Source organism: Myzus persicae, unplaced genomic scaffold, assembly GCF_001856785.1.
Source record: "Myzus persicae strain clone G006 unplaced genomic scaffold, MPER_G0061.0, whole genome shotgun sequence".
Taxonomy (NCBI): domain Eukaryota; kingdom Metazoa; phylum Arthropoda; class Insecta; order Hemiptera; family Aphididae; genus Myzus; species Myzus persicae.
In genome coordinates this window covers 373,319-654,117 of record NW_019100725.1, presented here as the reverse complement: position 1 = coordinate 654,117, position 280,799 = coordinate 373,319, and the positions used below count along the sequence as shown (strand labels likewise).

The 280,799-nt window shown below is 29.9% G+C and overlaps 14 protein-coding genes and 2 long non-coding RNA genes across 22 annotated transcripts; 7 read left to right on the top strand and 9 right to left on the bottom strand.

Annotated features, from left to right (window-relative positions):
* The first annotated feature begins 8 nt into the window (after positions 1 to 8).
* LOC111042691 lies at positions 9 to 11,371 on the top strand. 2 transcript variants are annotated; one of them, XM_022327381.1, is made up of 4 exons: positions 6,474 to 6,980; positions 7,151 to 7,300; positions 10,422 to 10,785; positions 10,857 to 11,371. In XM_022327381.1, exons 3-4 carry the CDS (start codon positions 10,467 to 10,469, stop codon positions 11,117 to 11,119), a joined length of 582 nt encoding a protein of 193 aa, XP_022183073.1. In that variant the 5' UTR covers positions 6,474 to 6,980; positions 7,151 to 7,300; positions 10,422 to 10,466; the 3' UTR covers positions 11,120 to 11,371. The 2 variants fall into 2 exon arrangements, with proteins under 2 accessions (XP_022183074.1, XP_022183073.1); XM_022327382.1 differs by lacking the exons at positions 6,474 to 6,980; positions 7,151 to 7,300 and adding an exon at positions 9 to 169.
* LOC111042690 lies at positions 783 to 3,889 on the top strand. The gene is given in 2 exon segments (XM_022327380.1): positions 783 to 1,131; positions 1,448 to 3,889. Coding segments are annotated over 2 exon segments (2,496 nt in total). The 5' UTR covers positions 783 to 863; the 3' UTR covers positions 3,676 to 3,889.
* Positions 3,888 to 6,242, bottom strand: LOC111042692. Its single transcript, XR_002605494.1, has 3 exons — positions 5,430 to 6,242; positions 4,352 to 4,447; positions 3,888 to 4,256 (listed from the first exon to the last, which is right to left on the bottom strand). It is a non-coding gene; the product is annotated as an uncharacterized LOC111042692 (long non-coding RNA).
* Positions 11,372 to 17,965: 6,594 nt separating the features above from the next.
* Positions 17,966 to 29,464, top strand: LOC111042678 (autophagy-related protein 2 homolog B). Its single transcript, XM_022327364.1, has 30 exons — positions 17,966 to 18,181; positions 18,257 to 18,634; positions 19,348 to 19,516; positions 19,579 to 19,731; positions 20,069 to 20,171; positions 20,227 to 20,374; positions 20,708 to 21,059; positions 21,138 to 21,240; positions 21,299 to 21,342; positions 21,409 to 21,788; positions 21,850 to 21,986; positions 22,501 to 22,609; positions 22,677 to 22,771; positions 22,839 to 23,120; positions 23,469 to 23,816; positions 23,877 to 24,010; positions 24,081 to 24,235; positions 24,345 to 24,495; positions 24,570 to 24,751; positions 24,826 to 25,013; positions 25,078 to 25,795; positions 25,865 to 26,109; positions 26,187 to 26,265; positions 26,329 to 26,469; positions 26,528 to 26,695; positions 26,792 to 26,960; positions 27,025 to 27,391; positions 27,461 to 27,737; positions 27,805 to 27,960; positions 29,049 to 29,464. Exons 2-30 carry the CDS (start codon positions 18,467 to 18,469, stop codon positions 29,271 to 29,273), a joined length of 5,946 nt encoding a protein of 1,981 aa, XP_022183056.1. The 5' UTR covers positions 17,966 to 18,181; positions 18,257 to 18,466; the 3' UTR covers positions 29,274 to 29,464.
* A 423-nt stretch (positions 29,465 to 29,887) lies between these two features.
* LOC111042679 (molybdopterin synthase catalytic subunit 1) lies at positions 29,888 to 31,348 on the bottom strand. Its single transcript, XM_022327365.1, has 4 exons — positions 31,190 to 31,348; positions 30,782 to 31,037; positions 30,442 to 30,696; positions 29,888 to 30,353 (listed from the first exon to the last, which is right to left on the bottom strand). Exons 3-4 carry the CDS (start codon positions 30,684 to 30,686, stop codon positions 30,143 to 30,145), a joined length of 456 nt encoding a protein of 151 aa, XP_022183057.1. The 5' UTR covers positions 30,687 to 30,696; positions 30,782 to 31,037; positions 31,190 to 31,348; the 3' UTR covers positions 29,888 to 30,142.
* Positions 31,349 to 31,464: 116 nt separating this feature from the next.
* LOC111042680 (protein yippee-like 5) lies at positions 31,465 to 34,345 on the top strand. 2 transcript variants are annotated; one of them, XM_022327367.1, is made up of 3 exons: positions 31,465 to 31,574; positions 32,825 to 33,008; positions 34,113 to 34,345. In XM_022327367.1, the coding sequence occupies exons 2-3, from the start codon at positions 32,848 to 32,850 to the stop codon at positions 34,300 to 34,302; spliced, it is 351 nt and encodes a 116-aa protein (XP_022183059.1). In that variant the 5' UTR covers positions 31,465 to 31,574; positions 32,825 to 32,847; the 3' UTR covers positions 34,303 to 34,345. The 2 variants fall into 2 exon arrangements, with proteins under 2 accessions (XP_022183059.1, XP_022183058.1); XM_022327366.1 differs by lacking the exon at positions 31,465 to 31,574 and adding an exon at positions 32,399 to 32,704.
* Positions 34,346 to 36,007: 1,662 nt separating this feature from the next.
* On the bottom strand, positions 36,008 to 43,894 carry LOC111042696 (WD repeat-containing protein 11-like). The gene is made up of 23 exons (XM_022327394.1): positions 43,773 to 43,894; positions 43,513 to 43,624; positions 43,303 to 43,447; positions 43,069 to 43,242; positions 42,815 to 43,007; positions 42,551 to 42,719; positions 42,352 to 42,490; positions 42,167 to 42,286; positions 41,950 to 42,089; positions 41,662 to 41,885; positions 41,409 to 41,582; positions 41,238 to 41,346; positions 41,113 to 41,176; positions 40,891 to 41,012; positions 40,606 to 40,830; positions 40,253 to 40,430; positions 38,710 to 38,832; positions 38,403 to 38,626; positions 37,337 to 37,503; positions 37,183 to 37,280; positions 36,952 to 37,121; positions 36,567 to 36,699; positions 36,008 to 36,460 (listed from the first exon to the last, which is right to left on the bottom strand). The coding sequence occupies exons 1-23, from the start codon at positions 43,892 to 43,894 to the stop codon at positions 36,357 to 36,359; spliced, it is 3,429 nt and encodes a 1,142-aa protein (XP_022183086.1). The 3' UTR covers positions 36,008 to 36,356.
* Positions 43,895 to 45,206: 1,312 nt separating this feature from the next.
* On the top strand, positions 45,207 to 51,025 carry LOC111042697 (dolichyl-diphosphooligosaccharide--protein glycosyltransferase subunit STT3B). The gene is made up of 12 exons (XM_022327395.1): positions 45,207 to 45,634; positions 45,724 to 45,942; positions 46,708 to 46,885; positions 47,052 to 47,117; positions 48,064 to 48,434; positions 48,513 to 48,691; positions 48,762 to 48,976; positions 49,338 to 49,558; positions 49,670 to 50,015; positions 50,080 to 50,193; positions 50,254 to 50,469; positions 50,657 to 51,025. Exons 1-12 carry the CDS (start codon positions 45,492 to 45,494, stop codon positions 50,750 to 50,752), a joined length of 2,364 nt encoding a protein of 787 aa, XP_022183087.1. The 5' UTR covers positions 45,207 to 45,491; the 3' UTR covers positions 50,753 to 51,025.
* Positions 51,026 to 56,175: 5,150 nt separating this feature from the next.
* LOC111042668 lies at positions 56,176 to 65,281 on the bottom strand. The gene is made up of 16 exons (XM_022327353.1): positions 65,062 to 65,281; positions 64,915 to 65,002; positions 64,656 to 64,844; positions 63,102 to 63,218; positions 62,833 to 63,021; positions 62,363 to 62,569; positions 62,150 to 62,298; positions 62,026 to 62,062; positions 60,708 to 60,780; positions 59,729 to 59,790; positions 59,251 to 59,439; positions 58,049 to 58,165; positions 57,804 to 57,992; positions 56,645 to 56,848; positions 56,386 to 56,534; positions 56,176 to 56,301 (listed from the first exon to the last, which is right to left on the bottom strand). Exons 2-16 carry the CDS (start codon positions 64,990 to 64,992, stop codon positions 56,259 to 56,261), a joined length of 1,992 nt encoding a protein of 663 aa, XP_022183045.1. The 5' UTR covers positions 64,993 to 65,002; positions 65,062 to 65,281; the 3' UTR covers positions 56,176 to 56,258.
* Positions 65,282 to 66,809: 1,528 nt separating this feature from the next.
* Positions 66,810 to 67,802, top strand: LOC111042683 (translocon-associated protein subunit delta). The gene is made up of 2 exons (XM_022327373.1): positions 66,810 to 67,202; positions 67,280 to 67,802. The coding sequence occupies exons 1-2, from the start codon at positions 66,969 to 66,971 to the stop codon at positions 67,538 to 67,540; spliced, it is 495 nt and encodes a 164-aa protein (XP_022183065.1). The 5' UTR covers positions 66,810 to 66,968; the 3' UTR covers positions 67,541 to 67,802.
* A 12,131-nt stretch (positions 67,803 to 79,933) lies between these two features.
* Positions 79,934 to 91,954, bottom strand: LOC111042674. The gene is made up of 3 exons (XM_022327358.1): positions 91,813 to 91,954; positions 88,093 to 88,326; positions 79,934 to 80,571 (listed from the first exon to the last, which is right to left on the bottom strand). The coding sequence occupies exons 1-3, from the start codon at positions 91,841 to 91,843 to the stop codon at positions 80,513 to 80,515; spliced, it is 324 nt and encodes a 107-aa protein (XP_022183050.1). The 5' UTR covers positions 91,844 to 91,954; the 3' UTR covers positions 79,934 to 80,512.
* Positions 91,955 to 93,834: 1,880 nt separating this feature from the next.
* Positions 93,835 to 100,420, bottom strand: LOC111042676 (bifunctional endo-1,4-beta-xylanase XylA-like). Of its 2 annotated transcripts, none has more exons than XM_022327361.1 (4): positions 100,288 to 100,420; positions 94,763 to 95,572; positions 94,005 to 94,143; positions 93,835 to 93,911 (listed from the first exon to the last, which is right to left on the bottom strand). In XM_022327361.1, exons 1-3 carry the CDS (start codon positions 100,319 to 100,321, stop codon positions 94,082 to 94,084), a joined length of 906 nt encoding a protein of 301 aa, XP_022183053.1. In that variant the 5' UTR covers positions 100,322 to 100,420; the 3' UTR covers positions 93,835 to 93,911; positions 94,005 to 94,081. The 2 variants fall into 2 exon arrangements, with proteins under 2 accessions (XP_022183053.1, XP_022183054.1); XM_022327362.1 differs by having other exon boundaries at positions 93,897 to 93,919; positions 94,011 to 94,143.
* Positions 100,421 to 102,968: 2,548 nt separating this feature from the next.
* LOC111042677 (MORN repeat-containing protein 5) lies at positions 102,969 to 115,151 on the bottom strand. Its single transcript, XM_022327363.1, has 5 exons — positions 114,989 to 115,151; positions 112,919 to 113,105; positions 109,099 to 109,263; positions 108,081 to 108,323; positions 102,969 to 103,509 (listed from the first exon to the last, which is right to left on the bottom strand). Exons 1-5 carry the CDS (start codon positions 115,149 to 115,151, stop codon positions 103,386 to 103,388), a joined length of 882 nt encoding a protein of 293 aa, XP_022183055.1. The 3' UTR covers positions 102,969 to 103,385.
* Positions 115,152 to 120,703: 5,552 nt separating this feature from the next.
* Positions 120,704 to 162,225, top strand: LOC111042651. Its single transcript, XR_002605490.1, has 3 exons — positions 120,704 to 120,811; positions 120,893 to 120,972; positions 161,995 to 162,225. It is a non-coding gene; the product is annotated as an uncharacterized LOC111042651 (long non-coding RNA).
* A 2,828-nt stretch (positions 162,226 to 165,053) lies between these two features.
* Positions 165,054 to 254,355, bottom strand: LOC111042682 (octopamine receptor). Of its 4 annotated transcripts, none has more exons than XM_022327368.1 (4): positions 253,701 to 254,353; positions 243,906 to 244,024; positions 193,363 to 193,450; positions 165,054 to 167,082 (listed from the first exon to the last, which is right to left on the bottom strand). In XM_022327368.1, exon 4 carries the CDS (start codon positions 167,062 to 167,064, stop codon positions 165,811 to 165,813), a length of 1,254 nt encoding a protein of 417 aa, XP_022183060.1. In that variant the 5' UTR covers positions 167,065 to 167,082; positions 193,363 to 193,450; positions 243,906 to 244,024; positions 253,701 to 254,353; the 3' UTR covers positions 165,054 to 165,810. The 4 variants fall into 4 exon arrangements, with proteins under 4 accessions (XP_022183060.1, XP_022183061.1, XP_022183062.1 ...); XM_022327369.1 differs by lacking the exon at positions 253,701 to 254,353 and adding an exon at positions 253,481 to 253,693; XM_022327370.1 differs by lacking the exon at positions 193,363 to 193,450 and having other exon boundaries at positions 253,701 to 254,355.
* Positions 254,356 to 259,684: 5,329 nt separating this feature from the next.
* Positions 259,685 to 265,220, bottom strand: LOC111042667. The gene is made up of 3 exons (XM_022327352.1): positions 264,807 to 265,220; positions 259,777 to 259,908; positions 259,685 to 259,699 (listed from the first exon to the last, which is right to left on the bottom strand). The coding sequence occupies exons 1-3, from the start codon at positions 265,218 to 265,220 to the stop codon at positions 259,685 to 259,687; spliced, it is 561 nt and encodes a 186-aa protein (XP_022183044.1).
* Positions 265,221 to 280,799: the final 15,579 nt, after the last annotated feature.

Sequence of the window (280,799 nt, the reverse complement as noted above, 5' to 3'; positions counted from 1 at the left end):
TGAGCGATTAGATAAGCGGACCGACTCGATAACGATAATTTATTATGAATCGTATTCGCATGTACCTACGTAAAATCATTTTTGAATTTCTTATTTTCTTTGTTCTTTTCATTTTGACTGTTGAGGTGGACACTTGTTAGTTGCAGTCTACAATTACAATTTACAATAGGTAAGCTTTAAAACTTAATTAAACGTAATATTTATTATGTATTTAAAATTGTAAATGGTTTTGCGTGGGATATGTATTAGATGTATTATAGTTTTTTTTGTTTTCTATTTTTCAATTCACTGAATCGTTATCGGCACTTATTGCAGTATCTACTTGCAAATATCGTATAATCATAATTGTTTGAATAATAATAAAGTTGTGGTTAAAATATGTACTCACGTTTATTTTATAATTTTGCCATTTTGGAATCAAAAAAAAATATTTTTCTTATTGTGTTATAGTTTGTTATAACTTATAATCATTTAATTTTATGAAATGTATACTATAGTTACGAATTATATACTATAATTACTAAATAATTATTAGAATTAGAATTACTACTACAATTATGAAAATGGTAATTTCTTGTACCTCAAGCTGTTTATAAGGTTTCACTATAGGGCCAAAGTCATAATTTTTTTATATATTTTTTTATATTTAATTATTTATACATATTATATATATTATAAATTGTGTTATGTTCATTTTTCATGATAATTTTCTAATAAATAAAATTATTTTCTTTAACAGTTTCGATTTATTGATAATCAAACATAAAATAAAAATGTCTGGATTAAAAAAAAAACCCTCTGGAGCAGAATATAAAAAAAGAAAAGCTGCCAAAGAAATCGAATTTGAACGAAATAAAAAGTCAATGAATCTTCAGAAGCATTTTAATAGCACATTATCTGAAAGTAATGAGTTTCATAGTTCACCATCCACCTCGGCTTCAATAGGATCTAATAGTGAAAATACCCAGATTGAATCGGATAAAATTTCCAACAATCAATGTGATTCTATCAAAATTACGAGTAATTTTGTTCTTAATAACATTAATAAAACAATTATTCCTGATACTGCAAACAATGACATAAATAAAGAATCACATTTAGTTCAAAATTCTCCTGTTACGATCGATAATAATATATATGAGGGGGACGAGGTGACCGAGTGGTCTGACTCTTCCGCTGCGACGCAGCCGGTCGCGGTTCGATCCTCGGCCACCGGGCGGCATTTTTCTCCGGACAAGTCGCGGTGACCGGAGAGCAAGTGCTGCCATCCCCCACCCCCGGGGCATGGCAGAAACCTACGGGTGCCCCATTCGAAATTCTGCCAAAACAAACACACACGTGTTCCCCCTACCGTTCCAAAAACCTACAAACCATCAATACAAAAACCTACAGTACCTACTAATAGCTAATGGCCACAGTTGCCGGGCTCAGGATCAATTAAAAAAAAATATATATGATCATGATCCAGCTTTATGGCCTAAAGTTATAAGTTCTAAACTAAAAGATTTAATAATTTCGTATGGCCCTAGACAAGTGTTTTTAAAACAATATCCAAAGGATGATAAAGATCGACATTTTTCAAGTATTCATTATTCTCGTACACTCCCAAATAATGAACTTATTCCTCGGCGTTGGCTCATATATTCCGAAAGTTCAGATAGAGTATATTGTTTTTGTTGTTTATGTTTTCACCAAGGATCAAGATCTTCTCTGGCAAATACGGGCTTCAATGATTGGGTTCATTTATCATCCACCTTAAAATCTCATGAAACCTGTAGTAATCATATTTTATCTTATACTAAGTGGATAGAAACTGAATTAAGACTTAAAAGTGGAAAATCAATTGATCACTTGGAACAGTTACTAATTCAAAAAGAATCTGAGCGCTGGAATCAAGTTTTAACACGCTTAATGAACATTGCCTTATACTTGGCAGAAAATAACATAGCTTTCCGCGGAGTTTCTGATAAACTTTACAGTCCAAATAATGGGAAATATCTTGGTCTTATTCAATTGTTTGCCAAGTTTGATCCTATAATGCAAGATCATGTAACTCGAATTTTAAAAAATGAAATTAAGGACCATTATTGTGGAAAAAATATTTTAAATGAACTGATTCAAATAATGGCAGACAAAGTCACTGCTACAATCATATCCAAAGCCCACAAAGCTAAATATTATTCTATCATAGCTGATTGCACTCCTGATGTAAACCACATAGAGCAATTGTCTTTGACTATCAGATTTGTCGATTTATCTAAAGAAAATGTAGATATAAGTGAACATTTTGTTCAATTCACTCCTATAAACGATTCAACTGGAGAAGGGCTGTCTGAAAGTATTTTAAATTTATTAAATATATATAATCTCAAACTGAAAAACTGCAGGGGACAAGGCTATGACAATGGCGCTAATATGAAGGGCAGACATTCTGGTGTCCAAAAGCTGATTATTAACAAAAACCCATTGGCATTTTATATGCCTTGTGGTTGTCACAGCCTCAATTTAGTATTATGTGACGCAGCAAAATCATCGACAAAATCCGTCACTCTATTTGGAGTATTAGGAAGACTATATAATCTTTTCTCCGCATCAGTAAAACGTTGGCAGCTCTTAGTGGACCATCTGAAAAATTTTACTTTAAAACGATTAAGTGATACTCGTTGGGAAGCAAAAGTTAGTAGCTTTAAAGCAGTAAGATATCAAATTGGTGATATGTATGATGCTCTAATTAGTCTTTCTGAAAAGGAAGAAAGACATGATCCTATTACTTCTCACGAAGCCTTCACATTATCTAATCAGATAAAAGATTTTAGTTTTCTAGTTTCTTTAGTCGTCTGGTATGATATATTATTTCAAATTAATGTCGTCAGTAAATCTATGCAAAAATCAAATTTTGATGTCTGTAATTCAGTTAAGTTGATCGAAGGGTGTTATAACTTTTTAAAAGATTACAAAGTTACTGGTTTTGAAAAAGCTATTTCCACTTCTTCTGAATTAGCTTCCGAACTTGGTTCTGAGCCAGAATTTATAGATTCCAAAAGATTAAGATACAAAAAACGACAGTTCCAGTATGAGTGTAGAGATGAGCCTATAACTTCTCCAAAAAAAAAATTTGAAGTTGAATTTTTTAATCCTTTACTAGACACTGCTATTTCATCCATTAAAGAAAGATTTGATATGTTATTAAAACATACAGACATTTGGGGATTTCTTTATAATTTCAGTAAAATATCTAGCTTTGAAAAGGATGAATTACTAAAATACTGCGCTGATCTCCAAATAGCTTTGACTGATGGGTTAGAAAGTGATATTGAAGCAGTTTTTCTTTGCGACGAATTAATTAGCATACAACTCTTCACCAAAATCAATGATTGCAATTCACCCCTCGATGTACTTAACTTAATTTAAAAAAATCAATTAGAGGATTTATACCCCAATATATGGATTGCATTAAGAATTTTGTTTACCATACCGGTCACAGTCGCAAGCGGAGAAAGAAGTTTCTCCAAACTTAAGTTAATAAAAACCTACCTAAGGTCAACTATTTCACAAGGCACATTGACATCCCTAGCTACACTAAGTATTGAAAATGTTATTGCTCAAAATTTAGACTTCTCAGAACTAATTAAAGTATTTGCTGATAAAAAAGCGAGAAAAGTTAACTTTCTTTAGATTTTTTGGATATATTTAGTACCTCTGTAACAAAGTTTTTTAATAATAATAAAGTATGTTTTATATTGATAATTACTATACAATAATAAATAATAATAAAACTAAGGAAGTCTATTTTTTTTGAATTTGACTAATCCCATAATTTTTCCTGTTTAATGTTTAAAAAGAGGGCAAAGGGCGCCGAAATAATTCTTGCACTGGTCGCTGAAAAAGCTAGAGCCGGCCCTGTATGCTATGATATGGACCGTACCCTTACGCTGTATTATTATTTTTATTTGATAAAAATTTGGCTATGTGCAATAACCTTGTATATTTAAGCCATGATTCTTGTGACCAATTGTAACCAGGACAACATCACTTTATTTTATACTTCAATAAAACTATTTTCCACCCAATTTTACGACTGATCACTGATGTATAAATAGTTGATGAATGATATTAAAATAAAAGTTCATAATGCTAATATTATATTTATTATTTATGAAGGATGACTTGTAATACACTTCAATAGGTTTAAATATTATCCTATAATGTGTTATAATGCAAATGTAGGTGATGCTTCTTACTCGGCCATAAACAACCTATAAGAATAAAATGTTTTTGATCAAAATTAAGGTTTTTGACTGCAAGAGTACAACATTTTTCTACAGATATTTACTAAGATATGAATACTTACTTTTTGGGGGTTGCTGGTCCGTTGTATTTTCTCCTATAAATAAGGATAATTTAGTTCATTTTTATTAGTGAAAACCATTACCCGGATTTAAATGCCCTAAAACAGATCCAAAAATACTCTAAAAATAATGTTCATTATTAGTGCATTTTGCTAGCAATAATATCCTTAAATTTGACACAACATTTTTTAATACATAAGTGGGCGATGGTTTTGAGTGTTAACCGGTGAACCATATATTAATATCACTATTGCGGCTGTATTTACTAATATATTTTAATATAGTATAATAATGAATATGTTCTTAACTATTGTATATACCAACTACACTACTACAGCTTTTATCCAAATACCTCCAAGCAGGTACATATTTTTCCTGTAATAACTATATTAAGGGCGTAATAAATACTGACAAATTTCATTTCGCACATTCAGGCGTATATATTGGTTTTGTATTAATAATGAACATTTTTATTTAAAATCTATACACTACATGATTTTTTTAAAATACAAATACTTATTTTCATATATTGTTTACCTCGACATTTTTAAGTTTTTACTCTTTTGAATAGCAACATACAGTTTAATTTCATATTCCAACCAGAATATTTTCCTGAATATTTCGATAAGTAAAAATCGAATTTAGGACGAGTAGCTTATAAGTTATAACTCATAAACTACTCGTTCTACGTTCGAGAATGTTAGATTATTTTAGGTTTGAGAATTTTGAGAAGTTTGTGATTTTGATTTTTAATTTATGATTAATGCACTTCAACAGAAGACGATTACTTATCATCAACGTTCAAGTATAATGTGGCTTATACAATTTCCAGTTAAAAAATGAAAATCTTTTCCGAATAAGTTATGCTTAATATCAAAGAATACTCTGAAAGTATCTGCCTAGACTCTTAATGTGTGTATGAACATTCATATTACTCATTTAAGATTTAACACTACCTACATGAATGTAGATTACGTTAATGTTTATTATTCTCACATGATCGTAAACTACATATGGCAAAGTAAATAAACATTATATTTAAATAATATGTATAATACCAATATATTAGATTATAATTACCTTCACAAATTAATGTAATACAAAGTATAATAGACACCACATATATAATAATGTAATTACTACAACGAACCATGATTGGGATCGTTTATAAAAGTTCAATTATACAATACACAACTGATGTTACAAAATAAATAAAAAATAATGAAATATTGCTTTGAACGTTTTTTCTTATAATTCCATTACATAGTAGGTAATGCTTACAAAACTCTTTTATTATCTGACTATCAATGACAAAATATTAACACAGTTCACAAAAACATTTCGTGAAATTATTCAGGTGTGTAAATGATAAATAAACAATTACCTACACTACATTCAATACGTCTATGGCCTAAATGATCTAAACAATAGGTATCTTGATACATTGTATCCACGTAATACACACGTGTGACATGTGTTCAATCCACTCGGCACAGACCGCAACACAAACATGGAAAAATAAAAGTAAAATATCATGTCTACAAAAAATGTTAACATAAATGTAGGTACACTACCCTACCATCCCTATGTCCGAATTGTCCACAAAAATTTATATCATTAGTTAGTAACCAATGCGTAGCCGTTCGTAACCACAAATTCAGAATTCGTAACTTGATTCTAAAGACGAAAAGTCCGTTTTTCTCCCTTAGTTCATCGCATCACACCTGAATTCTGAAAGTATCTGCTTGAAATCTATTTGAAAATTGAACAAAGATTTACTAACCGAATCGTGTACATAAACTGCCAATTTTCGTACTCTATTGGCCATTTTATTTTAAAATCTGAAATGTTTTGTCTGATTGCACGTTGTAGTACATAGCATTACCAGAGACGGCCCAGCCCCCCCCCCCCTCCTTGGACATATTATTTCCTAAATTGTTTTAATTATTCTACAGATCCTGCAAATATTACTATATTTCAAATTACATAATGTATATGTCTGATAATATAATATATTATTATACGTATCATTATAGGATAGTACTATATTAGTTCATTGTGGACAGTGATTCCAATATTGTAATCTTACATTAGCAAAACATTGTGTAACCCCCCCCCCCCCTAGATCTTTGCTCTGGATCCGTGTCTGACTATTACTGATAAAAATATGTTTACTTTATGAATCGATTAATTTGATGATTAATAACATTTTTCATATTTTGACTGATTAATTTGAAAAGTATTACCATTGATTATATATTAGTAAATGTAATAAGATTATAATCGTATTGTTACTTACTTACACCGCTCACACCTAATAAGTAATAAATAATAAGTGGTTATGCAGTAAACAATTGTTTAAAAAAAGTCGCTGTATAAAGAAGATAGATGGCGCCACGTATACTATATTTCTATATATATTCCTATATTTGAATATTTCCATCCAGCGGAGTTGGTCAGTACTCAGTTTAATCTATATGAAATATACTTCAAGGTGTATTTATTTACAATACATATAAATACACCTAGCTATGCTTGTAACCTGCTTTGTTCCTCCGTAGACTCCAATAGTGAAGTGTGATCTACACATTTTTTTAAAAACCACTCGATTTGGTATTTGCATAATACATGGTAAGTGGACTTTTTTGAGCTTGACAACCAAATCAAATAATAATAATTAATAAGTACATTTTTCCCGTGTAACCATAGGCCCAAGAAAAAAACAAAAAAATTCAATTTTTTCTTTTTTTAAAGTCAAAATTCATTTGTGAGCTATATCTTATATAGTGGTTGAATTTCAGGAATCGGGATAAAAAGAAGCATAGTACTTATGACATAATGATATTCCTCGAGTCTCGACAGATCTATATTGATATAACTGTTATCGAAATCGATCCAGTGGTTTTAAAGATTAGCTGTAAGCCTGTAACAGGCAAAACTCAATTTCACATGTACGTATACAGTTAAACGATTATAAAATAAATCAAAATGAAACAAAGAATAGTTACCTTAGAACCGATACGGCTACACATAATATAGGCTTTTATAAATAGAAATAGTAATGTACCTATTACTTATTATAATAAATAATAATTAATAAGCACTACGGTATCAGTGTACCACGATTATACGTCGTGACGAACAAGTCGTAATTAATAAGTTAAAAAATCTTCATATATAAAGCTACCTATCTTAAGTGTGTTAAATGTACCTATATGAAGTGTAGGCAGATAATATTTTATTGTTAATTGGTAATGTTACTATTGTTACTTGTAACTTGTTGGTTATAAATTCCATTCCTCAAAAAAAAAAACATTTTGAAAGACGTCGAAAACAACTTCATAATACACTTGTAAGTTGTAACTATATATAGAAAATAATAATAAGATATGAGTACTAAGTTTGAGTAGGCACAATAGCTGTACCTACTTATAGTCTATATAAAGAGTACCTACAACTTATAAGCACTTATTATTTATAAATTCCGTACGTATGTACGAGTCGTGGTATCATCCCGTTTCGCCGAATCCCACTTTGCCGACAAAAAAGGTGCGTTTCGCCAGCACTGCCACTTTCAAATTTTAATATCAAACATCGACAGTATTATGTACTTTTTTTTGTACAATTTTGTGCAACTAAAATAAAATTTTGTACACCCCCCCAAACACGACCAAAACCGTTTTTCTTATGCGCGTGCTGGAGAAACGTTTCCCCAGCACTGCCAATGTCGAATATCTGAAAAATTCAATTTTAAACTGTACAGTATTATGTACTTTTTTTGTAAAATTTTGTACAACTAAAATAAAATTTTGTACACCCACCCAAACACGACCAAAACCGTTTTTCCTATGCGCATACTATTATGTTCTATACTTGTGTGTATTTTAATTGAATGACAAAACAGTTTTTCCATTTTTCAAATCAATTACCTGTAGTTATTAAAACTGTCTAAAATTGTATTACCCATGCATATTGTAATGCAGTATAATACATAGGTAAGCTTACTGCTTAGTGCTCATTTATATATCTACGAGTAACTATTGTAGTCATATAAAAAATATGCTTTTTATCATAGACATAATATTATTACGAACTATGCGTTTAATGAAAGTCATCACATTTTATACTGTGCGTATTATCAATGTCCTATATAGTATATGACAAAAAAAAGGGGACAAAATGTTAATAATAACCAAATAATATCAGTAAATTAAATATTGTGCCTGTTGTTATTAAAATTAGTCTTCCCCGTACTACATCTTTCCATAGTTTATGGTGGCTGAATGCAAATATCATTAATACAAAATAGAAAAACCCCTGAAGCTTGTTCGAACATTTTANAGCTTAGTGCTCATTTATATATCTACGAGTAACTATTGTAGTCATATAAAAAATATGCTTTTTATCATAGACATAATATTATTACGAACTATGCGTTTAATGAAAGTCATCACATTTTATACTGTGCGTATTATCAATGTCCTATATAGTATATGACAAAAAAAAGGGGACAAAATGTTAATAATAACCAAATAATATCAGTAAATTAAATATTGTGCCTGTTGTTATTAAAATTAGTCTTCCCCGTACTACATCTTTCCATAGTTTATGGTGGCTGAATGCAAATATCATTAATACAAAATAGAAAAACCCCTGAAGCTTGTTCGAACATTTTAAACCATGTTATTTAATAATAGATGGTTATAGATTATCTTTCACAAAAATAAAAATTAATATTTTTTTTAACAGTCGTATCAGTTGATTCAAACGGTTGACACTGATTAATTTTATTGTTGTCATCATTCAATTAAAATATACACAAGTATAGAACATAATAGTATGCGCATAGGAAAAACGGTTTTGGTCGTGTTTGGGTGGGTGTACAAAATATAATTTTAGTTGTACAAAATTGTACAAAAAAAAGTACATAATACTGTACAGTTTAAAATTGAATTTTTCAGATATTCGACATTGGCAGTGCTGGGGAAACGTTTCTCCAGCACGCGCATAGGAAAAATGGTTTTGGTCGTGTTTGGGGGGGTGTACAAAATTTTATTTTAGCTGTACAAAATTGTACAAAAAAAAGTACATAATACTGTCGATGTTAGATATTAAAATTCGAAAGTGGCAGTGCTGGCGAAACGCACCTGACAAAAAAACCAGTTTTATATGGATTGATAATAAATCCCATTTGGCCGAATCCTATTTTTCCTAATCCCATTTTGCCGAAAACCCCTGGTTTTTACTCATCAGAGCTTGAGTAAATATGTTATATTTATCATATATGTTACGCAGTGTGAAACCAAGTGCTTTGAATCACAAAACAATATTGTGCACATTTAGAAAAGACGACCGAATACGCTCGTTACGTATATAGGTACTGAAAATATTTGAACCCGTGCGATATGATCGCCGAATAGAGCCTCTATCTTATTTTTTACTATCGATACAATGATTATGATACGTACCGAACAATATATATATATTTATATTATAATATATTTACATTCATATTTATTTTTTTTAGTAAATATGCACTACAAGTTAAACACAACTTTATTCTCTTTACATGTGTTTCCTACGCTTTTGAAGAAAATCGATATATTATAAAAACGGGAAGTAAGCTATTTCAGGTGACATCGTCGCGGAAACATCGTTCCGTAATCTTATCGCTGATAAAGTGACAATAATAATCTACAAATATTACACATATAACATATAATGATGGGTTTACGCACAGTCACGATCTTTAGTTTGCAGTCCCCTTTTCCACTCGTGTCAAATAAGTTTTGTTTTTTAATAATTAATATGTCTTGGTATAAAATTAACTCAAACCGTGGACACCCGCTGTTAGTAGTGAATAATTATATACACAGAATTGACAGATCTAATGAAAATAATGAATATTACAATTTTATGGATGGGACATTTAAAGCAGCACCTCAGTTATTTATCCAAATTTATACATTGCACAGTTATGTCGTAGGAATAATGATACCATTGATAATTATAAAAGTAAATTAATATGATATTTTAGTAAATAATAATTATTTCATTTCATTTCATTTTAAGGTGTATGCATTGCTATCGAACAAAAGTACAGCAACTTATTCGAGAATGTTTATGGTAATAAAAGGAGCAGCTCTAAGGAATGGATTAGTATTTAACCCAAAAACATTTCTAATTGATTTTGAAATTGGTATGATTGTTTCTATTAGAGAAACTTTTGGCTATGAAACATCTATAAAAGGATGTTTATTCCATTTGGGTCAAGCGATTTGGCGGAAGGTTCAATATTTAGGGCTTATTCATGATTGCAATCAAAATGGCGAGATAAAAAAAACGGTCCGCCGTATTTGTAGCCTTGCTTTAGTACCAAAAGACCAAATAGATTATTGTTGGATAGAAATTCATGCCCAAGCGCCTGAACATGAAGGTAATATTTAATATATATATTCAGTACAATTGTTTACTCTTTCTTTTAATTTATATAAATAAATTATTTAGGTTTGAATAGACTGATGAGTTACTTCGTAGAAACATATTTGGATACCGATGTCTGTATATTTAATCGTAGCATATGGAACCACTACGAAACAGACCATACGAGGACAATTAATCACCTCGAAGGTTGGCATGCAGCACTTAACAGGACTATAAGTCGACCACATCCAAACATTTTTATTTTGATCAAAGAACTAAAAACCAGTAGCAAAATTTTGAGCTTGATATTCTGTCTCAAAAAAAATGTAGTCGAGCTCCAAAAATAAGAAAAAAGTACAAAACGTTGGAAGACAGACTAAAAATTGCAAAAGAGCAGTAAATAAGAGTTAATTTATTACCTATACAATTATAATATATTAATTCCTACAATTATGTTTTAAATTTTAATTCAGACTTGGAAATGGACAAATAACAATTATGGAATATCTAGACGCGATCATATACCACTTTCATCTTGAATAAAAAAAAAACTTTTGATTTTACCTAACCTAACCTATATATTATACATTTATACATAACCTGACGATACAAATAAAATTAAAATTTTATTTATAACTTTTTTTTTAACATACAACGAAACAAAATTGTATTTAATTATAATTCGGCGAAACGGGCCTAAATCCGAGTCGTATACCTATAGGCCAAAATCTATAGTACTTTTATTTTAATTACCTACCAATAAGTACCCACGAACTACCAAAATAACAAAATATTCTAGTCTACGAATATAGTTATTAAAATATATCACTGTAAGTATATAAAGTTACAAAAGTAATTAATTTTTTTTGTTTAATAGCACTTAATAAAAATAACGAAAATCCACAAATGATTATGTATTTAAAAAAACAACATATCATTTTCGATTTATTTAGGTAACTCATACCTATAGGGTTTGAGAATGTACAACAATTTACAAATATCGATATTAAGACAAAGTGTACCTAATATTAAGTTTTAAGTTCTAATTGTCCGTCTCCTTCTCTCGAAATTGATCACAGTCACAGCAAAGGTAATGCAGGGATCAGCTATGCAACAACAAGACTATTCTACGAAAACAATGTCATGAAAAAAAAATGTTTTCACGTCATGCAAGGATAGGCTATTAATTATAAAAAGACACTGAGATAACCAAAAGTTAATGTTTTGTAAGGACCATGGTCCGTGGTACAAATTTCAATGTCTGGTTGTGCCGGGGATATGTCTAGCACTTTCGTCGATTTCCAGTTTAAAACCCCGCACTTTTGGGAATTTCCACTTTAAAACCCTATTTACTTTACTTTTCCACTTCGTATCTTCCCACTTCACCGAAACCCAATTTGCCGACAACCCAGATCACTGACTATTTATTTATACATTCCCAATTCGCCGAATATAAATATATAAAAATAAATACATTATATTATACTAGGTAGGTATATAATAAAAGTCAATGTATTTAAAAAAATTCAAAATTTGTATGTTCATGTAAATAAACAAAAAATTTTATCCACGCAATGTCAAAATGTTAACTTAAAATGTTTATAAAAAAAAATCTTTCCAACGTATATCTTTAATATTTTTAAACGACTTACACAAAACGAAATTTTTCTATCGATATTTATAGCCTAAAAAACTTAACTAATTAGAAACTGAAAATATCTATGATTTATAAAAAGCTAAAATAAATGTCAAAAATATTTTGAAAATGTTAAGAAAATAACAAAATAAACATTTTGAGAAAATTTCAAGTAACTATATGCAGTTATTGGTTTTTGAATTACAATAAAATAAGGAAATTGCCCGATGAGAAATCATTTAGTCATAAATCAGTATTATATTCATGATAAAAATATCGATCAATTCACACTACTTAAATATTGCTATTTGCTAATAACTATTGTCTACATTGAAATTGAATAGTCGGCGCAGTACGCAGCAATTATTATTCGTGTTTTACATCTATAACGACCCGACGCGATGTAATCACGAAGTATATGAGTATAAATACACTATATTATTATGTACGCATAACACATAGATAATATTTTACTCGTTATTTTTATTATTGTCGAATTTTTATCATTAGCATCCTGCATCGCAAAATAAACGAGAGCCATTGCAGTACGTCCGTGATTAGGTACACACCGAGGTCCGTCGTACAATAACTACAATATTTATGCATAAAATAAACTTATATAACAATAGTAAATACTAAACACATACATAAGTTAGTTGGTTTGCGATATGAATTTCATAAGATAACGCGTATTTACGCATAATGTTATTATCATAAAAAACTACGAGTTATAATATGATGTCAATATGGTGTAGTTTACGTTTATAAATATGCATCGTGCCTACGCATAAGAGGAAATTCATTGAAATTTTATGGGGGCTAATATTTTTAACACACATGGATGGTTTGCTCATGCTTGGAGAGGGGGTCGTCATAAATTATCATCAAAAACCAATCTAATTTTTGTATTTTATTAATTTTTTTTATAAATAAAATTTATTATTATTGATTTAAATACTATTTTTTTCATTAAGTACGTACAAATATTTATAATATCATTAAACAAAGATGCATTTCTTTGCATGTATTATATTTTAAATTTGCTTTTTTATGAATAAACTTAGTGTATTAAAAAAATCACAAACAACTTTCATTATTTTCCAATCTCTTTCAACCAATATTTAAATAATATCAAACACTATTTTACAACTCCTTTTCGGTATTGTGGATAGTCCGATGTATAAGGCGGACGTTGAAACGATTTTAAATGATTGAAGTTCATGACCATTATTTGATTTAGTTTTATACTTATATAACCTATATCAATATAAATATTAACCATAATCGTTCATCGATACTCAATAGTTAAATAGCTTATCAATCATCATAAAAAAACATTCGGGGGGGAGGGGCTAATTGAGCATTCGCGAGCCTAGCGGGGGATTTCCCCCCCCCCATCATCACCAATGATAGTACAATTCATTATGTAGTGAACTAGTGAATCTTAATCAGTATACAGTATAATATTGTGTATAGGTTATAGATAAGCGAGATAACATGTAAATAGGTATAACCTACTATAATAAGTAAGAGGTACCTATATTATCGTAATATGCATATTATTATACGTAAACACACAATATAAACTAATAATAGTTATAATATTATTATATTAAACACTATATGCAATATGCTATATATACAGTAGTAGTAAATAAATACACATAACACATATATAATAATAAAGTATAGTTACATCACTATAGGTATTATAATTTATAGTAAGTAGTGGTACCTACAGTTCTGAAACAATGGGCAACGACGAAAAATCGTGTTTCCGTCTTATTGAACGACCCTGAAAATGAAAACCAAATAAGTATAATAATCAACGACTATAATATAATAATATTTAATGACGACAAAAAAAACACAAAGCGCGTAGAACGGGAGCCGTTGGACGTGAACGGATTTTCTGAATAGTATGACACTATGACGTGTAATAATATTATTATAATGATGATGACGATAACATTGAAATTTCGAATGATTGAACAATAAGTAAGTTGTCCTATTCCCCCACCGCCAACTGATCCATCATCGGTGACTATCACTCGTTCATCCGATCAACAATAACACCTGTTCTGGAGTTCGGGCTGTTCCGCACCAAACTTCTTTCACCCATTCACCTGAATACCTGATCTATTAGAATTTATAAGTATTTAGCCATTTAAGTACATACCACCGTCACCGCCGCACCTGTATACGGACTACCAAGTTCCGTTATTTTATGTACCTATACATATATTATTATGCTTAATTAATCATTATTATAATATTTGTTGAGAGTTTTCCTAATGACGGCTTTACTTTGATTATTTTTCATCTGGGTTGTGTGCAGGGAAACCAATTTTGTATACGTATAATTTACAGTTGAAAAAATCGACTACACAACCCCTTCTTATAACGAGAAAAAACAACCGTTATAATAAATAATATCATAACAGACATTTATATATAAATATACCTACCTACTACAGTCAACACTCAAAACTCGACAGTACTACTTGTAATATATATATATTTTTGTATGATGTGTAAACAGACTAAAATCGTGACAGTTATTAAAACTGATAGTGCCTATAGAAATCAAACTTCCAAACATCAAAAAGTACCACAAATACTGAAGTACCAAATAAGTAATAACATCCACTATTAGGATGCAACAGTGGACTTGCGCACAGAGTAAGTAAACGTTTCTCCCCCATCGACCAAACGTACTTTTGCATTTGCACATACCGTGCAGTGTGTATACGTGTGTACTGTACAGTAATATTCACCGTAAACGCAAACCAGTATCTCACTTAAATCAATAACCGTTGTCTTTGAACAATAAATGTATAGAGGTAGGTAATATTAATATATTATCATAGTTAAAAATGTATAATATAGGAATTATTAAAAGATGGGGCATATAAGCATATTATAATCTAATTAAGTAAATACCTACAATTATGATATACTTACTTATTACTCATTATTGTTGCATATGACCAAACTCATTTTAACGTATAAAATATAAATTGTATTGATATTATTAACAATGTATTTTTATTACGAAAGTTTAGTCTAAACACTCTAGACAAAAATACGCATTTTGTATAAAAATTGTGTTTTTGAAAACCGTGTTTCAGAATTCTTACGAAAACTGCCCATTTGTACATTATTATGTCTCGTAACGCGTTCCCATTCCCATAGATAATATAGACAGAGATCATGTGGTCTATTAAGACTTAAAAGATTTATCGAAAATCGGTGGTTATAACTAGTTATAAGTATTAGGTACGCCGCGGGCGCCGATTACTGTAAATCGTGTACGTACTGAATACTCTGTACTCGCGTACTATAAATATTATAACCGATTTCCGGGCTGATGAAATATGATTATTAATGTACGATGTACTATTGTATTGGTTAGGTATATACGTATTGATAAATATTAACTATATGGCTATATGTATAATATATAGTGCACTAGAGTGCAAAAAACGATAGTGCATGTTGGTCGGGAGATTGGAGCAACTGCACCAAGTATATAGATTTACTAAAAAGCTACCGAACAACCACGACCCGAAGTAACCAACAAAAGTTTCAGGAAAACAAGCTAAAAAATAAAAATACAACATTTACAAAATATAAATTAATGAATCACTAACTTATATTATGGAATTCTATGATAAATACCTATATTATGTAGCCACATAATATAGATCAAACACGGATAATCTGGTAGGTACTTATTTAGTAGTACCTATAATAATTAATAAATAATTTTATTATAAAACAACTATTTTTTTGATAAAAAATAAATAAAGTGTTACAACTAGGTACTAATAACTATACCCACTAAATAATTTAATGAAATGAAAAAAAAAATAATTATTGGAAGGTTAAGTAACCTAACCTACCTATCGAAATTATATGGCCTCACAATGGATGATGTTTAGTGGTAGAGATAAAAACATTTTGGACCCAGTTTCCGTGTATAAATGAGCATAGATATAATGGTAGTCTTTTATTCTGGTAATGTATATAATGTGTAAGTATATAAATATTGTATTGCATAATTTTCTATATACTTTAAAAATCATTGGATCCGGTTTAAACATAAAATGCTTAGTACCAGAAGAAATTGTGGTAAACGGACAATGGACATGTCGTCCACGTGAAAAAAAACCAGTTCACGTCGAAAAGTCTCAGTCAATCATTAAGAGGACGCTACCCACGAATTTGTTATCCCCGGTTTACACACGTACCTACGACATAGACAATTTTGGTGCACTAGTTTCAATAATGCCCTATTACCTGTTAGTTTTGATATTAGAGTGAATTGACCTACTATCAAACTTTTAGCTGAAAACATTATCTGTGTTTAAGTTTTGGCGAATTTTTGACATTTTTGTTTTAAAGCAAGATACGAGTATGTGAAATATCACAAATTAAAAAATGTTCATACCTCGATTGAAAATGAAAATATCAAAAAATCACCTACGTTCAAACACAGTTAAGAACGTTCCTACCTGAAAGTTATTTACCTGTTGTACATAGTTATAGTTTTTTTAATGTACCTATATATAAAAATCATGTAAAATCAAATGATAATAAACTTAAAAATAATTTTCAAATTCAAATTTTGGATTCAAATACTTCTATAAACCTAAAGTATTCTGAAAAATTATCTTAAAATGTCAAAATAAATAAAAAATAAAAAAAACATCTTATTTCTATTCATTACAAATACATTATTAAATGCTTATGTTTTGAAACGATCTTCGGGCAGCTAGATTTGGAAAACATTGCAAAGTGTATTGAAATCTCAACCTTACTTAATACTTGGTACCTACAATTCACATTTCACGATATTACCTTCCTGCGACGACGAGGAAAATTATTAGTTTAATTCAGCGACCGGTCGCCACATCGTTACTATCGACGATTGACGTTTCGCCTGTACTCGTCACTCGGTGTACATATAGTGTAATATAAAATATAACTTGCACAGAAAACAGAAAACAGTACTCATGTAATGTAGGTATCATGTAGTTCATAGTTGTACCTAGTAATATTGTTGTAAGGAATATAATGCGGTGTAGGAAGGTGCGCGCGCACCGCGGATGTTTTGATCGGATTGGCCTCGGGCCGTCGGGCGGCGGTCAAATCATATGTTTTTTATTATTGTTTTTGTTCCGCGCGCGTGTGATAATAACAGCGGTGGCGTTTGGATGGCTATCGGGTCGGCGGGTTGGCAGGGAGGCGGTGGTGGTACACGCACACACACTCGGTACACGCTCTGTGTGTGTTTACTGTTTTCCTTTGTTCCGCGCGCACGGCCGTCGACGACGTGCGTACGCTGGTCTATACCCGAAACGCAATAATAATCGCTCGTGAGTCGTGTTCTTGTGTCCTGTGTGACGGACTTTTTTTTTTATTATTAATGTAATATATATTTTTTTCTCCATACGCATACGCATATAATATATTATTATTATTATTATTATTGTGTGTAACAGTATAATATGTAACATAGTATATTATATAGTTGTCAATAAGAAAACGACAGTACATAAATTATAATATAATATAATATAATAACTAGGTGTACGTATATTATAATATATTTAAGTATTTATTATACTTTGATGTTTTCATACGAAAAAGAAGTACAGTAGTACAATACACCAACCATTATATTTCGTCATTGTCAATTTCGGTCCGAATTGTCGTCGCAGTACATTGCCAAAGTCGAACGAACGGCCGAGACGGAGACGCACTCACGGTTTCTATTTAATTTTTGTTTATTTATTTCATACATACGAAATAATCTATAACTGTATACACTGTATACCCGCAGGGTCCAGATCAAGAGCTGTGCGTGGGCGTCGAGGATTATAGCAATAATATAATACAAATAAATACATATAATTATATATATATATATAGGTGTGTATATATATATATATATATATTATATATAGATTATAGTATAATAGCAATTGAGGTTCTGTGCCAAAAAAAAACCTGTACGTCACAAACTGCCTTACATGTGCCGCTGCCGCTCACAATGTCGTGGTTCAATTTTTGCACAGAGAACCTGCAAAAGAGGTGCTGTCGGTACCTCCTGCAGAGGTACGTTGGACGGTTCCTCGAACACAAGATCGAGTCCGACCAACTGTCCATAAATGTGTTGGATGGAGCTGTGTCTATTGAAGACATTGTACTTGATGTCCAGGTTAGTTTTCCATTGTCTTTCATTCAACATCAGCTGTGCTGATATTCAAACAATAGGTTACTAAATGTGTGTTACATTTGTCTGATTATATCATTAACAATGATTCTATTGGTAATAGATTATATTATATCCATTGTCTATGCACTCTATTTACTTGTTTTGTAAAAATTAATTTTAAATAGTAAGGTACCTAATCTATTAAATACATAGGTAATAACTTTTTTTGTCATTTTTTAGCCCTAGGTAGGTTTTTACTTTTATTTATTAACTGTAGGTACCCATACCCACTCAGCTACCTTCTAGGTACCTTATATACTTATATTATTTAAAATATGGTTCAATTGTTATAATATATAACAATGCATGAAAATTATTTAAAATTCTTTCTCATTTCCAACTATACAGGGTGATTTATCAAGCATGCTCACCCCCATTTTTTTCTTTAATAATGGATTGATTAAAATTCTGATTTTTTAAATTTTTAAATATACCTACCCAGTCAATATTTTCAAATTCTTGAATTTTACTTGTACTATTTAAGGAGTGACCTGTAGCTATGAACAATTATGTTTTTCAAATAAGAACTCTCCTTTTTTGCTCTATTTATATTTAGTGGATATTTTTTTGAACATTTTAGAAATTAGGAAATTTCTGGATTTAAGAATACCTACTCGTGGTTTTTATTTATAATTAAATCCGTATATTATGTTAAGGCACTGAACGATGTAGGAGACGAGCATCAGCTACCATTTGAATTTGTCAAAGGTAGTGTGCAAAAAATATCTCTTTCAGTACCATGGAGGAATATGCTTAAAGAATCCAGTGTCATACACATTGAAGGGCTCAGTCTGACTGTTAGACCAAACGTAAAAGAAACTGAAGGTAAAGAAAACCTGGGAAAAATTTGATTATAATAATATACCAAAAATGTTTTTTTTTTTCAGGAATACCTAGTTCTATGTTGGAATCGGTTTGGTCGTCCATGTCAAACAGTGTATATTCTTCGCCAGATAGTGATTATGAAGAAAGTTTTGATAATGCACCAGAATCTGAACAAGTTTCTGGTCTAGAAGTGTTCACTCAGGCCATAGAATCTAGTAAATTTGAATTAAATTATTTAATTTAATATAAGTAGTAAGCCAAGCCGAGTGGGGCCTAAACCTTAGGCCACGTACCTTATATTAAGCCCTTAGGCTCCACACTAGTTAAACTAATCATTTTCTGGGCCCTGTAAACGATAGAAATGGCCGTGTCAGGGATGCATAGTTAGACAAGTACTAAAAATTTGATGAAGCAATAGTTAGGTAATGGCCCATTAAACATAATAAAGTAGCTCACAACTTCTCAATTAAATTTTATTGTCTTATTTAATTTATCGAATTTGTATGAAACTAAGCAGATGTATACTAATAATAAATATTTTTGAAATTTTAGTATTGAACAGAATAAAAGTGAAATTTTCAAATACTGTGATAAAGTTAGAATATATGCCAGATTTTATGAAATTAGGATTAGGATTACAACTGCATATTATAAGGTAAGTGATGACTTAATAGTTTCTAAATTATTCAATTTAATCTCTGTTCTTACAGTTTAGATTATATTGATGAAGTGGCAGATGAATCAAAAGAAGGAATATTATATGATAGCTTAGCTTTTTTGACCAAAAAGTTAATAATTGAAGGAGTGTTCTTACAGACGTATGAATTTAATTGTCCAAAACCTAATAATGAAAAATCCGTAAGTTATTTTAAATTTATTGTCTTAAGATAAATATTTCATTTTTTTTTTTAATGTTAAAAGTGTTGTAATATATTCAAGACTGAGTTATATATCAGTTGTACAATAGTTTTTTATTTATTTATATATATATTTTTTTTTTTGAGAACTTTTTGGGTCAGAAGAAGTCCTCCTAAAGTCTGATCGATAGAAAATGTGTTTATTGGTTTTTTTAGTAATACAAAAAATAACCATTTGAAGAAATGTCAGCAAGCCTAATTTTATTTAAGTTCCTTCTATTCAAAATCTTTATTTAATTATATTTACTAACATATACATATTTTTTTTATTAAGAATTCAAGAATAAACGCGACAGAACCAATAACTATCTCTGAACTTACCGGTACTCAAATTATCCGAATGGTACTTAAACATAATCCTAGTCTTCCTGGTCCAAAATTGAGCTTGGAAATAAACTTTGGACCTCTGAATGTTATTTGTTCCCCAAGACAACTGTATTTAGTCATAGAAATCTTGCGTGGCATATCTAAGCCTTTAATAGAACAAAACCTAAGTGCTCCCGTACAAAAACCAATGAGTGAATCAGACTTCAATCGTATAGAATTAGATTTATTTAATCATGTTGAGTCTAGACCTGATGCCGATGTTGGTTTGAGAGGAATGCAAGGATGGTCAAATTTGCAAGGTAATTTACAATCTCAATTCACGATTTTGGTAATTTTTTATGACGTTTCCGAAATTAATTTATAAATTATATATTTAGATGATGAAGAAGAATTTTTCCCATTACAAGGTGCCAAAAGTAAAACTTTTGCACCCAGTATGAATTCATCAATGACTTCTAGTATGAGTAGTGTGGCAAGCAGGTAATTAAATATATTCAAACTCATTTCGTTAAAATATTAATACTTGATGTTTTTTTAGTAAATCTGAATTGTCTTCACGCCATACTAAGCATAGAAATAAAAGTAATTTTTTTTTGAAAATTGTTAATTATTTTATTTATTTTTTAATTTTAATAATTTTAATTTTAGGTAAAAATGAATGGTTAGGCGAAACAAACCATTTTAATATACAATTAGCTTCACTCTGTGTGGTTTTGCTACACGACGATATTCTTGCTGTTTGCCCCGAGACTGATTCCATTACACAATGTTCTCTGAATGAGATGCGTAAAATATCTCATCAATATCTTATGGCTGTTCAAAATGTGGACATTATTAAAGATTGTGATAAGATTACTAGGTCTATAGAAAGAAACCATTTGAAACTCTTAGCTACAAATGTGATATTGGAAGGTGATGAAAAAACTAACGAGACTGTAAAAGATGTTAATATAATTGCCTCAGGATCTGATGTATTATTAATGGAAGTTCTTGTTGAAACTATGGAAGAACCCACTCAATATATTTCGGTAAAATCTTTTGCTTGTTAAATCATAATTAGTTTTGACACAAGAACTTTGATATTGGCAGATTTTAAAATTTGTCCAAGATGACAAGTGTTCTCCAAAAATATCAAATGTATCTAGTCAGCAGCCAGACATTCAAATTCAATTTAAACATAATACTAAGTCTACAAGATATTGTAATCCAGTCTCTTCAGAAATCAAGTAAGTTTTTCTAAAATTAATGTTTTAAATCATGTTTAAATGATTTTATTTTTGTAAATAATAATGGTTTAAATTAGTGATTTTGTAGAAAATATTTAAATATTATTGTTATTTGGTAGTCAATACAATTTTTTAAAATTTAATGTTTTCTTTATTTTTGTAAGTTAATTTTAAATTTATATATGTTAGTTCTTGTTTCTAAAACACAATTTCTTTACTTTACCCAATAGAGTAGACTATGAAATGCTTACTGTAATTGTATGTTAAAATTGATAAATTCCCACTTCTATATTATTTTATTTAAACCGTTTAAAAAAAAGTTTGGTCATTAATAATATTAATTTTAATACATTATTGCTTTTATAGTACCTAAAATAAAGAAAGAAGAAAATTGGGGGAAGGGGTTCAAACGTTAATATACCACTATTTGTAGGTACTATGTAGTATAGTACAACTATATTATTCTGGGTATTTCCATTATATTTTTTAAATCATCATGATATTTTTTTTCCAGGATAACTATGCAACAAGCATTTTCTGAAGTTGATATTTCAATCATTAACCGCTTATCATCATATATTTACAATCCAGATTTTATGATTTCTAAAACAAGTACCCTCAATGTATGATAATTGATTGTATTATATATTAAAAAACTGTATGTTTCAATATTTTTAAATTTTATTTTAGGTTAGTCAGCCTCAGTTTAATGATGTAATTGAATCTGTCAATGATACTAATATAAGTTGCACTTTAAATTTTAGTTATCTATCAATTAAGTTTCGGTAAGAACATTTTGTAATTATTTATTGATAATAATACATTTTTGCACCACTACTATTTATACATTAGATTTCCTGTTCCTGATTTACGACCACTAAGCGATATAAATCGATTACCATGGTGGAAACGTATATTAAGAGATGATATTTTATGGTTGTACTTATCTGATGCTGAGGGTTCATTTACAAAAACATCACAACAAACTGTTACTACAGGTTATGAATTGCAATGTCGGTCTATTGAAGCTTTATTTCAAGAAGGGAACACCAATAATATAATTCCCATTGCAAAATGTAAAGGAATTGATGAAGAATTAAAATCTATTGGAATGGACGCTAAACGTAGACCAAAGTAAATACTAGTTTTTTGATGTTAATAATTTTTTACTATTATTATTATTAAGACATTAAGAAATATATGTCAAACCATAGATATTAGTAATATCATTTTTTTGTTTTAAGTTTTATTTTTATTTGGAATAGTTCAATCACTATTCATACAATTCAATGTAATAATTTGTATTAAAAAAAAAATAATAATAACTGTATTATTTATTTGAAAGTGATTAATAAATTAAGTTACATTAAGTATTAATTAGTTAACAAATATTGAGATGATTGAAACATGAATCACTAATTTTTATAGTTGTAAAATTATAAAATTTGTCTTACTAAGTATAAATACTTTTTTTTTTTAAAGATTAATTTTAAGATTGTGTCCAGTTGTTAACACTGAAAATGAAAGAAATAATGGCAATTCAAACGTTGAACATAACATGACAAGCAGTGTTTATGTTGAATCGTGTAAAAAGCCATCGCCATTTGCTTCCAAAAAAATTATGAGACAAAGAAATCATCATTCTGACGGTCAAGAACAGGAACGGAAATTAGGTGATGGGGAAATACAAGTAGTTCCAGGTTCTAGAGAAGAAATAATGGAATTTGTTGAGCATACCAATGCTAATGCTAAAGTGTATTTAGATATAAACTTACCATGTGTATTTGTCACATTACCTTCCAAACATCTATATGAAACCATTTACAACAGGTTAATAATGCATTTATTTATAACATTAATTTTGTACTTAAAATATATTTTTCTTTTTAGATTTACTAATGATTTATTTTTTTGGTCTCCGTCATTTCCGACTCCTGCATCATCGGGAGGTGATACTAATCGGTTATCAAATATATTGGATAAGACTCGATATTTTGCGCCTTGTAAATCCGGAATTCAGTTCGGTAAATTAATAAAAGTTTTGAGATTAAAATCTTTCATTTATATGTTGTATTAATTTAATTTTCAAATAAGATTCAGAAAGTGAATCAGAAGATGAAACATCCAATTATTTTTATTCGTGTGGACCATCTAGTATGAATATTGCTGATCCTATTGTTAAAAGAACTGATTTTTGTCTTAATTTGAATGTGTCACAAGGGTTGTTTACTATTGTCACACAATCTAGGGTAATTATTAAAATTATGTTGATGTTCATTAATTTCGATGAAAAAAATGATTAAATGATTGAAGAATTTTGTGATAAAACATTATTGCCTAATATAAATATTTTGATAGGACCGTTCTGGGCGAGTTATACCTCATCATTATGGCGAATTGCAAATTGCATTTGATGATCTTTATTTATACACAGCAGCTGGTTACGAAAACACACCTAGACATAATTTTATTTGTATTCAAGCTAATAAATTCTGTTTGAGTCATGAAAGTAAGTTTCAAACAATTTGACGATATATAACTATTCAGTGTTTGTGTATGTATCCATGTAAACTTTTTATTTAGATTTGTCCACAAACGGTACTGACATTTTGACTCCAACAGAAGTTATATGTCGAAAAAATAAATCATTACAACGTGTGTTGTATAAAATACCTGATGGTATGGATTTCAAAGAACTATCCGATATTAATAAGTCTGATATGTTGACAGTTGTGGTTGAAATATCTGTTTGCAATCATATAAAAGTAATATTATTTAATAAATTATGATAATTAAATGATTTTATAACCTATTTATGTATATTATTTATATAATATAGACAATAAGAGTAGCAAATGAGATCTATGGAACCACTTTGAGGCATATATTTAGTATTGTTGCACAGAGTTGGTATTATCAACTATCCGATTTCTTTGATGTTGTGGATTATCCTGTCGCTGGATATGAATCGCCTCACGTAATTACAGAACTACATCAGCATATTAGCGATTGTATCATTGATTATAGGTTAGAAATTTGTTTAGCTATATTTTAATTGAATCCATAATTTAATCATTTGAAAACCTTACAGGCCACTTCATTTGCCATACCAGTGTGTACTTACTATTGGCAATTTTAGTTTATCAAGTAATATTGTTGCCAGATCTAAAGCATCAACTCTTCAAATTGTATCTGAGGATGTAGCTTTCTTTATTTCTGCTCGCTTGTCTAAATCAGAAAATTTAGATTTAGTATCTCATTATATTTGTGTAATGGATTTGGGTGTTTTTGAACTTTCTTTAAAGCTTAGTAAAAGTTCTAAACAATCAAATGATTTGGTGCAACCTGAAGTCGACTTAAGAATGGCTGTCAATGTTATACACATTAGAACTTGTGCAGATTCAGCATTTGCTTTTTGCCGTGTACTTAGTTATTTGGCTTCTGATGGTGATAAAAGTTCTGTAGAAGAACAAGCAACTGAGTTTGAAGGAGTTGATCAAGAAGATCCTGTTTTGTTAGATCAAGCAGATTCTGACAATAATTCATTATCAAGTCTTATAATGGAAGCTATGCATGAAGAAACTACAGATTTAAAAAAACCTAAGAACAGCCCAGTAGATCCGATTATAAAACAAAACTCAACATCAAGTCAAAGTGATAAAGGAATTGAAGTATTTTATTTTCCGGATGAAACCAATAAAATAGTCTCTCCTTTGGATAATGAACCATCATTACAGTATGAAGTAGAAGATGATTATATTGATAAAGAATTTTGCTTCGTTGAACATGAAGTTGGTTCAGGATTAATGGTATGGTTTTAGATTTGTAACAAAATGTAACAAATTGTGAATTATTAATTTTTCATTAATTGTAATTAGCCTCGAAGTAACATACCAGAAGTGCGTATGTTAATAGACACTCAATTACGTTTGGTTAACAACTATTTTAAAGCCCCTGTTGGAAAAATTGATATGCTCCAGGCTCCTAAGGAATATCCAACACCAGTTGTTAAATATACACTACGAGAAATGACTCTAATTTGGCATATTTATGGTGGAACTGATTTTAGTACTAAAACTATCCATAATGAACTGACAAAACATGTCACTATAGTATCAGAAACGTAAGTAAATTTGATTGTATATTAGTTTAAAAAAAAACAATTAATTGTATAATTAAAATGGTGTATATTTTGTTAAGGAATTCTTGTCCAACTTCTCCAAATACACTGAGGCCTTCTCTTTCTCGATATTATTCTCAAACCAATATAAACTCACAGGTATTTTATTATCAGTTTTTAAACTATGATTCTTATTATAATTTTTAATCCTTTTTTTATTAGAAAAATCCTACTCCAAAAAAAAAATCTAATATATCTCAAGCCAGGACTAGATTTTGCTGTAGTGTTTTACCTACCAGTTGGCAGGCAAAGGGTGGTACCGGGCGACAACACCATGTATTGATGCAACTCCAGTTGACTAAAGTATGTTTTTTCTTATTATATTAGTTAGAATATAAAATTAAAACAGTTTTGTTATTAGGTAAGATTCCAGCATGAAATTTACCCATCCCATACCAAACAAGCAATGAGGCAAGTTATTCTGATTCAAGACGTAGAAATTCGCGATAAACTTGCGTCATCTAACATCAATAAATTTTTATATCTCTACTCAAGTGAAGCAATGCCTAAACAACAGGATGCTAATATGGTAAGTGAGGTCAATAGATTATCTATCATAGATAGTTTGAAAGTTTTTTTTTTCTAAAATACAATTTTTTCTTTGTTGAAATAAATATGTTGATAGTTTGTTGCTAAAGCTGCCCATACGCGTCCTGATTCCAATCTAAAAGTTCAAGAATGTTGCGTAAAGGTTTCTATGTTACCATTAAGACTTAACATTGATCAAGATTCATTGATATTCCTGATCTCATTTGTAAATCAATTCAATGCACTTGGTCAAAAAACTAAAGATGGTATTATTATAACTTCTCTATTTTATTAAATTTTGATTATTTTGTTTTAAATTGTCTTTTGTAGAAATATTGGCTGAAAAGAAAATACCCACAAAATCAGAAGAACCAATTATGACATTAGGAAACACAGTTGATGGCGAGCAGGATATTGCACCTAATCCATTGATTCAGTTAAATGATGAATTTGATCAGCATTTTGGACTTAAAGATATACCTGTTATTCCTAAACCAGACACTGGCACTAGTCCAAGTGACAGTAAAGCTCCTGTTTACATAAGACAATTTGTGTTTTCTCCAGATGTTACTATACGTTTAGATTATGAAGGACGACATATTGATTTGAGACAGGGTTCATTGGCTGGTTTACTAATGGGATTAGCACAGCTCAATTGTTCAGAGATCACTTTGAAACGCATTGTTCACAAGCATGGGTAAGAAAACGTGATCATTTTGTTATAGGTTTTGTGCCATAAATTAATTTTAATTGTTGATTTGTATAGTTTACTTGGATTCGAAAAACTATTGACATATGTTACCCAGGAATGGTTACAAGATATAAAAAAACATCAGCTTCCATCATTACTTGGTGGTGTAGGTCCAATGTATTCGTTTGTCAGATTAATACAAGGCTTCAGAGATCTAGTGCAACTTCCTATTGAACAATACCAAAAGGATGGAAGAATAGTCAGGGGCTTGCAACGAGGTGCCAATTCATTTACTACATCTACAGCAATGGCAGCTCTCGAAATAGCCACCAGAATTGTAAATCTCATTCAGGTTTGTAAAAGATTTCTATCAAAGATGAAAATAGATGACATTTATATTTATTATAACTATTTTATAGAGGGTAGCTGAAACTACTTATGACATGGTAAACCCAGGACCTAGTATGCGTCAACTAAGGCTACAAGAAGGTAAGAAAAGAAATCGTCATAATAAAAGATCACATCCTGCCGACATTCGAGAAGGAGTAGCAGCTGCTGTTATGTTGGTTAAAGAAGTTAGTGTTTATAGTTAAAAATTGCTTTATTACAATAATTATTATTTTTATAAAATGGTTATAAAAAGGTTTGAGATCCACGGAAACTTGCTTTCTTGATTACAGTAAGAGTAGTAAAAATGACTCTAATATACTAGAAAAAATTAATGATACAAATATCTGTGGATGTAAAACCGTATTTACGCTTTTATATAAACTTAAGAGGGTCTTAGCATATAGGTTAGTAACCTTAGTTAGAGTATATAGGTTATAGGTAATATTACACATTTAAATTGTGATTTAAAATCAATTAGGTTTTTCGATATATGTAGTTCAAAAATGAATAACCGCGGACTTCTAGGCATGATATTATTTCATAATGTTATGGCTTTTTGTTAATTTTTTTCACTTTTAAGTTCTAATTTTGACAAAATTTGATGTTTAAATGAAAAAAAAATTATTTTGCCCTTAACAGTATTTTAGTTATAATGTTTGTAATTCAAAACATATCAATCATATGAAACTAATTGCCACAACGTATATTATAATTTGTATTATATTATAAACAGTGAAATTCTCAAAATAATAATGCCATTTATATAATATTATATACTGTCTGTCTTATGATAAGCGGTTTTGAGGTTTAATTTATATTATTTAATATCTATTATAAGTTGATAACAATTGTGTATGATATAATATAAGTTATAACACATATATGCAGTGTTAGGATTACCCCGGTGTTCATAAAATAATATGTGCATTGGTACATCTAACCCATTTCAAAATATATTTAACTATTAAGCAGCTATTTCTTAAAATATTAAGTTATTAAGATTCCCTTAATATGGATTTTACCTAGTACTATTCTAAATTATTTTTCATTGGGACCATAAATTATGAAAGTATTATTTTTTAGAAATTAATATTATTAAATTTAGTCCCATACTGTATTAATTTAATAACTCCAAAAAAGTGCTCATAGTTATAATAAAATATTAATTAATTAATTATCTTGCAATCATTATGTTTGTCTAGAAAAAAAATACATTATAACTTTTCCGAGTGTTATTTAATATTTCTGATCTATAATGTTGGGTTTGTTTTAGGGTCTCGGTGAAACTGCACAAACTATTGTTAGAGTAGCAAGTGAAGAGCACGAAATCAAGGGCACAGCTGGTATGGTCGGTGGTGTTATGCGGCAAATACCTCCTACTGCCCTTACACCCATTATACTCGCCAGTCAAGCAACATGCAATGTACTTCAAGGTGTTCGCTGTCAACTGGCACCGGATGCCCGTGTTGAGGCAATGCAAAAATGGAGGTGCGACTAAACATCGACTACATATCAAAGACCAAATTACTTTTATTATATTTTCATATATTTTTTTAATTTAATGATTCATTTGTGCATTTTGTTTCCAACAATCAAAACTTTTGTCTGACAATTGAATAATAGAATGTGATTGTAGTATATTTTTGCTAAACCTAAAGCATGTCTACGTATTTTATTTTTGAAAAAAAAGCTATTGGTTGATTAATAGTTGTACGTAAGCTACTTAAACACCAAATGATAAATATAGCAAAAACAAAGATGCAATCTATTATATAATATATTTTTTTTCCAATTCTAGTGCCATAATATTATGGTTCCATTATTCTTAGTCTGTTTAAGGCATAATTGTTTTGATTTGTTATATGTTAAATTTTATACTATTATCCAGATGTTTAATTTGTCATTTTGAACATTTTGTACATAAAATAGGAGAAAAAAAATTAAAATATTAATTTTGATGATTATCTTATTGTATTTTTTATTATATATAGTTTTACAACACTCAGGTACAAATAATATTTTAAATCAAAACCAGTTTAAGAACTTTTAAGTAAGGCATATAAATTAACATGGACATACAAACTGCAGGGAAGACTTCAACGAACATTATTATTTCTTACTTCAGTAAAGTGTTGTAAGTAATACCACGGTTGTCCACACCGTGTAAATAACAGTGATAATACATATTATTTGTAGTGTTATATGCAGCTCGTAGGAGCCAAAAGATTTGTAATTAATATAATCGTAATATTGTATACTAATATAAATATCATATTATTCCTTATTTCAATTCACAACCACATCATTCTAATAGTTATTTTTAATATTGATAAATAAAATAAAAGTCCAACTTGATTTATTTAATATTTAACAATTAGATATATTGTTACTCTTCCAAGCACATTCTTCATTAGCTTTCCATATACCACTGCCGTCTTCGTACTGTTCTTTTTTAAAAATGGGAACAGTGGTTTTTAATCTTTCAAGTATAAATGAGACAGCTTCTTGAGCATGTTTGCGATGTGGAGATGAAGCGGCAATCACTACACCAGCTTCTCCAACTTTTACTTCGCCAATCCTTATACAGAATACTGATTATTATTAGTTTTCATTAAACAAGCTACATTTATTATACCTAAAACATAAAAATATAACCTGTCAATTACCTGTGATGTATTGCAATGTTCACAACTTCTGGCCATTTTTGTCTAGTCAACACAGTGATACTTTTCATTTCATTCAACGCCATTGACTCGTAAGCTTCGTAAAACAATGTTTTTACTTTATTTCCATTAAAGTGTTCTCTAGTTGTTCCAATAAATATTGATACAGCTCCACATTGTGGCGAGTTGACAGAATTCATAGCAGAGCCAATGTCCAGTTCAGAATTCACGATCTTTAAATCAATCATTTTTTTTAACCTGACAACAAATTCAATCACCAGATATTTTAAATATCGTTCCAGGGATTATAAAAAAAAAAATTTGTAATAATTTTGATTACTACCTCCACTTATTGGCGGAATAACAGCCACAATGTCTTTTGCTTTTAAAGTAATTTGCAAGTCGTCAGATATATAATTCTCATTGACAGCTAATATAAATACATTTCCTATGGACAATAAATTAAATTGGTCTACCAATAAGGACCGTAAATCGTGTCCAAGTAAAGTTTGTGGCAATTGAACAGTTGTACTCTTCACTTTAGACAACTCACGAGCTTGAGCAAAAAATATAATTGTAACATTTACCACAGTCATCACCTACAGATATAAGATATATTATTTTATTTACAAATCCTGATTAATTTATATCGAACATAATTGGTTGGTATGCAGTTGAAATTGTTAAATTCACTTATTATTAAATCTAAATTTATAAAAATTGTTCAATTGGATAATTTTAAGATACCTACCTGCTTAAAAAATCTAAATTACCTCTTAACGTTCATACAGTTATTTATATAAATAATAAACATAAATTAATAGTATTTAGCAATATTTAAGAATTAAAACATTTTTGACTAACTACAAACAAAAATTGTTTTAAACTAAAAATGTATAGAGGTTAAACAACAATTAACAATAAGTATTTCAATCTTATATGGTTTAAAATTGGTAGCCAGCCACACCTATCAATTAAGTTTTTATTTAAAAATGTACACTTTACAAGATAAGAATAAGTACCTCCCTACTTAATGGTTATAAGAAAAATATAAAAACGTTTATATGTATAAGGATTTAATCCGAATACTCAAAACAATTTTTTTTCTAATCCATAAGGTGAACCAGAAGGAAATTGTAAGTAAATAAACTTAAATTTTAAAAAAAAATAATAATATTTACTTGAACAGCTATAGGTATTCTATTTCATTTGAGTACATATTTTTTAGCAGATACAATAATAATGAATTTATGGATATCTATAGACTGTAATAGGGTAATACTGTAATTGTCACAACAAATGGAACAATCAATGACTATAAAAACATACTAGAATTTAATTGAAAAAATTAACACTCACTTACCTTGATAATAATTTTAAGCTATCGAATGATGGTTGAAAAAAACTAAATGATTTTTTATTTAATGTTCGACAATTTATCATTTGAAACACGAGTGGACGAGAGGTTAAACCGTTTGCAATATTAAATAACAAATTTCCTAAGGCTTCCCGCGTGTTACGTAAGAACTGCCCAATAATAATAGTAATAAAGTATGCAATCATCATTTTCTTAATTTTCCGTTTTCTATACACTTTATACACTTTACTATACACATGCTCGAATCTCCGATGATAATATGATTATCGGACAGTTAGCTAAAAAATAAAAAACGATAACAGTTCACGATTTCTGCCAGTGGCAGTGGCCACAGGCGTCATCTAGAAGCACGCTAGAAGTCAGCTGTGACCAGTGATTTCTACCTTCAGCTGTGTGGTTTCGTTCACGTTTAAACATGTTTAGACGACCATTGGTTTTGCTATCGGTAATACACATAAACATTATAAACGCCATGTACACATATAATATAATACTGTCGTGTGTTAGGACGTGTCTTCCATTGTTATTGTTTTGGAAAACAGCTGATCGCCAATAGCTGATTACGGCCGATTCTCGAAAGTAAACACAATAAGACGTAAATAATGGCAGTGAAAAGACACAATTCGATGTTTACGGTTTACTACGTCTTAGTTTTTCACTCTTGTGTCTGGTCGTCCCGTTCGCAATATTCAGTATTACACTGAGTGATCACCGAGAAGTGTTTATTCACTTACATTACTGTGCAATTATTGTTTCATGCGAAACTCGAATAAATTCTGTCGATAAAATTAAAGGTTTTTCAACCTCGAATCGGTCGAACGGTCACGAACACCCACTGTTCCATTGGATACAAAATAAATTGGATCGAATTTTTGCCGACCAGTAGGGGTAGGACACTTTGGACATTGATCTTACACACAGTAGCGACTTAATTCTAAACAAATGAACTTACTGCCCTAACAAACGGCAAAGTATCATATTCCTAATCGTCTGATTTTTTTTTTATAGCCCATCAAGTCGAAACAGATCCCATGGGTCGAATATTCCTCGATCACGTTGGCGGTGACCGACTGTACGCCTGTGCTGCATGCGATACTAACCTGACTAATCGCGACGAGTTGATTAGTACAAGATTCACGGGTGCAACAGGTCGTGCATTCCTATTCAATAAAGTTGTAAACCTCAATTATAGGTACGGTGTTACTGCTTCATTAAAATAATGTAAATTATTAGTAGATAGATACTCTTAAGAGGATGTTGTTTGTTTTCTTTCTTTGGCCTATGCTCAACAGTCAACTTAGACAAAAAACATTTAAGCAGAATCATTTTTGAGTAATCTTAGAGTAAAATCACCCATTACACAAATGATAGAGATTATTATGTTTGTGGGTGTGACATATCATTTTGATCTAAATATTGTCTCAAAACAATATAAATATCATTTAAATTAACAAAAAAAAAATTTTTATTTTGGAAATCAAATAATAATAAAATATAAAACCGATATGTTTGCTGACTCTCAAAAATATTATCCTTTATAATTTTTGTAATAGGTGATTTTACTCTAAGATTACTCAAAAATCATAAAAATTATCATAGATGAGATCGTTTTATCTATGTTGAGCGTTGGCCTTCTTCGATCTAAGTTAACACTTATAGTAATTACTAATTTTACAACAGGAAATAAACTAGATTAATACAATGAATTAAATTTGTTTTATTTCTTAATAACTTAAAAGATTAATCTGTAAATTATTATGCTTATCTATTATTTTAGTTGCTTTTGTGTTAACAAATTATTAGTTTTTGCCAATTCTTGAAATTCTTTATTTCAATGTACTTAATTCTTCAAGAAGTTTTTAATATCATGCAAGAAGATTGTATAACTTAACACAGATTTTTAATGACAAATCAGTTGTCAAAAGCAATTTATTGGGGTATTTTGTTTTAAGCTGGTCTTGATGTTTAAAAATACAACACAGCATAATTTTATGGACTTGATTGAAATGATTGCTGTTTATCACATTTTACAATTTATTACAAAATTATTTACATATTATCCGTATTACATTTGAAATGAATATTAAATTATAAATTATGATCTCAAATCTTTCTTATAGTGCTTAAAAGTAGAAATTTTTATCATTCATTATTATTAGCTAATAAATAGATACCGCTGAACACAATTTAAAAAAAATGCATTACTACATTTTGTGTAATGTAATTAGTTCTATATTTGTTGCCATTGTTAATTGCTATTGCTATAACCTGAAAATTATCTAACATTTTTTCATAGTGATGTGCAAGATCGAGTAATGTTAACTGGTCGTCATATAGTGCGAGATGTATCCTGTAAAAATTGTGACACCAAGTTAGGATGGATATATGAATTTGCCATGGAAGAAAATCAGCGCTATAAAGAGGGCCGAGTTATATTAGAAAGGGCATTGGTTACCGAAGGAGATGGTCTTGAACATGAAATATAAACATGCTTCAAGATGTTGAATTGTACAGTTTTGTTTTACTTTTCACTCAAATTGTATTATATTCGATCTGTAATATACAAATATAATGACTACCTATAATTTAAGTATGATCAAAAAATAATAAATATACATTTTTTGATGTTCCATACAAATTACCAATAGTGGTTATGTTATTCAATATTTTATACACCAAATATTAAATTTTGAACTTAAATTAATTAACGCATTTAAAATGTATGTGTACATATTTTTTTAATTATATCGCATGTTTATAATGATTAAAATTCTAAAAAAATTATATTACCGGTATGTATTGTACCTATGTATCATTAAGTATATTATCTATTAATTTATTTGTTTTAATATTATTTTGTTAATACAATTATTTTTCATGTAATTGAATAATAAAAATATTAATTTGGCTTGTGGCGAGACACAGTCACAAAAGTTTTGTAGTTTTATTTATTACATTAGCTCCCTCCTCCTGTCAACTTGAATGTTCGGTTAAAATAAAACCGTATCTTAAACTTATATATATTGATAAAGTGCTTGAAACGCTTTGTAGTAAGGATGTAGTAAATACAATTTCATTAACTATTATTTTCAATTTCTTTAATGATGTTAATCTTGTTGATACTTACCTTTTTTCTGGTATCGAGAGATTCGCACATACATTTTATATTAGTTCACCAAATTCGATATTTTTTTACTTAATTGAATGATGATTATTGCTATTGGTGATAGTATTATAGGTGATACAATAGTTGCCTATTATGATTGAAAGTTATTTTCTGAACTCTATTAACAATATTTTGTAATTTACAGCATTCATGCCTATCCAATTAATATTTATGTTTGTAAAATTGAGAAACAATTTTTATATATATTAACAGGACAAAGTGCATGATTGAGGTTTACATACAAAAAAATTCTGTACTGATTTTCTCAATTTATGTATAATATACCTTATCAATGTCATCAAAAATGTTGTACATTTTTTTTAAAATTATTTTTATAGACAATCACATTGGAAGATTATTGTGGCCTCCTGGTGAAGCAGGAAGATATCTGGGGTGATTCTAATGTTGTTAGTAGCCTTCTTGAGACCGAACATAATAGCTATGCTAAATTTCAAGTGAATTGGACACATACTTTCCAAGATCATTCAAGCCAAAAATGTGACATTTAAATTATTTATATAGATATAAAGATAGATAGATTATACCATGCATAGTTGGTCCAGGAAATAAATTTAAAAAAATTTGATTTGACAAATTGGTGAATTTGATACAAATCGTGACATTAGGATTTTTTTTAAATTTTAATTTAGAAAATATACATTCTATACCTTGATTTTAGAGTCACAATGGATATTATAATAACAGATATAAAAAACCATAAACCATATTGAAAAAGAACCTACTGATAACACTTACAGAGTTGGGATTTGAAATCAATAAATTGTATCACGATACAATTTATTGATTTAAAATCCCAACTCTGTAAGTGTTATCAGTAGGTTCTTTAGTGCTTTAGTGCATATAAAATTAAAGTAAATTTATGTCAATTTTTCCTTAAAAATGGTACATCGAGATCTACTACATAGTTTAGGTTTCCATTGCCTAAACATAAATAGGGGAAAGTAAGTAGGTATTCAATAGTGTAAACTGAAAAATAAACTATTTATTAATACAATATAATTATATTATCTTTAATACATGTAAATTTATTAAAACAAATACATATTTTTGGCAACAATGTAAGAATTGTCTGGGAACAATTACAGGCACGCCTCACAGGTAATGTTGGACATCATTTACAATTGATGTTACGCTTGCAGAATTCTACAAAAACACATAAGTTTATTGTTCAGTCTGAATCTTGTACTGATTGCGTCTGATTATGGATATTGGCAACAATATTGATGCAGAAATAAGTATTTGACAATTATATTTTTAAACACAATTGATACAATGTGGTAAAAAGTAAGATACGTTGCTAAAACTAAACGTTACAATAGATACAAAATTAGATATCACAGTAGGTATTTATTCTTAAGTGTTATTTTCATTAAAAAGTTTGTCCACGACATCACCATCACCTCCATTAATATACAATTCTCGTTTAAGTTTTTCACACACTTCTTTTTCTAAAGTACGTAATAAAAAAGTGAATTAAGGATTATTTTTTATTATATTGAATTTAGCTATGTTATCAATAATTAATTGTTATTATATCTGTAAAAATGATGATAAAAAGGATATTATCAAGACCAATATTGTTTTGATGACAGGCTAAAACCAATAGTGCAGCTCTATAAACACGGTCACTATTGATTAAGATTTTCAATACATCATTAAACCTCTTTAATGACAATAATACCAAAACAGCTTGTTCCTACAACAAGTATAAAAAAAATTATAATCCAAGATTCTGAGAAATTATTTTTAATACAAATGCAATACAATGTAGAAATTTGCCTACTCAAACAGGTGTGAAAAAAATGTACTGGGATTGTTGTATCATATCATTGACATGGTTCATTATCCCAGTGAGAGATAATGAGGAGTTATGTTGTACCATTTTGAACCTACAAATTTCTATAATGTATTTTACAGTACTTAGATGGTTTGGACTAATTTGAAATACCTGATTTCTATTAGATAGTAAATGGTCTGCCCAACTTTTTAAGACTGTATCAAAGTCGTCTTTTGATAATGAACACTTTGCTAACCATACGGCTTGTTCCCATCGATTGTATGATATAAGGTAGCGGCAAGCTTGAGATCCTTTGCCAATCATACATAACAGTTGAATACCTAAATTAAATAATGTTTTAAAAGTTATATTTCATCAGAAGGAATTAATTTACAACTTTACCTTCATCAATTTTATTTTCTGCAATGAGATTAGCTGCAACCAGTTTAATTGTACTCTGATTAGCAGTATTGGAATCCACAGTAGCAATTAAACAAGCCCTATCAATTAAATATTAATGTAAAATTTAAAAAAATAAATGTTGAAAAAAATTTACTTCAATGCATCAGTATAATAGTTTGGATCATTCACATTGGTTGCTAAAAGTAAGTCTAATGCTCTTGTTTTTTCTCCGAGTAATATAAATTTATCAGCAACACGTCTCATGTGCATATAGTCTCCACTTTTCCATTCATGTAATAAGACTCGTTCTAATTGTATTTTCTAAATATTTTTAACAATTTTTTATTTAATAATGTGAATATGAGATTATACTCAAATCACCAAAATGCAGTGGTTACACTTTTTAACCCTAGAAAATATTTAAGTAGGAAAGATATAGAAGCAGTTTAGGATTTGTGATTTCTTAAATAAGTGCATTTTTTATTATTATCAAGTATCAACATAATATTACGTTATAATATCCATAAATCATTATGTAATTGTCAAGCTATCATAGTTATCATAGTTGTACTAGCGGCTTTTATAAAAAAAAAAAAAAAATATCCATAAAAACTATTCTGTTCTTTATGAGAAAATCCTTAAATTAGTAGTGTGAAACACCCAATTATTTAGACTAATAAATGTCAAAGATGGTCCAGATTATTAACCATACATTTTAAAACATACACAAGACATACCATAAATACAGACTCTAAAGCGATAACCGATAATCAGCATTAATAATAATTATATGTGCCATGGCGTGGAACAGTGGCTAACTGCAGATTGCTGAAACTAAGGCGTCGCAGCTCTCGGATGAGTGACCACTCGAGTTTTTAGTGACAAACCATGGCACAAATATACAATACCATATGTTACAACCATACCAACTCAAAAACCTACTAAAAAATATAAAGAAAATAACCCCCCACCGTACCATCTCATAACCAATGGCCTCTGTTGCCATGAGGTTTATCCTAACAATAAAAATATTTATAAGGAATACATTTTAAATATTATAAACATTATACATACGGTATACTAAAATGGCAGATGTCTAAACAAGTTATTTAAATGCCTAAATTCTACTTTACTTTTTATAAATAAAGATAACTATAATTCTTCTATTATTACTTTGAGTAGGGGTACTTTAAATCAAAAAAATACATATTTCGACTTACTCGATATGTAGCACAGTCACACACAACATCATAACAGGAGTCTAAAGGAGGGACAACACTTGTAGCATAATCATCGCCCATCATGATGTAATGAAAAGCCACTGTCCAAAATTGGACTTCATTCTTTAGTCCAAGCGATTGACATACTACTAAAGATCGTTCAGCTATTTTTGTACATAATTCTAATTCTGTCCAAGGTAGAGAATGACAGGCATTTTTAATAACTTTAAAAACATAAAAATATTAACTACAACTAAGTGGATCAGATTCAAAATTAATAATTTTATAACAATTTATTTTTACTTACGGGATAATTCATAATTATTAAAACCGAGTTCTGTGCTATAAACTTTTTTACAAGTAGCCGAAAGCCAAAAATAAAACATCTTACATAAATCACGGTCTAAAATTGCAGGAGGTCCCAGTAAATCTGAAAAAAAAACAAAAAAATAATATACATGTTAAAAAACACATTAAGTTATAAATATGTATAGGGTGGTTTTTTAAGTATGCTCAACCCCCCATTTTCCTTTTAATTATACATTTATTCAAATTCTTGATATTTTTTGTACTACTTAAGGAGTGCCTGGGCCATTACAAAACCTCTACTTTTAAAATGAGCATGCCCAATCCCTTTTTTACAGCAAATTATTTAGCTGACAATTTTCTTGAAAGTTGATATGTATCTTAATCAAAATTCTAATGAGTAGTTTCTGAGCTATTGAAATATTTGTACTAAGAATGATAATCCTTTGATATAATTTTATATATATACAAGCTTTACGTAATTTTAGATATAGTATTTATTATAATTGGACCATTTTTTTACAATTTATTTATATTGATAGATTAATAGTAATTATTATTTACTTATATTTTCAAATTACATAAGACCCTATTTCTTATCTATACCTTATCATCTATTCTTAGTACACAAAGTTATAAAACTCAAAAATTACTCTTTCAAATTTTGAATTGGATACAAAAAAATGAAGAAGATTTTATTTGATTGCAGAATCATCCTACCTATGTGGTATAAAAATCTCAATTATTCAAAAATGTGTTTTTCAAATGTATTAAAAAATTTTAAAAATCAAAATTTGAATACATGAGTAATTAAAGCATACAAATAGAATGAGCAGGCTTAAAAAATCATCCCGTATACAAGATGTATTGGGAAAATATGACAGAATTACATTTGAATGTGTTATATGATCAATATACAGGCGGGGACTGGCTGGGATGCTACAGCATCTCTTGCCCTAAAATATATTTGCCCCTATCGGTATAAATGTGCCCACCTAAAATTAATCTGAATTTTGAAGAAGAAGGTTAAAATTCTCTGATAAAATCATAGGTAGATGTAGATCTATTATTTATGTAATAACTAATAAGTAATAACTATAACAATCATAAATAAAAAAGAATACATTTAAAGTAGGTAGCCAATAAGAAGATAGGTAAATTAGTTTGAGCAGCTTTTTATATACATTAAATATACTTTCTTAATTTATTATTAATACAATCTTTATAAGAGGAACTTAGCTCTTAGGCAAAAATTAATCACAATTTACTGACCCTTAAGTTTGCCGTTGCTTAACCTTGCCTTGCTGTTGTAATTTGGCACCTATTTACATTTTTAACGTATTTACAATATTTTATTGAAACAAAAGAAAATGTTTAAATATTTTATAAATAACCTATTATTTAAAATTTGTTTTATTTACCCTTTAAATTATGTAGCATCCCGCGCCCTTTTTTACCAGTCCGCGCCTGTCAATATACATACTAAATATATGTATATATAATTTATATTTAAAGTTAGTAACTAAGTAATAACAATAGTTTACCATCAAATTCATAATTGTATATTGAAGAGTAAGACTTAGTAAGCTTAAGGTCAAATACTCTAATAGAATGGTCATTAAACATGATTACAGTGTGTTCTGCACTAGCCCAATCAGCGTCGAGAACTTGTAACTTTTTATCTGTCTTCATTGTGGAAATTATTTCGATTGATTGAGGAGACTATAAATAATACATGCACATGTTACATTTGTCTATAACTTTGTTAAATCACTCGTATTATATTAATATATTATCATGGGTGTACGGTACACTTCATATCAACATTTTGTACAATATTTAGGTAATATTATCAATTATTTCGATTCTTAATTACAGTCTATATTGAAATACTCACCCCAAAAACATTGAAAATATCAATTCCATCTGATGACAAACATAAAAATCGGAAATTCCCAGCACCGGGAGCAAATTTCAATTTTCGAATTTCCAAACGATTAATATGTTGTTTTTGTTTGTCCATATGGTTACTTAAATCCCACACAAACAAATTACCATCACTGTCTACTTGAAGTGCAATGTTTAACTTGCATGTAAGGTATACAGGGGGTTTTAATAAAATCTGATGGGAAAATTGAAAAATAAATAAATCAGTTTTTTAATAATGCATTCTCATACTTACTCCAGGCTCTATCATTGTACCAGGTTTCAAAAAACTATTTGAATCAATTAAGAAAGCATAAAGGTTGCCCGCTATGTCAGAAATCAATAAATGTTCTGGATATTTTGATCCAATTTCATTTTCTAGTTATGATAATAATAACATGATTTTAAATTAATGTGTATCATTCAATTTTATTTTAGATTTAAAATAAACAATATATGATATTACATATTTATATACCTTCAATTATAGTGGTTGTTACACTATTTTTTTTTCCTTTAGACATGTTGCATTGAACCCATTCCTTATTATTTAAAAAAAATGTTTAAAAACTATTAATTTATTAATAATCAAAAAATATTTACCATGCAAACAGCCGGTGGGAATCTTTTTGACATTTTACTTAACAATGACATGGATTTTAAATCCCAAATTTCAACTGGTCCATCTTTGATTCCAATCACAAAATACTGTCTATGAATTTAAAGTCAACCAATTACATAATTTAATTTCGCTTTATAAAAACAAGTACTTACTTCAATGGTGATACTTTAACAAATACTACATAAGGCTCATCTACTTTATTTATGCGAACAGGCGTAGACTGTCCACACTGAATATCAGTTACAATTACTTGGCTCTTAGTATTTAATGTAAATGAATAAAATGACCAAGAAATTATATAGCGCTGACTGATCCATTCAATGCCCCTAATAAAAATTTAAATACAATTTTATAATTCATTTGACAAATCAAAATATTATCATTAGGTAACAATTGATAGCTCACCTAACAGGATGAGAATGTACGTGATATTCTTTCAGCATTAATCCTGTAGCTAAATTAAAAATTGCAATGTTCCCGGAATTGGTGCCAACGGCTAAAAGGGGTTTATATTTAGCTCTTGTAACTGATGTTAGTGGCGGACAATATTTAATAACAGTTAATGTGGACTCAAGACTAGGAAGCATTCCTCGAGAATATAATCGTACTTTTGGTATTAAGCCTTGACTCTACAAATATAAATATTTTTATTAAGAAAAAAATATTTTTATTTACTCTTAACTTATACTTTACATCATTGAACGATGGAAAAATGTTACTTAATGTAATCTTATGATAATCACGTCTTCCAAGGTAAAATGAAATGTCATTGGCTGCTGTCATGATTTTCTCGAGTTCAAAAAACATGATCTTACCCATACTTAATAGTATTGCTATATTAAATATAATAGCAATAATAATTAACAATTAATTTAATTTTGATTCAATTATATTTTAAGTCAATACAAACCACAATGTTTTTCAGTAATTGGACAAACTGCTAAACCAAGAACTTTAGAATTCTTTGTCTGCCTGATTATTTCACTTTGTACTCTATGTTCATACCACAAATATGTATCAGTAGAGGAGTCTAGAATATAGGATAAAAATAGATAATATATTATTAATGTATATTATGTACAGACGTAAAATTACCATTGCCAGCAACAGTTACAGGAGAAGCATCCATGGGAGACATCAAATAATTTGCTATAGGTTTACGTCTTAATTTCAAAGACAAACTTCCAGTTTCTTGCAAACAATAAATAATATCACGTTGTCGACAAGAATACATCTGAAAAATTTATAAATTCTATAAAAAAATTAATAATGTTAACGCATTTAAATATATTACCTGACAAAATGGAGAAAATGAGCGATCTATACTAATTACACCAACTGTCATACTTATGTATAGGTCAAGAATCAATATATCATGTTGATACATCAAAATTATATGATTTCGTAGTGAACGGTGGTATGTAAATTGAATGCATTCGGAAACTGTCAATGAAGGATCCATTCTTAATACAATAAAAAATAAAAACACATGAGATAAATGTGAATGATAAATTCATATTCCACACAAGTAGCCAATAAACATTTTTTAAATTCTCACTTAGGTTGACTTTCTCCTAATACTAAACCCTTCATTAATCTTTTGAATCTAGTTCTCGGCCGAGTAGATTCTTCAGTTACAGTTGAATTCTCACCAGCTGCAGTATTTGATATGTAAAATTTACGACCATTGCCACTCAGAGCTGTTTTGCGATCAAAATTGTCAAAAAATAATATACATTCTGGACACAAAACTAGAAAAAATATAATATTTTGTTATATAAATTTAAAATTAATGGCTTGCGAACAACTTACATGCAATTCTATTTAAATGAAAGGGGTCAAAAGCAAAACTGTTGATTGTATCGCAAAATGTTTTTTTCCATAGCCGAGTACCTTTACGTACATCTAATATAGTAAATGTGTAAGGAGAATGTAAGACTCCCAACAGTAAATCATTGTTTAGTGAGGACGGCACCCATTCAAGTCCTGATGGTTAAGACAATGTTAGACATCATGAATAATAATTACATTATAGAAACATCTTACCATTGACCGGTTTTGCTTGTTCTGAGTCAATCCATGTGATACATCGACCTCGGCATACATCCCATAATGCAATATCACCTGCACAGTCAGCAGATACTAATTCAGATGATGCACCAGAAACAGAATCAAATGGAACCCACAAAAGCTGAAAAATTATTTTTTCCAATGGAGTTATAATAAATTGGTAATCAAAGTGTAATAAATATTAACCTTTTTAATTAAAGATTTGTGATCGGTGAAGCATTGGACTGGAATGACTTTGGCTGTATCAACAATTACAACTAGATTATTGGACCCATATGCTAAAAGTCCATTTTCAGACCTAAAAAAATAATTATACCAATATTACCTATATTTATTAAAATATCCAAGGCTATATCCAAACAACTAAAATTGAGGAAAATTTGCAACTAAATAAGAGATTCCAACAAAGACTCAGTTTTAAAGTAATATTTTAAATGAATGGTTACCAATCTATTGCTCCTTTATTCAATATATGACATTGATTTGAAAATGTTCTAGGAGCTGTCATGTGAAGCCTAATAGATTGTTCGGATCCCGTGGAATGTCTTTTGTCTTTATTGGTCTCCATCGGAATGAAAAATGTATATAAATTAAAAATAAAACGATAAAATAAACTCAGAAACAGTAAAAAAAAAATCTAAAACTAAAACAAACGGCAATACTTAACACAAAATGTATAAATACTGTATTTAATATTAAACTTTTAAATTATAATGTTGTTTATTATGGTTTATTATCTTATCGTTCACGGCAATCTCTCGTACGATATCCGACATCCGCATAGACGGCTTCAGTATTGTAGCACCGCCAGCATCAGAAATTCAGAAGATAGGCACAGCGATGGTGACGCCGCAGCTGTGATGTATTTACCTTATCTTTATCCGTTCGATAATCACAGCAGCAGCTGTTATCTACTGATAACAGTAGCAGATGATCAAAATTTGCAAAATGTATAGAATTAAATAATGACAAAATGTTATAAAATATACAGATACATAGGTATGTGTATATATCTGTTGTTATAAATTAGTAATAACTAATAACGGCCCAAAATCCAAATAATTACTCTATGACACCGGTTCTCAAACTGTGGTATGCAGAAGGCTACATGGAGGTACGCGAAATGCTGTGTACGGCGTTGGTACGGAAAATACAAAAATTAATATTTTTACTTATGTTACGGATGAAGTGGTATTGGGACATTTCCCCCCTGGGCCCTAAATCAATGTATATGTATATTTTTACTCATAAAAAAAGGTTCTTTGGTTTTACCCGCAATATATGATCATCATATGGACCATCATCAATCATGTAATGGATTTATTACCCAATTTAATGATTTATAAACCAAAGTTTAGCTAGATTCGAATGGAATATCAGTTTGTGTTTTGTGTAAATAGATACTAAATATCAGCCCATATAAAGGTAATTGTTATATTTATCTACATTATATTCAAACATGTATTGTAATTTTTGAAAAGTTCTCTTGTTAGTCATTAGTGGTACACGATCACGAATTAAGATATCTTTAGTCATCTTAAATCGTGTACACGACAAATCCATAATCTACATCATGACTAAGTAAATATAGCCATTTCTAATTATTTTGTAATATTTACTAATTTTGTTATGAATTTAGTCATGTCTACTAAAGTCTTGAGTGCTTAGTGGTTTACTGGTTAGTGGTTGGGAGAAACAAAAAGATTTTACCAGTCTTCTATGCAAAAAGTTTGAGAATTTCTGCCCTATGATAAGAAGTCGTGTTAACGATATCATGGGCGATACCGCTGGACAAGCCAGGCGGTTGCCAACTCATCCGGTAGATTTTAACCTCAAATGATGACGTCATGTTGCCGGCTTGTTACTGTTTACGGGTAAATAACAAATAGAATACAATTTATGTTCGTAGTGGCACTCTACGTCCACAACAGTATACGTGTTCAAGTTAGAATAGCCGAAGAATAGTGATTAGGGCAATAGGGCCGAAACTACTTCATTCGACCGGTCCGTAACGTTGTAAGTTAAGATATAATAATTCTTTAATAACACAAAACAATGGTGGACGGTTACCTATAATCTTCGTTCTACGGTGCGTAAAATTTGTTCGAGCGAACGATCGCGATCCATGTGAGTTAACTTCTATCCCGCGAAACCCTGATGTTAATATGAAGACTTTGCTCACCAACCCAGCCGGATGGAAAAGCCTCATCACATTCGCCATCCTCTTCCTGGCATGGGTGTCCGGGTTCTCCGCCCGGCTGTTTGCCGTCATACGATTCGAGAGCATCATCCACGAATTCGACCCATGGTAAGTACCGACAACCACAAGCAGTGTATACGTACACATATAATATCTCGGAGTCATTAATTCACGACAACGATTCTCTTATGTAACAGGTTCAATTACCGTGCAACAGCATACATGGTCGAACACGGTTTCTATAATTTCCTGAACTGGTTTGACGAGAGAGCATGGTATCCGCTTGGCAGAATTGTCGGCGGCACTGTCTATCCAGGACTGATGGTCACATCCGGTGCCATACACCACATCTTGCATGCGTTAAACATTCCTGTACATATCAGAGATATTTGCGTGTTCCTGGCACCCATTTTTAGGTATAAGATATTACATTTTATGTTTTATTTGTAATGTTGCTGAAACTAATAATCATGATGTTACATAAATATCCTTAAAATTTATATTTTTTTTTCAGAATATATTTATTATTTTTACAATAATTAAAAGTATGTTGTTATACTTATATTATATTATCATTTTTAAATCACAATATAATATTGTTAAATCCGAGGTTAAATCTATTTACAGAAATAGATTTTATTTAGAATGGTTATTTTTGTTAGTCAATACACACCTAGGTAGAATATAACTAATAAGTAATTATCAAAACACAACTTTTTTAAATACTACCGATTTTTTAATTTGTAAAAAATGCAATATGATTCATAGTTTGAAACTATCGGGTGTTCATTGATTCAGTTCATTGTGATAGTGATGTTTCATAATATTAATTTTTCCTACAAATTAATATTTAAAAATGTATTTTTAATAATACTTTGACCATTTAAGCATTAGTAATGGGAAGTAATTAAAAGTATATCTGATGAAAATGTTGAGACACATATTTAAATTGGTTTGAACTTTCCATTAGTTATTAACTAATGAATTATATTATTATTATATACATAATATTTTGGATTTTTTTAAATTTTAAATGATTTAAGTGTTAGGTGTCCTTAAATTATCTAGGTAAATGAATTACCATGGATGTCAAAACTGTAGGTTATTTATGATGAATTCACTTGTACATGTATAAATGTTTTTTTATTATCAGTATCAACTGTTTATTTTGTATATTACAGTGGTATGACAGCAATATCAACATATTTCCTGACCAAAGAACTTTGGTCTCCGGGTGCCGGATTGTTTGCATGCTGTTTTATTGCAATTGTACCTGGTTATATAAGTCGATCAGTAGCTGGAAGTTACGATAATGAAGGAATTGCAATATTTGCCCTTCAATTTACCTATTATCTTTGGGTGAGTGATTATATTTTTTTAGATCTTAATATAAATTATTGGGTGCTTAGGTAATTTGTCTGAAAAATGATTCATTTATTTTGCTTTAAACTTTTTTATATCATACCTAAATTAAAAATATTAAAACATTTATTTATATATACATTAATATAATTTCAAATTCTAGGTGAAATCTGTCAAAACTGGTTCAGTTTTTTGGTCAGTGCTTACAGCTCTTTCTTATTTTTATATGGTGAGTTAATGGTAGTTACTAATTAGGTTGATTGGACCAGAGGTTAAGGCTGAACTCATCTTTTTATTGTCAGTAAAAACTTCAAGCACATTTTTTGAGCTGTACAAAAAAATACAAATTATAAAATATTGATAATATTTTCTTGTATTATACAACTATATTTAATCATTTTTCATACTACATTCAATTTATAAATATTGTTAGATATTTAAGTTTAAAAAATATAGTTAATAGTCAATACTTAAGTATAAATGATGTTCAATAATCTAAAAAAACGAGTTGGGTATGTCATATTTTGTCATGTGTTCCATATTATTTAACGCTACTTTTGCCTTATTTATCCGCCACTTCACAAAATTCGACTATTTACAAAAAATTTTAAATTGTATTCATTACTTACAATACTTCAACTACAGTTTATCAGAAGAAAAGACAGAAAAGTAACATAATGTTTACCACTCTAACATAGTTGTGAAAGAAAAGGAAATTTTATCATTTTTTTTTTTCAATTAATTGTTCATTAATGTCACTACCCGTAGGCCATAAAAAAAAAAAAACTTATGATAGGTAGATAAATTGTACATATATTGTCGCGAATAACTTCAGATATATCTATAATCTATTCCACGAGAGAATCAGTCAGAGATATCAGTCCACCGACTACAAAAAAATTTTTTTTAAACATTTTTCTGAAATTAAATATAATATACCTATATTTTAATTTATTACCTATAATTAATTTTATAATTTAAATATTGTATATTCATTTGTTTTTTTTTTTTGGATTTTTGTCCAATAAAAAATGTGCTCAAACTTTTTAGTCTGATTGTAAAAAAAAATGAGTGAACTTATTTCAAATCTGACTTTTCGTCCATGATATGTTGATAAAAAAAAATGTTTTTTCTGAAAATGTTATTAATAATTATATATTTTATTTATCATTTAGGTATCAGCTTGGGGTGGATATGTATTCATTATAAACTTGATTCCTCTTCATGTTTTCTTATTGCTGATTATGGGCCGTTACTCATATCGTTTATTCACTAGTTACACTGTTTTCTACATACTTGGTTTGGTTTTGAGCATGCAAATTCCTTTTGTTGGTTTTCAACCAATTAGGACCAGTGAGCACATGGCAGCCTCAGGAGTATTTGCTTTAGTCATGGCTGCTGGCGCATTTAATTACATTCAAACTCGTATCACCAAAGCTGAGTTCAAATTTATTTTTATATTTGCGACACTAGTCACGTCTGGTATTGTATTATTGGCTGTGGTTGGTCTAACTTGGGCTGGAGTCATTGCACCCTGGAGTGGAAGGTATTTATTATTTTAAACATTCAATGTAAGTACTTCTCAATGTTAAAATATTTTTATCATGTTGTTTGTTCTTTTTAGATTTTATTCCCTATGGGATACAACATATGCCAAGATACATATACCTATAATTGCATCAGTATCTGAGCATCAACCAACAACATGGTTTAGCTTTTTCTTTGATCTCCATATACTTGTTTGTATTTTCCCTGCTGGATTGTGGTACTGTATTCAAGAGTATAACGATGAGCGACTTTTTGGTATGAATTTGTAATAAACTAATAAATTATCAAATTTCAGAATATTAATAAAGTTCATATGTTTATTTAGTGGTTTTGTATGCCCTGAGTGCTGTTTACTTTGCGGGCGTTATGGTCAGATTAATGTTAACTTTAACACCAGCTGTATGTATTCTCAGTGGTATTGCGTTTTCCAAAATTTTTGAAAATTATCTAAAAGAAGATGGCCCAGTAACTATCAATGGTACAAAAACAGTTGAAGAAAAACAGCCTGTTAAGGATAAGACTCCTTCTAAATCATCACAAGTAAATAAATGTATTTTATATGTTTGATTGAGCCATTATTTCTATATTATCCTAAATATTCAACATTTTTACCAGGTGATCCATCTAATACTCAAAACTCATTTTATTTAATAACTATTCACGTTTTTTTAAATATTTTTATAAAGTTATTTTAAATTCCAAAAATCATTTTTCTAAAATAATAATTGATCTGTTATCATTATCATTTTTAGTTTTTAATGTTAACATGTATTTTTACTTCCTTATTCCCTATCATAATAGGTTTTGTAGTATTTGATGCATAAATATTGAACTATAAAAAAAAAGCTAATAAAATATTGATATATGACACTGAATTTTTAAAGTGTTTATTTTGTTGTAGTCATCTAGCTCTGGCTCCGGAAAGAGTAAAAAGAAACCACCAACAATTGCTTCATTGAACAGTGATAATAGTAATGGAGAAGGTGTTGGATCAAACATAAGAAGTATTGTAACTATTTCTATGTTACTCGTACTCATGATGTTTGTTGTCCACTGTACATGGGTTACCAGTAATGCTTACTCTAGCCCTAGTATTGTTTTAGCATCGTTTAGTAATGATGGGTAAGATTTCTTTATAATTTATAGTTTTATCTTTATCTATCAATAATTTTTTTTCATTAGAACATTTTTTTTCTTACATCTCATTACTAAAGTTTGTAATTGTTTAATTAGATCTCGGCAAATATTGGATGATTTTCGTGAAGCTTACTATTGGCTATCCCAAAACACTGACAATGATGCTCGTGTTATGTCTTGGTGGGATTATGGTTATCAAATTGCTGGAATGGCTAATCGTACAACATTAGTCGATAATAATACTTGGAACAATAGTCATATAGCACTTGTGGGCAAAGCAATGTCGTCAACTGAGCCAAAAGCATATGAGATAATGACATCTCTTGATGTTGATTATGTGCTTGTTATATTTGGAGGTGTAATTGGATACTCAGGCGATGATATTAATAAATTTTTATGGATGGTTCGGATTGCTGAAGGCGAACATCCTAAAGATATAAGGGTAAAAATAGATGCAGACATTTTTTTTTATTATTGATTTTTAATTGTAAAATTGGTTTATCTAGGAATCAGATTACTTTACTGAACGGGGTGAATTTAGAATTGACAGTCAGGGCTCACCAATCATGCTCAATTGTTTAATGTATAAACTTAGCTACTACAGATTTGGTGACTTAAAGGTATGCATAAATACTTACATTTTTATGTTAGTTGAAAAATATTAACTATGTTGTTTACAGTTGGATTTTAGAACACCCGCTGGTTTTGATCGCACGCGTAATGCCGTTATAGGTAACCAAAATTTTGACCTCACCTATTTGGAAGAGGCATATACTACTGAACACTGGTTGGTCAGAATATACAGGGTAAAAAAACCAGATGAGTTTAATAGGCCACGTATTCCAGTACTAGATAGGAAAATTCGTAATCCTGGAGCATCTGCGATATCGAAAAAGGTACCTAATCTAAATCTATGATATCTTTTATGTTTGTTAATATATAAAAAAATATATATGCATTTATAATGTGTAAAAATGTTGCAACAAAATCTGTTAAAACATACAACTTAATAATTACAAATGAAAAATAGTGTTTTATTATAATAAAACCAGTTAATACTTTATATATTTAATTTTGTTTTAGTCTGCCCGCAAGAAAAAAGGCATTATTCAAGGCAAACCAACAGTCGTGAAAGGTAAAAAACCTAAACCAACCAACACATACACAAATGGAATATAATATAACCACTCAAAAGGGGCGCCATATGTTGTTTATTAAATGTATAATTTATATTTTGTTTTTCTTTTACACAAAGTTATTGTTGTTGCAATAGAAATGACGAAAACTTGAATGCATCTTTTTTTTTATTATTAGGATTCACTTATTAAATATTATCAAGTTTATGGTCTATTTTTATGTAAAATATACATTGATATGTTGTTACATAGACCCTACTTAATTAAATGGCCAGCACTGAACTAAAATAAAAATGATTATATTTGTTTTAAAAAATATTTTTTTTTTTTTTGTTGTTTTTATATGGTTGTACAATTTTGTAAATTAAATTTCTAGAGAATAAAAGAAAATTTTAAGGGGAAAATAGAAATTTAAATAAGAAATAATTTTGTTTTCGATAATTTTTATTCTGTCGTTTATCTTTAGTTGAATTTCCTATTAAAAATAAATCACAGTCATTCAGCCAGATAACATGTTTTTTCAAAGAACATTTTTCAAATTGTATTAGGTAATGTTCTTTAAAGAGACAGAGTAGTGACAAAAATATGATATGTTATATGTATGGATTGTGCGGGAAGTCGATCTAATATATCAGTCTTTGACTTTGTAAGTACTGCAAATAGTGCATATAGCCCACAGCTGAGATTGCTCACTTAGTCACTGCTGGTACGTATCAGTGAAATGTAGTTTATTATATATCCAAAATTTCAATAAGAAAATCAGACATAAACAAAAAACATACCGCGTTCGGTACAGTTTTATTTTCATCAATTGTAGAGTTCCAATGTCGGACATTTTGTTTAGTTTGTGGAGGGTCTGGAATAATCAAACAATGACAATGCAATAAACCTTCGAATAGTTTTCATTTTGGAGGCTACTGAAATGTATAGCGGGCTAAGCCCCCTCCCTGAGGTCCATCTATGCGTCACAGATTTGAGACAAGAGTATGTTTAGAGTAGGTAAGTTAATATTCTTTTGAGACTTAAAATAAATATTTAATGCCACGAACAATATATGCTATCCAAGTATCGTTGACCTTCCAGTTGGTACTAGACGCATACTTTATTTCCGATTATAAAATGCATTAAATATGCGAGGTCGAATAATATTGGGACTTACTGGCTACTACTTATACCTACAAACGCCGTCGTCGTTTCTCCGGGCCCCGCACTCGTTGAATAATCATAATTACTTCTGAGATACCTGAGAAAATACTTATGATGACAGATATACGTATTGGTTTTGATTTATAGAAAAGTTATATAGGTTACTTATCATGCCCTAGCCATAGACGGAAGTTGGGGGGGGGGGTGCTTGGCCTCCTCAAAATATTCAAACAGACAAATTAGACCCTTAAAATTCAGGTTACTGCATTAAATAATTATTCATATAAGTAGTATTTGTAGCCTTGTAGGTATATTAACTTCCAATTCAAATGTTGTTGGAACGTGAATAAAAAAATGTACGATTTAAGAAGAAAAATCGGGTGTGTTTTATTTTCTGATTCCATTACCAAAGTCCATACTACTCCATAGACCTCAGCGACACAACCTAAATGCCTAATAAATATTAAAGTATTACTGCAGCAACATTACAGTAATACAGTATATATCACTGTATATTTTTACAGCATGTTTTGTTGGTGAACAATTGAACAAACTAGTTCAGTTGAACGATTCGTTATAATGTACAATATTCAGAAAATCAGAACTGAATCTGTTTAAAATTGAACATATCGTTTGCACTGATTAGTGATTCGTCTAACACAGCGGATATATATTGATTGTGTATGCTTATATATTAAAAAATCCATATTGATCTATGGAGTATGGTAGTTATAACTTATAAATATAGGTAAATATCTCAGAGCTGTAGCAAGTTTCATCGGCGTGCTTGGCCATTTAACATATTTCCTACCTTGTACTTACATTTTAGCTAGTGTATAGATGGCTATTACCATAGTAACTAAATTTAGTATACCTAGTTAATCATAGATACCTGATGGTTACTTAGTATTGTAAATTGTAGTAGTATGCAATCACAACATTATTGTAGCAAATACCTACATCAGTGTACTATCACAGTATCATTGTATTGCACACTATTTATAGAATAGTATAGTTTAAATGTTTAATTACACATTAATGCCGACCCCAGCGACAATACTTTAGGTAGGTACAGTCAAAGTATCAATTTTTTTTTTTACTGTTGTAAATTTCAAAGACTAGTTTTGAATTTCTCCCGAGTCTCCGCACTTCTAGAGTTTTATATATTAAGTTATAGTCTTGCCATTAAAACGAAAAACAATATAGTGAGATGCCAGAAAAAATGATGGACCAACGACAGTAGGGTGGCTAAATAGCTTTTAATCAAAGTTATGAATTTATAGATTTAAATGCTTCGAATAATATTCTGTTTCGGAGTCTGGTATAAAAAATGTATCATTTCATCTAAAGAAGTAAAAAACTCGAAAACCGATGACGACATCCTAATATTATATTATAATATCGATCATCTATGGCAAAAGCCGGCCTCCCTCATTCATCACGATCCTAATAATTTCAACGAACAAAACACAAAAGAGAAAATGTAGGTAGGTATGAGGCAATAATAAACTGAAGTCGTTAAACACAACATTCAGTCATTAAAAAACAACATTTACTCACATATTTCATTCTGTTCAAGTATTTTTTATAAAATATATCGATGTTTTCACTTTTCAGTTCGGAGTTAGATGAAGAAAGCAGTGCCTCCGGCCTCGTAATGGTATCTGAACTCTGAATATGTTCCAGCTATAATTAACCTGAAGATTCGATGTGTACCTAGGGTCAGTTTGATTACATATTCTTTTGGGGCTTACATATTTTACTTTCTAGTCTTAAAATTAAAATTTATTGCCACAGACAATTTGATACCCAGGTGACGTAAGTACATATTTTTTATTCTCGAGCGAGCATTTAATTTAATACTAGTCGATTTTTTAAAATCCCAAGTTGGAACTTGCAAGTTACACTCCATTATTAGTCCTATTTATATCTGTCATCACGTTTTGGGACCGTAAAAGTGCTTCGAATTTTTTCAACAGCATCTTTCCCGATGGAAGAGTGAATCTTGAGGGGTCAAAAGTAATAAATTCTCAATAGTTTTCAAAATCGCAGGAAAAAAAACCAAAAAATTAAGGAAAAAAGTACTTTTTTAAGAAAACCCGGTTTTTTACAAAATTGACTTAGGTTTTTGATGCACCTCTAACAAAAAATATCTTAGATACATGAAATTTTTATTGAATGTTCATATCTGTATTGTATATACCATACAATTTTCAAAATATTTTACTCGTGTTAAACCATTTATAGGCATATGCAATTTTCAATTATTATTTGCTTTTATTTAACTAATGTCGATAAAAATGTTTTCGCTGTCAAAAAACTTGAGTTAGAAATGCATAAAAATGTTTCGTTTTATACCAATTATCTAAGTTTTTAAAATGTAATACAAGATTCCTTATAAGTTTTTCTATCTTTATGAATCAAAAACAAAGTTGACATTTTTCATTAGGTATTTACATTTACATTTAGAACATATTCACTTTATTCCTCATATAGTGGTTTTCTTACTTTGTTGTAATTTAAGATGACAATATTAAGAAAATAAAAAAACGGTACGTTACTAACTTACCCCCCCCCCTCCCTCCAATAAAAACCCTTCCATATTCATTCAGACATATGCACACAACTCTAGAGAGTGGAAATACAAAACTGAGTCATAAGACAAAAATTATTTTCTCATTACTTTACCATTTTTGAGGAAATAACCTAAATAATAAAAGTGCTTAAATGCTTAGGAATACATTTTTATCTTTTTTTCTCATTTTAAGAATTATTTATAAAAGTTAGGAAAAATATCGATAGGTCCGCGTCAATTTCAAAATACAAAACGAATTTACGGAAAGGAATTCACTCACTTCGACTGTCAACACTCAACAGTGAAGCAGTGACAGTGTGACACAGACACTGACACTGACACAGTAAAACTGTAAAGTAAACCAAAAACGGCAAAAACAATTAACGAACACCGATAAATGCGAAACGCCTATAAAAGAGGAAAGGATACGGACAATGTAAAAACGATAACGAACAGAATAGAATAAAAATAATAATAATCGAATCAATATAATTACAATATCTAATATCATTGACTACAAATCATACTAGAGTAATATTGCAAATTTATAAATAATATTAATTAAACTCGTAGAACGATATAATATTATGCCATACAACATGTCTCGACATGCTTATCTTTAATTACCTATTATTTATTCACTGTTCGTCGCTATTGGGCTCGACGTTCGTTCCACGAAAAGTGTTATTTGTTATTTATAAATTTGGTTTCTATTTTTAAATATGCATACGAGTAACACTTTTTATATTTTGTTTCATACATCGATTTTTTTTTCACAGACATAATATAATAATTATATGGAAGTAACGGGATTAAAACGGGAAAATCTTTTGAAAACAGGATAAATAGCGTCCCGTTCGAAGTTTGTCGGGACGACGAGACATGATGACCAAAAAGGGAATAATTCCGTTTTAAACGGGACGTCTGGTCACTCTATAATATAATTCAAAAATGAATAATGGCAGGTAATTGAATTTTACACATTTTTAAAATGTTCAACTTTTATAGCTAAGGGTTGAAAATTCAAAACAAAGCTCCATGCAAGTAGGTTATTTTGTAATCAAAAAATCTAAAAATATGTTCAAATGTGAACGAAATTACAGATTCAATAACCAAGAATGATGATTTATGTTATTTTTTGTAAATAAAAATATTATTCGTGTGAACTTGAAAACTTTTAAAGTATAGATTATATTTTATACACACAATGACTTTTTTAACGAATTTGATCTACTGTGTAGTACTAATGTAGTTTACTCTATAAATTACTTTTATCACAATAATATCATTATATATACTAAAATACTAAATAATATTATAGACTAACCGTCTTACAGACCGTCTTCGCTCAGAATCGTTTTTCGTCAGTACAATTTTTTCCATCGAAATTATACAAAAAATGTTTGTCCTGGTTTAAGTAAAATAAAAAAAGGCAACCCTACTGTAGTCTAACACAGTGTTTCCCAAACTCTTGTTTGGGCTGGCCCAGTAATTTATATTTTTCACCTTTATTCTATTTAATATAGTATGAATGAACAATATAATACATTATACAATTAGAAGATAATATTCATGTATTTGAACTTTGAAGGTCTTGTGGGTGTTCACGCTTAAGTTGGCATACAGAAGGTAGGTCAATAAGCTTGTAACATTTCACACTGCTAGCACAGTTTTTGTTTGAACTAGTATTTCTACAATTTATCTTTCTTGTTTCATTATAATTTTTGAATAAATTTAACACAATGTTATGGTTCAATAATTATTTTTTATTTTTTATTTCAAATATCACATTAATACATTATCAAAAAACTGTTTTTATCACTAGTATTCATGGTTCCTCATTAAATGGATAGTCTTTTAAGTGCATTGCTCTAAAAATAAATAATGTAAATTAAAATATTTAAAGAACTTGAAAAATAAGTCTGACAATTATATTATTCATTATTTTAACTTACGGTTTGAAAAGAACATAACGCAGATTTCGGTTTAAAGACTCCAGTAAATCAATTTCTTCCTTGCTCATCTCAAAATCCCAAACATCAAAATTCTCTTTTTGTCTTTCAGGATTAGATGATTTTGGTATGACTATAACACCTCTTTGAACCTTGATTTAACAATACAAGAAAGTCTGATAAAAGGATCTGTATTAAAATCATTAAAGTAAAAATAAAAATAATAAATAAGATACAAATCTATAATCTTTTAAAAAATTACCTGAAATCTTATCAATATTTGAGCATTGGTCTTCTTATACTTGTCGGCTATTTGTTTAATAATTGGTTCATCTAAAAGTACTAATTCTTTTGAGTTTGTACCTCTGTACGGTGATCCTAAAGGTCCATAAGCAGTTAACAGAATCCCATTACTCTCGCAAACCTCTTTAAGTTTATTTTGAGTTAAATAAGGATGATTTTCAACCTAAAACAAAATAATTATTAAATACAGTAAAACTTCCATAAAACAAACTTTGCATCAACAACATTTTTTGTTTAATAAAATATTTTTGAGAACCAAATTTATTGAATTATATTTATCAAAATTCTCAATAATACAAATTTTTTTGGTTGCCCGTTAAGACTGTAATAATATGGAGGTTTCACTGTGTACCTATTATAATTTAAGAGGTATAAACACTAATATAATTTAACTAATTATTATATAAACTTATTTATTTTACTAATATTAATTTCTAATAATTCATTAGTTGATTTAGTTTAACTAAATTAAAGCAAAACTCGGTTCATTTATAAAAGATTTTTTTTTCCATTTTATTGAACTATTTAGCTATTTGATTATTATTATTACGACTTACACCCAATCCTTTTTCAATTAATCACTGTCTAATCAGTGGCTGCACAAAGGTTATTTTTTGAGGCATGTTTGCTTAGAGTATCAAGCGAGAATTTTAGGGACAAAAAAATTGGTGATAGGATGGGTAGATGGGTGAGCATGTACTACCTTACTGGGCAGTGGGCAGTTGTCACTGAATGACTTTTGGGTGTAATTACACTTCAGTATTAGTTTTTGTAGGCTACATTTAAAAACATTTTGTATCCCGTGAACAATAACTGTTTAGTTTCTTCCATAGGTGTCTGCCTAAGTAAAACTGGTAACCTACTGAGCTATCCTCAGAAGATGTCCCTGATATGAATTAAAGCATATATTTGCTAGTTTATAATACAATCATGAAGATTAGAGATATCTCTAATCTTCATGAATACAATGATAAGTTTTAGGCTACTAACAATAATTAAGCAGCATGATACAGTGACAATCTTTGGTAATATAGTAATAGTTTTAAATACTTTTGACAGTTTAGATTAAATTGTACTGCGTTAAAAACGATTTTTGAATACTATTTGTCCAGTATTACCTGATTAACAGCTGGTTTTATAGTTGCTATTTCTAAAATTTCTTTCACTTGTTTAATATTAAAATTTGAAATTCCAATTGATTTTGTGAGTCCTAATTGGACACACTGTTCCATAGCCTTCCATGTGTCTAAATAAGAATCATCAGTGCCAATAAACCGCCCTTCACTATCTTTTGAAATTGGATGTTCCTAAAAAAATTTCTATTTAACTGTTATACCTAAATAGTCAAAACTAATTTACTTACACTAGTCGCAACTGGCCAATGAATAAGGTATAAATCTAGGTAATCTAGACCCAACAATTTTAAACTATTCTTCAATGTAACTTCTACGTCTTTGGGTTTATGTTTGTTATTCCATAGCTAAACAAATAACAATTTTAAGACTAAATACACTAATATAATATTTTAAACTATGTATAATAATTGATAACTATTCAATTGTATATACAAGAAGCTAATAAAAAAAAAACTATACAAAAATATTTAAGCAAAAAAAAAATTGTATTAACTTTACAAAAGTGAAACCGATTCATATAACAAGATAACATAAATGATAAGACAATAATCTTTAATTAACCCTAAATTACACGCATTAAAAATATTCACGAGATTCCACGCACACGGTGTTTATGACCGTGTATTGAAATATTTCAATTAAAACTCGATGAATTGAAATAATCATTATTTTATTGATTTTAAATAAATAAAAATTTTCAAATGATTTTATTGGTACATAATATAAACAAATTAAACTTTCATATTAATGTTATTACATATTAAGTTATTAATTATATAAAATATTTTATTCTAAAAAAGAATTTAAATAGTACATACCATACTTATCAAATAGAAAATTAATTGTCTACATGACATATATGGAATCTGGGTCAATATAAGAATTATCAATTAATTGCCCTATTATTAAATTTAAAAAAGAAGAGCAAATGATATGTGATGTAACCATTAAATTATTTGCTTGGTTATTTTTTTATTTACGACACTCAGCAGTATTTAACATAATAATTATTTTAAATGTACCTAATAATGTAGTATGTTATAGTACATACAAATGTGTACTGTATAGTGTATACATTTTATTATCATTATTCATGACAAAAAAGTGCACTTCTCTTTATTTATAATATTGTAAACATTAAATAGGTAAAAAAAAAGAGCGAAACATTCACTTGGTGGTGATTGAAATAACTCTTGTTGAGTAATTGATATTATAACCTTATAGAGGTTATATATGAATATGAGTATATTGTATCAGGTACCTATATCAACACTGTATTGTTTTCTGGTACTAGGATCTCAGTTATTATGGTGTATTGGTGTTTATTAATTGGTAAACATCTTAAATAAGACGTTTCAAATTTTGAATCAAGACATAAATACTCACTGAATAAAGATTTAAAGTTAAATAATAAAATTTAGTACTTTACCTTACTAGTAATATATAATTCTTCCCTTGTAATGACACCTTCTTTAATTTTTTCAGCAATAGCCTTTCCTATGGAATTTTCATTATTGTAAAAAGCAGCACAATCAAAATGACGATATCCTATATCAATTGCACTTTTTACTGCATTGTAAATCTCAATCTGTTCAGATTCTTTTAATTCAGGTGTGGTCTAAAATGTAAAATATTATGGCTCACAATATAGGTACATATAGGTATAATAAACATAATAATTCGAAATATTTTCTGATAGATAAACACGAAAATTAAGTTTTTTATTTTATTGAACTTTAGCTTTGATAACAAGAGTCCATAGGCTTTAAACACTATATTGTATTTTTTAAATAGTTTATTTTCAAATAAGAACTAAAATAAATGTGACCGTCATTTATTATGATAAATTGATAAAATTATAAATTAATAAATATATAGGTAAATAGTTTAACAGTGTTTTGTATTACCTGCCAAGTTCCCAAGCCTAAGATTGGATACTGTTGGCCATTGTTGAACTTCACCATTTTCACTGATGTAGACGACGACATATTCAGTATGTATATAAAAATCAATCAATGAGTGTGAAAGATGATGTAAAAATTAAAAATGAATCTAATATTTATATTAAATAATATGATAAGGTTGAAGGCTATAACGTCTTATGTATACAAGTAATGATAATGGACGTCTTTATAAAACTCTAGAATAACTAAAAAGTTAGGTAATAAATCACTACGTTTTAAAGCTTATTACTATTTATTATTTAATACTTATAATTATATTTAATTTTGTAGTTAACGAGAGTTGTACATTGGCCGGGCAAGTGCTTATCACTCAGCCGAAACATTTGAAAATTGCCACTCATCAATATAATATGATAAGTAACCCATCATAGATTAAATTCCTCTATGAAGTAATCACAATAATACATATTATATTGCCTATGCATATCTTAAAAGGGGTTTTTAATTTTGATAAATATATATTTTATTTTTCAGATATAATTTAGGATTCAACATGTATAAATATAAATATTAAATACTAAATAGGTATTAATGATTATTGAGATAATACTTTTAATTTTACTTATTTCGGTAATATACATTTTGTTTGTTTTGATAGGGTCTTTAGGCCACATTCAATTTCTGTGTCTTATTTATAAATAAAATATGTAATTAAAAACAATTAATAAAACATTTATCAGTGTATTAAATTAATTTACAGAACGAAGGACAAAGTAAAAATGTCTCTGTAAGCCGATTGGAAATGCTGCAGAGCTATAATGATCAACGCTTTTTTTTATTTATTGGCATAATATGCATATATTTTTTTTATTGATAATAATAACTGCCTCGGCGACAAGGGCCAATGGCTACAAGAAATTTAACATAATTATTACATTAAATAAAAACTTATGACTATACAGTGATAGAAAAAAGAACAGACCTTTAATATTATAGATCCCTGGTATAGACGTTAGGCAAATAACCATAAAACTTGACCCAGAAGGCTTTTCAAACTCTTAATTTTAAAATAGCCTAAATTATATTGGTTCTTCGTTTTTTTTCTCTATTCTAAATCTCTAAACCATACATATAAATATTTTTTTTTTCACTTTCGATACATTATACAAATTGCCTGCAATTGTACATAAACAATTAATACCTGATTGTTTCTTTTTTTCAAATTACCGAGTTTATTTATAAATTTTTTATTTTTTTCAATAGAACAATGGGCCCCACTGAACTGCTGAGAATGCTCATATGAGGGCCTGTAAAGAGTTAAATACCAATGTTTTTATTGCTTTTATTGAGCACTAAATCTCGCGAAAATATATTCATTTTTTTTGTATCACTTAAATGAAAATTAGTGAAAAAGACTTCTTTTTAAATAGCAAATTGTCTGATTTAAAATTGAGAAATACAATAATTATAATTAAATGTAAGTACTTACATGTGTATTTGAAATTGTCCGTGGTGGGGGGGGGTTAAACCCTCTAAACACGGCCCTGACACAATATTATTTATCTAAAATTCCAAAGATAATGCTTCAGTTACAATCACTGGTATATGCCTAATATATAATATTATCTATAGCCTTGGTTATACAGTCAGTTATTTAAGTAATATTACCAAGTTACAATTAAAGAGTAGGCCTCCAAATTTTTTTTTAGGATTTTCAACAACACTATTTACTTTTCTGAAAGCAGGATTTAACTGTAGGTGCACTTCCAAAATAATTACTTTTAGAAATAAGATTAGAGTATTGGACTCGTTAATCATTGTACCTCAAAGTCCAAGTGCTTAATGTTATAGAATTATTATAATTGATGATAATAATATAACATTAAAAGTTTAGTTGTATACAATTGTTTTTGTCATTTTTGTATTACAACAACTAGACTTGCTGACTATTGCCGGGTTGCATGAACAATCACTCAACATTTAACAAATCAATAGTGAGCTAATGATCCCTTAAACATGGTTTAGAGGCCCATGATTGGTCCATTAAATTATATTGGGCTGTTAATTAATATTTTTTTCATGCAACCTGGCATAAGACTTGTTTAGTACAATATCAGTTTTGAGAGAGAATGTAAGGAGCAAAAGAATACAATTTACAAAACCAGAGTGTGGAAGTTAACTTATACTTATTTAAGTTTATTAACATTGCATTTTTTAATTATTTAATATTTATAAGCAGTATAGTATTAATTTTAGCCAACATTTTAAATGTTAATCTCCAAATGTTCAAATAATTAGGCTTCATCAAAGAATGGGTGGTCTTTTAAATGTTTTGCACTAAAAAAATAAACAGGTTTAATAAATCTTTTAAATATTATGTTAAAATGTATTATTTAATAATGTCAAATAATGTTTTCAACTTACGTATTGAATTCGAAATAACGAGCATTTTTGTTCAAGGATTCGAGTAAATCCATATCTTGTGTAGTTAACTCAAAATCCCAGACATCAAAATTTTCTTTCTGCCTCTCTGGATTGGATGACTTTGGTATGACTATAACACCTCTTTGGATCTAATTTTTTCAACACAATACAAGTTAGAAACAAATAGTAAAAAATAAATAGTACAATAATTACTTGGAACTTTATCAATATTTGAGCATTGGTTTTTTTATACTTATCAGCTATTTGTTTTACAATAGGTTCGTCTAAAATAGCATCTTCTTCTGGTCCTGCCCATGATCTTTTTGCTGATCCTAATGGCGCATAACCAGTTAGTAGTATACCATTACTTTCACAGAACTCCTTCAGTTTATTTTGTGTTAAATAAGGATGACACTCAACCTATAAGAACAAACAATTTTAGTTGTTAAATAAATTGTTTATAAATTTGTTTACAATTATATTAATATTTTAAAACTTCTACATACATTGAAGTGTAATAAAGTAATAAATATTTATGGATTAAAATAAAGTAAAAATCATCATATATTATCATCAATTGAATTACAATAATTATTATAAAAAATTATAGTTTATGTAAAAGTATGCAAATTAATCATAAAACTTAAGACACAACAATATTTCCCTGTTTTAACACTATTTACCTGATTAACAACTGGTTTAATAGTAGCTATTTCTAAAATATCTTTTAATTGTTTAATATTGAAATTCGACACTCCAATCGATTTTGTGAGACCTTTTTGAACACATCCTTCCATAGCTTTCCAAGTTTCTAAATAAGAAACACCAGAACTTAATAATCGACCTTCGCTGTCAGTAGCATTAGGATCTTCCTAAAATATAAAATATGTTTATAATACTATAGGTTAATACATTTTGGTGTTAAGTTTTGTATACATTTAAAAATATTTACACTAGTTCCAAAAGGCCAATGGATAAGATATAAATCTACATAACTCAAACATAAATCATTCAAAGTATTCTTCAATGCTTCTTCTACCAGCTCAGATCTATGCTTATCATTCCAAAGCTTAAACAAATTAAACACATAAATAGATAATATCTAATGATTCAAACAAATTCATTAGATATCATTAAGTACAATTCAAATTTAAATTTCACAATTTACTAATAAGTTATTATTAAATATCATTTGTAATTTATTTTTAATGGTTCTTTAACCCTTTCACTGCTCCACTTCCAAACAAACTATTACGTCCAAAATATTTACAAAATTCACTGCACCATAAGTACTATTACATTCCTGTATTTCATAATATTATCCATTCATATTTGCCAGTAACCATACAACTTTGTATCGAGTTATTTTAAGCTTAAATAATTAGATCATAAAGATTTCATAATTTAAATTTAAAACATTTAAAAAATTAAATTTATGTAACATACATAGGTTGTAGAGCAGTAGTACTCAACCGGGGTGACATGTCACCTTAGGGTGACGTGGACCTAGCTTAGGGGTGACGCAGAATTTTAACAAGAAAAGAAAAAATTTTAAAAATAAATTTTTCGATAATAGTAAAATTATAATAATAATAATAAAATTTCGAAAACAATCATATTATTTCTTATAATACATATATTATTCACCTATACCGCCACTGTCATGTACATAACATACCTCAAAGTTCGTATCTTTATATACGCTAGACAGCTTTTGGGTGGCTCTTAACAATGAATACCCTCGATTATCGTAAAATGCTATTAATGTGCTCCTTCAGTTTTCTACGTCTTGGTTATGTGAGCATGGCTTTAGTGCACTAACAAATATAAAAACAAAAAAACGCAACAGACTCACAAAAACAACTATAGAAGACGATATGAGACTCGCTCTTTCCACCATCAAACTTAGGATTCCCCAATTTTGTAAAAAACACCTGGGTCAAATTTCACATTAAATTTATATAAATCATTATTTTTTTTTTAACTTTAATTTTTTTCTGTACTGTATTTTTTTTTTAATAAAAGAATAATTTTAATATATACAGCTAAGATTATTTATTATTTTGATGTTAGGTTTTTTTTTTTTTTTTACATTACACAGTTAGGGTGACGCGATGTTTGATTCTAGTGCCTAAAGGTGACATGAATCAAAAAAGGTTGAGAACTACTGTTGTAGAGCATAAATAGTGTAGCAGTGAAAATATTAGGTTCAATAATTTTTTTAATAACTAAGAATAATTACTAGTATTAGTATGCGTATTATCATATCATTGGAATTATTATCTATGTCTTTTAACATTATAAAATTAATGTATTTAGTGCCCCCAAAATATTTTCCTATTTAACCAATAATTATTTAGGTATCAACTAAAATTAGTATCTATTTTAAGCAAATTCTAAATCTTTCTTAAGTCATTTAAAATATTTATAAACATTGACTGATTGTCTGATTCACGACAAAATAATAACTATATACATTTTTTATTGATGAATTGTTAAGTCATACCTTACTAGTGATAAATAGTTCATCTCTTTTGATAACACCTTCTAAAATTTTATCATTTATAGCTTTTCCCAACAATTTTTCATTATTATAAATGGCAGCACAGTCAAAATGACGATAGCCTATGTCAATTGCACTTTTTATAGAATTAATGAACGCAGTGTGTTGAGAATCATCAATGATTGCTGATGCCTGGAAAAATGAATATTTTCAAAATTACGTAGTAGCTACTACAAAATAGATACGTGTAAATATATATTACCTGCCAAGTTCCCAAACCTAAGATTGGATATAATTGACCATTATTGAACTTTACCATTTTTGTCAAATATGATGTCATATTTAAGTATCTACCAGCATAAATAGTTATTATAAAAAACTGTAACAGTACAATAATTGTAATACCTACCGTCAAAAATAAGATGTAAGCTGTGGTAGTTAGTGGCACTAGTCACTAGTTAGTGGTTACTGGCTACTGTAGTTCTATACTTTTTAGTTATGCTGCATAACTTATGTAAGACTGTCCATACTCATAACTAAATATTCCAGACGTCTATAATAATATTACAATAATAAGTAATTTAGTAGTTACACAGAAGAAAAGATAGTACTATCTAAAGTCGTGGTATGCAATTATTAATAATTATTAGAGTAATAATTGATAAGATGATATAGTTGAGTCACAGATTTAGATAATAAAAATAAACTAGATTGCTTGATCATGGAGTAATATTACTCTGTGCTAGATTCCCTATACCATCCTATAATTATTAATTACCGTATAAACCACGGACTATGATTGTAAAATAATAATCAAAAATTTCATATGCCTGTATATATAGTTCAAAACAAATCAATTATTTATGTATTTTGAAAATTGTGTGGTGTATAGAAAATGTTTACACAAATATTCCGTGAAAATTTCATGAACCTACGGTTATTTTTGATAGAGGTACACTAAAAACCAAAATTGATTTTTTCGATGAAAGGTTTTGCGTAAAAATTCCCGTTTTCCCTTAATATTTTGTTTGTTTTTACTGTTGCTTTTGAAAACTACTGGGAATTTTAAATTTTGACCTCCCACCGACCAGATTCACTTTCCCATCTACTCTAATTTTAGCGTTTCGTAAATTAATCTATTCAATGAAAAATATTTGCAATAACCATAATTTTTTCTATTGACAGGCGATATATATAATTTTTTTTCAAAATTATGAACAATCCGTGGTGGCGAAGTTAAATTTCTACTCCTACATAAGGTACTACGGAAAAGTGACTTAAAGTGTTTAACTCAAATATGTTTTGTTAAACTATAATTAAACTAAAAATATTAAATGTATATTTAATGAATATTTAGGTAATATTATTTATACCCGTATTTAAATTCTTGATGTTTGCCCCATTAATAACATCATTATTATATAATTGCAGTTGTTATTAGTCCAGCTTGTACTATAGCTATATTTTTTGCCTGCAAAAAGTATCCTATTGACTATTTCCATTTTCCATTGAGTCCAGACAACATAAAAATAATGTTTCAGTGGCTGGGGTCTCTTGAGTTTCGATTTGTATGCCACCAAAATTGCAGTACCTACCCTACAAACTTATCTTCTTTTTCATCGTACACAATAATTATTAATTTTTCTAATTGGCATACCATCAAATACTAAACTGCAATCCTTCTCACTAGTTGGAAATTTGGAATTAGTTTAATGCTTTTTAAAACTTCTTCGAAAGAGCCAGGTTTTGCATTTACTGCTGATTTCCAATTAGCGATTGATTGGGAAGAGTTAACTACGTAAGTAAGTAGGTATACTTCTGGAAAACACGTATTTTTTTCAAAATTATTTTACAACCTCGATGGACGAATAGTACATACTATTATTGTGTGAATGTTTCACTCCCGAATTATTTAGAAAATTAAAAATATGATTAGTATGAAAATATGAACTCATATCCTCCAAATTCAATATTCAAATTTATTATTTAATATTTATTTATTTTCGGCGCTGGCAGGCAAATTAAAGTACCGACAGCGTTTGCCTCTCACCACCATTACGTTGGTCACACTCACGAATTAAGATTAAGTATATCTTAATTCGTGGTCACACTCAAAAACGATGACACTCCGTACACGCGTTATCGACACGGCCGGTTATCACAAACGCGACGAAACGCGATCGTAACAGTTGGCACTTTTACGAAGTTCAGAAATCGTGGCTCGACCGTGTCTGTTCGCCGAGTGTACGTTATTACTCCAACGTCCGTTTCCCTGTTTTCTCGACTTTTTCCGAATTTTCTCATCCGAATTCCGCGATGACACCTACCCACTGCATTCTCGTCGCACTGTCGTTGTGCGCGGTGGCTTCGTCCGCAGCCGGTTGTAAGTATGCCGTCGAGTCGTACACCACCAGCGATGCCATGATCGTCACCGAGGCCGCGTTCATTGCTCAAGTGAGCGCCGATTGCGAGGATTCGCCGTCCAACCTGTACGCCGAAGTGGAAGGCCGACTTCTGGTAGCGGCCAACGCTGGTCCGAACAAATACCAAGTAAGTAGACCGATCTCGACACTGATCCAGTGCTGTCTGCAAGCAGTGTTATAATATTATGCTAAACCTTTCCGCAGGTCAGTTGGTTGGACGACTTCAAGAAGGCTCGCCGAGGCGATTACTATGTGAAATTTTACGACGAGGCCGGTTATGGACAACTTAAGAAACTGTTGCGCGATGGAGAATCCACCAGCAGTGTAACGCCTGTACACTCTGCATACGTCCGTTATCCCGGTGCTTACAAAGGCGTTTGGGTCAATTCTGAATTCCTTGCTGCAATTGTCAGCATGGCGGTTTTGTATTTTGCGTATACGTTCAAGTCAAAAATTGTCTCCTAATCTTAATATTATTTAAGAAACTTAAAATATTTTGTTACAAAGTCTGCTCGGTTTTTATATGACTGTTATTTTTAATTTTTTTTTTTAATATTCTAAATAAAGTATTTGAATTAATGTATTAATTTAATTCAATATCATAAGCTACCCCAAATCAGTACCACCTACCCAACATCTTTATCAATTAAATATGTTATTAAGTTGTAAGATAACTTGTAAGTTAGGTACTTTTACAATTTTTTTAATATAGTGTTTCTTATATGATTGTGTTATTCGTTCTCTAACTGTCTGTCAGGTTATTGGTCAGAAACGTATGTCCTTAAATTTTAATGTCCAATTAAAATCCAAATATTTTTATAAATTTGTTTCTATGGTGTTATTTAAGCTATTTTGCATTTAACGACATACCTTATACATGTTATGTATATTTTTCATGATATTTTTTAACTAAATCAGGTTACTAAATCCTTTAAAAAAGTATCTAAATATTGGTGCACTTATAGATTTAAGTCATGTGTTTTTTGTTTGGTGCTATTTATAGTCTTGAAACTTTTACTTGTAAGTAGAGCAAGGACTTTCATACACTGAAAAAATCATCAAAAATACATATAAAAATTGTCTTTTATGCATCAAAACATTTAAAATGTGCGGTTAAAAAAAAATTATAAGACTAAAACTTATCGCTCTAAAAATTACATGTTCCTTTAAATATTTAATTTTAATAATTATTAATTAGTATTTAATTTTAATAATTACTTATTATTTATTATTCCTCTATAAGTTATAACTAGATTTATTTTACTTATTGTATTGTACTAAATTGATTTAGAATCTTTTTTGAATTTTGGATCTCATTCTTCTTTATTAGTTATTATTCTGTACCTTATAGTTATTAAACAGAAAAGGTATTTAAAAATAATTATTGTATTATTCTCAAATATTTACCTTATCTAAATCAGAATTGTACTGAATTATTAACATTTCTTAGGTATTTTCAAATAGCAGAGAGCGTATTTTATCTGTTTGCTGGTTCTTGTATTGTAAAAAACTGTTCAACGTCCACTGACCTGGTCGATGCATATTTTGAGAAAACCATTTCACTAGCATTCAAATCTCCTAATTCATCCATTTTGATGTTTTCCTCAGTGCCATTTAAAATATTCGAAATTATACAAAGCATATTGAAACCTTTGTTTTTTTCTATTGCTTTTTAAAGTTTTTCCACTACTGATTTTATACTCTTTGATTGTGTATTAATTATGTTAATTTTGTTTATAATTTTGTGCACAATGTTAATTGAATTGACTAGTTTCAATCCACATTTTTCAAGCTGGGTAATTGGTTTAGATAGAAAGTTTGCTGTAATACAAACCAAGTTTGCGTCTAATCGTTGGCCATCCAAAATATTTTTTACCTTTAATACAAAAGCTGAATTGTCATTCAACTTCATAAAAACATTTTGAATGCTTTAAATATGCTTACAATAATAATCTGTTGCATCTAATCACACCCCCCAACAAGTAATTATAGGTTCAGCTGTTCTGGTGGTAGCTTTTTTACTTCTGGAGCTTCATTTTTAAAAATTTGGAATTGATAAGGCGCTTTTCTAATCTACCCATTCGCAATTAAGATAAAATGAGCCTTTATCGTCTTTATGAGAAATTATAAATAAACAGTTAAATACAATTTTGTCCTAGATTCATCATAAATATTGACTGAAGTACATGATTTATGAAAAACCTTCAAAATATTCACTAAAAACTTAAAATATGTCCTTTAAACCCAAAATATGCAAAAATATACATTAAAAACTTTGAGTTTTTGGTCTTAAACATTGTGAATACTTTGTATGATTACAGCTTACTCTGCTTACGTTAAAGTTAACCAGAAAAAATATGCGAATGCATGAAAGTCCTTGCTCTACTTAAAAGATGCCTCCAACACTTTAATTGTGATGTCTTCACGGAAACTTAAAATGATTGATAATCAGTTGTAGGAATCTATGGTTAAATCTAAAAAAATTATGAAGATTAAAATTTTTTTTACACCCTGGCAACCATTCTAAAACTAGGGAGAAGATTTCTTCTTAACAGTTTAGTGTTCGATACTGTATTTTGATATTCATTAAAAATAAAATATGGCAACAATAATAGTTGTTAAATGTAATACCTACTTAAATACTTAATAATTGATTTTACTCGTACAAAATACTTTTTAATTCACACCGAAAGGCCTCGCAGGCGAACCTTTTCAGTTTTTCACCAGGCAACTATTATTTAGGATATAATGTTGTTTTGTACTTTCATCACTAGAGAGCGCTGCATATTTGTTTTTAAATGTAATATTTTTATTTTATTTTTTGCTGTGATACATGACTTCAACAATCATTAGGTTGTGGGGAGGGGTTTAGCACTTTGCAGTTCAAAATTTCAAAATTAATATCTATTGTATCGAGCTTAATAATATCATTGATAATTATATTATTAATTATAATCATTGATATAGTAAATATGTAGTCAATAGTCATGTGTGTAGACTAGTGTAGTGCACTATTAGTTACTCTTTTGGAGTTACTTTCACAACATTTTTTATTTTTACACTACAATGTACAATCTGCTACAAACTAGAACAATAAGTAAAAAATATGGATGAATTTATGGCCTGAAAAAGAGGACGGAATAAAGAAGCCTTCCAATTAAGACACTTTGTCAGTTACTCATGTACATACCTAGGTATATACGTTTACAATAGTGTTATATTTCAATTTGAAAATTAAATTAGTAGGTCCCGCCACCTATGCCTTTTTAATATTTTCCTGGTGTTACCAACTATATTTGCTGACGCAACCCCTTTGAAGGCTTTGATTTATGGATTGGTGTGGTTTTGAATATTTAAGTTGAATCGCCTGTCAAAAGTTCTAACTACATCTTTGATGGTCAGATGGATAGATCATTATGTATTATGTAAGGAATGGTTGGAGAGTTAATGTTTGAAATTTTTGCAGAACCCCATAATTGGATTCCGTACATCCACATTGGTTTGATGTAGAGTTTGTATATTAGTAGCTTGGTTGGTAACGTTATGTGGCTAGATGTTAGGAGGGAGCAAAGAAGTTTGTATCTTTTTAGGATAGAAGTTTGTTGCTAAGATGAAGACACCAGGTTAAGATGTTGATCAATGATAATGTCTGGAGAACGAGTGCTCTGTGCAGTTGGGTCATAAGAAATAATTTTGATACAATACCTACTGTGGTTGTCAAAAAATGCTGAAATTATTACTACAGTACTACATTAGTCTCAATAATTCAAAAAATTTTCTCTCCCTTAGAGGTGTTTGTAAGTTGTGTTAGAGGTATATAAGTCTACTTTTTTTTGATTACCCTTGAGATTCAAATTATCGAAACTTCTATATTTAATATACACTTGGGTAAGTATGATACATATTTTTTAAATCTGTTAATCCATTTTTATGATAAGTTTATATTTTGAAGTATAATTACATAAAAGTTAATTTATAATAAGTACCAAATCATTAAGGAAGCTTTTTAGACTATATTTATTACTTAAGTATTATTGTTATTAAAGTTTATAAATTACTACTAGTACCGCTCAGTGGTTGAAATTTAACAAAAAAAAACCAGATTATTTCATTTTTATGATTTATTTATACAATTAAAATGAACAGAAAACATTATTTTATTTTATTTTTGTTTGAATTGAAATATAAACTAAAAATTGAATCGATTCTAGTTCAAAATAGTTTATTTTTTATGATTTTGGCTTCTTCTGCCAAATATGTCTAATAGGTAAGGTTGAGCGAGTGCTTTCATTTCTAATGGGTACTTTTTTACATTTTAAGTATTTTGTAACATTTTACACAAACTATTAAATATAAATTCAATGTACAATTCAATTTAAATACATTTATATTGCATTTAATCTATTCTGAGATTGTATAACTAGAAAAAATATATTTAATTTATTTTAAACGTATTATCATTACTAAGAAGTTCTACTTCCAGACTACTTCAAATAAAAAAAATTCTTTCAAACGTAAATTAAAATAAATGTTAGAATAATGCAATATTATTTCACCACTGCTAATAGTAATGCTCTCTTTCTGCAATTGCATTATCCAAAATCAAATATTTGTAATATAGGTATATTAAAAATTGTTTTCTTACCATTTCTTAGTAGGTACTCAGAATTATAAAAAAAAGTTACTACTCTAGTTTGTATTCATATAATTTACGTAGTAATTTTTTTATTGTAATTCAGGCAATATCTTAGTAAAGGGACTTATTTGGTAATTTTTATAACGTTACAGAATATATTATTTTACAATATTTAGGATACGTGCCTCATACTAAAATACTATATTCATACTCGGTGCTTGTTTAAAAAAAAATGAAAATCTCTTGCATATTGCAAGGTCAGATGATAGACTATAAAAGAATCGCTCTAAATACACCTACCTACTTTTCGACGATTAATTGGACAAAATAGTATCGTATAAAAGCGTCTATCTATTTATAATAAATAAATCTTCTTAACGCTTGAAAATTATTTTTTTTTTCAATACCTAGATAACATATTTTACTGTAGATAGGTATAGGTACCTACATTGTGTACGTTTATAGAGAAAATCGTTGAAATAAATAAAATATCCAGGAAATCAATAACGTTACGCTGCAGTGACAAAAAAAATCCAGCAGAATAAGAAAAAGTTCTTTGATAACTGCACGGTGCAGGTGGTCTCCACCGATACTTAATTGAAGAGCGTGCAAGTTTAGAATTGAAACATATGACGTAATACTGTAATAGGTACCTACCTATTGACGAAACCGTTCAGAACTGCTGCAGGAAAAAAAAATTAAAGGTTATAAATTCGATTGTGATGATTTTTTTAAAAAATGTATTACAAAATATAAGATAGTTGCGTGTCTGCGCTCTACAATAATGGCTGTTGATGCGAGACACAACCAATATGTATGAGCAAAGAAATATTGCTTCCTAGATAATTTAATCAGGTATTTGCAGAATAATTGTTAATAATGTATTAAATTGGGCATGCAACGTATTGTTATACAAATAAATAAATAACCCTAGAAACAGAGATGAATCCCAAATTTTCCCGCCCGGCGCTAATTGCTTTGCCGATATTTGAATACAAAGTTATCCACGTAAGTTATTGACAATTAAAATGGATAGTATATACTCTGCGGGGCTAGTAGCTATCTAGCTCTCTAGGGCTCATATTTAGCATGGACATATAATATAGCTCAGTAAAACTATAAGAACGACTAAAAATCCTTAATCTTAATTTGTTTGCCTACAAAATAATATTAAAAACATGCATTTTTTTTATTCTTTAAATAAAACACATGTCTACCTGCTCATAATTTACTTTATGTTGAATACATTATTTTGCAATAATTTAAGTATGTATTACAAAAAAAAGTTAGTGGAAATTTTAGTGATTGCTATTAGTTTATAAGTTTGAAAAACTAAATTATTTCAAGGTGTAAAATAAATAATAATTAAATACATTATAAAAATACTAATGAAATACTTTTAATCTTTTGATTCTTTACTTTACTTATCAAAACCACTCGATGTTAAACTTTTTAACAGGTCAAAAAATTGCCTTTAGGTATGCTAGAAGTCTATTATAGAACTGCTATTGTCAAGGTTGTATCATTAAATAAGAAAAATCAATTCGTCAAAGAAATAAAGACTCATTTTATTATCAAGAAACCCGATCATAGCCCTTTATTGCACGGTCGGTGCATCACATCGAGATTAAAAAAAAGTTACATGGAACTCGGCGACAGTTGGCACGTAACCTAACCTAAGAAAAATGTTATTTAGGTCGTTGTCCCCTCAACACGTAGGTCCTAGTAGTCCTGCATAGTATATGGTTTAGCCTTGGCCATACATATACGGGGAGCATATTCTAAAACACGATAATTAATTCTTTTTTATGCTTAAAGTGCATTTATTCAAAATAGGATTTTTGGAATCTTAATTAACTAGGTGTACTTAAATTCTAGCTATAACCTAAATATCTAATTTGCTGGATCTCACGAACAATCACTGAATCACTAAAAATGTAAAGGTAGCGGTGAAGAGATGCGCTAAGTAATGATCACGTCTAGAACATGATGATTCATCACATAGTGGCCCGTGATCGGTCAATTAAGTTTTAGCGAATCATATTATAACAATCGATGTTTTATTTTTATGTGACCTGCAACAAGAAAGCACTTACTTAGCCGATTCAAGCCTATAATCGTCTCCCTGGATTTTCGACTCACTATGCACTGAAACGTTTGTAACACGAAAAACCACCCAAAATAACCTCGCATAGATGTGTACTAAATAATAACGACGACGGACAGCGGTGACGAGAGGCAGATGGCTGCCGTTCACGTCCAACCCGACTCCCACGTCAAAGTTACGATGGATCACCAGTGAAAATTTGATAGTGATGAATTTGACAACACACGTTGTAGGTACCTATATAGGTATGTTGCGATGTTTATGATATATATATAGGTAAACATAACCTCGGTAGGTACATCACCCCGGTCCGGCCCATTTGAAATTGTAAAACTTAAAAAACGCGGTCTCCACCTGCAACCCCACCCTAGTGCAAAATTACAGTGTTTTCATTTGTTTACCATGCTATCATTAAGGACGTAATTTGAATGCATTTGTATGACCGTTTTAAAAATTTGTCCGACTTTGGTTATCACAGAAAAAAATGGACGGTGCCGCCTAAGGGCGGCCTACGACTCAGTTCTCCGCCACAACCAACCTTTCACCGACATTTTTTTTTCTGCAAATATTTAGTAGAAAATCGTTTTTCCACGGGGAATACAATGACTGTTTTGCTAAAATTATTGAAAATATTCAAGTCCTAAATTCATAACGCACCTATTATTATTATAATATTGTTCGTGAGACCAAAAACATAAATGACAATATAACCGTAACGCCACAACACGTAACTGCACCAAACTTTCAATTTATTTGTTTAATCGTTTTTTGTGTACAGGTACAGACAAAATTTTATATGCGTTTATTTATACCTACTAATTGTGGTTAAATTACCTGTCGTTCGGATTTAATTAAAAACGAAAAGGGTGACCTGACTATTGTTGTAGTTAAAATCCAAACAAAAGCGTCGGTGTAAATCGTTTTGACGCACTGTATTTCGCAGAACTATGTTATTATTTCTAATGAATTTTCACCGGGAAAAATATTCACAGAATTCGGTAGGTACCTTTTGGCAGAAACTGATTGGGAGACCTGATCCAGTCCCGAAACATCACTATGATATTATATACACTCAGTATCCCTCCATAAGATATATAGTAGAAAATATTGCATGCATCGGCATTTTAATGTTTTAAAATTCAAAATGTTATTTTGCAATAAAATAATTCTGAACGTTTAAAATATGCGCTTCCTCGAAATGTACCATTATTGAATTTGTTGACATTTTTTCCTCCTCTATATAGATACCTAGTACCTTCCTATATATATTATTATTATTATTATTTAGTGTTAAGTTCATATTATATTATATTACACTCGCTTACCTGTTATACATAATATTATGTTACGTACCTACCTCCTATATGGTATTATAATATTGTACGTGTGCATTCTCACGTAGACTTGGGGAGATGGAAACCACTCACTTAACAAATTAAACGAGGCATTGTATTTTATATATTAATTAGAAAAATATATAATATTTTAAACGATAGATTAGGTTAACCCTAACTATGAAGAAAAAATAATAATCCACTACCTAGATTTAAGTAGTTTTTTGATTGCGTATTTTCATGAATGCAATTAAAAAAGTAATTATCTGATATATAATCTCTGATGATAGCAGCGAAATAAAATAAAATAAATTTAAATTCTATTAAAACTTCAACGGATAATTGTAGTCACCTCTAACGTTCTAAAAGTAAAAACATTTACAACAAAATACCAATGGCCGAGAACGATTTTCCTACATTATGGTTATTTTACACATTTCAAAAAATATTTTTAAAACTATTGACTGGTTTAATGCACACTCAATACAAAGATAAAGAAGACCTTAATAAATATAAATATTTAATTTTGATATTAATAATTGAATGTTATAACGTTATATATTACATATTTTACTATTTAATCAATAAAATAAATATTATTAATAATATAATCAAAATATTTAATTAATTATTGATTTGTTTATTTAGTATGTTATGGACTTTATAAATAAATTCCACACCGTATAAGTGTTATATACGATCATCTATAGTTATAAAGTAGTAGGTAGGCAGAATGTTTTGACAATCACTAGCCCCATGCCTCCATCCCATTAAGTTATTTAGTATCATCATTGATATTTTAAACATTTATCTCAGGCCTTAGGTTGTGATGTGTAGCTCTTATATTATTTATTTTACCATAGACCAAGAATATCTAATCTGTGGTTAAACCTTCACTATAAAATGCACTCGAGTTGTACGCAGACCAATATTTTTACACGACAAACTGATTAGTGATTTTTGAACTTATTGCATATTATAATAAAAACCAATAATAGTAGAGTATTCGAGACTAAATCATAAAATTAGTTTTGAAATTACCATACAATAAGGCCGTATGTCAACGCCAATATTTTATTTCCAATGGGCAACGCAGCAATTATTACGGTTATTTTTATATTTATATTGGTTGGACAGGTTATGTCCTTGTATACGGACAATTTAGTAGCCACTTATAGTAAATACCTACTTTAAATAAGAAAAAAAAGAGTTACAGAAACACAAAAAATAATATTAACATTAGCGTTTTAGAACGCTAATTATAATAATATTATATTATCCTCAACATAGTTATGTACTTTTAATTTATATGTATCGAAGTTCAGAAAAATATTCTGTTTTCGAATATGAAACTAAAACAGTATGTTTAAATTAAAAAAAGCAAAAAACTTAAAAAATTATAGAGATTAAAAATATAATTTTTTTAACTACTCGAAACCACGTAAAAATTATCATTAAAAGACTCCCTCGCGTCATAAGTACTACTGTTGGGTATTTCCTTAAATTCATGTTAAAAAAACACATTAACACCGCATATATATTGTTTATTGTAAATTACCCTTACAGATTGTATATTTTCCAAATAAATGTTAAAAAAAAAACTAAAACATTGATATTTTATGAATTATGAATGTTATACGTTAAACGAATCATTCTTTATGTTATATTTATGGTAGCTACTTAGTTAATACTTTTCGTATAAATCAAATTGCACTTGTGCATGTATATTATTATTATATTTTAATATAATTTAGTTAGGAAATGTTTTTCTCTTGCAGTATTAACTATGTAATGTCTTGTATACATCACTTTTAAACATCGATTAGTAACGTGACTAATAAAATAATATCCAATATTATTATAAAATAATGTATAAAATATATGCACAATATTATGTATTTATCTTTCTGACGTACGTATATATTTATATATTTTATTGTTAAATGTTTTGATACCAAGTACAAATAGTAGGTATATACTACGTCTTCTCTACTAAACACAATTAATGGTGGAAGTAAAAAATACATTTATCTCGTTCCTGGTTTTATAATATATTGTAAGCCGTATTGGGGCGTGCCGAAAATGTTATTTTAAGGAGATTGAAAGCGGTGATTTATTTAGGGGTTTTGTATAGGCAATGTGATGCTTAATACTGGTTACGTAGTGTGTATTTGTGTGAGCTGAAGTAAATATTATCATGAGTGTGTGTATATGCATTCGAAATCCATTGTACCGAGGCTTGGTAATGTCCGAGTTTAGACGGTTGTGGTTTTAAACTTGAGTAGGTACCTATTACCTACCACTGGCCACTATCTATACTATAATTTATATACTATGACCAACAAAATCATTAAAAAAAACTAATAATGATTGGTAAAAAACAATGATAGCTTTTAGATTTTATTTTAAAATATGGTCAAAAATATAAATAACATATTTTTTAAATAAATAAATATAGGTATTACTTATAAGTTTTGCTATCCACCCAATTCACTTCACTCTATAATATCAGCGGAAAACGGTTGTGTGGCCTGACACCACATAATAGACAAGTTGATAAGTAAGTACATAGTCGAATAAGTTACATTTTAACAATTTTCTTGCTGGTACTTAACCTATATAATATTATGTAACTATGTAACTATGGTAATTATTTACAAAGATCTAAATAATTGTACATTAGATACAGTAAATTAGTGTTACAGCAAGTTACAGAAAGTCATAATGATTTTATTTATTTTGTCGAATTCGAACATTTAATCGTAGGTACTTGAAACTTTTAAAGTACATAATATTATTATGTTGTACACTTGTACATATACACTCATTGACATTTTCAAATGCAATTATCTTGGCAAAAATTAGTTTAATTTACCGTATTGTCGAATCGAAAAATAAATTACTTTAACTGCAATAATATCATAAAATGTACTCAGTAATAGTTAATCTGACAAGCTATCGTAGCTCAGAACCGTTTTTCGTACATAATCGTACTTACTGCACATTATCTTTATTAAAACAATTATTATTTATATTAGAGGTATATTGTTAGGTAGGCACCTTAGCTATTTCATATGTATATAGTTGTATTATTATATTATGTATAATTATATACATTGATGTACTATATTATGTATAATTGCTGTATGCAAAAATATTTTTAAAAATAACTGTTAAGTGTCCTTATAGTGGAATCGCTCATCTGTACCAACTGATTTTTCCGCATGCCACTGTGCCCAAGCAATTGTAGTCGGAGACCTGAGTACAAATTATAGGCACTCATGTGCGGATAGATCTATCGGGAAATCGGGATTTTCCCGGTAGGTCCCCATCACAAAAAAAAAAAAAAAATAATAATAATATAAAAGTAAATTTTTATAATACTGGCTGGTGCCCTGGCGGCTGTACAGTATTAAATATTAATGCGTATTGGTAATATTTGTATACTCCATTAAGGCCTAGGGGCCTATGTATTAACTCATCGATACCCGTATAAATAGGTACATATCTATTTTTTTGTATGTACTATTGTGCTAAAACTAAAACAATGTATAAAATGTAAATATAAATTATAAATAAATATAATCGATGTTCGAATAACAAAAAAAAAAAAAAGGATGGATCAAGATTTGTTAAGTAAATGTTCCAACGACAAAACTCAAAAGAAGTTAAATTTTTTTATATACAATATATAGGCGATTGATAAATGTGGCCCTAATAAAAATATCCCGGTAAAAAAAAAGTACCTATCCGCCCACCTATAGGTACATACTAATTGTATCGAGATTTTATTGCTGACGGTTTGACCAAAATGAATAAAATGAACAGCTGGCGTTAGACTGAACTCCCGAGAGTAGAAAAAGAAAACGATGGTTCCGATGAAAACCACTTGATCATGATGGGAAATTATGGTTGCTATATTCGAGGCTCTTTGGTGTTCGCCTCGTGTTGTTAACTTGGGAGTAGTTTTTTCGTTTGATAAAAACTAATATCGAGCTTTACAGGAGAAATTGAACGTACAGAAAGGCCTATAATATATATTATATTTGTACATTAACGCGTAACTAGGTGTTAAATCATGGCAAAGGGTACCATGGCGTGGAACGAGAAAACTTTATTAATCCAAAAGTTGTGTTGCGCGTATATGAAAGCGGAAAGCCATTGAATGTCTTTAGGCCTTGTTAAAATCGAAAATAGAGTTGCCTATTACTTTTATTGCTATAGTATACAAATGGTATATCTCCGGAATTACGATAAATTATAGACTTTTTGAAGGTTTTCTTCACCACATGTCGACAAGACAGACGTAGTTCAACGATTCAATGATTGTCTCTCTGATTATTCCCGCGACTTGTTCGATTACACATTAGGTAACACTGCACCTCAGTAATTTTTATCGGTTAACTATAGTAAATGTCTAGGGCCGAATGCCTAACCTCAGAATAATAAGTAATAACACTAGTGTTTAAGACACTTGTCTATATAATTATGGACTGACAATAATATTTTTCCAACATAATTTTTTTTCACATATATAGACAAAAATATAAATGTTAAGGATGCAGCAGAGTGACGTACATAATACGACTGGAACACCTCAAGCCGAAAACAATATTGAAGGTGTTGGTAATTATTTTCATCATAACTCGCGCGTACTGTGTATCATTATATTATTATGGTATGTAGGTACTCGTTTATTCAGACTTATATAAAATGATCTATGTTTTCGGCAGAATTATTGTATATCGAAAAGCAATAATTGTAAAAAGAATAACAATATATAGTGACGGTCATAATATAAGTTATTAAATGTTAATTATTACATATTACATAATATTAATATAATAGTCGTACATGTAAGATGTACACAACAGTGTGAAATAAAATTCGTCGTTACAATTATAATTATTTTATATATTATCATTATTATTTATTATTAATTATTATTATACACGTAGGTACGATTCACATGTACACGAGATATTATTATAATGAATCTGACGAAGAAAAATAATAACACAATAGGTAGGTGATAGTAAAAATAGATGGATAATAAAATATTAAAATAACGTAGGCATGACGACGTGTTTGTGTGTGCGTGCTAGGTGCCAGGTGGTTTATACCTGTGTGTGTGTGTGTGTGTGTGTGTGTGTGTGTGTGTGTGTGTGTTTGTGTGTGTGTGCGGTGTACGTGTGTGGGCGGCGGTCGAGGAAAAAAAAATTAAATAAATTGACGAATTCTCTCGCGAACGGTATATTATCCTCGTCGATGTCTGTACGTGCTGCTTGCCTATATATTATATATAAACATTTTTTTTTATATATTTCACAGTGCTGTAGTTGATTAGGACGTGTGTGCAGTTAAGCAAGACGGATGCCTTTGCTGTTGGGGCATTCGGCTTCCAATTTCACCGTGAGTTCTGCAACACAAAATATATTAATAGATAAGCGCGAAAAAAAAGATGCCCAATCCGTGTGGACTTAGGAGTTCGTATTTATAATATTGTAACACTGTAAGTTCTGGTTAAATTATGTATATTATATAGCATATTATTGTAGGTTGGTATGTTGAAACATATATTATTATTCCGAGAATATAATATAGTCTATCGATCATTGCGGGACGGTGGATTTATCGGTGGCCGCTATATTTAATATAATATAAGGTATAATACGCGTTTTGGATACAGACACGGTTTATATAAACTGAAGTTCTGAGATGCACCTAAACGTTTACGCCCCGAGAATATTTCATAATTTATTCGTGGTTATGTTTATCGAATAGCCAACAATATAATATACGAGTTAAGCTTCATAACGCGTTAAACCCCCCCCCCCCCCCCCAAAAAATGTTTTTTGTGCTTAACAATCGCGGTTTTTCCTTTCGCATTTATTTGCATTAAAAAAAATATTAGCTGAATCTCTCAAATTTCAATTAGTTTTCAATAGTACACATACACTGTACGAGTGACCCGTGACCGAAATGTGTAAAGGTTTATTTTTGCAATTTGATTGGACATCTCGCGACTCTGAGAATGTCGTAAACAATTAAAATATATTAATATTTATTTTTTATTTTTTTACTACAATTACACAAGCACAGTTGATATTGCAGCGATCGGTCGATTTGGGTATAAAATCATTTAATGTAACATCATTTATATGATGATAAAGAGATAATATATAGAATTAAGATATGCGTTCATAAGGCGTCGTGCTTAAACCACATGTTGTGGTTAAGCAATTAAAATAAAAATATATTGTCTAGTTTCTTGTCGTTGTTAAATAAGTCTGATACAGATTACTCGTATATTGTTATCGACGTTGAATCAGCTGGGCACGTGATAATGTATATTGTTATAATGATACAAGATGCACTCGTGTTCAAAATTTAAAATTACTATAGTTGTATATATTGTATGATATTATATTGGTCTGAGGGAGATATTTTGGGTTACATTTTGTAGCGATATGAATTATTTTGTTTGTTTCGTTTGTGAACTCGTTTTTGGTTAGGAGCACCGATTCAAAAGTTTCATATAACCACTCTATTAGAAATTTGACACATGCACTACATTCGAGTCATTTGCAAAATTTCTCAGTATAGTTTTTGAGAAACTTGCTACAAAACCAGTAGAATTTCCGACAAAATCACGCTTTGCAGAACAAAGTGGATTTCAGCTACCCCGTGACAATATTGAAACGAATGCATAACGACCACTGCAGTTTCCACATTATAATATGTTAATATTATTACAGGCACCTACCTGTTATAATATAATTTTCGTTATTAATTTGAAATTAAGTGTTCGAAACTAAATATACGTCTTGTATTTAGACTAGGATAGACTCTTTGTTTTGTTATTAGATATATCACTGAATCTTAATGTGATTTCAATTTAGAGAAAAAACATTTTTATAAATTGTTTTTCAAATTTGATACTATTCTTGAGTTTATGAGGATTTCTTAACTAATTGCTTAACATACTGATTACTCATTTAATCTTAACGAAAACATTTATAAGTATGATAGGACGTCATAATATTCCTTTTTTGGCTTCTCAAGTATACCTACTGAATTCTACTGAAATATATTGTTAATTGTCTTTATAAAATAGTTTTTTTATCATTGTAAAGTTGTATTGCGCACTTCATGTGCAATTAGTAACAACCAATTGGAGAATATAATATCAACTTTGTTTTCCAGTGTTTCAAAACAATGAACACTTTTCACATCTGTACTGGTATTGTTCAAAACTCGATCTATACAGAATGGATTCATTCAGTTTGTATAGACAGTATTAAAATATATTTTGTTTGTTTATCGTGTAGTTTTTTATTTTTAAATTCTCAGAGTTCTAGGTGGAATGAAGAAATAATTGGTTTTAGAACGATGTGTAAATTTTTCGCGAAAACACATTTTAGATTGTGTTTCCGTTTTTCAATTTAATTTTATATGTATATAATAACCATAACAATAATAATAATAAAAAATAAATAAAGTAAACGATGTAAAAACAAATTTCGATACGTTCGAGTGCTTGGCTTTTTAAGAAAAAATGACATTTTTGTAAATAAAACGATAACAATTTTTTTATGTTATTTCAAAAGTATTCTGAAAAATGTTTTGTTCGATTTTATCATACCATAACGTTATTTGTAGTCATCCATGTTATTCCTATCAATATGTTATAAATATTAAATTTGATAGTTCGAAATATTAGTGATAGCTACTAAATTAGAATTTTCGAACAGGCTGAAAACTCATAATATTCGTCAAACGGAGTAATGTAAGCCAAATGATTTTTATCCCGTTTCATTAAAAAATAAATAAACAGGCTTACCTATGGTATTGTATCAACTGTATGGGTTAAAGCTACTCGAGTAGTATCTCCCGTGATATTACGTCGATTATAATGAATATTGTATCTTATAAAATTTATTTACACAATTATCAATGTTCAAAATTCAAACTTTGTATGAAGGCACTAAAATTAAAATTGAAACACAATAATTGTGTAGACAATCTATTATTGCAGATCAGATCACTTTTCTCGTTGATATTCGAGTTAATAATAGTAAATAATTTTATTTTGTTACGTTATAAATATGATATCATACTATGTGCGATCACTAGTGAGACACATGTTTCGTACACACTTTGTCTGTATGGTATATAATTTGGTAATAATTTTGAAGAAAAACAGTTTTTTATTTTGTAACAATAATTATTACTATCATCGTCATCACTATTCTTAGGTTAGGTTAGGTTAATGATAGTAATAATTATTGTTACAAAATAAACTGTTTTTAACCTAACCTAACCTAACGGTCTAATACTACTTTCTTTTACAGTTTATCATCACCTATAGTTGTTGTTATCTTCTGGTTGTCAGCATATAATATGGTTTTATACCTTATTCCTAGATGGCTGCATAATACTTTATCTAACCTACTCTAATAATGAGTTTTGACAACTCTGTTGGAACGTGTTTAAGAATTCCTAACTTATCCTCCTGTGCCTTTGTATTGGAATAACTTACGCAAGTGTTTTCAAGAGCATTAAACAAAATATTATATTAGGTGTGAAAGTATAGGAGGCTTATTTAAAAAGTGTATACAATAATTTTATCGGTTTAACATTACAACAACATGACATGTGGTGGAATATAAATCCAGAGGTTAGACTCGTCTGGTCTTTACCGTACGATAAGGTTTTAATCTTAAAGTTTAAAGTGATGAAATCGACTGTGAAGTAAAATGATTGCCGTTTAAACTTTAAGCGTTAATATTTCCATCGAATTGCACAGTCAATATAATTGTTTTTTTCTTTTTCTTAGTGTAGTAGTTTATAAACTAGTAAGCTACATCTATGTAATTACATATGATCTAATTTAATATAAATGAGACAAACAAAACACCTTTACTACCTGCTTAGAAACGAAACAATACACATATAGCACATATTTAACAGTTTTGTTTGTAATGACAATTTCTAATAAAAACATCGGTTTTTAATAAATACAACTTATCAAAAGTTCTGATGAACCTAAAAGTTTAATCACTAAAGTTATAAGAAAATACTAAATCTGGTGTTTCCTGTCACTAAAGATTTAAATCCCTTGTTCAATATGGCCTCAAACTTTTGAAAACTTATTCGTTATGTATATTTTTCACCGAGTTACAAAAGAAATTGAATAGGTATTAAAGAACGGTTTCACCCATTATAATATAGTTTGTTTTCCTCGGGTAATATTATGCAAACGTTACATACCTACTCAAAAATATGCCTTTTGGTTTTCTTTATTTGTAAATTCAATTTCACATAATAATATTATATAGGTACCACGCTTTTCATTGGTTAATAAAAATAATTCATATGTTTTCGTTTGAACACACCGACTGTCGCCATTTCATGTTTGATCGTTTGACTATAATCATTTTGGCTGTTTACTTTGTATAAATGTACCTCACGAGTAGTTTTCCAAAAAATCTCATAAAATCAATTGATACTACATATATATTATATATATAATCTATGTATACATCATTACTTAGGTTTAAGACATCTAGCGTTTGTATGTTTGTTTGTGGATAGTCAAATAAATATCAGGGTTAAATAAAAATATTATTTTGAAATAAGTGAAAATAATGTGCCTCATAAAGTCATAAGTCTTTATTAAATTGAAAGCGTCTTTGATTTTATCTCTGACAAAGATTAGGTATGTGTTGAACATAAAGTCTTGCGGTTCAGTGACTTCTGGTCTTGTAATATATAAAATAATACCTTTGTAAGCGTATAAATAAATTAGACGAAAAAAAGAAAGGTTTGTCAAACCTAATAGTTTCTAGGATCAGAAAATAATACACAAATATTCACCATTTCAACGTTTTTCTTATTATTATTTATTACAGTTGTTTCGAAGTGATTTTTAACGAACAGGTAGAGGATATTAAATTTCATAGTCATGTACTCGCATTATCAATAAGGACTGATGAAGTGAATATAACTTTCCGGTAAAAACCACCGACTACCATATTATAATCATAAGCTGTGTATAATATGTCGAGTTGTATTTTGTTGTTAAAAATTAGTGTACTACTCACAACGCATTAAAGAAATATAATATAGTTAAATACATAAGATAAACAATTTTTGAAGAATACATACAAATAAAAAATATAAACATATAGATTATTCAGGGCGTCCAAGCTCTTAGTATGCGAATAAAGGGTATGGTAGCACGGAGTGGTGTTACTAGAAATAGAGAAAGTAGGCTGGTTTTAAGTAAAATATGTGAAGAAAATCTCAAAGATTCTTCCTAGAAAATCGTGCAGCATCTCTCAGATACCCATTTTAAAGAGAACTGATAAAGTGTCAGCCACCTAAAACGTGCCACGAGGACTATAAGTGAATAGTAGTGATGGATAGCTAGGACATTAAGAATATAAGAAGCATATCCAATAAATACCTATTTTAACTTGTTCAAAGATAAGTTGGTCTTTCGTAGAGAAAGGGAGCCATATAACCACAACATATTATTCTGATAAAGATTAGGGTAGTTTATGTAAATATATTATGTATATAGTTTATTTCAAATAAATATGCTACATTACCTCCAAGAGATACGTCCATCAGATCCTTTAAAATAATAGCTGATGCAAGCTGATCCGACTGCCTCTGAACAACCCTCATATGCGTAGGTTGACGATACAACGTTATCATAAAAATATTTTTTTACCGTTTGCTGTACGCTATGTATATCTACCTTAAAAATCATAATCTCACTCTTACACACAAATGCAGACGTAATGTTTGTCAGGGACGCGTCTCGGCAAGTCTGATGCAAACAAATAAAGCGTCCGGGATAAAATGGACGTGGTATGTGTATGCGGATAAAGTTAACCGAAATGGACACGTGTCTACAGGGACTGACTGAACATTTAACCGAGTAGGTTAAATTATATCATAATATATTATGACGCCCTCGAGTATCCCCGTTTAGTCGTATAATATCCGTGCGTGGGTGTACATTTTTACGACCAGGTGCGGATTCATATCGGTTGAAAGATAAAAACGATAATGATAACGGAGTTGAAAAGGACGTACCGGCAATAATATAAAATTTTCCTCTTTTATGCTTATAGATACACCCGTTTATTAATATATTAGGTTTCAGGAACCTACCTAAATCATAGACTTCGGCGTCCTCATACCTTACTTTAGATTGCCAAGTTCCAACATTGTTAGAAACAAATAGTTGATACCTGTATATTTAGGTCCCATTATATTACTATAATGGGACCTAAATATACCTGCAGTGTATGTTTTATTTTTCCAAAAAAATGTTTTTATCTTTGTTGTTGAACTATTATCCCTCTCTCTATCATGATATTAGTGAGTATAAATGGTACCTAAGTTGTATGCTATATTGTTAGTACTATGTTGGCTCCTCTCTCTCTGTTATCAGTCCATTTATTTATAGGCCTATGACTTAAATACTTAAATTATAGGCTTACTTACACGATATCATAATAATAATATTATCACACTGGTGCGTCCTATTTTTCGTATATTATTATGTTTGAGAACGCTTAAAAACGTAGTTATACCGTCTTCACCAGGGTGGTTCATCGAGACGGATTAACCGAGACGATTTGTCTTCCCTCCACAGAAGTTCGTTTTAATTAGTTTCATTATATATTATTATACACAGATATTATACACAAACGTAACATTTTAACTAATCGGTGCAATTACTATTCGTGCGCTGTTCCAGATTAAGATTATTAATACAAGAAATTGTTATACACTCTCTTGCGATACAGGACGATAATAATAATATTAACTGAGTAGAATATTGTTGGGTTACTAAAATACTCGCATCGTGGACACCGGACGAAAATCTGCCGCGGTTCGAATATTATGTATAGTTATAATGTTATACTTGAGATTCGAGAACACACTAATATATATTATATTATAAACGTATTGGTAAATATTTTTATTTTTTAATTCGATTTAATTATTTTGAGAATAAAATACAAATATTCCTAAAAACTATATCATTACTTCAATGCTTTTTTTATTAATCGAGAAAACTGTTCTTGGTTAATAACACCGTTCAAATTGAATTGAAAAATATAAAAATAAAACTGAATAAAATAATTAAAAGTCATTCCGGAAAATATTTGGTGTTAGGTAACGTGGTTAAACACTTTAAACACGCATTGTAATACGTAATACACAACCTGTTTTTTGATTTTAGATTTTTGTTCACAAGCTAACAACCGCACAATTTACCTATGTTCTGTGCAATATCAAATGCTGCAATAAATAATGAGCACATGCAATTCATTTTTTTTCTCTACATCGAGAAACGCATGCCGATTGACAAGCACGCGATATAGTTGATTTTCCCCGGACATAATGATATTATATTCATACGAAGTGACGTCCCGTGCAATTAGTTTTGCTGTTTTGCGTAGGTACCTACCTATATAAAATGCGTGTGGAATTCGAGTGTTTTAGCTTTGCTGGCGTAACGCGATGGTTAACGTTAAAGGGTGCCGCGGGGACGAATTGAAATCGATCGTTAAACGATTTCTGGGGCAGGGAGGAGAAATAATAAAAATAAAAATAAATTTGATAGGACGAAACAAATGGTATTTTTTTCGGTGTGAAATAAATTACTATTTCAACGATTAGTTGGAGAGCCTATAACTGAAAATCGAGTTTTTGTTCGGTTTCTGTGTTAATGAGGTGTTTATAGAGTGTTCAGACACGTCGCACAACGGTTTGCAGGCACACTTCTGCCTATCGGCAACTATTGGCACTATTGCCGACCATTATACCTATGTAAGGCTGAAGTTCATAATACGTATATAACATACATAATTTATTTCATTACTATCGATGAATGATTGTCTGCTATACTCACTTGCGTTGTGCTCGCAGTTGTATTTCTCCATGACGCACTTGTTGCCGAAGCTCAAGTTCACTTTGGCCCCGTCAGATCCGCAAATCGGGTTGTAATCGTTCGGGCACTCGGACTTGCATTTACGGGCTGGAGAAAGCGTGGTCGTCGTGCTGGTCGTCTTCAACTTGTGGCTGGTGCCTATCTTCTTGTCTCCGGCTGGACTGCCATTGACAGATACCAACGCGATGGTCAGACCTACAGCACAATATTATATTATTCAGAAAACCGTTGTTATTTTTGTAAAATGTATGTGTGAGTGTGTGTGTTTTTTTTAGTATGGCAGAGAATATTGCAGAGTGTTCAAATGTTTTTTAAGATTTTTGAGGACATAGCGTTAGTATACTTTGGAAAACTAACTGTCAGCATTGGAATTAGTGACGTCTATATATTTACGATCACCGCCTGTTGAAACCGTACTACGATGTTATTTGAGCGAGGTTTATCGATAAGTCTTTTACAAAGATTGTTATACGGGGGAGAGTATGAAACTCGATTTTGATGTTCATAAAAAAAAGAAAACTAAAATGTAGTACCTACGTCTAAAATGTCATTGACATTAAATTACTAGGCTTTCTTTTGAATTTTGTATTTTTCTAAGATACAACGTTTCTCGCTGAAAAACATGTTTCTATCCGGAATCTAATTTTAAGAGAATAATGCATTATATAACAACATTATGCATTATTTTATTATGACGTTATTTAAACACTTAAATTTTATGAATAAGCTATCTTGGAGCTTGAACCATTGAAAAATTAAATATGTACAAGATAATTATTGTTTTTTTTTTAGTTTAGAGACCAACAAGTGAAAATCGTCTTTTAAAAAATGAGGTAAATTATGATTGATGATAATTAATGTGGAACAATGACTGGAAAAATTTCATAACGTATTATTATCAATAAGAAGAGATTGCATTTAGAGAAAAATAAGTGAGAAAATAAATTAATTTACTTTGCTACAGAATTGAGAAAATAAAATCGTTCTACGTCAAAACAACTAAAGTTGTGATTTTATAAAGCTAAAATAAAACTAGATTTCAAAACCAAATTTACTACCTGTATACAAGCGTTGTGAAAAGATATGAGATACTAGAATAAAATAATGTATAGTAATATTATATTTTGTCATAAACACACCTCATAGTTACACATTGGAAACATCAGATAAAATAAATTGCATAGCAATATAGCAATATAGCGTGGCTGCGTTTATTAAATCGTTTGAATATCGACTCGTATATAGTCGTGTCATTTGTCTAGGATAAAGGTTAAAAGTAGTGTATAAGATGTCATGTACAAAGAAACTCGTTGATAGCGATAGATTTTGTATCCTCGCCACTATTGCGTCACTTTTGTATATGATTTTAATATTATATACATATAATATTATTATACAGCGAAGAAGGACGTTATTCAATTTTTGCCACTTTTGAGCTAATCGTTAATACCAGTATATTGTAATAAAGCATGATCTATTAAAAAGAGTGGGTAGTAAATTAGAAAATGTCGAATGCATCGAATGCAAAATTGTTTGTTTGCTATGAAGTTTAGTTTTTGAATATTTTCTCATGAAAATAATCTGAACCTGAGTTATTCCTTTTATTTTATGTTTTTTTTTTTTTATCAAGCTAATACTATCTGAGAGTGCAAATATAAATTGGATGCGATAGTGATGTACTGGTTTAGAGCCTTTAAACGATTATTATTGCTTTTAATCAGGTATTTTAAAAATCGGTGTCAACATTATTTCTGAATAAGCTTGACAATAAATATAAAAATATATTGAAAAAATCTTCTTCTTAAACAAGCGTATAAGTCAATACCTAGTTGATATTTTCTTTTAACTGTAGATATATTGAATATATAATAATATAGCTGAGTAATACCATGAAAAGAGTTTTCACCGGGTTCTCAAATTTGTTTGGTCTTTCAAAAAATAAAATAAATGTTCTTCGACCACAATAAATAATTCTAAATTAACCAGAATAGGAGACAACTATTTTCTATTTTATTCAATTAAAATTTTGACTTAATAATAGTTCAAAAAGATAAGATAAAAGCAACGGTTTACAACCAGATTGTAGCTCATTAATGGTATAAAAATAAGCTTATTTATGTGCACTTATTCCACACCACCCTACTACCTCAGTAAAAATTTGGGTTTCACACACTTGAGTTATCATCATAATCACCGAGTGTTCGTATAAATAATACGTTAGTTAAAAGTTTTGTTTAAAAAAAAATTTAACAAATAAATGTATATTTTGTATTATTAAAAAGTTATTGCTATTACTGATAAGTGATAAGTAAAATTTATATTTCTGTATGTTCGATAATGATGAACTTACGAGTTGTAAACATGTGCAATATGACTAAATACCCACTACATAAATGTACCTAAATCATTTTGAGTGTAAATTGTATTTGTTTTGTTAAATTGTGGATTCAGATATCATCTTTAGCAAAGAGATCAATAGCATAATTATACAGCATTTTTTCATCATCGTGGATTTAAAACCAAACAGAAATTCAATTTTATGAGATGGAACGTAGATGGGTTCTTGCGACTATTATCCTGAATACAGGTATTATCTTAAGAAAACTATTTAAAAAAACCTCTGACATTAATTTAAATTTAAGATTAAATATAACTCAAATTCAAAACATAAATGGATCAATGAAATAACTGATAGTGGGTACTGTGTTGTTGTAGTCCACCTATATATTGTAATTATCATGATGGAATCAGATCATTAGGAAGTCTCAGTTCGTAGTCGAACAATTATTAATTTAAAATGTCTCACAATATGGACATAAACATATGGGTTTAACTAATACAGACTAGCTAATTATAATGTACGGATCGAACACTATTTCATGAATCATAATACTTCCATTACGAATTAACTCGATTAATTCGACTATTGTTTTCAGTGTTTTCAGAATTTAACGCAGTACAACGTGTTGAAATTAAAGTACATAATATCGTGCTGTCAAAAAAATGTAATCGAACACAGTGAAGCTCTTTGAATATGTCGACAACTTTTTACATCACTGAATGGTACACATTCAGTAGGGTATCAATGTTTTTTTGTATTTTTTCCCAAGATTTTATTACGCCATAACCCATTGAAAGTTTCACGCGTGTGCATTTACTGTACTTTATTATATTCTAATTTGTAGTTGTAAATTTAAAATTGAAATCCATTTAACACGAAAACATTTTATACTTATATGCAGTATTGTGCGCATTTCATTTCTAAGTGCAATTTCTCATACCTAGCGGATTTAATGAATACAACAGAGCAGCGGTTCCCAACCTTTTTATATCCACGTAACACCCACACATTTTGAAAATTTGCATGTACCACTTGACCAAATAACCTTTTTTTTGCTTATTAAAAATGTATACTTTATTCTACATGTATGAAATTTGATTTATTAGAAACTATGCAACTATGACAATATAAGCATTTAATGCACACAATGAAAATGAAATATGTAAATAAACCAAATAGTTTTTAATGTAAATAATGATCCATTCCATTTTTTTTTTTTTTTACAAAGGGACCTCTCTTCACCTACCACCTATGAGCTTTCCGAGTACCTCAGGTAGAGGAACTCTGCAATAGAGTTACTACTGTTATTGATAATAATAATAAAAATAATATCGACTTACCTACTAACAGGACTAGCATTAAGGATTTCATGATGTATTCGTTTTGCGTTGTTTATACGTCTTGTTTATGATGATAATAATAATTATCGTGTTTCGTGCACTTAGAGGGACCAAGCGTTTTGTTCGCCGGACGACGTAGTGCAGCTCTCTTATATAGACGGTTCTCCTACCCATAAGTGTATTATTTTATTTTATTTTTCCTGTTGACCGACCGACGTGAGAAAGGTCATACCTATATCGTACTTGCTGCTACAATATAATTGGTCGTCCCTTCACCGCCGCCGCTGCTGCTGTCCATCAATTATGTAACAAAAGTGCAATGCATATACACATTATTATGTTTATACACAAAGGATGTACTTTGTGTGTGTTTGTGTTTTTTATTTATTTTTTTTTTATTTCATTCGTCTGTCTACTAGGTAAATGCGTTTTGGAAATGATTTGTGTTCGTCACGATGTGAATATTGCGGCGCGCTTCGTTAAAAAATGACTTTGACCCGTCGCAAGGTTATGCCAATAAATTTATGGTCCGAGACGCGTTTCGTATGCATACATCACGACATACCGCGATGTTCGTCGTCAAGGGGTCTTTGTTCGACAACAATATTAATAATACGTTCATCTCAAATAAAATGCAGTGGTTCGTGGATCGAGTACAATAGCAATGCTCGTTTCACAGCAACTCTGTAAACGAATTCGGTTTTTTTAGGTGTAGGTACCTAATATTATTATAGTATCGAGCGACTTACAGAAGTACACAATTTTTAATATGATACAATAAAGTAATTATTCAAACGTCGTATATAATGGAAATGATAATGAACGGCTAATCAGGAATTAGTCATATTTTCATTATTGTACTCTACTCCATTTTTTTAACTGCCGTATAGGTACGTCACACTCTCGTCCAGAATCAATACGTTTGCAACCAAATTTAAAATAAATGTCCGTTAAATCAAGCTGTACAGCTCATGTACAGCAGTGTATATTGTATATAGTACCTATATAGCTATAGGCTATAGTACCCAGTTAAGCCGAAATAATGCTTTCATCATGAAAATATTAAATTTATAAAAACAAAATTTGTAACAATGTAATAAAAATCAAAAAAATGATCAATCTCATCAGACTGCAAAATGAACCGCTTTGATATCATATTAAAGAAAACATTATGTAAAATGTACAGCATGATAATAATAGTATACCGCGTAATAGTGCTGCAGTTATATTATATTCAAAAGGGGTAAGCCTCAGTGGCGTTCTTACTTTTGGAGGGAGGCAGGGTAATTTTATTCGGCTACATAGTATGCCTGCACGGTGTTTGACATAAATATCGTACATGTGATACATATTTGCTCCTATAGTGGCTTTCGTATCTCCCATGTGGCCATGTGTGTCAATGTGAGCCATGTGGAGTGACCTGCAACCTCAGATTGTCATCGATATCACATCGGAGATTATGTGTAGTGTGAGCGAACGCCACAGTTTACTTATACATAGTTCATAATATATACACGTTCGAATAATATTATGTATCGTTGAACTTTGGCCAGCAAGGAGGTGGAATACGGAGGACCTTGATGAGAAAAAATCTCAAGTTCAAAGATTGGTTCGGAGGAAACCGAGTTAAACGAATTACACTGGTGTCATTGTTGTCGCCGTCGGCCGACCCTATATTGCATTGGGAATATAATTTAACCTATTACACGACCATTGTTGTTGAATTTACTTTGCACGACCGCTTCTAAACTGCTCTTCAGACCCCCCCCTCCGCCGTACTATAATACGAATTTCCAGACGCTCGTCGTCCTGATCCATCCAATATTCTTCGTCTAACACAATTATATTAATATTTATGTTTAACTTTTTCTCTCAAAAACTTGGTTGCTTTAAAAACAATATTGGTGACTTATACGTGTGTATAAGCCGTATATGTCCTGAATATTATATATTTTATATAAAACAGTAGTTATCGTTTTATGAAAATGTATATTATAAAACATTATAATATTATTATATTAAATCAACCATACAGAAATTATTTTAAAATACAATATAATATTTATATACAATAATTTTAGCTATGTTATTCACGGTGAATATATATGTTAGCGGTAATGTATGTAATACGTTATTTTATTAAATAACTAGTTATTCTATAGAATTACGGAATTTCATACATTAACGCTAACATATATATATATATTTATATAAAAGTCAATCATTTATCTATGTATATCAGAAGTAGCAGCGAAATTTTGAAATTCCATCATGCTCGAGTAATGCGTTGGGTCGTCGTCACACAAGTACCAATGTAGCTGAATTCAGTGGCTAAAACAAAACAAATATAATAATATTATTTATGGGCTTATGGCGTAATGACATTAATTATTACTCGTATCATGTATGCTATTTATTATTTTGTATATAATTAATTTACGTTGGTAAGTATTATAGTGTGAATCGTGTATTCGTGTTCACTAATAATCACATAAATTTATTCAGATAAATAAACTAATATAACACACACTTTTCAAGAAATAAGATTTTGATGCGATTCACATACTTAGTTCGGAAATTTTTCTCAGAAAGTCAACCATATCAGAATTACGAATGAAATGTATTATAGATGAATAATTGAAAACAACAGGGATTTAAAGTTTCAGGAACCCGATAATGATTTATACATTGGCACCTACAATGATTTATGTTTAACTATTAATTGAATCTCAAGAAAAATTGAGGTTAACCAAAAGGATAATACTATATTATTATATAGAGTATACTGTACACTGCACACACTGCCTACCACAAAATCCTACACTGTAAAATAAATAAATTGTTATATCGTTTCCATCCCAAGCGAGCGTAGTAAAATAATAGGTACATATCATGGTTACTTATTAAGTTGGTTTATTGATCGAGCAACAAACAAAACAACAATACTTACGTATACCACAGTTGGCGACACAATCCAAAAATCGTCTATTTTGGTAAGTCTGTGAATCACTTCCACAGACGGGATTGTATTCGTTTGTAATCTTTTCTCTACAGGTCGTATTGCATGTGTTTCGTTGAGCTTCATTTGCCTCTTCACTGTTCGATGAAGTCGTGCTGGTTTGTACTTGATTTTGATTTACGGTCGTTTGGGTAGGTGGTCTGTTACCTTGATTGTTTTGTCCCTGATTGTCACCGTTGGTACCCCATTGGTTTTGTCCCTGGTTATTGCCGTTGGTACCCCATTGGTTTTGTCCCTGGTTATTGCCGTTGGTACCCCATTGGTTTTGTCCCTGGTTTTGACCAGGGTTTTGTCCCTGGTTTTGTCCCTGATTTTGTCCTTGGTTTTGTCCCTGGTTAACGCCATTGGCGCCCCATTGGTTTTGTCCTTGATTATTACCGTTGACACCCCATTGATTTTGACCCTGATTATTACCATTAGTACCCCATTGGTTTTGATTACCAGATGGCCTATTTCCAAAGCCCTGTTGTTGGTTAGGTCTTTGATTGGACCATTGGCCTTGGTTTCCACCAGACGGTCGGTTATTACCTTGGGGTTCGAGCCCTGCAAATGGATCTCCTTCGTTAGGCATCGGTGGTCTTGGACGACGATTACCTTGTCTTATAGTTCTTCTGGGTGGTGGTCGTTCATTACTAAAGTCCCATGATGAATGTTGGTATCTTGAACTCAGTACTTCGGGAAATACAACATCGTCCAACGGTACTCCACCGTAAACGGATAAAACCGACAGTCCACAACATACTAAAAATTGATAATTTTTAATTGAAATTATATGGTTATAACATAGGAAAAAGTGGGATACCGATGCAATCTAGGTATTAGATACTAGGAACTTAACATATTATAAAGGTTAACTGGTGTAATGTATGATCACGGTTATCTACTAGTAGTAGATAACCGTGGATTCGTAGATATGATGTAAGTAAGTACCTATAGAATAAATGAGTTTTGATTTGGTTTCCTGTCATATAGTAATCTAGAATAGTATTAACTCGTGTGATTGTCCACGGATTTAAATAATTGATAACATCAATAATGTTAAAATACTGAAAGCATATAGGTGGTTATAAAATATAAATATAGTAAATATACCTATTCGTCAATTTATATTCAGGTAATCAATTAGTGCCTGTATTTGCTATATATACAAACGAAATTCCGCCTATGAAAATTTAATAGATACATGTAGTATTCACTTGAACTGACGGAGTGATAACTATACACTCGTTACTCAAATTCAAGTATAAACAAAAATAATATGAATGTCAATAATTCGTTTGGATTGAAAAAAATTGGTCTAGGTATTTGTATTATAAAACTTAATAACAATTATAAAATACAAGTACTAAGACCAATTTTTTTCAATCTAAACGAATTATTGACATTCATATTATTTTTATAATATAAATTGTGTTTTTTGTTTACTGTTGAATTATCGGCAAATTAATTGAGTTTAATAAATATCTATATAAGTGAGTATAATATAATAATGCTACGTGTTTTATTTTTAAATATGTGTCGAATGACGTATAAAATAGACGATTTGTTTTTAAATGAAAATACAACGTCGATTGTTATTATAATATTATGATAAGCCTATTCAATTCAATATAATATAATATGTCAAATACATAATAATATGATAAAATACAAAATAAAATGAATTTACTTATAAAATTACTGTTGATCTAAATTATAAATATGACATGTCCTGAGTACCATTATCAGTACAGGTATTAGTTTATTAAAAAAAAATCTACTCATTTAAATACTATTAATATTTATAAGCAACTATTGAAAATATTTGTATACCAATTTTTTTTTACCACAGGTGTTGTATAAATCAAGACAAAAGTTCAACTTAAATATGATTCGAGTGCATTATTTTTGAATAGTGTTTTGGGGACTCGGGCCACTCAATCGCTAAGTGCAGAAGCTTGTTTAATATGTACGTAGAATTAACACGTTTGTACGAAGTATTGAGGGGCTTTCATTAATGATATTGGTAGGTAGGTATTTAGTTTTATGGAAATTTTAGGAGATTACATGTTTTGTACGGTACGGAATTATATAAATGGAACTTTTATTAATTTTTTTAGTACCTATCTATAGTATAATTTTAAGGGGTCATTCTAGAATTTTTATATAAAAATAAAAACCAATAATTGGTTTGAGTAGATTCTTTGTTCTTGACCTTCAGCATCTTTGAAAATTATTTTTTTTTACCATAAAATACGGTCGTTATTTTTTAATAATGACTGAAAAATAACCTTGTATACACATGACACGTTTGATGTTTGTCGAGGTTTAATAATAATAATAATAATAATAATAATCTTAAAAATAATTATCAGGTTCATTAGTATAATATTTAACTAAACAATTTCTCACTGTAAATATTGTAAACTAGGTTTACTAAATTAGTGCACCTGATGGATTCATCATAGTTTTTTACAAACTAGTATTTTTTTTTAAACCTTTACTTTTCATAACCTCCTCCCGTTTGAATGTTAATTTACTACCTATATTATTTATTAAATATTAATTTTTATATTGGTATTAAGTCCACGTCTGTATAAATATCGTTGAATATAATTAAACTCTTTTATCTATAGAATATTAGTGTTTATAATTCATAGGTTTGCAGATTCAAACAGTGCTCAACATTTATTTGTGCTTATAATTTATAATATAGGCAGTCAATTCGTAGTTTTTCACGTACTGCAATTGTCTAGAAAGTTTGGAAAAGTTTAAATGTATAATTCATATATCTCAGGGTGAAACCTTGGAAACTTCCTGGATACTCAATATAGAAATTTCGATTATGCAATGTCTATTATTATTTTTACGCTAGTCTTTTTTATGTATAGCAATTAAATTATTAAATTATAACATATAAGATGTAATACTGTATTTTTTTGTCGCATATCTATCCTAATTATTCATTAAATATTATTATTTTTAAAACTTTAACATAAAATTAGTTGCCGTGCTCTTTATTTTGTAAATTCACTGATAGAATTTACTCTCGCTTGGAGCAATCAATGAAAATTAGTAGCTTGGAAAATCATAATCACATCACATCTTTGAAAAAGTCATCAATTACAGAGAATACAGATAATTAGGTATTGAGATATTTTCAATTTATGACAGGTCTTAATAACAGTTACAATTGAAAAGTCAATACTTTTCCTCGCTTCCCATTTTATTACATATCATCTAAAATATTGGCATCAGCGAGTGACTGCAGTCCATGGTTGTGAATTTACTGACACCTTCTCCCCTTATATCAAATACTTTTTCAATTAAGTAGCTACACCAGTATTATACGACCGAAGTAAATTACATTAATTTAATGTTTATTTAATGCGATTATAATATTATTATTTGTCTCCAATGAGTAAGTTTTCTCAACATTTAAATTAAACTAAAAATATGCATTTTTACTCAATTTAAAATTCTTAGAATTTTGTGATATTGTCTTATTATATGAAAAAAAAGATACTTTACAAAATACTTTGCCCGTCATGGATTATATTTAAATATGACTAATAGAAAGCTATCGAAAGAAAATATTCAAACTTTCAATAGCTTTACATAGGTAATATTATGCCAGTATTTCAAGTAATATGTTATTTAATAATTAGGAGTACTTATATAGGTTTACTTATATATATAATTATACGTTATAGCGTTAGAATTTTGAAATGTCATTATTTTTTCTTTTTGAAAGCTTCAAACCAAGTCTTAGATACCTATTTTAACTATTTATATTTTGATGAATAGTCTACGACTGCATTGCTAAATCGTTTATAGACTATAGAGCATTGTTGTTCTATCGTAACTGAAAAATATGATATACGTATAACTTGTAGTTGAATAGATTTAATTTATTGGTAGGTAATGTTCGACAATTATTTTGAAAATCTATATAATATTATTATGATGTAGGATTATTATTTACATTTAGTAGATACCGGAAGGATATTAAAAACAATAACAAAAAACAAAATGTTTCCATCGAAATACATAGGTACACCTATATCGAACAAATCTGTAGCCTCGTCGCCAAAAAAACGAATCCCAATGTTAATACTATTATTAATGAAGCGAGATGAAATTTAAAATAAATGTACAAAAACCTTCGTTTATACAATTTTAGGTATAATCTCAAAACGGGATATATTGGTTCCGCCAATATTAATTATTGCGATTTAAAAGTTCAGCGGTTGTCAATGACATATTGTGATGACAAAACTACACTTTCTGACCAACTAAGGACAATATAAGGCAATCTAAGGGTCGTTATATCCGTCAGTTCTAGAAACTGACAATCAATCAAGAAATATTAAAAGTCAGTATTTTAGGTAATAATAATTTTTAGTATAGGCACATAATAATATAACCTGGGTGCATAATATGCTATAAATAAAATAAAACTATATAATATTATACTCTATTATCAATAATGTATATGTTAATTAAAAAAATATTGATGAAATTAGGATTTGTAAAGTTTGATTAGGAAAGTTTATATTTTCTTTATACTTACTTATTCCTGGTTCGACAAGTAGGTAATGTTTTTGGTAAAAAAAATAAATAGCTCAACCTAAAGTACGTCTTCAAATTGACGAAATCGATAGGTTGTTTTAAATCTACCCTTACTGGCAAAAACTTTGTACCTTTTCCCTCCAATAAAAAGAAGTCCAGTGGAGTCAATGAAATCCCATTTTAAACATGATTTTTCTGGGTATCAAAATTATAAAGGGACATGGTATGTTTGGAAACCAAACATTTTAAAGATTAGTATGTTAAGTAATTGGATTTTAATACACATAAATGTACAATGTATATAAAGTATTGTACTGCGTGTTATATATAATATCAAAATATTATTTTTAATACTACTTATGTATTTAATTTTAATATAAACTGTTGAGGAATAATTGTTATAAAAACTTTCATTTTGCTAAGTTCACATCCCAAAGATACTCATTTAAAAAATACCCTAAAAAAAATGTGTACTATATTTTATTCACCCATGATAATATTATATTCTTGTTAATATTATAATAGCGACATTGCGAATAAAATCAATAGAGTACCCACAGCTAATGTACCATGAACAATGCACTTAACGATCAAATGTCGTAGCCTGTCAGTACCTACTCGTATAATGACAGATAATGATTGTAATTTTTTTGAAATAATTTGATGAAAATCACAGAGGGATCACATTTAATAAAAACAATAATCGTCTGGAAAGTTAATACTACCTACGATTAAGTATAAATGATTGCGTACGACGAACAAACTAAATAGAACCAGGACACCTAGGAAGTGAAAAAAACCAGGTTTGTATAAAATGGGAACCTTGCCACTAATTAACCCCTGGATGCCACCACTGCCATAAAACTGTTTATAAATATTATTCACTAATTGTATTAATTACTTACGGAATAAGACGACAGACAGTCGACACACCGACATCGTTGTTGTTAGCTGTTCGATCACGAATTCGCACTGAGACGATCTCGCGATCGTCCAATATAACGCCACTATTATCGTAACATTAATATATTATTTTATTATTATTATGGTCACAAAACACGCTAGCAACTTATAAAAACCATTAAAAACTGTTAATTTACACGACTGCGGTACGAAACCGGTTTTGTATTAAAGGTTGTTGTTTTCGTATTCATGCAGATTGTGTAAACGGAAAACCCGTGTTCTGAGTAAACAGAAATCAAATCAATTATTTGTGTATAATAATGTAGGTATATTATACATATTTTATACCATAACCATTAACCATATTATCATAATATCATATAGCTCGACGGAAAATAAATATGGTTTTCGCAAGTATCTGCGCTCATTTGGATGACGTATCCGCAGGTACCTACCATATACAATTAATATGTTTGGCCTCTGGCGAATACATATCATTATATAAACAAATTAACTATATGAAAATCGTATATTTTTTTAGGAACACTAAGGATGGCCGGAAATCAAAATTATAATACATTAAAAAAAAGACATTCATAAAAATGATTTATGAGTTATGTGTATGACTAAAACCGACTAAAATCTATACTAACAATGAATCATTATGTAAGAGCGATTTGACTTTGCCTGTATTATAGTTAAATATATTTATTTTGAATAAAATCAAAAAATCAATCCACTAGCCTGAATATCACCTAACCTAATCCGGAAGAATGGTCAAAAGAAAAAAAGAAAATATTCACGAGCTTTAAGTGTAAATAAGTGTAATAATAAAGTCATTTTGAAGATGTGTGTTGAATTTAGTTAAATGTAATTTGTATAGACAGTGTTTTGTTACATTTTAATGGCGGAAAAAATGTTAGAGTGGTACACGATTAAGATGTAGAGATAATAAATTATTGCATTCAAAGAATATTTCTGTGGAGACTTCCGTTTACAAAATATGCTGAAAATGGGAGTTTTTTGTTGTTATTTTGCATTTAGAATATAAAAAAATATATAGAGAAATAATATTGAAAATGGTCTCTTTAGAATAACTACACGCATGATTGCATTTCTGATCCATATACACAAAAAAACAATTAAACGCTATTTTTCACGAACGAGTGGTTTTAAACCTAAGTCCTAAGACCATCCATAAATACAGCAATAGAAAAATTTAACAATTTCAATATCACATGTTATTACTTACGGACCGGCGTTGTATTTCAAATTTAAGTCTATGTTTATCATAGCGTTTACATACCTAATAACAAATAACAATTCTGACAAGATTCGAATATTACTACAACCAAGGTAGTGGCAGAAGATTTTTGCCATAATATAATGTGTCTACCGCAAAACATGGAGATCCTCAAGGTCAGTAGTTTTTATATTATAAAACGGCTTGTTAATTTTTTTTAACAACAATGCAAGCCGGTGGCCCTTATAAATGTTTCCTCCTTAAACATATTATACGTTCTTAATTTATCATAATATATATGTATGTCTTGGCAAACTTCTAAATTTTAATCGTTTGCGTCTCATCCGTAATATGGACGTACCGCAGAGAATAATGCTTTTTCACATGTATATTATTATTGTTGCTATTGACTACGCTCGTGCGGCGCAAAACCATATTGCTCCTCGCTATATTATATACAGGGTGATCTATTTAAATGTCTACACTCATTATTTTGAAAAGTTTAAACTTCTTGATTCCACATTCAGAATATTATTCGGAATATTTCAATCTATAAGAAAATCAACTTTTGGACATGTAGCTTATTAGTTATAACTTATAGGTAAGTTATAAGCGATTCAAGTTTAGATGAGCTGAGTAGATTGATAGGTATAGAGAAATATTGTCCACTACTCCGCTAATTTACACTTTAAATGCTTATAACAACTAATTAACTATTTGTCCGAAAATTATTCTTTACGTATTAAAATACTCTGAATAATATTCTTTTTCGGAATATAAAATAAAATAATATGAATGTTTATTTATCTGTATCATTCAAAAAAGTAAAAAGTATTTTTCAGAAATGTTGTATGAAATTACATCATGTATATGAGAAGAATATTTTCAAGAAACATTTCAAAAATTTTGGAAATAACGAGTGTAGGCACTTAAATATGGTACAGGACAAATTCGCTATAATACTATTTTTACAAATACGATTTGTACGTACCTATCGTAAAGGCCTTAGGGAGATGATATAAAAAAACATAAGCATAATAGCCTGTACAAATACAAGTATTAACATATTTTATACTAATGTATTTTAGATACAAGTTACAAACGGTTTATTGTATAATATAAAATATATTAGAGTAGACAAATTATTTTAATACAACTAGAAATCTAGATCACATTAATATTGTATTGCAATATTTTTATTATTGTGTACTCAACAGTAAACCGAACAACACTCTTCCCGGAGACGCGTTTAGTGTATTATTTAAATTATAAAGAAATATGCTGTCATGCTGATTCTGATAAATAATTGTGCACGCTCACACTACAACACGAACCATAGTAACAATATTAATATCCAAATTAATGCTTAAACTAAATTTTATACAATTTTAAAATAGGTATAGGTATTAATAAATTATAACGCTGTCTTGTTTAAGCCCTAAATAGTCAAAATCAAGATCCTTCAAAAATTGATTTTTACATTTAACTCATGCGTGCTTGACTCTGCAGTACATATCCCAACTAAGAGTGTTGGCTTTAATACTATATGCTCAGTTTTTATTTAAATATTATATTATATTGCATAATATATTATTGACAATATTGTAATCATAACATGTACTACAATATTATACCATAACAATAATTTTATCCTTATAGAATCATCATCAAAAGAAGAAATACAAACTCGAAACACAGTTTTTTAAATTTGACTTATCTGTACTTGAAATATTGGAATAGTTATGTCTAGATTAGTATAATGATGGTAAACTATTTATCTAAAATTTGATTTGATTTTTGTTATTTTTAAGTGGTCACCGCTTGGCAGTGATTTAGCAATTATCAATACTTTCGACGTCAGTTGTAATTTGTAGGCACACTGTCAGTCAATCTCAAGGTCCTTTGGCAACGGCTTAGTTGGAAGCTCTCTGACGATGATGACGATGACAATTGGTCCAATGGAGATTGTTCTTTTTCCGACCTGAAAATGAGAAATAATTAGGTTAAGGGTTTAATAGAAAGAAGAATTCAAATATTTTATATTCAAAAGTGATTGTAAGTAATTGCTTATGATAGTAAAAGTACGAAACAAAACTTTGAGTTTATAAATGTTCAGAAGGGATGAAGGGGGAGTGAATTTCAACTCATAAATGAATAATTTGCATGAAACCATTACTACTTACAAAGAAGGTATGGTTCAAATTACAAGTTTCTAATACCACAAAAAGTGCACCAAAAATGTTGCATTTTTTTCTTTGAACAAATTTTTTTTAACCCTGAGGCATAAGACGTATTAATGTCAATAATATTTTATTATTTTTCAACTATCCCACATTAAATCATTAAAGTGTTTTTTAATTGTTTTCAAAATACACCGCACATCGAATTTTTCATTCAACTGAATCGAAACTTTATTTATTTATTTATTTTGTTTGTCACTATATCCACAAAAAAAATTTCTACAAGGTGGCTTCATGAAAACATATTATTACTTTCAGTTTTTTTTATAGACACTCGAACTTCTCAGTTCCATCATCAGTAATAGTTAGTGATGTTTTTTGTGTCTATTTCATAATTTTTATTCCATAATTCAATACGAATTTTGAAACATTATATTTGACAAATAATGTGCTAATTTATGTGCCTTTTGGCTAATTTATTAACTTAAATTCCTGTCGATCAATGTAGTAAAATCAAGTGTAGGTTTTCTCAGTATAAATTAAATATATTTTTTCAAATATATATAATTCAGTTTCTATATTTTAGTTTACAGTAAAATATAATTACAGCAAAACTGTATACAGTCGGGAAATCAAATGTTTATCCTAACGAACCACTGCTATTGCTTAGTGTACTGACAAATTTAAAATCTCATTTATTCTATGATACATCGAATTACAATTTAAAATTATTTTCATGTAGAATAATTTTCATAAAAACGTTTGTATATTTATCTCATTGTAATGGCTTATTAACATTTAAAGTTCACGGGACATTGGGGTATACATATATTTATCTACCCTTCACTTTTATTCTCAGCGAAACTTTCAACATTTATAGTTACTTGTTTTTATGTCTGTCAACAAATTCAAAGTTGTTAGACGATCTTTCTGCGTCAGAATATTATACTATTAAAGTACCTAAGTGTTTCTGTTCTAATGAAAGTATAAAAATTTAACTGTCGATAAAATAAAAACTAATTAAACTTTTTATTTGCTTACTCTTTCAAAACTTCAACTGATGAAATAAATGTAGCACGTTAAATGGACCACTCTGTATTCCACCTTTTACCATCAGCGTATAATTGGGCATAATGTTTCGGCATATCAAAATATGTATCTACTGGTACCATCGAAGAATTCGACTTATCGCGGTTAAAGCGCACCTAAATCGAGCAGTTGAGCTATAAGAGGTTTTTTGTCTTCGTGTTATTATTTACTGCCTTAGACATACTGGTGATGAATGATCATTAATTATTGGTTTACGTATGCAAACATATATTGTCGTTGAAATTCGAAACATTACAAAATATTATAATATTGTTATTGCACTCAGCGAATATACAGTCTTGAATTAGACCAAATGCATATTTTATGACGACTGACGAGTATAGTTAGGTCATTTTAAACAGTTGTGAAACTATTGACGATACACGTTTATTGAAAACTATCGTACCATGATAAATTATGTTTTTTATAAACAATAAACTGTAAGTACGAATTCGTTGTATAATATGTTCAAGGTTCATCAATGTTTTTTGACTACGCTCTTTTGTAGGATACAAGTAATTATATTTAATATGCGTGTTATATATGAGGCAAAGTCGTAAAGGTATTGTTGAATGTACATTAAATTAATACATATTATTATACTATATTCTAAATCGTTCGATGCCACTGTAATTAAATCAGAGCATTCATCAAAACAGTTTGATTTATTGTAATGTGGGTAATAAAAAATGAAGTGTAACACAACATAACATGTAATGGAGTCTACTTGTGTATGAATATTATATAAATGAAATATTTCGCTATTGTTGATTACATTAATAATAATGACAGTTGATTTTTATCACAGTCGAAAGTAATAATGAAAGTTTATTATAGTTCAACAATGTTTCACGTCTATATAAATGTGGGTTGGACAGCGGTTAGTTATTTATTGGTTTTACTGGAATAACTTCATACATTATGCATTTTTTATGGTTGTAGTGATCTCTCGCTATACCGTCCCTGCACACGTGTATTTTCTATAGGTATAGATCTTAATCGTGTTATAGGTGTAATTTTTGTCAAATATATATTCAACTCAAGTTTTAATAAATCATTTTAAATGTATTTCTAAATAATATATATTTTTCTTACACGTGTATGTGCCACATTTCTCGAGTTCACTATAAACTAGGATCTATTTTTGGTCACATTTAACACAACACATATCTTAGTACAGCTCAAAACTACGTTAGAGCTTCACACTTTTCGTTTGAATAAAAACTATTATCCTTGTTTAAAATGTTGAATCGCTTAAATATGATTGTTGATTACATATATAATATATATTTTTAATTAACTGGTACCATGGTCTTAACCATTAAGTTCACAACTAATAAATTATTGCCGCTTCTATCGAGAAAAAACTTCAAAGTTTATCAATTATTTTTATTTTTTATTTTTTACTTTTTTTCATCAGATTCACATACTGTAATTTGTTATTAATCAGAATAATGTAAATACTGTCACAAATTAGTCGTTACATGATTTATAATTTCGTATTACTGCACATAATGAATTTTCACACAAAAAGTTGTCCCTACTATGAGCTATACACTAATTATTACATATTCAATGTTGGTACTACCATTATTTTCAAATAAAATGAAATACAAAAATATACTTTCGAAATCACAAAAAATGACAAGGACAACAATTAGTGGACTGTATATAATTTTTATATTTTTATCATGATTTAATTGCTGGTCTTTTACACATTTTTTTTTATTGTAGATATGTGTTATATGTTTATGTTAATATAATTTGATATTGTTTTATCATTAATACTTGCAAAATATTTAGCAAGTAAAATAATATCCAACACTAGGACAACGCATTCTACCTGATCTTGTATTATATTTTGTTGTAAAAAATATATATGTTTCCAGAGTTATTTCCTTTTGGGGCTTTTTATTAATTTTCTAGACAGCTAACCCTTTGCAATATATATTGAAAAATAATTCCGTTAATTCCGGTATTAGCTGGCACACGATATTAATAATTGTGACGTCTGAAGAATTTGCGGTATTTCCTATTACATTTATTACCGAAAAGGAGCAAACTATATAATGTAATATTGCATCATCATTTTTGTTTTACATTTTTCATAGTCAAATGGAATAGATATCTATAATTTCAATTAAAAGTTACAGATCGTTGTTTGAGTTTAAATTCCTAAAAAACGTCGATAAAATGAATGTCATCATTGGAGTTTCTAATGTCTAATATAACAATTAATTGTTCGAATAATGCGTGCTACGAATGGATGGTAGTCAGGAACGATTAAGCAAGGTGTTAAGTCCTTTTTAAATGAATTACACTAGTCATCACAAAACAAATTAAACAATCATGTTTCTGATTTGTATGATAAAATTACTAATTATTTAATTATTTGATCAAATTTAAAGGCAGAACTCAATTTATAATATATTATATTTTACTTAATATTGTACACCTAAAAAAAAAAAATTAATTTTAAACACTATCGCTATCAAAACTGACATCGAATGATTTTAGTTCTTTCTATTTCCGTCTAGTATTAATATTATCCACGTATAAATATATGTAATTAATACATCGTGTTTTAAACTATACCTTCTACCTATCTAATTATTCACGCAGCCAAAAACATACTATTATTAGTTTTTATTATCTACTATTTTTTTTTATTTTTTATTCAAGTAAGGCTTCAACTCCTGAGGTTATTAGCCTGTAAAAATTACAAAATAGTATTGATATTAAATATTAGTCTTACAACTGTAGGGATACATTATTTAACAATAAAGGTAGTTTCTAGGATATATGTACATTTAACAATTTAATTAATAGTAAATTACCTACTATTGTTATAACATGTTATCAAATATTTACGTAATGTATGGTGTTTCCATAAAGTATGCTATATGGAAATAAATAAAATGTAATAAGCATTTCTTTTTGTATGGCGGCTATGTCCCGGGAGTAGACACGAAGCCATAGTTCGGACGCCTACTTGACAGAATTTCTAATTGCCCCCCCCCCCACTCTAGGTTTCTGCCATGCCCGGTTGGGGGTATGGTGGTCTCGTCTTTGCCCAGAGAGCGATCCCGTCCGTGGCCCGGATTCGAGCCGGCGACGGTGCGCGTTAGAACCGACGCCTTAGTCCGCTCGGCCACTCCGTCCCCCATAAGTATTTTAATGGTTTTATAACGCGTTTCGTTTTGTGTTGACAAATAATAATATCGGGCTGACTGTTGGAATAACACGATTAAAGTAATTTTATTTGGTAACTATTTTTACTTACTGTGCTATGCTTTGTAGAGAAAAAACCAACCAAGGAGATGATTTGACTTCGGCCATAATAGATTGGTTGTAGTGGATGATTTCTTCAGAAGATATATTGTTGTCTGCAGTCATAGATCTTCCTTCATTTGATCCTGCTGTACCGTACCAATTTTTGTACAGCTCAGGTCGAAAACCTACCACTCTTTTGCCACCTCGATGACAGTTTTCAATAATCCAATTACTGCATTCTTCCGTCGGGACCCTATATGAAATAACACTACTCGTATAGCTCACTGTGGAATAGGTAGGTACATCAGAAATCTGTTTTTACATAATATGTATAATAATATAGTACTTTACGATTTTTGCAAATGTCGATCAAAAATTAATAAATAAATTAACAATAATTTACATTGTCCGTATTAATGGCTTATACGTTACCTATTCATTTGTTTCAAATTAAAGTCAATTTGCACTGCACTAACACACCCAAACACGTATATATATCAAGAGTAGATACCAAAAAGCTATATAATACCTAGTGATTCATTTAATTATGTAAAATATTAATCATTCAATTAATATTATAGCTTCATAAACAATTATAGAAATTAATGACTTTCAATGAAACATATATAGCTATGACATGAACTATGAATATCTAGTTCTAACTATTGCTAAATAATATACCATTCTTAAGTAAAATAGAATATCATATTGAAATTTTTATTGAACTTTCTAATAGTGTAAATATTTTACGGAAAAAAATACAAAGCACTAATTTTTTTTTAAAATAAACTATCTCTATAAATCACATCGAACAAAAAACAAACAAATACTTTACATAATATTATGTTATTATATACTGCACTGCAGGTAAAATATAATAATATTAATAATAATAATAATCACGGTGTTTATCGACAGTATTTTGCGAAATTTTCGTTGACCATCTGGCGATTGCTTTAATTTGGATATTATTACTATTTTTATTATTAGATGTTATTTGAGCATCCGATTTTTTTAGGTGTACTCACCTAATCAGCTCGTTTGTGTAGTAATCGTGTACAGTGTTCGTAAGTGGCCAGTAAAATCCATCACCGGCGTCATATGCTCCATCCGGCACTTCTATCGTGGGCTGCCGATTGGTAATATAACTCCTAGCAGCTGGTTGAAAACCGTTGGTATGTTCAATGGCAAATCTAAAATTTCGTTATTATTTTTACGATGGGTATGAATGTATCGATCGATGGTTGTGTTAAAGTCGCCCTCTTAAGATAACTTCCATAACGGTTTTATTCCAAAATATTTTTGAATTATCATTTCAAAGTATATAAATATTAAATGATAAATACTAGATGTCTAGGTGGGTTACAGTGTTACAGCTATAACGTTATAGCTTTTTATTGTTTTTTCGTTTTCGTATAAACTCTAAGTCTAAGTATTTTTCAATTGGTAGCTAACTACCAAATGTGTTCACAATAACATCATTAATATAATATGACAGTGGATGTCAATTTTTTGTTCGATAAAAATGAATATAATCCGTCCCAGGACAATAAATAAAGGTAGATTCTTCCGTTTTTTTCTTAATCTCAAAAACTTTTGTGTGCGTATGTACAGCTTATTTGTTACCGCGGGGATCAAGATTGATAAGACATTTTCAAAAATATTTTTTTTCCACTAGTATTAATTCGACTTTAATGCCTATAGAAGATCTATATTTTAACTTTTTTTTGAGTGAAACACTCTGAAAATAGACGTTGCTTGTTTTATATGTTTTGAGTGGCTTGATACCTAATTGCCTAACTATAAAATGTCACTTTTATGGTTTATTTATTTTTAAATACAATTTCACAACACGTTTTGATTTTTAATGAATAAGAATAAAAGATGCACCCAATAACTCGGCTGGTCTATCTTTTAATTCGTCGGGATATGGGATATTGAGTTATTATCAAAATAAATGTACCTACGTAAGTGTCATAAATGCAGAATTATTTTGTCGGTGTTCCGAAATAATCGTTTTAAGGAAACAAAAATATCAATAATACGTACTTATATATTTTTCTTGTTTACAATTTAAAATTTTTTATGGCGACCTACCTACTTACTATAATGATAATTTAGATTTATTTTATATGGACAAAATAACAAAATTTAGAAAAGAAAAAAATGTCATATTCTAGTAATACATATTACATACACAAATTAAGATTTTAATTAGGTACTTTTATTAGTCATTACTCATTACATTTCATTACTCTGATTAAACTAATACATTTTGAACACGAACACAAATACGAGTAATCGAGTGTCTTTTTCGTTATCAAATTTAAAACGTATATAGTTCCACGGAGTACGATCTACCAACATTTCCCCCAGATAACTGCAGCCTGCGTTAAATGACGGCCACAGACTTAAGATTTGAGTTTGGCATTCGTAACACCGCCGAGGTTATGATTTAATATTACAGTCGTTTGAATTTCCATATTATATTATAATGTCCTCTCGTCTATCGCGTATAATTATAAAATGATGTACACCATACAACACTTTGGACGCCAATGGCTACAGCTGCAGTGTTCGACGGTTTTGGCATTGGAGTGTACATTCACTTAAGTATAGGAAAGCTCCAAATATTGTAAAATATACCCAACGTATATAATATTATACATGGCCATATGGGTATTGTCAACCAGGAAACAATATTGGCCAGCACTCGACCTATATTAATTACGTTCCTATATATGTGGTTTCCATGTGTGTACGGACTTGGCTGATATAATAATAATACTAATATTATTATGTTTTAAATGTCGACCAGAAAACATTGTAGATGGCAGATATATAATATTATTATAAATATTTAATATATTGTTGTATTATTATGGTGTGTGTTTACCCGAATAAATTACGCTTATATAACCACACGGCCGGGTTGACGATTAAATTGTAAAGATCTTTTAACAATAATATTATATTAACGCCGTTTCTCTCGTGTTAAATTAGTAACGTTTAAAATCGGGTTTCGACAAAACGTCGGATTTATCAAGTTATGACAAGACGATGGTGAGGCTCTATTTATTTATGATTAAATCCATCGAGTTTAGCTTCCTTTTTAAGGTAGTTTATTCTAATTGATTTATGCTCAAATTATTCCGGTCTCGGAAGTCTCAATCTAATATACATATCTATATAAATATATTTATACATAAATTCATATTACATTTAATTAACCATGACTTTTATACGACGCTGATCAATTAATTCGTTTCAATTATAAACTATAAAATATTCTGCTCGGTTAATGAAATTGTAATGTACGAACAATGACCGGTTAATTTAACTTTTAATGTTACGCTTTTCTACAATATTTTTGTTACACGTATTAGGTTCATGGAATGTTTGCACAGGTTTTAGTTTAAACAACTTATGGATTTAATTTACATCATGTCCATTTTAATTAATTTTCCCATTCATTTATAAACATTTCACTTCAAAAATTCATTTAAACATTTCATTAGAAAAATGCCGGTCCTTGAGCTGTCTGATAAGAACCTAACCTAACCGTGTGGGAGACACGAATATATTTTATTACAAACACATTATTAACAACATCCGAATTTGAGGTAGTGGTTATTGTAAATATATATTATTTTAAAATTAATGTCCATTAATATTAAAATTATTATTTATTCATACTATTATTTGAAGTTATTTCTATAAATATTTAACGATATTATTATACCTACATTTTGTATTGTACAAAACAAAACAAAAAAAACAATTTATTAATTATTTCTGTAATTAACAAAATAATTGGTTTAGTTAAGCTCTGGTTTAGAAATTACAAACAATTTTTAGGAAACGGTGTATGGAAAAGGTATTATAATATCATGCAGACAAATATTTATTCATCCAAAAAAATATTAATATATTTACTGTAGTGTAAATACAATGACTAAAATCAATGGTTATCCGATAAATACATTTTTTTGTTGAAGCAATACACATAATGGCTAACAATTCCATTTTATATTTTAATCATTATTGTTATGAACGAATTAGACTTAGTGTGCAAGCGTGCAGTGCATACTGCAGTACATTTGTGTGCAAACTGGAGAGTCGATTGTCTGCGTCAATTGTCGGAGTATTGTGTATGTTTAATCTAATAATGTCTAAAACAATTTTTTCAATATTTATTTTGTGTTCTGTGTACTCATATAATAATATAGATTTATAATAAAAAAAGACATTATTTTATTTTTACGAGTAAAGTATACCTACCCGTTTTTGAATAAACGACAAAAAATCGCCAAGTTAGCAAATTCAAAATACGTTAACAAGTACCTACTATCTGATTCTTTGTAAAATTATTTATACATATGAGTATATAATATATATAGAGTCTTACAATTTATTGATTCATTTTACGGATCACTTAGCTTTCAGTATAATTTAATTTTAGCTCGCACTCTTCTTTGTAATTAAGCATATGGTTGTGTTAAAAAAAAATACGTAATTACCTACCTTTACATTATAATATAACCCTGTAGTTTATGTTTGGACGAAATGTACTTATCATTATTTTTGTTTTTTATATGAGCAGACTTGGGATTATATTATGTAAATTGCTAAATTATGTGCAATATATTATTTATAGTAATTTAATTTAAATATATTTCAATATTAATTAAAGTAATGCAAATAATTTACATACCTACATATATAAATCATATTTTGTTATTAATTTATTATCTATTCATCATGTTGGGAAAACTGAAGTATATATTATGTTTTTTTTAATGTAAAAATATTTCATTTTAACGGGGATATTTTTGACAGGAATAATACCTTCTATCTGGCACCTTACAGTACTGCCAATTATTCTGCTGAAATCTGAGACCGTCGCTGAATATGTAATTTTGTTGTACACATTTTCCTTTTTCCCAAACTCCCTCAATCCGGGATCCTGATAAATAGTACATAGTGCCATCTCCGTGAAACCTTCCGTCGTCAAAATTGCCCTCATAGACAGTTCCTAAAAATCGATTTGGCGATATTACCTTTAAACTGCACTCAAAATAAATTGCATCGTAATCGAGTCGATCAGTTGAGACGTTTAATAAATTCGAGAGAAAATAAAAGTGTTTATCACTCGATAGCGTCCCTTATTCACACTCGTCGAATGTGAAAGAATCAACTTATTGTCGTCACATTTGCATGGTTTGTTCGAACCGTACCAATCTACATTTAAAATTTTGGAAAAACGGACAGAGTTTTTCGGACCGTTCCGTCCGCCAGTAACCCCGTCTCAATTTATAATTATGGTATTTTAATACATTAGATGATAATCGTTTTAAATATGTTTATATTTATAACATGTGTTTTCTTACAGTTATAGGTTTTAAACATATTATGTATGTAATAACTATTTTTATGTGATGCGATAGCGGTGTTAATCCAAAATCGATGAGAATTCAATTTCATTGTTATAGTGAGGCAGTGAGCGTAAGTAAAATACCTGTGAATAAAGTCTTATCCATATATATCGATATGTTATTTTTATAACAAACTATAACATTAATAATAAATAATGAAACGTTTTATGAGTTTATAAGCTAATGTTTGTTTATTGTGTTCTACTATAACTATCACAATGACGTTTAAAGTATCAAATATAGACTACTTATGAATAACTTATAACTTTGTTGTAAAATTCTAACAAAATATAGCTACATTTCATTCAAAACGAATCATTTCTTATTGTCTTAGCAACAATAACCATACAGGTTAAGAGGACGTCGTACCTATATGTGTTGTCTCCGTCTTACACACGTTCGACATAATAAAATTTCCTTTAATCAGATTCAATAGTTAGTTTTGATATTAGAGTAAATTTATCCATCACACAATTTAAAGGTAAGATTAGTATCTAGGGTTCCACTGAGCCTTTATTGATATTGTTATTTTGAAATTAGTAATGATCATTTTAAAATGTGCACTTTCAAAAAGGTCATAACTTACTTTAAAATAATAATACCAATAAAAGGCTAAGTGGAACTCTAGATAATAAACTTACCTTTAAATTTTATAATTATTAAATTCACTCTTATATCAAAACTAACAGCACACTATGAATCCGGTAAAATACAATTTGCCATGTCGAACATGTATAAGACAGAGACAACACATGCGGGTACGACGTTCTCTTAATATTTACAACTTAATACACTACAAATAATGTTATTTTATTTTCAACAACGAATAAACTAATTCACCAACTATTATATCATATTTTTTTTATTTTATTTAAATAAACAAATATACAGTTTAACATTAATTGTACATTTGAATTATCTATCTTCTGTAAGCTAGGCTTGTGGCGAAGATAGAGAGTTATAAATTGATACATATTATGCTTAAAAACTAAAAAGAAAAACTAAAACACTATTATTGCGTAATTATACAATACAGAAAAAGATAAATAAAATATAATACAATAGGGTTAACTTAAGTTACATTTAAAGATACATGTAGCCAATCATTAATTAATTTTTTAGCGTTGTCATATTTGTAATTAATATTAACATTCTTCTTTATAGAGAAAGGCATAGAATTGTAATATATAGGACCAAGATAATCAACAAATTTTTGACCAACTGATTTTTTACAAAGTGATGTTTTAGCATTAAAAGATCAAAAAGCTCTTTTGTTACTAATTTCATTTTTCTCTACCCATTGATCTAAGTGTTTAACCACCCACATAATAGCCATTTTTTTGAAAAAAAAGTCAACTGGTAATACATTGAACTCTTTAAAATTAAGACCAGTTGAACCAACATAGTTTGTTTTTTTAAATACATGACATACACATAGTTATGGTTTATTTTCACTGTCTAAGCGTTTTAAGTGTTGACCTACCATTTTGCATGACGTATACTCCATCTCCGGACATCGTTCTGTGATTCCATTTTCCTTTATAACGGTTTCCTGTTCCAATTGGAATCCATTGGTCGTTTGGATGTAACTGACGTTTCACACGAACTTTTATCTTATTTTTCGATTTATTTTCACTGCAGATCATTTTAGTTAAAATTAAATAACCTCTTTTTTCTATTTTACCAGCCAAAAAAGAACACCATTTAATAATTATTGTTAACTAGTATATTCTGTAACCATGGTGTTTAAATAAATTATATTCGTATGACTGCTATGGTCAAAATATACATATACGACTGTGTAGGTATTTAATTGTATTTTGATACTTAAAATAGAGTATCTCGTACTTACTGATTCATTTTTTGCCAATAGTTGCAAAATATAATTTCGAAAAATGTATTTTTGGCAGATTCGGGAACCAAAATATAATGTAATATTAAATAAAAGAAGGATACAATTTATTTTATTATTCTTATAATCAGCTAAACACAAAATAAAAAAGTTGAAAAGTTTATCCTCCTATTTTATATAAGAACCTGAGATTGATATAAAGTTGAATAGTATTAGTATTTATTTGTGTAAGTATTGTTCAAAAAATCGAATATTGTTAATTTGCATCTAATATTAAATTAGTTATGCAAGTCTTAAAGTTTAGTTGAGTTCAAGAGTATATACTATAACCTAACCTATACAGGTGGGTAAACAAAAAGATAAACATGGTATAAAATATCGTGAATGAAACTGGTAGTAATTTATTAATATTTCCATATATTTAATAAACAAAAAATATTTCAAAAATTGGTACCTATAATTTTGGTAGTGTTATTTTATAAACTCACTAATTTAATTTGATGATACTAATGGGTTACACAAAGATGCACTTAGTTATTGTTTATACTCAAGTATTCGTCCAACACACAGTTTAGGTACCTTATACATATTAAAGACAATATACTACTTATTACTACTTAAATAAAATAAATATTTAATGTAGGTGATTAATTAGATGTTTTCACGATATTGAGGTGCCTGCCTATTTAGTAAAAAAAATAGCAAATTATTTAATTTACTGATTACATTTTAGGTTTAAAATACATATTATTTCATTGATTTTCAAATGAATACACAGAGGAAGCCATTATATAGTAAGTAATTATAACATTATGATGACATCATGTCAAAACTGACAATATCAGGATACTGAATATTGTTTTGATTGTTATAAAATGTAAGGAAGTAATGGAAAAATAAATCAATCAAAGAGAGCTGTTGAATTAATATGTTAATACCTACTTTACAAATTAATGTATTAAATTTGTCTAAAAAAAATAATATTAATGACATACAGACATCATAACTTATCAAGTGGTAACGTCGCCGAGTAATAGTAAACTTGTAATAGTGATCGATAAATGTATGATTGAATAAGGAAAATATTGTACTGATTGAAAAGTATTAGACTGTATTTGACATTCGTATTATTATGGTAACAACATTGTTGTTAATATATGCATATTTGATCAATAAACTTTAATTTATAACCAATATTGTGAACATATAAGATTTTTATTTGATTATTAAATATTTATGAGAATCCACTCATTTTAAAATTACCATAATAATTCTATTTATTTCTATTATATATTTTTGTGAGACAATAAGATAGTAATAATATGGAGTATAAAATCTGAGGAAAGTGCGTCATACAATATTCAGGTGTAAAAATGAAAATAATACAAAGGAAGAAACAATTGTGTAAGGTAATAATTTATACTGATATAAAATATCACGTTAAAAGTAGAACAATAGTAATAATGAGTTGATAGGTATAGGTACAACATTTTCTGTTTTTTTTTTAATGCAATCTAGGTATGAGCTGAGATAAATTGCAGCCGACATAAAAATATTTGAAAACAACGACCTCAAACTTTATTGTTTGTAATATTTTTGTTGAGGAATCTGAGGATATGAAATCTCACTCGAATCGCTTATTCTCTTAAATTACCTAAATGTATAACGATAATTCCACCCACGTTAAAATAATTTGGTTGCAAACGATTGAAACGAGTACTATTTAATATTAATTGGTACGCATTATTTAGATAAGTACACAAGTACATTAGGTTAGGTTAATATAAATCGTACATATAATATTAATGCACCTCATGAATTAATATCGGCTGATTACAGAATAAATGTAATATGATTTGGAAATCATTTTAATCTACAAACTTAATATTTTTACTGTTAAATACTTTCAAACATTATTTATCAGATCCTTAAAGAAATCTATAGTTGTATTACTGTTAACATATGATGTTTTATTATTATTATTTTTTATACCTGTGGTTATTTTTTCCCTGTAGATGAAATGAGACTACCTCTTACTGCTACACCACGTTGTCAATAGTAAATTTGACACAGACTGTACTTTAAATACTACATTTTTTATTTTTTATTTTTATTAAGGCTTCAACAATAAAATCATTAGCCAGGAGAATAATTTACATTTTATATTCTATGTTAGTTATAATAGGTACATACATTCATCATAATTATCACACAAAGATAATAAGGTAATAATAATAATAATAATAATAATAATAATAATAATAATAATAATAATAGTTCATTTGTGAAACATTTAAATACTTAAATATTTAAAATGTATTAAATACCTATTAAATACCTATTAAATACCTACTTATTACCTATTCGTTTCACTCATTTTTAATTGTATCACTTTTAATGTGGTACGAAAGGAAAACGGCGATAAACTCATTGATTTGACAACACGACTAGCTCTTGGTTTTTTTTTTTGTTATAATTTAAACATAATAAGTGTTGGGGACTTGAAATCACACATTACTTATAAAAGTGACACACAAAAAATAATACACTTTGAAAGAAATATTTAGTATTCGTAAAATTTTAACAGAACAATCCTTTCTGCAGGTCATATCTCTCATAAAATTCCAACTGATTTTTCACTACTTTGGGTATTATCAGGAGTGCCGTTCGACGTTCCCTTATGAAATCCCATAGGTCTTTCCTATATTTACTTGATCGGAGCTCAGGTATTTGAACGTCTGAAGCGGGAATCGAGACCTTTTCTGAAAACATAGTAAGACTTTCAAATTTGGGTCCACGATTCCTACCGGGATTGCCTTTTACACTTGCATGGGAATTCTCTTATCTTATGAATTCTAAGGTTATTTTAAATAATTCAAAACATTAAATATTTTCCGGTAATTCTATCTAAAACACTTAATTTTTGACCAAGTGCTTTTTTAAAATTTTTTTCTTGCTATCCATTGATTTTTTTGCTCAGTAGTAGGTATGTGTGTATTACACAATTCGTATAACACGTTCAATACCTACAAACTATTTAATTTATTTATTTAAACTACCTACATAAACTAAATAAACTAAAATTCGTGTAACACATAAAACTTATTATTATTATTTTTCGCCCTCACACACTTTTCTATTGTTGCTAGCTCAAAGTTCATCTCTTCCCTAGATACACTAGGGTATGTATATCACGTACCGACGTAGTCTTGAAATTCTAAGTTGACACAATCGATAATATTAAAAACGAGCTCTGGAATCTCAATATAATGCAAAATAATTAACTAATGCATATTGTATGGTTCTAGAAATACGCGTAACGTCACGTGTTCAAATGATAAATGATTTGGACTGGTATACTAATGGTCGTATATAATTATGTATTTATGTCATATCAAACTGGGACAAAAATATGCACAACGTATATTATTGAACATGATATTTTAATCATGTTTTAAACATATCGTTCCATATTCCGTTATCGCTGATTTTTTCTTATTGATAACAATAGAGCTTTGAAATTAACACGTAGAATATATTCGAACGGCATGAAACACAAGTCAAAAGTTTAGACGATTTTCAGACACAATTTGTAAAAATACATTTCGAGGATTATTATCAACTTCCGTATTTAACAGAACAGAGGTCGTCTAGTTATAAGTGCCAAGTGGTCGTTATGACCTAAATATAAGCACAAATGCAGAAAATTTCCAATAATAAATAGGTACCCTCATTCATCACAAATCTGGGAGAAAAAACAATTCCCTACAGTTTATGGGGTTTCAAGTCCATTTATGTTGTATTATGTGAATACATTATCGTTTAAACGAAATTTCCCTTTTTTATTTCAATATATTATTTATTTTATATTTTCATGGCAGTTTTAAGACCACATTGAACATTTTTCCGTGATTTTATATTATTGTGATTTTCATGATTATTTATTATTATCACGATCAAATTATATAAAAATATTACAAACAAAAGCTTTGAACCTCAGTGGAACACCTGATTTTAAGAACGTTGTCAATTTTAACGAAATTATAATATTACAAATATAGGACTATTCATTATACTTTCAAAAATATTTGTTCAATTTTAAAATAATTGTTTTGCCAATAAAATTTAAAAAAAAAGTAAAAACCCTGAAGTATACAAAAATATGGCGGGGTAAGAGGACTAGAAAACTTTATGATTTTGATATAATTTAACAGTTTAACCGGACAGATTTTCAAAAGATATTTGGGTACACATTTTGAGATTGAATATAATATAATGTATTCTGAGAAAAAGTTCTTTTATATTATTTACGTCATATTGCACGGCATACCAGTAGTCTTATTCTAAATAAAATGTTGTTTATATTTCGACCGATGAATCATAATATCACAAAAACGCTTGTATCGAAATATATATTATGGAAAGTGAATACTATTTTTGGATAGAAATCTGGGCTTATACTTTATTTACCATCATGCTTAGGAACAAATTTAAATCGTAAGTTACAGTTTAAGTTTTCAAACTTTGAGCGAATATGATATTGTACAGTAAACGGGAGATGCATTACCATATATGTATAAATACTTATAAACATATTTTAAACAAATTTTAATAAAATAATGTTAAATAAATTCTAGGGAATTATTATAAGACTACTGAGAAAAATTGAAAATGAGTCGATCAGACATTGAAAATGTCAAGGTTGTCTTAGACGTATGATTAATGAACATAATATATGTCTTAAGTAAAAGTTTGTGGAATGGAAAACTCTAATAAATAATAATTGTACTCGTCAATATTTATTGTATTATGTTGAAAATCTATTTATAGGTATCTATAGTATAATTTAGATATAATAATATTAATAATGTATGATTTAGATAATAAAGTCATAAATGATGTTCATTTAACATCCAACTTTTATTTTCTTAATTAATCATATTCATGATTTATTTTTTAAGGGAAGCAGAAGGCAACATTTAATCTTGGCAGGAATCGTTGATCCAAACTGGAAGTACTTACTTATGTTCTCTGGAACATCTAAGACCCAAAATTAACATTTTGTTTTCCAAGTATCGGAAACACTGGATGGTTTATATTAGCACTCAATATTGGTAAATTTAAGTCGAAAAAAATAGTATTATTCATGAATTAATAAAATAACTGAAAGTGTTGGTAAGTACCTATACAAAATTTAGTAATAAATTATATTTTATTCTTAATTAACGGCGTGGTAATATTTTGTATTTTTAAGTAGAATTTAAGTTTGAACTATTTTAATGAAATCATCCAACACACTTAATATTATCATACTATAATAATAAATGGTAATATTTATTATTATTTATTATTAGTTACCATTTACCTTATTTGGGTATATTATAGTAAATATTTGTAACAGTAAACTTTTTAACTTTTTAGTTGAAGGCCTATCAATTCTTCTAGAGAACATTGGTAGGTACAATTTCATAATATTACCACAATGTTGCTTCTGTTGAGTAATTTCTGGACAATTATTTTGCTGAACTAAAATAGATTGATTTGAAGATCAAAGGGACCTATCAGGAAATTCTCAACAATATCCAGTTGGATTTTTATTTGAGGCACTTCGAAAGGTTTGTTTTGTTTTTATGTTTACTGTGATACCTTGTATTGCAATTTGCCTTTACATTTACATACATATTATATTAAACTAAAAGCAAAACAGTCTGGATAATCGTTTGTAGAGTTAGTGTAGCAGGTTATATGAAATACAAGTTGTTCGGAGTTATTGGAAATAAAATCTATAATAACGGTGATAGTAATACAAATTCCAGACACCGAGAATTCAATTTTTTTTTTATTTTAAGATACCCTCAGTTGTCAGTGTGATAGTGATTTAAAGATTAAATTTAAGTTTGATGGACCACCGTGGACCTACGTAATATTTATTTATTCTTATGACAAAAACCAACATACTTTTATGGAATGTATTAACCATATAGATTTACAAATAAGAACCTGGTAGATTTATAGGAGAAACCCTAGATTTGTTTTTGGTATAGCTATATGGTCGTTTAATCTCGCCAAAGACTTTCTGTTTTATTTTACCACCTCAATACTAGAATAGTGTAGTAGGTAAATAACCGTACTCCGTAATACTCATAGTTCAGATCGTTTGTCAGATAGAATGTCTTCTGTTTGCTCAGGCAGTCTGACGTGACGTATTGTTTCGTGTACATCACCCCGCGCTAATGTAGTTGGCGATATTCTATAACCTGACATATCATATTAGTATGAAAATAAGAACGTATCAAAGTGCACAATACCGTCATTTAACTTTGAATCTTAACCTCGACATAATTATTATATTCGTTATTGTGTGTATAATATTTATTGCCTAGTATGGTATTATTAATAATAAAATGTTTGATAATAATAATAATAATAAGTAGGTACCTCCTTTACGGTATTAATCCATTTCGGAATATTAAAATATTATTGTATTATTTACATATTTCGACATTTAATTGCATTGGGATTAAAATCATCTCCACCATCGTCGTCTTCGTTAAATAAATTAAAAAACGAGTTTCATCGTATTTGAGTGGTGTTGCAAAATGTACGTCGCGCGGTGATAATAATTTGTTAGGTGGGATTTATGTCTGCTGACAAATAGCATTGCCCATTGGATTAACGTTAAACAAAGTTCTTACTTTTTAAACCAATATATGAGCCTAATGGATGATTTTCTTGCAGGTAGAAAATACAATTTAGTACTTCCCCCAACGAGTTTACTATACTTGATATTTTAATTTGTAGTTAATGAATATTGAGCAGGACGGGTTTTTAATGTATTTCGCGTGATTAATTATTTTTTGAAACATGGTTTAACTACCCATACTCATATGCATAGAACTGGTAAGTTTAGTTATTTTAACTCTTTAATATATTTACGATATGTACTTTACCATAATATTTTACTCAGATTTTAAAGGGGTAGGAGCATAATTTGACCTTTCAAACCAGAGTTGACCTTTCATGTATGATATAAATATTGATAAAGCAAAATATTTTGGAATAGTCAATTTTTTTCGAACTTAGATGATGGTGAAACTTATTGATGCCCATTTCAATACATATTAATATATATATTACATATAAATTAAAATTTTTTTTTCTTCAAGTGTAACAATATTGTAACATTATTGATATGTCTTCTTTAATAACGTAAGAAAAATAGTTGATTTAATAGTGCCACTTTACTGATAAATGCAAATAAGATACCTACTGTAAAGTTTATTGATTCCTCCAGGAAGCAAAATCCTAATTTATAAACAATTGATTTGTCCTTCAATGACCGGCTACATGGTATTTAACTTTGGGGATCTCTCAATATATCTAGCTTAGAGTTATTCCAAACCTTTCTAATCTTTATATCTTCGATTGCTAGTAAACGTTTTCTATTGGGACTTTAGTAATCGCGCGTTACACCATAAATTCAATATACAAACACTTCTTACCTACACCCATTACTACACGAAATTCCATAAAAATGCCCCAATCACTCAAATCCTCTTATTTCCAATCTCGTTTCTAGTATAAATTACATGACAAGCCAGTTTGCCGTCGTTATAGAAATTGACCAAGCAATCACATTACCATGTTTTTAAAATACCAAACCACCTTCCCCCGAATCTTTGAGGAAGTGGTGACTCTTTCTCTCACTTCATATTTAAATTTTATTGAGTTAAAACTTTTGTCTTGCATATTCTATAGCATGTACAGGGTATACTTAAGATAATATATCTAAACTTAAAAGTCGTTTAACGTAATTTAATTGATGCTACATTAAATAAATAAGCGTATTTAATTATATCATTGACTATTGGTTAGGCGTACGGCGTACCTGATTTATTATCAGCAAGTGTATAGATACTTTTTCCAATAATATTAAAATTTAATGTATTTATATATATATTTCAAGTTGAACCATTGTTCCCCAAACTTTTCTACCGATTATCCACCCTCTTCCGATCTTATAGAAAAATACTTGGCGAAACAAAAGTAAATAACAAAAATAAATGTATTTCTTAATTTTCTAAATTGCTTTTTCGATAAATTAAACGACGCATGGTTATCAATAACATTCATAAAATTAAATTTTATAGAGTGATATTATTGTGGTGCTAAATAATACCAAATATTAATATTAAATTAATTTATATTATTATTTAAATTTGATATAAAGACGAATTTTTAGAACCCGTTAGGCATACTCAAAGACTTCAGTTGAACCTTCATAAAGATTATTTATCCTAAAAATGTTAATAAAACGTTTGTACTTTTCTGTATTTTTTTTTCTCACAAATATCTCTGAAGTAAAATACATGGTCTAATGCAGTGTTTCTCAAACTGTTTGCAATGGTGACCTATAAATTTAATCTTTACTAGGTACGCGACCCTCTACTAAACAAAAAAAATCAAGTATGCCATAAATTAATACTATTATTATAGTCAATTTTATTATTCCCACCAATAAGGTAACAAATATTCCACAATCGTAATAAAATATTATAAAGATTACTAAAAATATTTCATACTTTAAACAATACTAGTTGGACTTCCCATTATTATTATACAATATAGATAGGTATCAATTTACGGCTAAAAATAACAGTAATTGTAACCGCGAGTCACGACCCATCAAGAAGATTTCGTGACCCATGGTTTGGGAATCATTGGTCTAATGTACCTCTATGAGAAAAGAACCAAAAATAATAGGGTAATTATTTGAAGAATACGGACGTCGGCGCCATGACAGATCGTCATCATTGGTGGAGGGTAAGAGTTACGACGACAAGTTTTGAAAGTTCCAAAACGAACTTAATGAACATAAAAATGTCTTACGGAAAACGAGGAAATGGAAATCATTCCTGCAGTTATGCGAGTTATACGCAATCAAACCTTTCAGTCCTAACTTTCAAATATAAAGTGCCAAGTGGTTGTATCATAACAAAATGTTATTAATTTATGCAATTCTTGAAATTATTTTGCTTAAGATTTTTGCTTTAGTTGATTGTTTTCAATTATGATTGATCTATACATTTTGAGTTCTAACGTGTTATTGACATACATACATATATCGTGCTCAGTATATTATCATAAGATAAAGTATTCAACCTGGACTATAATTCTTAAACTAAACTATATACTGCTCCCAGAAATTGTAAATTCAACCTATATTCACATATAATTTGTTTGTTCTAATATGGATAATTTATCTTTCAGAGTATTAAAAAAAAAAAAAATACTAATTTTCAGTTGTTTTGTAAATTTCGTGTTCTAAATAAGCAATTATAAACAGAACACCTTTAACTGTACTAAATATGCAGGTATTTAAATTAATCTTAAATTTGAATATGTAAACAGCTACTTATAATATATTGTACCTATGCAGTTTAATTACATTTTACATAATAGTCAATAAATGTTCTAACTGCAAATGGTATTGCTATAGTTTAAATATTAATTTTGTTTTACATTTATAGTGTTAACTGAATCAAAAGCTCATGCATTATTTAAGGTTTGAAACCATGACTTTACTTATATATTACGTTGTATAATATTTTTAGTAGATTTAAGTGCGTTCACAAAATATTAAAATAGTTATGATAATGTAATAACGCTGAACGAGTTATTATTGCTTTGCACTTTGGTGCGCATCAATGCAACGCCTGAGACCTGACTTTTCAATATTATTGTGCTCTCATACTAATCTCCAGTTAAGGATAAATAAATAACTATAAGACGAAATCAAGCGGAAGACATTATGACGTGAGCGAACTAAACACACAAGTATAATAATTCGCCGTGATTGAGTCGATTGTGAAACTATTGGTTTTAATATAACATCAACATTCGCTGTTTTCGATTTACCGTATACTCGTCGTACTTCCGGTTTACTCGACACGCCATAATCACCCTCTTGTTTAGTGTGTTTTATAAAATAATTACTACTTGCCTTAAACGCGCATTAAGCTTAGTTGTTAAATTTCTGTTCACTTAGTGTTTAAATGCAATAGCAGCCATTTGTTATTTGGACGTGTTTGATTTAACAAAATAGGAAACTTTTATGTACTATTGATCTAATGACCCGGTTTAATGCTCGATTATAATGTTGTGTGTAATAGTATATATAAGAGCCGACTTACTTCCACTCCGTTTGAGATATGGCTCATTATAATATATGTTGTTCATTGGTATGTAGGTATACGTATTATACAGGTGCGGTATAATAACTAATCTCCTAGCTATAAAACCGAGAGTGACAAGACAAAATATTATTCGAGATTCCGTTCGCTCTGTTTTATACTTGCCTATATTAGTTGTATCTATTAATTGCAGCTTATTAACATTTTGTTAAATATTAATTGTTTTTTCATTAGGCTATAAAAGAAGTGACAATCTAAATAACAGGTATTTATTAATATGATTTAAATTCTATGATTGTATACCTTTTAATTTAAAATTACATAAGTCGATATTTTTGAAGTGTTGAAAATGTACAACTGTCAGTATACGTAATATATAATTATAAGCTGTTAAAATGTTTGATTTTCATAACACATGTTATGTAATAATAAGGGTGTAAGACTTTTAATAATTTTGTATCAAATTACCAGATGACGATTTTGACTCCTATCTTTTTTTTTAGATATTGAGTTAGGCAACGAAGCTGTTATGGATTTCCGATGACGTGTTTTTACGCAATTTTCGGGTAAACAGTTTTCAGGATAGAAAAAAAAATGATTAATAAGTTTCATGATAGATAAACATTTTAACGGACATACTATCATACACATTATTTTTCAAATTGTTCCTTTGATTGTTTAAATGTCGCTAAAACAGTGAAACATAGAAAAAAATAATTATAATAAATATAATAAAATATGTATATAAATATACATTGGGATAAAAATAAAAATAGAAAACACCCATTCCAACAACCCATTAAATATATTAGTTATGAAGACGTTCGAAATTCTATCCTGACATTTCGTTAATAAAAATCAACCATTTATTGGTATGGTTAAGAACAAAACCAATTTATCAAAATAAACCTAAATATTTTTTGTGTAAGAAATCTATTTTATTTTTTTTAACCCTGTCTAAGGTTATCAATTATACTAAAAACATTTATCCTACTCAATCAATCATTTTGGGTTTCTACGAAAAAAAAGAACAAATAAATGAATACATCATTTAATAATACATTATTTTTATTTTTGAAAAATATAAACTTCATATATATTTTATATAAGTATATTAAACATTTCTAATAATATAGACTCATTATAATTATTAAACCACATATGCATAATTTATTTTTACATACAATATAGATGTTTTTAGAAGATAATATTACATTCTTAAACTAAGTATTATCATTGATTATATATTATATTATATTATTATACATTATATATATAACAATGGTATATAATGTAAAATATATTTTAATATTATGAATGAAATCTATTTCACGCTTTGAAAAAAATATGGGAAGTTTTCACTCTAACTTTGTTTTTATTTCTATAAGCTATTACAACTTACAAGTCATGTTTTTGTTCAAGCACTCAATATTTTAGTTTTATATCTGTGTTTCTTGTTTAATAGTCCAATAAATGAAACTTAGTGTTTTTTCTTGACGTAGGTTGTTTTTAACGATAAAGTTTTCTATTGCGATCTGCAACTTAGGATATTACAATAAAATGATCTAAAACGTGACTAGAATATAATAGTAGAAAAAAAAATTGATTATTCGTTAAACCTAAGATTAAATGTGAATTATGCCTAGGAGTTAGGACTATGTATACATTTTGGATATTACTGCCGTGATACATCATATATTATGTACAAGATATACCTATAAATACGATGTGATTCACTAGGAGCCCGTGTTTTGACAATATAAGCCTGCAAAAAAAAATTATTTCGATCGATATTTATATGGGTGCTATAATAATTTGTTGGCATAATATTTATTCTAATATAATACCCTTGGGTTATTTTAAATCTATTATTTACATAGCATCATTTGAATGCAACAATAATAACAATATATTCGATGTTGTATAATAATATTTTGATTCTACCGAGATTCGTAATATTGTTTTTGATTCATGGTGCTGCAGTGACGGTATATTGTTGCACCACTGACCTACATAATATGCATCTGTACTAAATTCAATATTGTACGCAGTTGCAGAGATTTTCACTACAGTACAGTGTGCTGTCAAACGCGCAGATCACTTAACGAGCCAGATGTAATTCCTTGTAATCCCTTTTAAATGTCCGTGAAAAAATTACAAAATTATTCACACAATTGATTTTGAGGTCAATTCGATATGAACTCGTGGACTACTAGTTATAAATTATTATTCGTCAGAAGTGCAGACAATACAAATAAGCAGATGTGACATGTTGGTATACCAATAGCTGCAGAGACGAATTCGAATATTTAAATCGTGATATTTTCGTAAGTTAATAATTTGGAGTGCTTGTAAGTTTGTGTACTAAAAAAACACTTGAATGTTACAGTGCTCTTAAAAATGTTAAAATATGCAGTAAAAAACATTAAACTGTGCGATAAAAGTAGGTATAAAACCGATAAATACGCAAGTAAAAACATTTCTACACTTTTTTTATAATTTTTAAACAAAACGTAATATCGTAATAATATTTTTGATTTCAAATGTGTGTGAATAAAATATGAATACATTTTTTTTGTTCGTTTGTTGGTTTATAACCGTTTTTATTGTACACGAGAGATTGCCATTATTTTTAACCATTTAGCCTCCTATTTATTGATTCTATACCTATTATAAAAATAAGAAAATTGTAATTTTTTTTTTTTATTTGGCGGTCTACGTCAATACTATATTGACGATGTGTAAACAATTACTTTACAGATCTTAAATTAGTAACGAACGTTCTTGACTGAAAAAAACGCATGATTGCGACAAAATCCGTCGGTTTCAAAACAACAAAACTCCGTGTCTTACCGAAACCGGTTGCGTCGAAACGAATTTCACACGAATATTGCCTTGGCATATCGTACGACTAGGCAAAATGCATATCACGCAAGTGTACGGACTTGCGAACCTCGACGGTATGCAGAAGGTATTAAAATATTATCAAGCCAAAGCGCCGACTTAATAATAATCAATAGTAAACGAAGAAGAAGAACGAAATCGGCTGAAATTCGACCGAGCAAGCGTCTAACCTCGTCGCACACACGCACACACACACACATTTGCACGCATTTTGCACGCATTTTCTCGTCAACACTCCTCGCCGCCTCGCCGCGAAACGTTATACAGGTATAGACGACTTTGCGATATAATAATAATAATAGTAATAATGATGTGCCCGGAGGAAAATGGGGTTACGCCCGCTGGGACGACCGGCGGCGCTTGCGGTGAAACGCCGTTGACGGACTACCTGCACACAATATACACCGTACACCATAATATAATATCATTTCGTAAAATATGGCGTACATTATTATCACGTTATAATATATTATTATTACGGTGTGCCGAGATAACGCCGGGCACGACGACGAGGCCGAGCCCGCGGTGTGCACGTCATACCGTCCGCGCCTGTACGGCGGCGCGGGGAGACATCGATTGATAAGCGCCTCCGAGGGTAGTGGTGATAGACCGGTGGTGACTGTGCAGACTGGCGTGCGAAAACGAAAACGCGTGAGCCGAATCGCTGCGAACTAGGCACTCGTCGCGGAGTCGTACGCGACCATTACCACGTAACCTGACCTAACCGCGTGTACGCGGCGCGAAGTGCCGGAGGAAAACGAAAAACGACAACTATAATGCGCACAACGCAATCGCGATTCGTACTTACTGCGATTTATTATAATATATCATTATCGGCCGTATTGTGCTGTGCATTGTTATCGACGCGACTGCAGTTGTGCAGTCTGCCGAGGCGTCAGTCGCAGTTGCATATTTCGTATGAATTTCTCGGGCGCCCTGCGGTTAAAACCACCAACCCCGGAGATTGTACCGGAGATCTGACCGACTTTGTTCTATCGCTTTGTCGTGAATTCCTTTTTTTTTATGCTCGCCTAAAGAGTTTAACATTTTTCAGTGTTGTATTGCAGTACTACACAGGCCATAGCGTAATGCATTTTTTAGATTCTCGGTGAGCTATCCGACAGTCTTACAACGATGATTCGATATTGTTTTGTTTTTTTTTTCCATAGACTGTAATTTTACAGTATTATGTATTTGCAGTTTTATCGCAGTTGTTTTTCTAAATCCTAAGGGGATTTCTTAGAAACGTTTGATAAAATATTAATAATTTATCTAAACACAACTACTGTACCGCACATCAGTCGGTTTTGTTTATATCCTGCTTATTATTTATGTACGAATGCACGATAACAAATCATAATTAATCGTAAAAATATTTAGATTTCCTTATCATATCTTAGATCATGAATTGATCTGCAGTGTTGGTTTTACGATGATCGATATCATATATATACTTTTATGGGAAGATCAATTTCGTGTCAATATACCTACGTGGGTAAAAAAAATTACACCAAGTGTTTTATAAAATAGTATTTTTACGGATTAAATATTTGATGTTAGGAGTTTAGACTTTAGATAGATGTCACGTTATTGTTGGAAATGTCTAGAACTTTTATTTTTTATAAAAAAAAACTGAACGAAAAACAACAACAAATAACATATTATACTGTGGACGAAACCCTATTTCGAAGAAAAGGTTTTGTATTATTTTGCAATATTTTATTCTAGAAACTTGAAGTTTTTCATTTTTTTTTCTTACTAATTTTTTATTTATTTATTCATAGTGTACGTTATGATAATGTTGAGTAAAAATATTAATATAGTTTTAAAATCTTATCAGAATACAATTTTAAAATTTTGCGAATTTACTACAAAGTCAATCATAATATGATAATGTAATAGAATCATTGTATTATTAAGATTCTAATAAAAATAGTTATATTAGAAAAAAATTTGGGTCACATGCATTTTTTCGGTGCTTAAAATCACAACTTAAAGTGAATTTAATATTAATATATTTTTATACACTTTACATTTAAAACAAAAGTACCTATTACTACTACCTTTTATCATTAATTGGTATTAGTCGATTAGCATTGGCTTGTTTATTTTGGTTTTTTGTTTTATCGAATATCTTAAAAGTATCTGAGTTTCATGAAAACTCAGGCAAAATTAAATAAATACTTTATTTATTTCTTAATGAATTCATCCATTAAACGTTAACGAGATTGATGAATATAAGAATGTTAAAATAGTTCAGAAAAATGATAATATGAATAGTCATTGAGTTAATGAGGTATTATTTTCTAGGTGAAAAAAAAATTAGTGTACCTGAGTTGGGATTTAAATTTATGCGTTAGTAAATAATTTAATAACTTAATTTTGCTAGCATTCATTCGGTAATATATATTTCAAATTAATATGTATATTATATTTACTATTTATTTAAAGACAGATGGTAAGTTATGATATTGACGTAATCTATTAAGGAGCTTTGAATTTTTACAATAATAATGACTAAGAGATTTATGACATTTTTGTAGCACATATTGTATTAAAATTGCATACACAATGCGCCGTTTAATACAAATATTAGCATTCACATAGCCTTATTTGTACTTATTTTTTTTATTAACATAGAATTAATAGCAGTCACTGATTTTGTTATTTTTAATATTTTAAAGATTATAAAATAGTTTCAATATAATTATTTTGTAGTATGGTTAAAACAAAATGTAATTAGTTTAATAGGTTTTTTTAATTATAATAAAGTTGAATAAAAATGTTCAGTCGACGTTTAAAAGCAATATAATTGCATCATTACGATATTTGTTTTTGTACTCAAATTGAAAGCTATTTGTTAATATTGTAGAACGAACACATTTAAATGTATGTAATTTTATATTCCAAAGTTTTTACAATAATTAATGTTAAAATTAAATTTGTTTGATGTTTATATTTTTTTTTATTTAAAAAAATCTTATTTGGGTCAGTGAATGCGGGTAAAACAATTCGTGGTTATTTTCAGGTTGTTTCAATGGATTGTAAACCAAACAAAACTAGTTGTACCTAATAATAGTTTATAATATTATTTATAATTTTAATGATAGTTATAAATATTAATTACTTAAATTATATTATACTATAAAATAGTATAGCCGAGTTGTATTTCCAGATCAATAAATAAAAAAATAAAAAAAATGTAATGCCTGAGTTGCTCTACCATTTTTTTTTTTTAGAAACTAGTTTTTAGTTGTAGATTTAAAATTACGAGATCTCTGAATACTACGAACACAACTAAAATAAACTCCACTTAGAGTTAAATATTTTAATAGTCCCACTTTGAAGTGTGCCTGAAAAAAAATATTGTTATTCTACATTATTCAGTTTTTTTTTTGTTTTAATCATTATTAGCGGATTGAACGTTTAACTGAATTTCGATATTTATACTGTTATGTTGTTATCCTCTCTTCCATTCTAATAACCGAGCTCACGTGTTATTTCCATATCGATACGTACATAACAATATATTATTATGGCGTATGTCTTGTACATAGTACATGATGGGTGTAGTCATACACAGTTAGCTCACTCGGTGCCTTTTGTTTTATTTTTATCTTTAAGTTCTCTGATCGTTCTCCACAGCCTTTACATACAATAAGGTGAATACATTTATATATTATATTGTAAATTATATACATAAAAAACGGGACACACAATTTTAACTTTGTTCTTATAAAAAAAAAACCCCAAGAATATCGATTAATAACTTTTATAGTCCAAAGATACTCCGAAAATAAAGGTCTGTGGGTTAAGTTGATCAAGGTGTGATGTCGGAAAGGTTGATGATTCTGTGGCAGCATAGTAGTTACACAGTACAATACGCAATATGCATCATGCTTATTTAATAGTTGATAATACAATTTTGATCGTCAGAACTCGTCGACTCGATCGTTTCTCGAATACTGTTTGTTAATGACAATAATATTGTTACGTTGGTTTTGATATAAAACTGTAAAAATATTATTTTGTACAGTTGCGTGCCTAGAGTGGGGGGGGGGGGGTTCAACTTGAAAAATATACATGCACTATTACTACTTACACGTAATTATGATTTTAATTCATAATGTATGTTGATTATACTATATTAAAAAGCTGACCTCCCCCCCCCATTCAAAATTACCGAGAACGCTTTTAGTTTTGTATATTTTAATTCATTTAATACGGGTATTAGTTTTGTTTTGCACGTGCATATCGTTTGTCGCGATAACAATACTTTACCACAATGCAACCCAATTGCACATGAAACGCGAAAAAAAGTTACTACACCGTATTAACTGTTAGGGTAACCGCGGTCCATGGTCGATGGGCGTATTGACGATTCGCCGCTGTATATATGTATATATATTATGACCACTGATAATTAATGAACTACAAAGTTCGAAAAATACAACTGGATCGCGGAGGAGAGTCGAGTGCTTACCGACTGCCGACGGGACCGTACTATTATGTTTTGTCGTCGCCCATTATATTTCATATAACATTGTAATGTTTAAATTGTATAATATCTATAAATTTATGACTGCATCGTTACGGGCGCTAACCCACCGCTTCACCGCAACTGACATCATCCCTTCTTGACTCGACGTGATTTTTCGCCTGCATCGCGTCTGTCGCGCGATAATGAGTAATAAATAATGTCGTACGAGGCGGCGGGCGTATGTAAACGATAATATTTGAACGTACCGCCGTCTAGTAATATGCGCGTTTGCGCAGGGTGGAGTGCGCGACTGGGTGAGAGTCGCCTACCGTTTTTGACGTGATCGTAATAATATACGACCGAGGCCGCGGGCACTACATCGATCATTGTTAAAGTTTTCATAAGCAAAATTCTCGGCGCGGTCCTCTTTTTCCAGCGAAATTTATTCGAGAAAGTCGCGTTCAACGTTCTAAACGTATGAACGCAAACGCGTCGTCGTCGTCGTCGTAGTCGGTGGTGGTGGTGGTGGTGGTGGTGGTCAGCGATGAGATTTATCAGGATACAAATTCACTCGCATTTCCTCTAATCTTGACAAATGTTACGTATTCTGTCTCAATAGCGTTGTCGTGAGCACAATTGATGGGTCGTCCCGACGAAATCGTCTCCACGAGTCCACCTTTACGTTCCACCCACCTGCCTGCCTGCCCACTGCCTACCCACAGCCTACCCATATACAAACCGGAAACGTCCACCGCGAGGATTTAACTACGACCCATAATAAATGCGTACGCCACACAATCCACCGCGCCGGCCCGCCGGTTTCGTAAAACGATTTCAGATATTTCATTCGCGGAGAGTACCGTACCAGGTGGGTGGTGGGGACGAGAGGAATACGAGTATAGAACAACACGTGAGTATAGGTAAATTAAAATAAAATCGCGTACGAGTGTTGTGCAGTGATATATTTTATACACCCATAATCAATTATTAGGTGTACCAATATTGTAATTAATGTACATAACATCTTAACATCGGTAGGTATTACGGTTTTAAGTTTCCTCGATCATCGTTGATTAGTGTTGTTATCTATTGTTATAAAACGCCAAAGGAATTGTTTTTTAATAACATAATTAAGCTTAGATACCATGTCATGAATGCTCAATATCATCAACAAAAAAATTATAAAATAAAAAATACACCTTTAATATTATAAATTATAATATTATACGGTCCACGTGCGTAAAATATATATTTTAATGGCGGGTACTACGACTTATAGATTTTATTTTTATTTCCGTATTATAAACGAAATCCTACTTTTGTTGTGTGTGTGTATTTTTTTTTACATTTAAAAAGTCTACCCGGTGCTACAACAATAGTTGTACTATGCATGCGCGTACGCTGTAAACGAGCTTGAATGAAATATCCCAGAAAATTTAAACGCTCGCGCGTATTGAAGACCGCCAACGATAGGCGCACCTAAATTATTTTATTATATTAAAATGTATTGTGGACCGTTTAAAAAAACATTAATTCGTATGAAATTCATAAATCAAGGGAATTTTCATTAGCCGCGTGCAAAAGTCGTCTACGAGTCGTAGACGGTTCGCATATACAATGAATTCAATAGAACAATGCGAATGTATCAGACCTTTCGTCGTGCACCCTAAGCGCATACCTATGTACCAATAAAAATATCTGTATTATCATATTTATTTATTTAGATACCCGTGACCTCCCACAAGTCTAATATTCTTATTATACACATACACATACATATTTTGGGGAACGTATTGTATATAATATAGATAGTTAGCTTAACATTTATTTTTACTATGTATACTGCACACTTATTTTCCTTTTACTGCAATGACTTTGTAATTTGTATTTCTTTGATTTAGTTTATAAAAAAAAAATTATGTAACATAGTACACACTATAGATTTATGGGATGTATAAGCATTTAATGTCGGTAATATTGATCATATGATTATAGATTTATGGGATGTATGAGCATTTAATATCCGTAATATTGATCATGATCTAAAACGTCTGTTTCAGCACTGCCGAGAGCATAATATCGTTATAGTGTTATCACGGCGGGTTCTTTGATATTAATTGGCGCTGTGGCGATGCTTGAAAAGTATGTTTAATTGAATTTTCAGACGATAGTCGTGCAAGTCTCTTATGATGTTTAATTTTTTTTTTTTAGTTTTTATGGAAACTTTCGTATACCTACTATACGTATAGCGTGTACAAGCATAGGTCGTACATCTGCAGACTGTGTGTGACGTACACTGATAAAAAACCATCGTTGGCCGAGTATAGAACAAAGGTCTAGTGATTTTTTTCCAGAAAGCTTTGTGTACTTGAGAACGGTTTCGATTTTAATTCAAACTGGGCCGTTCGTGCAATATTTTTAATAAATATAATATTTTTCACTTTCAACAAAATAATATTTTAATACACACAGTGATATCATCGACTACTAATAATATTACAACGACGCGATTGTATCGGAAATAAAATTGAAATCCTTGCCACCGGAAAATACACACAAAGTTTTCCTCTGAACCTGTCTCGCGCGTACCGTTAAGGCACTCAATTTGTATTTATATAAATATTAAATACATATAGTTACCAGACACCAGGTATGTTCTGAACGAGTTATTATTTGAACTGTGGATCGTCGACATTTCGCTTGGGGCCAATAACACCGACTCGTCTGTGCGTATGAGGCTTATTATATTATATTAATAATAATAATAATAATGTCGATGTATATTATGTACAGATTTACAGAGTGATTCGGCCAGTATGCTCACCCGAATTTTCTCTTATTACAACAATGAATAAGTTATTCCATTTCTGATTATTGAATTTATCTAGTATGGGCGCTTATAAATACCTATTTTTATATTAGGTCACATAGAGATTTTCGATCTACGTAATTTAAGGATTGTCGTGTGGCGATGCTAACTTATTTGTCGAGAACCACCATTTTTTGAAAATATTGACGTGTACACTGAAATTCGAACGAATAATTTATTTCTCATTTATTGAACTTTAAGCACTAAGGATATTGATACTCTTATCATTTTTAAGATATCATATGTTTATGATGATTTGAAAATTATAGAAACTTACTATTACAGTTTCATAATGTATGTTTACAATAACTAGGTAGTTTTATTGCATCTATTTATTTACTATTCTGTGAAAATGTTAAAAAAAAACAGTATTTAATTAAATAAATTATTTAAGGATAAAAAAGGTTGAGCATATACGATTGGTGAATCATTCTGTATATTAAATACATCGTATAATCGTGCGCATAAAATGAATTGTTAATATTTTTAGTATGCGTGTGTATAACATTCCACGTGTTAGTCGCTCTAACGTTTTCCACTACGCTATTATACATTTATTAATATTACACATATTACATGTACTAATATCATTGTAATATTAAAATTTATCTCATAATACCAGAAAAGTATTCAATCGCCCCGGGAACCGTAGAGGTGAATTTATTATTATTTTTTATCTGACACATCACTCCGAAGGTGTTTTAAAATGGGTTCACACTGTGACGCGATTCATGTCAAACTAAGCTCACTATAAACTTATTTTTCTGAGACCAATTGTTATTATTTTTCTATTTTAATACTTACAATCGGTGGTTTCGGGCTCAATAACAGTAGGTACATTTCACATGGGTTATAGAATTTTGAATTTTTGTATTTACTATGAATTTCGACTTTTTAACAGGTCTCGACACAATAATTGGTTTCGTACTCGGCGAGGGGCATTCCCGGGAAATGTGTTAAAGGCAACGGTTGAGATATTAATGGGTTAGAAAATTTATTACAGCCATGCGAGTCATTGTGGCTCAAACGTTACAATAGGCAGTGTTAATATTATATAGTCGCCATAGTCGTTAAAGTATCTATAATAATATAATTTATACAGTTTCGTCGTAAACTGTACAAAATATAAAACAGTTGGCGCCACAGCGATGTGTAATTAAGACGATGGCCGACCTACATACATAGGTAGTATTTATCTTGTCAAGTGATAGTCGACCGGGAGTGATCGGCTTATAGGTATAATATTATAATAATGTTAAAATCATATTCTATAGTCAAACGTTTAGTCGGTTACTGACATATTGTAATTGAAATAATTGAACTCTGCGTGGTCGACGGGATGCAGAACTTTTTGACGCGATATTGCTTCATGTCTATATGGGTGGGTGGGTGGGTGGGCTGCCGGATCTTTACGCGTGTGCATTAGGTATCGTACAACCTCAAGTCCTCAACACAAGTACCACGACAAACATTATAATTAATTTATGTTACCGGGTTTAGAGTTAGCCCTCAGCAACTTACTTTGGTGTAGTTAAGGGGGTAAAAATATTTAAAATATACAATTTGCTTCAAACACTCAAAAGTTTGCCCCTCCACTAAGTTTGAACATCTTAATATGGAATATTTATTTTGACGACTTAATCACGACTGAAATATTTTGGGGAACGTGATATTATACTGATATATAGAGGCTGAACTCTACATGTAAAGAGTAATTTTCATTTAATTGTGTCATTTGTTTTTTTTTTCGTACGTTAAACCTTACAAATGTATATACTTTGATGATAAATATACTAAATTAATTTAAAGAGAAATTCAACGATTTCCTGAGTTTTTTTTTTTATTAAAATTGTTATTTTGTTTTTTATCTTACAATTTTTCAAAAGTCTTTCATCGTTGCTTTGAAAATTAATGGGCCGTATAACAAAGCAAACATACTATTATAATTTATTTTGAATAAAATTATTGACCGGGACGAGACAAAGACGAAATACCATTAAAACTTCTTTCCGACTTTTCATTATAGCAAGCTACTTAGCTACAGATATTCATTTTAAAGTCTGCCTGTGACGTCATAATTTCGTCGTCGCGATGAACCGTATTTGTAGCAATAACATGCAGATTTTACGATACTCACCGTTTGAATGTTCTTTGAATGTCCTTTGAACGGTTACAAAAACAATAATGTAAAATGTTTTAAAACCAAACTCGGTAAGACACGTGGGTCTTATGTATGAGTGTAGAAGAGAAAATATTTATTTTTATTTGTTTTAACTTCATGTGAAACAATAATAATAATAATAATAATAGTAATAATAAAAAAACAGTTTCTGGAGGATGGTAACTCAACGTAACTGGAAGTTTTTTTTTCTTATACAAACACAGACATTTTTTTACCAGTAAAGAATCTAGTGGCTGAATGACTCTATCTGTATACAAGATAGTATTATATGATATTTTTTTTATCATGAAAAACGCCGTATGAAGATATTTAATGCGTTTATTTATTCTTGCGATAACATAATATTTTATATCGAGTAGTTCGCTTGGAATAGTCTCTTCGCTCGAAACAGGATGTTCGTGTTGTACCTATCTATAAATTATATTGAGTATAATAACTATAATTGTATACTCTCATATTATTATAGCTTCGATTTCCGCGACATTTTGTTTGTCTGCAGATATAATATAGTACAATGTAGGTACACTGTATGATATACTATCGCAGAGACCTGTTTGAAATATTATATACATAATATATTATCGATTATTGTCCGTGGCACAATGCGGTTGCGTATATTATACAACTTACCGACATATTACCTATTATTATATTGTGTTATGATAATATATTAATATTATATATACGTGTATGGACGATATTATAACATTGGTGTGTACGTGGTGGTTAATAATAATATATCCTACTAATTATAATGTAAATCTATTACGATGCGTTGAGCACACGGAAAATTCGATTACGACGTGATTAAATTTCAAACACCTGCCGGGGATATACAACGTAAGTTGATAAGTCTCGTCGAAAGCGAACGTCAACAGTTTTGCGGCCAATGTGCGTGAAAAAAAATATCACATTCGGTTTGAGGTAGTTTATTCTTGTGCTCGACGTGGGGTCGACATGATGGTTTTAAATTTCAGCCGAATCGAATATCTTTCGTCCCTCGATCATCACGAACGACCGATTTGAACGATTGCGTACTTCCGACTTGCGAGACCGTTTTCCGTGATGCTGGTCGGCTAAAGAAATACGCCTAATTTCGATATAGCATGAGTTTGATGGTAATTTACTTGCGAAGTTTTTAAACAAAAAAATAATAAATACGCCGCTAACATGCAGTCGGTAACCAATAGTACATAAACAGTGACGATGGAATAGAACACCAAAGTTGCAAATGGGGAAATTAAAACGTATCTTCTATTAACAGGTGTCCGTTAATAGTAGGGTTGCATATTTATCTCGGCACAGAAGTGTCCACTATTAAGGGTGATCCGTAAATAAAGTTTTCACTGCTGTCATTACAATAATATAATTATTTATTAGTGTTGACGGAAGAGAGTTCAACGACAATTATAACAATGTTTTTAGAAAAAGATAGCATACACTTTAGGTTCCATAAATTACACGGGTATGACGGTGGGTATTTATTTCTAACAATGTTCAATGTTGGCACTTGGTGACCTATAGCAGGGCTGGGGGACGTGCAGTCTATACATGTATACGTCTAAGTAATACTTATATAGTATGCAATATTATTATTTATATAACAACACGTATATTAAGATTTCCATTTAAGTATTTTTACAGAATATTATATTTTTTATGTTTTAATTCTATCTGATATTCTAACATTCGTTTGACAAATATGATGTACGAAATTTGGATGTTGGATTATACTAGTGCTCACGGGGTAGAGTGGTAGACTATAATTTCAAATTACAATTCAACATCACTCTTTTTCGAGTTACAGGGCCACGTTGTCATATACAAAATTGTAAAAATTGATAACAATTCAGCACTGGGTTTCGCTAAACTAAATTCCACTAAATGAGATAACGAGTGATTCTATGTACCGCCAAATTCTTCACCCAACTTGACTTGTAGAGTGTAGAGTGGGTACTTTTTTCTTTTTTTACTCATGGTATCGAATCTGTGGTGGGCACTGCGTATGCATATTTCCCTCTACTGGCATATAGTTTATTATTGTACAAGGTTACATACATTAGCATCAGTTATACAAAGTTATAAAATAGTAATCATTATTTGAGTTGTCTTATACAATTATACCTAATAACTTAGTATAAAACAATAAAAAAAAAAAACCAAATACTTTGTACTCGGAATCTCGTTCGGTTCTGTCATGTCCCGCCAATAGAGTGTAGGGTAGTGAACCCCTAGTGTACTTAATGTTTAAGCGAGTGTTTATTGCACCTGCATAATCAACGACAGAATAACGAAACTTTGACAATGCTATTCAACATGTTAAAAAATACTAAAATGATTGAGTGAAAAAACTAATTTTATATCCGTAAGTATAATATTGAGGCATTTGTATATTTTCTATTTTGACAACGTCGTAGATTTCTAAACGAAATATTTCAGTTGGTTATGTAATATTATGGACAGCAATAAATTCTGCACAAATAATACACGTATATTGTATATACATTTTTAGTATGGTAAATTGTATCCGAAATTTAATCATCGTGAAAAACGTCTATATAGTAAAATATACCCAACATTTTGCCTACAAGCACAAAAGGTCAATTTTAAATTCCAACTGGACTTCTATTATGAAAATGCAAAATACATTTATGAGAAATCCGTCCATTAAAAACGATTTGTGTTCGGATATTATAGCTTTTAAGTTTTATTTTAACTTGACTGTATAGTCGTCCTTTTGAATGTCGTTTGAAACTGTACCGACCTTAGTATAATAAAAATCATATTTTGCATCCTAAACTCAAAAGGTGAATGCGTAATACCATATTATACTATATATTTTAGGGATTGTCGTGTAGCTATGTCATAGGAATAGTATCTGAAATTGATTTATACACACCTGTTTCGTGTTATATTAGATTTAATTTTTTATTTAATCACATGTAAATGTGTCAATAAATACAAATAACAAATATTTTAATAAATCAGATTTAGTTAAAATATAATAATGTACAAAACAATACAAGTAATTGATAAACACACATATCAGTGGCTCAAATTTAACTATACTGTAAAAATTGAGATAAGGAAAAGTTTGTTTTCTTAAGTGAAATGCGTCTAGGTGTGTTGTGTGTAAACCTATTTTGTTCTTAAATTGAAACACATTTTCCAAAACTATTTTTTTGGCCTTCATACTTATAGAGTATTAATGTTGAAACGGACTTAAATAATCATATTAAATAAATAAATTATAAATAATATTATATTTATTCTTGACTACCTATTACATTCAATTATTAGAAAATACCGAAATTGAAATGGCGTAAGACTTGTCTTCAAATAACCAAAAATAATCAAATAGTACACACTTTTTAAAACCATTTTCTTCTCCGTCAAACGATTGATACCGATTTCCTTAAAAAAAAAATAAATATATTGTCTGGACCTTACAGGTCTCTTATTGCGTGGTTCTTGAGTTTTGTACTCATCGCGGCCATAGCTCCTCAGATAGACGAATGGTCAACAATATTCAAATTCGTATCGAAATCCACACCTAAATAATTTATTGGTTACCTGGTATTACACAACAGAATAGGTACACATATCGAGTTTTGATTATAAAAACGAGATGATTCGAATTTCGTATATAATATACCTGCCGTTGTAATACAGCCGGTTGCGCCCAATTGGATCGTATTTTGCGAGAGAAGAAAAAAAAAGTGATAACCGTACGCGAAATAAAAAGATGCGCGACGGGAATAAACAAGGCGAATAGTGCTGTTATAGTGCTGAATTATAGTTTCTGAGTGCACTGTAGTATGATTATATTAGTGAAAATACTGTGTGAATTATAATATCGGTCGATTTAAGTCTTACATTTTGGTTTTGCAACCACAGCTGCAATGTCACTCGTTGTTTTATTTAGCGAAAATTGGTTGTGCATGCACACATTGTCGGCGTTCGATGTAAACTACGACGTCAAGCCAACGGGTATTTTTTCAGTTCTTTATTTACATTTTTAATATTTTTAGATTGATTGAATTTATTTTGAGGACGTTCATACCCACTTGGCACTCAACTAATACGGGGACACGAGTTTCTTAAGCGAGTTACAATAGTTTATCAAAGTAAGACGGACGTGATGCTTGAAGCGATGTGCTCAATTGGAATATATTAATGCTGTTTGTTTGAACTGCCTAGTTTCAACTTATACGAGTTATTTTATGCCGTTTAATGGTTTAGCTATTTCTGCTGTATTACGACCAAAATTGTACTATAGTTCGGTGCTTCCGCAGGAAAAGAAACGGACGTGTACCAGACCGACACGTGACTATTATAATATAAGGGTAGACTTTCGGTGGTTCCTTTTCAAAAGCAACCTAATAAATAGTAGATACGTTCTCGAAAAAAAAACCTGTAAATTATGGATTGTGGCGTAGCGAAAAATAAAAAACACAAAAGGATGTTTTTTCACCGTCCCTTACGTATTGTTAGAAAATATATTGTAATAATAATTATGAACAAACATACAATGTGTAAACATAATCCATATAAAACGTTAGAAAAAAAAAAATGAAGTGTGTATAATAAATAAAGTACCGTCGTGCAAGGCCGTATCTGGGGTAACACCCCCCGAAAATTTTCGTGTTATATTATGTGGTAGTAAAATAACCATATATTAATATATTAAAAACTAAAATTAAAAACATTGTACCTAATACTAATAAGTGGACTAAACTGACATCAATGTGTGATAAACGGTGGGTTGAAAACCACAACGGAACTCAAAGATTATAATAAAATTAGAGTACATTTTTTTAGCTTAATACTTGGCTTCTACTTATATTGTACGTAGGTAGGTACTTCTGTTCACACTACACTCTACTATAGTAATATAGTGCACAATGCACTGCAGCAAATAATTTGAATCGTCGGCGTAGACGTGAAACCCGAAAACAATGTGTGTTTTATTATTTCAATAACCAAGCATTGTTGGATGAAAATAGAAAAGCTCTTTTGACTTTTGTTCGTAGATAATAATATGTACCCGTAGTATACATGCACAACAATCTCTTCATTGTACGGACGGTGAAAAGCTGGTCGGTCGTCTATTATACAAACTACGTAAACGACTACCTATTTGCACCGTAAGTGGCGCGGCTCGACTCACGAACGAGTAATACATAATTTGTATACGCGAGGGGTATAAACATTAAGCATACAGGAATTTTCTTTTATGTTCACACCGTTTACTGTGTGATTAAACGGCAAAAGGTGATGATTACTATTGCCGGCCGAGTGATGCGAGAGGAAAAAAGAAAACGCAGTCGAAACAACGAGAGCGTCGACGAGTGTGTGTTTTAATTAAACGTACAGCGTGAAAACCGCAACATAAACACGCCGACAAAACCGTAGAACAAATATTGTTATTACTTTCTCATTATCGTCATCGGGAATATTGCAATTTTCGACCACGACTTTTTCCGGGAAAAATATCGATACAATCTCGCGTGAAACTCTGTTCGAAATTTTGAAATATCGTAGTTCGTACCTCTACGCTCGACGTGCAGACGGAATCGTAACATCATAATGAAACACGCGTTATTCGATTCTTGTACTCATCCGACTCGTACCGTTTTCCGGAGTACCAGATCCATCAATACATATACCATGAGTAATCACAATTCACAAGAAGGTATAGCTTGTAGTCGTCTACTTTGTTTCCGTTTTTGGTTTTTACAATATATTTTTTTATTTTTACCTAACTTTGTAATATTACGATCCCAGCTATTAAACAATGATGCTGCGGAGTCAAGTTTGTTATTAGCCTTCCCTCGTACCTGTCCAGGCTTGAGGAGATTCATAAAACAAATGCTAGGCACCTATATAACGCTATACTATCGTAATGCGAATACGGTTTATAGAGGGGAAAAAAGGGCAATATTGTTACATGCCGAAACCTAATCATGATGATTTAAAAAAGTACTGCCTTTGGTTTATAGGGCTTTTTTTGGGTTCATTAAGGTAGCGCCGGTTATTAGCTAGGCTGGTGCTGCGGATGAAGTCTAGCCACGCATATATGATTGAGCTTATTCTTAGTGATCTGTTCGAGTACCTATATTCTCGCAACATACTTCATAATATTGTCATCGTTCCATCGTCTTACAACGGCTGGCTGATGTATAATGAAACTAGCAATTCGATCATTGCACCCTCGTTCAGCTATCGCCTGGCAAATTACATAGGTCCTAAAACGCGGTTATGTTATTATAACCAATATTAAAACGTCTTATTGGTGGGTACCTGTACTATGGTACTGTGGTACCTCAATTGCTCGTTTCGAAATCGATCGAATACACTGCATAAGACGTCTCGCCTTTCATATCGTTCTGGTGTTCCGTTCCTATTCATATCGCGTAAGAGATGCTCATTATACTTCGTATTTTCAATTTTTAACAACAATTATGGCTTTTATAATATGCCGATCCGTCACTGTTAATGTGGATACCTAATAGTACAAAATGTGTCCATACTCTGTAAACAACGATAGTGGAAGTTATAATAGTTCTAAACGCCATTGCAGCTTGCTGTTAAATTATGTCGTTGCGGCGTGTCATTTATAACCACTTCACACATTGTTGTGTTACCATTTAACGCAGTGTTGAGGTACTATTTCGCTGTCATCGTATTCCGTGTGATTAACACGTTACCATCATAATATACCAAATAATATTGAAAACACACAAACTACTTCGCTGCGGTTATTAAACGTGGTTATTTAATGACAATAGCGAAACCGTTGTACCTACAAAAATATCGTTTCATTTGGAGAACGACAATAAAACACGGTCCGCATGGGATTTGCTGACAGAGTGTATATATAATAGTGTACTTTTATCCGAAATATTTCCCGAGAGTGTGGTTACGTGAGGACACGCGAAGTGACGTAGATTTGTATCGGGCTCGTTATTTTTGTTTGATAACGAGAACACCAAGACCTTACAAATTTTCATAATTTTCATACAAATTCATACAAATTACGTACTTACTAAATATTGGCGAAGGAAATTTTCAAAAATTCTAAATGGGTGGGACCGGGGTGATGCACGTGTTCTAAAGGTAGTTTTACAAGTGAACTTTATAATAATGATCAAAATTATTTAGTTGATCAATTTTTGCCATTGCGATGTGTTGATAACATTGGTCACGGACCCGCGAGTTTCTTATCATCAGCCGCTTACCTTGTCTGACATATATTTTGATTAATACTCTATTACTGTTATTCACTAGGAATTTTCCATAATAATAATTAATATTTGGGTAGAAAAAAATATCAAACGATTTTCAAACAACCATTATTGAGGTCACAAATGTCTTAAACCTAATTATTAATGTTTATTGCAATAAATTAATTTGTTTTTATATCACAGAATTATTATAACTATTTCACTTTTATTTAAGTTTGTTAAATTAACTTTTTGTAAAATGTGTCTAATGATTAAATTGTAATGCTGTCTGTTGGTTTAGAATAAGTAATACTCATATTAAATCTTAGCTGTTTGCTAAAAAATTAAAAGTTAAAAAAGTTATAAGGTATATTGTAGCCAATGTCGTACATAAGATTTTTCAATGTGGGGGGAAAGGGGGGGGGCTAAACCAAGTAAATCAAAATGCTTTAAATTATGATAGGTCGTTATTACTTATCCCGTAACCGTAATAACCTCTACGAATAGTTGATAATACACAAAATGTTTCTTCAGAACCGTTTTTAGAAATATCATGGTCTGCGATTTGCCTTTCATTATATACGATTTATACCATAATACGGGAAATGGGGGGGGGGGAGAGGGCTGAAATCCCCCGTAAGTATATTTTGGTCGAAACACATTTTTATAAAGATAAAGAATATAGAGCTGTTCAATAAAGAGATCGTACGTTAAATTGGTTACAATATTATACTTAATACTCTTATTCAATTGTTTTTTGAGTTTAATTCAATTATCGGATTTCTTATGTTTACATTGGAATTTCCGTTATTAGCTGAAATTTTGATATAACATGTTGTGTAAAGATATTAATACGAAAATATGTATCTCATATAGCATTAGAACTTTTAGAACCAACCATAAACATTAAGTTGAGATAATGTTATTTTCGCATTAAGTTATATATAAGCAAACGGTCTCCAGCCAACGGCACCTCATGATTTTTTAATTTGTCCACCACTTAACAAGTTGAATGAAGTTTTAATATTAAACTCTAAGACCATAGCTTTATATTAGATAGTATATTCAAGTATTTATCGTGAACAAATCAGTCCATCCAATAAAAAGAAAATAATGAGATTATTTTTTACCTTTATAAAAGTATATGGAGAAATTAATCATAAAATAGCAAAACAATTATTCATCTCTCTTCCAAAAAAAAAAATTCTGTTGGTGATGTTAAAAATTTTCTCAGGTTTAGTTGGCTCAAAAAAACAATTAGGGACTCCTGTACTATAAACCAACACAATATGATGAATTAACGAGATAGAAATAACAGCCAACCCTATTGACAAGTGTTTTTTAAACGTATGTTTAGATATATTTTTAACATTTTATGATTTACCACGTTCAAAGACTAATTAATAGCTTCTGTTTCTCCTCAATTTTGTTATAACAGTCGTTACTCGTTTGTAGTATGGTAAAATCAATTATTTTACCATTTGTAATTAACTCATTTAGTTTTTGACAATCTAACTTGAAATAATAATCTTATAAAAACATCACTGTATGATAGTTGATAGGAAGTGGAACAATGAGTTGGAACAAATTATAAATATAATCGAAAAGTCAACTCCAAGTATAAAATATGACAGAGAAACTGGAAAGAGTGATAACAAGAAGGGCTCCTTATTTCACCGGAACAGTGTACACGCTTTCACGGGATTCCGTAAAATTGAGGTTCAATTTACAAGACCCGTTGCTTAAAATGTTCCGTGAATTTATAATATTATTCCATGTGTATTCGTGAATTATTGTATTCACGTATTAACGAGAATTTGTGTAATCACGTATTCACGTCTCACTTATTCAGTTCTCTATTTTTATTCCTAGGGAAAGATGATTTTGCTCATATCAAAAATATAAAATACGACAGAATTAATATTAAACCGCACTTAAAACAGGTTTTTGTAATGCGATATCCTTAGTTCTCAACAATTATTTCTTTTTGTGAAATTAATAACTGTTTATACAGTCTTGATAGAGTCTTTGACTATCTTAAACCGTGCTATTTTTGATATAAATAATATTCATTTTTAGCTGGTCCCAATTACAATTATTCAAGTGAATATAATTCTGACGTATGTTCACGTGAGTCTTAGCATATTTTATTAATTAACGTGTTCACGATATACGTGTTTTATTTTGTTAAATTTACGTGTTCACGATATCTTGTACAGTGTACACTTATATTTGTATTCACTTAAAAAATAAGACCCCTGGACTAACGACAGACGACGAGGAATTAAGAAAAACACACAAGAGGAAACCACTGGAAGACAAAAAAAATATTTTTACATTAAAGAAAAATATTATTTCATAAAATGTTGAAATATTGATGCCTTGTAATTATCTGATAAAAAATATTTATTTGATTTCTCTTGAGGATAGTTTGTAGTTGTACATCACATTTATAAAATAGTGAAATAAAATCATAACACAAGGCTTACGGTGGTAATATGATTTACTAACAAATTAATTTAAAACGAATTTATCATGTGTCTATTAAAAATATATATTTATTTATTCGTATTACGGTAAGTAATACGATATCATAGTAAATAAAGCTACATTGTTTTTAAGTTCAAATTTATAGAAAAAATCATATCAGGAGAAACAATTTCATTGTACTCATGTGTAGAGTGTAGATATAAATATATAATATATGATATGAATTAATTTAACCCTCGTTCCCTTGGTTGAGCAATCCACCCTCAGTGTAACCCTTCGTAAGTTTGGTTATTGAATGGTAGAATTGTGACGGATCCGCCCTTTAGTGGCTTGTGAGTATTACAAATTTAAAACCAACAAATATAATTAATTAACTATACTCAGCAACTTTTGCTTTTACTAATGTTACATTTTTTTCATACATATTATTAACAATAATCGAAATAATTGAATTAAGAAAAATGTAAATATATTTTTAAAAAATTGATAAGAATAATAAATATTACACTATACAAAGAGTGGATTCGGGAAAGTGTTCGAACCGAACATTGGTTTTCGTGTCAACAAACAGTTTTCTTAACTGTCGGGACTACAGACAAGTTATCGGAGGGATGATCAACACGAAACTCGTGATAGATAAATAAATTTCAAATGGGACATTTAGTCGAAAAATCAAGTATAAACTAAAACCACACACACACACACACACACACATACACAAGAAATTGGTTCACAAAATGCTATGATTAAAATGTGATCAACGCTAAGAGCGTACTTACTTGTAAAATGTATTTAATTTCAGTTTTCAAGGGCTATATTATAATTAGATAAAGTCCAGAAACCCTGCTTAGCAATCTTATGATGTGTGGGTCGTAAGTAAAGGCGGAAACACTTATGATCACTAAATTTTATAAAAATGTTCGAATCAAGACCAATCTTAAGACCAGGACTTAAAACCGTTAACCGGTTTGCAACGAAAATCGGTAAAAAATCGATAATTTAAGAACGAAAAACCGATAACCACTTTATTTTAGTAACGCTAGGAGCACTAATTGGTTACCGGTTATCAAGATAATTATTTAAGTATTAATATCAAAGCGGTTAATTTTTATTTTCGAACTTGGTTTTATAACCAAAACCTATCCCTGACCAAAATGATTAAAGGTTTTTGGTTTTTGGTTTATGTATTTAATATTTTAAATACACACATATTATATTGCGTTTTATATTTTTTCCAATTGTTGAACTAATTTTCCAGCTATTTCTAAATTATTTACATTAATTGCAGCCAAACAATTATAATATAGGAAATAGGCATATCTAAACATTATAAAAACCATCATCAATTATGTGAACGATGCTGCTCTGCGCATTGTAATGATGTTTGGATATCGGATGTTCGAATTATAAAATGGTTTTACACGTTTATCATATTTGTTGTCATTCACAATATTTTATCAATTGACTTAGTAGGAGATGAACCTACCTAGTTATTATATCGTGTCATGTTAAATGTATGCTTTGCTTATCATATTAAATTCAACATTTTAAATAACAGGTGAATACCTGCATTAAAATTTGAATTAAGAACTTTCTTCTTAAAACTTCTTTACGTACAATGGAACTGAAATTAATACATTTAAATTTGCACACTTTAACTTATTTTGTGATATTCAAGATAATAGTATAGCGCTTATTTATGCAATTTTAAGTTGTATACAATTCTAACTCAGGTAATGAGAAATTGAGAACAGAGACTCTAATAGACGAAGTTCACATGCCTATGACATAATATGAAAAATTAAGATTTTCAAAAACTGGTTTTAATCAGTAATTGATTACCGAAAAAACTAATCAACTGTTGTAAACGATTAACGGAAATTCATTATGTTTATAATATCTTTAGAGAAACCATTACCAGTCACCATAAAATAAAAATAAAACTGAGCAGATTACCAATTTTTTTAGAAGCAGTTTCAAGCTCTCCTAATACTTTATTTTACTTGGGTTTCTTTGTAAATTTTCTATTCAACTCAACACATTCGTCACATTCGTCGAAAATTTCAATTAAGACATTTTTATAATGACGTAATTTCAATTATTACACATTATTACATTTTATGATTTTAATTTTATACATTATCATCATAAGTAAATATGTTACATTTACTTTAAAGTCTTAAGTTAAAAGGTATTAATTAAACATGTTTGTGTTGTTGTAATAGCTAAGGCGTAGGGTCGCTTGAAGTGTAGCATCACTTAAATGGAACACTTTGTATACATATTTTAATAATTTTTATTTCTGACCAGTGGTGTATGAAACACGGTGGTATTATGGCGAAGACGAAACGTCAACTCTAAAAAAAAAAAATATAAACTAAAACTTTACCCGGAAACGTCAAAAATTGATATACATGAACTTTACGTTCCGATGCAAAAAGGCCAAAAGACCCGAAAAGGTCCCGACACTCAGAATCCAAAAAGCCAGTGAAATAAACGATAATTCATAAACGGAAATGTCTGCAGCAAAGAACGACGCCTTTATATATTTTCTAAACCATACGTTGTATTCCTATTCACATAGTAAAACTATTTTTAGTTGCGATTGTTTGGTTATGTCTTACACAATTGAACTGCAGTTTAAAAAGAAGGAGATAAGCAAAAATAAAAATAGCAATCAAAAATTGTATTATGTGAAAATCCACACTCCGAGTTAGTGAAATCATTAAAATAAAGTAAAGGTTGAAATTTTCCCTCTTAATAATTATAAGCTATCGTGTAAATATATTAAGTAATATAACAATGTATTGTGTACACTGTGCACATATATTACATTAATATACTTAATATTGAAACGAAATTATATTATATTTATTGCTATATGAGAACTAGGAAGAACAAATGACGTAAGGATGTGTAAACATGTTCAGAAGTTATTTTCGGATAAAAAAACAGTAAGTTTTTGTTATTTTAAAACAAGATTTATGATCTTTTTAATGTAAAATAATGTATATGTGATGCTATGGAAAATATCTACAAAGTCCATAACGATTATTATTTACTACATTATTTAGTCGTTTTACGACCATTGTACACGAATAATATTGTTATGGTATGACGTGTTTTCACTTGCACGATAACTGAAATAATTCAAATATATCGTCAAACGTAACTGGATTAGGATATTTATTTATTCAAGATAATAATATGCATATACATTTTATAACATTCTAGAACAGTTAAAAAACAATAACCATAATTATAATTGTAGAAAAGACGTGCATAATACTAAATGAAAAATAAATGTTTTTTTTTTTAATTTAAATGAAAAATCCAGTCGTGAAAGGCACCAGAAAATGCCTCATTCGGAAATGCTTACAAATACTTACTTATCTCTTTATTTTTGATGATTTCATTATGATAATATACGCTGCTAGGTGTAATGATTCCATTTATTCGGTACTAAAGGATATGGCGATTTTTACGATAAGGCAGTTTCACCTTTTTTTTTATTTATTATTTTTCGTCAAAACATTCAGGAAAAATGTAAAAATCCTTTCTTTTCGCTGGTCATTTCAACCTAATACTAGTCGAGTGAAAGATGTTGCTAGATTTGAACGAAATCAAAATAAAGTCAATCATGTTTTACTTTATCCAGTGACTTCAATTTTTTTTGTTGTGTGACAAGTGTAAATTTTGGTGTACGTGATTTATTTTCGCCGTCTGTCTTAAAAACTAGATAGTTGAGATAGAGAAAAACTTAGATCTGTGTTTTATTATCTAAGCGTTTTGGAACTAAATTATAATTGATACGGAAAAAAAATGATCTGTACCAATTCTATACAACATACTGTACTAAAGAGTTCGGTGAAAGAAATTTCGAATTCATATTCTGTGCCATACGGACCGTTAAAATATAAGTTTTACTTTTCTGTCACTTTTTTCTGTATATTATGTCGGTCACTCTAGTTCTTAACGTCCACCGCCCACTACGTCCTCTAAAAGTATTATATATTCTCTTCGTATTCAACATTGCATTACCATATTTTTTACTCAGCATCATCCTCCTTAGGTCTTTCTATTTTCTACGAATCAGTCTACGCTCGGTCAAAAACTATATTTACTGCGTCTCCGAGTATTTGTTTATATCACGTAAAGACCCGGTTGCGACCTTTACGTGCACTCACTGTAAATTAAATTCCTGTTATAAAGAATCAAAAAAAAAAAATAAGTAAAAAGCCCGAGTATCTTACTTTTAATAATCTATCCGTACCTCGCAGATATGTGTTCGAAATTATTTGCAGTTTAACGGATGACGCGAAGAAAGAAAATGTTCTTATTATTATATTTTATCCAATAGTTTCCGTTTTCGAGTTTGTCGTTTAAAAATAATTTAGTTTTGTTTTATTATTACAATGTTAGTATAGGTATTATTCCACCTCTCTGAAACTAAATCAATAACCGACTACTGTATTAAAAAAAAATCTAGAAATGTCTTACTTACGTTTCATTCATGTTGCGAATATATAAATAATTAATATGTGAAACAATGTTAATTTATTGATCTCCGCCTAGAACAGTAGCTTGTAATGAATAATTTATTTATCACTGCATATTTTAAATCTGTTATGATAACATTCAAGACCAGCGATGATAATAAATATTTACGACCTATCGATTTAAAAAAATTGAATATTATGCACCGCACTAGTTTTAAGCTTAATACAAACTATTTAATTTAGATAATTAAGTGCATTTACTTTGTTTAAAAAAAAAACCACTGCATATACGCTCATACTATGTACACAAATGCCTAGTAAGTATTTGTATCAATTACTTAGGAAATTTACCGTAAAACCTGTTCCATATCCATTTAATACTTTTGAAAAATATTAAAAATAGCGTATAAAAATCTCGAAATACATCATTCGTATTTCATATTGAATTTCCCACTGTTCATCTTACGTGTACACGTAATAGTGTATCATAATATTACTATTTAAGATATTAATTTCAATAAAATATTATGTGTTCAGATGTTTTCAATTTTTACCACACTATTGTATTTGAATATTTCTAGATCTTAATTCTTATTACTAACTATTCGTATCGCGTTACTTCAACGTTTATGGAATTCATAAGCGATTCTTCCAATTGTGTGAATATTCTCAGAAAATCTAGTATTAGAAATACCCCACCGTTTTGGGATGAAGTAAAGGACGAAATTCCGTTCTTTGCAATATCGTTGATGGCATGAAGGATTATTCCCTCGGTTGATATGAAGATCTCGGTTTTATATTATATACTTAGATATATATATATATATATTATATATATATGGCTCAGTGCACTATTCAATATCTTTATATCAGAAATACTGGAAGTGAACAATTTTAAATGACTCAACTATATCCGTATCACGAAGACCATAGAAAAACATTATATATTTTATTCAATATTATTCTAAACTTGGTTTAAATATTTGTTATCATTTGATTTTGATATTTTTACATTCATACAATTCACGAGACATGCACGATACCATATTGTTTTTATTTTTATGGAAGATTCATCCGATTTCTACGCTTGGTTTAATAATATTATTATACTGTTTCTGTCATAATGCAGAATTCGCGAATGTGTTAAAAACGCCGAGCTCGCGAAAATTGTTGAATGCAAACTTTGTAAATAATATTCGTAGTAATATTATTGTGAGAGTGTTTTAAAGTAGGTATATTAATATAATATGGCTGTAAATTATAATATTATAGGTAATTAATTTGTATAGTCAATTAATTTATTTTTGTTTGTTTGTTCATCGAGAGGGTATAATCAATTTCACTTTTACATTTTAATCGTCACTATTATAAAAATTATTATTATTATATCAAATGGCAAATAAAAGGTTGGCTTTTTTTTTTTTAATGCGTCCCTCATCTGCTCGTCTGTTCTCGATTTAAAATCGATGCCCAATTAATACTAGTCCACACCTAAATTATTATTATAATATCATTGCGCGCATTCGCCACCACAATCCGCCGAGTCGATTAACCGAGCAATGCGTATTGTTTTTGATTGCGACCGCAGAGTCCGCTCAAAACTCCAATTTATAGTTCCATCGATATTATTACGATAACCATCGTGCCATCACACCATTCCACAATATTATTGTAATTCGACGGTATGTTATTATTATTATTATTATTATTATTTATACGTAATCATAATATTATATAACAATATGTAGGTCAACCCATATTATTACGACGTTATTCAGCGGAGGTGTACCTATTATTTGTTCGACACGCCGGCCCGCGAGAGCTTATCATTTCGAGTACGGCGAATTCGAATTATTTTCTGTTCCAGTAAAATACCATTAGACCATAATATTGGCGTGCGCAGACCACCATGACGTGGGAACGCCGACGTCCTGGTCGTCCCCGAAGTATTGTGTTTTATAGTCGACCGCCGGCCGATTCGCATTGTCACCCCGAGGAAATCGAGTTTCCGACCTAAACAGAGCTGTGCACAGTAATAACCATAATAATATATACGACGTTACGTAATAATAACTGTGCACAAAATGCATGGTGTGGGGACACGGCCTCCTGGACGTAGCTTTAACAATAATACCACTGCGGAATCACGCCGCCTCGAAACCGGCGAAAGTTTGCAGTCCTCGGCCTCTGTTGCCGCCTCGTTATATATTTTATACATTTCCCTCGTATAGCAACCCTCCGAGCCGAGCACGCGTATTAGAAACAATATTATCATAATACGACGTTATGAGAGGGACGATTGAAAATGTAGGTAGTCTCTAATTATCACGTTTGAAATCGTCTTCGTCTTCTTTGTTTTCTTTATTTATATTTTTATCGAATTACCCGGTTTCAGACCGAAACTTATTGCGAATAATATAACGTCAATTATAGTCGGCGTCTCTCGAAAACCTCAATACGCCCCTGTATCAGTTGTAATATGATGTATATCGACTTTCAGTGTATTTACAACCTATAACAAGTTATGTAGATATTTACGCTGATACGGTTCTTAATAATATAATATTACATGAATGAATTATAAGCATAGCTTGAAAAAATAAAAATATACTTTAAAATGCCCCCAAAATAAGAACATTGTTAGAGCAAATAAATAAAAAATTGTTTAAGTTTATAAAAATAAATAAATATGTACTTAATTTTAAATAAAAACAATAGTTAATATTCTGTAAATTCATAAAGTGCAGTTATTTAATTAAAAATAATAATACTTAGGTACTAAATTATTGGTTGTGATTAGTAATGTAAAATTTTAGAAATTGAATGTTCAAGAACTTTCTAAGAAAAAAACGTCTGGAAATGTCATAAATATTATTTTTTAATAGAGCTTATTTTTTTACTTTAGGTGTGTAAAATTAGAAATGTTAATTGAATTTTCAAGTATATTCCATGACATAAAAAGCATAAGTAGCTTACAAATTGTATGAATTGAAATATTTTGTTTTTAAACATAATTAATAAGTACAGAAGTAGTGATAATGTTTAATAAATGCGTGGTAGAATAGCATTCGCAGTATTGCTATTTTGTCAAAACAAAATTAATGTAAATAAAAACAAATAATAACATTTTATTTCTTGGAAATTTCCGGCAGTCAGACATTTCCAATTATAAAATATATCTAAACAGAAATTTCCTACTTACATCGCTAGTTTGATAAATTAATTATAAAAGGTCTTCTCACTGGAATAACATATCTACGGACTTTAATTTGAGATATTGATGTATTATATATTATATATTACACCCAATATCCTAAAAAAACTTACATAGGCCATAATACAATGTTCAATTTAATCGTTTACGTATACGTACATCGCATAGGTACTTTCTTACCAAGTTACACTTGCAAACTTGACTTAAATTGCTCTCCTCCGTGTACACTTCATTCAAATCAATGTATTCTGTGACCTCCCCATATTCTATTTGATTGCCCCGCCCTGCAAGCCAGACGACTTAGTATTTTTAACTCTTGAAACGCTTGATATTTCTTTCAACCTCCACTCAATTTTAAACGAAAAATCTGTAAATGTAATAAAAATCATCTGCAAAAATTATCTATCTCAAATTATCTGCACTTTGATGCTGGAGGCCGGTAATATACTGTTAATTAATTATATTTTGTACTTTATGTAATTTGTCGAGTTATCATAGTTGTACAATACTAATGGCTTTCTAAAAAAAATATATTACATTTTAATAAATTGAATATATTTTTGTATACACTATTAATCGATAATATGTATTATCCAAATTATCAAAAGTGAGTATTATTTATCGGTCTCTTTGCCATCATAAGCTTAAAAATCATCCGAATCTTTGTGAAATAAAATTAATGAAGATTGGTAACGTATGCTAAAAAAGAATAAATTCTCAAATAGCCTACACATATTTGCATATAAGTACCTATACATAGCTGGCACTGTATTTAAGGGGGGAGGGAGTTTACCGGGTCTCAACTTTAAGAGTATTATTTTTTCATTTTATGCATTATAATGGCTAAGTGGATAAATACTTAAAAAAAAAAAATTGCTAACGATTTGCCATTATTGTTGAATATTTAGTCCAAGCGGACTAAATGCTAAATGTGGCACCGCACTGAGCGAACAGTGTTTTTATTTAAATATAAAAAGATGTCAATTATTTGTACAACACGTCGCATGTTTAATAAAAAAAAAATACTATCATGCAGTAAAGTTTTATATAGTGAAATTGTTTAGATCGTCAAGTCGCGGTTAATATCGGTTTGTTTTTTGATCATCAAGTATGGTATTTCGATTAAATTCTATATTCTATTAAATACATTATATAATTAAACAAATACAAAATGTATATATAGGTACTCGATATCGGATTAACTAATATTTAATATTTTATAACGTGCACATTTTTCACTCCCAAGAGGCGTATCGAATTCAAATATTAAATTTGATTTGGATTTCATGGCAACGCTCATTTGTTTAATCATGCCAAAGTTATATTATTTTCAGCTAAATATTTTTATTAATTTCATTGCACTAATTATTGATTTTTTTTATTCTAAGTTATTCGTTTTTATTTTAATTTATTTGTCATAGCATGATTCAAATGTATGTTATCGACGACCTTTCGCCATAATTTATTGCGACCAATAAACTCACCAAGACCGTTGGTTATCTAATATATAACTTAAAATATTCGATACCATAATCCTACGATAGTTACATAGTCTATTAATATCCACTAAACGTATAATATTATGTTGTAACATGATTAATATTATTTTACAAAATGGATACTTATATTTTGCGTTTACGCGGTAATTCAAGTGTGATGTCAGATGATAATAAGTCACTGCAGCTATAATATGTAACAGTCAGATTAATGTTATAAAACCAATTAGAATGTTTAAGAATGATTTCAAGTCATTTTATAATATTGTTTCTCAGTAAAGGCAAATTTCCGAAAAAAACAAATTTAGAAAAATCAAAGTAAGGCTTAAATTAGTAAGCAATATGTGTTCGATTTTCAACATTCAACATGCCTACAGATTATATAGAATTTTAATTCAAGAATCATATATTTTATTATACGACAGTTTTCTTAATTGAAATGGAAATAAAGATGTGATAATATTTTTATCCCCTAATTTTATTTTTACCTTTTACAAAACAATATTGAAATGGTCTGTGATTTGGGGTTAGGACGTCCGTCCTCGTCATTGCAAAGCGATGATTTCCCGTAGCAAATACTCGGAATACTTCCAATTTGTATTTCGTACAATATGTCCAGTGGATCGCCATCATTTTGTCAAGCAAATCCGTAGAAACGTTCAAAATCTCTCGTCTTAAATAACTTGAATGGTGCTAGTTGGATACATTGGAGCAGTGCACGTATCTAACGACGGCCGAGAACAGTTAGTTTTCGGAGAAAGAATAATAATAGATCGCAAAATATTATGTCGACAAAGTCCATCGGTGTTCGATTGTTATCCCGTTATTGACCCATTGTATAGAAGTCCGAGCAGGAGAGTACACTGCAGTGATGACTGTTAACCGTTTTATGGCTCAACCAAGAATCGACGGAATCGTGTTGTTGAGTGTTGAATGCCATGTGATTATATTAGACGTTTTCCACGCGTTGTAGGTCAAAACAATTAAGTAACTTTACGAGAACAATATCAAACTGAACAAATTACACTGTTGGAATTCATACGAATACTGTCATGAAAATTTACAAGCCCGTGATTTGTATAATGTGTAGGTACTGTCTCGATTGGTTGTCATTCATACCCGTCCGCAATGTTTGTAAATTAAAATGTCAGTTCAATTTCAACCTTTGCATTGTTATAATACGAGAATAAAAAACAACTGTAATTTAATTGTAACACGTAGTCATACGAATTTTGTGACACCAAGTCCAATAATTTAAATATAAAAATATTTTAACAATTATAAGAAACATATTGCCGCTATTTTCTCCTGGTTTTAAATGGTTATTAGTTATTACCATGTTAATCATTAATATTCAATTACTCTGAATGTATAATTTTTTCCTTATATATCCATAGTATGAGCCATGCTCATTCGTTTTCAAGCATGCATATACCTACTTATTGGATGAGCTTGCAAACTTGTTATTAATATTTTGTTTTTAAACTTTTATTTTGCCTGTTTGCTTGCTAAATACACATATTATTATTATTATTATTATTGATTCATAAGAAGCTCGCTTGTGTATTTCAACACGCATAATATAACAACATAAAACTTAAATGTAAGAAAAAATTCAATATAAGCCCTCAGTAAGTAGTAACTTACAGATGTCTTCATTTTATGTATTTTATTACATTTTCAAGTTTTTACATCTTATTATGATTTGGTATTAGAATAAGATCATAAATAATTAAATTTGAGGATAAGAAAAAATATTTATAAATAATTGAACACTTGAGTGGGAATACCATTCACTAACAGAACCTCAATTTGATTTTTAATTATTTGTCTCTTTGTTTTGTTTTGTTTTTTTTTTTTTTGCCAAACGGGTTTCTGTAATTAATGTGGTGTTAGTTTTTTTACGTTAAATAATTAATATTAAATGTCATTAGTTATTTTTTACATTCACGCGTAGCACCCACTTTCTATAGATGTACTCTGCAACAATTGATGAAATTAAATAACATTTTCAATAGTGAATATTTATTATATTATTTTAATGGTGTAAGTGTGTCGAAACATTTTATATGTTTGTGGTAGGTATCCAGACATTTTAAAGATACACACCACAAAACTTTGGTACTTCACTAATCGCTAGGTTTCATCAATATTTATGGGTATTAGCTTCAAATTCTAGAAGATTTATAGTAGGAAATGTAGTATCTCACGAGAGGTAACAGATTATACAAGCATTTGACTGGTTTATGAGAACATAAATAATGGGTTTGACTTATCAAAAAATTACATATGGTGAGAAAATGTTGAGCATTATTATTTTCTTTGAAATATTATCTATATTTAAAATTTAATTTAATAACTTGTAATTTTGAACTAACAAAAACAATTTCAAATACTATTATGATTATAACTTTGGTCTTGTTTTATTCTTAGTAATTATTACTCTTTGTAGTGTATGTTTGAATTTCGAACTTATTTTTTTCACTTAACTATTGTTGTATAATGTGTGCTTAGAGCCCTCAAAGTTTTTTCTTTCAATTTACATTCTTATTTCAGGGATGTAGATTATTTTTTTATACTCTTAACGCATGGAAACAATTAGAAACTATGGACAACATCAAATTTTTAACGTCTCATAAACAAAATGTCATAAACGATTTATCTATTTTGAGATAATATATTTTATAGAAAATCAAAATAACGTTCTGTTTTTATGATAAAATTAAATCTCAAAAATATAAGACCGTTACAGTACGTATAAATCATAAATGTGTTAGTGCGATTTAGGTCAAGATTTGTGATCGGCCAGTCTGTGTTAGTTCACAAACTACTTAATAATGGCATGTTCTGTATCTTGCCTAACTTTCGCAAGGTTTTGTGAGCATAAAATCGATTGCTATAGACTACCCCAACTCAAACCAGATATCGCATGTTTTAACTTTAGACTTGAGTTTGTCGTGTTTCTCGAGATCTAAGTAATTAAATACGCGATTTCGTATTAGAGTATATTATTGTATGTTCATTTGGATCCGTTACTAAATTATAATACGGTGACTTGTCGACAACAAGTATGCTTCTGAGCAGCAGTGTTTTTGAATTATGTTTATCATTATATTATGAGCAAATGTTTCGCAGTGTTGTCAGAGAGTATATTATACAGGTACGTCTCGTCTGTCGATACAACATGATTGTAAATTACTACAATAGATGATATTATTTTTTCGTTTTCCTTGTAAATTTCGGATCGAAAAAATAATACACCGATCAATACAATTATTATAAAATAAATAATAATAGATGTGTACAAGCCCATCTATAAGGCAAGTGACACCCAAATACGTCGATACACGATGCTATTCATTAGGTGGAGATTAGTCTATTCTCCTTATAACACTACCCCGATATCTGAAATGGCGTCTGTCTTTATTGCGAACGATTATAATTTATAGCCCGATAACTTTTGTATAACTATTTATATGTACGAAATTCATTTAACAATATGCTAAATAGAGAAAACAAATTGAATAAGCCATTTAGAAATATAATTAATTTTTTAATTTTAGAAATATTTAGAAACATTCACTACGACAAATGGCTTTTTTTTCTATTCTCCAACGAACAAAAGGTGGTTAATTATTAGTCGCAAATAGTCGTGCCATGTAAATTTCTGCCGAAAGGTAGATTTTTGCTCATCTATATTCTGTACAGTTTTTATTAATTTTTTTTTTATTACAACAAGTGCGTAGCTATTAGCCAGATTTGCTGGGGGGGGGGGGAGAGGTTGGTTATAGAACATTAGGATTTGAAATGTGTTCCAAGTATTTGTCACTAAGAACCCGAATGAGTGCAGCAGGTATTTAGAACACGTTTGTGACTGAATCCAAACACAGCGCCACACCAAGACACATTATACAATTATTATATTGTCTGAACTGTCTAATTAAACTGTTCGTGTTGTACTTGATCATCATCACGATTTACAAACAATTATTATTATTCATCATCTGTTAAATATATAGCTGTGTAAACATCATATTATATTATATTTTATCTTATTCTCGCCTATTTGACTGCAACGTATTAAAATTCAATAATCTTAAACTTCGTTATTCATTTAAGGTTTAATCGTAAAATCATTATTTTAAGAGCAAATATTATAATATTATCGTCGATTGAAGTCCATCTTGAATGTTCTATAATCATGCCTGTATAATTGAAAAACATAATATAATGAGTTATTTATTACACTTGTTGCTTTTCAGACGTATATAATAATAAGTAAGTGGCTTGGCGTGGCGCGTTGGCTGCTACCAGTCGCGGAATGCGACTGGGAGTAAGTAACGGCTACAGCTACTAGCTTCCGGATGGGTGACCATCCGGGTTCATAGTAGTTAAAAACCTTTACACACATACACGTGTTTGCTACCTACCATAACAACCGTAACAATCGTAAAAACAACTTATCGCACCAACCTTACCCCTACTATAGTAGTTCATAACCCCTACAACAGCTAATGGCCTTTGTCGCCGGGCTTAAGTTCAATAAAAAAAAAAAATAAATAATAATAAGTAAGTTACCAATATTAAATTAATAGTTGGCAGCTTTAAAAAAAATATATAATTTTATCACTTATATAAATATTTAATGCAAAGTATAAATATTTGAAAAAGATTTTCAATCATCACACTATATAATCACTGTGAACGTGCGATAATAATTTGAAAAAAGCGTCCTTAAATCGAAAATTATTGATATTTATAGACATAATAAGGACCCGAGGGATTATTAAGGAGATGGTAATTAATGCTTAGAATAAAATATGTTATTGTTGTAAATGAGCCATACAATTATGATAAAGAACCATGCTCACACATTGCAATTACTTGTTGGGTTTTTGAGTATTTAACGAAATAGCCTTTAACCAATAATCAATATATTATCTCGATGTACATTGGGTGTACGAAATAACAGTTGAATGAGTTAAATGTGAATAAAACAATTTTATATTATTGTAGGTTTTCGTACATACGAATGTTGAAGAAAAACCATTGTGAAATAAGTAATAATATTTTTTATGAAATAGGAACCTGCCAGCATTTAACCTGTAACCACCACGCAAGAAATCTCGACGGATGTACACGGCGGCTATTTGTTATTATGTTCTTCGTATTAACTATTGTACGAGATCCAGGTTTGTTATAGTTTGACTGAACTAAAACATACCGAGTTGTACAATCTCAAGACATCGTACAGTGTTGTTAACAACAGAATGATCTCAGAAAACACGACAAGGAAGGTTAACAATGAAAAAAAAATAACAACCAGTATGAAATTGTCAATTTCAAATTACTTTATTAAAAAACAAAAATGTCATTGACTGTTATTGTACAACATAAAATATGACTAAATTTGCTTAAGTTTTTTTTTTTTGTTATTCCTTTAACATTGAGCTAGAAATATAAATTTTCAATACAATTATTCTACACAAATCACTATAAATACAGAATATAAATATAGTTTTACAAATTTAGCCTTATTTTTATAAAACAACAAAAAAACATTTTTATTTATATATTTTTTTAAGTATCCATTATCTTTTATATAATATAATAAAAATTACATAGTAACGTAAATCATAACGTGTATAGAACATACATATATATATATAATATATATATATTATTGAATAAATAGTTTTTAAGCACATCGTTTTATTCTTATCTTGTATAGGTATAATAATAATGTAAAACAATATTTTAACAAAACAAAATATAATGCTGTAGACCTAGAATGGTACGTACTCGTTGTTGATCAATTATAAATTAATTAATAATACAATTATGTACTGCATTGCAGTATGAAGAGAAATAGAAAATTTGTTTTAGTGCAGAAGACCTTATTATTTTTTATTGCGAACATATTGAACATATTATTATGTTAATATTTCTGTACCTCGGAGAAAATAATAACATGATAAATTCCATTTTACCCAAAACTACTCAACAAAATCAACAGTTTAAATAATATGTGTTATGCTCTGATAGTCAGACAGTTTCACCAGCACCTCAATATATAGAATGATTTATCAATCATGCTCACGGCTGCCCCATTTTCCGTTAATAATACATTTATTTGAATTCAGATTTTTGGAATTTTAAATATACTTAAATTCCATATTTTCAAATCAACAAATTTTTTGTTCCAATTAAGGAGATTCTTGCGGCGGTACAAACTTCTAGATAAACACTCGGAAAAGAAAACTTCAAAAATATCTACATTTTTCACAAACGAAGTCTGAGTAAAGTTACTGTAAAAAAAAAATATATAAATATATATTTCACAAACTTCCTCAATTGTTCAACATATTGTATCCCCACAGTGTTAATACCAATATGTAACCAGTGACCCATATGACCTTAGATGTAAAAGCTTTGTTAACCCAATAAAAAAAAAAAACCAAATAAGAACCCTTCTTTCTACTGTAAATTATTTCTGAAAATGTATTTGTACCTAATTCAAAATGTACCTAGTGATATGTTAGTTATTAAAATGTATACATAAAATGACGATAATAATCCTTAAAAATGGTTTTACAAAAATATAAATTAGACGTAATATTAAATCTATTATTTATTATGTTTGGACTATTTTCACAAATTATAAATGCAAAATGTTGTTGGGCGTATATTAATTTCTAAAATATTCAAATCAATATAGCCCTACGCCTAACACCATATATTCCAAACCCATCATCATGGTCTTTTTGTCATTAGAACACAATCTTGAATAACTCAAAAACTACTAACTTGAATTTGATTTTGATACTTCAAAATGACTAGATAAATCATCCACTAAATAATTTACAGTATAAAGAGGAGGGGGGGGGGGTGATTCTCGCAAGAAGTTTGTATCTCCACAGGATACTTCTTAAGTACCTATCACGAAAAATCTCAAGAATATTAAAAATATGATCGTTAAATATATTTAAAAATTCCAAAAATGTAGATTTTGAATAGCTAAATTACCTATTTAAGAAAAAAATGGGGTAAGCATGCTTGATGAATCACTTAGTCCAACATTACAGTAGCTGTTCTGTATGTGTGTCGATCTTACAGACGACGTGTGACTTTTAATGTTTTTAATTTTTTTAACGTCTGATGTACCTACCCAGTGAATTATATTTTAATGTCGCGAATCGTATGAATTAATTCTTACAATATTGTATTACTGGATACGAAATAGGACAAATTTTCATAATTAATAAAACAATAGTTTGGATATTTCTTTAAAAAACCTTTTGAACATCGTGGCGGGGTAGCTTTTCAAGAATTTATCTAGACAAGTAGGTACCACACATTTTCGAACAACATATAATCAATACCATATTCTGACATAAACGTGTTTTAATGTAACGAGTATCGTTTCGTAGTTATGACGAAGACTGTTTTAATAAACTCGACATCCCAAGCTGTCTTTCAACCGTTGTTAAGCTCGTTGATATACATTGTAAGCATTACAGGTTAAAATCGAATTTAATCTACACCGAATAATTCACCGTTTATCGTTTTTCAGTCATTTAGATCACAATTTGCCAAACTTCTGCATAAGACGCACTCGCAACGTTCTACCGGTCATCAATATTCGGCTTTCGGGTGAGTAGTAGTATATGGTATTATTATGAATATTTTATGCGTACTTATCATAATATCATTATATTTGTATTGTGTTTGATATTTGGAAGAGGCACTGTGCGCCCAGTTATGATAAAGTTTAGGCTCGTCCTTTATCGTCCACGTACCTACAATCGACATTTTCGAAAACACTTGGTTGGGTTCTACCGCAAAAAAACCATACACATTATCCAATTTAAGTTGAACGTTATAATTTACAACGCACGGGGAAGGTTATACTATTATAATATGGGATTGGTCTGTAAAGCCTTCCAACAAAATTGAATTCCCATAGCGAACTAACCGTAATAATATGTCTTTGGATATGATGTGAAAATTGGAAATTCCGAGTTTATAGTTTCAGCAGAGTACGAAAAACCTTTTTATCTGTGCTGCGGGGATTTACATTTTTTTTCTGCACACTTCTATTCGATATTAAAAATACGAACACGCGTAATATTTCATATTTCTCTAAAAAAAAAAAAAAATACAATTTTAATTTCATACGGCCTTCACGCATTCTGACTGCACTCGTTTTTAAAGTGTTCTAAATGTCTTAAAATAATATCGTTTCAAAACTTAAATAATGAGTACCTATTGCAAAAATTGTCATAAGCAAGTAAGCGCTCAATTTTTGAAATGATCGCCAAATCGTGTGAACGCGAACGAAAAGGGAAAACAACTTTTGAGCGAAAGGTTTTATGCCCTATACATTTTGTATTTCGTCAAATGAAATCTTAAGAGTAAAAATGTCTAAATTTACTATACAAAAAGTGACTCGATGATTTACGGTAAAAAATAAACTGCTGGTTCGTTTGCCCAGTTAAACATGCGGTACGTCGACAAAATTAAATGCCAGTGACTGTGTACGAGTCAAAACAACACTTATGAAAATCGATTACAAAATACAGCGATAAAATATTGTTATAATGTACACACATACACGACCGTATACAAATCCAAACACACCCATGCCCACCCGCACGCATAGGTACACACAATTTTTACAGGTCAGCTTCTGAAAAAAGATAATAATATATAATGTGATCGTGGCACGTCGTGTGTAATAAATAATATCGATTATCGTGCAGGAAATGGATCGGCGAAACCGCGAAAACTCATCCCCGCCCATCCAACCCTCCGAAACTTTCAGGGACGACATTCGTTCCGGAACGTCGCGGGCGCCGTCACCTCCCCAAACACCCCTATATGTGCCGCCGTCGTTGCATTCAGCGGTGGTGGTGCTGCAAGTGCTGGTGCTTTTCGTCCATGTGCAGGATCTTCTTGAACGACCGCCGGAAGTCCATGTTGCACCGGGTGTATATGATCGGGTTGACGGTGGAGTTGAGGTAGCCGAGCCACGTGACCACGTTGACCAGCACCTTGGACGGCGGGCAGCACGACTTGCAGAACGGGAAGAACAGGTAGATGACGAAGAACGGCAGCCAGCTGACGACGAACACGCCCATGATCACGCCCAGCGTCTTGGCGGCTTTGCGCTCTTTGGACAGCGATATGCGCTGCTTGTGCTCCAGCAGCTGGTTGACGTGCTTGCCCATCGACGGCGCCGCTCGCACGGCCATCGGCGCGCCCCGCCCCGACCGCTGCTTGTCGCCGGTGCCGCCCGTGCCGTTGGTGGCCGCGTCCACCTCGTCGCTGCTGCTGGCCGAGTCACCGGTGGCCGCGTCCGCCGCCATCTTGATCTTGCCGCTGCCGGTGGCCGCGTCCTCCCGTTTGCACGACGAACCGACCGCCGCCGCCGGCAGTGACGCAGCCACCTGTTTTGCCCGGCGTCTCAGCCGCCGCCTGGTGGCCACGTATATCCTCAGATAGGTGATGCTCATCACCACCAGCGGTATGTAAAACGAACCCATGGACGAGTACACCACGTAACCCGGGTGCGTGGTCAGCGAGCACGGCGTTTGTTCGTCGAACACGTCCGGCCAATCGTTCCAGCCGATCAGCGGCGGCGAGCTGATGACCGCGCTGGCGATCCACACCAGCGCCACCGTCCACATGACCCGGGACACGGTGCGCTTCTGCGCGTACGCTATCGGCTGCGTGATGGCCCGGTACCTGTCCAGCGCGATCGCGCACAGATTCAATATGGACGCGGTGCAGCACAGCACGTCGCACGTCAGCCACAGCTTGCACACGACGCCGCCGAACAGCCACTTGCCCGTCACGTTGTAGACGACGTTCAGCGGCAGCACGCCTATGGCCACCGTCAGGTCGGCCACGGCCAGCGACACGATGAATATGTTCGGCACGGACCGCAGCGGCGGGTACTGCACCACGCTCATGATGACCAGTATGTTGCCGAACACGGTGACCACGATCAGCGCCGTGGTTACCACGATTACCGCGATCACGGTCACGTAGGCCGCCGATTCCGACATCGTACCGTTTCCGCCGGACTTCTGGCAGCCGTTCGCCGCCGCAGCGGCCAGCTCGATCGCCGCCGCCGACGTTTCGTTGATCATTTGCAACGGTCGCTGATCCTGCAACACAACGTCGTCACATAATATAATATTATAATTTTGGTTTATTATTAAAAAAAATGATAAAAGTATGACGCATTGAAATGAATTCATCCTTCGAAGCTTTGCGGTTATGGGATAAGGAAGTGGCGACAAATTTTGAAAATTTAAAATTAATATTTTCAGTTCTTAAACGACTATATTTAAATACACGACTTTGCACACGACTTTTATCAAAAACCTAATGAAGACAATAGTTCACCTAGTAACCGGTTTTGCAATTACGTAGAGTTATTATTTATTACACCATCGGACTTTTTACCAACAGTAAGAAATGTACATTTTTTTTTTTTGACTGCAAAGACATTGCATTCGAATTAGATGAATCTAAATAATCCCGTAAATGTTTACCAAAGTTTTTGTGCCCCAGCTTGAATTTCATTATGAATAACTTTTATGTTTCATCATTATTGTTATTGGCGATATAGGCATTGCCCGCTGTGAGTAGTTAGTACCTATTATGCACGTCATAATAATCGTTAACAATAAATTTTATAATAACTACTTCTAAAGTAGTTCCACTGTTTTGTTTCAGACATTTTATTAGCGGCGCAGTGTTACTCTCTAAACCAAGCGTTTGGGGACTCTGTTTGAAAATGCCATTCTTTTTTTTTTTTTTACGAACTAAAAAGATTTATATTTAAATTGTACATTTGAAACCTGAGAATTAAATATTCCGGTACATAATATAATGTTACTGCGATAATAATACAATACATATTATATTCACTGCAGTTATTACATTAATTCCATTTATATATATTCACTGCTATATTATTATGGTCACTGCGAAACCACTTTTAAGATTTAACTCAACACGTTTTATGGCAGAAATTAAAAATTGCGGCTCATAAAGTATAATTTTTTGCACATTTTACACGGCGCACCAGTAACATCCGTATAAATAATTAAAACACATTATGCAAAATACGAAACTGAAAAATTATCATAATTCGAATGGTATTTTTTCCACACCTGACAACAAACCCGGGTAATAAAACGTATGAGCTTAAACAGCACGAAATATGTAATGTATTTTTAACAGTAGTCGATACGACTATGCATTAAAAAAGCGATTATAGTAACTAACAATAACACAGATCGATAACATTGAAAAAAAAAACCCACCGGCCAACATGTCTTGCTTACAACCGCGCGTGTATCCTGTCAGAACAAATCTCGTAAACGGTCACATTTCGCCAGGCGCGGATCCAAGGGGGGGGAGGGGGGCAAGGGGGCAAGGGGCCATGGCCACCCCCCGTAGACTCGCGCTTAAATGGACTTGCATTACTTGCATTTTTATCAGACTTATAGGCTGACATTTTATTTAAGATGGCCCCCCTCCTCCCCGTCAATACGTTCTAGATCTGCGCCTGCATTTCGCCGGGTTTCATTTCCAACTCACTATACTCATTCAAACCAATTTAAATCCGTTTGCGACCACCTTTTCCGGAGTTAAATATCGCACAGTATATTATTATGAACGCGAACAACGACATATTATTATTACTCGTATTATTATTATTATTATTATTATTATTATTAACTTCTTATCTTATTGTGACCACTTGACTTCCACTCGACCGCCCGCAGCGTACCGCGACCGTGTTCGCGTCCTCGAAATATTAAACTCGGTCGTATACGATATTTTGCGATAATTATTGCGTCTCGTACGAAACTTATACTTAGTCTGTGTACACAACAATATTATATATTAGTGTTCGGCATGCTACGCGGCTGTCTGAATATTATCATATTTTATGGTGCACCCCGAAACTCGCGGCGGGCACACCCAATTAACGCGAAAAGGAAATTGGGTGTCGTCCCGTTATCGGAAACATTCAATTTATGTGCCCGACCTGTGCATTTTAACGGATTTAGCGGATGCATATATACCGTTTACCTCGGATTTCCACGACTGATGAACGGATATATTATATTCGAAGAGCGCCGCGATATATACCGTCTTTGCCGGTTGTGCGGAGAAATTAAATGTTGCCGATTCCTTATAGTGATTGATATCGTTTTATGTTTTTCTCGCGAACCGTGTCGCGGTTCCTCGGATTTCGCAATTATTTCCCCCCCCCCACCACTGCTTTTGCTTGAGTAGGTAGTGCCAGTAACAGAAGTTTAAACGGTAAATCACCGGTAGATATTATTCATATTTTATATACACCTTGATGGTATGAAATAGTTCGATATTAATCATGTTTTCGATAAATTTGTCAGACGATTCGACGCGTATACCCGGGTTAATTGGATTTCATAAAACCAGACTAAAAATTTACTTTATTTTCTTTTTCTCGAATGTATGGTAATAATAATAGTAGTTTATTTTATTATGTACGTTAAGTATTTAAATGTATCCAATGTCTGTTGAACGATTTAAAGACGCTCTTCAAAATGTCCAAGTATACGGAGCATAGCTATTTATGGTGAAAATCGAAATGCAATAAATTAATACGTTTAATTCCATATTGAAATTTTATCACTTATTATACATTTTACACACTCGTAATTTAAAAGAAAAATTTAAACTCAAATTGAATTGTTATTGTAGCAAATCTGCAATTTATTTTCTATAATATAATAATGAAACATAGTGAAACAATGTTTAGTAGAAAGTCTAATTGGATCTTGATTATATATATGTTCAGATAAATTTAAAAAGTATTTATTGATATTGATCTTTGAAAATGATTTCCTTATAAATGTCTCTCTTATATATGTTGCACCAACTGTTTTATATATCGATGGTTGTGTTCGGAAAACATTTTCTGCAATTCGACAAAGCTCAGTCACGTCATTAGTTGGTTTAATAAGTTTTCCTCTTGTTTTTATGTCTATGAAAGGCATTGGAGTTAAATTTTGTTCAGACAAAACATTCACACATTCTGGGCAATTAATTATTTTTATTAATTTTTTTGTTACAGCTCCACTTATGTACTGAGTTACAAAGTGGAATTGAGCACATCAAAACCATTTTGATGAAGTATGTATAACAACAAAAAACGTTCAAAAATGGCAATAACAATAAAACAACACGGTTCTAGTTAGAATTCAAAATGTAGTTTATTTTACTCTTAAAAAACACGTGAGCAGTAGGCGCTTGACAAAGTAAACAAACAATTTTTTTAATCTTTTTAACTTTTTTATCATTCACTTTTTTACTTATCAGTTAATAGGTCTATGATAATACTTATCAATATTATAAAAAGTCTTGGAATAATCAAATAAATATTAATTTTTTCTTCCGAGATACTGGTTTTTGCTTATCAGATGTTGTCTGATTTTTTTGAGCTCAAGGCGCAGTCCATTTAGTTAATAGGTCTATGACTTGAATAATGAAATAATATTGATGTGATAATTATTTTAAATTTATTTTTAAATTTAAAATGTTATCACTGGAATTGATAATAATTTTGGTATCGTTGGTATTGCATTTTGGTATAAAACCCACGAAACGATGATGATCGTGATAAATGTGATCACACGATCATAAAAACTAGATACAACACGACACGACACGACACGGTGTAAGCGTGAACCCCCCTTAAATGATAATGCTTTAAATAGTCATGTTTGGTGTTGTTATTCACAATATTGCGGTACTGTACTACTGAGTATCTTAGTATAGGTAGTTAGTTTTGTACAACGATATTTCTCACTAAATCCAGTACTCACCATCCACCCGCCCAAAATTATCGGGCACCTGCCCTTCAAAATCACGGTCAACACGCCGCTGAGTCCATTCTACTTGTTTTTATATTGTGTCAATGTGTGTGACATTATAGATCCAGACGAGGAACTTATTCAGACGGAAACTGGCACAACCGACCGTTTGACTTTGATACGATCAAATCGAAAAGATCGATATTATTATTGCACTCCCAATCGTGCAAAATTATTTTACTCGAAAATACTACGTTTCGAACCAAACAGGCGGTCCTGGATCATATCACGGTCTTCCCTCAACAATGCATCTGTGGTCAGTGGTGCCCCCCGAAGTTGGTTTTACCCAAGAAAAGTGTCATAGGTAAATGAGCGGGTGGGCGAGTGTAACGTGGAGATAAAAAGAGACATTTGTGCAGTGGGGCCCCCACCGAAACTCTCGTCCTGGTGCATTGCTCTTTAATTCTAAATAAACGAAATCGAATTGTCAAACGAATTTGCAACCGGACGTTTCAAGACGTAGGTATTGAAGTTCACTATTTACCACAGATGTGCCTACGTAAAATTCATACAAAAAGTCTGGTATACATATACATTTATACGGCGGTTAATACTAATGGTTGTGGGGATGATTGTAGATTTGTGCGGTGAATTCTAATGGATTAGTTTTGATTTAAAGAGCACCGGGGCGAAATTACAAAACTTAGTCTCTTACATTAAAAAATATATAAGTGCGGATGTTTGTATCAAACTTTGCGGTCTACCAGTCGTAAAAACAAATAACGTGGCTACCGCGAATAATGTAAATTTTTAGAATCCCCCGGTAAAGGTCTCGAAGTAAAAACGGATGAAACAAAAGAACAAAAAACTCGCAGACATATAATGATATAATAAGGTCAACTGCCCATATGTACGCAGTAGACACTTTGTCGTCTTTAGCTCTGCAGTCATTGTATTATTCGGAATAAACTATATTTATGGGCGCAATGAACGAACGACATTTGTTTTCGCGGGATCGCGTATAATAATCTCTTGATTTGGTCGTTTACTCGTTACAACTCGAAGTTGATTGATAAATAATTGTACGGTGCCCGCGTTTAAATTTAATCAAACGCGTCGAAAAACTTTCACTCGGATAGTATCGTTTAAAAACGTAGTTCCAGTCGGTAACTATATGCGCACTGTGCATAGCTGGTGCCCGTTCCGATTAAGCAAAGCTCATCGGAAAGCTGAAACCCTTTGTAATAAAACGAATTCCGACGGCAACCGTACGCGAAAGTTTTTCCCTCCGCCAGAGACCAGCGTAATGGCCGACGTGTGATAACTATATGTACTGAATTGTCTTCGAGGACGCACTTACGGTTTAATGCCAGCGGGTCATTCGAATAAAATATGCGCACACACACATATAGGTACCGCACACGATGTGACGGTGACCACTGTCGGTTTGCGGTTACGAAATAAATTGCACGCCATTTGCATATCGGTTTAGCGTCGTCGTTGTATTACGATCAGTCGGCATGCCTTTGAAATAAAACCGTCGCGAATCGATGACTTTAATGCCACGCGATAATGCACGTCATTTCGTGTCGTCGGACTATAATATTATGTTATTATTGAATCGAGTCGCATTCGGATCTCCGTTTGCAGTCCAAATCAATTAATTCGACTCCAATCGTTTTGGCCGTTTTCTAAAAATGTATGCCACGCGATAATACGATTAAACGCGTCTTTGGACGTAACATCAATTAATGCGGAGGCACTTTTTATTCGAGAACATATAGACGAGAGATTTCAAAGTGAAAATTATATAAACGAGAAACTGATTTCAAGGGTTCATTAGTTCACTTTGCACTTTTGTGATTTCTGAGTAATGTAATGTATATGTTTTTAATGAGTAATGCAGTCTGATAGCCGTAGTAAAATTGTATAAATCGTATAAATAGTATAGTATTAATCAACCGTTATTAAATCGTGGCTCTCCAATAAAGCTTAAAAAATAAAATGGTTTTGCCTATGCATTTATTTAAAATATCATGTCTGCGCTCATTACCTTTATTTCGAAAAGTTTAGTATTATTATCATTTTTTTTTTACTCAATTCCATACCATTGAAAACCAACATGTTTACTATATTTTTTCCCGTTTTCATATTTTTAAAATTTTACTTTTTTCATGATAACAATCATTTTTAATTTCACATTTTGAAGAAGAACATTTTTTCGGAATATTTCGTTATATTACAATCGATTTTCGAACGAGAAGTCATTTAGTTGAAAGTATTCAACGTTTTGATGAGCGGAGTTGTAGTGGCACCATTGATTAGGTTAGGTTAACCTACCACAAAGAATGTTGGTTCACTACAACTTCACTCGTTTTTAAACCTCAAACGCTTATAAGTTGTAACAATAATAATTGACAATACGTTAAAAATTCGATTTTTTACATCAAAGTACTCTGAAAAATATTCTTTTCCTAGCCGAAAAATTAAATTAAAAATGTATGTTATGATTTGAAAAAGTTATAAGCTTAAAAATTATAATGATGAAAAATTTTATGTAATAAATTTTATCATTATAATTCAGTTATGTAAAAATAATATTTTCGAAAAAGTTTAAGCTTTTTGAAATAATGTGGGTAGACACATGGATTATCATGTACCTACTACATATTTATATTATATAATTTTGGACATTTATTTATTCGTTAAAATTAATGTCAACATATTTTTTTTTTTAAACAAAGTACAAAACTGATATAATAAATGTATATTGCACATAATTAGTTTGTAACAAAATTTACAGTTTTATTTAGTTACTTTAAAATGAAAAAAAATGTCATTGTGATACCATTGCGATGTACTATAATTCGTTTTCTTGATACAATATTACACTAGCACTCACGCCACACTGCAATAAATAATAACTTTAACAAATAATAAACAAAATATTTTTCCGTACATTACTCGTGACATTTAAGAAATTTCAACTGTGAATAATCAGTCATTATTTACGACGTTATGTTATGTTATTCTATTATGATTTTTAATCATACTTATATTTACTCAATAATGTGACATTTTGATGTGAGTATTTAATTAACCATCTAAAAGTGGCAGTTCTAATGCGCCGATCATAATATTATATTATTTTACAAATGCATTAAACAATTGTTTTAGATAAAGTCATATATAAAAAAAACAACTAACTGAGTTTCATAATTTATATTAGATACAATCGATTGTAAAAGAAATAAGTAAACTGCCATATTCAATGATAAAAAATAATGCTATATATAACTTGCTTTAAATTCAGCCTTTGACCTAAACAATTTTAAAATTTGAATGTACATGACTTAAATACTTAAATAAGTTTAATAGTAAACAAATATTTATTAAACATTGAAAAATATTTAACACAATTTTCAACACCAAGTCATTATGCGTTGTTGAATTAATTTAAGTAACTTTTCGTGTACTATTAAAGTAGAATTATAATTTTTTTTTCATCGATTTTTTAAGTACTTCCATTATACGTTCAAGTGTTTCAAATTACTGTTAGTAGTTCTACATACTCACATTGATATTCCTGCATGGTGCACAGATGTATTTTTTTATATCGCATTAAACATTTTAACTATTATATTTTAATTAAAAATAAATCATACGCTTGCAGAATTCTCACTCATTATTATTATAACGTAAAATAAAGTTACGACAATCTCTATATACATATACCTATATATTATAATATGTACTTACGTCAATTCGATACATTTGTTTTTTGTTTACTCTCCATAAAAAAAAAACAAATGATCCAATGGGTTATAGGAAATCAATATAATATAATCAGTGAAACTAAACTAAAATAAAAATAATATTTATATGATCAACGTGCTCATAATAGGGTTATTTCCAAGGGAATATTTTTTATTTAATATCAATATTGAACGTTTAACAATGTTTAACATTAATTGATGAAACCGTTCAAATGTATACACAGGAAGGTAAATAGCCATTAATAACGTCAGTAGCTAGAAACGGTTCATTTGAATTTAATGTTGATCTATGTGACACATAAATCAGCAGCCGGCGGTGTAACTTGTACTTAATTTCAATGGTATTTTATTATAAAAGCGAGACTAGTGTTTGAAAGAGGTCATTCATATAATAGTATTTTTGTTAACCGATTTAGGTAGAATTTCATTTCCGGAAGGATTATTGTGGTGTAAAGATGATGCACAATGCACGTGCACATATTATTTATTACATTTTATGTCAATCTTCTCTAGTCGATCAACCATTGCAATTGTTTTTAAATATTTTATTATTCGCTTACATTGTGTTTCATTAAACTTTAAAGTGATATGAAGTAAATATGATTGTATTTTATTTGAGAAAATGAGTTAACATAATTTGCCTACTTTTGTTTTTTTTAACGTTGGTTGTTACATTTTAATAATCTTTAAAACGAAATAAAATATAAACTCACATAACGTACACCTTTATTCTTTAACAAATCAAAAATTAATAATTGTTTTGTGCTTTTTCCACGGCTTGGGGTCAGTCGCAGTCTGTTTCTGGAGTCTGTTTCTCCCACTTAATGATGAAACTCGTCTCTCTCTAAACGCAGTCCATATATTTTTGGTTTGATAATAAAACCGTTGATTATAAACCAGTCCATAATTAAGTCCATGCCATGAAACGCGCTCCTGAATTCTTAGAAAACGTGTTGAATTTAGATAGAATATTAAACCAAATATACTCCGTTCTCCGAGAGATCACGAATGAGCACAACCCCAACGTAACTGTCCAAATCCTCTCCACTCGTCGGCTCAAAGTAGCCTGCACATTCTTCCGTCGAATAGATGATGATTAAATTGACTTCCGGTTAAAGCTGTTGGCATAATATTGAATTTGTAACATACTGTTTACCGTATATATTACATATATATAATATATGTATATATGTTTTTGGTACCTACATGTGTATAGACTTAAGAACATTTGTTTGATTTGATTATACCTACTTGTCTGCCGGTTTAAAATTGTGGATAAAAGAATTTGTCAAAATGAACTCTATTAAATTCCAAGTGGTTAAAATGTGTAACTGCGAGAGTTCTTGAATTCGAATAACTTGAAACCGGAATTTCGGTCCTTCTTTTATCCAACATTATTAACAATATAAATTCCAGTGTTTGTGGTTGTTTGGAGGACGAATTGAAACGTTTTTAAGCAAAAACTTATCGCTGGACGATAATCAGCAGTTGCAGCTGATCATCTTCTACTACTGCGTCTTAGTTTGATTGCGGTATTTACATACAATTTAAATTTAATAATCGGTTATTGTCCTAATCAATAATGTGAATTCAGTGCTACTGGTTGTTTCTTCGGTGCCCCCATAGTTCACTTCGTCGCTTACTACAGAAGACGTAAAAACAATTTTCTTTTGCCGACGATAAGTATCTAATATGTATCGAAAACAAAAGACACCGACGACGTGACGAATTCTTTTCATACGAGGTCGTGTATTTATTGTGTACCTTAAAAAATAGTTTTCAACGAGCAAAAGAATATTATATTTTGTTCTGAAAATATATTGGTTTATTTTTTTATTTTTTTAAGGAAACAAATTAGTTTTTTTATTAAATATATATATGTATACTACTACTGTATGCTTGATAATAATAAAAAATATTATTTATCATAATATTTCGATTTATGTTTGAATTGTTTATTGAAAATATTAGATATTTTACGTTCACAGTCAAATGTATCCTGCCTAACCAATTTTATTTTATTTGCTTTATTATTTTGGCCGAGTTATTTTTATATCATTACAATGTGCACGTTTATATTTTTATCGTAAAAACAAAAAATACTGAAATGTGTGCTTGATATAAAATATAAACTTTTAACTATAGTACTAAAAAACATACCATTTGAGCATGCTAAGATGTCTTCTTAGAAATTCTGAAATTAAGAAAGTTTTAAAAGTGTTGTATTATTATGACGTATAAATCACAATATCTTAATATTGTTAGGTGCGTTATAATTGTTGCCGTAGACTTACGTACCTACGTTCGTTCAATCTTCCGTTTGTGTAACTTGTTTCACTCGTTATATCAACAACTCACATTACTACCGTATAATCTTGTTCGTAAGTCTAGTCAATACCTACGCCTTTAGAAATGAAATGTCTGCAAATAACCTTTTGAAAGTTTTAAAGCCTGATTATTGTATTATATTTTAGAACCGTAGGTACGTACGCTCGCGTAGATTATTTACTATAAATCTTAAAAATGTAATCAAAATAAAATAAATTACTTTGTACTTGTTTTGCATTATTCAAGCTGTAATCAAATAATAACTTTAGCGACATGAAACAAAAAAATAGTTGCCTACAAATCTTGCTGCCACAATGCACACTGTTATTGGACGATACTGATGATAACTCTTGGGACGTCGAGTAAACTCTTGCTCACCAACTTCATGGTATAATATATAGTGTAATTTAAACTTATATTTTTTTCCACAAAAGTGTATTTTAATAGTATATTATGATTAGATATTGAAGAATATTCAGATAAATACGAATTTTGAGTTTGAAAAATCCACGATATGATGAAATATACTAATTATAGGTGTTCTTCAAATCCGTCTTTACGTAATTTGAATGAATCTTAAAAATGCAATCGAAATAAAACGATTTGATTTTTACATGTTTTTGAATTACTCGAGCTGTACATTATCAAATAATAACTCTAGGGACACGAAACAAAAAATAGTTTACTACGACTCCGGCTGCCACACGGCGCATACTCTTATCGGACGATACTGATGATAACTCTTACGACGTCGAGGTAACACTTGAACACCAACTTCGTGTAATGATAGATATTATAACTTCATTTTTTTATGTATTTCCACAAGACCGTATCTTAACACAATGATTCAGATATTTAAAAATAAGACAAACTCGGTTTTGTGCAAAACCCATAATATCATGAAATACATTAATTATAGGCGTTCTCCAGTAAAGTATTGTGACTGATTCACTACCGACTTATACAATGATCATTTTATGTCAGTGGTTCCAAAACTTTTTTTTTCATCGCAGCACATCATTATTAGTTATTGTATGTCACTGCTGATTCTGAAATATTTGTCTATTAGCCAAAAACAAGTAATTTAGGACCTGGAACTACAAGTACTCATTTTGATATTAATAATATTCAGATAACATAAACAGCCCACTTTTAAAATTCCATATCACAACCTTTGGGAAACACTGTTCCATGTGTGCATGATAACTAATTTTAAATCGTTTTTAGTTCCTCACTAGGCTTTTGTTGAATAAAATCACAATTATTTTTATATGTAAACATTAAATATATTTAAATTATACAAAATTCAATAATAACCGTATTTATGGGATAACAATGTGCAGTGAACGTCATAATTAGAATCTTAGGTTTCTGTTAATTTAAATTTATGGCAGTGAAATTAGATCCTGACTAACAAGTAATAATAGAGCCTGCAGGGGTGAGTTACAAAAAGGTATCTGAATTCTGAAGTTCTATCGTTAAAGTCAAAATAATTTAATAATTATTGTATTATAACATATTATCTATGATAAACTACTTATGTGTACTGTATTAAAATGTCTATGTTCTTTATTATTTTTTTTTTACTTTTGGGTAAGTAATAATTTAATTTAAAAACTGAAACGCTACATTCTAAACTATTGTTTCGTTTGAAATCAAAATCAAATCAAAATATTAAAATGATGAAAGATTTTTTTTTTATTTAACAGTGCTCTTCTATTACATATGTGTACTTGACTGTTATGAATGAAATTAAGTACTAGATAGAGTAAATGACAATTAAAATCGTACATTTTAAGATACAAGTTAAAATGTAAAATTTTTTAACGTTCGGTGGAAATGATTAATAGGAAAATAGAATTAAAATAGTTACAAATAGCATACAAGTGGGTAGATTTAAAAATATTACATTTTGAGTATTATAATTTATTTATAAGATGATGGATGTTTAAAGAAACTGCAGATCATTCTACGAATGATTATGCTCTTGTTATTCCTTAAGGCGATTTAAATTTTAAATTTTGTCTTCTTCGTATTTATTTAGGTTTATAAGAGGTTAGATCCATGTTTTTTTATTGGTGTCTTGAACCATAAAGTACATAGATCATGGGAGTGCTCCCTAAACTTTTGTTGGCCATTCGCGATTTGTAATTCGAATCGAAGTGGACACCACTACACGAGATCTGCATATTGTGATATATCCGTCTCACAAACGTACAGCATAGCAAATTTTTGTTCAGTAGAACTAACATTGTGTGGTTTTCTTTTACATTTGAGAGAATTAACTTATGATCAAAATTTAATTAGTTGTCTTTGCTCGTCGGTTTGTATGATATTTTTGTTTATTAATGATCATTTGTATATTTCAATACTTTACATGCATGATATGACTAACTTAAATATAGAAATATCGTAAAAAACCAACGAGATAATGTGCTTACCCTTTGAGTTTGTTAATAGGTAAATTCACTCTAATATTTAAGCTGACAATAAAAAATTGGTTCTGCTTAAATCAAATTTAATAGGTGTTACGTTTGTAGGACGGAGATAGCACATGCGGTTGTGGCAGCCTCTTAAATAGAATTAGGGCTGATAGTATTTCGACCGTCAAATGTCAGTAAGTTCGTTTCGGGTTGAATAACAGATTTTGCAAAGTTACGTATTAGTCCTTCTTAGCCAAGTCGATACCAATATCGACTACTATTTACAGTCGTTTTAATAATAATGATACCTATTTCATTGTTATTGTTGCTGTGTCTAGGTATGCAGATTCTGTGATGTAAGTTTTATTTAAGAAGTGGTTTGTGTACAAAATTGAGTTTAAATAGCAATGATATTAATCTTACCTTATATTTAAACAATATTATGCCTTTTTAGTTATTATAAATGCGTAATACAAGTATATAACGCATAGCACTTGGCGAATAAAAAACAAGTTTTTACAATATTAATATAATAACATGTTTATTATATATTATGCTATGTAGAAATTACTATTATAAAATCTATATATTATTTAACCACCCTTCTTTGCTCCAAACAGTTCTAACCTCTAATAATGTAATTTTTGACTCATATGATACATATAAATTATTTATTCCTCTACATTTAGGATAATGTTTAGGTTCCCATGTTTATCATCGTTATCATATTTTTTAGCGCGTACCAACAATACCTATAATGAATCATAAAATAATACTATTTTATTTATGTCATTCTTTGGTTTTGAACATCTTAGATGCCAAATTTGAGGATCTAAATACTGATCAGTCCACATCCATTTTGTGTGAGCACAGGTATAATTTTTTTGTTTAAAACATTTGGACTTAAAAACGTTTTGTTTTAAATCCAAAAATCTGTACTCAGATTACGAAGTGGAAAATAAATACAAACGATTTGTTGGAAGTGGAACTATGACGATGAGAAATTATGTTAGGTATAATCTAATACCAATCAATCTATTAGTCTAAACTCTATAACCATGTCAAGAACATTTCACAAAGTTTTCTATTAATAATCATATATTTAATATCTTTATTACGCATCAACGTTTGAGTTTATTGAAAGTGAAGCGTTACTGGAGCCTTATTTAATCTAACATAATTTATGTTAAATTCCATTTCTTAATTGTCATTGTTCAGTATTATAGATAGTTGGTTGAAATTAATTGTTAACATTAACTAGATTTCATACATTTTTAATGACTCATACTAATATTTTATTTTTTAAATACATTTTATGTAAAAAATGAAAAATCACGTTGTATAATGTTAAAATTAGTGTAGTGTCAAAAGTAAAATGTCAAGGAAGTTATGTCGTCTAGTGATGAGAATATTAGTTGCCAATTTTGAAAATTTAAGAAGTTGTTTGTTTGTTTTTTAAAACTTTTATTAGAAAGTTCAATAACATATCTATATACTTATCAAATTAAGCTGAAATGATATCAAATCAACAGTGTTAAATAAGAAAAAAAGAAATATAAAAAGGTATATTTTTTTGAGTGAAATGATAATCCCGCCACTGCACTTTGGCGGAGAGTTGATAGTTTGAGAAGTATGAATACTTTTTACTCTATAATATAAACTTATATAAAATCAAAATACTTATAAAATATATTGTATTGAATTCTAATAAAAAAAAACTTGTCCTTAGGTACATTGGTGAATGTAAAATATTTATTATTTTATAGATATGCTATTTGATGTCCTTACAATAATATAAATAGATAGCTATGTCGTTTGCCTATAATTTGTATTATAATCTAATTTTCCGGATTCGTTATCTGTATCCAAAAATGTATTAAAATGTCTAAAAAGGAAAAAGTTATCAATAATGCTCAATTACCATTAGTCATAGAAGTAGATATAAGATATAAGGATATAATATATATTATTATTATCAGTTATGATATTAAATAAATATCTCTATTTTTTTGCTTTGTATTTACATTTGATGTAAATCACCTTCAAATACAACGAAGTGGCCCAATATTTTAACGAGTCTTAGGGAAATCCCTAAAAGAAAAAAAAAGGGGAAAAAAGTTAAATTATCCAAGTTCATCGTATTCAGGAAATCGATTATCGTGTGCACCCGCTCGAGTTTGCGATGTCATCGGCGGTACCCATCACCCATCAATTTCACGAAGAGTATCGAATGACACGTACCCTACCATATTATAATACGGCACCCACACCTACGCCATCACCATAATATGGATAATCGTCGCGTTCATCTTGTGCTCAGTACGTAACGCCATTGCACATAATATATATTATTTTATAATAATAATATAAGGTATACCGTTCGAGTTATGTTTTGCAGGCTTTTCCGTTTTTTAAATGCTTAAAAAAAAAACACGTTATCGTAGTAATTGGTGGCTGACGTTAGGTTAGGTTTACAAAGCAAGACAATATTACGTAGTTTATCCAGAAAAAAAAGGGAATGTCTCACAAAACAACATTACTCGATTCTTTATCCGGTGTCTTATAATTTTCACGGAAATCGATAATGGTTACTTGGTGTATACCCTGATATTACCTTTACCGGGAACCCACCAATTCGTCTAATTGAAGAACCTACTTTACTTGATTGTACCACCTCAGATCTATAGATCGGTGCGTTTCTTAAAACTGTTGATGTTTTTTACTACCCGAATGGCTGTTATAATGTTTAGAGATATTTTATCCGTGCTTGCTTTTCCGATTCAGTGAATAATATATACATTTATAATACCACCAAAGTATGGTACCATCATGTTATAGCTTAAAAAATTATTTATTTCGCACGTTTTGCATGCACATTCGGTTTTTTATATGTAAAATCGTATTTGTTTTGATAGTTTTATCGTATCCGTTTGAAATAAACGTAAAACTGAATTTGTAATTTATCGAGACTGACGCAATCCCATTTCCCCGCGTACAGTAAATAAATAGTTATTATATCTGATTTATATCGTCTTCTGTGATATATTATTTCACATTTGTATTTATTTTATCAAAACTATAGAAATCGATGAGTTCTCAATTATTACAAAATATTATGCAAGAGTATTTATAAAAAAAAATGATTTCAGTAGAAAATTGTGCAAATACTATGAAATTATTGATGTTTAAGATGTGTACTTGTAATTCTATTGACGAGAATTTTTATCAACTGAACCTTGTCTGTTGATAAACTATTACAATATCTGAGAAATTGACACTGAAGGAAAAAAAATAATTTAATACTTATCTTAAAATGTAATATCATTGGTAAGATTTTATTTTATTTAGAGTAAGCGAAATATTATTTAAATCAGAAATATTCGTATTGTAAACTACTTATTCATTAAGATACTTAAATTTAAAAAAAAAATCTAGTCACAATTCATAAAATATCTGATCAAAAAAATGTTATGCAAAAACTAGTATTTATATATATAACTGAAACATGGAATGAGTAAAACCAGAATATTTATACATTTAAAATCGAATCATTTTTTTAAAAATAAATAAATAAATGTATAAATTGAAAATATTTGTCTAAAAATATTCAACTACTTAATATGCAATAAATGTATCCTATTGTGTTATAGAGGTTATACATTGTAACTGTTATTATAAGTAGTAGGGAGGTATGCGAACAAATATTTTGTATGAACTTAATAATTCTAATTAAATTAAAAATAGTGTATTCGTCATGGCATGCTCTCGACATGGGTGAAAATGACTCAAATATCACTATACCTTATTGTTTTCATTCAATTATCATACGATTAAATGAGATGGTTTGGAAAAAAATTTGACGATTGTCATTAACTAGTTGTCTAATCCGATTTCCTTAGTCGTCGCATACACGTTATAAGGTGATTCGATAAATTAGTAACATTCCTTATATTCGTGTAATGAAAAATGTTGGAACTTTTTTATACTTATATTTTTATTTTGGGCTCGTACGAAATAAAATAATTCTAAATTGAAAATAGTTCAAATACGTTTTGCTTTATGTCGACCTCCGGACATCTCACTACTCTTTATAATCGATCATTTGTATTTACTTACAGCCAAGTGTAATGTGATTGATAATATATGTATTGTGAAGAATTTTGTATGTTAAAAATCAATAGATACCCATTCCTTAGTATTCTCTAAAAGTTTTATTTCATTTCATTTCACTTAGAGTTTAACTCTAATCTTCGCAACGTTTATGATCGTGGATTTAGTAATATGACTAGACACGGACATCTGATAGTGCAATAGATTTTGATTCATCTAAAATAATGACTGTCTTCAATCAAATCATTGCGCTGAGTCGTCGCTTTGTTTAAAAGTTGAATACTTCTTATAACATTTTACTTTTAACACTTAATTAACTAATGTATTATATTTATTGATATTTCTTATACAATTTGTATTGTTTAAATTGTATTATTATAATTTGATGAACTATTGAGTTTACACGCTGTACATGAGATATGCGAGTTACAAATGAATTGTGTATTTTCAATTTAAAATTCTACGTGAACATTGAACATATTAGCTAAGTATAGCATAATATAAATGTTGTGATATGCGGGTACAGTATTACAGTTTACTTAAAATTATATTAGTATAAATACTACATTATGTACATTGTAAGGGGTTAGGTAAGGTTAATACCTAGGTATTAAAAAAATATATAAAACGTATTATTATTTTTAAAGTCGTTACTGAATATCAGTTATGAGTTATACTGGTGATTTAAACAGATTAAAACGTTATAACGACAGATATGTTTAGTTGACTACGCATAGTACATTAAATAGCTGCTAAGGTCTTCGACAGCAGCATGGAGGTGAGACAAATGTTGCATCTATATTTTTAACCACAATGACTCAGAATATTATGAGATGATGACTTGAGTCATTATGGGCAACAACGTTTTAAATATGAGATGATAATAAAATGTTTATTTTGTTTATCGAGTAAATAAAAGAGAAAAAATAAGAAAACTTTTTAAGATTAAAAATAACCACGTGGACAATTTAACGAGAACAATTATAGCAAGTAATCTTTGAAGAAAACGTCGACTGTTAAAAGAATCAAGACAACTTAAATCATAAATAGTCATTATTCGAGCATATTCACATAATATCAGTATCATATTATTGTACTCGAAAGCATTAAAATAAATAGATTAATATTAAACACGGCGTTTTGCACAATTCATGTGGTCATAAACTCATAATATTGTCGCATAATCGCGATTTTCGATAATGTACTGCCATACCCGTGCACCGGACTAAAATATTACCCTTCGATCGAATAGTTTTTTTTCAGATGATTTACATACACGCGTATAGTTTTTTACGAAAATATTTCCGCTTAAAACCCATTTGCTGAATAAAAGATTTGTACTGTGCGGACACCACGATGAAAAAAATATTCTAATTGCTCTGTGATTTTAGAACACGTATATACCACGAACGTCAAACCATTTTATCACAGGGAAATTACTACGAAACCATTACCAGTTTGATCACGGGTTTCGAACAAAAATGCTAATCGTGAAAAAATGTAAAACTTGCGAAAATGTTATTTTCCGTTTGGACGACACTCTGTGTCGGATGAAAATGTTATTTATCATTTGAATTTAAATATTTACGACTAATGGTAATAATTTATTGTTGGTTTAAAATAGTGTTGGAGACTGCTTTTCAATAATATGCAGGTACATTTTACATAAACAATTTTCTAATTTAATTTCCCGGCCTACATTAGGTCAAGTACAATTGGAACAATACGGAATTCGACAAAATAAAAAGCTCTTATATTATGCAAAAGTTCAATGTGGTAGGCTCTTGTAACGTAGTTTTGAATAACAGCTAATAATTGTAATACTTAAATATCGGAACAAAATAGTTACTTATCCTGTGAACCGATCCTGTGGTTGGGTATGAAATATTAAAATAGCTACGTCATAGAAATAACAAATGGATAATTTTTTTTTAAATGTTTTGCCTTAAGGCCAACTTATAGATTTTCATAGTATAAGAACCATATTATTATTATTTTGCACGGTATGACGAATAATAAAATGTTATTAGTTTTTTTTTTTTTTTGGTTTGTTTGTATACTCCGCTAACTAGTTTAGATATTTTATAAATTATTAGTGTCACAAGATTGATGCCGTTGTGCAGCACTAGAGAGCCTTTGTGGGTGATAAATAATACATTTCTTTCAACGTATATATTACACTTGGTTTAGAAGAAAAGTATATCTTTCACCGACGGAAAAATCTTTTGAATCGGAAATGTGCATAAACGACTTAGTAGTTCTGAGGCATTATTGTGAGTGTGAATTGAATAATGTGCGTAGTATTTTATTTGAGCTAACATGCAAATTGGTTGACCTTTTGTTGAAAGTGACATTCCTTAATTGCATCCATCTGTTAGATATTGCTCTGGCAGTTTGTTTTAAAAAGGGTTACTCTCCTTTTATATTAGTCCAGCCACGGCGGAATCGTTACAGAGAGGGAAGCCTAATGTCGTTATAATCTCCCGTTAATAATTATTGACATTTTGCGCGAGACCTATTGATTATAATGGTAACATAACGATGTATTTTATAATATAATATCTGCGCTAATTGAATAGCATTTTTTTTTATATATATATAAAAATCCAATACCTAAATTATTGGCAATCATTTATATTTAAATGACTATTGCATGGTATTTTTGTATGCCTAACAAAATTAATGTGTTGCTAAATCCGCCTAAAAGCTATTGCAAAATTAAAAATATCTCCATATAATATAGTATAATGCTTTGTTGCATGTATGTATTTGAATAAAAAAGAAAATTTGTTATTTTAAAACTATTTGTACCACTTTAAGTTAATTTATTAAAATATTTTGAAATTCTTTAAAATAAGATGAACTTTGAAAACGCTAAGGAACATATTTTAATATAAACAAGACGATTTCATTGTTTGTTGTTGAATTATGAAGACTTAAAAAACATAAAATCTAATTTCAGTATTGTAAAGTTTATATTGTTTCATGTATATGTATACATTTCAAAAAGTTAGAATACTTAAAACAACAGCATATGGAAATTGTAGTTTGAGAAAATTCATGTTCATTATATTTTGAATAATATATATTATGTTACTAATTTAAACGATGTTTGCTAATAGGTGTGTATATAATTATGTGTATACATTTCATTGGAAAAATAAATCAGGAAAAAGAACTTGATACAAAATAAATAAACATTTTTAATGTTGATAAATCAACAAACTATTGGTAAGTCTGAAGTCAGAATTTAAATTCACAATAGGTTAGGTTGTGTGAATGGTTTTTATTTTTTTTCATCAAATGAGTAATGAGTACAATTAAAGTTAAAGTCAATAGTAAATTTTTACATCATAATAGTTACGTGTTAGTCGTTGTGTCTATGATGTGGTAAACAACAAAAAAAGTCGTAACTTATAAAGGTGGTGTAAAATAATATTGGTTTTAATAAAGGGTTGAAACTTCTATAATAATTATTACAAAAAAAAACATGTCGTATAACAATGTAGTATATCAAAATGTATTCATAAAAATGATAATATAAAATTATTTGACGACATTTTTATAAAACAAAAATGTCAATTACAGATTGAAAAGATCTTTAAGACTTTCAAAGAAAATGCACAAATAATTGCACTTCTGGGAAATATGTAAGATGTACCTATACCAATAGATCAAATGGCAAAAAAATAAATAAAGAATTTATTCACGACGATGAAAAGTTTTAAAATTGCTAGAAGTTTCTTAAAGTTCGCGTATTTGTTTAATTTTAAGTTAGTCACAAAAACAAAAAAAAACTTAGCTTAGTTCAATCGTGTTTACTTTGATGATTTTTAAACGTGTTACATATGAAGTTTAAATTATTAGAGTTTGTTTCGTACGCTATAGTGAATATTACTTTAAAAAGGTTTCAAATCCTGATGAACCATATAATAAAATTGTTTTCAAATTAAACGAACAATTTTAAATTTTCATAAAATACATTTAAATACTAAATTCAATAGGTATTTAAATTACGTATTCAAATAAAAATTCAAAATTGTAATTCCTGAATCTTGAGTTTTCATTAAATTGGTTATGTTTTAAAGTTTAAAATACAATATTGGTAACTGATATTAGATATTTGATTTTATGATAGCTTATAATTTTATAACATTTGAATTTCGTAGCAATATAATATAACATTATAATTTATCTTTAACTGCATAATCCAAAAATTGTAAAATATGGTTTTATCTTAAGTAAACACATTATAACAAAATTGATTGTATTTTAATAAGTAATTTCATATAATATTTATTCAGTGAATTAAATCATTAGTAAAATACATTCGATGATTTTCAATTAGTCCGATACCTAGTGAATTCAATTAACAATTGCTTCAAACTCTATCCCGTTTTTAATTGACTTGGTAAAGTATAGATATCAAAACGAATTGTTTTCTAAAGATAACTACAGCTTAGGTTTTTTGATTATTGTTTAATGTAGTTAAATTTTCAGTAATTTTCATTCATCTTATTATTTGAAACAATTGTAAGCAACAACATACAAAATCCCAATTTACTTTAATTTTAATTTAATATTATGTTAAATCTATTTTGCCATAATTTATTAAGTATTTCAGTTCAAACATGAATAAATTGATTGATTTTGAATTATTTTTTTGAACTGTTCTAAGACTTATTGCTGGAAAATAAAATATTCGTGTTATTACTTATTAAATATTGCAGTAAGTGTAAGTTAGTAGTTATTCAGTTTCCTTAAAGAAAAAATGATTTTAGCTACGTTTTTCAATGATAATAATATAATAGGTAATTTACTACACATTTTTTTAATAATACTATTTGCCTAATCTAATGTGTTATGTGATAATTATCTTCAAACCATTTTTGTGGTACTATTAAATAGACATTTCAATAATAACCACACATATTTTTAATTGATTAGAATGTGTGAGCACTGTGCTTAATATTGAAAAAAAATACTTACTAGGAATTTAAAATGAATTAATATTTACAATTATTTATACACATTAAATATAACGATTTATATTTAATGTATAAAAATAATATATACCTAGTGCGTAACAACATTCTAGATTGAGGTTTTAAAAATTAATTATTCGTTTAACTTTAAAAAATATCCATGACACAAAAATATTGTTGGCTTATAATATTTTGTTTGTGTAAAAAATATACAGAAAAATCATTTTCCTGGAAGTTTCGTGTATTATGAACAATGAACGTAAATTAATTTGGGTTTTGTGAAATATAAAAGGCACGATTTTTTAAATTTTAATTTATGCAGTTAATTTCTTAGCTCAGTATTTTCCTTAATCCAGTGTAGAAATATAGAAACCTAGTACACTATACTAAATAAACTTTGAGTTTTTTTTATAAATAAACTTTATTTTAAGTTAAATATTTAAACAATAAAATATTGGTTTATTTTCCACTATTAAAATTAATAATACTTCATACCTGCTTAACTATTTGTTCATACCTACTATATTATAAGAGTTAAGTTGAAGAATAATAATAATGATAATAAAAATAAATATTTGAAAATAATAGTTATAATATTTCCACCATTTTAAGCCCTAACTCCGAACCGGTTGTCGATATTACTATTTCTTATATTCAAGAGGCCGGTTTCGTTATGTGAATCATTTTGGTTTTTTTATTTTATATCGCTAGCCTTATATAACTTACTATATTTCTATTATTATTTGGTTTGTTCTTTGTATTGTATATTGTTAAATATTTTAATGAAATATTATTTGTTGCAAAAAAAAAATTACAATAATTATAATTATTATTATTCATTAAGTTATTTTAATTATTCCAATAATGTTTCGATGTCTGGTGACTTATTATTGGTTTTTCTAAAATATATTATTATGTCGATGTAGATTTAACATAATATTATGATACGTATTACGGTAACATCACATAACTGGTAAAATAATTATTATTACCACGGATATCATGTAGTATGCATGAGTTGGGATCTCATAGCTTTTACTGAAATCAAACACACTATCTTATTAGTGGGCGTTGTAATCTAATTAGATACCATACATTGTACGAGCAACTTCATTTATTAGCAGATATTATACATTATTATGCATTAGACACGAGTGCTTAAGACAGAGACGAGGGATGTCATAATAGTCATGAAATAGGTAGGTATTATACTTTATTTCTTCGAGTTAAAAAAAAATAAACAAATTTGACAATTACCTAAATTTTAAGTAGCTAAGCAGTTGTTGTAATAATTTAATATTTGCTTAGAATCATTAATAACAATTATTTTTTTATAAAACATAATATCATAAAATAATATAAGTATGAGTAAGACTTTTTTTTTTAAATATAAGTTTGCCATAGTTTGGTTGATTATTGCCCTTGGTTACAGGCTTACAGCATGCGTAATACGACAGTTAATCAAACAAAATCGAATCTGTATTCTGTGCGTATATTTCGTACATAATATTTTTTTAATAAATGTTTCAAAAAAGAATTGATAAAATTTCAAAAATGATAGAACAACTTGGGATTTTCACTCATAATTATAGTAAACCTGTAATAAACTGATGTTATAACTACTTTTCATTGTCTGAGAATTAATATCGATATTATTAGCACAATACATTTATTGTTTGTATTGGGTAGCTCGCAAAGTAGATGCTATAATAGTTATCGAACATTAAATTTACAAAGTTAAATATAAAACTAACCATTCCTCAATTTAATTTCCAATATTTAACAAAGTTCCAGCCCTCTACATCATATTGTTAATAATTTTGAACTTACAAATTATTATTTTCAATTTAAAATCTTTAATTTTAAATTACCATGACTCGTAGCCCGTAGGTATAATTTACGCAGTCCCTGTGTAGGGAAATTGTGCTAAAGCACACAGATATACACAAAATACAAGTATTCCAATCCTAAGTCCTGAGAACCATATCTAATACTCCATGGTTTTTACGTAATGATTAGGGCTGTGAATTTAATGCACTAAAGATCCTTAAAAAATGCATTAAAAATGCCAAAAAATGCAATAAAACATGCGCTTAAAATGCAAAATATGCCATATAAAATTTCAAAATTATAGTATAAAATTAATTTAATATGGTTTTTAATTTAATTTAAATATTTATATTAATATTAGGTACAGAGTAAAAAAATAATAATAATAATAATGTTGATTGAATTTTAATTTTCTATACTTAATACTATTCACCTGAAACATTTTTTAAAAATTTTAGAAATGAATAACACACAAATAACTTATGTAGTTATTTACGAAAAGCTTTATTTTATCCACTTATAGCCTGACAGCCTGGGTAAAAAAACAAATATATTCTTTTTTTCAAACATGTTTGCCGTCAATTGACGGAATTTGATTAAAAATACTGGAAAATGAACTTATAAAGCTAAATATGACTTAAAAATGCACAAAAATGACCTCAACAATTTAAAATGTCAAAAAAAATGCAAAATTATAGTTGCGTAAATAGATTCGTAGTTACATAAATCAAATTATGTACTTTCAAGGCTACGTTTCATAATCACCAAAAAAAAAATGCACTTTCCTACAAATTCACAGCCCTACTAATGATGCACTTCACAAAGACTTTCCACAATAACTGTGTACATAAAAAATTAGCAATCAACTTCTTCAACCACATCAGTTCTGCATGCAGTGTGAAATTTTTTACATCAAGCGACCCACCTTCTGAACGCCGACTCGAGCATAGACGCCCATACTGCCTTTTGTTTTAGTTATTATTATTCATTTTCTCTTCTATTTGGTCTTCTGATATGTGAATATATTACAACGTAGTAGGTACTATATTTTAATGTTTTATTACTAATCATTAAATATTTTCCAAATGTTAAAAAAAAAATGTAATTCTGTTAACAATAAGTTTTAGATGACTACGTCAGGGAAACTTTAAATTAATAAAAAAAAAAGGTATAGTTTACTATGTTTGAAGTATTTTAAATATTTGTACAATAAAAATTCTCCCGAAATAATGCTTACTGGTATTTTATTTATTTGTGAAGTGAACAAAATTTAATGTCAAATACAATTACTAGTCTTTTTTTTAAAGGTTTTATTTGTATATAATTATGGTTTGAATAAAAAAATATCGTTCCAATACTCAAGGTCATTTTTTAAGCAAAAAAAATGGTTATAGAGTTATGGTAAATACAGTAACTAAAATTGCTGCCTGTTAACATAGATTACTAGTGCAACTTAGTAACACAATAAAAATCAACAAACAATTTGATTTTTTCCATTTTTGAATATTATTACTCCTAACATTTAAATTTCATTGATTTTGAAAAATGCATAAAACAATTATTTTGAATTTTCAATAAAATTAGCTTCGAATTGAATCTAACATTCTAAATGTATTTTTACAATACATTTTTAATACAAAAACAAATTATATAATTATTCATTAGTAGCTCAAATTCGTATAATAACAATAATAATAGTAATTAAGATTGTGTACCGATTCCTAGAATTAGATTTATCTTTTCATCACTGGTGAAAGTTTATATTATTTTCAAATTACATTTCAGAATTTTATTTCAGTAATTGTGTAGACTATTACTTTTCTATATATATTATACACACAAAATGATTTTTTTAACATGTTTCTCACTCCATTTGTATGTTTAAATTAACCATTTATTAAAATTTTAATTTTTTGAAAATTTAATTATACATTATGTCATATTTTCAAATACTTAGATTGTTCACAACATTTCAAGAAGTATCATGTGGATACACAAAAATTGGTTATTCAATTGTGAACTTACATGTTTTATTTCAAATTGTGAATCAGATAGTTTCTCTGAAAATGTTGACGTATTTTAATAGTAATTTTAACAAAAAGTTCCTGAGTAGTTGTTACAATTATGCACTATTATTATAATCTATTAAATACTCTAAAAACGTATACAAGATCGGTGATTATTATAGTTAAGTATGCATTATTAAATATTTGATGATAGTAACTACTTATTAATAGTCAAGTGTACAATTTTTTTTATTACAAAAAGTTTGCGGATTAATCATGCAGCCGACCATTTTTAAAACAAAACTAAGTAATAAGCTTTTAATAGACTATTATCCTTTATTAAAAAGAATAACTCAGAAAATGTTTGTTCAAATTTCGATTACAATATATGTTAAAATGTTCTGAAGAGAAAAATCATTTGAATTACAATTTTGGTCCAATGTTGGCATCCCCCCAGGATAATCCTTAAATGCTTTGAAAAATCTTAATATATATAAATATTTAGTTCAAAGTCTTTAATTACTTTTAGAAATTCCGAAAGTCATAATTTTAATATATGCATAATTTAAACATGCTAATCACCCTGTCGTTGATTTTTTTCGGTCACAGTATACAATATTTTATTGAAATAATGATGCCTTTGAGTTTAGTGCAAGAATAGTGTTATCGGTGTTTTGTGTACATGGTTTCTTGTTAAATAATGCATCGTATAACGTTTACATTAATTTTGTAACAGTTTCGTATTTTTATTTTGTCAAATCAAACTATATGTCACCTATCAATCATTTATTGCGTCATTCTGTCATATAATAATAAATACTGACGACAAATGTTAAAATGCATTTTGGTCAAACATATAAATAATATTAATATTTTATTGAATTTTTTTTGTATACATAGTAAACATTACTATATAACGTTAAGGAACACTGTAACTCGGATAGTTCAATATAAAGTCAAAAAATCTGTTACATCTTGACATGTAGGTATTAATATTATGGAAGACCAAAACACAAAATAAACTATATATTTAGAAGTGATATTATATCCATATATAGCGTTTTTTCCAATCAAAAATATTATAATAATATGACTAACACTGCATACTAACCTAACTTAAAGTTCTTGACAGAGATGCTAGAGGATTCGTGGTAGATTACTTCTTATTACAAACATTTCCACGTAAATTGCAACTATCCCTGTAAAAATATAATAGCATGAATATAATATACATTTTTGCTATAAAATATAAATCTATAAAATAAATTTAAATGCGCCAAATTAATAGGCAGGTGTTAGTGTTATAAGATATAAACCGTTGTCGATCTCTATATGTATATTCAATTAAATTTATCAAAAGGAAAATCTTTGCCCACCACGTATGTAATGTTGAATATTTTTTGCTTCTTTTAATTAGCGAACACAATACGAACTTTTTTTCAAAACTACACATCAGAGAAAATTATTATAGTTTTAACTTGATCTTTCACTATAAAATATGATATTTGTGAAAGTGAAATATCAAAGTTTGAAGTTGTATATAATATATCATAAAATATGTTTCTCTTCTTTCATCGTGGATACAGCACAGGAAAATAAAACTTCTCCAAACAGAATAGTTTGTTTAAAACTGCAGCACTTGTTTAACTAATATTTCTTATTACAATACAATATACAGTTGTCACCTAATTGGTAATAAAATCAAAATAAGGTATAATGAATTAAATAGTTAGTATATATAAACACATACATAGTGTAATATTATAAACTACATTAAGTGTTAAATAGGTAATTTTAAATTGTACACGACAGAATTGAAGCGAATCAAATTAGAAGTTTATGTAATAATTTTCAGTTTTTAAAATTTCAAATTAACTTCGAGTACACAGTTTTACTGTTGAACCCTTAATTGTAGATAAATTGACGATCAATGAAACTATATACAAGTTTAATTTACAGTGTCCTACCGAGCCTTAGCTTCGAGTGTAAATAATGTCCCCAATAGATATTTAAAAATACTCAATCGTAATTATATACATTTTATATCTATCATAAGATTGTTAATCTGTTTTAATTTTGTTATATCGTTCCAAAAGCCTTTTGGTGTTTGTTCTAATAAATAAAATAAAATAAAATAAAAGTAAATTATTTAATACGAATATTTGAATATAATTCAGTTTTCGTGTTGCACAAAATTACAGCACATAATACTATGTGGTTTGCCATCTTTTTTCATCTAAAATATATAGTACATTCGTACTACCACAACCACATATTTTACTGCATCCGTATAAAATACGTAAAATATACGAATATAGTCGATGTTTAGGCCCGTCTTATTGATTTCTTCTTTATACGAGGGGTTTTCTTTTACGAGAAGTGTGCTTATATTTTAACATAGATCCAATTTTGTTTGTGTGTCGAAATACGTTCTACTATAGAACAAATAGTGTAACTCATTTTTTTTTAAATTGGCTATAGAAGTCTTTTTTTATTCTACTTAAGAGTTATAAGAAGGTATAAAGATATCTGTTGGAGTTGTGGTAGTATTTTCTGGTGAAGTGACATATTTTTCACACCGTTTGAACGTACAAGAAAAAGTAGGTTATAAAAGAAAAATAGTTATCATTCATAAATAATGAAATAGTTCGTTTTATTCTATTGGCATAGAAAAAAATGGAATTAATTGAATTGACCTACTTTTATTCAGTTTTATTTATTTTTTTTTAATTACGATTCATATGACATCGAAAATAATATGAAGTAGGTACATTCCAATAGGTAACAAAAGAATGGCATCCATAACAGCGACATAATAGATTCATTATAATGAAAACTTAAATGTTGCAAAACTGAATAAATAACAGTCGCCGCGTTGTCACGCCATTCGAAATTTCTCGTATTCACCGTCGATCAGTATTATATTTTGCTTAATAAACAGTAGTCACGCGTGTCATCATGGTTGGTTGGCGCGTATTATTGTCATCGTAACAAAATAATATTCCCATCTTAATAATATAGCATTCAATTTGTTTGTCGACGAAAGCGCGAGGGATACCGTTCGAACGCCACCCACACGGCAATGTACCGAAATTGCATACACGCCGCGCCGTCCAACGAATATCAACATAATAATAATAATTTTTAAAAAAATAAACAAACGCGGAGAATAAAAGTTACCTATGACAATGTTATTTTTTACTTGACTGAGTCGAGACTCGTAGTGTATGATATGTCAGATGTAGTTTCTTTTTTAAAAATTGTTTCAATCAATTTGGAATTTATTTGTAATGCTACGTTATTGGTTTTTCTCAATATCTATCACGTTTCGTGTTTAAAGTAATAGACGTTAAATCGTGAATAATGATCGTTTTTTTAAACTACTTTTTATAATATACCTGACTCTAAAGTATTTCAAGTATATAAATAAATGACCGCCTTTGGTTTATTTACCGCATAAATAATTTAAGATATTTTCGAAAATAATATTTTTTTCATAAGACTTAAAACTTAGGACCCTTCATTTTTGAAGACGAATACAAATAAATTATAATTATAACAATATTGTTACAAATTAAATCAATTAAACATTTCATAACTCTATGAGAGACGTGAATTAGTGAGTTATTATTTTTTATAGATCTTATGTTAACAAATTTACTTTTTCTAAACAGGTTGCAAATATAGTAACACAATATAATATTACCACATTGTCTGGAAGAAAAAATATAGTAAAATATGTGAGTACAATTCAAGGCTTCCACAAGGGGAGACTGTTAGACCTGGATTATAGGGGCTCGTTGAAAGGAAATTGTAATTTTTGAAATTTTGATTGGAATACTTATTTTATATTATATAATATTCTATGATATAAATATATATTATGATATATTAAGGAAAAAACGTGTATGGGATCGCATGCATTGGGTTGTATCTCATTGAAATTTTTGTATATGGCCCACAAAAGCATTTAGTACAAGGGCCAAAAATTTTATGTGAGGGGGAGGCCAGTAAAATATGTTATGAAGAATAAAATAAATATATTTTAATAACTTTCATTATTATTACAGGAACACATTTTTATTCTTAAATAGGTTTTTGAATCTAACAATAATTAAATAAAACGCAATAAACAATTTCGGACTGTACCAAATACAAATGCTTTATACCAAATATAATATTATTTAAATCATTACACTTTTGATAAAATATATACCAACCTTTACAAACAATATAATATGTCACATGTTGATATTCACACGTCATCTACTATTCTGTTAATACTAATCAACCAAACTAGTCACATTCATTACATATTTCTGAAGAAATAGAAATTCAAACTGTTCACAGAATTATTTGATGTAAGCTTATAAATCTATGCAAATTCGAGGAGACTATAATGCCAGCGCATTTCCCTAATAAAGCCAAAATACGAATGATTTTGCATAATATTTAATACCTATTTATTTGATTTGTATATAGGAAATAACTGAATAATTAACATTATTATACAATTTGTAACGTTGCAAATAAACCATAACAGAGTAATATTGAACTTTGCACATTAACTGTATAGTGTTTAATGCTATTACGCTTTAGTTGAAATCAACTGATTGCGGAAATTTATCACGGGAGTTGCTGCAGAGAAAAAAAAGACAGCCAATTTTCACTTAATATAAGAATATTTAACAATATCCTATACAATATTAATTTATTCTAAACCATAATAAGTACTGAGTTTTGATACAGAGTTTTGACTTATTTTTGTTATAGATAGTAAACCATACCGATTTATACATAGTAATATTTAGATAGGTAAGTCGTGAGTGTAACATGACGCCTAATAATCTATGGCCGTTAAAAAACATAAGTGTATTGATAAAAAAAAAAAAAATTAACGATAAAGAATTTCCATAACTATGTGAACCTTGTGGGTCACATGGACCTTATTGTGTGTTATAAAGGGTTTTTTTTTTGTCGATACTTAAAATTAAAGTTGATGGAATTTATCTCTACTTTATACGAGACTTAAAAATGCCATCATTTTTTCTCGTCGCTTTTGTAACAAACTTTGGTACTTTCCGTAGGTACAAATTGTAACATAAAATGATATATGAAATAATTTTTGAGTAAAAAATACGTTTCTATAGAGTTGGGGTGACAGGCGAGTGACCCAGACGTTACTCTGGCACCCCGTGTGGAAAAACCTATTTCCCGGAAAAGTAAAGCGTACATTATAACATTTGTTTTTCTTGTTTGTGCAAATTATAACATATCTAATAATACAAAATAAAAATATTGGGTTATTTACTAAAAACATTTTTCAAAAAAATTTTCACATTTAGGTCATGATGAACCGTGTATATTGTCTAGAATGTGTTGAAAACAATCCAGTGGTGAAGGTGCATAATAAATTTGTTCTTCGTAAAAAGTTGTCAAACAAAAAATTGCAAACAACTAAATACGGTTGATTAAACATTGAAATGTCATTTTAAATATTGAAATAAAAAATATTTAAAACAAAACGTTGTTTTCACATCTATTATTTGTATTTCGTTTATAATATTCACAAGCCATGTGAACAATAAATACTTTTTAGTATTAATTATTGTAGTTTTCAGTACTGTTAGTTTTGAAAATGAAAACTGGATTTTCGCATTTTAATTCATTCAGTGTTATAATATTATAAATGCTTATTTTATTACGATTGTTTTCAAATCATTGTCTTACAAATACTTCAAAACAAAATAATTTTTGTATCTGAATTGAGTTCGATATCTTAATTGTACTAACACTTGATCAAACTATGGAAATAATTATTTAAAAATCGTTCAAATTATTTGAATATTGAATTTTATACAATTTAAAAAATGTTTTATTAAATATATGTATAACAAAAAAATTAAAATTATGTTAGACCATGTTCACTCAGTTACACTCAATATTAAAAACTATTGCAATTTGTAATCACATATCTATATTCTACATACATCGATTGTAATAAAAAGCAGCGTCTAACTTTTTTTTAGTAAATCGAAAACAAAACTTGTTTAATCAAAATATAAAACATTGACAGCGGAGGTATGTTTTGTGCAAACGAAATTTTCACTCCAATTATCCTCAAGCAAAACGCACGGGTATAAATAATGATACCGTTCGGTTTCCATTAAATAAAACTTAAGAAACCATGTAAAAACAAAAGACATATAAACAAAACCTACGTTTCACATTGCACGCTGCAGTCACTCAATTATAATGTAAAAATAATCAATACTATATTTATTTAAAAAAAAAAAAAAAACGTCACCAGCCAGTCGTTAGACCCCTTTTACAATGGGCATTTATATTGACCATGTTTATTATTTATTCACAATCATAGTTCTATTTAACAACACTGCAAACAATTTAATGAATATTCTCTTTAGATGTGATCTTGTTTGCTGTCAAATATGCATGTGTGTATATGCCTGATCGATTTCACGTTTGTGGTAGGTATTTAGTATTGAATACAAAATATATTATACAATTAATATAATAATAAATTGCATTTAGTATTACTCAAATATGTAGGTATACTCAAAACGCATACTATTGTGACGCTGTTTATTTCAGAAATATATATTCACGTGGTAATCTGCATGAACAAAATATTTGGGATTAAACTGCGGATTAGCATTACACTACGATTCCTATTCAAATTTAATTATAATTAACGAAAATACCGAACATAAATGTAGAATGTTTTAAATATTTACTCAACTTTTATTTGATTAATTTGTTATTTTATTTTCAATTCATTGTTCTCAACAAATATTTAATTGTTTACTAATTTAGTTCTTTTTATATTTATATTTTAAAGCAAGTTTCATAATAATTTTTAAATAACAGTTTTTGTCCATTAATTAAATGCACATAACTATTTAAAAAATTAAAATTTCAAAATATCATAACCAGTGCTCCATATAATTGTATTACTTTTAAACTTTATAAATGGTCAATTAATTACAATAGTAAAAATAATAAATTAAAATCTATTATTCTGAACTGTAAAATGTAATGTTTATGTTGAACAATACAATATAATATACAAAAATATCTGATATTAGTTATTGAGAGTATAACAATAATATCTAATTATTTTATTTTAATGGTCCATGTCTGTTGCGTATTATAACGGCAGCATTTATCATTTTTAAATGTTTTTTGGAATACATTATCCACTCGCAATATTTCTACTGGATTCGGTCTAAGATAAACGTCATTTTGGAAAACATTATAACGTGCGTTTTTAATATAATATTCGAATAGTATTAAAAGTGTCTTACTGTTATGCTCTACAATATTACATAATGTTTCGTCGTATTGTCTTTCAGCTAACGTTTCCGTGTGCAATTTATTGTAAACACAACTACTTCAAAGTAAGATATTTGACCTAATGTTCTCGTTCAACCACAACGCAACGATATAATTACTATCAAAGAACGGAAAATTAGATTTGAATTTGTTTTCAAAAGGTTATGAGAAATTTTATAACTGACGGTATAATAAAGGTTTGTAAATGTTGCATGGCTACACGGACGATAGGTACCTATGGATGCCTGAAAAAGTAATTGGTTTTAACTTTTATCGTTGACTTGGTCGAATGCGGATTCCCGGGATTACTATTCGAAACTTACCTAATATTTGTGTACTGGTTACGATTTCTTCAACAGCATGTTGTACTCACTCAGGCCATCAAGAAATTTATAATAAGAATAAACAATTGCTAACGAAATAAAAGTATAGTATTTCAAACAATTCACTTTGGCGTGGTCGTGACCGATCTCTGCGAGTATAACGAAAGTTCAATAATTGAAAACCCTATTATTGCCTCAATACGTTATAATATTATTAATATATCATTTTTTTCCCCCACTTCTGCATGACAATTTGCATGATACATTTTTCGTGGGAACAGAAGTATATATAATATCATACCAATAAAGTGCGACCCATTGTTTGGTGTAGGTATCCGTTTTTGTGATTAAGAGCTCGCCTATTATAATTAACAATACGGTTATTGGAAGCTGCGTAAGACAACTTGATATCCATCAGTGTATTGTACTTTAGACTATAGAGTTGTTCAGCGAATAGTAATAATATACATAATATTATTATCGTAACGGCGGCATTGTTTCGAAAGTATATCACTAAGAAGTGATCATCGTTTTGAGTCGTTCGATGATGTCCTTGCCGGAAAACGTTTGCGACTGACACGTTTCGCTAATCCTCAAAATGCTAATCCTAATGGCATTAAATGATATCAAAGAGAACGGTTTCAGGTAAGCAGTATAGACTGCATAAACCCTTTTGAATTCGCGTTCAATATCATTCAATATCATCACGTGTGCTGCTGTATAATTACCGAAATACGAGTTTCATACGCAACTGCAAGAAATAATTGGTACTTTCTAAACTTATATAAATGAGCTTTTATTATTGCACCTGCGAGGTTCGATTTTGGCCGGAAAAAAAACGACAGTGATGCAAATTTTGATTTTACCCACAAATTTTGATCGAATATGTTGGTAGTGTATACCTACCATTAAATTTAGTGGCATACTTGTCTAGTAAATAATAGGCCCTATTTGAAAATATGTATTAATAATTATTATTCCTATACGTTTAATTATGTGATTAAATTGAATGTAAAAATACGAAACCAAATATAGTGTGTAAATGCATTAACAAATTAACGCATTTTCAAACGAAAAATGCCAATATACAACTTCCTAGTCTCCAACACGGATCATACGTAGCCTATATCGAAACAAAACAAAAAACAGTTAAAAAAACTATAAAATTCTACGTAATAATATAATATTTTGTTATTTGTAACACGTAAAATTAAAAAAATAATAATAATTAAAATACCTAATTAAAAATTCATGGACAATATTATAATATTTTACGGTAAAATGCAAATATATTAACCTTTCGAGTGCGCTGATCGGATACACTATGACTCTACTCTATGATATTTTAAATTTCACAGCGTAAAATATTCTCGTGCAGAGGTGTATGCGTGTGGTGAATATTAAAGCTTCACGTATCACTGCAGTAAATACTAAATACATCGCAACGCCATAATAGCAGTTTCGTTTCCATCGAGAGATTTTGTTTATTTTCACAACGTCATCCATACCGTAACATATATAACATTTTTAGTGCATACAAGTATTTTCTATACACGCACTCGAAATATTATATAATAATGCACTATTATAAATAATGATTTGTGAAACATATTTTATCCTAGTAGGTTGTACGTATTATAGTGTATACTTTATATTTTGTTTTGTTATATATTTGTTTTGTTTTTTTTTTTTGAAACTTGTTTTACAATGATAAAATACTTGTAATAAAGATTAATAAATAAAACTATTATGTTCTCAGCCCGTTGTTAAACTTGATATCAAATGTTAGTTTGGTTATTATTCGATGGTACATTTTATAAATGCGTACAATGCAGTTCAATATAATATTTTAAAAACTTTTTTTTTTTTTTTGCATAACCGCGCGTGATTGGAATCAAAAATAAACTATTCAACGATATACATGTCTTAATCCTAAGATAAAATGTACCTACACATCACACATGGATAAAAGGTACTTTATATCAAAGCCAGACACATAATATTTTATATGATCTGAATATACTCTCTCCGTAATTGCTGTTTTTTCAATCATTAAAAATTAAAAAGTTTTCAAGATTACTTAGCTGGCTAGATGGATGCGGTAGATATTTCTGAAGGTTAAGCGATAAAATATATTACATTTATGGACAGAGTGGACGAAGTACTAAACACCATATAGAATAATTTCATAAAATAAATCTCATACTTGTTTTGTGCAAATGTTTCGATTTAATTTCTTACTCCTTCCACATGTCTGTATGTCCACCCTGTTTATTTATACTTAACTGTCTAAAGTTTCGTTTTGAAATTTATTTTACTTAGGTATCAAATACATTCTATAAATTATAAATATCCAACAGGTATAAGTTTAGGTGGTTTTGTTGATGGATAGTGAAATAATCAACACACAACTCTTTGAATGTTATTTTATGATAGTCATCATACTGATATGTTGAAATGATTCAATACCAACGTAACAGGCATAATTGATTTGAAATAAATTACTATAAATTTGCAATATTTGAACTTATATTAAATATAATATAATATGATTATTATTTATTTTGTCTGTTGGATGGAGATAATCATAAATTCGATCAGACATAAACATATAATATATTAGGTATACCATAAAAAATGTTTATTGTTAAACATTCTAAAAAAACGTTATAAAAAACAGTTGTGATATTTTAATTTGTTGTTGTACGGCCTTTATAACAGCTATACATATTTTAGTATGATTATTGTTCTAAACAATTAATTTTTCATTTCATAAATTAAACGAATCTGAGAAATGGTTCAACGTTCTTTGGACGTTTTCGCAATGTTTTGGGGTGAGTATTATTTACTCTAATCCAAATGCAGTCGAGATGTATAGTGTGTTTCATTTTAAATTCAATATGTGTTTGCACTTTCCTAGTTTGTGTACATAACATACAGTAACATTTTCAACCATTTTTCTCGATCTATTCAACGTTTTGCTGTACTTACTCGTCTGTTGGTATAGTAAAACACCATTATACTTTATTATCATGATGATATCGGATAATTATTTGTTTCAAATATAAAACATAATACTTGTTAGTTACCCTTCTATTTTATTTTTTCATCAAATAGAGAAATTTATTCTCGTTAGGTGTATTTTGGACCTCGGATCACCTCAAATTATTACTATCCATGACAATGCGATTGTTTTTTTCAGCAAATGGTTTCTATATAATATTATTTTTGATTATTATGTTACAATATTTGGTTGGAAAGTTATTTGGCACTCGATTAGTATACTGTTGGGCACTGAACGTTATCGGAAAAGTAAAAATATTTTTACTATGATCTTGTTGTGTTTTACATTATAAAATATATTTTTAAACTCGAAACATACAGAACATTAAACCATCTGGTTGACACCCGAGTTTCGGGAATTTTGGGAATCTCGATTTTAATTAGCATATGTAATTATGCATATTATTCTACGTACGCAGACAGTTGAGGGAACATCTGTAACATAATTCAAATAGCGAATAAAGGATCTCGCTCGTGGACAGAGTGGGTTGGTCGTTCGGACGTGTCCACCACTAGCTCACGACCTTTTAATCATCTGCCACCGCTGTAACTATGGGTACCTGAATCCATATATGTTTAGTTCACAGAAGACTTCACTCAGAGTTGTTTGCAATAACACTGTTATATATCTGCTATACACCGAACCCGGGCTTCATTTACAACAAACATGCACTGTAACCCAATTTTGAAACGTAACTGAATGATATTTGGTGGATTTTGAGTTATAGTTATTTATTACGAGTTAGATGCCATAATAACCAGAAAGCTCAGGCAACAGTAATTGCCAATACCTAACACCTGAAATTCTACAAGATTGTGAGTGTGAGTAAACTATAAAAAAATGTGTTAGTGATTCTTAGTTCTTACTTGCACAGACATATTAATATATTATCGTTTAATTTGATTTGAAAACGTGAGTCAAACTATGCCCATAATATATAATGTAACAGCCTAGTAATGGTATCCAGATACTTGTCCAACACACTAATGATATATTTGTGACTATATTATATTTATAACAAAAGCTCCTTGAGGTTGTCAACATAATATAGAACAATAAAATATATTTGGTCGGTATAACTGAACACCGATGATAAGAAAACGGTATCAAAACATTCAAAACTCAATTAATAATATATTTTTTACTGTCTATATATGTTGTACATAATACAATCGTTTTACCGGCGACGGATATGATATCGAATATTTATAGCTACATAGAAATGCGTGTCAAACGTATAAAAATATATAAAACAATAATATTATATATAGGCACTTATACGGTATACATATCATTGTATTTTATGCAATAATAAATGCATATTAATATTATATCGCCCCGAAACAAGTGAAATATTAGCCAATAAAGTGGAGTTTATATCTACCGAGAGAAACGGCTGAAGAAACCGTCTTCGAATCGGTTTATTTTGTTACCCTTCGGCCGCCGTGCCTTCACAACACTGTCGTTTGTGACGCATTGCCATATAAAACGCTTTAAAGTGTAAAATCCCCAAATCCCATACCTCCGTGACTGCGTTTTAGTTTGGCGGCATAATAAAACAAATTTTTTAACGACTTTCGCTCGAATATGTACGGCAGACACACACGAACCGTCGATAAGCTACCGATCGAGAGATTTAACATTATGTTATCATCGTCGTCATCGGGCCGACACGGCGACTGCGCCAACCGATCGGAGACGTATTATTATTTTCATTTCGGTCCGTCGTCGGATCGCAGTGAATACTAACCATGCGTGCCCGGGCGGAGGCTTTCGAGGAATGAAAATAATCTAATATTATTGACCGAGCGCGTACAATAGAAAATTGTAGAATACACCTAAGTTCAATAATATCTCGCGTACCTACGATAATAAAATGTTCTGAAGGGCTACCACTGAATTGGCCACCAATTTTATAAATTTGACCCTTGAATTGGCTCCTGAAAATGTATATTCGAATTGGATCCTTAAGCTGTAAAATATTATTATTTAACCAGGGGTTCTCATATTATACGCGTTTAGTTTTACGACGTCGACCTAACCGAGCCTAAATATAAATATTTATTGAATTGATTAGTCTTATCATATTTTTTTTTTTTGGAACGATAGGAAGACATGTCAATAGTAAATTCTTGTAAGCCAATTCAAAGGAACTTATTAAGGGTAAAATATTGACTACCTGCATTTGGGAGCCAATTCAATTTATTTTGTTGAAAGTCCCCCTCCTTACATTTGATCGTATTTCAATATGGTAATTTCATCGTTTCAGATTTGTATATCACGTATATTTCTTAATGTATTGTAATCCCCCCCCTCCCCCCTGAAAACGTTATTGAGTTATTTATGTTTATAAACAATATAGATACTCATACTTCGTTTTTTATTAATTACAGTGAAACTTTCATATAACGAAGTCAAATAAACAGCAAAAAAAATTCGTAATATGGAGGAATTCGTTAAATAGAATTACGTATTTTTTAAACTTTTTCAAAAATTGTATTGCATGTATGTATATGCTTCTATGTTGTATATGTTATGTAAAAAACAACATCAAATATAATATTATAGTTTAATTTAGTTTTTAATTTTATAATTCAAAAGAAATAATTAGTGAGTTTTTTTTCCTTATTATTTTTATAAATTGTACATTTTCGTAAAAAGTTTCTATACCATTAAGTTTTAAAATACTGCAATAAAATTAATCAGTTCGCCTACCTTCGGTGTCTTATCTTTATCGGATTCATTATTCATGTACAATTTTAGAACTATGTTTAAAATTTGATAGCGACAACATTTACAAAAACCAGTTTTTATCGAATAATTATTTCATTACATAGAAACATCAGATTCGTTATTTGGAGATAAATGTATGTGTATTTAACAATGAAGGTCATTCGTTAAATAGAACATTTCGTTAAATGGAAGTTCGTTGTATGGAAATTCCACTGTATTATCAACAACTGTCAAGCCTGTCGATAAATACAGGTCGGTATGTGTTGAAAATGTTATATAATGTATATAATGTATATTCTAAGCAGGGCTTGCATTTGAAAAATAAATTTTGTTTTACGTTATTTACAATCAAAACGTTATACAAATTTTGAGTTTATCGTTATTCAAAATTTAAAAGTATTTAGATACCTTTTTTAAAAGTACACAGGCCGCAATTTAAAAGTATACGACTATGACCTTTTTTTGGGGACATAATTTCCCTATTCTGAGTTTTAAGTAGGTATTGTTTAATTTTATTTATTTAATTAAATGGGTTAAACTAATATAAAGAAAACGTATGCACGTTAAAACTATAAGTATATTAGTATAAAATATAAATATTAAACATTTGACAACAATTAGACAAACACTGACGAGTGAATAAATCTGAACAAACTGAACACCGAACACAATAGTTGAATAACTTGAGTGGTATAAATTTCGACCGTAGTACAGATAGTACAGTACAATATTATCAGAGCATCACTATTATTAGCTATTGGTAATTAACTTATTCTATTAATAACTTCTTATTAAGTTTTAAAATAATATCTAATACGGGATCTCCCGGATAGGCCGGATACGGAATAAAATTAATTCTTGGATTGAATAAATAATTGAATACTACTAAGTATTATTAAATAATTGGGAATTAATTATTTCGTTTAATGGAATACAGTATATACCGTTTTGCGTTATGTTTTGTTTAATGATACATCATATATTTTGTTAAACGTTACGTTTTGTTTTGTGTTATTTATTTATTTACGTTTATCGTTTTCCGTTATAATTACGTTTACAAATTTCAATCGTTTTTTATCAAATATAACGTTATAATCATAACGTTATTATAACGTTTGCAAGCCCTGATTCTAAGAAAAAAGTTTTTTCACTCAGCTGTATCTTATTGGATGGTATTGGTAAATAACCAAACATGAAATATTGATAGTATTATCAACACGTGTAGGTCTACCTAATCACAAAATTACAGTTGGTATTTAAATATTATATAATATTGATGAAAGTCAAAGCATAATAATATTGATATATTCTCAGCGTTAAATAGCATACAACTACAAAAGCACAAAATTAATTTATTCAACCACCCAATAACTGTTACAATATAATTTTGTAAATTATGCTGTTCATTCAGAAACCATATAACATATTTTTAAGTGAATAGGTAATTGAATTATTTCATTGTATTAATACACTAGTGACTTACCCTACATTCGTTATATTTGCTGAGCGTTTCCTAACTTCAATTAGGTAGGCTTGATTATAAATCATATCGTTTATCACCATTATTAGAAACTACTTCTACGATTTCGATTTGTTTGAAAAGTTGGTAAATAAAAGCTATAATGTTCATTGTTCATTAGTTTAGAGAATATTACTTATTTTGGGATGTAATTAAATTACTCGTTTTTATGTGGTTTGTTGATTCAGTAAATATATGATTGCTTTCAGTAATTAAATTCCGTCTCACCACGTGTTCTCCTCCATCAATAACTTTTTGAAATTTTTTTGAACTCAGATTTTTGAAAATAAAAATTTTCAATAAATAATTAGCAAATCATTTTTTTCAATATTATTCATTAATATTAATGGTATACAGTATTCGCAGAGTTAATTGATCATTATGAAAATCCAAAATATTAAACAAAGATTTCAACAATGATTTGAAAATAATTACATAGAAATGAGTAAGTTGTAAATTGGAACGAATGTCCACGGTGACAACTGGTAGTGCTTATTTTTTAATGATTTTTTTCATTATTAAACTCAGAGTGTTGACAAATAATTACAAAATAAACACATTAACGATTATTATGTTACTAGCTGTCTCCGCCGTAAGATAAAAATTAACTTCCGTATCACACCCATTTAAGAAAAGAAAATAATAATATGTCCATCCTTAATAACTGTCTATGAGTATTTACGACACCCTGAAAAATTAGTAATCCTTTTCCTGCTATTTTGTGGTTATTTCTTAAGATTTTGACGCGTTACCTATCTATTTTTTTTCTCTGATGATAATGCTTACTTTACGTTCATTCTCCATGTAAGTAAAAGGTACCTACGTATTCATTATTAACTCTCAAGAGTTACCTGATAAAGTTGCAGACACTTTCATGTTATATATTGGCAGCACATAGCATATGTATGCTTACTGCTATGAAATGTTTATTATGCATTAGATTATAAGATATTCAAAATTATTATGAAATAATATGAAAATGTAATACCTAACAAATTAATTCGTTTATAAAACCATAGAGGCATAAACAATATAATTAATTATTATATTTTTTTTTTAGTGCGTAACGCATATTGTAATATATACATTTGATCATAAAATCGCATTTTTACGTGTTTTAATAAAACGAAGAACTAAATGACGCATTTGTTCACAATTGTACTTCAATATAATATACTGCAATACACGGACACTATAGGATCCATACCATCGTTTGGGATCTAACCACGTGTATCATCACTATCATGGTATAGTATATTTAAGTACAATTGTATATAAATGTGTTATTTAGTCATTCGTTTTATTAAAACAAGTAAATAATAAGATTTCATGATCACATTTGTATATTATATTATATTATACATTACCATTATAAATTAAACTTTAGAGCATACAACGAAGGACTTCTAAATTCACGATATACTGAAAACGTTATCATTTATTGTAGTTATGGATGATAAATCAATTTCACTTACAAAACATAAGGATTCGACATCACTAAATTTGTTAAACTACTACTACTTCGATCAAAGTAATGTTTAATTCATAGATAATATTATAATATAACCATGAATCCGACGGGTATAATACCTAAGGCAGATTAAGTACACGGAAAACTAAAAATATATTTACCATGGCAGTATCACTATGATGGCATTATAGTACCTATAGCAATTTCCTACTAATAATAATGATCTTAAACACATCAAAGGGGCACAAATCAAATTAATTTAACCGATAAAGCGTAGTGGAAACTAAGCGATCGACTAATAATTTTGAATTTAATTATTCTGTGTACTCTCAACGTTAATCTTTTGATGACTGATAAATTATCACTGTTAACATACACAATTTTAAACTGATTACTGAGTTTTAAGTTGGTCTATAGCGAACATCTGAAGATTGCTAACCTAAAAATTCCACAATATATTTAGCTTTGTTAAATTAAAAGTGTCCATGTAGCCGCTATATGCGATTGATATATTTTAATTTCATGACTAAGACTGGGTTTTTAAAATAAATAATAATCTGCAAAAATTATACTGAACCAAAGTACTAGATTAAACAAATCTTTTTTAATGAATTGCATTAAAAAAAAAAAAAAATGTAAATGTATATTTATTTAGTGTAGGGTAGTTTAGTTATACACAGATTAACAACAATCAACAATTGTTTGAAGACCAACACTATAAACTGTAATACTTAATTAATTATAAGTAATGCGTATATACTGTATTTACACAAACGAAAGTAGGTACCTTTTAAGTAATTATAAATACAGAGTTAATAACAGAAATACCTAACAAATAATGCTACAAATAGTGCTAGTTACACGTACGAAAACAATAATTATGAAAGTTATATGGATGATAAATATTTTAAGAAATAAACTCATGTCAGGATATTCCAAAAAGAATATTTTTAAAAAAGTTACTAAAAAAATTTATCAAAAAAAAAAAAAAATGTAAAAATTAAATTACTCGAATGAAATATCGTTTTTACCGCATCGGAATTTGTCTAAAAATTAGACTTCCGAGTTGTTTATTTGGAATTATCCCAAAACAAATTTAATAACATTTATGATATTAAAAAAAAGTTTAAATATCAAATTAAAATTAATTTCATTTAAGGTATTTCTGTTCCAGCCTGTAGACTCATATTTATTAGAATAAAATATCATAATATGCCACTGACGATAGACTATCAACAATAAAGACTATCGTCCTACAACGTTTTATCATTAATTTAGTTATTTTATTCTGACGTTTAAACCAATGTACGGTAGAAACTAATCCTATTTCATTTACTTGCATTAGCTGTACTTGATGTTATACGTACTCTGTGAAATTGGTTTAAAGCAATCATAATAAATTCGTATAAGTTAACAACAATAATGGTACATTAGGACATCGTTTGAAGTTCGAGTTGTATAATAATAATAATAATAATAATAATAATAATAATAATAATAATAATAATAATAATAATAGTAATAATAATAATAATAGCGACATGCATCGCACGATACTGCAGGCTTGCGTGATGGGCAGCAACACAGCTACCGCCGGAGATGTATGGACTCTGTCGGCCGACGCCGTCAAGGTATCCATAAACATTGTGTGTTATCGGACTCCCGGCGAGAGGAGTGAGTTTATGGGTAAGCTGCGCATTGTATAATAATAATAGTGGGTATAATAAGCGACCGCGCCATGGGGATACCCGACAATTTGCGATAAATCTAAGCCCCGTCGCGCGGGCGACGATCATAATACTTAACAACCACTCCGACTCGAGATACGAATAGCGATGGCTCGAGAGCCAGTCACACGTTTGTCTGTTTTCGCGCCCGCGGCGTGTACGGTGGGACGGGCCTCATACGGCTTATTCTTGTAATTTTTTTTTTTTTTTTTGTTTTTTATTGTAATAGGTTTGCTAGTGCCCGCCCGATTTCTGTCTGCAACAATAAGTAATGAAATACGAACTGCAAAGTTCGAAATCAAACATTCGATTGCAATAAGCCACGCCCCGGGAAATTGAAGTTCGGTATAGGATCGTAATCTCTAATCGAAATCCTCTAAAAATTGGGCTGCGACTTTTTTTTTCGACCATAAAATGTTAAACATTTAACATCTTTAGCTGCACACATTTTACGAAGATTTCAAAAATGTCACTTTTGACATTATTACATTATTTATTATTATATACTGACTACTGCACAGTGTCGAGGTGCGAGTACTGCATTTTGCCCCGTTTCGGTAATTCTTATTAGGTTTAAAAAAAAAATCGATATTCGGAGAAATAAAAACCTTTTATAATAATATCACGAATTTCGCGGAAGAATTAAGCACTGCTTCGCACTCGTCAATCGTAGGATGGAGTCATCGTCGGCGAGAGCGGAGGGAGGGGGGGGAGGGGGATTAAAGGCTTAAGCGTTGAAACTTTTTGAAAAAAACCACCGAGTATAAGAATCGAGACATGCGTAGACGGTTGATGCCATACATTATAATATGATTCGTCAAGATTTATAGTCTATTGTTTACTATTATTTACATAACAATATTGTCGTGCGACCTGCATGCCTGTGTCGTTGCAGATGATTATTATAATTGTTTATTCCGAACGCATCATAGGGTTATTATTTTCCGGTGTCGCTTACCATTCCCCAGAGTCGCTTATCTTTTAACGAAGGTAGATAACATGAATAATTTGTGTCTAGGACGGAATTCGACCAAAAATGTGCAGAGCATACATACACCCGACTTGGCATGCAACTCGTGCCATCTCCGGTACGTAGGTGACGAAAATGCTTCAAATTAATACTTATTATTTAGTCGATAACGGATGCGATCTCAATTTAACCGTTTTTAACCAGCAGTTTAGCACGATTTCGAGAATAAACCGCCGATTAACCGTACTGCTATTGTACCGTTGCGCCATACGGATTGGGAAACGTACGAAATTTTCGGAGCACTGAGAAGAAAAATAAGGCAGATTTAATCTTGTCGTCCCGGCGAACTCTGTCTTTAGAGTACAAACGGACGAGCAAATGACGACGACGAGAGCACCGATCACGTCCACCACGCACAAGAGCTGTTTCTAGTATTTTGTCGAGTCGTCTGATGCCTGATCGGCAAGCGTCGAATTCACCCCCCACTTTGACACCGCTAGCAGTATCGAATAAAATACATTGTTAAATAATTATTGTGATCAGGTCGCCCAATTAAAATATTCCCTCCCCCCGTAGAGCGGCTTTCTATGAGCCGTAATCATTATACGTTGCCTTGTGTTACATACTATTATATTAGTAATTAACAGGCGGGTAGCGAAAATGCTCGTGACAAATTCAAACACGTTTTCCGGAAATTCGTATGTACAAGTGTTCACCCCCCCCCCCTTCAGTATACAGTATCAGTACATCTCATTATAATGCTCTTGTTACTATTATTAAAGGCGCAGACGTCTGGAAAACGCATTTTCTTGCGTACACGCGATGAAGGAAAATATACATATTGTTACGCACTTGTAGTGTACTATATATATATACAGGGTGATCCAACAAGTATGCCCACCCCCCTTTTTTTCTTTAATAATGAAGTTTTTCAAAATCTGAGTTTCGGAATCTTTAAATATACTCAAAGACCATATTTTCATAATCTTGAGATTTTTTGTATCACTTATTAAGGAGTGTCCTGTACTACTGTAGCGATACAAACTTTTGTTTTTCAAATGGGAACCCCGCTTATTTACTGCAAATTATTTAACGAATATTTTTTCGAGAATTTTGATGTATGATCTATTGAAATCAAAATTCGAACGAGTAGTTTTCTTTTTATCACACATTTTGTGCTAAGGATAATATAGTTTATAATAGGGAAGAAGGATATGCTTATACAGTATACGTTGTTGTCTATACACATAATATAAAATAATATGAAATTTTATATTTATTTAGCCAAAAACTTAGGAAAATACCTAGTAAAATTGTTCTAGATTTTATTTATTTATTTTCTTATTCCATGTGTAGAACTGTATAAGCATATCCTTATTATGGACTGTTATCCGTAGTAAAAATTGTCCAATAACTAGGAAACCACTATTTCAAATTTTGACTTCGATACATCGAAATTCTCAAAACAATTATCCTCTAAATAATTTAAAGAAAAATGTGGGGTTTTCATTTGAAAAACAAAGGTTCGTATCGCCACGGGACACTCCTTAAGTGGCACAAAAAATCTCAAGAATATGAAAATATGGTCTTTGAGTACATTTAAAGATTCCAAATATCAGATTTTGAAAAACTACATTATTAAAGAAAAAAAGGAATGTGAGCATACTTGTTGGATCACACTGTACATGAATGTAAATGTCTCGTCCGCGAAACACTAAAAATGTCACGCGAACTTGTGTGGAAACGATTTCCAAAAGAAGAAACCCATCTACTGTTGTGCACAACACTCATATTATACCATAAATATTATACCACATGCGCGTATAATATATTATATTATATGCGTCGTGCGCCGCTGAGAGTAGCTTTGAAAGGTTTTCTTTGAATGACTGTTTGATGTAAAATTAATTTATTGATAAACGGAGTTCGCGAACCACCGTACCGTACGCCTTTAACCTACGTCAAATGTAAGTGTCAGAAACATGTTTTCAGTTTCATTATTTCTGGCGCGTTAGTGTATATCAAAAATTATTATTTCTGCTATTTTAAGTGATATCGTTTTATTATAAAATACAATGGCTAATATAATATCATACGAAAACGAGTACGTGTTTTCGTTACACGTTTACGACAAGCGTTTGCTTACAAAAAAAAAAATATGTCTTTAATAACGTTTGACACGACGCTGTGCCGTTAAAATTATAACCTTTTGGATTATCACTGCGATAATAATATATTATTTATTTTAATTATTTTCATTTTTATTCCATTTCGTGTACAACTATAATAATTCAAACGAGTAAACTCCAAGAGGCCGTTATAACGTCAATGAATATGCAATAATTACTACACGCGAACATAATAATATAAAGCAGTAATTATTGGAACAAATTAATTTGGCTTGTTTAAAACTACTTACTTTCGCAAATGCCAAGTACTCAAATATTGAGAAAGTGTACTTACGTGTAGCGTATGAATAAATAAATAGATTTTCACCTAAGATGGAACAGCTACACAAATGTCAAATTGTAACTTCCAATAATCATATAGGTAGAAGATAGGTAAATTTAAACATTTCAACGTCAACAAATAAATCACTCGGCTTGTGTCTTTGTACTTATGAGATTAAATAATATTTATTTAAATATATGATTATTGTTACAGCTGTACCTACAGCACTGTACAACGTACATAATATTTAATATTATATTATAGTATTAATAACTGTAATAAGCACTTAATTTAAAAATGAGGAAAAGAAGATTCTACGTACAGTAAAGAACACAATTATTCACAGTGAGAATTTTAACCGAGAAATAAAAACAAAAAAAAATACTTCCTCAAAAACTGACAATAATCGAATTACTTAAGTACTATAATGATATTATAATGAGAAATAAATCATGACAACAATACATTATGCTTCTGAACTTAATAAATCTAATAATTACAATTCTTTACGAAATCGATCAAACTATTTTTTCCCGGGTTACTACTTACTCCATCGTTGCTCATTCTCTGAAATATTACTTAGCTGCATATAACCCGTGTACTTATAGGACGTTATCCGAAATTCACATTTTTTCTCATCATTTAATTTACACATATCACGTAGTTGTTCATCAACCGTTAAGTAAGTTCCGAGTGATTTCATTACAAGACAATACCCGCGCACGAACGTCATTAATTGTTCGATTATCATTTTATCGTATTATACTTGGGCACTGCTGCAGCTTATCATTATTTTAAATGTTTTTTTCGTAAATTATAGAGTTCAAAACGATAAAAACATATTATCGTAATCTAAATACTTCAACGCACCGTTTTCTTGATATTCATTTCATTAAAAAGCATATTATATCCATCAATACAGTGCCCGGCGGCCGTGGTGCAATCTCAGTCGTGTCGGTGACGGCGTCGCATCTCTTTTTCTTCCCCGCCGCTCGTGCATCAATGCCGACGCTTTTTCAACCATTCGAAGTTCAAACTTTTCATCGAGTGCTAAACGACGGGAATGAACCGTGGCGGAATTATTTCCCATCGCCGCGTACGTTTACCATCATCGAACGTTTGGTTGAACGTCTGTTATTATAAATGTGTGATACTATAAACTAGTATTTCGGAGAAAAAAAAAATCATCCTACATCAAAGTCACAGAAAATATATGGCCGTCGTCAATATAACAATGGAAACAATTCGATGGCGTCGTTATATTACGTAATTATCATACTATTTAAGTATGCCCATGCCCTTCTTCGTCAGTATAACGACATGCGTATACGAACATCTGTTATCGTGTATTATATCACACATTTTCCAATAATAACAATAATGATAATAATAATTATTATTATTATTATTATTAATGTTATTATAGCCTCGTATAAAATAACCACGGTGAATTATATTGTGTAAACGTTTTGGTCCCTCACGAAGTGGTAATAATCTGCCACAATAACTACCATATTTTGTCCTACACGAGGGTTGTCGTACATTACATCTGGACAAAATTACGACCTCGGCCGTAAATTGTAATACTAATTAGAAAAGAAAAGAAAACTATTAAATGTACTTTGCACGCAACACAGTTTCTGTTTTCGTTTCTTTGATGATAATTTATTTCCCTGACCATTTCGACGTCACACGTAGTAAATAATAATAATAATAAAACATTCATGCCAGGAAGCTGCGGAGCTCGACGCGTCAAATTTGTTAAACTCTCCCTCCATACGCCTCCATATTACGAGAAACGGAAACAGAAACATCGCTTTGAGTATCTACTATTTTCGACTGTTTTTAAAATATTCTCAATGTGTATACAAAATACGAACTGTTTCACAAAAATGTATTTACCTACCTTATTTTCGGTAAATATAGTTACGGTTTAACGTGCCGTGTGTGCAGCTCCGAGTGGCATAATATCGTTATCTATTTTGCGTACACTAAAAGGTTACACTGTATACAGGGCGATGTACTTCGCAGTGGGTGAATTTTGTATGCAAAAGTCGTTTTGGGGGGACGAGGGTTGCCCGATAAAATCGCAACCGACCCCGAAATCAGCTGACATTTGTACACTATTGACTATAATATTATTGGCAACGAGTCATAAGCGCTGTTTCGGTAAAAAAAAGTTTTTCACCAGCACGACCAAGCACACCTATAGTCGACATCCACATGTCCACGACGATGACACGCGACTCCCATTATATACGATACACATTTATCTAAATCGAGTGTGAGTCTGTTATTAGACCTAGCTATTAGACCTATCGCTGGTTTGAAACTTATTTGCAACGATTGCACTTATATTTGTTGCACATTTTATACAAATATTTCGACTATAGGCGCGCATAATTTATTTTCCGAGGCAGTCTGACAAAGTAGCTTATTCGTAATGTTTACTCGTAAATGCACCCGAAACCGTTACGCCGAGTAGAATTCGACACCACTCCACTATATTCATACGGTATACCACCTGCCCGCAATTGCAGAGGGTGATTGATCCATCACATCCGTCAGACGGTGGTTATTTCTCTCCGAGTATACATTCAACGGACCACAGGAATCACATGCCACGAACAGCGAGTCCATAACTCTTTTCAAAGGTCTCCTTAATGCAATATTATTATTATTATTATTATTATTATTATTATTATTATTATTATTATTATTATTATGATCGCGCTGTATACAACTCGAATGACGATGGTCCGAACACGTTTATTATATTACTGCAGCAGGCGATCGGTTCGCTACAGCGCAGTCCAATGCTTAACGTCCATCCGTCGGACTCGCAAAATCTATGTCAGTATACGACTCTGACGAAATAGTGTGTGTGCCGAGTACAACCGTGTCCGAACATCTCAGTAGTAGGTATTTCGAAAATAACAGAATACCTTAAAGTGCTGTCCATTTGTGTGGTTCTATATTTTTCTATTTTTTTTTTTTATTAAATAACCATTTATCAAAAGAAATAACTACAACAAATATTCTGAAAAGATTTTGATCTATCTACCTTTTAAATTGAATAAAAACTATTCTTGATTGGATTAAATGCTTAAATTAATAAAAACAAAATGTAAATTAATAAACTAAATTGAATTAATAAAAGTGTAATAATAAAAATCCAATATTAATAAAAAAAGTAAATTAATAAAAAAAAACTACAATGAATAATAATTATTCTTAATTTAAAATCATAGTTGAATATAAATGTTTGATAAAAGTTTCAAATGCATAGGTAGGTGAATAAAGATGGGCCATGCAAATTCCAAGTTTCTGGGTTAAAGTGGGGGAGCAAGGTCAGGTTGGCCCCCCAAGTAAAAAAATTGTTTTCCGGGGAAACCAAAACCATGCAAATTCTAAAAACTCTATAGCAATTTTTAAAGTGGTTAGAAGTTCCTTGGTTAAAGTGATGGTGTGGGGGGGGGGTTAACTTCATGCACTTAATATTTATTTGTTTATTACCACGATAAATTGATAACGGCTAGAATACCTGCTATTATTATTACAATAAGATACAGAAAACAATACAAACACCAGCATAGCACATATTGAAGAGTTACACAGATGTGTTCAATATCGATTCGCGGATCATACAATTATGCTTTAATAATATTTAATAAGTGCCCATAAAATGAGTTTTTTCCAAAACTTGTATATTATTATTACATTTTATACCTACGTTACAGTATCGCTGGTAGCAAGTCGGTCACTAACGAAGTACACACGTACTTGTGATTACTCGAGTGTCACGTGGTACAGAAACCATTCAACTAAACAGTACAACATCAGCTGTTAAGTATCTGACATTTTTATTAAAGTTTTTCGTCCCGATTAAAGTTCTAAGTAATATAATATCAAACTAGGAAATTCCTAAAAAGATTCGGAGGTCACATCTGTGACCTATTAAGTCTAATATCGCATCAGTTATTCAGTTAGCCAGTCGAACGTTAAAAAAAATGATGACAGTCGTGTAATGCCAACACAATATTACAGAATAGTATATATTTGAAAATGTATGTTTTGCTGTTCCATTAGTTACGTATATAAAAAGTAAATAAATTATCTGTTGGTTCTGTATTTTATCAAAATTCTTCAAAATCCGTTTTTATTAAGCTGGGACATACACCTATCTCTATACTACTCTTAAAAATTCAATTTTTAAGGATACGTAGTTATGAACAGATGTTACATGAACATTAAACTACATACAAGGCGTTAACTCTTCTAAATCTATGTATAAACTGAATCTCCGATAAAGTCATCAATCATACTATGTATGTAGAAAATCTTTATTTAATGTGGCTTGTGCATCAGACCCAGGTTGGCGTCACTCGTTGAACATGAACCAAATTTAATTTCCAAGGTATAATGAAACTCACTAGATATCACTGGACGGGTAACACAAATGACACCACCCAAAAATTAACTCGTAGAAAATAAACAATAATAACAATGTTTAGGTCTACATATTTTTTTTAATTTTTACATTTCGTTATTATTTACAAAACCAAGAATGTGTATCTGAAGTTCGTGTCTATAGTTCACATCATACTAAGTATGTCATAGTATATTGAAATTATAGTTACCTATAATATTATATTTTAACCATATAATCATGCACAGTGTTTGTTGAACTTCGCAATAAACACTGAACACTGAACAAACTCATTTATGAGATACACTACTACATTAACAAAAATGGAATCATGAGATGGTTTTTCCATGAATTTTAGACCCAGTGAGCGTAATATTTATTATGCATTTTGCGGCAATGAACTCACATTAATACATTATAGAAGCTAAATGAGCGCCTGGAAAGTTACTTTTATGTATACAGTAAGAACTGTCAACATTTACATTTTTTTTATAAAAACGAAATAGTTTTGTTGGCGTTTTACAACATATTTTATTTTGTACTAATATCACATCATATATTATGGTAGAAACTAATAATCGTAACAATGTATCTGGTAATGGTCATACCTACACACATTTGCACCGTCAACTGTACCATACAGATGGAATAATTGCATTTGACTCACATCGGACAAAATATGTTTTGTTTTTGCATTTCTTTATAATTGTGATGTACAATCTATGTTCAAAGGGGAGGGGCAAAATTAATAAATGTAATTAAGAGTAGGATACATACATATTATTAATATTTATTAACCACGTTTGATGAAGTAGAAATAAAATACGATATTAAATACATGCTATGTCTTTAAATCTTTGATGTGAGCAATCATGACTAGCTAGCTCTTATAACTGAAACACATTTCTCCAAATACTCCAACACATGTATACCCGGTTAGACAGTTTTTTTATAGTTATTTTAAGTTAATATTTGGTCGAAATAACATTAACTGAGAATAACGATTGCAGTTATTTTGTTGTAATAACAATAGATATTATTTGTGGTTACTTGAAACTTTTAGAGTTAGTATATTATTATATTTTATTCTCACCATAACATTTTCAAATGCAATTACTTTTCTATAAAAATGAACTCAATCTGCTATAGTACTGTAATGATTATTTCATAATAAAATAAATGACTTCAATTACAATAATATCATAAAATATACCTACTTAGTACAATTATACGCTGACAGATCTTCTTCGCTCGCAAACGTTTTTCGTATACAATGATTTTATAATTTATATCATTGAATTTTAATTTAACACATCTATTACAGCGGCTTCTTAGACACCTAATAAACAGGCGTACAGCAAAGCATTACCCATTTACCAGCTTTTAATCTTAATATTGCATTTTTAAAAGTAAAAAAGTAAAAAATGCAAGGAAAACTCAAAGAGTAGATAACTGTATAATATTATTTAGTAATTAATGATGTATTTTCGTAACTTTTTATTTAAGGATGTAAATATGTAATAGGCTTTTGAAATATTTATCAATCCAGTGCCAAATACACATTGCGTGACAGTCTAAGTACTTAGTAGTTCATGGAAATGTAGGCAACATTTTTATGCCAAGAATTTGTATTAATTGTATGTCATGAATTGATGAATCAATACATTTTTACCACAGTCGCAGATAAAATATACATTGGAAAATGGAAAATACTTGCATCAAAAAAATATATTAAAAAAAATTTATTTTATGTGTTTCGACTAAAACCAAAGTACTCAGATTGATCATATTTTTTTATAGTTATAATTTATATTATATATTTCACCTATAAAATATGAGTTATGACTGTTATTACTATTACGCACTATGTGGTAAATGTTCAAACGTACCTATTAATTTCTAAAGCACAACCTGTTGTAAACAACGCCATTTTAATGATTTACTTTTTGATCATTATAATATTGACATGCTGATATCATATAGTTTCAAGATAAGTGATAACTGCACTGAATATTATTATAACTAGACATAGGTACCTAAGAAAATAATAACTTTTTAAAAATAAATGTCTTCAATGGAACAACTATAGTTGTATATGATAATATTCTAAATGATTTATTTATATTATTAAGTAAAAACTATGTTCTAGAATAATATTTGCTTTGTGTTCAATCACGCAATTGTACAAAAATAAAATTGCTCACGATGACGGTTACAAATATTCTACGGAATTATTAACGGGAAAATGTCAAAGTTGACAATTTTCAAAAAATAACCCGAACACGTTTTATATAATATAATAATTCACACAATATTAAATTATGTATAAAAAAATAATAAATAACACAGAAATTCTCGAGAACAATAAATTGCATAGGTTATATGGGTACCCAGAAAAGATGACTTTTAATTAGTGAACGTGACGCACGTGTAAAATATATTTTACATCGAAAAATGTTCAATATTATTATATTCTATAGGTAGTTTACGGAAATAATACACGTGTAACAAAATAAAATATTCAAAACTCAGATTTAAGCCACGAGAAGAAAAGTTCATTAAGAAGTGAATTTAAGTTTAAAATATTCATACATTGTGTTACAACTTACATGCGAGATGGAAAATATTTTCCATGCCCGTGTAAGACAAATAAACACGAGTAGGTACAACAACGAATACATCACTGTCGAATATTCCTTATAGGTAAATTTGGGAGGCTTTAAAAAAATGTACAGTATTATTTAGACAACCATTAACATAGTGTTAACACGTCTTAATATCACACTTTTGGAAACCTGCAACGCTCATAAAACGACTGTACTCGGGCCGGTTACCATTTATATTAAAGCACTATAGGCTGAACAGCGCTTTTACATTTTATCGCAACTATAAAAGCCGATAGTAACATGTTGCAATCTAACAATCCCCTCATTAGTGAATGTAAGCTAAAACCCTACGCAGTTGAAGCCTTTTACCAAATATATAAAAAAAAACCCACGATACTATACACGAACACGGATAATATTGGTAACCAACAACAGTCATCGAAAAATAATGGTGTCACGACTCCGAGTAAAAGTGAAAATGTTCTATCTTGTCACTCGACAGTGTTGAGTCAACACGCTGTTTGAAGTCAAAAAAAGTAGTACTTGAGAGGACGCTACACTGTTATTTGTTGTTTGTAAGTGCGTAACATACCGAAATGTATGCTCAGGAGATTACCATTAGCTCCGTCAGTTAACAAATTAGAGCGAATTGACTTCTTATGAAATTTAAAGGTAAGATTATTATCTATTGCGTCTCCTGGGTTTTTTTTTCCATTATATTTTAATTTTAAAGCGAGTTATGAGTATCTTAAAATTGTAAATTGTTTGTACATTTTAAAATACTCATTACTCGATGTCATACGGATACAACAAATGTCTGTGTAGCATCCCCTTAAGTATTTTTCATGACCAACAAAGTAAAATATCAAAAATAATCTATTCAAACGGCTGATTATAAAAATATAAAATACTATAGACATCCTGCGTGTTATTATTTTATTATAAAACATATTTTTTTAATTCGTAACGAAATCAATTAAATTTATATTAATTGAGACATCGGAAAACGGAAACACCAAAATGGCAAGCTAGTTTAATGAAATGTTACTAAAACATTGTGTTTTTATTTACTAGGTACCAACACTGAATCTGAATGTCAGATTATATCTTATCATGGAACTATCAACTAGGTTATTAATATGTTAAAATAAATAACTTGTAAATGGATACAACATATAGAGTGATGTGGGAAAATATACATCATTCAAAATTAACACAAAAAACCAAAAATACTCGTCAGAAAATTGAACAATACAATATGTTTTCCCTTTTAGGACATCGTGCTATTTTCTCATTCCGGTATAAAGTATGGTATAACTTAGGTCTTGGAAATTCGAATCAAAATCATGTAAACACCACACAAGCCGTGTTCAACTCAGAACTGTCATTAGACATTTTTTTTTTTTTAAAACAGTGTAAAACTCCTTATTATTTATATAATATGTACGAATTATTATTTTGAATCTTAAGAAATTTATTTTCATTTGTGAAAAATAAAAATATATCTAAAACGTACGAACAAAAACTGTTTCAGTATCGAGTTATAAATCTACACAAATTACAAATCTAAATTCTATAATTTTGCTTCAAATAGCTTATAAAATATTATACGTAAGTAACAACTGATAAAGTTATAAACATTAAGAAAGTAATACTTCTGAACCATGGTTATCAACGTTGATATCAAGATACTTATTATATTTTTGATGATTCATTGAAATATATTTTTAATAAATTTATACAATTTCAAGTGAAATATTTCTAGAACTTATTTAAGTTAACCTATATGACAACAGTAAAAATAGTATTGTTCTATTTCATATACTATGAGTTTATGTGCTTAAACAATTTTATTTTCCCGGCCAGCTTAAGATTTGGATATATTGAAATTATAATGCCACTTAAGCAACACAACGACTGATAATAACAAATGGAGATAAATCGTGAACGATGTTATTTTAAATTTTAAATTATGATGGTCAGTTTTAATAATATTATAGTTATATTTTTTATTATTTTCAATCAATGTGTATTATAGATGGTAAACAAAGCTTTTACGATTTCTGATATCTAATGAATTGTAATTCATACAAAAATTCACGATATCGGAATACCATAATATTTACATGATAATATACTGTTATCATATAAGAATTCATAGAACATCAAAAAGAATCTGTAGACTTTCGAAAATATATTCTTAGAATTGTGCTGGAAAATCCAAACGTTCCGGATTGATTCTTGTTTCTTAGTAAAAGGCTTTTGCAGGCGAATCGAATACGCAAAAACCGCTCCATTGTCAAACAAAACTTTCTCAGTAACGATGGTGGGATTCACAAACACCGAGTAAAAATGAGGTCATTTTTGGATTTAAATGAAAAGGTTAAAAATATAGGTATTGGTCGAGCGTCCACGGTGCTCTTTAAAAAAAAATACCATAATCTTGAATTACTATTTTGAGTAGGTAATGGAACAGCTGCCTTTCCATTGGTTTTACATGTATATGAATATATATATATATATGTGTGTGTCGTGTGTGTGTGTGTGTGTGTATAATATTATATCACCACGACCGCTGCACAACAGAGACCACACACATATATATACCGGTTTATGGTGGGCGTGGGTGTGCGTGTGCGCGTGTGTGTAGTAAAGGAAATTTGGTGGTGCGTAGATGGAACAACCGATGACAGAGAAGGATCGGGAGAGAGTGTGTGAGAAAGTGAAGTGGGGCAAGTGAGGGTGCGTGAGAATAAAGAAATAGTGGTAGGTAAAAAAAAAAAAAAAGGTACTTTTTTATAATACGAAGGCACAACTGTGCCGTGTTCGTGAATGTGCTCAATTTATCGCGGGAAAAAAATTTAACCGATTGCACGCACATAAAAAAAAAATTATTAACCCCGAAAACCAAGTCTTGTTATTAAACGGGTCTTGTATGGTTATATATTGTGTGTTGATTTATTCTCCTACTTTAAAAATAATATGGTGGACATAGCAAATTTGTATTATCGTGATTCTTCGCCATATTATACTGCCGTCATACACCGTATGACTGTTAATCTAGAAAAATGGTTACCTACATTGCAAAGACCGAAGTTCACTTTAATTTTAATGACTGATTTTCTAGGTACTTATTATTGTTGATTGGAATTTACCGACGAGCAACTCCATACAATGACGATTTATTATTGAACGTTGGTAATGGCAATTCAAATTAAAATATAAATGTGCAATATTGTAAGTTATAACAATGAAAATATTAGAAAAAGTATACGAAATACTATATTTTATATTACATTTAAGATTTAATTTAATTATTCAGAAAGTGCTTTTGGGAATATTCTCGACATTTTCAAATGCACGAATGTCTCCATCCAGGGTAACTCTTAACGCTATTTTTTAACAAAGTCAACGATGTTTATAAAACGAATAAGAAATAAGTGTAGTGTTACATTAAAATTAAAATTAATATAATAATACTGTTAATTTAATGAATTTTGAAAATCGTAGCATAAAAAAAGTACCTAAATGGAAGAAATACCATTTTTGTTTATTCTATGACCGAACAACATTTGTAAATATTTCCGATGATATATATTAATATCATTCATAAAGAATGAAGAGTTCTAAGAATTTAACTTTGACAACCTGGTAGATGAATTGTAAAATATGAACTTTGGAAAACCGTTGAATCGTTATTATAAAAAAAAAATTAATATTTGTTTTTAACAAATCGGTACCTATTACAATAATTTGTATAGGTACACACTTATATAATTAAGATTTTTGTATTTACCTATTGTGTCCTTAGCTTTGATGTGAAAAATAAATTTTTTGTCAGTTTCCAAAATTATAAACATTTTATCTTATTTATTTTATTCGTGGACAAGAGTTCCACAGAAATTAATATCTATGTAAATATAATTAAACGCTTAAACATATTTAATTCATCGGAATTGTTTTATTCTACGAGAGTTAATTAAATATGTAGTTAAGTATACTTTTTAACAAAACCCGCTTAAGCTATTTAGTTTGCCCACATACAGTTTATGTTTTGTATCTACGTTAATATATAGATATAAAGATATAATTGTATGTCGGACGGAATTTAATAAATAATGCCTCGGATAAAATTGTACAATGTAAACCGTAATCAGCTTAAAATAACAAGTACTTAAATAATTTTATTATAAAATGTCCTCAACTGAATGCCCTAGCGATCATCTGTCGTTTGACGAATATTTTTTGTCCACATTAATTATGTAAACACCTATACGTACCATCGAGGAGAAAATTATTCGGGCGTAATGGCTACATGGCGTATTATGTGTATTCATATTATATTATGATTAAGTATATCTATTTATTATCATTAGTATTTCTCTATACGCGTCGACAACGAGGTAAACTATCTATGTTATTAAATCAGATAATAGAACAATTATAATTATTACGGAGGCTATCGTATGATATTTTAACTAGCGACGATAAAATGCACATCATTAAATTTGTGATCAAACACAAATATATAATTATTATTATACGGTACCTATACCCATGTAAAGTTTATGAAATTAAAATTTCTATTTCCGTGTCGAAACTCTAGACGTCTCAAATCTTTTGTGTTGCGTCGTTCAAAATAAAAGATGTTCTGTTCTATTGTCAGCATATTATATTTTTTCTTCGGGTTTTTTAAAAAAAATTTTCATATAAATCCCCGTGTTTGTCCCTGAAAAACCACTTATTCATGCAGTGAATTCAATCCACCTATACACATTTGAGGTTCATTCATTTACCAAGAAATCAGACATCACGTCGAAATAAAACCTATTTGATTGTGTTCAACGGGACCGATCGGAAAAGGGAAAAAATCGATATTTTAAACGCGCGGGTAAACATCGCAAGCCTTTTCAGGTTTATAACATATACCTGTTCACAGAGCTTATATGTATATCTATGCGATGTGTTGTGTGTTCGTGTGTGTGTGTGTGTGTGTGTGTGTGTGTGTGTGTGTGTGTGTGTGAGTGAGAGAGAGAGAGAGAGAGAGAGAGAGAGTGAGAGAGAGGATTGATGGCGTGTCGGTGCACGATTTAATGTCTCCCGCAGAAGAGGAAAATATTATGCGCGGAAAACGGCGGCGCTCGGCGATCTGCTAAGTTTGTGTTACCCGTGCCATAATCGTATAGAATTGTACGTGATATCAAATCGTTATGGTTATACCAACGACATTCGCTATAACGGAAGATATTTCGATTTTCTAGTATTGTTTGTACAGAGTGATTCGTATCACCCGCTGGCCGCCGCACAATAATAATTATATCGCCATTGGTCTCGAACGGCGCGATGCGTCGAGTTCGGACACATTATTCGTTAGCTGGTATTTGCGTGCACATCAGTAGGTTTTCCGGTATCCAAAATCGAAGTCATTATCATTTTTGAAAAGGTCATTCATAAATTTTAAGATGGAAAAGTTATTATAAATGTTATCGAATAAGCACATAAAAAAATTAAATTAAAAAAAGCATAATGATTTTACTTAATTTTTTTTTTTTTTTTTAGTCGACTACTAAATAAATGAACTATCGTCATTAGTGGTGAAATGGTCTGTAATAATATCTTTAACCATTCGGGTGTAAAGTAAACCATTTTTATAAATAATTATTTTTTCGTATTGAAAAATCCCTTGCAGACTTTACGATATTTTATAACTATAATTAACTAACACAAACACGCTCACACGTATACATCTATAAAACAGTATGGACTATAAAAATTAAATATAGCATTGTAAACGTAATGCGGTACAATTAAAGTGGTTAGGAAAATGTACCAAACATTTCGTTATTAATGAACAGTGAACAGCAATGAAAATGTACGTCAGATTTGGGTTGCAAATCCGAATTGATCAATTTGATAATGTACTATTATAGGTATGTTAAAACTTGTTTTAATTATAAAAAAAAATATTCTAAAGAGAACTCGCAAGCTGTACATTTGTAACGCTTGAAAATTATTCCATCGTAATGATTATGATTAAATAAACCGTTGATCGAATTCCGGTGTAAGGCGATCTCGACATAATATCATAGAGGTTCTCAAAATAGTACTACCGTAAAATAACTCAATAAACCTATTATAAAATTAGAAATATTAAGCAAAAATGCCGTATCTATCAAAATATTTACGGCGTTTATGCTTAGTAAATGTATGATACGGCGTTCTTACTTAGTAGTTCTAATTTTCTTTGTTACTTACGGCGTTTCTAAATAACGTTTTATGTGTTTGTAGCCTATTTAATGTGATTTTGGGGGTATTTTTTCTACAGAGAATGTGTAAAATGTGTTTACCGATCAGATGCCGTATCTATCTAATTTTTTTTTTTTCGAGTTACGGCACTTTTGCTTAGCAGGGCAGTATACTCATAAGTTGGACAATTTAAGAGCACGACTGTAGTAATATTGTCAGATCGTTATAATCCACGAACACCGAACACCCAAATATATGTATAATTATATTAGACACATTATCACAATAAACGAGTACAATAAAATACATGTATTGCATTGCCAATCAATAATACATAGCGGCGTACGTCGTAAGCTATTATTGAATTGATAATTTCCAAGTGACACGTTTGAGCTTATGAATGGCGAAAAAAACCGTACCTTGTATTCGCGGCTTTGCAGTTTGCGCACAATATTCTTTACTTTTGAAAATGCCAACGGTCGAATCTAGACGACGTGTCGCTTCAATATTTAGCTACGAATTTCGATCGATGCGATCGACGGCCGACGACCGCCTAACGTTTGTCCTCCCCTGGGGTCACCTAACCTCCTAACCTTCAAATAAACAATTGCAATTTAATGATATGAATATTTTATTTATGCCTTTGCGTAGATCGTTTAGCTCGCCAAAGTATTACGTCAGTCAAAGTTTGACCGTTCCTATATGACTATACGATAGACAGATAGACAGCAATGAACACATTCTCCAACTATTATAATACTTATATTTAATTAAGTGTTTTATTTTTTATTTTTTAATATCTACCGTATGATGTTTTAATATTCGATTGTGATATGCAATTGATTTCAACGGTGACTGTTGAAATTATTTGTGGTTGAAAATCGTTCCAATCTGTTCATCTTTAGTTTTTCAAATTAATATTTATTCCATTAAAATCTCCTAAAACGTAATAATTATCTTCCCCTATGCAAACATTTTAATCATTTTACATTATACATTTATTATTTATTATAGAAAAATAAATAGCTGCGTGAATGTTGTATAATTGTAAGTAATCTTCAACAATGCCGCAATAATGAAGTGTTTTCTGAAGAAAAATATATGTTTCAAATTACGTTTATTTTTATTTTGTACTTGAAAATCGGTTTCATATACAATTAAAGCGAATAAAATAAAATTGTATTATTCAATATTGAATAACTCATTAAATTATTCAGAAATTTTTTCAGTAAATTATTTAGGGTTACCAGCTGAAATCGACTGAAATTAGTTTATCATGCCAAAAGGGTAAATACCGTCATGCAGATGTTAAATTGTTCCATCAAAAATCATTTAAAATGAAAATATCTTGAAACCACAATATAATAACACAATAAAATTCAAAAACAACACATATTAAAATTCTATTCGTGGTCTCATTTATAAACGTTTTAAAAATTTTAAATTACTTCATAAAATATTTTCATATTTTTAAAATTGCATTTTAAAGTTATCAAACATTTTCATATAGAATTTTTTCTCACTATAACAATTATTATGAGCCAATAATTTGTTCGGTCTTCGGTGTTTAAAATTATTCATTGAAGTAGGTTTACATTGATATAATTATTCTTTGGAGCATAAGATTTTAAATTCCCTTTATTTCATATACCCGAGCTTTTGTTACACTATTAATTACCTAATATTTTCATAGACATTTGGTACTTCCATTTAACTATGAAATTATATCAAAAGCGAGAAGTTTATTTAAATTTATTGAAATTATTATTTTTTTTCAAATTTAAGCTCAATGAAGAAATATTTTTTTAAGCAGAATTAAAAATAGTTAATAGTTGACAACATCAAACTTATTTTCGATAAAAAATAAAATAAATGTAAGTACCAAATTGAATTTAATGTTTGTGTAATATATTTATAAACAATACATCAAAAAAGTATCAATAATAAAAACTAAAAACACAAGTAAGTATAAAATAGTAAAATAACAAATTCCATATTTATTTGTTTGATTTCAGCAAATCAGTTGATTATCATCTATATAAATGTGTTTTGTGCACATGCAGCAACGTCAAATGCCCAATGGAGGTCTGTTTGGACCTTTTCTAGATTTTAACCAGGTGTTTAATCCACAATAAAAGGATACGAATAATGCTACATTTTAAATTACAAAATACAGAATCCTTGAAAAAAGAAAATGTTACCTTTGTCTACTGTGTACTTATACCATTATAAACCTTAAAACACAATTATAAAATAATTAATTTACATGGTATCTCTACTGTTTATTCGGTGGTTCTACCATAGACCCATATTTGATAATTCATAATATTATGTTAACTCTAACTAGTGATTACAGATTTTTAAAATACTTAATCATCCAGAAAAAGTATACAAGTGATAAGCAGGAGTCGAATGGCCCACCTCCTCGAGTACGCCCTTGATATATTTGTATATATATATTAGTAATTATGTCCGTTTCTAGGACACCAAGATTAACAAAATTAAGAGTTAAATTCGTGAGGATTTAGAAATTGAGATGAAAGCAGTTAAGGTTTCAATTGATTATAGATCAATAGATTCAATAGATCCAAACAGGGGTGTTACGCTTTGCGGTCTGTTTTCTGTCCATGTCCAATAGAGGATTATATCATTTGAAGTCGGAATTACATTATTGTTGGCAGTGTTCAGATTAATTGTTTGGCCCATTGCTATAGAATTATGTTCATGCAAAGGATTCGCAGTAAACTATTCGTCTCGAGTCATTTGAAAATATCTTTGTTGCACATATCATATCACTATATATCAGTCTAATAGAATTCAAGGCTAGATACACATTATAATACCGAATAATATTTTATTGTGCATTACTCTATTCTAATACGAATAATTTGGATGATATAATAATATGTTTTGAATTTTTGATACGGATTGCGTTGATATGATTTTTGGCAATAATTTTGTGTACTTTTGAAAATCCTAATAATTTAAATCAATAGAATGTCACCCACTCTCCGCTGTATAATATTGAATCAATCTTGGCATAGGTAGTAATTATTATTTCAACTTTAATCGTGGTAAAAGTAATATTTCATTTTGTTTCTTTTTTTGATTTTCATGCTAGAAATCTACAAGTCGGAACTAGAAATTTGAAAAAAAAAATGATTGTGTCAGTACCCATATACTATATACTTATTATACCAAACAAAACGAATTACTATCATGATTAGTGACGGTCAGTCAATCTGTAATTATCAGGATTCGTAATTATTTGAGGCATCTACACGCATGTGCAACGGTCGCGGGTCGTATGCAAATATGATACTGCGATTGTTTCTTCTCAAAGGATTAAAAATGAAAACATTTTTATAGATTATTGCCTTATGTTTTTAAGGATTCATATACAACATTCAATGTTCATATTATGTTTATTTTCTTTTTGATCGGTTTCATAAACATTCAACACTATGTATACCGCAGATGTCATTAACTATATATTTATAATATAATTTGGTCGCAGTGAAACTACATTGGTACCATAATATTATGGAGTGGTTAATGTATTTTAACACGGTAGCTGCTTAATGAATTCATTAAGTACATTTGTCATAATTAAATAGAGCTACAAAGAGTTTAATTATTCACAAAAAATAATATGGGTCTGTAAATTTTAACTTTTTGGTGGCAGATAAATTACAAATCACGGGTTAGCACGTTCTTATAGCCATCTATTATATTTTAATTTTACATTGCAAGTCAGACGATTGTACCTATTATATTTGTATTGTGCGAACATTTCTTGTAATTTTTTTCACAATAAAATTATACTTTTGATTCAGTATCATTGCATTAGATCTAAAATAATAATGATGGTTGACAAGGGGGTTGGATACCTTCCGAGGAACACAACCGAAAAAATATAACCGGTTAATTGATACCTATATTGAGTTATACTTATATTATTATTTAAATGATAGCTTATGGCGAGCTTATCGTGTATTTGTTAAGTTTAAACGACTAATAAAGGGTGTCAAGAAAAAGTCGGAATTGTTTTTAATTTTTGTGACGACTAACTAATGGAATTAATTAAATTCTGAATTTTAGCAGATTCCGTAAAGTTAATTGGAATTCACGTCAGACTTCCATAATGTAATAATAGTCTTCAACAAATGTGTATGTATATCGATAGAATATTAAGTCATTGAATAAATTAAATGTTTCAACGTCAAATGTACTAAAATCTATCAAATATAAAAAAAACCATGGCAAAATCAAATTGCTAAGTTGCCTTCGTTGCAAATTAGGGCAATTATAAATTCCGGTTAAAAATCACAATAGAGACATTTTGTACGAGTACCTTAACTCTTACATAGTATAATGTACATAATATCATTAAACATTGAGTTAATAGCATGGGGTTTCACCGTAGTCGTTTTCTTTCCGGAATTTTTTCATAACCACTTAATACCATAACAAAATAGATTAAGTAAAGAACGTTTAGTAGCTACGTTTGAGTTATAACTTAACAACCTACACAATGTTGACGTAACGATTGATTACTGCATAAGTTCAACAATAAATAATTATACCTACAGTAAAAACATAATATACATAGTAATGGTATAATACCTCTTTAAAAATAAAAATTTTTTTTGTACTAAGCCTAACTGAAAACGAACATAATTTCTATATTTTCGTTGCAGTTCGTATCTATGCGAAACATGCGACATTTTGATGTTTGGACTGTGGAATATTGGAAGAGTATCAGTTAGTAGTGCATAATTTTAGAATATCTACAGTTGTGAATTGTGTTAAATACATGTGACTATAACATAACGTAGGTACGATTATCGGACAATAAGACATTCAATTCCAATACGATTCGGTTAAATTTTAATAAAATGTCTCGGAATTCAAACTGTGTTATTAAAAAAACCTATTATGACAGTATATGTACATTCGTAGAAATGTTAAATTTACTAATGAATTATTAAAGCCGAGACGAACATAATATAACTGCGAGTATGTGACTGTCTTGATTTCCTTGAAAGTCGTAGAATAATATTATAATTTTAATATTTAATAGGAAAATGAACAATCATAACATTTACAAACGATTTCTGAGCAGTTCGATTGATTGCATTGGAAGGAAATAATTTTAGAATATTCTGAACAGTCGTAAAAATACCTACAATGCTAAATATTTGAAAATGTATTGCCGATAGAAAGAATAAAATTATTTTTAAAAATTATGATCTTGCATCAACAACCAATGTGCTTAAAAAAAGATACTAAATTCATAAGATATATTTATAAACCATGTTTTATAATGTGTACGAAGATAACGTGTATATTATTGATAGGCAAACGAAAAAATTCAACTTAAAATGTCTTTAATTCATTGAAACCTTAAACATAAAACCCTTCAATACCATACATGCAATACATTGTACATCAAATACGTACATGTATTTTCTATTATAAAAAAAGGTGGAAAACTAGTCAGAAGATAAAAACCATATAGCTTCAATGTTGGTGCCCTATTCAACTTTGGATTCTAATATATTGTTATATTGTTCATAATATAATATATTGCTTTACATTTGACATGATAAATTCATTATTTGTAATAGTAAAATATAGTATAATTTCACTATTTATGCCTTTTTATTTACTCCAGTTTCTTAACCAAATAAGAATGTTGTAATTGCCATACCCTCTAAATATTTTAAAAAACTTTATCTTTTGAAAGCCAACTTTTAATTTTTGAATGGTTTTGTCTATTTAATTTTTTTTTAATACTAATGGTTTTCAATCTCCAACAAAAAGTTTTTATCGTTTGTAAAAATTGTAAGTCTTAACAAGTACTGTAATATCGAAATAAAAACTGTAAGGATATTTACATAATTCTACTACATTTTAAGTATTTTTAACTCGTTTTATATTATATGGATGTTAAAAAGGTATTCATGGTTTGTTTATTAATTTATCTTTTTCAGTTTAACTTATCTGTTCGCAAATAATTACCCGGTGACAAGGTATTTTCAACGTAATAAATAGTAAAATAATTCGAAAAAATCATTCAATGACGTCATTTTAACATATTTCTGACCATGTAATTTAAGACCATGTAATGGAATTTTTCGGTCTCAAAATAGTATAGGCACTGTATGTATTCACGCATGTTGTATATTTTATTTTTTTTTTTGTTTATAGATTTACGTTTTATTATTTTCATTTTGGTTTAACTGTTCGTTTTAAATGATTTTCAAAAAGTATGAAAAATAAATAGTTCATTCTCGGTAGATGTGAAATCTCCGTTTAATTTAAATTTAATACGTCAATGGGTATATTTCAAGGAATGCCCAGGGAAACTAATTGGCTTTTGGAACCACATTTAGTGCCCACTCCAAACAATTTTCGGCGTTCGTGCTTTTGCTCGGTTTTAAAATATCATTATTTTTTCTTATAGACGTGCCGGTTACCTAAATCATGACATGACGTTTTAAACACATTTATATTTTTTAATAATAATAATATCTACGATAAGTACAAAACTAACTATACTCCTCGTATAACTAATCTAATGCAAGCAGCCTTCCTTAATCACTGGACATATTTTAATACAGCACAGCAATCGAATAAATCTATTAATTTTAAGTAGACATGTTTTGTTTTTATCTGTACACTTTGTACTTTATTTTACTGATCAGGACGCAGTTGCACCGACATAAAACTTTTCGATGTCATATGGTATTTTCATAAGATAAATAAGACTCAATAGTTATATAATAATAAAATATATTTCCAATCCGGAAAGGAATCTCTATAACACCGTGGTTTTGGTATTATTTTATGAAAACCTTGATAAAAAATATTAAAATATGTAAAAATCAAAAACATTACTCTACACTAAGTATATATCACTGGAGTGAAACCGTCTCTCGCGTATCTAGGGGATTTGTGGTACAGACGGACTTACTTTACTCGGTGTTATGGAAATTAGAATTTAAAATAAGAAAACTTCTATAAGATCTGTTCGCGGGGGCAGTTTTTACAGGCTTGGCGTGTACGACGTTGGGCCGTAATTTAATTCGTTTTTTTATTTTATTTTTTTATAAACAAGAAACACACCGGCCTTTGCAACATTGCAACATCTCGCGCTCGTAGTTATCGAACTATCCACAGCGGGCTTATACTTTATAGCAATTGAAAAGAGCTTTCAGCATTACGACATATACACTTTGCGAGGGCAAACGAAAATAATTATAGAATTTCTGCACAAAGGACAATGAAACCCGCCTCCGTCTGAGAGAAACACGCACCGAGAAAACACACCCTTTGTCCGTTCTATTTCTAAACTTGACGTAATAATTATAAAATATATTGTTTTCGACCAGCGATGTATAAATGTATTTCACCCTATGGTTTTTACGCAATATTCATAATATTATAACATAATTATTATATAGGTATATGTAGACCGCCCACATTGGCTTCGTGCGAGTGAGCACCGCGATGCCGAGACTTCAAAATTATGGTCGGTGAGTTTCGTTCATCGCTCCCTTTGCCTCCTCGCGAGACTTTTGTTCACCGGAGCAGAAGTAGAATTATAGTCGATGTTCGCCTACTAAAATTAGCTTATGAAAATATAAAAAATAAAAGTTACTTATGAGTTTTTGACCAAACAGATTATTGTTAGCTTTTGAGCTGAACTGCTGAAGAAAAACCGTGAGTCAATATTGTGAAGGTATTTCAATTAGGGTTGCCATAAAAGTTCAAGTACTGACCGGGTCATTTGCAAAAATAATTTTAACAACCTTTTTTTAATTATTTTTAATTATACAATTTAGGATACAATATGTAATATATTATGTATATTATATAGAAAAAAATAATAATTGCATTGAATTTAGTTTATACAGTACACGTGGTTATATGCATATTTTACAGCATCTGTTGAATTTTACGTCTAAACCTTAATCCTTACTTGGAATGTCATATTTTGTCTGGATTTTTCACCTGTTCTGATAGTTCCGGTTTTCCCATGACATACGTATGAAATTCCGAACAAGTCGTTTTGAACTTAAATTTTCATCGAATAATACTTTCGACAGTTTCTACTTGAAGGCGGTTAAGTCTTTGGCGTACTGGGTCATTATTAGCGAAAATATCCTCTCAACATTAGCATTATGACCAGGAATGGCATATAAGTATTGTCACATCAAAATTAAATTAAATTTTCTTTCAAATATATCAGTTTTTTGAATGAAATGTAACCATTTGTCATGCATATTTTTTGTATTACAATCTTCATCGACTTTCTGTTTGTCAATGAAGTTTTTAAGGTAAAATAATTCTTCAAAACAACTATCCATGCTATCAATAACCTTTTATTTTAAATAAGTTTTTGTCTTTTCAACGTCTTGCCGTTGCAGCTAAGAAGTAAGATCCATCTATGAAAATACCTCAAATTTTATGAGAGGGTTACTCCACTGTTGTAAGTAATTCCTTGCTGTTTTGTAACAACTATCGACTTCTCCGTTAAATGATTTCATCGAAACAAACAACCGAGCATCGCCTTTTATCTTATTTTATTGAATTTTAATTTTAATTCCCAAAAAGTTATAGCTTTAGCGAGTTCTGAAATTGTTCTGAATCGTTTATAATTTTGTTGACTCTTGGATTGGAAAACTAGCCACGTCATACGAAAATACACAATGATCGAGAATACAGACGTCCAACACGTTGGTTAGATTCGAACTAATGCATGAAAGTTGACCGACGGTCCGTCGGCGGCGGTTATAAGTATTAAACAGTAAATATCAGTAAATACAATCTTTTCGTAGAAGTGTCCGACACCGGAGACGTGAAATTATATTAGTAAAGGTTTTGAAATATACATTTTAAAATGTACAATTTATAATTTTTGCTACTTATTTTATTTACATTTGAAGGTCAAGTATAACGTAGCGGGACCTTTGGCGGGTCTAACGGGACGACGGGGACAGAAGTCATAAACTGGTGACGCGTCCCGGTGTACCATCGGCAACCCTAGCTTAAATATAAATTAGATACACTTAAATATAGAATATCACCTACGTCATTGCACCGAAACTCGTACGCAATAATTTTGTAGACACCGGTGGGAGGTGAATTTTGCGGAAAAAAAGTTTTGCTCGATAGCAGAAAAAAGAGCAAATTTAATTAATAACGTAGAAATACGTGTCGTCCTGTGAGTAGCTCGTCCACTATACCTGAACAACACAGCCACTGCCCTTTTCTCGGGGCCACTGATTTCGTCGTTGTATATTTTGACAGATTTTCTACTACTGGACGATTCGCAGACTGCACATAATTCTTGTGATCGACCACGCGCGAGACCCTCGGGCGATGCACAGTGCAATTATACACGCCCGGGTAGCTGAAATAACACTCCCGTCACAACGATCTGCCGTCTAGATACCGGACTCGTCTGATTACAAACCTCGATTCGACGAACCGCTTACCACGCGTTACCGCACAATCATTCGGCAACACTAAAAACCGCGAATAAATTAAAATCCCGTAGACTTCAAACAGAGGTCACGACAACCGGCCGACCGCCGGGTTCCGACCTGACCTTTGAAACCGGGTATAGGCGGGCGGATAATAATAATTATTGCACGACGCGAAATCGCTAAAAGCCTTTGCGATCCGACCAGTTGCGTGCGCCTAGCAGACAATATGTGCGCGATATGGGTCGAGCACCATGCCCGCGGTATTAAACAATAATGGTTTGACGCTTCGCGCACCTGTGTTGATGCAATTTTGGGAACCACTGCATTTTTAATCAACGACCGTATTGTTAATTTGTACGGGCTCGGGTTGAAACGTTTTATTCTCGACTAACCCGGACGGAGTCGTGTCGTGCGTATAGTCCGCGCTTTCGCGTCTATCGGGTCGGGTTTTTCGTTTCGTTTTCATTATTATTTCGTGTGATTTTATCGACATGCGATACGTCTATAAATCTCGTGACGTATATTTTGTATCGTTGCCCGTGTCTCATCATCAGCCACTATAATAATTAACGGCGCGTACACCGAAGATGTTGTACGCCCGTGCGAGATAAAAACATTGTGGTAAAATTAATTCCTGTCGGAAAATGTGACTTCTCTCATCTCTGCGACCGTTATAGTCGAAGGTCCGCGATACATTATTCTGCAGATACCTACTACTCGCCGCCGCAATAATACGGGTCGTGTACCGTCGCAGTCGTGACATTTACAAACCGTCATTCGATACAACGTTTTTCAATTCGTACGTTTTTTTTTTTTACGCGTTCGTTGGTAAAAATAAAAATAAAAAAAAAAAACATTCATTATTGCCGCTCCACTCGACGCTGTACATTTCAGCACCCCCCCCCCCCCCCCCGCCACTGCTATACCTGAGTATAATATTTTTTTACATAACATATTATTATTATTATTATTATTATTATGTATATACTCGTGCGAGACGACGTTGACAAATCGTGTGGTGCGCGGCCGTCGGGGGTTGTTCGATATTATATACGATCTCGGCGAGCTGCTGAAATATGTAATTTAATTCGTTGTCGAGTCGGTTTTTCATATTGTGCGCCGCCTCGGAATCGTCACATTATATAACGTATTTGTACGTTTATTTTCTATACACATAACGTGCAAATATAACCCTAGGTCGCGTTCGATCGAATGGAAATTTACCGATCGGACTCTAGGCCGGAATAGCACCAACCGACTCAAAACCGTTTTGGCAAATCGCGTGCATTTATTACGTCAAAACGATCAAAGGCCAAAAGGTTGAGTAAACGCACTGGGCAGTTATTTCGCGGTATGTAATCAAACCGGCCATGATATACACTAGCGATAATATAATTAAATGTATCAATAATGTTAAACATTAATCGTTATCAAATCATTTCGTTTCTACATAATATTTATATATATATAGTATTAATCGCTTAACCACGGTATTAATTATTAAAGTTTAAAAATCACTTTAATTAAAAATGTATTAACAAAAACTGTGCACAAAGGCTTCTTTGAATATTACATTTCCACTATGTTCTTCTGACTGCAATAATAATTGAGTATATTAAACCGAACATGATGACCCCATATTTACCATTATGGTTTTTCATGTTTTTTTATTTAAATAGAATAACAACATTTTCTGAAATCAATTTATGTCTATAAACGTAAAACGTCATTATGGTTATTGTCATAATATTATACGTTGCTGAAAGTTTATCGGCATTATAATATTATGAAATGTGCAAATTATAATTTTGAATGTTATAATTTCTTGGAAATATTATAAGTCTTGTGGATCATAAAAAATTAAGTTAAGTATTACACCAGCGATGTTAACTAATTCTAAATAAAGATTCAAATATTTGCATACAATGTCCCTTTATATTTTATAGATTTAAAAATTAACTTATAAGTGCATATCTAATATCGTACATATAATACTCTAATGGTTAGAGCCTAACCTCGCCTAATAATTACGACCAAAATGTTTGACGGCGAGTACCTGCCGCTTGGACTTTCACCATTGTTATTTTTGCATATAGAACGCGATATAATAATAATGAAAAAAATCCTTTAATGTTTCGCATGTGGATTTGGTCTTCGAATAAACTACTTACACTAGATTATAAGAAGTGCACCTTTTCGTACAAACACGAACCTTCTCTCCCTATCTATTACAAAAAAAAAAAAATACAAACAAACAAACAATGTCCATTAAATGCTGCAGCTTGTATAAACCACTTATGATGAAAGACATAATAAAAGCAAGACAAATGTTGAAATGTGGCAAAGAAACGGTCTTGGAAACAAAGAAAAAATTCAATAAAAACATGAAAAATAAGAAAATGTGAATTAGACAACAATGGACATATATTTTTTAGAAAGAATATAATATAGGTACTTTACAAATGATTTGAATCAGTGCAAGACATAAACTGGATGATTTTTTAAATCAGTTAACATTCATTGTCCTTAAAAGTATTACTGTCTTTGAAAATATATTTTATATACCTAATTATAAAACATAAAGAACCAGTATTATTGAAAACAATTTACTATATTTCTTACTATTTTTTTAATTTTTACCATTTTGAGCCACGAAATCTTTATTGATTTTATAATCTGAGAATTTGTATTAATACAAAATAAATTTCAAAAAAGTTTTTAAAGTAGGTAGTTTATAAATATTTGAAGTTTCGATGAACTAAGTAGTAAACAAATATTTTGTGTGTTGCCGTTCATCACCAATTGTATGCTTATAAGTTGAACTACGTTATTAATAACTGTGTCTAAATTAAATTTGAATACACGATTATGAGTATTTACTGTTAAAATAACCACTATTATGTAATATACAGAGTTTAATTATGTAAGGCGTATTTTTCAAGAATTAATATTATTATGGATTTGGCATATTTTAAATTCGTTGTACATGATTTTAAAATAAAAAGTTATCAAAAATAAAATTCAACTTGACTGTTATTTTAATACCTATAAAGAAATCAACTTTATATTATTGTTTATAATAATATTAATTAAAACATAAATATAAATACTTAATTATATTTTTTAATGTGTTATTTACTACAGTGAACAGATATTTCGTAAATAGGTACATACATGTGGACGAAATTGTTTAATTTAGTAAAATTCGAAATCAATATCAAACATTAATTGTCTTGCTTGTACAATTTTGTAATTTAGCTTCAACATATAATATGTTATTTGTATTTGTAAGCAGCCAGTATAAATTGTATTCCAGTAAAATTATGGCATTGCATTGATCCCAAACTATTATATCTGTTCCTCTATGAAATCTTTTACCGGCTAGTGGAACAACGTGCTAAAAGTTTCAAGTAAATTCGACCTACCTATTATTGATCGATTGAAAATTGAGTATTTTTGGTATTTTTCCAATGTTGTTTTACCAACCTTATAAGTAAAAACTGTAAACAGCCGTCGAAACATTATGAAAAAAATTTCCACAAGAAGGGTTGTCACAACCTCAGAACCGTTTTCGTACTCCAAAGTCGACATTATTCATTGTGATTTCTTTATTATACGAAAAGAAAATGATACATTTTTTCTTTTGTTATTTCTTAATAAAATATTAAATCCATATACGAATATGTTGCTCGAGTCTTCAAAGTTTAAATTTCAATTCGAACTTTATTGTATTAAGTCAAAACAGGTACCTAAATAATGAAACATCTCCAATACATTTGTGTCAACATTTTTTGTCGCTGTCTAAAATTTAAATTACAGTGAGTTTGATTGATTTGATTTCAAAAAACGATAGGATATTACATTATTTCGATTATTTATGACTTTTGGTATCGTGTAAAAATAATTTACATTTAAAAATAAAGTTAAGTTATATGTTTACAGCATTCCAGTTAATTTGAGTTGCTTCACTCGTGATTCATTTTTAAGAGCAATTTAATATTTAAAAATGCAAACACTTAAATTTATACGACCCTCCCCAACAACACATGCTATTCAGATCATTTTTCGGACGTTATAGAAAACAATTTTATCTTCGCGTTTAAATGTTCTTTGTATGTATATTATGTAATAATAATAATATAACACAAAAACACAAATTTATTCAATAGAAAAACGAGCGAAGGGAGTGCATTTTTTAGTAGGTATATTGTTCTAGTAAATAATATTACAAACATTTTTTTGTTATATTTGTATATTTGGTATAATACTGTATAATATTGATTCATTTAGCTTATCTTTGTCCTAAAATATTCTGTTAAATATTTTAAATATGCTCTTCGTTATTAAATTGACAAATTTCAGAAATGTTGGCTGGCGACACATCATCCATCATTAAGAAATTCAAACGAAAGAACGAATAAATTATTATATTATATTCATCACTCAAAATTATGTTTTCCATTTTATTATAATATAATAATATGTAATTTCCATCCATATAATAATATTATAACAATATTGTTAACTCGCTTAAATTGTATTTCACTCGTATGATTTAACTACAACTGTTGACTATGGAATTTAAACGTCATATTATTATATTTTTTTTTACCATTTTTACGTTTTAGAATAAATTTTATATCACAAACACAAGGTCTAATGATATGAGTTTTAATGTTTTCAACAATTTCTTGGTTATGGTTTGACAGTTTTGTAATTAAATTTTATTTGAGATTTTGATTTATGTATGCTTATGTGCAGTTTTGATCTATTATATTTGAATCTGAAAAAAACATCACAATGTTTTAACATTAAGGCTTATTTAGAACCACACATTGGATAGTCATAATGTACATTATTTCATATCATTGCCATACTTTTCGCTTTATGTATTTCGTTTCAAGCGTAACTCAATGATTCGATTGTCCGAATATTATGTATGTTTATTGGTAATATTCTTCTTAGCATTATAACTTACTCGAGTCTGTAAATAGGTTTTTTTTTTTAAAGACATTTCCACTTTGCCAACATAGTTTTCATTCTACAGTTATAATTCTCCGATTTGTTAAACTCCTAATCACGAACTCGTAACGCAGTCACATCGGTTTGTATGATGCGAGTTATTAAAAAATATATATTTTTTTCAAGAGCAATTAAATATGACAACATTATGAAGGGTTATTAAATGTGGCAGTGTAGTATAATAATCGTACAACATCTGCAAAGTGTCGAGACTTCCGAACGCCCGTGTATCATTGCAACACACAAATTTAATAACGTTTATTTAATAAAAAAAAAAAATACGTATAATAAAATCGTATAAATAACAAAAAAGTGAGACTGCACACGCACTCACAACCACACACAAACAACACTTTCCCTGTGACAAAATATAATACCTATTTATTTCAAAACATACCTATAAACCTTACATTTTTTTCAGTGTCTAAGTCATCACTTTGTCAAAATTCAACCAAAAAAATAGCACGTATAGACTATAATGTGTACCCCATAGGATATTATAATAAAAAATCATTGAATATTGTTATATAATATAATACTATATTATATACATAGTTTATATCACTCAGCTGTGTTAAGAGGATGCCACACATGCATATTGTGTTGCCTCGGTTTTCGAACGTTTGACACGGACAATTATTTTACGTTCACAATAATATCCATTTTGCTCTGTTATTTTTATCATCGTGTAAAAGTGCACAAAAAATACAACGGTTTTTAAATGCTCGTAACTTGCTTCATAATATTAAACATCAGCATAAACCTGCGGGGTACCTTAGACAATAATCGTACCTTTAAATTTTAAAACGTAAACAAAGTGAGATGGACGATAATCGTGAACGTAAAGTGTGTTTTGTTGTAATTTCATAAGACGGAGATAACACGTGCTAGTAAGGACGCTGCGTTTTTAGACGATTGGTGATTGGTCAATCTATCGTTAGCCAGCGTGTTAAAAATTAATCCCCATAAATATAATTACAAAATTGGATAATATTAACATAGTAATATTATGACGTGCTGATCGATATTATGACATTAACCGATGTATTATACTGTGATGAAACTGCGATAACTTTAGAAAGTGATTCAATATTATTAAACTGCCATAATACTATTAGTTATTTTTTATATTATACTCGTATAACAGATTACCCGAGGTAGGGAAAAATATTTAAAAGATATAACTATATAGAACAACGTTTGATTATTGAATTTTTCTTTTTGATGTTATAAAATAATAGAATGATTTTTTGCAGTTCTATCAATACCTAGTACAGGTATTCGTATTTGAGAGTTATATGTGATGTATGGCAAAAAAACACAATTGGTCCATGGAAACATAAAAAATAGCGAAATGTTCTTGTTATTGTGATCAAATAATATTACCCGATATTATTATGAAAAAATAATAATACCCGATATTATTATGAAAAAATAATAATACAAAATAAAAATGGTATGATTAATAGTTATTATTACAACATTATTATTACGGCATCGAACTATACATCTTTATTAAACTGAATTCTGTTTGAAAAATAAATAAAAATTGGATATAATTATGAAAAAAAACATATATTTTATATTAATAGCCTTTTAAAGAACCACCCCGAATGCATTTTATACTTGGGTTATTTATTGGACAGTTCCGTAGTTTCATATCTGATCACCCGTAGAAGAAATATTTTAAAATTAAATATCTCAATTCATGCTTCACGTTTGTGCTAGTTCAACGGTCAAAAGTTTGTGGTAAGGTTAGATGAAATATAAACGGTAGAGGTAAAAAAAAAAAGTAGTACATTTTTAACCTTTTTATAAATCCATAGCTTCTAGTTTATTTCAAGCCCAAAACAACTTATCCTAAAGGTATCTATATATAAGTCGAAAAATACGAAACCAGCTGGACTAAAACTTTTGGCGAAATGCAAATGTTTGGATGAAAAACAAATCCCGCACAAACTTTCTTCTTGGTAATCAATCGTCTTATTATCAACTGGCATAATATGGTGCCAGTGCTTAAACTTAGATAATAAGCGGATTTAAGTGTCATACAGTATTAGATGAAATTTGTATTCTTTGTGAATTATTAACTTGAATAGTATAACGTAATACATTTTTTAGAGATATACTTTTATTTTATTTTTTTGATGATTTATTCCCCACATTTTAATTCAAACGCTGAGATTTTCAAGTAATTATTTTCGATTTTATTCCGATAAACGTAATTATTTTGAAATATTTACCTTTATTTTCCGATTTTTGATGGGAAGTTATCTGCGCAAATTGTCATCACGGGCAGGGACCATTGTTAATAATCACTAATCATCGATTAGCGATCCATTGGAATTATCGTGCTTGCGCGCTGAAATAAAGAAACATTATTGCAATTTTATTTTTTGGTCGAATATGGAAAATAATGAGTTTTATAATTTTAAAAACCAACCACATATTGCAATATACACATTATTATATTTTCCAGAGATAAATAATTCATCATTGTTTATGTTTCTCTTTATGAGTAAAAAATTATTTAGTTTAATATTATAGGTAACGTATATTGTATACACCGTATAAAAAATACTCATAAACCACGAATAATAATAATGGGAGAAAAAACAAAAAGCAAAAAACCGGGAAACTCACAAGAGTGGGTGTCGAGAGTACCTCGTCATTGAGGTGGTCACTCGTCACTGTATTGGATACATTACATTTGAATTCAATGTTAAATCAATATTGGATTTATAAAAAAAAACGATTCTAAGCCGAGACAATGTACGCACCTTCAATTTCTAAAGACATATTTTATAATTTATTTACACCGTTATTTGTAATACTTATGTAAGTCGAATTTATTTTTTATCAAAAACATCACATTTATAATATTATTATTATGTGATAGATTATTATTGTTGTAAGAGTTTAATTTCATACTGGTGTGGGTGCCGTGGAACCGTTTGAATTAGGTTCATGATATGGTGTAAGTAATTTAAGATTAATTTAAATGGTTTTAACATGGTATGGTCCAGAATAAACAATAGTGTAATTAATGTTTCATATAGTTATAAGTTCTTAAAAAGTTATACTTTTGAATATTACATAATGAAGTAAACCTTGAATTAAATTGTCAAGTTTCTTGACCGAGCATACAAATTTAATATGGTTAATATTATACACTTGCAAATATTTGTTTGTGGGCAATCACGCGTGGATGAAGCGAAACTTCTTCGTGGTTTTAGTGAGTTTTTAGCGTAGTTTTTAGTCTGGATATTTCTGAAAACGATCTATCCCGCAGAAGGGACTTGATAGGATTTTAGGTTCAAGTCCGCGATACAAAAAACAATTTATTTGTGTAATTGCTTTTATTCATTTTATTTATTTTTACTTATTTTTTTCATCCTGGTTGATTTTCCAATTTTGAAGCCACGACGGTAATTATCGGTTTATGGTAACTAAAATCGTAATGATATACGTAAATGTATGTGTATGGATGTTAATATTATATGTGTATATAAATTCAATAAACTTACACAGTATGTATTAAAACGACCCTCCGTCTCACCGTTCCACAATAATTTTTAAATGTCTGATTAGATAATAATGATATACCTACATATCAATAGCAATCAAATGGAGTACCCTTAAGGAGACAATTTTGAGAAAATAAAATTATTTTTCACATTTGATTCGTACCGCTGACAATTTTATGTCGGGGGCATAATAATTAATAATTTCGTTACAAATTTTTCGCGGTTATATCCTCCTTAAACCAAGTTTCACTTCAAAAGCCTATACTCTAAATTACGTCCATAAATAGATCGAAAAACACTCAATTATTTTTTAAATTATATCGTGTATAGAAAATATTAATATTAACATTTGATGAAAATACCAAGCATCCATAGTTATTGGTTTCTTATATGATGGCCAAGTACCTAACTAAATCAATTTTGTAAAACATTTGTACTTTGTAAAAAATTTTGTTTTCTCGTGAATTGTTTTTATTTTCTCTAGAATATTACGAAAAGTATACAGACAATATTGTTGACCTTCCGAAGTACCAGTAACTAATTCCAATTCAATATCTGAAACCACTCATGAAGTTGAAGATCGTGACATTTTCACTGCTCCAGACACAAAATAAAAATAAAAACACATCATTGTAAAATCAATATACATTCAGCCGTGTAATATTAAATTATAATCATATATATATATTATATTTTTAAATGCGTATTATTATATATTTTTTTTTATCGAGTTTAATATAGGCTTTGATGTATAGGTCATTAGCCTACAACTATTATATTTACATTAAAAATAATCCATTTTAATTATTCGTATAGCTTAACATTATAGCGTTGCATATTTTAAGGTAATACAGTATTTTTTTAAAGATATTAAGACATAATAGGTTATCATAATTTAAATTTAGGGCATCGAATATAGATCCCGATGGTTTTTAAAAAGTTACTATAAAATTATTATTTTGGACTTAAAAATTGATTTCGTGAGTGTACCTTGTATGTATTTCTAACTAATAATAAACGTACTATTGACGGCTATAAGAAAAATCGTTTTGGGCGCTTGTTGTACTCTCCGCGTGCAAAAAAAAAAATATAATATAACTACTGCAGTATCACACGGCGTTGTAAAATACTCGAGATGAACACTCGATCGTAATTTTTATTAATTACTATACGCTGTCGATTTCCGATCGAATCGCCTGCTGGCATGTTATAACGAACAGAATAATCATTTTCGGAGCCGATTAAATTATTATTAATACTGCGCACAATACGTATTGAAAATAGCGTGTACCACGATAAACACGCTTGTCACCAGTGGTTGTAGTTGTGGGTGTGGTAGATATTAAATTCAGCCATAATTAGTCAAGAACAATCACACCTGTAGTAAAAAAAAAAAAAAAAACTAATTCAAATCGGTCGTCATAATTTATGGGTGGCTATTCGTATCGCAATAAACACGCACGTCACTTGTAGTTATTGTAGCTGTAGGTAGATGGGTGCGGTATATTCAGCCATAATAATTATTAGTCGAGGAACAATCACACCTGTACAACGACAAAAAAAACTAATTCGAATCGGTCGTCACGATTATTTATGGTGGCTGACGACGAGTCGGACGTTCGGAGGCTCATCGTTTGATTTAACAACTATACACTCGACTGTATAATGGATTATTATAATATATCGTACCTGCCTACGATAAACAATAATACTCGTTTTTCAAAATAATAATATTGCACCGTGTGCGTATATAGAGGGCGAGTGAGTGATACAGCAGTAGAGTATTGTTTGGTTAGGTTATACTGTTGTCATAAAAATAAAAATAAAAATAAAAGGGTACAACGAAGAATAATAGTCATATTATTTCGTTCCTCGAAATCGTCGTTATAGTAATATAGACATCAACAGACCGTATAAAGTTTTCCTCTTGCATGATGCGATCCACCTTAGAAAATAATATATATTTCCGAGGACGAAAAATAGTTGGTACGCAAAAAACTCGTTTGCAGGATTTACTGGCATTTCGGCCGGTCCGGAACGGGGTTTCATTTCCTGTAGCTAATTATTTTCAATAAATCATACCCACCTATAAAAAGGACCCAAACAAATATATTTTCGTAAACACGATAATGTACGTATTAATATAATATTATTATTACCTATTGTACTCGTACATACAGTTTAATGTCACGAAATGTTGTGTTCCGTACACAACAATATAATATGCCAATATATTAGGTATTATTATACCGTGCAGGGGGTACTTCATCATCGCGGTATTGTTTATAAAAAGACTTTTTTTCATTGTTGCATCGAAACCTTTTTTAATAACGAACTGACCGTTTAGCAGTCACGGGAGAGAAACTCTGTTATGATTTATTTATCGACTGGATTATTAAATGGTTTTTCGACGGGAAGTAGTTTACAGCTTAAACGCACACCGAGTACACTCGTTATAGTAATATATTATGTTGGTGTATCTGTTATATTATTACTACCTACGGAACTTGTGAACAAAAAATAAAATATATAAACACTATAAAATCGCTCTCGGAATGTAAAATATTTTAGTAACAATTTAAGTAATTGTTTAAAAAAAAAAACCATTAAAACACTTATTATATGCACATAATTGATCAATTATATTAGATGAACAGTGCAGCGTGTAATATGACGTATTGAGTATAAAGACAGACACATTCAATCAACCGACATTATAATAAATATATTGTTTTCTAGGTAATCAATATTTTTAATTCTTCTTTCTATACATTTTCGAGTATGCCTAGTTAAGATTCTTAGTATTACAAAAGTAATGAAACTCAAAACCTACCTATTCGAATTTCGGTTTAGACGCATCGACGTTTTCAGAAAAATCGACTGCTTAATAATTTACGGCTGGAAATGGTAGTGAGTACCTATGCTTTATAAATTATCCCGCGTAATATATTATGTAGTTACTGTAGACATATAAAATATACACATTATACTCGTTATAACCATAATTAAGACATAGCACGCCCGTCTTACAATTTTGAACGCATATTAATAAAAAATAAAAATTTTAGTTGTAAATAGTTAATTATTGCTACGAGGCATCTCGCAAGTAAAAATTATAGATTGATGAAAACATCAATTACACGACTTGCTGTGTACGTTGTATAAGAGGTAACACACTTTCTGACCAAAGATTTTTTGGGTGTTCGCTCCTGTTGTCTTTTTCACAATATCGACGAATCGTATTCGTCTCGAAGTATTTATGCCTTAACATTTCCTCGAACACAATTCCAACAAACGGTGCAATTCCCTTATTTGGCCAATAACGATACACAATAATTACTGTTTACCAGACGACAAACTGTTTGATCTTTGAATAAAACTCAACGATTGAAATCACAATAATTTTTGAAATAGACACTGCTATAACAATTATTATAGATTTATTCTAGCAGGTATTATTATTATAACCGAGAATGCTCAACTCCCGATCGTGGGATTTTTTAATTTTTTTAGTGAGTTCACTGAATGAATAAAAAAAACGTATATGCAATACATCTATCTACTACAGTAGGTAATCGATTAGAGCATTGATCGAGGCCGATAATCGAAAAATTATGTACTTTATGCCGTGTAATTATAATTAAATGTCTGTTAGAGGTTTTATCCAAAATAAAGTCTACAATAAATCGTAATGACGTGTACCAAAACGTGCGATCGATTTCGATTTAACTGCAACCCAAACGACGATTGGTCGGGTTACTGGTGTATACGCGTTACCGATTTAACGCAAACAGGTTGTAAAACACGAGTCATCGTTTCCGTTCATTTTTCGGTTAACACTCTTAAAGCACACCGTAGCGTCCGTACGAATCGCGCGTGCTGCAGCCACAGCGGATATACATCCGCTGCCGTTTTATTTTTATTTTTTCGCTATATAATATTCCGGTCGTGCGAATCGACGGTCGAAACGCGATCCGAAATCCTATCATACTGTTCGCGGGCCAAACACAAATAAAATAAAAAAACAAACACTAAAGGAACGAACGCGTTTGTAGTAGGTACCTACGGTGTAAGTCCCGTGCTTCCTATTTTCCGTAAATGGACGGCTGACCAGCACACACACACACACACACACACACACATATTGCAGTACTTATTTTTTATTTGCTTTGTACTTTGGCCGCAAATCCCCGAACACACGCGTGAATGGGAAATAACGATTTTGCATTTGTATTCCCTTAAGTCAATATATCTTCTCGATAAATCCGCCGTGAGATTTCACCCGCTTCGATACCGCGCCGCTGCCGGTGACGCGGTATCCCCGTGCGAGTGGTAGTAGGTCGGTTACGTCACACATCGAAGATTTTTATTATATTTTAAACGATTCACGCCTGTTCGGCGTATTATTATATTACTATATTGCATATGTCCGTCGCACGCTCTTTTTTATCCCTACCACAGCGGTGGACCACGTAGCGACGTTCATAAATCATATAATCCTTCGGAATCGTATTCACATGTATGCGTATACTATTGATCCCGGAAGAGTCTCGAGAAAAGCGCACGTTAAAAATCCACGCACCCGGAAGCACTCTCTTATATGGAATAATAATATAAAGGTACCTAAACACGTTTGGTGAAACTTCCATCCGTGAAATCATCGATGTATTATCATCGACAGTATCGTGGAGAGAGAGAGAGAGAGAGAGAGAGATTATAATATAAACCCTGTTGTCTGTATCTGGGAACCCTAAACAAATACGCCTTCAAAGTGTTCGGTGCCGCTTTGGTATAATTATAATAACTACTCGAACACGGTTTATTTTTGTTCGCGAAACGTACGCAGAGAATCGTGTAACCGTATAATGAGTTTGATTATTGAATTGTATTTCTTATCATCGAACTCGAAACAACGCAGTTAATCGTATTTCAGTGGGCTTAACGAGGACGAACGATAAATAATTAGCGTGTTCTCGTAATTTCTGACAGGTTATATAACTCCAAAATCCGGGGAAATGCATTTCTCTGAGTCATTTAAACTGGTCATCGACATAATATTATGGACGTCATGTAGTTAGTCCACGTTTCGCATTTAAGTCGGGAGCGCTATACGCGAGGACGCCAATACAATATTGTTTCAAAGTCAAAATTAATGACTATAATACTATGCAGTATACGTGTTCGCGAGTCATAATATGTATTATATCAAAATTATTTATGTTTGGAATTTTGGGTACAGATAATTATTATAAAAGCTGAAAATGTGACGACTTACGGTGCAAAATGTAAATTTTATCAAAAGTTTTCTAATGAATAACGACGACGCCATAAATCAATATTTTACACGCTCGTAAACTTACAATATATTATTATTATTTGTCGAAAATACCGTAGATTACATACAGGGTGATTCTTTAAATAGTTAACACTAACACTCGCTATCTCAAAGATTAATAACGTCTTAGGATATACTTTTTTACATAGTTTAATTCATTATCATTTGCCAATTTTGAAATTAAAAGTGCCAGTTGAAATTAAAACAGTAAGTATCATAAAAAATTATAAAAATAAAAAATACAATTTTATTTCATTTTTCGATGACTGAAAATATATTATATTATTAAGAAAACCCCATTTTTTTAAAAATGTTCAAATGCTTTTTGAGTTAATGATTGTTTACTGCTAAAATAATAATCACACTGTATGTAGGCATGATGTGTGTATTTTAAATAATAATTTTGTTTTGATTAAACTTTTGAACACTAACCGAACTTTTGTTAACTTGCTGTATATCGAAATGTATAGTTTTTTTTGTACCAAACTTTTACACACCTCGAGCAACGTAAAAAAGTAATGTTTGCCTACATGAACATATTATTATAATATATTGAAGAGATAGATGGTAAAGCCACATATTTTGGTTAAGGTACAGAGTATTATAGAACCTAACCTTCAGATATAATATTTTAAATACAAATAAGAAACATACATTTTACAGTTTTATCGAGTAATCGTGGTAGTAAAAATAGATATAATAATAAATATTTTTTTTTCAAATCATACTCTATACGTGTATAGAATGCAGAGAGCATGTCTAATGCACATGCAAGTATAATATGAATATAGATTAGAATAACTACTTATTAAATTGGTAGGTATATCATAGAAAAAACGTTACAATATCGTAAATTTAAAAAAAGAAAAAAAGAAAGGTTACATAGAATGTTGTTTGATAAAGAATGTTATGTGTAGTTTTTATTTAAAGTGGTTCATATTAAATATAATGTATATTGTATATTATACCGTTCGTGTATTCATTTTTACTATTAATTGAATAATATATTAAGAGTACGATTGCAATTTATAATATAAATACCTATGTATAATTTATTTTGATATACCTTACTATGAAATATTAAATTGTTGTCGTAAAAGGAAACGTAATTTCATAATAATGTTGTTATAGAAATATCATGTTATTATTTCAATTGTATTATAATCATACGATACTAATAATATAATGCACAGTAGTGTACATTGTATTATACCACGATAATAGTAAGTTATGGGACCATACTCGCCAATGCATCAATATTGCATATCCAATACGCCGTGCTAATGTTTTAATACATTATTGATAATGTTATTAGAATTGTCTTGTGAATATTTCTTTGTGTAATGTTTAGTAATTTACATGCTTAGAATATTTTACACAATCGTGCAGAACATACTAATTCATACATTACACTTTTAGTAATTTTATGTTTTTAGCATACTTCAATAATTCAGAGTATAAAATTAAATTTTCTTTATGTGGTAATTGCAGTATGTTTAATTTATTATGTCAGTATAGTGTGTAGGTACTGTTCATGCACTTTATGAGTAAACAGCAATTATAAAAATTATTATATATTTACTATTCATGTATTGTATCAATGAACATTATTAAATAACGGTATTAATATGACCTAAAAATCGTATAAAATACTAATCGTGTGCAATACGTAACGTTTAAACTAAACAATATCCATCAAGACTTAAATTTTAAATCGTTTTCTTCTCAATTTGGTTGCTTTATATATTTATTTTATGGACATCATATAGGTACATATTTTTTTTTTAATTTCACGAAATCTTAATTGTATCAATTAACCTTGCTTTTGAACTAACAATACTGTGGCTTCATGATATTATTTTTATACAATAAGTAATTTTAAGGTTTTTAAATTAGGCATAATATATTACTAAAAACAATAAATTTGTTTATTGTGTTTTTACTTTGTGTAACCAAAATATATAACACACAATAAATAATGACAATATAGTGCTTTATATTATAATCTCTCACTGTAGCTGATAATAATTGAATAACAATATATTTTAATTTATATTTTTTTGGGTTCAGCAAAATTATATAATTAATATTTTAATATTATTTGAATATTAAAATACTATCTCGGTAAACTTATAGATAAATTAAAAACAGTTGTAATATTTTATGAAGTTCGAGTAAATTTGAAAGTATAATTCATATTTCAAGGAAACTATTATTTTCTGTTTGGGGTACCTATCTATGTTGAGAATAAAATATCAAAAACAATTTGTGAAACTTTTGAATTAAGAGTTGACGAACTATAAATAATTGAATTCAGTGAACTTTATTGAGGCATAGTTATGTCAACATATATACTACTTCGATACGAAAAAAAGAATTGCCAATTATTTGCTTCTGCATCCTATGAATTCCGAATTATATAATTTACCTAGTTATTGCATTACGCTAAGAATGTAAAATCATTCTCTATAATAGCACGGTGAAGTTAAATTATACTAATGCCAATATTTATAGCTAAACGAGTCACTGAAAGACCATTCTTAAAACGTGAAATCAACAATCATCGAATTGTACAATTTTGTTGGAAATAATGACGCGTTGTAGGAATAACATGGTTGTAAAAAAAATTGTGATTATAATTTTAATAGCATGAAAACGTATACGTAAACCATACATTGTGTTGTTGATCACGATTGTTCTCATATTGTAGTCCTGATAGTGTGTAAACATTGAATTATATTACATAACAATGATGTTGAAGTAACACTATTGTAATGAATCAATTGCATACTCGTTGAGTGAAATAACCATCGGTAAGCTATATATTTTAAGCTTATCACTGAATACTTTTATAGACATCTGTGAGAAACGTGAGTTTTATAATATATATCTGTTTTTAAAACAACAGCCAAACTTGATTGGCTCGAAATGTAGTAAAAATGTATGTAAAACGTACCTACATTAGACGTGTCGGTCTTCAATCGTCGGAGGCTCGCTCGATGAATAAACCAGCCGTTAGTTATTAATAAGAAAAATAATGAAAATAATGAGAATAATAAATAATCACACAAAAATAGAGCGAGAAACGGGTGTCTGGAAGTGTTCGTGACAGGTCTAGTGTTGTCGTAACGTTATAACGATATCATAACAATAATATAACATCGAGTATCACTCACCGTAGACGCGGTTGGACGCTCGAGGAGGCTTGAGACTACCGGCCCGGACCAAACGGGGCTGCCGCCGCGAACCCTTCGTCTAAGGGCGGTCGACACATACTGAAGGTACCGCCAGTGCGTATGTTACGTTGTGACGATACGACGTGTATATTATGTTATTGTGTTATTACTGTCGTAAATATTATTGTTGCGATAGCGAGACGCGAGCAACGGCGACGGTTGTTTTTTGTTTTTTGTTTTTATTATTTGTTTCTCGTCGAAACGAAACGCGGCTGCACAACTACACTGCTCCTCCGCTCCGGAAAGACCGAAAACACACACGACGACGACCGCCGGCACTCGAACTGCAGTCCGTATAATATTATTATTGTCGAACTTAAAAACGCAGCTATATCGCTGCACCGCAGGTGGGATCGTACGGATCTAAATATATATTGTGTACGCACAGATACAGACGGATGTGTGCAGCGCGGTCGGGGGATGACGAGTCCGTGGACGAACACGCGCGAGCCACCCCGCCCCCCGGTCCGGAAAAACTGGTCGTTTGACGGCGGCGTGCGGACGACGACTGATACGAACGGGCGAGCGGTGGCGGCGGCGGTGACGGCGACGGTCGTGTCGTCTCGCCCGCCGCGAGCGTCAAATCTCGCGCGCGCCTCCCCGCGGGTGAGTCCTGAAAATGACCGTCGAGGCGTCACGCCGCCGTAATAATAACGATAATAATAATGCCGTTAAAACGCCGGGGCAGCTCGACCTTCGACTTCCGTCACTCGGACGAGAAATATTATTAATAACCGCGGTGGTGGTCGTTTTGTCGTCGTCGTCGTCGTCCGATATCGTTTTCGACCACCGTCCGATCCCGACCTATGACCGTCGCCGATGTGCAGGCGCCTACGATATACCGCTCGCGACGAAAAGTCGCACGATTTTCCTGTTCGTCGTGTCGTGATCTGGTTATTATTAGGTATGCGGTTATGGTTGTGGAGCTAGGATTTCAATGACGCAGTGACGACTACACAAAAATGCACTAAAAAAAAAAATGCAAAAATGCACTAAAAAAAATCAACTTAAAAATGAGCAAAAAATGTACTTAAATGAGCGAAAAAAATTGAATTTTAAAATAAATATTATCATTGAGTATTAATCATTATTTATTCATTTTTTATAGTACACGAAAAAGGTAACATTTGTTTTAAGGAGTCAACTAAGCAAATATATTCGAATATTATTTTATTGATGTAGTTTCAATTTTCTCGATTCGCCGTCAGGTGACAATAATTTTATCAAAAACGGATAAGTATAATATATTATATTATAACAGCGATAATATTATTTTATTTTGTCGATATAACATCAAAAAATGAACGAAATATTTATAAAAATGAGCTTAAAAATGCAATAAAACGCATTTAACACAAAAAATGCAAATAAAAGCAAAATTAAAATTAAACATTCTGACTTATTGTGCCACGAAACAAATTTAGTTTTTGGTTAGTACTAAAGAGCACTTAAAAAAAAAATATGCAAAAGTCACCTGCAATATCCTAGCTCGTAATTATTATCCCTCACGAATGCATCTCAATATTGCAATGCCATAAGACGATGACGACGATGATAGTGCATAGGTAGATACGTGTTTTTCGCACGAGCGTCAATTATATATGACAGTTGTAGTAGGTACGTTACACTAGCACCACAACCTAAACCAAATACTTCAAAATTGATTCCACGCGTTAGTAACCGATTAGTAACCATTCGTAACCGAAAAATCGGAATTCGTGACCCAAACCGAGTACCAGGAAAACAGTTTTTCTGGTACTCGGTTTGGGTCACGAATTCCGATTTTTCGGTTACGAATGGTTACTAATCGGTTACTAACGCGTGGAATCAATTTTGAAGGATTTGGTTTAGGTTGTGGTGCTAGTGTAACGTACCTAGTTGTAGTACTTACATATTATTTTATATTTTGGATCGCACAGGCGCAATGGGGCTTAGTTCTGTTCAGGATTCCCCCCTGGAGTTTTTAAATCGGCACCCTAATACTATTTTATGCCGTGTATGGTTAGTGTTTAACTAAGTTGAATACGTCAAACTCGTCAAAGTGATCGCTTTTTGATTTTACATGTTAACAGTAAAGAAAAAAAAACAGACATATTTTGATGTATTTTTAAGAAATATCGAAAATCGTGGTTTTCAAACGTAATTGTTTGTCATAGATTTAAATTTAACATGAAAAAAATGTATAATAAATAACCTCGTTTCCCGTTTTTGACACGGTAACACATTATTTTGTTTTTATTTTGAGCATTCGGCGTACTTAATCGCTTCAACAACAATTTCAAGATCAAATAAAAAAAATATATTCAATAGACCGTAAGTCGACGACACGGCTGGCCCAACTACTATTGATTTTAACATTTGCAGGGACGCACGCTGTGGATAGAGTTTTCCAAAAATACTTCATTCAAAAGTAGCCAGATGTCCGCAATTCCGCATACATATTGTAATCTATTACGTTTTTGAATTTGAGTTGGTCGTATGTTATTAACTCAACTTGGGCTGGAAAAAATAAAACAAGGATAATGGCTAGGTATTAATTTGTGGTGTTCAGAAATATTCAATGTTATATTAACATAAATCATCGTATTTTCATTTTTAAAACAACCGTACTTACATTTATTAACAAAATTGTTTGCTCTATAGTGATATCAAAACGTAACCATAATATCGATCGAAAATTGTATGAAGTATCATTACTTATAACGATCCGTTGAAAACGTTGTATTGTTTAAATAAAATATAGATACATTAATGTTTCCGTATAGATACAGAGAATTCTTTATCCGTGTTTATAAAGACATCATAAAAGACGCATACAAAAAATTGAGATATCACTGCATATTATAGGTGATCGTAGATATACAAATGCCTACTTGTTTATTATATTATAATTGTTATTTAACACGCCTTGATAAATAAAATATTTAAAAACCACATTTTCATTTTGACTTAACAATTATCAATACTCACATGTTTTTTTGCGTGTGCGTAAATCTGCCTGTATATCTGTCCTAAAAAATTATTTTACAAAAATATAAGATATAATAATATGTTATTGCCAAAGGAAAAGCCAATAACAAATATCGACGAACCCTCTAGAACAGAAAATCAGACGAAGATTAAAAAAAAAAATGATCTGTCTACGACCGTGTTAAAAATAAATGGCAAAACGAATCGCTAAAAATGAACACTAAATTTAATGAAATAAAAAGAACGGCAAAAGAATGGAACAGCGCAATGTATCTCAAAAGAAGAGACGAAGTTCTGTATTAAATCGCAGAAGAACAGATCATACACATCACATACATGACCATCTCATGGCACTAAGAACATGACTTACATGCGGACATCAAACCTCCATCAAACGCATCTTTACAGAATGCAGGGACACGTAAGGGGCTCGACAAAAAGTACAACTTCCTGAGCCCCTCCACGGCGCACTAGGCCCCGGCGAGGAATGCATCCAAAATATATTATTATTTATGAAAAATATTACGCTGTACAACTTAGTTTAAATTATTTAAGTACCTATACGTAAAACAAGCCAATGGTCACGTCATCATCGAGGCTTTCTCCTTCAGTAAAAAAAAAAAATAATAATAATATATGTTATATCACATCATTCACATCTAGTATTCATCTATTTCTTTTATATTTTATTATGCTTATGGATTAATATAAATTACTATAATTTCCACATCATCATATCCACCGTATATCCTCGAACCTATTATCATGGATCCATTATCATTGGTACGCACAATTCAATAAGTTTAAAACCGCTCGTTCGAATTTCAATTTTGAATTTCCAACTACATTTTCGAAAAAATAATTTAATTAATAATTTACAGGAAAAATAGTGATTCTCGTTCGAAAGAATAAAGTTAGTATCACCACAAGGAACGTCTTAAATGGATAAAAATCGAATTACTTGAAAATTCCAAGATCCAGAATTTAAATTAATTGTTATCAAAGGAAAACTTAAAAAATGAAGGGGAGCTATGTACAGTGTTTTTAACCAAACACATAATATAGTTTTCTAATGAAAAATAGAAGCTCCCGAAGTAAATTTAACTTTACCCGGCTATACATTTATTTTTAAACTTATATTTTCTTCAAATTATTTATTTCTACCTAGTTGTGTAATATATTACACGGGAAAACTTCCAAGATTGGAAAATACAATTAGAAACTTTACGTGTATATTTTATCGTACACGAGACTAAAATATAATAATAATAACTCTTTCAATCTGAAAGATTTAAAAGATTTTAAAGCATGAATAAAACATTAAAACTGAATAAATATTCACGTTTCAATGCTGAAAAAAAGTACAGACAGGTTGAAGTGACGTAACGTTACATTTTAGTTGGATAAGCAGTTTTATAACCATTAAACTAAACAAGGAATTACATAAATATATAAAAAAAAAAAAACATAAAAGTCGGTTTTCCGTATTATAACTTTCGAGTTCACCTACCTAACCATTGAGTAGGTCACTGTTGTACTGGATGTGTTAAATTTGAATTCAATATTAAATCATTACATACGAAAAAGTGAAAAACTGTTCTGAGCAGATCCATTTTCTTCTGGTCCTAACGATATTATAATATTGTCATATTTTATATTACTTTTACAATATTGTCATATTTTATATTACTTTTATAATAACAATTTTAGTTATTTTGTAGTTTAAAAAAAAAAAACTTGTGGGTATTTGAAACTTTTAACGTATATTATTATTATATTTTATATTTTATACACACAATTACTATACTTTCAAGTGTAGTATTTTCGGCAAAACATTATTAACTCAACCTACCTACTACTAATAATAAAATTAATTACTCTAATGTCGATAGAAAATATAAATATATTATGATGAAAAATACTAAGCACCTAACATAGACCACCACCGATTAGTCTTCGCTCGGAATCGTTTTTCGTTCCAAATGATTTATCATCACAATGACTTAATTATTGATGATGTACAGCTAAGTATAGCTACTATGTACCAAAGTGGCGTTACCTAATTTCCTCTTTTTTATACGTTGAAATTTTCAGTTTGCGCTTCAGAACATAAAATTCAGCATGTGTGATGTAGGTGCTATCACCAATCATTCAAAAAAGTAAAAACGAACAAAATGTTAACGATAAGAAATACCATGTTTTATGGGCTGTTTTTTAAAAGTGACTTAACATTTTATTTTTAAAACAATAATTATTCTTAAAAACTAATACTTTCCGATATAATGAGGTTTTAGGTGCCTTTAATAAAGCCAAAATATATTAAAAAAGGCGATTCACATGTATTAAGGACATCCTTAAGTCATCGTACATCGTCATTGAAACTGGAATGTTTCGAACAACGTTCCCCGCAGTTTACGCGGTTTATTTTGAAAACGTAGTACATGATCTCTGATGTATTTCACCAAATCTCGAATCGCTTTTCGTATTTTAGATTTTTTTTTATATGTCCAACAACTGGAGCTAACAGTTTCACACACGAGCGGTTTTAACGGTTTAAGTATATCATACGTCGCAGGTAAACGTCTAACAACACACAGCTCACGCAACCTCTGGTCTCATCCAATCGCACCGTATCGTCTCGGCCTGGAGCACATTTTTTTTGTTGCAAGACCTGTAGCGTTAAACTTTTAAACGGTCTCAAAACGGTTATTTATATTTACTTCCGGCTCGTTCGCTCGGAACACATTTTACGTCCTAAATAATGCACTATGACCGCGTACGTCCACCTCCGCCTCTATGACGCACATTCGTACAGGGTACAAGTCTCCCTGAAGTCTCGTCTAAGTCTATACTGGTTGTCAATCTGCGGGCGTGTCACCTTCAAAAATGTCGTAAAAAGGTAACAAAAAAAAAAATGTTGTAGAAAGTTGCTGCGCTCGAGTAACCGTTTCAGATCATAATTCAGTATTCTGAAAACAATTTCTCAATAACTATTATGTTCTATAATATACATTTTGTTTATAGTAAATTGTGATGTACTATTTACGGATACTGAGAAAAATGAACAGTTTTGAGACAGCAACTTGTTGTGAGAAATGCATTTGAAGTCCATAAAGTATTGGTACACTTTGTGCAAATTTATCATTAAACGTAAAGAAGGTAATTGATTTCTTGTTGACTAAAATTAAAATAATACATTATGACTTTTAAATTTAAATACTAATTCATATTCCATTATAGTAATGCTAATATTTATTTATCTGAATTTTGTATTTCAAAAAATTCTCGTTAACTGTAATTGATTGAAACAAGACCAGAGAGAAAAATTAATTAAAACGATTGCATTCATTATTATTAAATATACATACATAAAATTCCATCGTGTACAAAATGCTTGTCGGATTTTTTTTATTTGAATTAAACAGTCTATACAGTTTTTGCAAATATTAAGCTCAACTTATAATATTAGAATTAAGTTTGGCTGGAAGTCTTAAAGGGAGAAGCCGCCCATGGACAACAACACTCCCAATTTATTGGAATTCAAAAAAAAAACACTATTCAAAATATCGCGGACCCTGTAGCTAGGTGTTATCTGATTACAACTTTCGTGGATACCTACTTGATTTTATATAGCTTATAATTTGTATTCATCTCAACATATTTTAAGGTCTTTTCGCTATCTTTCTCGAATACAGATTCTTTCTAGCTTGAAATTTAAAATGCTCTTTAATGTGGTTTGAACAATTTTTTTCGAAATAGTCACCACAATATGCGGTTTTACAATTAGCAACCAAGTAGGGTCCCGGAAGATACGGTCGAACTCAATTACGTAGACAATCTGAACTGTCGAAACCAGTGAATTCTATAATCTACGTATGATGAAGGTGTTGTGAAAAATCCATATGTTATAATATAATGACGTCCACTTGAGTTTCTTAAAACGATATATTATTATTATAAGGAAGATACAAGAAATCTCTACTTTAAATTACGTAATTTTCTGTTTTATAAAATATAATGGGGTATTTGACCACAACCTCAAATACATATTTTAATGATACTATACATACTATACCTACCCAATGGCTAATCTTGTCAATTATAAAACAATTATGTATTTATGTATTACTAAATTACAATTAGGTTATGTTAGATACATCACGAAATCACTTATATTCAATGTACAATGTATTATAAATTAGAATTACCATTAACTACGAACATAGTTAGTTATGTCGTTATTCTTATACATATATAATACACATGGTTTACTAATTATACAGGCACTATAAATGAGTTCAGTTACTTTTAAATGAAATGTTCTCTTCAAAACTAATTGGTAAATATGTAATGTCTTTATATTTACCTATTAACTAAAAATGTTGTAAGTAGATACGTATGTAGTCAGACGTCATGCTTTGGATTCTTTATTGCAGCCATTCCCTAATTGTTTGTACTTAAAGAAGTTTTCGGCTTATTTTCTGAAATATAAAACAGTGTTCGCAGGATCAAAAGTTGTAACAAATTGTTAATGAATCAAACTGCGAGTAAGTTTTAATTTCGTTACCTTCTATACGAGGCGTTGTATAATATACTTCCGTTCTCCAGGTCAACCCTATATTATGCAGTGTGCATGCAATATTTTACTCATAAAACTGCGGATTCGCTGGTAATAAATTGCCCAGGGCATGGTGTACAAGTGATTCATTATACGTCAGAGTTGACAAACAAAACAAAAACCACAGTGTTGTAATAAAAATTAAATTGGTATAATAAAATGCGATAAAAAATAACAATTAAACAGGCTTTGAATGAATTATTACGTTGTAGGTATAATATAGGAATTTAAAAAATATAATCGTTAATAAGTAGGGGTATCAGTATGTATTGTGTATCAACAACCGTTATTATTGTTAGGTGCATAGCTTTCCTTGTCCTTAAATGATTTACAACGTATATCATTGTTTAGAGAAACTAAAACCTGAATCGCTTTTAATTGATATCTATAAATATTGGATTGCATTAATGTGTTCAATAAATATTATTGGAATGCCTAAACATAAATACGTAACTTTAATATGTAAATCTGAATTTTTTTTAACAATTGTAGTACAAGTGCATTTGTTCGAGGAACTCCAGTTATTTGTTATTGGTGGATAAAGGGACGACTCTGTAAGAATATTTGATAAATGTTAAAATTGATTGTCACATTCCGGCACGCTCCGCAGTATGCACGTCAGTGAAGTCAATGTAGGTCAAACCGAATAATTCAAGTCTCCTTTCATTTGCAAGAATCTATGGGTTATGGCAAATTCTTATCGGGTTAAGTACGAAACAAGCAATAAATCAATATTATTTTATTCTAATGAAAATGAGTAGAACTGATTTTAAGCCAGCAATTTATATTTTCATAATATTATTACAGTGAGTTGGTAAAAAATCTCAACTTTAGTGTACTAAAAACCAAGATTTGAGATTAAAATTAAAATTAAAATGTTATTTTTTTCATGCCCCTGTACAGTTGAGTTATAATTACGACACATGTATTATCGGTATTTTAATATTTACTCACTAATTAGATGTTTCAAAATGGGTTTTACGACGAGTCAGCTGTGGTAGCTTAATAATAATAATAACCGTCGAGGTTCGTCGTGGTTCATACCTGTAATAACATAACGAGTGGTGCTTTACTCGTGGATGGCGAAACGTATCCTAATCCTCGACTGCAAAGTGTCTATGTCTCGGATATATGTACTCACCTAAGATTCGCCATTAGTAGTAATTAGAGGAGTTGATAATCGAATCGCCAAAGAACGTTGGACGAGTCACCAGTAGCTCCGTAGTTCGTTATTTTTTGACATTTGACGCCAGTAAACATTGGTCAAAGGGTGTCTGTCTAAGTGTGAGATGTGACGTAGATCTATGGTTGTGTATTATATCCTGCAGCGTAAGTACTTGAACGTTGGATGTTTTTGTTCGCAATATACATAAGGCCGAGTACTTCAAGTAACCCTCAAAAGCCTTATCTTATATTGCCTAATTGACACTAATAAACCGTGAAACCTTGCGCCAGAATAGTTTGCACAGCTAAATAAGTCGTCTTACACTCGTACACGTTCAATAAGTTTTTAGGTCAGCGACGAGAGACTAAAATGATGATTTTCAAATATTTATAGTTGCCCTTTGTATATTATCAGAGAAAGTACTGATGATTAGCGTATTCTATTGTTAATCGCAAAACAATAAACGATGCAATATCATTAGCTGACAATCCGTGTTTGAAAATTTCGACAAACAACAGAACAAAAGTAATTGGAACGTTGTTCGCAGCTTATTAGTTATTCCTATTATAAAACTGTGAATAAAATATCACGGAGGGAAATAATTGCATTTACAAAAGGTTACAATTTAGTATCGCGAGCGATAACAATTTTTACCGTTTATTAAAAATCGAACAAATTTAACTCCGAAGGAATGATGGACACGACGGAAAAACATAAATTAGGTTACGTTAAAAACCATTTGGATTGATGAGAATGGTAAAAAACATTGTTGTGAAACAAGCTAAAAATTAATTAGCCGAGTTTCACTATAACGACAATATACACCGCAACAAATAATGCGACAAAAAGCTATAAACACGTAATTGAAAAACAAAAACATTCTCTGATACGTTCGGTACCTACATCTAAGACTGAGAAGTAAAACAAATGTCTTAATTAAAATTGCAGTAGGGAACGTTGTATTGGCTTATATATACGCGTGTGTGTTACAGGACACGCCATTGCTGTAAGTACACAGTATTATTACAAATGTTCACTTTTATTAGATAATTATTGTTGCCTTAGCTGCAATTATGCGGTATTATGGGGTACGTGCACGGTAAATTAACTTTGACAATTCTCAAACGGATCGTGTAGGTACGTAAAAGAAAACAAACAGTAATCAGTAATCACCGTCATGCTATACGGTATAATACTATATAGCTGTAGTACGATATTGTGTTTGCCTAATTAGTAATCGTATGATATCCAGATAAAGGCAATAAATTATCCTGTTCCCCGCTAATTACCCAACAACGGACTAGATAATATTATTAATTAATGTAAATTCTAGGTTTCAAAAATGTCAACATAAAAATGAGAAAAAGTAAACACTTGTCATGCCTCTTGAGCGCTCAAAAGTACATCGTTGAATAATCGAGTTGCTCGATAAATTAATCGTGCACCAAAGTATTATTGATTTTTACATAATTAAAACAATTTAGTTGATAAAATATTGTGAAAAACCTTGAATATTATGTTCTAGCAAAACTACTAAGCACGCGAGAGTATAAAATAAAACATACAATAACCCTATTATACTTGTACACAGTACGTCCCGCGATCGGTATAAATAAACACGAGTTTTGTTTACGAATAAAATGTTACGGCTTATGGTAAAATTAAAATTACATTTTTTTTTCTCGAAATGTGTACTTTTATGATATATTATTATTATTATTATTATTATGCGAATAATTCTGTTGTATTTTCGTCCAAAATGTTTAACTCAATCAAACTATTTCTGTCAATACGATTAGTCGTTTTAAATATTCCAATAGAATCCAATATTCGTTCTCGCGAGGTTTCTGGCACAGTCATCATTAGGTAGGGCATTACTCATTATTATATAGATTCAATAAAATATTCCAAAAAAAAAAAAAACTACAGTCAAATTCGCTTATAACGATCTTCTAGGGACCTAGGGAATCTGATCGTTATAACCGAACATCGTTACATCCGGATCATAAAAAAAAAAAATAGTTTTTTTGAAAAATTGATTTATTAAACACATTTTTTACTGTTATTTAAGATTACATATGTATTTTAACATTCAAGGTATTTATATAAATTTTAATAAATGTACAGAATATACCTGTATAGTATATGTTTACGATTTGTTTGAAAAATAATCTTTAATAGTAGTTTGTTTATAATTTGAATACGATTTTTTAACAAAATTAGAAATATTATTTAATGCCATTGATACTTCTGGCTTATTTATGTCACTATTTACCGAAACAAAATTACGCACCTGATCAATATAAAAATACATTTCCGAAATAGATGGTACTTTGAATACGATTTCTTCGCTCTCTTCGTCAGCTTGTTCACTTTCATCATTATTTGCATTCAAAATAGACTTAACAATTTCTTCTTCATTGGTTTCTTCGTTGGTCAAAAGAGCATCGTCAACCTCCACAAAACTTTGTATGTTTTCTTCAGAAATGCACTCTGTGTCCAAATGATTTTCACTTACTACTTCTGTTTCGTCGTTTACCAAAGCCTTGAATCCAGCGTGGTGGAAACAGTTTCTTATTGTAGTGGTAGAAACATCATTCCATGCATCGGAAATCATTAAAATTGCATCTAATACTGATATTTTAATATCTTTTCCCTGTTCCTCTTGGTTAATAATTTTAAGTACTAGTTTTTTCCGAAATTTCATGAGCTTACTATAGGCTAATACAATATTGCAAAAACTTCCAATAAACTCACTATATTACCGATATGTACCTATGATATAATTATGAACTTTCATTTATATTTTGTAAGTTACGCAGTAGACTTATGAACCACTTCCGACTTTTTTCCCGTGTGTCTACTTGGACGACTGCAATACGTATGTAAATTGGAATAAAATATAGATTGAAAGTAGTGTTCTAATATTGTTTATTTTTTTTTCCTTATGTATGAATTTATATTCAAGCAACAAACTATTGGCAGACATTTGAATCTATACGTCATGATTTGCAGAGATTATAATATGCCATTATAATATTGCTAACTGAATATAAACAATCATAATTCTCATATTTATTTTTTCATTTTAAAATTATCAAAAGAATAACCCTACTTCAACTAATCCAATCCCCGAAATAATATTAAAATGAACTTGATAGTTTGTAGTGATTAATTATTAAACTAATGGTCTTTAAAGATTAAAAAGATTTTAAATGAAGATTTATTTTACCCTCAAATAATAATGTATATTATAATAACTTCAAAAACATTACCCAATTAATTAAGATATCGGCAGTTCGGGACGTAGTTATCTTAAATATTATCAAGATAAATGAAAGTGATTATTCATAAACACAAATTTCTAGATGTTTGTTATTATCTTGATAAATTCTTCTAGAAATAATTGTTTCGTAACATAATTTTTTTAGATTCAGATTATTTTTAAATTGATTTGTTTTCAATATTTTCCATATATTATCACAATCGTCATTGTTATACTTCCTTATGTGATATTTTATTTAAACTCAACGCTAGTTGTCACATGCTGAAAATACATTTTGATATATGAGTGTTATTAAAAATGTAATTTTTAGTATACGTTTTCTTTAGCACCAGACATGATTGTTAATGGTTCGTTTCATTGTATGCGTATTTTTATGCCATAGCCTTTCGAGTACATACGAAAATTTACATTTATCACACTATTTCAAATTCAATATAATATACAAAAGTGATTTTTAATGTTTATAATATTTGAAGATCCTAATGATTTGTTGTTTACTTACAGCGATTTAAATCTTTTCGCGACTACCATTTGCAAAACGTCAATAAATTATGTTTTTTTTCACTCACAATATCAATTGTACAATAGAACAAGAAAAACGTTTAGTGTAAAAGTTATTCGGTAAACGAGCAGTGTGTCCAATAGGCAGAAAACCATACGTGTTCATAGCACGACACCCAAATTACTTGCATGAAACAATGATATGTTAGGCGATCAAAGTTTGTCAAAACTGTTTCGAATTATATACATTATTTAAAAGCTGAGTAGGTGACATTATGCTTTATGCGTGCGTCCGTATTTCCGGCTTAAAAACCACAATGCCATTGTTCTTGTCGTGTATATAATGAAAAACGGTTTCGCTACATTTCAACCGCTGAATATCCCTCGATTCGTCGTGGAATTCCTTGCTAAAGGCAGGTCTTGGGATTTTTTTTCTAAAGTACCACTTTGAAAAGGTCGTGGATGTGTTTCGGTTATATATTTTAAAGTTTGAATAAAAGATACAATGAAACGTGGTATTTTTTTTTTTTAAATCTGGATAGAAATATAATAACTTTTCACCACATTATTTTTTACCCTCATCTAAATATTACATATTGTCTGAGTAAAATCAAATGAGTTTATTTTTATTCCTCGCTATTGAGCAGTTTTATAATAAATCTAATTGAATTTTTCTCTTTTATTGGTATAATATCATACATCAATATGACAATAAGTTACCATTGTTGTTTCGCATAACAGTAGTAGTGATAAAAATCATTTAATAATATGTTTAAATTCAAAAAAGTTGCACATGGTATTATACTTTGGTAACCACGTGTTGATTAAAATCGTAGTTATTATATAAGTAGCAAAGACTTGAGACTATTATTTGTTTTACAAATATTTTTAGTAAACTATGTCATATAGGTAAGTGTATGTAATATGGGTAATGGGTATAGTATCTACTTGACAAGTTTTAATCACACGTATGGTTAATTTCACGAAAGTAATAAAATAAATAAGTGTTGAAATTAATAAGTAAAATTTGTTAAGATAAGTAAATATAGAAGACTGAAATTAAACGATAACAACTGAATGACAGTGAATTACAAGACATAATATGTGTAAGTCGATTGACAGGCTCATTTTGTTGATAAGTATGTAAGATATTGCACTAGTGACTAATGACACAAAAACATAATATTAAGTCTCTTAGGAGGACGAGGAAAAGAGATAGACAACGTAATTTTAAGAGAATTCCATGGGCACAAAATGTGATATGTGTATCAATCTGACCATTTACGAGTTTGCATTCATACTGTGTTAGTAAACAACAATTATATTCATTTAACATTTTCCCCGTTTACATACGTGAATGATATAAGAATAAGAAAATGTGATAATACTTACAGCGCGAGTCACGTATTAAAGTATCGTTCAAAATATGTCGTCTGAGTTTTGAGAGCGACTGACTTTGTCGCAAAACTTTGATGATAATAATGTGTTCCGGACAACTGGTCAACAAATTTAAAACATAGGAATAAAATATTTCCCTCATTTTTAAAATAATGCAAGTACAAAAAAAAGAACACAATTTTCAAATTTAATATTCGAGACAATTTTAATCTAATGTTGACATGAGTTTCAGTGGTACTATCTGCTAGAGCCATAAATAAATAATAATTAGCAAATGGATGCAACGTTTCAACACCGCGTATAAGTTATAATACTTATAACTAAAGACCGACTTTAATTGACATTGCACCTTATTGTTTGCACACAAGATGAATCAAATCTGATCAAATATTGTGTTGCATTGAGCAGCGGTCGCCAACCTTTTGGACCTTGCGGACCACTAAAACCGTATTCCAAATTCTACGGACCACGTATAGCTTTTTACATGAATATAAGGTTCCACTACTGATAAATTTTAACCAAATTAATATAAAAAAAAATACATTCGTAAAATAATCAAAAATGTTTTATTTTTATTTATTTTGTGCAATTTTGGCTCCAATAAGCCATAGTCACTACAAGTCGTAGAGCTTTACTTATTTCTAGCCGATATTTAGCTATTTTTCTGCGACCACCACCAGTGGTCTAATCTAATTAATGATTTACTTTAACTGTCATATTATTAAACATTATTACAACTTGTGAAAAAAACGTGAACTAAAGAATTATCTTAGGTAATATATTAAATGTTTATCAGCTGTGGACATGCCTTATGGCTAATATATTATTATATTAATTATAAACAAAGTGCACTTATAAGTACACCTTGCCTACATAGTATTATGAAACCGGTGATAATAATATAGATTATAATTAATATATTGTTTAAAAAAAAAATCATGTTTGTTATTCATTCAAAAAGCGTGTAAGGAGATGTCGCTCTGTTGTACAGTGGGTCACAAGTGCCAAGTAGGTCACTGTAATGAATGATGTTCAATTTGAATTCAATGATATAAAATCATTGTGTATGAAAAACTATTCTGAGCGTAGACGGTCTGTCAGCCTATGATATTACTTAGTATATTTGATGATGTTACTATGATTAAAGTAATTCATTTCACCTTTAGGAAATAGTACTACAGTAGGTTAGCTTCATTTTCGCTAGAAACTTTTTTTTTTTTTGGTCATTATTATTCGAAACCGTCGAGAGTGTATTTTCTGGGTAGCAACATTTCACACACACAATATTATTATTAATTTTTTTTTATTAAATATAGTCCTCTGTTTCGTGGCTTATTGTAAATATTTTCGTTTTCAAAGGCTTAAAACACTGAGATTCAACACTACATCTCCCAAACATTAGGTTTCTTAATCATTTAAATGCTGAAGACTACAGGACCCTATTAGCACATGGGTCTAGGGCCTGCGGTAGTGTTAATCCGTACTTGTACGTGATACGTTAATTCATTGACGCCCAAGTAATCGAAGTGCATATTTGGCAGTCAGCAGAATTGGTGTAAAGCTTTGTATGTTTGAAATTTCTAAAAGGAAAACGTCTAAGAGTGATAATTGTACGTGAAAATCGTGTGTGTAAATAAATCGTACTACACTGATGATTAGTGAAATTAATTAAAATTTCAAAAATCTCAATAAAGTCGTGTGCAATGATGGCGAAACCAAGATAAAGCTTAAATCTAAATGCATAATAATGATAACACGAAGGTATGTGTTAATTAATTACAGTCTCTACTGATCAAATGAATTCAATAAATTCCCTAACTCGCAATTATTTAATGTTATAAGGACTCGTTACATTTCTCTGTGGAGTATTTACCGTTTATATAAATGAGGACTATCCTCGTGACCCATAGGCTATAATGTATGATATCGCCATATCGGAGTCGATATTACGACTCGATATTAAGCTCGATATTGACGCACAAATTATGACTTACAGGAGAACATCACAAGAGAAATGGTGGTAAATTCCTACACTTTAATGTTATATCTTAGAATTTTTTTTTAACTTCCCTTAGGTTTATAAAATGAGAAAAAAACACAATGCATTATATCATAATATTTTACCGCCAATTAGCTCTAACATCAACATAAAACCCTAAGTGTTGATTTACCAGAAGACAAATTTCCTCGTTCTCTACAGAATGACAGTTTGCGATAACAAATTCTTTTAAGAATTAAATGCTCTCGAAAACAACGTTCCATTAATTAGTATAGTAGTAGCACTTAATAATAAATTTTTTCTCAAAAAATGTTCGTAGACATAACACATAAAGTATGATGTGTATACTTTATATTCCAACAATCTTTTAAACATTTTGAAAAGGCATAAATTGCATTATAGTTTTTATTATCTTCAGTGTTTCTAAAAAAATGAAAATGAGATAAAAATAACAAAATGATGTGATCATTTGAATTAAGAGGATTGCAAACCCTATTCATTTTTTATCAAAACAACCTTAGCGACTGACAAAAATTAAGGTACTTCTAGTGGTTTGATTTAAAAAAAGGTAATGGATTATTGAATTGGTAAACAAGTCTACTTTGCATCAATTGGAGCAGATATTTTAAATTTTTTATATCTTTTAATATATTCAATATTAAAAATTGACAAATTTATGAAATGTAAAATATATTTTATTCTAGTCAAGAATTTTCTAGAAATGAAATAGTATCCAACCGATGCAAAGTAAGCTCGTTTACCAATTTAATTAAATTTATATTTTTTAAATCCAACGATAAGAAGTACATTAATTTTTATCAGTCTTACAACTATTTCAAGTCCATAAATAGTTTTAAATATTTTGATCTAATGTCATACTGACATGTACAATGTGCACGAGGGTGTGTAATATCATTGATTATAAATAGAATTTATAATCAATGGTATAATTACGAGGATGGTTTTGGGGGAGTATAGCTGTATACATACTAATGATAATTTACTACACACACAAAGACAAGCAGTGCCATCAAATAACAAAAGAATTGCCTGTGCCGAAACCATTAAAAAAGCTGTCCGTTTGCAATCTACTTAAATAGCAATTGCATCTTAAATTAACTCAAAATCAGTCATAAAAATCTAGAATTATATCTCAGATACTAAAGTATTTATCTGAATGAATCTTAACAGTTAATACTAAAAATACGTTGGATTGTTAATGTTTGAAATTTGAATAGTTAATTATAATAAATATTATGCTCATAATATGAATTTAAGTATTTTATGTTCGGATTATTAATTTCAGTTGCGTAAAATAGTCCGATAAAGTATGTCAACATTAAATAATAAAGTAAATCACTGAAACGTTAAAAACTACAAATAGTTAAGATGAATTTCCAAGCAATAAATCGTGTTTAGTAGTTGTACATAAACTATAACGTAGTTACGACGTTTGTGTTAATCATTCGTTTTTTTTTCCAATGTTTTTTGGTTTTTTTCTGAAACGGAAACACAAGGTATGATAAAAAAAAAAAAAAAAACAATGTTGTTGGTTATCTTGATTTGTAAAAAGTACAAAAATAAATCGAATTTAAAATCACATAAATGCTGCGAAATAAAAGGTATATATTAAATGCGGAAGCGAAAAAGAATTGTAAAGCGTAAAAAAAAGTCAGTATAACGAACCATTACCGAAAAAATACCGTTTGTTGATTTAAATAAAGTGCCATTTTATTACCGGAATGGACTAATTTAAATCACAGTTTCAGACGTATATTGAATACGTGCCTTAACAGTGGCGTAACCGGGATATTGGTTATAGGAAGGGTGATTTTTTTTCACGGTTAAAAGGCTTTAAAATGTCGTTCAAACTATGTACTTCATAAGCTGTTTCAAAGCATACTAAAATTATTGATAAAACATATGAACGACTTTTTTTTTATAAGCGTTTGAAGTTCAAATGTTCATAAAATTCTTCAAAACAACGAAAACGGATAAATCATTTTGTCAAAAATGCATAAAATATTCAAATATAAAATATCTATAAGCCTCCAATATGTATACATGATTTTCTCTTGTAGTTCTTACGGAAATTTAATATTATCGATTAGGTACATATAATAAGAGCAATTTTTTTTTTTATATACCTATGCAATTGAAGTTCAAATTTCGATGAAATTGGATGGGGTTAATGAATAATAAACAATGATCACACTTGTTTTTAATCAAATTAAATACATTAAACCCATCGTTGCAGGTATCGTTGAACTTGTAATTTCACAACATTTTGATTACGACATATCCCAGCTAGTGCGTGTATTTTAAATATTATACTAAATATAAAGTTTTATATTGTTAATAAATTATAAAAACAAAAAATAATTATGAAGCGCTCGTTGATATAATATAACACTATGCAGTGTTTGCCAACATTTTAACATTTCCTAAAATGGGTCTTACCTACCTCGAACATTTTGGAAACCTCTGTTCGGCGTTATTTCGAAATACATGTAATAGGTGCGTATCATTAATAAACATTTCAAGCTATGAATATAAGCTAATATACTACCCTATCTCAATTTATTGTATCCAATATGGCAATGTCATGGCTACCTACATGTAATACGCCTTAATCGTCTGATCGATTTCACACGACATAAGCTCATTCGTGGTGTATAATTATGATTGCGAATGATCGAACTAAATACTAAGGAGCATTACAAACATATTAATATCGTCGCGTCCAAATGAATGTAAGCGAAGTTAATAGAAACTATCAACCGACGTACGTGTCCGATTGTTGAATTCGGGGATAACCTTTTACACGTATAATTGAATCAAACGATTTCCTAAAATATGACACGCTTACCTCACGATGTTTACAGTCGTTGTTTTAATTTTAGTATACAAACAATAAAACAATTATTACATCATATAAGTATGATAAAAAAATACCCTGCAGGCGGTTTTGGGTTATTTACTATATTCACGTATTATATTATAACAGTACCATTCATTGGCGTGCGCACAGGAGGTGCGGGGTGCAAGGCCCAAGGCTTTGATTAATAAATATAAACTTCGATGGATTGGTCGGTTTTCGATATTTTTTCGTTTGATTATGTAGTCTATGTGTGAATAATATTATATCATATAACCTGAAGTATTTAGATTTTGAATCTTTACCTAAAACTAGTTTTACAAACACATGTAACTGCCGAACATCAAAAGTGCATAGGTAATGATAAATTGGCGTTAATGAAAGCTGCCAATGATTCAAAACAACCCAAAACTTTGTTTATCTATCGTAAAAAAACTACTTACTATGTTTACAGTCGTTCACTGACATCTCGAATAATTTCTACGAACACGCGGGTATATGTTATTAATTAATTGTATATAGTTAATTTATATATTGTTTACTACATAATTTAGCTTACCAGCTACACATACAAGTCTTATTTGAATTTAAATAAATAAAAAATAAGTTTTCGATCAATTTTTACTCTAAATACTGCTATGAAGAGTATGTAAGTTTTAAACTCTGTATATTATTACATACAAATATACTATAAAATATCTTCTTATTTATTGGGCATTTAGTTTCAATGCCGTGACAACGTATCGCCTCCACCCACCCACATCTATATTGAGACAGTTCTTCTCCATTGTTCACTTTCAACCTCGATGCATCTTTGGTGTTTCTGTCCACCCATCGCTGTCTGGGCCGTCTTCTCGGAATTTTTCTGTTCGGTTTTCAACCTTACCATAATGGGTCGTTGATTTTCTTATATGATACACAACGTCCAAACAACACGAAAAAACTCACAGATCATAATTTTTTCTCACAACAATTGGAGCACTGGCAAAATCTTCTTTTCGCATTGCACTGCAGGGTGACCATTTCAAAATTCTCTAGCTCATTTATTTCTACAGAAAATAATTTACGGAATGTATACTGAGTTATATTAATAATTCTAAAGATGCTAATCGGATTTGCATGTTTCACGGACTAAGATATATTGGACTGGTATTGACTACCTTATCAGTGGCCCTCAAATGTTTTCCAAAGCCACCGTGAGGTACAACTATTGGTAAAAGCGCCATCTATACAAGTGTTATAAAAACACAATAATCAAAATAACTAATAACATTATTAATTATGAAAACATTAAAAGTCAAAATAATATACTGATTGCTGACTAATATTCATAATATCTGTGAATTTCAGTGACCAAAATTTGTTCAAAATAGTAAACATCCAAATATACAATATTAGTAACTTTATTTGTTACTAGTTGTGCGTTTACCCCCAGTTGTACCTTTCAGCGGACTCTAATAATAATTATCATATAGAGTTCTATGCTACCCTCCAACCATGTTAATACCAGTCCAGTATATCTTAGTCCGTAGTATTTATTACAATTATTGTTATATACACTCACGAGTTTTTGGACAATCACCTCTCAAAGTAAAAATATCGTCATAAACATAATATACTTGTAATCACTTCGTGAATTTCACAATACGCACAAAAATTAAATGTTCGTCTTTACGATTGGTTCTACGTCAATGTATCTATTTTAAAATAACTTTGATACATTTAATCGTGAAATAGTGTTCCACAGTTATATTAAAAAATATTACTAACAAAATTGTGTTTTATTTCATTATCCAATCTCATTAAATTAAATCGTAACATAAATATTCAAACACAAATAATCATCAATATTTTTGTCATATTTATGTACTACTCTGAATAGGTTTGACAAGATGATGTTAGTGTACATCTATTAGAAAACCGATTGTCTGTCGTACTTGGTGGACTAGAAGTTTTTGTCCAATGTTAAAATGGAGCTGATAATATGGTTCGATTTTTTGAAAACTATCCACTCGGCTGACCGCTATTTGGATTTCCCTCAAATTTATCGTAAGTATATTATTATCAATTAAATATTTGTGGGTTTCGCACTTAAAATAACATTGTTATATATTAAAAAAACATTTTAGCTCCGTTGAGTATGTTTGTTAATAGAATAGTCACTTACAAAATTAAACCCGAGATTTAAAATCTATAAAGTAGGTTAGTTGTTTTTTTTAAATATTAAATTGTGTATGTCAAAAGTGTTATTGTGTGTCGTCGAGCATATAATTGCATATCAAAGTTAAAAAATAAATAAATACCTTTTTGTAAAGTGGTTCATGATTTCCCTTTTAAATTATGTTTGTGTGTAATTATTAAAATGAGTTCTTGCCAATGTTTGTATCATTAGTTTTTCCAAACCCAATTTTCGAGCTCTCCATTGTGCCTAGGCATATAAATATTTTTAAATCTAAAAGCTTATTTACAAACAAAAATGTACAATTAATGTATTTATATGTATGTTTATATATGTGTGTATTTTAAAATTTATATTTATTTGTTATTAATAATTTTTCACTTATAATTATACAAAAACAATTAATAAAAAAAATATTTATATTTTATATTTGACATGTCTAGTGGCTGAAATCAATGTAGGGTTATAATAATATGTATTTTACCAAGTAGTATCGAAGATTATCGTACTAAAATATAAAATGAAAAGGTATAGGTACCTAGGTACACAAAAAAAATTGATGTTTTGAAAAACCAAAAGTGTCTAAAAATTCATTTTAAGTATAACAATGGAAAACATTTCATAATTATTTAATTTACTTTTTTATTATTTTTACAACAAGTGTCATCATTGGCTATTAAAGTGTATTTCTAAATAAATTCAAATAAAAATACTTCCTTTTTATTTCATGAACACTAGGTAGGCACAAGACTTTTTGTGTAATAGATAATTCAATAAATTATAGTTTTATTGAAATTTGGCTCCGATTTGTAACCTTTCAAAAAAAAATCGAAACATGTTCTTTCAACTTATTTTTTTTCTTCACAAAGTGTGCGCAATTAAATTATATGGAATATGATATCATTCGTTTTTATTTTAATAAAAATCATTCCGTTCGAGGTGAAAATCTTGTTTAATGCACATAATATTTGAACTAAAATACACAAGCTGAATAATTGTAATGTAAACAAAATGAAAAAAGTACACTTTGTGAGCATATTGTTTGGCGTAAACATGAATATGAAATAGTGAATTCACTTAAACAATATAGCGGAACATTAGTAATGATTAATGACTAATGACAAATATGCAACACTGTGCTTTGTGTATGCAATATCGCTACACAACGAAATATTTAACAAGATTTCATATTCGCCAGCCACTGGTCACAACAATACATTCTTATGATAGGTGATAGGTATATTCAATTTGCTATATTATCCTATTTTTTGTGTTGAAATTGCGTGATTATAAATTAATATATATATATATATACATAAATTCATTTAAAGCCCCTAATAAAATATCTCCCACGCTAAACTTCATATAATTAAATATTTTCAAATTAAATATTTATTTTATTGATTTGCAAGATAAAACAATACTGATGAATATTTGTACAACTATGATGATTTATGTACATTGTATAATATGATAAATATTATCATATTGACTAATTTAATAATATTATATGAAATTATATTATGCACACCCAAAAATGCATTTATCTATCTGTTCGGACTATAGCGTGAAGGGTTCTCATTATTATACTTATCGAAAATAACATTAAAAGACGATATTCTCTAAACCGTAATAAACGGGCCAAATCCGTTGTACGAATATTAAAACAGGAAAAAACGTCCATGTTTAAAATAATAATTGGTATATATATATATATATTACAATGCATTACAATTCCCGCCGATGTACTGTACAATTATTAGGTACAAAGTTCGACTTAGCCTGAGCCGTGTTTTGAAGTTGCGATTCTCAACTCAATAATATCTGCTATTTTAATGATGCCGGACGACGATGCTAACACACGCGTACCTAATGGTTATTATAACGATATTAATGAGAAACGGAATAGTATGCCACTATTATACGCGTTACCCATACTACCCATATGCAAGGCGTTCAGTAAAATTTGTTGTTGTAAGGCTAATGGACCGGAGACAATTCAAAGTGACTCCGATGCGCGCGTATATCCGAAGATAATGGAAAATGATGGGCACATTTGGCGGGGCAAACAACGTCATTACATTGTTATACGGCCGCGGGTTACGATTCGCACGTGTCTAGACAGCTCGGAGAATCGATATCGACCTGCGATGCATTTATCGGGAGACGACATGACACCACGCCAGCAGTTGTACATCCGACACGACTTGCAGGTAATTGCGTGTTGCTGGATCGGCATTAAGCTGACGTCCACGGCACAGCACGCGTGCAAATGATTGGCAATTCGTCAAAATCGGAACACGCGCCGCCGCCCGAATCGGGCCCGGAACGCGGTTAGCACGTGTTCGATATTTTTGGGTCGGATCGATCAAACGGCAACGACCTACGTGCATATTATGGCGTGCGAGGTGAGAACGATAATATTATGATAAGAAATCTACGTCGTACCTGCGGGATATAATATATAAGCGGTGTACAAGTCACGTGTGTGGTATGCGTCAGGGATGGGGACGAGCGCAGAAAAATCAAACCCCCCCCCCCCATGTGATTTTTTTCGTAAGCGCCCCGAGCAACGACGAGATGTACAGATTCAAAGTTACAACGTTATTGTTTTTTTTCTTTTTTAATTACTATACCCAGTGAAACCGTGACTCGCACAGTATTCGTATTGTCTATACGCCACAGCGATAAGTGTATTGATTTTTAACAACCCTTCGGCGGCTTGAATTGCTTGAAATTCACCTCGGTCCGTAAGAGCCATATTAAAACGCTCCATAAACAATTATAATAATTGTTTTAATTGAATCGATTAAAACGATTATAATAACTGTTTTAACTAAATCGATTAATTTGTAATATATCGATAACTGCAACTATATTAATAATATATTCAATGTACATAAATTTAGGGCACGAATGCTTTTGCATTTGCAACTTTTCTTCTACTACAACAGTTTATTGCTAAGTAAGTTTTTAATTCGTTTTTAATTGTGGTGAATTAAAACCTGAACATTTTAAGTGGAATTTTTTTGAATTTTCGGATTTTTTTCCAATACCACTGAAATGTTGATCAATTTACTAATTTATAAAACAATTTAAACAATTTTTCAATTTTGTCCGCGTAATTTCACTTACGTTTTTACTGATTGGCTTCAAATTGAAGAAAGTTAGAACATAAACATTTAAAGCAAACACTTTTAGTCAAATCCAATAATTATGTTCGAGGTAAGTGCTAGGTTAGGTTGTTAAAAGAACAAGTCGAATATTTATTTATTTTGTACAATTTAAATATTATTTAAGAAAAGAGAAAGATGAAAATAATTGTGAAATCATGTTTCTCATACATTAATAAGAGTGAATTATTCAAACATTTATAACAAAACACTGTTATCGCCCTATACATATTACATTATGTGAGATAGTGAAAAATGTTAATGTCATGTGTAAGATGATGGCAGAAACATTCTATATAGGTAGTACTTTACTAAAAATATAAACACTAATAATGATCATACAGTTATATTCTATCGAGATTATACCACGATCATTATTTATGAATATCCAAGATACTTTGTATGGAGATAACCAATAAACTTTTGACGGTTTTTTGTAATTGGCGTGTTGTCATTTCAAATTTAACAGCTGATATGAATCATTAACTTTATAAAAGATTCCGAGAAGAGCCATTTTCTGATGAATAAATCATATTATTATTTATTATTATGGTTTATATAAAAAAAAATAATATTAAACTTATGGCCAGTAAAACTTTATGGTATCTCATGATTACCAAAATGTTATGAGCAAAGTGAGAAAATAATGCTCAAGTAAGATAATCTAAAGTTTCATTAAAACAAAATGCTTGTATAGGTACTTGGCAAACCAAATTATTATTGATAAAATATAAATAAACAAATTTGAAATCTAAAATGTTAGTAGGATCGTAAATTTTTAAAACATTACAAATTGACGAGACTCGATGGAATAATTAGATGAAAAAAAATTATATTTTATATTTCGCTCATTTTATAATCCGAGGTTATTATTTATTTTTTATCATTTTAAAACAATTATAACACGGTTGGTATAATACCTATATAATTTTAAAAAGAGCTTTTTGCATTATACTGAACATTAGGTACTATTGAAAAAACATAATTTAAGTTTTTTTTTTTTACTTCTGCAGTTCCACTTTTCATTTGTTACGTGTTGTATTATTTTACATCCATCTGGGATTAATACGGCCAACTCATTTCTAATAAATAATTAGTGACTATGCAATGCCACTTGATGCTACTTCATATTTCTAGCAAACGACGATTCTATTATATCAATTTAACTACTCGTTCAGTATTTCTATCGTTATATATCGGCAGAGTTTATTCACCAAAGGCTGTTGGGAGATTATAATTTATAAATGCTCTTTTTTTGAACAATTTGAATTCTTATCGATGTTTCAAGTTTAAAAGGATGGTTCTGAGACTATTCGTTTGACAGTAATCTTAAAATCTAACGTACGGCCTTTGCGATAGTTCTCGTCTCCGCGGTCAGGAAAAAAAGGAAAACCCGGCAAGCTTTTTTTTCCTCCTACAATGCGGAAAAACACTGCAGTTTTCCACAATTGAATTCGGAACAAAAGATACTTTTCAACATAAATAATTAAACTGCACGATAAATGTGTGTAAGAAATAATTTAGGACAGACAATACACGGGATAGCGCATTATCATTTATCACATATCGTGCATGACAGGCCAGAATGAAGCCTATATATTTTAATGAAACTATCCATATAGTGAAACTAGTCTTTGCGACTAATCGTCGACCAATGTATTTTACTTTGCAACCACATATACGATTTTTAATCTTGTATAAAAGTAAAATAGACACATATATATATATATATAGGCACATGCCTACCTTTGTTTTCCATTTTTGAACCGACGACGAGAATTCTTCCGCAGTTCTTCCATCATGACTCCACAAGCCCACAACATGCATATTATATACCTATATAAGAACACAAATATTGTTTGAGTACAGGAAACGGGATAGCTAGTAGTTACTGGCACACAAAATAATGTTATTTAATGAAATAAAAATAAATCTAACTGTTGTAACTGAAATATTAAAAAAAAAAAACTTAAATTCTGTGTCTTTTTCCAGTTTTTTTTTTTTCACATAATTGTTTTATTAATATACAACATTTAATTATCTGAAAATACCTTTTAGTACAGTATTTTTATCTCACATTTCTTGCTATATTAAATACATATTAATTTTCTTTGTTTCACGACATCGGTGAAACGCATATTAAATATTATACCAATATTAAGATTGAAATTAAAAGGTGCTATAGCGTCATATCTCAGACGTTCATAATAGGTAACGACTAAGGGCTACTAGCACGTTTTCTTGAGTAGTATGCAGATTTTAAATACCAGAAAAAAATATTTATAAAAAAAAAATAGGTGCGATTCTGCACGATCCTGCCACACAATTTATTGCTCTGAATGTGCTTGCGAATATAAGTAGGTAATTCAATATACAAAGTAATTATTCATTTTAGTTAATTAACTGTGATAGTTATATTGTTGTCTTAAGTAATTATAAATAAGATGCAGTAGTACATCATTATTAGTATCGAACCCAACTCTATTTTTACAGCATATGAACCCCAAAATACCTATCATTAATTATACTTTATTAAGTTCTTGCATAGAAATGATAGATCGCACTAGATACAGTGGTTCCCAACCTTTTTGGTACTACGGACCACTATGAGAACTTTCGATACGTCACGGACCACCTCAATTGTATACCTTATTTTTCTTATAAATAAGAATCAATTTTTTTTCACATATTTTAGAATTTTGATTATTATTACATGAATAAAGGCTTTTAATAACATGGGTTTCACTATGTAATATAAATTTATAAAGAAACGACCTACTATACACGATTATCAATAGTTAGTGTTATGCCTCAAAGGAAAATGAAATTATTAAAATATTTTTACATTTTGTAAGTATGGCTCGCGGACCAC

Excerpts from the sequence above, each read along its gene's own strand:
- LOC111042674 (XM_022327358.1), bottom strand. The coding sequence starts at position 91,843 with ATGAAATCCTTAATGCTAGTCCTGTTAGTAG. Across the intron at positions 88,327-91,812 it reads AATGCTAGTCCTGTTAGTAG|GTCTGACCATCGCGTTGGTA; the intron begins GTAAGTCGATAT and ends ATTGTGCTGTAG. Across the intron at positions 80,572-88,092 it reads CAACTGCGAGCACAACGCAA|AACTCACGGTGAAATTGGAA; the intron begins GTGAGTATAGCA and ends TTTGTGTTGCAG.
- LOC111042680 (XM_022327367.1), top strand. The coding sequence starts at position 32,848 with ATGGGTCGAATATTCCTCGATCACGTTGGCGGTGACCGACTGTACGCC. Across the intron at positions 33,009-34,112 it reads GTTGTAAACCTCAATTATAG|TGATGTGCAAGATCGAGTAA; the intron begins GTACGGTGTTAC and ends ATTTTTTCATAG.
- LOC111042697 (XM_022327395.1), top strand. The coding sequence starts at position 45,492 with ATGAAGACTTTGCTCACCAACCCAGCCGGATGGAAAAGCCTCATCACA. Across the intron at positions 45,943-46,707 it reads TTCCTGGCACCCATTTTTAG|TGGTATGACAGCAATATCAA; the intron begins GTATAAGATATT and ends TGTATATTACAG. Across the intron at positions 50,194-50,253 it reads ACAGATTTGGTGACTTAAAG|TTGGATTTTAGAACACCCGC; the intron begins GTATGCATAAAT and ends TGTTGTTTACAG.
- LOC111042691 (XM_022327382.1), top strand. The coding sequence starts at position 10,467 with ATGTTTATGGTAATAAAAGGAGCAGCTCTAAGGAATGGATTAGTATTT. Across the intron at positions 10,786-10,856 it reads CCAAGCGCCTGAACATGAAG|GTTTGAATAGACTGATGAGT; the intron begins GTAATATTTAAT and ends TAAATTATTTAG.
- LOC111042676 (XM_022327361.1), bottom strand. The coding sequence starts at position 100,321 with ATGTCGGTGTGTCGACTGTCTGTCGTCTTATTCC. Across the intron at positions 95,573-100,287 it reads ACTGTCTGTCGTCTTATTCC|TATGTTGTGGACTGTCGGTT; the intron begins GTAAGTAATTAA and ends ATCAATTTTTAG. Across the intron at positions 94,144-94,762 it reads TGTCGCCAACTGTGGTATAC|CCACTGAATTCAGCTACATT; the intron begins GTAAGTATTGTT and ends GTTTTGTTTTAG.
- LOC111042682 (XM_022327370.1), bottom strand. The coding sequence starts at position 167,064 with ATGATCAACGAAACGTCGGCGGCGGCGATCGAGCTGGCCGCTGCGGCG.
- LOC111042677 (XM_022327363.1), bottom strand. The coding sequence starts at position 115,151 with ATGATCTGCAGTGAAAATAAATCGAAAAATAAGATAAAAGTTCGTGTG. Across the intron at positions 113,106-114,988 it reads AGTATACGTCATGCAAAATG|GAACTGTCTATGAGGGCAAT; the intron begins GTAGGTCAACAC and ends ATCGATTTTTAG. Across the intron at positions 108,324-109,098 it reads TACACAAACGAGCTGATTAG|GGTCCCGACGGAAGAATGCA; the intron begins GTGAGTACACCT and ends TATTTCATATAG.
- LOC111042678 (XM_022327364.1), top strand. The coding sequence starts at position 18,467 with ATGTCGTGGTTCAATTTTTGCACAGAGAACCTGCAAAAGAGGTGCTGT. Across the intron at positions 22,772-22,838 it reads TATCTATCAATTAAGTTTCG|ATTTCCTGTTCCTGATTTAC; the intron begins GTAAGAACATTT and ends TTTATACATTAG. Across the intron at positions 27,961-29,048 it reads CTGTTATGTTGGTTAAAGAA|GGTCTCGGTGAAACTGCACA; the intron begins GTTAGTGTTTAT and ends GGTTTGTTTTAG.
- LOC111042667 (XM_022327352.1), bottom strand. The coding sequence starts at position 265,220 with ATGAAATTTCGGAAAAAACTAGTACTTAAAATTATTAACCAAGAGGAA. Across the intron at positions 259,909-264,806 it reads TGTATTTTTATATTGATCAG|TCAACAAGAAATCAATTACC; the intron begins GTGCGTAATTTT and ends TTTTAATTTTAG.
- LOC111042668 (XM_022327353.1), bottom strand. The coding sequence starts at position 64,992 with ATGACATCATATTTGACAAAAATGGTAAAGTTCAATAATGGTCAATTA. Across the intron at positions 63,219-64,655 it reads AACTATTTATCACTAGTAAG|CTTTGGAATGATAAGCATAG; the intron begins GTATGACTTAAC and ends AATTTGTTTAAG. Across the intron at positions 62,063-62,149 it reads CGTTATTTCGAATTCAATAC|TGCAAAACATTTAAAAGACC; the intron begins GTAAGTTGAAAA and ends TTATTTTTTTAG.
- LOC111042683 (XM_022327373.1), top strand. The coding sequence starts at position 66,969 with ATGACACCTACCCACTGCATTCTCGTCGCACTGTCGTTGTGCGCGGTG. Across the intron at positions 67,203-67,279 it reads CTGGTCCGAACAAATACCAA|GTCAGTTGGTTGGACGACTT; the intron begins GTAAGTAGACCG and ends ACCTTTCCGCAG.
- LOC111042696 (XM_022327394.1), bottom strand. The coding sequence starts at position 43,894 with ATGGAGACCAATAAAGACAAAAGACATTCCACGGGATCCGAACAATCT. Across the intron at positions 42,491-42,550 it reads CATTTTCTCCATTTTGTCAG|ATGTATTCTTGTCGACAACG; the intron begins GTAATATATTTA and ends TAAATTTTTCAG. Across the intron at positions 41,177-41,237 it reads TCCCACCGGCTGTTTGCATG|GAATGGGTTCAATGCAACAT; the intron begins GTAAATATTTTT and ends TTAAATAATAAG.
- LOC111042679 (XM_022327365.1), bottom strand. The coding sequence starts at position 30,686 with ATGATTGATTTAAAGATCGTGAATTCTGAACTGGACATTGGCTCTGCT. Across the intron at positions 30,354-30,441 it reads AACATTGCAATACATCACAG|GATTGGCGAAGTAAAAGTTG; the intron begins GTAATTGACAGG and ends ATTCTGTATAAG.